The sequence below is a fragment of the Melospiza georgiana genome, chromosome 6, assembly GCF_028018845.1.
Source record: "Melospiza georgiana isolate bMelGeo1 chromosome 6, bMelGeo1.pri, whole genome shotgun sequence".
NCBI lineage: Eukaryota > Metazoa > Chordata > Aves > Passeriformes > Passerellidae > Melospiza > Melospiza georgiana.
Window position 1 is genome coordinate 47,371,280 of NC_080435.1, and position 243,793 is coordinate 47,615,072.

Consider the following 243,793-nt stretch of genomic DNA (forward strand, 5'->3'; position numbering starts at 1 on the left):
AATAGCCATCCAAAGAAGTGAAATGGTTCTGTAGTTTTCTTCCTCTGTGTAAGGCAAAGGAAGAAGTGTCATTTGGCAATGGTGCTGGCTTCCAGCATCTGTAATTTGGGATCTATCTCTGCTTCCCACCTCAGGCCAGCTTTGCAGCATGGCAGATTAGAATGCTGGATGTGTCTTGGACGACAGTATTTGACATCCATTATTAACTCAGTTGGTTTTGATCTTGGAGCTTCTTATCCTCAGATAAGATTCTATCCCAAACCTATTGAAACATCTCAATTCAAGTGTATGAGGGAAAGGAAGGGAAGACTAAATCCTTAACTCATGCAGATTAATATGGATTTATTGACTTCAGGGCATGTTTACATTGCTGAAAATCTGTACCAGAAATTATGATTCTGATTTAAAATTATGATCACCCTTGAACCGCATATGTGGAGTTGTTTAATTTTTTATCATTAGCTGTAGCTCCACTGACCCAAAGAAATTCCATTTAATATAGACCTTCTACAAAGTTACAATTTGGAGATAAGTAAAGGAGGCTTGGCCATTAAAGGAGGCATCTGTAGATTTTAAAGAGCAGTCTGCCTATATCATATGTATTCTTATATTTGTTAAGTTTATCTGAACTTTTGTTGCAAAATTGATATCCCAATTTGCCCCACAGGAGTATTCAGATAAAAATTAATAACTCACGGTCAATGGGGAGGTATAAACATTTAATAATTTCCATCATGTAAAAAAGCAATCCTAAATATCTGTGAAGATTTTTTTCCTGTGTTAAGGAGGACAAACTGACATGAGGAACAACATTACTGGGGATGAACGAAAGGATTTCCAGCCTTTCTTCAGCACTTAAATTCTGAAGGATATTTGTGTACCATTGTTTATTGTACCATTATAAGCTATATATTAGTTCAAAATGTGTAGCTAATGGCAACAGCTACTCACCTTTTATCAATTCTAATGCAGAAATTTAATATATAGACTATACAGTATATATAAAGTAAACTAGTTTTTGGCCCACTCATTTTTCTAGCATTTTCTTAAGAAATAAAATGCAAACTCAAGACATTCCTAATAAGGTGAATCTGACCAAAAAATTGCTTGTTTGTTACATTATATCACTTAAAAATTTGAGGAATCCATCTACTGAAATTAGAAACGAGTTTTCCCTATCATTAGAATAACGATTCCTGTAAGTATTGTTCTATACAGAATATTTTAAAATGTATTTTATGGTAAAAATATATTACTTTCCTTTGACAGATTTATTACCTGGATTCATCATCAGGGAATATAGTTCTTGTACATGTATTTATCAGTGGAAAATCAAGACCTAGGTATGCTTGACAATATTGTGTAAAAATATATAATACTTAGCAAACACACAATATATAAATATCCTTTCCTCTTCTGCATTTGATTCTTGAAAAATAGTGGATGGATGCAATTTAGCTCGTATCTGTAAAAAACACTAATGGTAACAAAACAGAAAAATGGAGCGAGTGAATTGTTTATATCATGAATCATCCAATGTTTACCTTTTATGAAACTGGCAATTGCAAAAACTGAGAAGGAAAATCCTGTTTTCACATACTCCAGTGTCTCTAGAGAACTCTTCATAGGATTATGAAGAAAGATCGGGGGTTTTAAGTCTGTGTGGAAAAGTTTTGGGTTTTTTTTTCATTTATTTTACATTGCAAGTGTTAAAAAAAAAAGTAGGGAAACCTTTGGTTTAAAAGAATTGTTTTATGATGTTTAATCTGCAAGATATACAAGTGAGATTATATGTGCATGCAAGTCTGTAATTCCCATATTTACAAATATTTTTAAGACAGGATCTTGAAGGTTCCCAACTCAAACTATGCTAAGTTTAAAACGTTAAACTTTTCAAATTATTGGGTCTCAAGGATGCCATTTTACACAGGTACACGAAAAAGAACTCACTAATTTAATTACCATGTGCAAATAATTTACTTCTGCCTAATGGTTAAATTAGTTTCATATAAACATCTAAAACTTCACAAGACAATGGGCACTCAAGGTAGGCAACCATCACTGATTATTCAATTACATAGATGGCCTTCGACCACTGAATGCTCAGTGAAAATCCAAAATTGTTTGTGATTATTGAGGCACAACACTGGGAATTAGGCAAATGTAAATTAAATCACAAACATATAAAAAACTGAGGAATTAGTTTTTGTTTTTAAATTTCTCTTGGAAAAGAAACAGTTACCTGCAGGATTATGTATGTACCCATTTAAAAATGCTCCAAGATCTGGAACTTTAAATGTTAACATGAAAACAACTTTTATTTTCACCTCTTGTAAAAATAAATTATGTTCTAGCTTTTTATTTCAATGGAGTTCCACCCACTTATTTGCAATCTTAGTGATATTTATAGTTTATAAAGATACTCACTTAGGTTTTCACAGCTGCCAATGGCATCTAGAATCATTAATTTTTGTGGAAAATGGTCTCCCCAAAAAACATTGCCTATATGAAGAGAATCTTGTAGACAGTGTAAAAAATTGATATACCAAGAGGATTCCAGTTGACTTGAAAAACAGTACAATAAATCTAGTTTGGGTAGCTCACACATATAACTGTCAATATTATACCCATGAAAACCAATCATTAATTTTTTCCAGTTGCACAGAAGTTGCATGCACATATATACTTGATTTTGGCTTTTTGTACTTCTAACCTATTATAAACTGGTTATCTATGCCTGTTGCCATAATATCAGCCTCCCAACCATGCATTAATGATATGACAAACTTCTGTCCATCTGCTCTCAAATCCATTCTCTCAGGACAGATGTCTATGGAATGTTTTAATTTATTTTTTGGGGTTTTTTTAAACTTACATATATATAATATAAGAAAACAGTTGATACATGTGAGGCCATGTTCCTCATGCTCATGTTAACAAACAGCTAAAGCTGAAAAGCACACCTTGTATGTAACTAGTAAGGTTTATTATTTTGTCAAGTTCTCAGCAGAATTCCTCCTTATACCTTAGGCTGCTCCCAAGGAATGGACATGTAAAGTCTCTGCCAAAACAAAGACCAACTATAAGATTGTAATCTTACCATCAAAGCGAGGCAAAATTTGGGAATGTAATACTTGGTAGAATGGTTGCAAGTCTTCCATTGTAAACATTTTATTTATTTTATAAATAAATTTATGAAATGATATTTTCTTACTATTGCAGTTCAAACACAAGTCAACAAGAGCATGCTTAGAGAGTAAAGGAATTTAGAACGGTAAATTTATCCAGTCAAAATTCATCTTAATAGCTACTGCAGAGCCCTCTGTTCATAGAAAACTCTGTGGCAATGGGATGGCCAAGTTCTCTGGTGTCAGGCACAAACACTGAGTAATTCCATGGCCCAGTCCAGCTCCCACTGAGATTCAGGAGATTTTGAATGAGGCTGTAGAAGATCCTGGCTAATCATTTGACATTGTATGTCATTGGAATGACAGGGGCATTTCTTGCCTGCCCACAAGTGAATGTAAATTTTAAGAGAACAAAGAATACCCATCAAGGTCTGGCTGTACAATTGAGTGAAAGCAAATTTACAAGGAGCAGGGAGATGCCAATTTAGATGATTTTTTATTTGCATTAAATAAGCAGCAGAAGATTAGTATTCTGTTTTGTTTACATTTATCTTTGCCATATGTCAAATTAGGAAAAAAAAATCCCCTTAGTCAGAATGATATTTTGGAACATGAGCTGTGAAATATTTTCAAACACAGAATGATGCAATTTAAATAGAAACGACTGCAGAACTCAACTGTAGCACCTTACTTGATCATCCTGATTTTTTTTTAAATAAAGCAAGATAACTATATTCTAAACTACTTTAAAAGTAACGTGATTTCCAAATTTCATTTTAAATATAAATGAATTATTAACATGATCTGTCAAGAGTTAGGAAAAGTAGACACAAAAGGTTAAAGATGAAAAAAGTAGTAGGAATAAATGCACACCAATCCTTCTACTCAAAGGCCCTGTTAATCTTTGGCAATATTCACTGATAATTACTGAGTGACTTTCTACTCCACATTTCCAAGTTTCATCACGTCTGTCCAAATGCTGTAATACTGATAGTTTGTAAGAGAATCTACATAAATTTTAATTACTTGTCTTATGGTCTCTCCTCAACAGATAAATCTAATCCCTTAACTTTTTAACAAGTCAAGATTTGGATCAATGGAAGAACGTATTACATGTGCTTAAAATTAACTTTAAGGAGATTGAAATAAAGCACCCACATTCTGAACTGTCACATTTAAATGTTGGTAAAATTATTCTTCTAATAATACATTTTCTTTGCAAGTTAATTTTACAAATTTATTAGCCCAATATTTATGTAGAATTCAGTGTTTTAACAAGTTCTTCACCTGTGTAAGACCAGCACAATAAGCTGAACAATTTGTACATGAACATTGTTCTTCACATGTCCCTGTGAGTCTCAGAGAGTTCCAAGATTCACTGGTCCAAGCAAACACTCTTGTAGCTTACACCAATCAAACATTGTGCCATGCTTTCCAGAAAAATATTAAGCCAGAAGAGTAAGAGCCTAAAATTGCTGGTCTGGTTTGAAAATGAAAGATCAGTTATTTGCATGTTCTTCCACAGCAGGGGGGAAAAAAAATCACCATCACTGTTTGGTAGTTAAAAAAAAAAAAAAGAAGGCATATCAAAAAAGAGGAGGATGGGCATTCCACATCTAAAATGGAAGCTGTCTATTAGCCTATCATTTGCAGATTAGCCAGCTGCAAATTGGTTTTCTGACACCATTTCATACAGTAGTTGCTACACAAATATTAGAATGGTTTGGGAACCAAACTTGACACATTAAATGTGCTATTTTGTTTGCTGAGAAATCCCTCTACATTGCAAACAGGTAACTGTTTGCTTGCCAACCTATCTCTGTGTTCCAGAAAGGCAAGCAAATAAATTGTAACTTCAGTGGCAGAGCTATTGAAACTGTTAAACAGAACCAAACTGATTTTGTCTTTATTCCAAACACTGAAAGTATGCACGATTTTTCAAAATCATAGAATAGACAAATTAATTTCAAAAGATTTGCTATACTGCAAGCAGATTTATCAGAATTGTGACCACGCTGGAAATACTGCAAGCCTCCCCATCCAGAGAGAGGCCCAAACTAAAACCTTCAAATAAAAATATCTTGAACTAAAACAAATCTCAAAATCTAAGGGAACCTGTCATGAATGGAACCGAAATCCTAGATTTCAAAGTGGGTCCATGTTTGTGCTTCCATGCGTGTTAAAGGAGGTACAGTGTGAATACTACAGTATTTTTTGGGGGTTATTACCAGTGTGGACAAAATCCTCAGAGCTGACAGGGAAGAAATGAAGAAACACTCTGACATCAGGACATGCCTTTGCTGCCTCTCAATTGCAGGCTTCTGAAGAGGCTGTGACACCTCAGTTGTAGACGATCCGATTCTGGATTAAATTTCGCCGTCGCCTGGATTTTGGTGCTTGACAAAAGCCCTATGATCAGTAAAAAGACAGCTGTGCTCGCTTCAACATTTTAGTTTTACAGTCGCCGCCGCACACGTCTTGTCATGGAAAAAACAGTCCTTTATTAACGTTTTCCCCGTCCCCGCGCCATCATCCTCTCCCAGGTGCCGCTCGGGGCTCCCGGGGGAGCGCAGGCCCGCCCCGCCGGCGGGGATGCTGTCTAGAAAATACAAAAAGCACCAACTTGGCCGAGATGCCCCCGCTCCGGGGGTCCCAGCCCGGAGAGCGGCGGGGACCCGGTAGGGACCCGGCGGCGAGGCAGCTCCCCGCGGGCTGCGCCGGCTCCAGCGCTCAGCAGAGGAGAACCACGGCCGGCCCCGGGCTGCCCTCGCCCCTCTGGGGGCGCTGGGCCGCGGGCTGCGGGAGCGGCCCCGCCGGGGGAGGGGAGGGGCCGGGCCGCCGAGGGGGCAGGGCCGCCCGCCGCAGTCACCTCGCACATAGCGCGCCGGGAGGAGGGAAAAGGGCCCCGCTCCGGCGGAGGGATACAGCCCCACGTATATAGCGGGCGGCGCAGGCTCACAGCCCCAGCACTCTGTGAGCCGCGCCGGGAGGAGGCAGCAGCCGCCGCCGCTCGTGGTCGCGCAGTTCGTGCAGCCGCCGCCGGGCCCGCCGCCGCCGCGCCATGGTAGGGGGCTCGTTCGTTCGTTCGTTCGCTCGCTCGACCGGCACGGGGTGCCCGGGCTGGGGCGGGGGCTGGTGCGCGGTGCGCTCGCTGCAGAGCTGGCTGGGGACGGTCGGGTTGGTGGAGGCGGGCTGTCCCCGGGGAGGAGCGGGGGTGGGGGGAGCCCCGCGGGGGCCCTTCCCGCCCGGCTCTCCGCGGGGTGAGTGGGTTGGTGGCTGCGGACTCTTCCTCTCCCTACCCCCCGCCGCCTTGCGCGGGATCGCTGCGGAGCTGCGGCCCTTCCTCTTCCGCCGCTTCCTTCCCCTTTCCCCGGGCCTGCCGTGTGGGCGCCCCGGCCCCGCGCCCTCCCGCCCCGCCTCGCCTTCCCTCCCCTGCGGAAAGGGCCGGGCTCGTCTCCCCGGGGCCACGGCCCCAGCACCGGGCAGGGCGCGCTGCGGGGCGGGGCGCGGGTTTGCGGGCGAGGATCCCGCTCGGCTCCGGCACCAGCTGCACTGCGCAGGGAGCGGGGGGGCGGCCGGGGGAGGGCACCGCGCTGCAGCTACTGCGCCCCCGCCGTCCTCCCCAGTCCCCCCCCAAAAAAACGCAGCCGCGGCGGCGAAGCCCATCGCTGTCTGCATTACATCATGTCTCCTCCTCTTCCTCCCGGCCCCCGCGCACCCCCCGGCCGCGGGGACCGGGGCGCTGTGCGAGTTGCTCGCTTGGAAGCGGCCCAGCTCCTGCATGGGGGGCTCGGGGCGGGAGGGGCGCAGCCTCCCTTCTCCCCAGGGGCTGCGGGGGAAGAGCTGCTGCCCCAGCCGCCCGCTGGAGGAAAGGCGGTGGGGAGGGAAAGCTGGCCGCGGAGCCCGGGCGCCCTCGCGGTTGAATGATGAGGACGTGGTGTGGCTGCCGGCTGGAGAGAGAGGGAGGGAGGGGAAACGGGGACGCACTGCAGCAGTGGGTGGCTGCTGGCCGGGAAGGGCGCCTGTTGCGCCGGCGGGCTGCGAGCCTCCCGCCCCGCCGGCCGGGCGATGCCCGCCGGAGCGCATCCCATCATCTGCCGGGTGCTCCCAAAACAGAGCGAGAGGAAGGGCTGGGATTTTCCCGGCGGTTTTTCGCTTCCTGCGAGAACGGAGAAACAGTTGCAGATTGACCTCTAATCGCTTTTTGGCAATGTGGGTGTTCCTCGACCCTGCCTCTGCATCTCCCCTTCCCGTAGGAGAGGGCTGACATCACCAGGACAGGATTTGATGACTTGGCTGGGTGGGGTGATGGCTCCAGCCCTGGCTGGGTACCTTTGTCCTGTAGCTGTGCTTAGGGTATAGTTAGTGGCTGTGCTTGTTGCTCGGGAAGGTGAACCCCTCGGCAATGTAGGGTTGGGCTGTGTCCTCGGGCATCACCGGGTGTGCGAAGGTTTTGGGGTTTTATTTTGCGGGGGTTTTTTTGTTCCTTTTTTTTTTTCCACTTGAAATATGATTTTAGAAACGTTCAGCGAGCTCTGATTAATGGGCAATGAACTGGTGCTGTGGGCTGGAGGTTTTTTGCCAAGGTGTGGCTCTGTTTCCTGTTCTGCAGGGCAGTGAGTCTGTTATGTAAATTCCTTAGATAATCTTTAAGTGAAACCTCGTATTTTCTGGAAAATCACAAAGCGTGCAGGAAGTCGAGGCGGATTCTGAGCACAAGCTTTTTTGCAGTTATTAAAGAATACTGTCTTTAGCTATTTTACCCTTTTCTCCTTCCTCCAACACTGCATGGGGGGAATTGTTTAATCATTACATACAGAGCTTAAAAGAAACCCCTTACTTAGTTACAGATGACATCTGTGTATTTTTCTTAACATAAAGAGAAGATTTTTCAACCCTATCCTTTTCCCTTAACATTGCATAGCTGATTAATTCTCCTTTGCATTTGTTGCTCTTTGCTGCAGTTAGATGGCTTTTATACTTAATATTTTAGGACAAGAAGGGTATGGCTACCTTCTCTGACCTACAAAATTCTCTCTTCTATTTGTAAAAACATTCCAGTAAAATGTGTTTAAAACAAGTTGCTACCTTGTATTCTTCAGTATCTATGATTAAGCATGTAAAATTATCTTTTTTTTTCTTTACTAGGAAAATACATATGTTTCCATAAAGAACTAGTTAGCTCCTTTGAGTCCAAACTGGAGCTTTTTGTGATGCTCTATCCATACATAGGGAGAGGCTTCTGGAAGGATGTGGCTATCACAGTCAAGCTCTAGAAAGCCCTTTTGATTACCCTGACCTGTACACCTTTGTATGCAGCAGTGCCCCTTGATGTACAGGTCATAAACAGGCATTTTAAATCTTGCCACTTAAAATTATATATAAACAACCTGCATGTCAGGATGAGGCACCTTAAGCTGCTTGGCTGAATGGAAAAATGATATGGTTTCCTTTGTCAGAGGTGGCGAACATCTCGGTAGCACAGAGATGTAATAATCTGTACCGTTGCAGCAGAGCTGCTGCTGTGGGGCTGCTGCAGCGAGCTGGGAGGGCAGGGCTGGAGCCGTGGGCGCCGCTCAGCCCCCGCGTGTGCGGTGCCCCCACGCTGCCCTGCTGGCAATGGCGTGTGCTGTGCAACCCCAGACACGGGCGTGGGGCGTTCTGTGCCTCTCTGGCCAACAAGGAGCCTGCCCTGTGTCCTTCACTGCACCCAGTCTGATTCACCACGTTGCAGGATGGTGTTTGGTTCTTCATAGGCAGGTTCAAACCGAGTTAGCCAGTATGCTTTTGGAAACAGCTGCGTGGTGTAGGTGAGTGCAGTCTCCTTGCAGGGACAGAATTCCAGGGTTTGAAAGTGACTTGATGAAAGTAATGATAAATTACTTCTGAAATTGAAAGGAAGTGCCTCATGGCTTGACAGAGCTAGCGGTAAACAGTATTCTAAAATGTTCTATTCTTCGTGTAGGCTGATCAGCTGACTGAAGAACAGATTGCTGGTAAGTGTTTTGATGATAATTTTTTTTTTTTTTTTGCTAGCTCTTGTGACTAGAAGAAAATATATTATCTCAAGCATAGTGGAAAAAAACATCTCTGACAATTTTAAATCTGTACTACCACTTTTGAAAAGCACTCACTTAAAAAAATCCCAAACTAAAAAAAAACTTCATAAAAATATTCTGGAAGATTACTGGTTCATTGCCTCTTAATTTAGACTTCTTATTCCTTGGACTACAGATAATATTTTTTTTAGATGCTCATACTTGAGCCAAGTTCTCCTAGATTTCTGGCAAACAGAAATAATTGCTAGACTCACATGAACTACTTAGAGCCAAAGGAGGCCTAGGTACTCTTTAATAGAGTGAACATCAATTACAAATGAAATGGCAACAAATAAACCTCAGATTGGTTTATTGCACATTGTTACAAGCCAGTGTCTTTTAAATAAATCTTTTAATAAACTGCCTGTAACTCAGGCTGGTCAGGAGAAGGAGCATTATTTGACCTTCTGGAGACCAGTCCCCCATTTGTGGCTGACTTGAAAATAAGTGGTAAATGACAATGCTTTTGTTCCTCTAAGTCTGTTAATTGTTAAGGGAACCCAGTGGCTCCTTTTCCTTATTTCAGACAGCTGCTGTTTGTGGAGCAACTGTGCCTCAGGCAAGATGCAGATGCATGGAAATGAATTACAGAGTTGTAAATGCAGATAAATAGCCACATGAAATAAGTTTGAATTTATTGTGAAAATTATGTATTGGTACTGTAAGTAATTTATTTGTGTTTGAGAGTGTTAATTCACTCAATACAGGGACAGTTAGATAGAAAAAGAAGATATTTCTTAGAATTGTGCCAGGCTTTGTCAGTAGAGTGTATTTTTAGTCTGGTTTTTCTCATGCTGATGATGTCTCTAAACACTGGGACTGTTTCTGCCTCTAGAATTCAAGGAAGCCTTTTCCCTATTTGACAAAGATGGTGATGGTACTATCACAACAAAAGAACTGGGAACTGTCATGAGGTCACTGGGTCAAAATCCAACAGAAGCAGAATTGCAGGATATGATCAACGAGGTAGATGCTGATGGTAAGTGTTGGGAAGGTGCTGTGATCATCTCTAATTTGTATGACATCCACACCTGGGCTTAAACTGCATTTGCAAGACCATGACATGGAACTTTTACAGCAGGTTCAAAATGCTGCATGGACTCTAAACTCAGAAGGATGTCAGAGATGCTATATCTCAGTATTCATGAGACTGACAACAGGCAATGGGCAGAGACAAAGTTATGCTATTTGTCTTTAATATTTTATGGGTCACAGGCTTCCTATTGCTCTCTGACTTGCCCTGACTGCCATTAACCTGTCTTTCCATCCAGCTTTTCTGTATGAGTTTTGTCAGCCCATAGTTTTACCAGTGTCTGTGGTTTTGGCTAAGGCAAAAATGTGTTAGAAGTGGAATAGTGTTTTCAATGGAAGTTCAGCAGAACAGGAGGAGTGTATAATCTAATGTATTAAATCCCTAATAGATTGAGAGGGGCTATTGGAGGTAAAGGCAGAAAACCCTTCCCATATCAAGGGATAATATAATAATAACATAATTAGGTTAATAATAAATGATACAAATTAGGTTAAATAAAAAATAAAATAATAATAGAATTATATAAAAGGAACACCAGAGAGCCCATATTGAAACACATGTTGTGTTGCTGAACTCCACCTAAGCTAACAGTTTTAAAAAGGAGTATTATTTCCCCTGCTCAAGGATGTCAAGCCTCCAGTCATGTGTGTTGGTTGTGATAGGGATCTTTCTCTAACCATTTTGTAAAAGAAGAGTGAAAGTATATTGGCAAGAGTATAAATTACTGGATTATCAGGCCATATAAGTAAACTACTTTCTTAAAAAAAGTGTAAGTTGACTTTAACAGCTAGGTTTTTGCAGAAGCTGATTAGTGATAAGTCTGCAGCGGTATGTAGAGTTTGTGTAGCTTCTTTAGGCTGCAGACCAAATGCTGCTCTGGTGGATTTAAAACAGAAGGAGACTGAGGACTTCAGATAAGTGTGCCTGCCCAACTGTTTAAATTTGGGTTACAGCAGAATGCTTTGCTATTCTTCTGCATGTTCATTGGGGTTGTTTTCAAAACTGAGTGTGAGACCTGTGTTCATATTTTACTGGTGCATAAAGCTGGCCATGATGATAAATAGCCGTGTATGTCTCAGGGTAGAATCCCTAGGATGCAAGGGTTTTCTTAAACTTCATTAGTTGCACAATGAATTTAGTATGCTTCTTTAAATCAATGGGTAGATCTTAGTTGAACAATGAACTGTTTAATGTGGTTTTGTGAAGTACTTAATGTGCTTTTTTGGCATACAGAGCTGAATCCTGACTATACAAATCTAGTTTCTTCATCATACCACTTTTTCCCTAACTTTAAGCAGCCTGAAATTTAAATCTTTGCTTTGAATGAAGAGCTTAATCTCAGGGGTGAGGCCTGGATGTCAGCGGGGATTTTCAGTTTTGCAGTAAAATACCTGTAAGAGCACCTACAGCTAAGCTTATCAGTAATAACAAATAATGTCAGCTTTTCTTGTGTCACTGGAATTTGCAGGTCCTTGTTGCCCATTAGAATGGTTTGTTGCTCTTGTTGTGTGCAACTTTGGTTGATAAGGTAGTTAATTTTTAGAAAGAAAAAAGTATTTACAGTTTAGTTATGAGTGATGTTTCCAAGTATTAGATAACCTTGGATTATAATGGCAGCTTAATGTGTTCTTCCTGGAAGACTCAACAATTGAGAGATTATAAAAAAATTAAAAGGTTGATTTTGTGGGAGTTATTTGAAGTAAAAATAAGTGTTGTTATTGGTTAACCTTGATGCATCAAACTGGCATTTTACTTGTGGGTTTGGTGGCAAATGGTGTGGCTTGTCCTTGAAAGAAGGCAGCAGTTGATTTTTGTGCTGGAACAGAGTGGCTGCTGCATGTTACAATAGCAAAAAGGCAGTGGTAGCAATATAGAGAGAGGAACCAGTTCATCCATAAGGACAGTTAACAGAGCATCTGGCAATCTTGTCCCTGGCTAAGTCAAATGCCAAATATTTGTTTGTTTTTTTTGTGAAGAAAAGCTTGGAAGTTTAATTTTTGGAAGTTTTTTTTTTTTTATTAAGGCAATGGCACTATCGACTTTCCTGAATTTTTAACCATGATGGCCAGAAAAATGAAGGACACAGACAGCGAGGAAGAAATCCGTGAGGCATTCCGAGTCTTTGACAAGGTATTACTGAAAGTACAGCTACTCTTCTAAAGCAATAATGATGTCTGTATTTTCCTTAGTGTTTTCTCTCTTCTTGTCTAGAAGGAGAAAGAGTCCTCTAGTAGAAACAGGGGAATTGGAAACATAACAGGTTGCTCTGAATATAGAACCAGAACTGTTGCAGCCGGGTTCTACTTGCTTTATACAGCAAGGTCTAAGCTTTAGGCTCATCCATGAGGAAAACTTTCTGGCCTTTCCTTAGAAACAGACATTAGCAGACCTTAATGCTTGGTGGGGGTGGAGGGGGCGGGGTGGGGTTTTTTTGAGACATGTGGATAGAGGAGGAGGATTTTTCTCTACCTTTTGACTTTGGGGGACATAGGGAAACATTTGCATGGATGCACATGGTTTTATACTACCCTATGGAAGATTTTGAGGCCAAGATGATGTCATCAGTATTTGGAGGGACATGAAGTATTTCATGTTCTCTTTCCAAAATGTGAAATTTGAGGTTGCTTTCATGAAAACTTAAGAGCTCAGCCCCCTTGACCTTGTTTAAGAATAGCTGGGCATATATCAGTTTTCTAGAACAGAGGTTCTCCTCTTTGGGTTGTTTGAACATGACAGATGTTATACAAGAATTGTGTGAAGTAGTGGCTGGTGCAGCTGTAAAGCTAATGCAAGTGCATGTGTGGAAGAAGACTTTACTACTACTTTTTCTAGAAAAAAAGGTGTCAGTCTCTAGTACTGTGCTGAAAATATGGGGGTATTTCTGCAGACAAGGTTAGTGTTAAAGCCACTGAGGTAGGTTATATATTGCTGATGGCCATATCCTGCTCTAAGATAGTGTATTCTTCCAGTGTATGGAATTTCTGAAGTGGCTCAGAGTGAGCTCTAGGTTTAGATGTTGCAAATGGGGACATTGGCTTAGAAGTGTTTCTAGACTCTAGAATTTCTCTTCTCTTTTTAATTTTGCCATAAAACTTCTCAAAACACCTTATGAGTAGAATTTAAATGCATTCTTTGATCTGTTTTTTATCATCTCATCTGAAAAGGCTAACATAGTCAGCTGCAGTCTGGTAGTGTTAACACAAGAGAAAGCTGGCTTCACTCTTGCTGGTGGGGAAGTGGATCTCTGCTGCCTAAGCAAGGCCAAAAAGAGACTAAACAAAAACTTTTTTGGTTTTGTGTCTGTGTTTATTTTTGAAAGCTCTTAAAAAACATTAAAAATACCTTATCACAACTACAAGTCAGGCATGCAGTTGTTATTGCAGCACAATAATTGTATGGAAGGATATGGTGTCATGCATGCCTCACAAGGCGGTGGGACTGATACATGCTGCAGTGTGTACAGTGTGCCAGGTCTGTACATCTGTCCCAAGAGCTGCAAGGCTGCTTCTGAAGCAGTTACTGGAAACCTAGCTGTAGTTTCCACGTTGGTCACTCTCAGGGTTGTTGTTCATGGTCTTGTGCAACTCTTTTCTCATAGGATGGCAACGGCTATATCAGTGCAGCAGAACTACGCCATGTTATGACAAACTTAGGAGAAAAGCTAACAGATGAAGAAGTAGATGAAATGATCAGAGAAGCAGACATTGATGGGGATGGGCAAGTCAACTATGAAGGTAAAAAGATGCTTGTCTTGACTCAAAACCATTATTCTGTCTGAGGAGAGCCTGTTGCATAGGGCATTAATTTTTAATACTTGTGATAGTAGTTATTTGCTTGTTCACTACTGTGGACAAAACCATAGCTGCAGTGAAAGGTGCTTTTTTATTCCAACTGTGTTTTAGACTCTCTTGATTTGAAGTATGCTGGAGACAGTAAATCACAGTGACTTTTTATCTTTTCAGAATTCGTACAGATGATGACTGCAAAGTGAAGAGACCTCCTTTACACCTTTTTTCCTCTAGAAGAATCAAATTGAATCTTTTACTTACCTCTTGCAAAAAAAAAAATGTTCATTTATTCATTCTGTTTCTGTATAGCAAAACTGAATGTCAAATTACCTTCTGTCCACAAACTGCATGTAATGGTTGGTGGTCCTGTCCCTAAAAGATAAAGTTAAACATCAGTTTTACAATATAAATAATTGTACTACCTTGAAAATAAAAAAAAAAAGGAAGCACTTAGTGAACTCAAAAGTTCCATTTGCTAATGACTATTACACTGTTTGGGCTGGCCAGTTTTTCATGCATGCAGCTTGACAATTGAGCACAGTCAGACATGTGTATTAAAAGGAAAAAAAAACCTAAAGGATCCACTCTTGTTCAATAGTGGATTCTAATTCAATTTGTAGTATAAATTGTCATAGCTGGTTTACTTTAAAATTGGTTTATACCTCAGGATGGTATGCAGCAAAATGGTTGAAGGATGCAAAACTTAAAGAAAATGCCCTAAAGGTTGAATGGTTCTCCTGTACGTAGCAGTGTGCTCCAAAAATAGGATGATCTTAACTATGGATGGCATGTCTGTGTTAAAATACTGGTTTAACATTGTCTGCATTGCACTATAGTGAAACGGGTGTCAGGCTGTTACCGTTCACAAAATTTTTAAAAGAAACCTTCACCAAGGGAGCATCTTTGGACTCTCATATTTTTAAAACCTTCTGTACCATGACTTGGAGCTGGCGGAGTAGCCTGTGGACTTCAGCACAACTATCAACATTGCTGTTCAAGATATTACAGTTTATGTCCATTCCAAGTTGTAAATGCTAGTCTTTTTTTTCCAATAAAAGACCATTAACTTAAAGGTGGTGTTAAATGCTTTGTAAAGTTAAAATATATATATATATAATTGAGATAATAAACCAAAAAAGCAGTAGGAAGGAAGTGTTTCTATGAATGACTTGCTGCTAAATTATAATGCACATGTATGCAATAAGTTATCCCCTATCTTTTCAAGATGGCAAGAACTGACCTCCTGTAACCCAAGACCTTTGCTATAAATAAATGAACTTGTGCTTGCCTTTCATATTACGACAATGTTAATTTAGTTGGTCTCAAAGTCGTGTAATGCTGACTCGTCAACTATCAGCACAGAAGTAACACCTCATTTCACTACAGTGGAGAGCTCTGAGCATGCATGTCAATACTGGGGAAACATGTATAGGTTGCTTATGTTTTTTTGACAGGTTATAAAAACTAGTGGGAGAATTTAAACAGCATGGACTTCATAGATATCTGTGATTCTCAAACATGCCAAAAATGCATTTATCTGCCCGCAGAAAGAAATCAAAAGGACATTTTACAGTATATATTAAAAAAACCAAATTAAGCCTTTTTGGAAACCGGGGCTATTATGTCTTGACTTTTCAAACACTTGCATGAATTTTGTGGGGTGGAGAAGAGGACTAGGGTTAATTTAAAAACGATCTTGTTACTTCTGCTTTGCATGCACTAGCAGTGCTTAGTCATTCCAGTTCTCTGAATAAGTGTTCTCTGATCCTTCAGCTTCCCCATGAATGAGTGGCAAAGCAGCCGTGTGCACTCTTCTTTGTCTGAAAGAAGAATGCTTCTTCTCTTTCTTTTTTCTTATTTTTTTTTAAGCAGAGCCTCCGTGTGGAAGGAGGCTTTTATGCTTGGGAGGGAGGGACTACAGCATAATTACTGACTTAAGTTTTTGTTTCCAAATGTAATGGGTTGAAAACCGTAGTTGTTTGATTGCATTTGGTTTTGGGGAATATTGATACTATCTCTAGGAAGAGATACAGGTCTCCATTCATCCTGTCTAACTGAGGTGCGTGTGTTAAGAACTTGATTTGCTCAGTGGGGGGGTCAAGAGACACCTCCAGAAGGCAATTGAGACTGCCTGCCTTCAGTAATTCTTATTTTTTCCCCTGGGGGGTGGGGGGAGTTCTGGGTGACAAAGGACCCAGACACCTTAACCAAGTGCCTAAAGTTAGATGGGCTGAATGTAGGCAATTGCTTAGGTATCTGTTTGTTGCAAAGGCTTAGTACCGTGGCTGTGAATGCTGTCCAAGCAAACTGGCCTCAATGATGGGAATGTCTGACTACCATTTGAAAGCAGATTCTTGCATAGCAGCTGCAAGCTACTACTTTAGTAGTGCTTGAGAATGGCTGCACTGATTCTGTAGACCAGCTACTAAAGAGAACGTACTCAAGAGACAGGCAAGGTAGGAAGGATGGTTGCAGCTCTGAACTAATTACTTCTGCCTGGGTGTGCAGAGATCTTGTCTAGTAGGTAAATGCTTCTTACCATCTATCTGTCATTCACTCATGGTTGGTAGGGTAGTTCACCTAAGAAAAGCTGCTTTTAGCTTACTCAATGTGCTCTGTGCTTGCTAGCAGAGACCTCATCCTGCAAGAGGTTCTTGGCTTGATTAGAAATTGTCTGGCAGTGTGCAGTGTTGGTATGCCCTGTAACTGAATCTGCCTGGAGGTATCTAATTATTAACTGACTTCAGTACCACATCAACCTCGAGTAAATGTATCCTCTGTACAGGACTTAAGCTCTGTTCCCTTCTGCATAGTGAATAACTAGAAAAATGAAATGGTGTCATCAAGGTCTTTTTTAATTTTTTTTAAAACTTTTTTTTCCTGTGAGTGTGTGTGTGTGGCTTTGGCTTTTTCCAAATGTGAAAGTGTGGGCTGGATACACTTGGTGCATGGCTTAGAAACATGGGACTGGAAAGAACTTCCTGGGTCATCAGATCCAGTCCCCTGCTATTGCAGGCAACCGTGTCATATAATCCTTTTAATAAACTGATCAAGCTTAAACACCTGCTTGTAAGTGGCTTGTTTTCATGGAAGTTCTGTAACTCATGTTGCTCTCAACTGATGCAAATAATATATGAAATATGAAGTTAATCAAAAGGTCCTCCAGCTTAGCTTTAGGTTTATCATTACGTTTATTTAACTGACTTTCTTGAACCTGTTATTATTTGCACAACACTCAGGAAAGTGTTGAGCCTTTACCCCTCTTGCTATGAATAAGAGTTGGTGTGCTTGCTTATTTTTTTTAATGGAAAAGATGGATGTCTGGCTTGTTGAAACCTGTTAGATATGTTAATTGTCAAGGCAAGAAACAATTGAGTTACTTGTATTTGATACATAAATTTAAGGCTAGAGTATACATAACCATTTTTAAAACACATCAACTTGCAGTGTAGTTTTATATTTAATACTGAAATTGTACTGCTAAAGTTTAAACTGCTGTTAATCATATTCCTCTTCTGATCATAATGAAAAAATAAAGGGTAAGAAAATGCTTAACATAGATTATTCATTATCATGCTTATTTTATTAATAATTCAGGCATGGAAACATCTCCAGGTATGGGGTGTTTGTTCTGTTTGCTGGGATGGGCTGGAGTGAGGGGTGGGGAGGGTTACTGATGTGGGAAATTCTTAACCCCCAACCATTTTCTTACTTGCACAGCTCCAGAGGCACAGACATGCTAGAACCTGTTTAAGAAAGGACCCTGTGCCTTGCTGATGCCTTGGATGCACGGGAGGGTGTGGGGCTGCTCTGTGGGCAGGGGACAGTGCTGTGGCTGCCAGGCTCTGTGCCCTGCCCAGAGGGTGAGGCTGTGTCCTGGGCCTGGACTGCAGCACCTGTGTGATGTGAATGCAGATTCTTCTTCCCAGATGACAACATCCTAGACTAAAACCAGTCTCAGGGGTTAGAAATACCAGAGTCAATACAGCTTGCCTATCCCCTGCCATGAAACTAAGTGGAACACTTCTTTGCTGCAATCCAGTTAGGGTTTGGGTTCTTTTCATTTCATAGTGTTGCTTTGGTTTGGTTGGTTAGTTCGTTCATGGAGGAGGGAGGGGGTGATGCTTGGGATATGGTGTTTTATTGTTGTTCAGGGTTTTTTTCAATTTGCTAAGTGAAATCTGACACAGGACCGTGGTAGAACCACAGCATGTTCTTCTGATACACAGACATACAACTATCGAGTGAACATTGGCAAGGAAGGCTGATGCCCTGGTTCTCCTGACTGACATTTAGGAAACCAAATAATTTATTTTCAAGTAGAGTGGGTGGATCTTTAAAATCAGCAAGAGAAACATATCAAGTTGTGTGGGTTTTTTTTTCCTAAAAGCATTGCAATTCCAAAATATTACTGATATTGGGTTTTTTTAAAAATTCAAATACAAGATTGTGAAGTAATGCATTACATGATGAATTGTATAAAGAACTGGGATTCCAAAGATTCTTGATGTTGTTGACTATAGAAACTTTGCATGAAGGCTCAAGTACTTAGTGGATTTTATGTTTTTTAAGACCCTCTATCAGTGAGTATCCTAGAGTAGCAGTCAGAGGACATTTGAAAGAGTTGGTAATTTCTTTAATAGTAATAAATTGGGTTTTGAACTGAAGTGAAGAGGCATCCCAATAAAAGGCAGACCTGCTGATTAGGTAGACACCAAGAAAACCTCTTACTGTCTCATAGATGATTAGGCAGAGTTGTTATCTAGCAGTAAATGAGTGTGTTGCTCTCTGACTGATGACTGTAACCAGGAGCAGGAGCACACTTCATGGCACAACCCAGCCCTTTTGGCCTTCCAGTTGTTAAACTGCAAGAGAAAAACCCACAAACATTTAATACAAAAAAATCATATCATGGGGTTAAATTTCTCCCACATCCCTGGGGAGACCAGCACCATGGAGCAATGCTACAGAAAGTTGAGGAGCAATGCTACAGAAAGTTGAGAAGCAAGTCTCCCAGCATTACCATCAGTGACCCTCAAAAAGAAGTTGCAAGTTGTCCTTTCCAGCATCCCTGTAGGTGAGGGACAAGACTAGATCTGCCTGGCAGTGGGTACCACAGCCTTGTTTGTGGTAATTTTTTGTTTTGATCTTTCATAGAAGTTTCATTGACTGGGAAATCTTGCACAGATCTCCTCTGAAGAGCTTCATTTGTTTCAGTAGCCTTAGAAGTCAGCATCCACCAAAATACTGAAAGAATTATTCATAGTGCAGCGTTTTCCTGACAAAAACAACTCCTAAAATAGTGGTTGAAGTACAATATGAAAACTGTTCTAATAATCTAAAAATTAATCAAAATTATTTCTGAATATTATTTATTTCCCGATCTCTCAATATGATATAGTTCAAAAACAGATTCTTCAACAAATGCCATGCTTGCTCTAAAATTTGTGGCATTTAAAATGAACACAGTATTTGAATAGGAACCAACTGAATCAACTGAGAAAGCCATAGGAAGGCATTAAAAAGCATTCCCCATTTTACTAGTTTGCAGTAGGATTGGCAATAATAATGCTGTCAGTGTAGCAAGTATTCTTAAAAAGGGCATGGTGAAAGAAATGGATGGAGGGAGAGTAAAAAGAATACCTGTCCCTGGGACTGCTTTGTAGTCTTGTCCTGCAGAGTATTTGTTATCCATAAGGCTATAAATATTTAATTGTGAGCACCCTGGTTTTTTTAGCAGTGGTGCTGTTATTCAGTTTTTGCAGTTTTCCTGGCTCCCCATAGCTCCACCTTGCTCCATGCTAACTTAATATTTACCTGAAAATAACCTGGAAAAGCTGTCATCCTGCTGCTGATTAGAACTTGCCAAATGTGCTCTGCTTGTTCTCAGCTTTAAAAAAAATAAATGCATATTTAAAATAATAATTTCCTCCAGACATTCTGTTAGGAGACAAAATATGACCACAATTTTATTGAGGCTTTACTGACTATCTTGTGAAGTGAAATTTTAGCCCAGAGTATCTAGCTGTCTAGGAATCTCTGTGCAAAATTAGTTTCTCAAAGGTTTTGACATAAAATTTGATAGATATTTCCTAATAACTAATTTTTTTCCTTAGATATTAATAAATAAAAATTCCTACAAAAATATACCAGATGCCCTGACAATCAGTGTGTATAATGCTGTCCACCTTACATAGCTGAATTAAAGACAAGTAGATTCAATCAGTAAACTAAATCAGTAAGTACAACAGATTTTTAGTATCAAAGAAGATATCTTGCACTATCACACAGTTACAAAAGCATAGCTAAAGTGTGAAAATAGCCTTGCTGATTTATTTTCCATCAAATTAATTTGTAGAGGAAGGTAATTTCTTAAGTAGCTCAGGTTATTATTCTTTTCTGTGTTAAACACTTGCACATATGGAAAATACTATCGAAGAAAAAATGGTCTTAGAGCTACAAAATTAAGTACTCAAATTTAAAAAAAATCCCAAACAATTAAGGTTATCCCTGAAACTCGAGACTGGCCTATTGCAAAACATCATGGCACTGTCTTATCTCATTCTATACTGCCTTCACCATCTTTCCATCCATGTATTAAGCATTGCATTGCAACTTTCCCTTTGAATTCATCATTCTATCCATACTCTAGTCACTACCCACTATGCAGCCCTTGCTCCAAAGTCAGAATTATTATTTTCTTATGGCTCTTAGGTGTCTGAGTGCTTCACAAATGCTGTGTTCTTTTAGGGACACACAGTGAATTGAGGACATGCTTTATCCTCCCAAACAAAAGGAGCCGAGGTGCGGTGAATTCCAAAGCAGTATTTCTGAGAGTTCCATCTGAGACATTTTCATTTGTCAGAATCATAATCATGCCTTATGTGTGCTACAAAGACACCTTGTCAGTAAGAGCATCTTTCAAGTCTGAAAACCAGTCTAAGCCTCTGGGTCAGGCCATTGTAGTCCAATGTTACTGGAAGAGGTGTCTGTCTGTAGACAGCAGAGTCTGAGTGGTCGATCCCACCCCACAGAGGGCTCCAGGAGCACTTGTTTTCCAGGGCAGCCATGGCCTGCATTGCCCAGCAGGTCAGCTGCCTTCTTTCAGCCCCCATATCACCCACTATGTGTTGCCTTGCTCATTCAAAATAAGAAAATGTATCAACTATGCAGCATTTCTTTCATTGTGCCAAACCAATTCATGCCCAGAGCAGCAGGGAAGAGAACAAACTGAAGAAAACAGGGTAATTTCATGCTAGGACCACAAAATAGGGGATGCTCGTGGAGGTGATGGTTTGTGAGAGGAGAATAGGGAAATAAAAGTGGCAAACCCCCTCAGTTGCAGCACTCTGTGCTTTGCAGCATAACCTTGTACTTTCGTTGCTGTTTCAATCCTGTAATTTATTACCACAAAAGGGAAAGCAGAACTACACCCCCAGCACAGGAAACTCGGTTGTGTGGCATCATGGTGACACCCCAGTGAGTCACCATCCGAGCTGCTGCCAGGGGGTTCCTCACAGACCTCTGGGACCTCTTGAGGAACAGTGAGCAAAGCTCCTTCACTTCCTCAGCCAGCCCAGCATGGGAGGGAGAGCTTTGCCCTCAGATTTGCAGAGGAGCGGTGGATTCAGGACTGAGGGAGCAGCTCAGAGCTCTGCAGGAAGCTGTGCTTTCATGGTCCTAAGCTTTTCCACATATTCCCTGTAACCATGACCCCATACCTCTTGTTCTCTTCCTGTCCTGCCTGCTCCCTTCCTCTCCATTTTATTCTCTACACATGTTGGGCCCAGCTTGTACCTCTCAGACTTTTCTAGGTCTCCTTGTCCCACAGTCCTTGCACCTTTTTCATTTCTGCAGTCATGGGCTAACCCCAACTGGGAACTCAGCCCCACCAGCCACTGGCTTTCTCCCCTCCCCAGTGGGATGGGGGAGAGAATCAGAAGAATAAAAGAGAAAATACATGGGTTGAGATTTAGACAATTTGATCAGGAAAGATCATGCACATGCACAAATAAAGCAAAACAAAGAATTAATTCACTAATCCCCATGGGCAGGCAGGTGTTCAGCGATCCCTAGGAAAGCAGGGCTTCATATCCCACATGATTATCTGAGAAAACAAACACAATAACTCCAGCAACATCCCCCCTTCCTTCTTCTTCCCCCAGACTTTATTGCTGAGCATGATACCTTATGGTATGGAAAAATCCAATGGTTTGGGTTGGAAGAGACCTAAAAGATCACCGAGTTCCAACCCTCTTCCACTAGACTGGGTTGTTCAATGCCCCATCCAGCCTGGGGTGGGCATCCACAGCTTCTCTGGGCAGTTCCCTTGGAACAGTTAAGTCAGCTCACCTGGCTGCATTCCCTTTGTGCATCCTCGGCCTGCTTGCTGCTGGGGTGGGGTGAGAGGCTGAAAAAGTCTTGATGATGTGCAAGCACTGCTCAGTGATAGCTAAACCATCCCTTTGCTGTCAACATTTTTTGTGTCACAAATCCAAAACTGAGCACCATACGAGCAACTATGAAGACAATGAACTCTACCCCAGCCCAAGACAGCACCCATCTATTTCTCTCACTAATGAGGGCTGCCAATGATGTACCTTCTTCCAGATCTCCATTTCCACAACTTTTGGTCCTAATTAGTTGATTTCTCACCAAACAACTTTATTCTCTGTGTTGCCTAAGACAGGGTGATCACTCAGGTCAGGGCACAGACTAAAGTTTTGCTGTGCTCTGCTCAGGCCCCAGGTTGCAGGTGTGGATCTGAGCCTTGCCTGACTTGCTTGACTCACAGCAGCAGAGGAGAGCTGTGGTTGCAAAAAAAGAAGATACAGCTCAGGCTGCCCCAAGCTGCAAGCTGGAGATACTTGGTCTAGGGTGAGGCAGCTGTTGGAAGTCCACCACAGTGCTGCCTGTGAGGGTCCCCTGCTCTGCCTCACATCTTCCCTGAAACACTGCTTTTGTCTCAGAAGAGTTATGGCTTTTGTAAACATGGAGTGCACCACTCATATCTTCTGCACCACTCTCATACTTTCTTGCACTCACAAAGAGCTTTGCTGTCCATTTTTGAGCAGAATCACACTAGATGTAAGCTTAGGCAGTCACTTCATCCACCACTGATATTCAGCCATCTTGAATCTAAAATGTGGCAGATTTATAAGAGACAGTCTTTGCACATGGGTTCTTCCCAGCAGACATCAATGCATTGTCTTTTCAACTTAGGGCTATAATGTGGGGCAGAATAAGTCTGAAACAGGGAGGAAAATTATACCAGGGTCTGACACAGAGATCCCTCCCAGCCCTTTTCTCCTACCAACCCTCCTCTCCATTTGTCTCCCCTAATCTCCATCTCTTCTTATGTATCATGACACATTTTACCTATTCTACAAATCCCACCTCATTGAACCTAACTCTGTTAATAGGCAGCTTTAGATTAGGACATCAGTTACTATTTGCTAAACTACTGCAGGAGTACCCACACAGAAAAAGTACAAGCAAGAAGCTCTCAACTGCAGAAGTCTGCCCACACAAAAAGTCACATAAAGTTTGATTGCACTTATATTAAATTATTGTGGTAGTTTGAAGTTTTATGAAGCCATATTTATAATAATGTCATTTTAGTACTCTGTACTTAAACACATTAGACCTGATTCCATACAGTAGGTAGTTGCTATTTGGGAGAAAATAACCTTCCTTCTCAGATGTGGCAAAAAGCTTTTTCATAGCAAAGCTGTGGCCACTAGAGAGTATGTATAAATGAAAAGGTAGTATCTAATAAAATATATATAGCTGGGTACCTTTTCCAGACTTTTGCAGTACATTGCTTACTATGAAAATGGAATGTAATTTAGGGTTTCTCTTTTTAATAGGATAGGGAACAATTCAGATTCTTGTTTACAATTAATGTCCATCACATGCAAGCTACTTCACATGGCCAGTCAAATGATGGTTTTAGTTCAAGGATGAAATATGAAGCTATCTGTTTGCAGATTGTTAATTACTAGAGCAATACTGAGCTTCACATGCAGCTTTGGTTCCTAAGATATTACCCAGAGGTCATATAATCTACTTGTATGGCAATGTAGGTATTTTTAGTGATTTACAATATATGCCAGGTATTGTCTTGACCAAATTTTAGATTAAATTAATATGAGCAGTTAATACAATAACAATTGGAACCAGCATTAGGTCACCCAGCTGAAGAGGTGAGAAAATAGAATCATTTTTTTAGGGCTATTGCTGGCTGTACATTGTTGACTGCTAGTTTGGGAATTTATTTCATCTCTTCAGTTTTACTCTATTAGGTTGGCAAAGTCCTCTTACCTGCAGATTTTCTAATGAATTTGGTATACTTCTTGCTGAGTGAATTGGTTGCTGTTAAATATTTCAGTCTGGGATTTGACCCATTTTGCAAATTTATCACCTTCCAGCAAATTTTATCTCAATTTTATGTTTCCAAATAAGAAAAGTTCATCACTCTTTTCAGCACAAACCAGCAAGAGCATCACTCTGTGATCATTTTGTTCTGTTCCTGCACTGACAGCTCGGTGCCCATGAACTCTGGCAATTAGGCATGATTAGCTGAACAAGGCAGATTCATCATTAGCTCAGAATTTCTTTGATTCTGGAGATCTAGGTCAGACAAAGTTTTACAAAATGAGGCTTTGTGGTTTAACTTAATTTTGTATTATAAAAAGATAAGAAAGATTTAAAAGGAAAAAGGTGTTACTGACATAAACAAAGGTAGAAAAGCCTGACTGATGGACTTAGGGAGGAATAAAAGATGAGTGTGTTTGGCAAAGCACTCACATAGAAGAGCTCTGCTGAGGATGATGAGAGATTTCTGTAGAGCCAGCTCTGGGAGAATCCCTGCAGAGAATAGAGGCAAGTGGGGGCAGAAGTGTGTGAGGGAAGATCTAAAATAGATAAAAAATAGATGAAACATGCAAATGGCCTTGAGAATGCAACCTACTACAAATTATAGCAGTCCTGCTGCAGAGGCAAAGCTGCCACAGCCTGCGTTAAGCTGAGCAAGGGTATAGGGAACAGTGACTTGGGAGGAGTGGGATGCAATCCTTTGTGTTTCCAGTTCCAGCCATGACTAGGGATGGCTTGGCTTTCTGCCTAGTCTTCAAAGCTGACTCTGTCTCTTGTGCTGCAATCCATGTTTCCAAGCTGGGTACTACTTTTTTAGGGTGTTTGCTCTATATCCAGTTATTCCCACATGCAGTTCTCCTCAATTTTTAAAATATTAACAGACCTGAGTTTAGGACTTATCTTACAAGGGACTAAGCTTGAATATGAGCTAGTTGATTGAAAGCTGTCAGATAAGAGCTTAAAACATATATGGAACACTTATGAGTGGTTTAAAAGACAGAACTATATTTTTCAGTTCCCTTTTTAACCTCTAGCCCTATTTTTCTATTTCATGCCACCAGTTTTAAAACTAGTGAAACGGAGACTATGAAAAAGGTATAGCAGGTACCAAATTAACACTTAGTGGCAAAATCAAGTGCAAGCACTTTCCTCATTTTGAGTCGTTTAGGAAATAGTCCAGAGAGAGGAATATGGTGCAGAAACATCCAGCCCAAGTTCATTGGTTCAGATACGACTTGCAAGTTGAGGTACTGCCAGCAAATGTCTGCTCTCAGTCTGCAGAGGAGACCTTCTTGTAATGTTACCTCACCTATGGTTGCCTATTTCCCTTTCCCAGGGGTGGCTGTGGTGGGGGACCTACTGTCTCCCAGTCTGGTGCTACTCCAGCTGCTAAAGAGATGTCTGTCCTTGTTTTCAGCAGGCTGAGGACACACAGCAGTGACTTTAAACAACGTGGCTCTGCAAGCCACCCTGCAAACAGAGCCCAAGGCTCCACGTGGTGCAGTGGTGACCAGGGGCTGCTCGAGCAGCAGGGTTTGGCCAAGTGCCCTGATTGTCACCCTTTGTGGAGGGGCAGGGACTCACTGCTGTGGGGTGACACACATGCTGGCCTATATTGTCACCCTTTGTGCAGGGACAGGGACTCACTGCTGTGGTGGCACACATGCTGGCCTGCATTGTCACCCTTTGTGGAGGGGCAGGGACTCACTGCTGTGGTGGCACACATGCTGGCCTGCATTGTCACCCTTTGTGGAGGGGCAGGGACTCACTGCTGTGGTGGCACACATGCTGGCCTGCATTGTCACCCTTTGTGGAGGGGCAGGGACTCACTGCTGTGGTGACACACATGCTGGCCTGCATTGTCACCCTTTGTGGAGGGGCAGGGACTCACTGCTGTGGTGACACACATGCTGGCCTGCTGCAGACTTGGGCCCACCTACCTGCCAGGCACCACTCACTTCCTGGGCAGGTTTTGCAGCCTGTGCCAAGCACAGGCAGGGGAAGAGCCCAGCCCAAACCAGCCATGAGAGCCCCACACAATGCTCCAGCTGCTGGGAATTATTTGAAATCCCTTCTGGCTGTTCCACAGGACTGGGCTGGAAAAAGAGATTTATTGTTATTGTTGATACCAACATTCATGCAAACAGGCTGGTGTGAGGTCCCCACTCACTGCTTTTATTGTCCTTCACAAGGAAGTCAGCCATGGAGCTGGTTCCTTCCAAAGCTTCTCTGTGCCCACAGGAGCAGAGCAGCCACCAGGCCGGACCCTGTCACCATCTGATTGCTGTCCCCAACCCAGCACCTGCGGCTCACTGGCCCTGCACCCAAATGCCTGGCCCAGGAAATGTGACAGGACATTTGCATGCTGGCAGGTGGGGAGGACTGGGGGAAACTGCTCAGCAGCTCCCAGTGCTGCCACCTGGGATACAAGCACAGAGAAGGAAACACCTTACGGCTGGATGCTGGCAGTACACAGCATCATTTCATTTCATTTGTGAATGAAACATCAACAGCTGAACCATCAGAAATTGGCAAATTCAGGTTTAAACTTTATTAGTGACTTCTCTCTTATTAATTAAATGAAACACCCCTATCTCCCTCTGTCAGGACCCAGGACATCCCTCTGGCTGTGCTGCCAAGACCCTGCCAGGATGCTCAGAGACCCTGGCACAGAGCCCAAAATGCCTGTGGTTTTGATTATGACCCATGGAGCAACTTACCAACCTTACATGAAGATCTGCAAGCCATGACAAATTAAGTAGAATGATAGTGAATTTATCACTAGGTGAAAAAGTAGATTTTGGGGTTTTTAGAATGGGGATTCAGAGGGGCAAGATGGAGGGATCTGGGCATGTCCAGCCTTTCTCCTTCTTCTTCTTGGCCTCCATCTTCTGCTGTGATGTTGGCGCTTACAGATTGGTTTAGAGTAGAAGCTCACTGTCTAACATAGGTGATAGGTATTGGAAAGTAATTGTAAATACTGTATATGTAGTTTTTAGTATAAAGACATAACACCGCCCTGGGGCAGGCAGAGTGACTGGACTGTCTTGCTGAGCAGACGTCAGCAGGACAGGAGAAAGAATTTTATAGATAAGATACAATAAACAACCTTGAGACCGAGAAATGAAGAGCTTCTTCAAGCTCTTCAAGAAATGACTTCTTCTTCAAGCGCCGGGCTGGGAAAAGAGACTTTCCAGCTCTTCTCGGGGTCACTCTGACAAGCCAGAGCTCCCAACATCCCTCTGATCCTCAAATACTGTATATTTGATATTCATGTGCAGAGGGAAATTTTACACCTTTAAACCTCCCCATCTCCCAGCTGTTTATGTTATCTCAGTCATACAGTTCACTGTTTTTTCCTTTCTGGGTCAATATGAACATCTTTAGTACTTTTACAATTGGTCTCTATAAAAATTAACAGGAAAACATATGCCAGAAAAGAATGGTCATTTAGATCAAGGGGTAATTCTAGAAGGACAAATGGAGGGTCCCAGGGTAAACCTACCTTGGAAATTAAAGTTTTCCTGGCATTGGAATAATGGCAAGGATTTGTGGCAAAATTGTTGTTTTTCCTTTGTCCAGCCAGTTCCCCTTTCCTAACTGAAAAGTTGTCTCATTTTTTTGGCTTGAATTTGGCTGTAGATTTTAAATATTGTGTAGCAATTACAGATCATGCTCATTATGCCCACAGCAAACTAAGCAGCAGAAGAGCTTTCAATCAAATCCATCAAATTCTGGCTGTCTTATGCAGCTCCCTTGCTTTGTTTTTGGGTTTTTTTTCCCAGTTAAAACACCCTGAGTGTTTTGCAGTGATGCTATTAGGGAACTGCCTGCCTGCATATAAACAGCATTGTCACATTATTTCCATATGTCCAAGTGATTAACTCAGCTTCTGCCTGCCTTCATTTTGTCTTTTTTTAGATAACTAACAGAATTTCTTAAGTGTGTACTCAGGTCAATGAGCTCAAGAACTAATGGTCAAAGAGGGGGACTTACTGGGAAATAAAAAGAAGAGCTCAATAAGGATTTATGACCCTCTGTCTGGTGAGGTTGAAGGCTGATCTGAGGCAATAGTGACAGGTATGCTATTATCATATGCCAAATATTTAATTTTTTGCTGGAACAAGTTCGATAGTGACAGTTGACTTCCCCCAGGGCAAGTGGCCTCTTATGGATGTTATCTTCACTGTCAGCCTTGTTGGATGTCTTGAAGGACAAGCTGAGACCTAATTGGGAGCTGGATAGCAAAGGGCTCATGCATAGGGATCAGCCCTGGGCTGTGGGTAGGTGGGATAAGGAAACCTGGTGTTATGAGTTCCAGGCTGTATGTGTTATGGGGTAATTAGAAGATTTCAATCTTCAGGGGTCCACAAACTCTGTTATCCAAACAGTCATTTATGAATTATTCACAACCCACTTAAAAAGATAAGGAAATTAAATATAAGATATATGCACATAAATCATGGTGAGATCTTCCCAGTTCCTGCTGTGGCCAAGAATGAAGCCCAGCTTTCATTACTAGCTCCTTTTCTCACCCCTTTCTAACTCAGAAAACAAAATGAAAAGCAAAACATCAGTTTTGGAGCAAATATATTTGGGTTGGTCACTCTTCAAGATTAATATTATGGAGGAGATTGACTATCACATTTATGCCTTCACCCATAAGTGGTTTTTGTGGGTTTTTTTCTTCCTTTAAATGAAAATGAACAAAGAAATGAAATGCAAAATGTGGAAGTGAACAAGTTCCAGGATATGTCCAAGAGAAGTTTCTAATCACCTCATTGTGCGACTGTAGGGTTAATATAGAGTCATATAAAATATTTTCTCTAGTTAACTCATACCTTGCAGACTATCCAGGGACCAGGTTTTCAAAGTCAGAAATATCTCAGTTGAAAAGAGAACAGCAACTGCAGAATGGCAACTATTCTGGAAAAACATCCAGCCTCTTTTCAATGCAGTGCTATTCTGTAAATCCAGTGCCCACCCGGATCATGTTAGAGGATGCAAGGTCACAGACCAAAGGAACTTCAAGAATATATCATGCAATAATCTCCTCAAGGAAAAGGCATGTGTGTCTAGCAAGTGTCTTGTCACTATTAAGAAATTGGTAAATTAAAATAAGAGAAACAACTGTGAATGGTGCTATAAAAGAGATCCAAGCATCAAAGAAGGCTCAGGATCTGGGGTTTGGCTAAGATCCTAAAGACAGTCCAAAAAGCTCTGTGGATGGCTCAGTAAATTCCTAGGCATCAGCAGTATTTGTAGGCAACAAGATTGGTGTTTCAGTGGGATTCAGTGTATGTACATATTTTATGATATGGAAATACTGCAAAATCATTTTACATGGCTTGATCTGCATGGCTGTGATATGACACTTTCATGGATGGCTAAATGGGTGCACCCTATTTGACACAGTGAAATAGTGCAGGTGCTCACTAGTGTTTGGATTAGCTCTTACCAATGCTGTATCTCCTCAGGTATAATTTGTGTTAACAGCTGATGTGAGCACTGAGCACTTGGGGCTGCACTGATGAGGTCAATATTTCCAGGTGCTCTGCAATCCTATGAGGTGCTGAGAGATTTCTAGTGAAGTCAGTGAGAGGGAGACTGTCAGCCTCTGGCTGGCTTGAGGCTTTGCAGAACACAAATTAGGTCCTATCTACTTCTCTGCACTTTAGCTGGAAATGCTCACTCCTTCATGCTGGGTAGTTATTGCTCTGCTTTATTGTAGCTTATGAGAAACTAACAGAGTAATAAGAGTCAGGGTTTTTTATAATTGTATTGGAGTAGTGATTTAACAGGACATCATGTTTTTCTGGGGAGACTTTACAAAGCTTGTTTTAGTAATTTGGAATGAAAACACACAAAGCAGTGCAGTCCTATTACCCAGTTAAAGATCATTGGAACAAATACACAACGTCATATGTAATTGAGTTGGACGGCTTATTTATTTGGAATAAAATACTGAAGAATTGCTCCAATTAGACTGATGTTTGTCCAGACCATCTTTGTGGGACTTGAAAAGCAATTACTGTGCTCTTCTTGCTGTTCTTTTCTGGATTTTTCTTGCTCTCCTCACACTTGCTTGACCTCCTAGCTTGCTTGGTTCATGGCTACTACATCCATGTAATTTAAGAAAAGACCTACAAACTGGGCTGTTGTGTTCTTGCTATGCATATGTATTCAAACAAAAAAAGGAAAAAGGCAGTATTTGAAGATAGACAAAGTCTACTGACATCACCATAGAGATCTTTCTGAAGACCTGGAAACCTGTCAAATGAGGCATGGGAAATAGGAGGACACACAGTTTTTCCTCCACTCTTCATTCACACAGAAAACACCAGGGTTTGTGCTCTCTCTGTGTCTGGCAGGCTCCTGGACAAGAACATTTTGCGCAAGATCACACAGGAAAAGATGGCATGCTCTTGAATCTTAAGAAGACAACAGTCCACAGAGATGCTGCCCTGCTGGAGCCTGCCTAGTCCTGGGAGTGCAGACCTGGCTCTTGGTGCCTCTCCCACATTCTTGCTGCCTGCAGCACTTGCTTCTGCTGCTGCTTTCCTGGCAGGCAGCTGTACTGCAGCTGCAGTGGAGGCCCTTGCTCTGATTCCCAGGGTGGATTTCAGGTTTCAGTCCTGCAGTAAAAGCCATCTCAGGACTTTTTTGGAAGTTGCACCAACTCAGAGACTGGCAGCATTGATCAGGAGAGGATGTGAGCCTGGGAGGTAGCCCCCAGGTGCTTTATCCCTCAGGATTTGCCCATTCCAATGTAAATCATACCAGTGTTTAGATTTAATTTGCTTTCTTCACATAAATTTTACTTAAATTTAAGGCTTACAGCTAACTGCCTCTTTCTGCTTTGCAGCATATAGGATGAACATAATGTTCTCTAAAACATTGAATGATGTTCATTCAGGAGGGCTGCAAAGAATCATGACCTGTTCAAATAATAACTGCATACCTCCTGAGAGCCCTGATAATATTTTAACCAGTCATCATTCCCCAGGCCGGTGAAAAAACCCTGTATCACCCTATGTCTGCACATGTAGCCCTGGAATGATTCATCACACTTCCCTTTTTCCTCAGAAGCTGCCTGCACAGCCGTGTGGGCCTCATATGTCCTTTTGCAGAACTGAACTGGGCATCTTTTCAGAATTACAGAGAAAAATGTTCACACCATTATCACAAGAGGGAAGGAGCTTCGGGTTTTTTTGCAGGCATTTGGACATATGCATTTGTTTGCTACAAGCTATTTCCAGCTTCAGTGGTGAATATAGTAGTGAGAAAAGGGTTAATAACTTCTCTGCAGTTGCTAGGTAATGCTGTCTTATCATTGGGACCACTTACTAGTTAGTGACAGCCTTTCTGATGATGTAATGCTTAAATAGTCATCGTGGAGTGCATTAAATTACATTTTTATTTTTCTTGTTTCCTTTAGAAAGCTAGGAAATGAAACATAAAATGATATTATGGCTGCATGGATAAATCAGCCAAAAGCCAGAAAATACAGGAGCTGAACATTAGTCCAAGGAGACATCTTCATCTCTGAGAGAGTGAGCTCTTTTTGTAATGTATTGTAGTACAGCTTCCATTAAAAAGTATTGTTTCTTCATAGTTCTTGGACCAAAGCAGGTTGAAATGACAAATCCAAATGATGGGTCACTTCAATACTAAGCATGGAAATACCAAACAGGCTTTATTACAGTCAAAAAATTCTTTGTATGCTTTTTTTTTTTCTTATTTTTGTTTAATTCAGCAATTAGAGCCATTCAGAAAACAAGAGGCACTGTAGGGATTCAGGTTGCTTTTGGACACAGACCAAACCTCTCAAACCCACATGCAGACCAAGGTGCAGCCAGAACTCATGCATTCAGGCTAGTTCAGAGGTGCATTCTTTGGGTATCAGATCCAAAGAAATTGCTGATTTGTTTCTAGGTAACAGGAAAACACATTGAAGTGAATACAGCTATTCAATAAACATTTCATTCTCATTTCTATTCATTTCACTCAACCAAGTGGTCCAACTCCATGTCCCTCCTTTCCTAGACTGGGAAATACTGCAGGGAGGAGCTGAGTCTCAGTGGGGTTTTACACCCTTAGAATCCCCAGGGTTTGAGAGTCCTTGACCCTGGCAGTGGCAGACCCCACCTGTGCTTGCTCTCAGCCTCCTGGGACCCCTTCCTCCATTCCCGGCCATTCCCCTGCTCCCTGGGGACTGGGGCTGCTTTCACAAGGCAGCACAACCCCAACCAAGGCTGCTTTAAAGTGAGCACAGTGCAGGCTCAGCAAGTAATCCCAGACCAGCATTCAAATTCTTCCTCCGCATGGCCTTTTATTTTTCTCCCTGAAAAAGAAACAGTATTGGGAGTCTGGGCACTTGGGGCAATTGCAGTGTCTGACCATCTTTTCATGCAAGCAAGGCAAATCCATTTGTGGATGCTGCTCCAGAGGCAGAGCCTTACACTACATTAGACAGCAGGCACATCATGGAGAAGCTGGTATTTACCCAGCTGCCACCAAACAATGGAGAGAGAAAGGTACAGTTAAACACCAGGTTATTTTTTTCACCTCTTTGCCTGACCATTTGTGAACCTTTGGGTGACTAGGAGAAACTGCATGCTCGCTCAAACTCATAAAAATGTGCTGAACTAAGCCCAGATGCTGCTGAGAAGGACTGCCTTAGCCAGCAACAGTGACAACCCAGCATCTTTGTACTTCCCATTTGTCAAATTAAAAGGTCCTATTTCAGGCTTTCCCTCATGTATACTCCTACAGTGGACACATGAAAGGAGACCAATTGCTCCCTGACTGAGATATGTGTGGGACTCGGTGTCAGGAGAGAACAAGAAATCTGCAGGCTTCAGCACCCAGCTTTTGTATGCTGCTGACAAAACTAGCAGGAATAAAATATGCATGCTGGAAAGAAAAGGGAAATAATTGTTTCCTTACACGAGCCTTTCTCTGGGATCTAGGACATGCAGTCTTAATAATGGTGGACACTCCACAGAAAACAATACACAGGGTGAGATCATTCTTGTAGTCAGGTTCAGTACAGGCATTATTTAACAGGACTGCAGAGCACAGGGATTGTTTGCAGGGCAAGTCTCTCCTGTGACAGGTCATTCAAATGCTCGTGGCAAGTGCAGTTACTGCTGATATGACAAAGTGGTGGCAGGAAAATAACTGGCTACAGACTGTGAGCCACTTTAGATAGAAAGATTTTATTATGCTGAGTTTTAGCCCATATGTAGGTAGCTATAATAAGTAGGATGAAGTATCACCATAGCTGGGAATGGCATTACCAGTCACATTTTATTCCATTTGATTAGATAGGAGAGTTCATCCTACTCACTTGTTTGTCTCATCTCAGAAAATATAATCCTCCAGTACAAATACCTGCAACAAACCATCATCCCAGCTGAAGGAGCAGAACTGTTTTGAAGTTGTCCTGTTGTGCACTTGTGTTTCTCCCCACACAGAGCAGGTGGTAGGTAGATGCCTGCTGCAATGCTGAATGTCTGCACGGAGGGCTGACAGACGTGTTTGTGAGGTGAAGTCTGGTGTTCTGATTTGCTCATTTCTGAATTCTTCATTAACAGTGGTGCCATGTCTGATGCATGAGAAGCATTTGAGAGAGTTACAGAAACAGGTTTTAAGGGAAGAAGGTTTAGCTCCACAAATCAAGACCATCAGAGATAATCCCTGATGACTCTCTCGCTGTTTCCCACTTAAGTAATAAAATCACAACAGAGAGTGAAAGAGGATGGTAAGTGATTGCACCACATTACTAGTGAAACTGAGCTATCATGCTGGTACTCTTTGTAAATACTTTTCAGTTGAAGGTTCAGTGCTCTCTGCAGCCATCAGTTACTCCAATGTACACTTATAACCATGCTCTCTGAGCTTCCTGCCTGTGATGCTGGCAATTCTTGCTGCCCTGCATTCCAGAGAAACAACACAGCATGCCAGCAGTCCTCTTGTCCCCTTCCAAGTATAAACCTTGTCAAAGTGTGGGCCAGAGTTCTTTACCTGGTCTGTAATGCATCCAATTGCAGATAACCACAGCCACCTGAATCAGTACCTGGTGTAGTTCTGGTGGTGCTGCTCAGAATGAGCAATGTTTCCTCTTCAATTTCCTTTGGCTTGGGAGAGGCAAAACATTGTCCTCATTTACTGGCTTTGTTGCAGCAGACATGGACTTTGCTTAGCTAACATGAGAAATACACAGATCAAACCAAATAATGGAATATATTTCCTGTTTCTATTTTTCTAAGTGTATCTGAATCTAGACCAGTGTCTGTCCAAAATGTCTCCCAACACTTTGTGGCTTCTGCATGGATCCACAAACCTTCTCCCTTCCTGCAATCATTTTCTTTGACTATGGCTTATTCTGCAAGTGACAAGATTTTAGCTCATATAAAAGCCTTCTCCAAAGCTTTCTTTTTGTCCCTACTTGCACCTTGCCAGGTTAATGCATTCTAGCAGCAACATCTGGCTTCTGTGTCCAGCTGCTGCCAGTTTCCAACCTCTGTTGTCCTCTACCCAGGCCCTCTCATGGTAGCTTTGTCTGCAGGATTGGGCTCCTGACAAGTTATTTCCATTCTGTGCATATGCTGTGTCATTCTCATCAAATGGCTGCAGAGGTTTGTTCATGCCTCTCCCCTCCTCAATAAAACTGCAATTTGGGAAGCAGATTTCATTTTGCTGATTTTTTCTGACTATTTATTATGCTGGGTTTCTAAGGCACTTGCACTTGGCTCAGTGATTCCTCAAAAAGGGAATGGTGCCTATTGTAGTTAACCCTGTTCAATGTCTAATGAATAATTAAATAGCATGTTGCCTGTAGCTCAGCTTTGTCAGTTTGGTCAGTGGATTGCTGGTTTGCTGCTTCTATCAAACAAAAACCTTGCTGTGAAACTTGCTTAAAATTCAGCAATTGCTAATTAGCATTGTTTCGAATGTAATTCTAAGTGCCACTTCTTCAGGCAATTCAAGAGAGCAATGTAGAACTTCAGTGTCTCTATGGAGACCATCTATAATTTCAAAGACAGAAACAACAGTTTAATGCCTTGTAATACTTAAAAAAATCACCAGTAGCTTTTTCCAAAATACCCCCAAAATACCAATAAGAAAGGATGGGGGCCCTGCTCATATACAAATCCAATTTGTTGAAGATCACTGAATTGTCATAGAGATGATTCAGTGAAACTAGTTGAGGGCTAAGTTAAAGCACCAGGATTAGTCTCAGGGGTGTAAATTAAATACTGAATAAATATTTAAAACGTAAAAGATCAAATCATTAGGCACATGTGCCAGCTGTAGGAAGGTAAAACCATTTTGTTAGATTTATGTACAGAAACACCAAGAAATAAATTCAACAGCCCTGCTAACCATCCGGCTCCCAGGACCTTAAGCCACAAGAGATCTTGATTTCAGAGGCAGAAGTGGAGAGGATAAGATCACCCACACTGAGCATCTTGCCTCCAGCAATGCCTTGTATCCAGTTCCTCAGAGAAAAGCAGCTCTGGGGCGACTCAAAGGCAGAATCTCCTGTGCAGAACCAGTGACCATGACCACACAGGCAAGCTCTCCTGGATGAGCAATGCAGGATTTGTGTACAAAGCTGTGCCTCCTCCTGTACAGAACATTACAGCTGCTCAAAATCCAGGGCTGAAACTGGTGGTGCTGCAGCTGACAGTGAGAGGAGAGCTGGCTGCCTGCAGCAGGGCACTGGGATAAATGCAGCTCCTGGGGATAAATGCAGCTCCTGGGGATAAATGCAGCTCCAGGGCTTGCAGAGAGGTCACTGATTCCTGGGAAACTCTCAAACCACTGACAGACAACTGTGCTGGGTATGATATGGGGAAAACAAGCAGAGCAAAAGCCATGTTCCCTACAACTGAGGAGCAAAATAAGCTTTCACAGCAGCTGTGAAAGAGCCTTGTTCCAGTTCAGATCTGCCCTTAGCACTGGGCAGCTTCTGGGAGCTTCCCCATCAGATGGCATGTCAGGACAGCAGGAAGGGAGGGAAAGGGAAACTAGGAAAGGAGGAAGAGACAGGAGAGAGCCTGGGTGGGGAGCAAAGCCCTTCTCAAATTTGGTGGAGACACCAGATATGAGGAGGGAGAAGTCCTATCCCACAGTCAATGGGGAAACAGCACTTTGAAAGGCCCAGCTCTGTATCAGGCAGACTTTGGGCAAAAATACTTTGTGCCCTGAATTTCACAGGTCAGACAGAATACAATGAGTTCAAATCTCACCATGCAACCTGTGAGAAGACACAGGAATAAATGTATGCTACTTTGCCTGAAAAGAGCCAGCAGAAGTTAAAGAAAGCATCTAAAACTGAGGTCTTTATTGCTTAAAGGTCCCTACCTTTTTCAAGGTTTCCTTGAAAATGTCTGCTCTCCTGGTGTGAAATATCCTAAAATAAATAATGCTGTCTTCTCCAATGGTGCATTATAATCAGAGTAGGAGTTTTTAAAAAACCAAGCGGAAATGTGTGGTGTAATTTCTAGCTGAGCTGATCAGAGATCAGTTTCCTTACATCCTTAGAGGTATTTTAATGTAGTAGGATTCCTTATTGTACCTTGTTAGATCACAGGAAAGATTTACTACTCAAAAATTGTAAAGGAATACCTTTTACCATATTCATTGTCTCATTTCCGTTGCCCCTTTGGCAATAATGTTCATTAGTGTCTATAAAAATAGACATTTAATGAGATGTTTACTTCATTTAATTAAAGACTAATATTTTTTTGCCTGGAGTACAGTATCTGCTTAGTCTTTTTTTGTACATTAGATACAAATTAACTACATAACTTGATATTAACAGGGATTTTATTCTTTAATACAAATAGTTCTGTTTTTTTCCTTATTATTCACTTACTGTTCCAGCTGATGCCAACTCAATGCACTTCATGTTTCATATGCAGCAGCATTTTTCTAGAAGAATTTTTCCACACCAGCTCTAGTTTTTAGGTAGCTTATTAGGGATTTCTTGTCTTGCAACATCTTCATTTGGTGCACTAAGGTATAGGCAGCTATAGGATGAAAGGAATGTTTTGGTAAGGGCAAATTTCACAAGTCCTATTCAGCATATAGAATCACAGAATCATAGACTGGCTTAGGTTTCAAGAGACCTAAAAATCATCTCGATCTCTCTGCTGTGGGCAGGAAGACCTTTCACTAGACCAGGTTGCTCACGAGCCCCATCCAGCTTGGTTGCACACTCCACTGCTGTCTGTGCCAGCTTGATGCTCAGCTCTCTCATTTTTGTTTCCTCTTTCACCTTTATCTTTCTGCTGTCCCAGTGCTACTCTTGCCATGTGTGAGCAGTTATCAGAGCCTTCAGCATCCATACTGAAATTCTTTCCTCGTGGAAGCTGCTGCCTCACCCTGGTCCAGCCACGGAGCTGGGCACACTGCAGCTGTCCAGTGTCTGCATGAGCACACAAAGGTGCAGTTCTGCAAGCAAATGTCTCACAACCGGGTTTGAGTCTTGCATCACAGCTGCGAGCTGAAGAGAGTGAATAGCTGGGAGCCCCAAACCCACAAAGCAGGCAATGTACGAGGGCAGAGCTGGCCATGCCAAGCCAAACAGCAGCAGGCTTGAATCAGGCCAGATGTATTTTTCCCAGAGTCTTACCCTCAAATATAATTTTTAATCAGCCAACATTTAGCCTGAACTTATGCCTCATCAAGACAGCCATATTTTTGTTGAACTTTTTTTTCTTTTCTGGTGGATCAGCATTACTTGACTAGGAAAAAAATAAAATAAATATCCCATTAGAAATGCTATCTCCTTTCAACCCAGCTCCAGTGAGAGAATGCTTCATGGACCCACACAGCTGAAATCAGCTGGACTTGGTACCACTGAGGAATCCTGCCTGGAGCCAGAGAGGCCCCACCTCTCTAACCAGATGTATAACCATTTTGAAAACAAAAAAATGAGGATCCCCCCTTATTCCACTTTTTTTCTGTTTGCTGGCATAAATAGATACATGACTTATCTCAAGAGTCTGTGTGATGCCTTCTGACCCACTGGATTGCACCTCAGATCTCTGCTTCAGACATCCCTTTTAGTATCATACCTCTTCCACCTCAGACTGGGTGAACTTTTATTGTGTTAAGAATATTAGAAGTGTTTTTAAAACTGTAGTGAATTAAAACCTACCTTTTCTTATGTGTCTCTTCCTCCTTTCCAATGACATTGTTTGGGCAATATATCATAAAAAATACCTCACTAGTGTGATGTATGGCACTAATCTATCATGTGAGCACTATTTTTTGGTGATATATTAGAACAGTGCATCATTAAAACATCATTGATGTAGACACATATTACTCAGCTACCAACTGGCTAGCAGCAATACATATATATAAATATATGGGAATTACATTAATTTAATGCATTAAATCAAAAGTGCATGGATTTGAATCTAAAATAGTAATATCCAAATACTGTTAAGAATGGTCTTAGGTCATATATTAATAGCTGTAATGAGAGATGCCACAAGACATTTCAATTAATAAAAAACAAATGCTGTTTTAATGAAGTGGTGGAAGCTGCCCTTCTGCCACCCACATTGTTTTCCTGTTTCAGAAAGGGCCAGAGAGGAAAGTAAAAGTAGGAATGAAAATATATAGGGCAGTAGTCCAAAGGCATCACTGCCTCCCACAGCTTTGATGGAAAATAGGAAAAACAAGAAAAGCAGATTAAAACATTTAAATGGAGAAAAGCAATAAATTTCTTTTAGGATTTGCTGACAGCTTTGGGTCTTTGTCATATGCCTGACTTTGAAGGTTAAACAGGGTCCCTGATCTTTATTAAACTGAAGGGAGGTGGATCATGTGTGTGGGCACCAATAAGAAGAATAAAGGGAAACATGATGTATGTGATTCATTAGTGTCTAGCAAATTATGTGATTTTTGTCCTGAAGTATTTGTTGAATTCCCAGTCTTTCTCTAGAATGATTTCTCTTGCCCAAATGAAAATATGGGGTCACATCTGTTGAGGGAAAACTGTATTGACAGAGCCCTTTCCAGACTATTTCCACTTATGCCAGAACATGATGAACCTGCTGTTCCTCAGTGTTGTTTGTTCTTCCTGGCCCCTCATCTTTTGGGAGTATTCAGGAAACAGGGGTTAGGAAAAGGCCATTGCATTATTCTGTAGGAGTCCTTTTTGCCTCCAAGTGCAAGACAAAGCAGAAGCTGTGTTACAAACCTCTGCCTGCTCTGGTTCCATTGGGGGATGTTTTTGGTTTTGCAGGAATTCTCAATGACCTGGAAGCTATTTTTTTTTTAATAATCTGCTTTTCATTTTACAGGGTAAGGTTATTCTACATGGTTAGTAATTTCATTTTATGAGCCACCCCTTTGAACCATAGAAAAATTAACTAATTTTTCAGAAGCTTATTACAACAAAGCATAACAACTCCTTCATCCAAACTCAAGAAGCATACAGTTGTCCAAGCTGGAATTGCAGTTAGTAAGCTTCCTCAGTGTCTTCCTAGAATTTTAACTCTATTTAGCTTCCAGATGTTCCAACAGTCCTTCACATTTGCTAACCAATTTTAGCCAGTCTGATTTCTTGTACTACCACATTACTAAATAACCAGATTTTCACTGCCCACCGTCACAGCACAATAGATTAATCTTAGTAATATAAAAGGTCATAGAATAATTTGGCTTGGAAAAGACCTCTAAGACCATCAAGTCCAACCATTAACTCAGTTCTCCCAAGTCCACCATTAAACCATGTCCCTAAGTGCCACATCTAGTGTCATTTAAATAAATCCAGGGATGGAAGATCACTTCTCTGGGCAGCCTGTTCCAATGCTTGATAGGTCTTCTGGTGAGGAAATTATGTGGACAGGGTTGGGAAAGGATAATCCAAATTCCAGAGTAATCTCTAGGGTGCAGATGTACCATGATATGCAGAATGAGAAATCTGCACATGAATATTGGACTGAAATCTTGAGACATTGTGGTTCAGTGATGAAACTACAAATTATTCAGCTCAGTTAACAGAAGGAGAGAGACAGAGGAGTGAGGAGCAGCAGGTTCAGCACCATGAGGAAACCACTTGGTAGCATTTTGTAATGGTGGGGGAGGAGGAGAGTGTGTTTCCAATGCCTGGGCATCATTTTCCACACAAAGACCTTTCCCAGTGTACTGCCTCGAGTACATCCTGCACTCCACCAAGGCACTCCACATTGCCAGGCACTGGGTCATCATATGCCCTATAACTTGCAATAATTAATTTCCCTTTCCTTGGAAAGACTATGTGACATCAGTGAATATCATTGACACAGTGAGGTGGCAGCAAATATCCTGGTTCTGCTGTTAATAATGCAATACAGGACCCAGAAAACAAAGTGCCTTGTAGTTTAAAGGTCTGGGAACATGATGTGCATGTAAAAAATTGGTAGTACAAACTCATTTGTTCTTTTGCAGTTTGGGCCATATTTTTTTCTGTGGCTTTCAGCAAATCCCTCAGGTTTTCTGAGCCCAGTCTGTAAAATCTGCCTTGCAGTCTTTTGTCATGTCCCACATAAGGGACCATTAAAGATGGATTCATTTCTGTTTGAAAATTGCTGTGAAGATGAAAACTGCAGTATAAATTCTGCCTATTGTTCCAGTGGCCCCCTGATTTCAAAGGCTGCCAGGGTTAAAGTGGCACTTGACTGATTTAAGTGGAAATCAAGACACAGTGTAGCTGATGCAGGAGTCAGACAGAACATGTTCGACCAGCAGCAGCCTGAGAGGAAGCAATACAGAGAGATGATACATAAAGCTCTTCAATGCCATAAAGTTGCACATAAAATAAATCTCATTACTGCCTTTTGCACTCTCTGGCCACTGTTCCTATAACTCTGTTGGGCTCTGGCAGTAGTGAGAAACATATTAATGAAACAGAAGAATATCTGGGAAGGATAAAGTGTCAGGTTGTATGATGAGATACACAGACATCCTCTGGAGTTTACCAAGAGTGAGACAGTAATATGCACAGAATATGCTCAGAATAAAACCCTGGGCCTTTGCAAGCAGATAGTGAAACATCAGAGGGGCAAAGAGGTGGGAAGACAAGCTCACACTGTGACACACAGTGACTCTGTCAGAGTGCATGAAAGGAGCTGGCAAATGCTTCATCAGTGCCTTTCATAAAACCTGTCAAGGTAAGAGAAGAGGTGAATACCAAAGCAATGGATACCAGTGTGCTTGCCTTGATAAGAGCCAAAGCACAAACCCATGACTCTATCCCACAAGGGCACAGCTGCTTGTTGCTGCAAACAGGAAAAGGTCCAGAGACTTTCATTCAGATTTTCTGTCTAAGAAACGAAACAGCAAAATTAACAGGGTTAATTAATAACCTTAAAAATCCATCATTAATTAAAATCTACTGGCTCATTGAAGTCCAAGGATATTGGCACTCAGAGTGTGGATGATGATGCTTGAGACAGAGCCCTAATTACCTGATTGAACACTCTGTTGATCTGTGCAGCCTCCATGGCCCAGGAATGGGAGTGCCTCCCGCTGGTGTGTTTGTCCCTGTGCCTGCAGGAGATCTGAGAGCCATGGGGAACCCTGGGCAGCCTGAAAGCAGGAGCTGCCCCTGGGAGCTGACCAAAGCCCAGAGATATCTGTAGAAAGCGTCCCATATGTAAAACAAAAGGTGTTCTAACTTGTGTTAGTGTTGTTACCATCACTGCTCTCCTTTCTGGCTGCGTCTGTGACCCATGGTGGCAGGGCCCACAGAGCCATTCACACCTGCATGACAGCCTGGCCCCACAGCTTAGAGCAGGACAGCCTGCTCCCTCTATCAACCCAGAGACCTGGAATAAGATGGAAGCAACACACAAACATGGGGGAAATGCCATCCAAGTGGTGAGAAACTGCAGTGACTCAGTAGGGTATCTGACTCGGGGGTGTCCTGCTGAGGGCCGGCTGCCGTGCGGCGACACAAGGTGTGGGAGCAGCTGTCCCAGCACACAGGGAAAACCAAGACTTTCTGCTGTGCATGGGAGCAAAGCAGCCCAGGACGGTCCTGTAAGCTACCAATATGCCACTATTCTTCCTGCAGTAGCCCTTTTCCTCCACACATTTCAAGGACTAACAATAATATATTAAAACATTGCCTTTCTACCCTGCCTTTCAGTCACAGCATTTTATAGGCATATCCAAACAAAGCTTCCCAATCCCTCTGGAAGGTGAGTGCTATCCATGTTTTATGGCTGACAAAGTCCTGGGGAGATGAAAGGCTGGCCGCTCCCAGCCTTGTCCGAATGGGCAAGGAAAGATGCAGGGGCCATAAAACCTCCCCTTTCCTCTTGCATGGTCTTTCCTAGCCCAGCTATCCCACCAGGAAAGAGAGCCTGGGAGTTCTGGTGTGTCAGTCTGTCCCTGTGACACACGGGAACTTTCCCAGAGGGATGGGATTGTGTGTTTCACCACACCCATGCCAGGAGCAAAGGGACCTGTCACCAGGACAGAGAAAACAGCACATGCCACCTGACAGATCATTTGTGTGCACCAGCAGGGAATTTTTTGCACCCAGGAGTTTCAGGGCTGACTTTGCCCCTGCCAACAAGATGGCATGGCTTAGGGTTGGTTGAAATGTGCAGTCTGTAAGTGAGCAGGCCAAGTTTTCATCATCTAAAAAAGGGAGATGATCAGGGTCAAGACATTGGAGTGACTGCTCATAACCAAGCTGTCTTATTAGATTGCTAGCTCCAATTTTGGACCCAGATGTTATAGCATATAAAAACTGACATAAATTTATGGTAGAAAAGTTGCCTTTGGGCTCTCTAGAGTCCATCATGAGCAGTGCACACAGTAATTTAATGTTTCCTCTGGGCATCCAGCATAAACACTGCTTTTATGTAACATACCTACACATATGCACATATGTGCAGGAGGATTTGGGAATAGTTCCCCTGAATTCTGAGTGGAAAAATTAGTCTACCTGAATGCCATGTTGAATTTCATTTTGCTCATGTCACCACACATCTGGCACAGCTGTGGCCCTCTCTGGCAGACTGACAGACTTTGCCTTCCACAACAGCTACATGGCAAAGGCGTTCTGTTTGTAATGCTGCCTTCTGCAGCCCTCTCCTCCCCTAAGAGTCTTTAGATCATATAATCCATACCATTATTCCAGTTGTTCCTTTTTCATCCAGCAGATAAATTGTTATGAAGACCAACTTTGCCTTCTCCTGACCACAGCCTCCTCCATATAGTGAAGATAAAGATTTAGACAAGCCACTCATCTCAAAAAACATCTAGGAAAGCATTCATACTATTTAAAAAACTCCCTGCCCAACACCATCATAGCAATTGCCTCAAAAAATCCCAAACTATAAAGAAAGTAAACAAATAGAACATCACTGAGAATCAGAAGAAAGCAATAGTATTGCTTGATATTCTGCAATCACTTCAAAATAAACCAACTAAAACTGCTTTCCTAATTCTCTTTTTATCCTTTTCCCTAGGCCTTTTCCATAAGGTACCTAGTGGAAATTAAAGCAATAGTTTTATATAAATAAATCCATAGCATTGAAAGGAGTCTGATCTCTTTTCCCTCGATGCTCAAAGACTGCACCAGTCTATATGGTGTTTGAAAACCATGTGGGAAGGAGATCATTCTCTCTTAAATTCAATAGGCTTTTAGAATCACATTTATTCACTTCTATAGAGTTTTTCCATACGGGATTTCAGAGCCTTTTATACAAGAAGGTGCCCCCTTTTCTCCTCTTCTCTCCTTCCTTTGTGCTTGTTCTTTCATCAGCATAAAGCTGAAGTGAACAATAGTACACACTCAGCTTTACATCCAGCAACATCCAGGACTCTGAAGAACAAAGAAACAAATACCCGGCCGAGGGACTAAAGATAGCCAATTCAGTGTGGTGGTAACTTTAGCTACAGAGGAAAGTTCTGGTGCTGGTGGAAGAAGGTTCCTTTTAGGAGCCAAAGAGGATGAGCACTGAAAGCTGGTTCTGATGTGGGCTGGCTATAAAATCCCAACTGAGTCACTCTGCCTCTCCAAGCTGCATTTTCTACAGCTGCAAAATGGGGGTTTAGCCCAGAAACACAGGTAGTGCTTTTCTAAGGCATTATAAAGGACTGCAAGGAATAGAAACAAATAACTATTTTTTCATGTGGGAGGGCAGGACCAAAGACAGAAGGGAGAAGAGCAAATACATTGAGTGGGAGTGTGGGGATAGCAGTTGGGACAATATATTAATTTGGTTTCCATCTCATTCTCATAAACAACCTACAGCTGAGTGAATCTGCTTGTTGATCACTCTCTGCCTGCTGAGTGTGTCCCTGCACTAGGTCCTTGGTCCTGCTGCAGGCTGCCCCTTGCTGCTCTGCCTGCAGCCAGCACCTCCACCCTGTCAGAGCTTGCTCCCCCCTCCAGGGGCTGAGCCCAGCTGCTCCCTGCTCTGGTCCGTGGGGGCAGAGGGGGTGACTGTGACTCTGCACCCTTCGGTCACTGCATCATCCTGTTTGCCCTTGGAAACTGGGCTGGGAAATCACATATCCTTCCCCAGCTGACTTGTTACAGGAGGAGAAAGAAAACTTTTTCTCTCCCTAACTCAGATTTCCCTCAGAGAGATCACTGTGAAGCAGATGCCACCTGTGGGACCTGGAAAGCAGGGAGAGGGAGTGGGGCAAGTCAAAGCCCTGTGTGGTGCTGTGCAAGGAAAGACAAGAGCTTGCATTTGTCCCCGTCTCACTGAATCTCTGGTAAACCATGTCCTTGCCTGCTGCTCTAATCACTGATTACATGCCGTTTGCCTGTTGCATTAAAGCTGCTTTCCTAATTAATATCATTTTAAAGGGCGGGCTTGGCACGAAGGAGACAAGCTGTTTGGAACTCCAGCAAACACATTTTGTATGTGATCATCCTGAGCAACTCCTGCAGCCTTTCTATGGCGAGCAGGCAGAAAGCACCCCGAGCTAATGAACTGTGTTTTAACCACCTGATGCTGGTCAAGGTTTGATCTCTCAGGTTTGAGGCTGGGTGGAGGAGGGGAGGCAGAGCGCTCTGCCACGCTCCCAGCACCACCAAAAGTGTTAATCAGCCTGCTCTGCAGTCTGCTGCAGAGTTTGCTTTATTAAAGCTCCCTGCTGCCTGCACACGTTGGCTGGCACAGGCTCGGAGCGAGAAGCAAGCCCTTCCCCAGTGCAGAGCTCAGTGCTGCATTGCAGTCTGCTGCCAGGGAGCCACGGGGTAGGTAACGCAGGTGGGGACGGGTCCTCCCTCGGCTCGCCTGCATCTGCAATCTCCTGCACTCCTCTGACAGGGCAGCGAGGAGAGCTGGCAGCAAAACGTGCCTTGTAGGGTGCTCTATCCAATTCCTGAGTATCTGGATAGCGTTGCTTGTGCTAGTCTCAAACGTACTCTATACTGCCTGATGTGGTTTCTGTTCACAGTTACTCTAAAAACCTAAAAATTAATTTCCTTTGAGGTACTTAAAGGGGTAAGCATAATTTTATTTATTATTGTTATAAATTTACCTTGCCTCTGCCTAGAGGTCCTCTCTAAGGCTGAGGATGCCATTGTGCTGTTGAAGTACTCAAATTAAATTCTGCTGCCTTTCAAGGACCTGGCAGCCTGACTATTACAGGTTTTTTGGTTTTCCTATACGTTGTCTCATAAAGAAGATTGAGCAGGATTAAGTCACTTTTGGAGGAAATTGTAGGTGATTCAGTTAATTTCCTTTGTCCCCTCCTACCCCTCCTTCTTCTCCCCTCCCCAGTTAGGCTTTTTTCCTTTTCTTTATTTCTTCTGTGACAGCACAGAAATATTTTATTATTTCTTGAGGTTTAATAGCAAATAGCTGCTCTGTTTTGTAATATCTGTAACCACACTGGATTTGTTGTTTTTAACAGACAATTTTTTCTGGAAGAAAGCTCGTATTTGTTTAAGAATTGTTAGGCATTGCATTTCTAATCTGTAAATATGCATGTGGAAATCTGATTATAACAATTTTGTTCTTTGTGAACAGCTGATTCAGGATTTCTTAGTTCCCCTTGTATTTTTCAGGTATGTATCTCAGCTGCTATTTTTTTTTTTCCTTTTGTGAAACAAGGGTGGCTCAGATTCCTTCTCCTTACATGTTTCCTGGTGATACAGTACTGCAGTCTCTGCCTTACTCAGCTTATGTCTAATTGCAGAGCATTTAGCAAAAGAATTCAAATGCAAGTTTTAGATGCGCAGTTAACCATCTATTACACTTGGCTTTGTTAGAAGATGTCATCTGAACAGCAAAGATAGTCTAATAAAGATAAATTAATCTTCAGACCTATGTGAAGGTGGGCTTGCATCAGTCTAAATCAAGAACTTGTGGCTTCACAGAGTTTAGGGGAAAGGAAATTTTCTTTCCACTGCAAAGCCAGGATATATCTGTGTAAGTGTGACATCTGTTGCGGCACTGCTTACTGACAGTCTTCTGGGACAAGCTGGCCAGAAGGACTGGATATTGTGGGAATTAAAGCTCAGTGCTCGTATGGCAGCTTAACTGCTGAGTGCACACGCTCTGAAGGAAAAACATGATTTACCTAAAATGATCTACTGGGGCTGCATTTCTGGAGCTATTGAAAAAAATTTCTTGACTGGTGGGAGTCCTGGCTTCCAGGTGCTTCCAAAAGCAAAGTCTCATTGTCAAGATGAAGGCTATGACAAAAGAAGCCAGATATTATTTCATTGTTATTTTAACCTTCCACATCAGAGTTTTCACATGACTAAAATATGGGTGACACTTGACTACCCTTAAGGAATGGTAGGGGTTAACATAACATAATATTCCTGCAAGGAAGACATTGGTAAGTGACATTAGTTGTTATGCTGTTAGTGGCCATTTTGGAGCAATTTTTCCTCATTGTTCAGATCCTACTTTAATTCACTTCTTCCAGTGTCCCTTGCATGTTAATCCACCACACAGAAGCATTGCAGTTTTAATTAAAAAGGAAATCTCTATCTCACTAAGCTTAGTCTGCCATCTGATCATGCAGTATGGTTTACAGACAGTATTATCTGTCTAATTTGCATCATAAAACCATGACTTAAGGAAGGCAGAAGACATTGTTAACCCCCAGCAAATAATGCTGCTCTAACCCAAACCAGGCATGTTTTAAGCAAAACTCGACTGTAAGAATGGAGATGTGTGTCTCTCATGGTGCTGCACACAAGGAAGGTTACAGGGGTACACAGAGCTCAGTGGGATACCTCTTTAAAATAAAACCTGTAGACTGAGTTTGGAGCAGCTCCTGAAATTATATGCTCCAGTTTGACAACAAAATAGGAATTTGAGGCAGAATTTACTGGATTAAATTTTTTTGCTTCTGGTATAATGAAGGCTAGTGGTGCCTACTGACCTTTAAAACCTGTGATCTTAAATACTGGCAGTTGTTTTCAGTCCCTGTCGCTTGGAACTTCATTAATTAAATTGAGTGGTAAGCTGCAAGGCTGTGAACTGTCCTGAGGGCCTACACGTGACAAAAATTCACACTGGGCTGGGTAGGATCCCCAAATCCCATTCCAGCAGGTGACCAGCAGAAGTCCACGACTGGACAAAAATCTCCTCTTACCAGTCCTTACATTTGGATGTAGGTAAAGCAGCTGTCCCAGGGCAGTACAGGCTCAAAGGAGAGCAGTAACACCAGCCTTGCTGCTCAGCTCCCAACTGCACCAGCACATCAAATATAATCTGGGAGTCCCTGAGTGACAACAGAGCCATACAGAACTATTTTTTGCATTATTGTCAGATTTTTAAAACGTTGTGGGAGGAAAGCAGAGGGGGAAGGGAGAGAGAAACTGGATCTTGTATTTCTTATTAGCAGAGGAAGGAGGGAGGTACAGGATCTGAGTTACTCTGTGAGCTCTTTACCTCAGAGGAAGGTGAACCCCACCTGGCAGAAATTAAATGTTAATGTATCAAATGATGTCCAAAAGCACATAAAGCTCAAGGGACACCTTATGATACCCTTTGAAAACAAGATCTAATTTAATTCATTTGCATGTCCTGATACCCAATACTGCAAATTGGCTTTGGTGGGTTAATGCACTACTACCATTAGGCTCCCTTGAGCTTATTGGAAAACCGTAGTCAACAAACTGCAGGCACTGAATTGAAGTGTCTGGTCAGGGAAAACCAGATCAAACTACATCGTCTTAATTGTGACCCGTTTTGGGATGCAGAAGGGTGGCAGCAACCCTTGGTGGAAAGAAACAGTAAATTGATTTTGCTGAGAACCTCATCAATCACTGGTCACAGTGACCCATGGATCATTAATCTCATTAAAAACTTCAGCCTCGTGGCAAAAGTAATAGCAGACACACTAAAAGCGTGCAAATTAGATATGCGCTCACAAATGCCAATGGGTCTGGCTGGTGTCCTGCAGGAGAACTCCATTTCTAAATTGGGCAAACTTTTCACTGACGCCAGCTGAACTTCAGCCAGTTACTCTGTGTCAGGTAGCATCTTTAGGAGCTGTGATAACTGTATGGAAGGGATGTGGTCTGTTAGTGAGTCAAGTTTATGTACTCAGTTCAGGGAAGGGAGAGCTGAACAGTGGGCATGGGACATGCTCTCTTAATGCTGTGACCTTCTTGACAGCCAGTCTCTGCTGCCTGAGCTCTTTAGGTGAGGTGGTTCAAAAAGAGTCTGGGAAGCTGCCCTGGTTCTGGCCCAAATCAGTAGGAGGATATGGCCAAGGCACTGTGTTATGTGATACCATCTTATGTCATGGGCTGGGGAAAAGGACTCCCTGAGAAGGGGTGTGGTTTCCAGTTGGGAACAAGTATGGCAGATGGAGAAATTGGGGTGGGGTGCCACTGGCTGTGGTCATGTCAGCTTGGGCTCAGTGAGCATCTTGCATGTAAATCACCCTCCTTTTAGGACACTTTTGTTATTAATGTTGTTGCTGCTACTGTTAATTTTCTTATCTCATTGCTGTTTCCAGTAAATTGTTCTTATTTCAACCCGTGATTTTTCACGTAATTCTCAACTTCATCCCTGGAGCAGGAAGTGGGAGGGAAAATGGGGGAGCAAGTGCTTGGCATCTGGTTTGGGTGAGTCTCAAGAGAGGCTGTGACAGCAACACAATGACAGTACACAGACAACACTGATTTTCTGTGTGTCTGTGAATCCAAGGAGTTTGCACTTTCTTGAGGGATGATATATGTCAGAGTATAGTCAGCTGGTTGTGTGGGTCCTTTCAAATACAGCAGAGCCCATTGTATCACCAAGATCCAGGTTTTGCTGTCATCTGTAGAGTTGTAAGCGCATACATGCAGTTGCCAAAACTGCTAATGTGCACAGTACAGCTGCAAAATTTGTACTTGTTCCTCTCAGACCTGGTGAACACAATCCATGACTGAGTGCATCTCTAGTCAGGTGGCACCTGGCCCTGGTCTCCCAGCATCTAGGTGCAGCCATATCAGCCCTGCTGAAGCAAGCCAAATAGCTACCTCTGTTTAGGAATTTAAGTGCATTTGAGAGGGTTGTTCTCAGGGATTTGCACACCCCAGACACTACTTACAAAGGCCAAGACACATTCACTTCCTCCTCCCAAGAATGTTCTCCAGTGGCCCCAGACTTATGCACACAAATCTCACTCAGCTGTCCTTACCAGCCTCCCAGTTGGCCCAAAGACCTGGGGAGCTCTATATCAATCCTCTTATTATTTGACTGCTTGGAATTTTTATTGAAACTTGTCAATAAAAAAATCTAAAAACTTTTTGGGTGCAAAAAACTCAGAGCTGCCATATTCAGCACTTCCAAGATATCTGCACATCACATAACAGAGGCTGGTTCATGCTGTGGGTCTGGCCTGCAGCAGTAAGTACTTTGACTTCAAATTCATCCAAACAAAGGCTGTGCATGTGGAGAGCTGTGAAGCCTGTGATTATGCTGGAGCAGCTTGGCTGATGTGCCTCCATCTATCATGAAATACACCAGGTCAGGGCCCATGTGCCATAACAGTAAGCTCCCGGTTGCACTGTCACCTAGGACTTGAGCATCTTGCTGGGTCTGAGAGGTCTGGGACCCTAACAAGCCTTGCAACAGATGAGACTCTCTGAGGCCATTTATTCACCCCTTCCATCCTCCCTGCCATGCTCAGGACAAGTGGAGGGGCCCCAGGCATGAAGCCATGTTTCAGGCATTGCCTGTGGCTCTGGTAGATGTCTTGGCTGAGTTACTGAAGAGATGAGAACAATAGGATGTGTTTAGGTACAGATGTGCTTAGGAAAGACACACTGTGTGATCCAGCCATTCTCCAGCAGAATTGGGCAGCTCAGGGCTCAGGACAAGAGACTCACCTCACCCTGTGCCCTGGGTGCTGCTAACATGCCCACACACACACAAGCAGCCTTTTCCAGCAGCCTCCTGCCCTTGTTTGCCAACAGTGACATCCAGACCCTGCAAGCACTTCCATATAACAACTTGCTATGTCACAGCTTGGCTGACAGTAAGAGTCAGGAATATAATTGGGGCAACAAACACCATCTGGCCAAGGCTGGCTCTAACAGGCATCTGTGTGTAGCCATCCATACCCTAGTTTGAGCTGGCTCTGTCAGCAACCCCAGTGCATGAGGTTTTCTGTGGTAGGACTGGCATGGTGTACAGAGGAGGAAATGGCAGCAGACATGGTCAGAGCAGAAGCAAGTTGTGTGCTTTTGTAGCAGCCTCTGCACTCCTTTATTTGGCTTGGTCACCTCATGAGGAGGATGCTGATGGTTATCTGCCATGCCTGGGGCAAGTGCATTCTGACCCTGGTGTTGGGAGAGTGGGGAGATGCTCGCCTCCAGGTGCAGACTGCAGTGGAGGCTGATAAGATGCCAGGTTTGTTCCCAGAGCACTGCAGAGTGGTCACGGTTTGTGTGCTCCTGAGGGACACAGGCCATGCTGTGCAGGCTGCCAGGGAGCCAGGGCTTGCTCGAGGTGTGAGCTGCAAAGACAGTGTGAACAGGGCTTTGTCTTCTCCAGAGCAGGGTCACAGGACGTCCTGGTGTGTTTGAACACAAGGCACAAACCCAGGCTCAGCCATGAGTGCAGGGGAGCATAGCACATCATTGCTTTTAGACTGCTGAGCTAAATGTGCAATGCCTAATGTTAATATTAACCTATATACTGAATGGTTTGGAATGTACCTGTTTGTACTGAGCTCTCCCAACTGAAACATTTCAACTGCAGTGTTCTCAGCACAGAATTCATTATTCTGAGACTTGCTTTCCCAGTTAGCTGGAAAGAGCCTTATTGTTTTCACCCTTTCAATGATGTTTTAGCTCCTCTAATAGGAGGAGCTTTACCTGAGGTAGATTGATGAGCAAAAATTTCTTTTAAAATGCTAAGAATATGGACAGATTACACATTCTCTGTGAATGGAACTTCTCATGTAATTGGTGTGAATTGAGGGAGAGCCTTTTTAAATTTCATTAGTAATGCAGCCAGTTGTCTCTTCTGACTGGTACAATGCACGTCTGTCATACTAGAGTATAACTCCGAGCTGTGTCCTTTATTAAATGTGAATATGCAAACATGAACTTAGACCAAACTCAGAGTCCTGAGTTCTGCTTACACCTCAGTATGAACCCAGGGTCTCTCTCATGTAATTTTGACTGTTTCAGATGCCTGTCTCAATGCTTTCCTGATTAAAGAGCAGATAATATGATCCCAAACTATTGCCAGCAACCTGGACAGGAACTGCACAGCTCACAGGTACAGCATGACTGAGCCTGTGGTCAGACTGGTGCTTTCACCTCAAGATTGTTGGTTTCATTTATAGCTTGCAGAATATCTGCCTTGCTTCCACAGATAATACACCATGGAGCTAAAGAGCTTAGGGAAAATATACTTTGTGGGAGTAGATGGAGAACATTTAGGTTGTTTTGTTCAGAGAAAATTTGACTGAGGAAGGAGAACTGTGTTCAAACACATAAAAGGCACTGCAGAGAGGAGGGGACAACCTGTTTGTTACATATACTGTGAGCGAGACAAGAAGCAAGGTTCTTGAATTGCAGTAAGGTAGAAAAAAGCAAAAACTTCTTGTCAGTAAAGAGGTAAGGGGTGGAAACCACTTATGAGGAGGGCATGGAGCTTCCACCATTTCCCCAAATGCCTGTTGGGCATGCCATTGGCAAAGGCAGGGCATAGACCAGCACAAGGCTGAGACAGGCAGGGTCAGAAAGGGGAAGAGACAGCTCCCCATAGCAGATCTCAGGTCACCATGAGCAGCAGCAGGGAGTCTCACTGCCTCTAGCTCCTCCATTAATGGGGTTGCATAAATATCTGCCACAGGTACAACTCGTTCAAATTTATTTTCAAAGCACAATCATTAAATGGCAGAGCTGAGAGCAGAGGGCAGGTAAGATAGTTTTTAGTTATCTGTGCTGCCCACCAGACCACAAATACTCCCATTCTCCTGACACATGAAATTAAGCTAGGCTGAAAATGACTTTTCACCTCAGTATGGTCTAACATGGGGGTGTTAGCAGCAGCAGCCCCAAGTTCTAGGGGACCAAAGGAGACCTTAATTAGGAGGTGTGGCTTTTTCTAGAGAGGTCATTTGGTGGGCTACAAAAGTATTCAAAGTGCCCTCTCATGGAGGCCATCCTGAGCAATAAGTGATCCTTGTGCCCCGGGTTTGTAAGCGGGTCATATTTTTACGATGTCAAGCATGCTGCTGTCTTTTCTGCAATAAAGCTCACCTAATCAAAACAAGTCAGAGCTTATCTAATCCCCTAGCCAGAGATATTTCTGTGGTGGCTACAGAGCCAGGTTTCCTAGCAACCTAAAAGGCATTAGACAGGGCTTTGTCGACATTTATCTGTTACACACAAAACCCCCTGTTTGAATAATATCATGGGTGTAACATCAACTGACAAAAGCCAGGAAATTCAGAGCTGGGGCTGATTTTCTATCCTTGCCTCTCATCAGGCTGAAAAACAAAAGACAGAGTCATGTGAGTGATGAGCTGAGCAAACCAACCTTTATGTTTTCTGGCTTTCTCCCAAACGAGATGCCATTCAAATGAGGTGCTTGGTATTAATTTCCTCTGTTTAAGACAGGTTTAATGCTCACATTAGGTAGCAGGTTGGCAGCGCTGGCAGTTTCTCCATGGGCTACCATTTTTCCTTGGAGGGGCCAGCTGGAGTGAGGAAAGAGATATCCCAGCCCATCTGAAACCTTTGGTTTCTCCATGGTGAAACTAATTTTCAGATCCATGGATTCGCAGGTGAAGGCTGCAAGCCTGCTCCGTGCAGGGCGACCATGGCACCCTCAGGAGATCACTGTTAGCCCAGGGTGGAGCCAGTGAGGACACACAGGTTAAAAACACTCCATCTTCCTGCTAGTGCCCAGCTCTAGATACAGGAAGAGGATTTTCAAAGGTTTCAAGGGATTCTTGAGATGGATCTTGGAATGGATATTTTTTTCAAGTATTTTGAAAACAAAAGGTCAGGGGAAAAAAGGATTTCATGTAGTTGGGTATTTTTTCCCAGACCAAAAATATACTGAGGACTAATGAATGGTCTGAAAAGTGATACTTCAGTAATGCCTTTTATTTCTTCACTTGTAGCAATAGCAGTGTTTAAAATCTTACAACTGGAAGTTTGTGGAGGAGAAGATGGATGAAGGGATAGAAGAACAGCCATTGCTGCTGATTGTCACTTCAAATCCTTTGGGGAAGAGACTTCTGGAAGTGAATGGGAACTGATCACCTTTCTACAGAGTTCTTGAGTCATCTCACAGTATTTAACAGAAAATAATTATTTCACTTCATATTGATATAATGTGGCTTAAAAGTGCTTGAAAATAAAAAAAAATTAGTTCATTTACACAATATAAGTTATCAGCTGGGATAAATTAACTCTGAATTCTGTGTAATTCTGTATGTGTGCCATCTCTAAATAGGTAGATTTTCATATGTGTATTTGCACTGCTTTAGTAGTTCCATCTCTGGAGCTTTCACAAAATCATAACAGCCATTTTTATATTTGCTTGAGGCCTGACTGAAGGGTTTATCTCCACACAGATTTTCCAGCCCAGCCGTGAAACCTCAGAAATAGATGGTAAAGAAAGTTTTGATGAAACTTAACTATAGTTGGGTACTTGGCTGCTGTAAGGGAAAATCCACCAGCTGGGCTTCCAACCCTCCATTCTTCACTGTAATCTTCATTAACATAAGAGTTGGTGTTTTGCTCCCCACACATGGATTCCATACTGTTTGAGCTCCAGGAGGCTGCTGGGATAAAGGCATGTGTACAGGCCTCTCTGCTGACCACAGCCAGCATTTCTTTAGCCAGCACAGCATGAATATAAACGTTACACACACCACAATGGAGAGGAATTACTATGCACACTATTACTTTCAAGCCTTTGAAAGAAACAGAAGCAGAAGGAGGTTCTTGCACTTTCTGCCGACATCATCTTTGCTGTCCATCCATTTGTTCCCCATTTAGCCTCCCCACTGGCAAAGCCTCTATTTTGTGCTCAAAGAGCAGACAATGGGAGCCCACTATGCCTGGCAATGCAGGCATTGTTCCATGGGCTCCCTATAGAAATCCCTGTCTTTGCATGACCCCTTTTCCAAAGTTTGGATTTTTTCTCTCCCGAAGGGGGAGGGTAAGAGGGAAAGGGACAGAGTCTCGCAGCTCTGTGCAGATCAGTGGTACGTTGGTGCCCATATATTGAGATGGATAAAATAGCCATAAATTTTTCCCAAAGTGCCTTTTTGTAATGCATGCATGAACTCACTTAACAAGCTTAAAATATTTAGTGAACACTGAAATGAATGGAAAGTGTGGGAGGGGGGGACAAAACTAGCAGAGATAATTGAATGCACTTAGCAGTCATAGCAGCTTTACATAGCTGTATCATATTCTCTATGGATAACACAGCTGGGAAAATATGGTTAGAGTTTTAAAATATCTAGAGACTTCTGTCTTAAGATAGTTATCAATAATTGCAAACTTAAACGTTAAATATTTTTGGCTTTGTTAAAATATATACCTTTTATTTAATGCATGATAAAATATCATAAAATAGAGAACATTCTCCCCTTGGCATTTCTTCAGGACTCAGGTAAGCAGAAGGATCTCTGAGTGGGGCTGTCTAGGAATTAAAGTCTGTCTTGGGGAAACCACAGGCTGCCAAAAACAGGTAAATTAAAACACAGCAGACACAAGTCCCTCAGACTTGACAGCGTTTGAAATGCCAAATGAGAACAAGGAGATGGGTTGCTATAACACAGGTTCATATCACCTGTGAAACTGGTGAAATCCTTCAGCACTGGAGAAAATCTTGCCAAATTAAATCATAAGTTTCTGCTTCATTCCAACTGAGCCAAAATTTGCTCCCTTGTCCTAGTTCTGACTAGGACCTCAAACCCACAGACTGCAGCAACAGATCCATCTCAGCTCACACCTAATTATCTGCTTAATTAGAGCAGCACTGGGAAAGCCTGTTATTTGTTTTCCCTTTCTCTCTGGCGCCTGCTGCCCCTTGTAGCAGCACAAAGCTCTTTGAGTGGCTGAGCCTTCCTGGTCATGCATGGCAGGTTCAAGGTGAAGGTCTCTTCTGCTGGGCTTTTCCTCTCTCTTCTGAGATAATTGACCTTGGTGTCACCATGCAGCTCCTCCCCAGGCCACAGCGCTGGCACTGCAGCCACTGCCTCAGCCAGAGCTGGAGACTAACACATGGCTGTTTAATTTGGAAGAGCAATAGGAAGGTCACTGAGGAAGGTAATGCAGCCCTGTTGATTGAACATGTGGATAAGGGCACCACAAAAGCATAATCTGCTTTATTGGGACGCGATAAACCAGGTTTATGTGGGCAGTTGGCAGCAGTGCTTCTGAGTGTTACTCCATCAGATAATCCAGCAGAGCACTGATGTGTCCTTCTGGTCCCCTAATATGGCTTGAATCTAAAGATTAGGTAATTTTCATATTTGTAGGGTTTTCTAAAACAGTATTATTTATTTCCTACTTGTTTCCTGTTTTTTTAATTATGAAATTCTTATTTCTGTAACCAAGCAAAGGTAGTCTAAGAGGAATATTTCTGATACTCCAAGGGAAAACCCCTCCTTTTCCACCCAGAGTGAAATGTCCAGAAACCCCAGAAGATTCACTGGGGTTTGCAGACAGACTCAGCAGCTTTGCTGCATGTGAACCTGTGGCTGGGGTGTTCCTGGTGTGAGACTGACCACACACATGGGGCCCAGCTGGTGTGTGCCTGGGCAGTACATTTGCTGTATATATCTCTCCAGCCCAGGTGTCACAGCATACACCAGGGAGTTTAGGCCTTGTAAAACAGCCCTGCACAACATTTGCACACCCTTCTCTGCACCAGGGAGGTTGTGGGAGGAAGGAAGGGGTTGGCTGTGTTGTTAAGGTGTGGTGGATGTGATCCAGAGGAAGCTTTGGCAGAAGATGGCCCTATCTTCTACTCAGGGTCCTGAATCAGAGCTGTGAGAGGGTTTGTGTGATTCAGCTGCTAGGCAGAGGGACACCTTTCTGACCAGGGAATGTCAAGTCTGTACACATATTTGTTATCAGGTATTTGGCAGCAGGTCAGACTTAGAGACACCTTAAACCAAGGATAAGACCAGAACTATGAGGTTAACATCCAGGGACAACTACTTAAGCTGTAGTTAGGACTACAGCTTAAGTTCCACAAGATGTGAACATATTTATGAATAAAATTAGGCTAGAAATTAAAAAGATTTTAGCCATGAAAGAAGTGAGATTCCAAAATAGCTTTCCAATGAGAGTAGAAGGGTTCAGAAGCAGTCAAAAAAGTCTGAGATTGAGATTTACACGATACAGTTGCTGAAATATTGAGGGATGTGAGCCAAAGACTCGAAAGTATATTCCCACCCTGTCTTCCCTGCTTGCTTTCATTTTGATCCTCTCTGTTACTCTAATTTCTCCTTCTCTTCTTTCCTGTTCCTTTTCTACTTGATGACAGGCCAGAAAATCCTCTCTGTGCATTTTTCCTGTCACTGTTACATCCATTTGGTAGAACAAAGCAAAGGCAAATCCCATTCTGGTCCATCTCAGTGGGCTCATTGGAGTCTGCAGGCAGAGCCAGCGTGGGGCCGACCCTTGGGGCACAGGAGCAGGGGCTGTGGAGGCCATCAGGCCCTGGTGACACAGCAGAGTCCTTGCTGTCCTGGTGCACGGCTGCTTCCCTTGCTCTGTGCCACTGACACGCTCATGCCTTGGCAGGCATTCAGTTTCAAAACTCTGGATTCCTGCTTGGGAAAGCTGATGACACAGTATCTACCCAAGAAGACTGTTGAGGGGTGAGATTCATTTAGGGGATGCTGCTGTGTTTCTGTGCAGCAGAAAGGTGCAAAATGCAGGTACAGCTGTAGTGAACATCGCTGTTAACAGAATATTCTGTATAATTGGAAAGAGAGAGGCTGACCAGATAGCACTTTTGGGGGGAAGTGGGAGGTGCCCTCAGGACCCAGTGCCAGGAGCTGCAGGGCAGCTGCACCTTGACCTGCAATTGGCACTAGCTGTGGGTGCCCATCATGTTTGAAATCCAGTCCTCCCATGCTCAGCAGGGCTGGTCTGAGGCAAAAGAACAGTGCCAGGATCCCTGCACTGTACCACTGGCACTGCCACAGAATGCCAACCAATCCTGCACCTACCTCTAGACTCTGAAATGGAGCTTGCAGAGAGTAATTTGTTTTAACATACAATAAACCCAAAGAGGGGCTTTTTGGCAGGGGCTTCCTGGCACTGGCTGCTTCAGCTGCACTTGTGCCCATTTGCAGGGACTGGATTTTGCAGCTTGCTGAAGAGTTGTTTGTCTTTCACTACATGTTTTTCTGAAAAAAGTGAGCATGACTTGCAAGAAGTTTGGCCAGTTAACACAAAAGTGATTTAGATGCTAGTCAGACCTTATCACTTTTTTCTTCTATCACTCTGTTGCAGCAGATGTTTGGGTCATGGGCAGCCACCTGAGAAGTTGCCACAGCTCTGTTAGCTGGCATCAACACCTTCTTTTCACAGATAGAAAACTGTTGTTTTTCACTGCTTGGGCTGCAATTTGACAAGCACCTCAGCTGTGTATCAGCTAGCTGCCATTGGTCATGCTCTTGCCTGCATCCTGGCCATGGGACCCTGCCTCCTTCCTCAAACAGCTCCAACACTCACCAGCTCCAGTGCCCTGGCATTGCAGGGCATGCCTGACTGGCAGAAAGATATTCACCTTCAATTTTAGCAGCCCAAGGGGGATCTCCACATTCACAGGAGCTGGCCAGAGTACAGCCAAGCCTGAGGATTCTGCAGATTCTGAGCCTGTGGGCTCAGGCTGATGAAGAACACCATCCATGTGTTGCTCACAATTTGTGGGGAATTAAAGGCATCCAGTGGCTTAATTCACCTTATGTGTGATCCTGCTGTAGCTTTTCTTAATTGCCACAGCAATGAATTCAACTTATTTCTGTGGAACTTGGTCATTAGAGATGATGCCCCACTACAAACATATCCTTCCTAGTACAGTATTAGCAGCTGAGTGAAGGGGACTATTGGAACTATTGCAGTTTTCTTCTCTTGATCAGTGTTCTGTGGGTTTTCCCTTGTTGGAAGAATAAGTTAATAAATACTAATTAGGATTAAAGCAGAATACAAAGTGGAAACTTCCAAAGTGTCTGTCACTTGCATTTGTGCAAATTAAAACATCTCACATCCAGCAAACCCAGGGCCTTTCTTTTCTTCCTGGAGATTTTCTATTCCACAACCAGCCTGTGGAGCGAGATGTGTGCTGTCATCCTGCTCACTCTGATGCAGCCCATGCTCTGGTAATCCCACAGCACCCAACAACAGGCTGGAGTCCTACACTGGCAGCTGTTTCACCATCAGGTGCCTGGGGGAAGGGCTGCCAGCTACAAGCACCTCTAGCAAAGGCAGGAGGATGTGACCAGGTGTCCTTTTGGAACTATAAACCCTCTGAGTGGCTAGGCAATATTCAGAGCCTTTAAATTTTTTGAGTTTTTTTTCCTTTTCCTTTGGAAGTTTCTGATGAGATTTAATCTTAAAAAAAAAAAAAAAAACCCAACATTTTATTTACAGCTAATGATGTCAGAATCTTGTTTGTCTAATTGTAATAGAAATAAAAAACACCCAAACCATTTTTACAACCTCAGCCTCACTGCATTCTGTGGCCATAGACCTTCCTGCTGACTCCTTGGGGATGTTCTTGCAACATGGCCCATTGTTGTTTGGGTAGTTTTTGCAGTTTTTCCTCACACAGACACACATCTAACTTGTGTTGGTGTTGGCCATAGAATCCCTGGCTCAGCCCATCACTGGGCCCAGAGGTTGGCCCGTTGCATTGGATGGCTGCTACTTGTATCTCATACCACAGAATGACAGAATGGATTGGGTTGAAAGGGACCTTAAAGGTCCCTTTAGTCCCAAAACCCCTGCCATGGCCAGGAACACCTTCCACTAGACCAAAGTCCCATCCAACCTGGCCTTGAACACCTCCAGGGATATGGCATCCACAGCTTCTCTAGGAATCCTTTTCAAGTGTTTCACCACCCTCGCTGTAGATAATTTCCCCCTAACATCTAATCTAAAACTCTCCCTTTTTATTGTAAAATCACTTCCCCTTGTCCTATCATGAAATGCATTTGTAAAAGGTCTCTCTCTGCCTTTCTTGTAGGCCTCCTTTAGGTACAGTTTATTAGGTGTTTCACTCTACAAAGGGTCTTAACTGGGCCTGAAGGACATTTTCATCGTGCTTTAATCAGAGCAATTTTGAGTAAGACAGATTAAAGCCTTCCAGTATTATTAGTTCTCTTGCAGCAATGGGTAAAGTATCAGATCTTAGAGAAACACTTATCAGCAGTAATGTACTTCTCATAAAAATCTGAGCCTATAAATAATGAAGTCTTCCCTTTCTGGAACACCCTTGATTATCATAAATCCAGAGGGATAGTTACAACCTGCATGATGTATCCATGCACATAACAAAATTTTGCATGGTGCCAAAATATTCCCTGTAGTTGGAGGGATCATGTAATAAAATAAAGAAGAAATTTTCCAGCAAGGTGGAAATCATCTGCTTAAAATGAATCATGATTGAAGGAACTGCCTCAGGAGCAGAAGGAACTCAAAGAGTCAGCAGAGCCCATGTTCTGGGTACTAATGATAGTGCCTACTGATCTAGCAGAAATGTGGGCATTTATGTCTCTCATATGTGGAAAGGCATGTCAGCTGAAGGGAAAAAAACAGCTGGTATTCCATCAGGTTAGACCTGATGGACACATAGAAGCTAACATAGGATCTGTGTGCTAGATACCCCTACGTAATGCCCAGACCACAGGATAATCTGTAACAACCTGACTTTTTGGTAAAGGACTTTCTTTAATGAGACAGATTAAATATTATGAGAAAGAAGAGTGTGGGGAGAAATTAATCAGATGTTTCTGGTAGCCCAGTGAACTACAGACATATTTTTCTGCAGCCCTCATTGCTGCTCCATCCTGTCATCACATTGCTGGATGCTCTGCCCCTCCATGCTTCCCTCACTTCACTGACCATTGCTCGCATGGCAGCAGTGTGTGGTGCCTCTTCAGCCTCCAGCCTCTGCACTTCTTGCATGAGGTTATTTGGTTTGGATAATGTGGGCTCAGAATGAGCCATGGATCTGTGGAAGGTTTCCTGTGCTCTCCTGCCTATTCCTTATTGGACTGTAGTTTCACATGTACAGTTTCATTAGGAAGGCCCATAACAGAGATTGCCTTCCCACTCTTTCTTGTTTATATGATACTGCTTATGTGTGAAGGGCAGAATGGTCTTTTTCCTCTCTGCATTCCCAGCACAAGACATTTATAAATGCATAGTGGCCACTTTAGTCTAATTTTGTAGTGTCTCTGTAGGAGGGAATATGGAGCTAAAGAAGTCCACTGGGGCCTAAGAACACTGAGATCAATTTTTCACCTAATATACAGCTAAACTGGGTAATTCAGTTCACTTCCTTTTTTATGCTAGGTGTCTTTTGAAACTGGGGAAAATGACATTTACCTAGGTAGGACCACAGCAGGCAGGGCTGACTGCTGCAGCACTGGGCATTGCCACCACCGCTCCGAGCTCACGACCTCTGGCAACAAGACAGGAGATTTCAGCCCAGGCTTCCACACTGGTGCTTTCTGAGATGCCACAGCCGTGCCTGCTGGCTGTGCTGGCTGCTCCAGGTGTGTGCAGGTCAGGCTTGTTCATGTACTGAGCTCGTTTTTGGGGTGCTGTGGGCAGCCTGGGGAACAGCACAGCCCAGAGCCTCTCAGCGCTCTTGTAAGAGAAGCAAGAACCACTTGCTAAAACTTCCTGGGCTGTCTTTTATCCCTTTCTCAAAAGAGAGAGGAATGTTTTGAAGAGGTAGAGCTGCTGCAATCACTTGGTGTCTGGATAGCCTGGTATTTTGTCTGGTAAGGACACGCACCAGGCATCCAGAAGGACAAGGCAAGAAGAAGCACAGAAGGGCAACAGCAGTAATCTCCCACCAAGAAAATCTCCCTTGGAATCCCCCATGCTGAAATACTGCAATGAACATGATTTATATCTGAATTTGTGCTTGTGATGTACTTGTAACCCATTAAAGTGCCTATTCTTCCCTTGAGCCTGCACTTGGATTCCATTCTCTACATAACAGTCTGTGACAATGAGTTTCCCTGTCTAATTATTTATTGTGGGGAAAATTATTCTTTGAATTACCAAACATTTCATTTGCTGAATATCCTCTGAATCTCTACTAAGAATATTCTCTTTTCTGTATCAGTTCTACAGGACTTTGGAAGGATGCCATATGCTATATGGATATTTCAGTATTTTATTTTCCTTTGGAGCCCTAGTGTTGAAATTATATATGGTATTTTTTATAAAAAAACAAGTAATATATTTTCTATCATGATCATGTCCTGCTCAAACTAGAAGAAAAAAAATAAACTTTTTTTTACTTAAAATCAGAGACTCATAGAATCATTTAAGTCAGGAAAGGGCTAAGTCATAAACTTTCCTTTTTTTTTTTTTTCCTGAGTTCCAGCCACAGCTCTCTTGAGCAAGGTCACCAGCTCATCTTTTGGCAAATGTGGACCACATGAAAAATCTGAATTCTTCCTCTGGAGAAGCTGCTTGGCTCCTTTCTCAGCTAAACTATGTCTGCTACAGGTATATACAAATGCATATGAAGAATTCTCTATTCCTTCTGATGAGGCTGCTGCCGTGTTTTGGCAATTAGCTAACCCTGAAGAGTCCAATGATGAAAGTAACTAGTTATGATTGATTCCCATTGTTTTATATTACTAAATTTTGAAACTTTTCAGAGACTGAAAATATAACTGAATGAGCTATTAGATTTTTACCTGTTTGATCTTCTATCTTGCCTTAACTGTATAATCTTTTGTATTATGTTTAGTCCCTGGTTCAAGTACATGCCTACATGGTTCAAATACATGCCTATAGCATTGAATCACTTCCTTAAGGAGAAGACACATTTCCAGATCTAGAATTAAGTCAGTGTGACTAAAAGTCCTTGAATATATACTGCATTTGGATTTCATCTGAGTTTGCTTCTTACAAATATTCCTTTCCCTTTTAGCTTATTCACTCACATGGAGTGGATATTTTCAGTAGCTGCTTGGAAAACAGGGTGACTTAGATGGGCTGGAGCAGATCTAAGGCTGAGATTCAGGAACTTTGCAGTGCATTTGCCTAGTGAAGACAAGGAGCTAAAGAGCAGGGACTGATTTATTCAACAGTGATTATAAGAACATTTTATTCTCTGCCCATAGTTAATCAATTCATTCAGAAACCACAGAAGCTGGAATTTCTGATGTGAAAACCTTTGGGTCCCCTAGGTGTCTTATGTGCAAACAGCAGGGCAGAAATGAGGAAAAACTGACACTTGTGTGAGAGTTTTGGGTACTGACTGCCACTTACATTTCAAACTTAAATGACCATATTTTTCTGCTTCAGAGGCTGACTTTGGATGTCCTTGAAGTCTGGAATTATGCATTCTGGCAGGCAAGTGGAGAAATGAACCAGATGCAAAAATTTAGTCATATAGGGAGGTTTCTAGTAAATTTTGCACAACGGGGTAGTGACAGTGTACTTAGTAAAGCCACATGCCTTTGTAAAAATAATGCTATTGATTTTCTTAGTGTGTGTATCAAATGTTAGCACATTCATTAGAACAGCAGCCTTCCAAACACTGCTGTAGAACAACCAGCAGGCCTGGAGTCAAAATCCATCTGAATACTGGCTCGCTTTCAAAGGGCAAATTAATATTAGGGCATTGACTTTTCATGTTAGAGAGGAAAGATTTTAAAGGCAGCATTTATCAAATAGAGTCAGGCAAGATTTAACAAATACAGCTAGGCTGCAGGCCCTATTTAAACAGGCAAAGGTGTGTGCATGCAACCATGTACAGCACTAGCAAAAAAGCTTGTTTATGCACATATATATATATATAGGTATATATGTATGTATGTATGTATATATGTATGTATGTGTATATATATATATATATATATACACACTCATTTACGGTATTGGTCTAATACAGTTACATGAGGAAAAAAATGTGGAAAATACTTATGTAAGGAAACTGTCAGTTCTAAACTCCTGTGTGAGTATATTGAAATATCACTGAGTAGGAATGTAATGTATTACAGTGATTAAATAAATACTGTGTCTGTGTCCTCATAATGTAACTTCTTGTACAGTGCTGTGAACAAAGCAGCACATTAGTCCAAATATAACCTTGGCTGGCAGTAGCTTTGCAGGAACAGAATACAGTTCACTGAATCTGTTGAAAAAGAACTAACAACATAGTGAAATCAACTTTTATTCTCTGTCCTTGTAAGGATGAGAGATGAAGGAAGATGAGTAAAGGTTATTCCACTTCTCATAAATTTACTAAGAATTTGGGATTTACCTGTTCCTAGTGTTTCCCCTTTGTATCTGTGCAATCATTCAAACTTTCATGGTCCCTGAGGAAAGGCCCTGTGGAATGTGTTTGGTACTTGTTGTGCCCATCTTAATTTGGTTCTGTATTCTTAAACCCATGAGGATGAGCATCTCTGGAGAACAAGTGGTCTCATTATCAGGGCACTATTTGTTTCACCCACTAAACTGTAGGCTTATCTAATTTCTGGGGGGTTTATTTGGTTGGTGTGTTAGTTGGCTGGTAGGGGTTTTTTGAGTTTTCTTGTAACCCATTTGACAGCATTGCTCCACTGTCAACAACCTACCTGTGCTGTGGGTGGGGAGAAGAGGAGGTGAAGATTTACATTGCTGTAGCTACCAGCAAAAATTGCCCCTTGGAAACAAAGCCAAAGCCACCTGCTGAAGTATCCCACTTCTCTTTCTTACTTAGAGAGGGTTGCCAAAGCTTCAAAGGCTTTAACTGAAGCACCTTAGTTAGGTGGAAGAGAACAGGCTTGTGCACTTACAGGTAGTTATACACAGATTTTAGCTGTGTTGATTGACCCTTCAGAATGTCCAGCACTGCTGTGACTGCAGCAGGATGCTTTGGTGAGGTGCCTGATCACTGGTGATGCCACAGTGGTGGCTCCCAGCAGTCCCATTGTGTCTGAGCCAGGACTGCTGCTACAGATACTGAATTCAGTGAAATCTTCACAAAATCCCAGGTGGATCTCTTCCTGCTTCCTAGCCCCATGCTGCAGACATTGAACTGCATTTTCCTTCCAGTCTCCATTTTCCTTACTTTCTCTTTTGTAATGCAGAGTGTCAGTCTAAGAGGATGATTTCAATTGTTTTATTGTTTACAGGTCTTGTTAATTTTCAACCTACATGCCCCAGTGAGTTGTTTTGTGAGCTTTGGGTTTTGCAGTTTCTCAAGTCTCAGCTGTCACACACTGCAAAGTGCTTTTGTGGTATTATTGTGTGCAAACAGTTAAACAAATATTTTGGAGGTACTCTATGTTTCTAATGGAAACAAAAGGTTTTTGTCTCTGTATTATTTTCTCCATTCAGATGTCCTTGTAGCTGGTACTGGATGCCTCTTTCCACTGTGTATCCCATTTTGAACCAGATTCAAGTGTTCTTCAAGGTGAGACTTCTGTTGGTTTATTTATTTCACGTTGAAGGCATTATTACTGCAAATTAATTTTACTCTTTGCTCAAGATGCATATCCCAAATATTTTTATTTCCTGTTCCAGAAAAAAAGGCCATGGCTTTGGGCAGCCAGCCTGTGTAAAGGCCAGTTTTATTGTTCCCCACAGAATATGACCTCTGAAATCTCTCTGAGTTCCTGAACCTCCTCCTCCACTGTTGCCAAGGTTGTGCTCTGGAGTCTGAGGGGTCGCCCAGAAATCCTTACCATTATGGTGTATTGCATTTATCTTGTCTTCCTTGATGAATGCTGAGCAATAATGTTAAACCTTTCTTCCCTTCCCAGCAGGATAGATTTTCATCTGGAGTTTGGTGTCTCCAAAATAAATCTGAGATAAAGTCATCAGCAGAATGAGCAAATGGAGCATTGAGGGGTAAATATGAGGCCCAGTGGGGGTTTGAGTCTTCCTTGTCATTATACACCAAAAAGAACTATTGTAAGCAGCAAAATTAATTCAAGACTTCTTTTCCACTTAAACCACAGGTTCAGAGGGTGACTTTAAATTCATCTTCTAGACCATTAATTCACAGGTGGCAGCAGATTCAGGATGAATTTTAAATGCTGGTTTGGGAAACTTGACCCCTGTGGCAGAAAAGCTGGGCTCCAAAATGAAGTGCCCAAAATATGGACTCCTCTCTCTGCCTGATTTTATTGAATAAGACTGACATTCTTCAGCATGGTTTTAAAACCCTCTGGATCAAGGCTGGCATGGATGGGCAATATTTTAAACTAGAGTTATTTAGGTAACCTTTTTCCTCCTTAACCTTCTTCTCTTTTTGAGAACCTTGTGGCTAACTGTGGCCAGTCTGGGATCTGCCACGTGGATTGCAGAGCTCTGAGAAACACAAAGTGTAGGCACTGTGTGGAAATTAACCAGATTACCAAGCTCAGATGACTTATAAATGTTAGCTTTTTATGTCCTTTTTTTAAAAAATAAAAAGAAAAAATATAAAAGAAAAAATTCCTTTAAAAAACCCAGATCCTTTTGGAGCATGACAAACAAAAAAATATAGCATTAATTAATCCCATGAAAATTTCCCTTTGCAAATGCCTTCCTGTAAGTAAAACACAGTCCCCTAAAAGTGTGTATTAGAAGGAAAAGGTTCTCAGTTGGCCACTGAGATAAAAAGAGAAAATTATTTTTGGAACCGTTTGCAGCCAAAGCCCCTCAGAGGAGCTCCTTGCTGCTTTGATAGCTGGACACTCGCAGTGTGGAAGGAGGAACAATCTGGTTTTGCCATGCCAGCCCCAGCCACCCTGAGCCTACACCCACAGCTCAACCTGGGCCCATTTCTAGGCTGGTGTGAGATGTTCCCAGCTGTCACAGCTCTGCTGAGGGCTGAAATTCACTCTCTGCCTTCTCTAGGGATGAACACATCAGAAAGAGGGAAGTGAGACCTGTGGACCTCTCAGGGATGAATGGGACATGGAGCTGAAGTGGAAGGGATGGTAGAAAACTGCTTAGAAATCAAGAGGAGTTCTGCATTTTATGAACTTGATTTGTGAAATTATCCCCAGATTTTATTTTTTGCTCAAAAATGGGCTTCTTCCTGACAAGAAAATTATCTGTTTGAAGTTTAAATTACTTGGAGATTAAATTAAAAATTAGATTTCTGGATTTTAAAATTTCATTTTAATTAAGTGTTGCAGCCCTTAGGAATTCAAAGAAACTGAAACTCTCCGAAGACAAATGGCAGACACAATATTTGAAATTTGATGAAACAATTTTTCCTTTAATTTTATCCAATTATATTAAGAGGTCTTTGAGTTACAAAGCATTAAAAAGCACTACTGAGGCCAGAGACACGCTAGTGAAATATTGTTTCTGTCATGTGGAGCCCTGTACAGAATTGTGTGGGCTTAAATAAATGTATCTTGATAGTTTACCTTAAAACTCTCTGTCCTTTTCCTCAGTTCAGCTGAATCCTATGAAATAGATACGCAGCTTGAAGAAGTTCTTCACACCCCCACAAACGCTAAAAATGGCCCTGATACAACATGTATTTATGTAACAAAATCATCTGCATTAATATCTTCCTTTCCTTTCTGCAAGAAGCACAGGAGGGACCCAGGCTGACACATTTTCCTGCAGCCCCTTCCAGTTTTCTCCTTGCATTTGGGGCAGCAGGGCTGAGCTGTGTTTTACCTTAAAAAAAAGGCCACTGAATAAACAGGAATTTGGTGTGGCTATTAATAGGGTCAGCTGCAAACCTTTTGGGTTTTCTTCCCTTGAATATTCAGTATCCTGTTAGGGATCAAAACTGTGTGATAACAAGAGTTCTGGTCACTGCTGTTATACTGATCTTTCAAATAAAGAACGTATTAAAACAAATATATTTCTTCCACTTTCCTGAAAAGACAAGGGACTGGCTGATGGGATCAAATGTGATGTATTGAGCTGTTAACTTCTTCTTCATATCTGACAGAATGAAGGGAAAAAAGGCCCCCACCTGGCAGCTGCTTGCTGCTCTGTTTGTCACTATCATGGTCAGGTGGCTGTCTGCTCTCCAGGTCCCAGTGATGCCCCAGCACCTGCGCAGGTGTGCAGCTTGAGGAGAGGGCTCAGGTGCTGTGGGAACAAAGTCAGGGGCTCTGTGTTGGCCTCCCAGGACTGGCTGCTGGCCTGGGAGGAAGGGAAGGAAGACAGCATTGTAGCTACTGCTACAATAGGGTTAGAGAAAGCTTGGTAACCCTGCCATGTTTAGCATCACCAAAGTACCTGGGAAAATCAGCAGCCAGCAAGCCTCCTCATTTTTCATATGGAGACTCCTGCCCCAGCTCTGCTGTTCCTGTCTGGATACTGAGAGCTGGAAGTGTCAAAGGCCTTCCTCACGGCACAGCTCAGCAGGATGGCTCCCAGCTGCAAGCTGGCTCCTTGGAGGGGAGTGCTACTCCCACAGGCTGTCCTGAGGAATCACCAGAGTGACCCCCTGAGTCTGCTAAACCAGCACTCACCGCCCCAACCTGCTGCCTGTTGTGGAAATAAATCCTGAGCAGCAGTGAAAATCAAACCAATATTCTCAGCAGCAGCTGTAAACTCGATAAGCTCTCTGTCCTCCTTTCCCTCCCCCTGCCCCATCCCTCCCTTTGGAGTTGAAATGAAGGAGAGACATGCTGAGAGAAGCAGTGCAGTGCCCTGTTTGCAGGGTAATATGCAGACCGCATGTATGTATTAAAGACTGTATGGAGTTATAATTGAGCCAGGAGCATTTAAATGCAAGCCAAGGGGAATTTGCTATTCTGTGTGGGCAGATTTCAATTGTAAGGTTGGCAGCTCTGGTATCCTGTTCTCTAATACCATGAGATGAGAAAAAACAGGCTTTTCTTTCAGAGCAGTTGATTATTGAATCCGCACCAGCTGTTCACCCTAATCCGAGCTTTCTGTGCTCGTTCCTTGTAACAGAGGCGTCCCTCATCCCTCCCTCCATCCGTCCATCTCCCCACTCTCATTTCCATGGGGCTTTTGTGATCTTTCAGAAAGGTGGTTAGCAGATATCAGCCACCCAAAGCAACATGAGGATCAGTGCAGGCAAGGGTTAGAACTAACAAGAGAAGGAAGCCCCCCCGAGCTGGATATTGAAACTCAAATTGTATTTCACATCCATTGCAAGATAGAAAAAAAGCCATCATGAATCAGAAGGCAGAGAACCAATTTTTAACAGTGACACCTGACTGTGTGCCCAGCAAACCGTGTGGGATCAGAGCTGGAGCGAGTCCTGAGCCAGCACAGAGTGGCAGCTGTCCCTGCTGCCCCACTGCCAGCCAGGGACCTGCACCCAGCCATGTGGCAGAATAAAGGAAATAGAATTATTTTGTTTCTTTTTTTTCCTTTCCTTTTTTTCTTTTTCATAATAAAGGGGGAGGAAGGGGTGAGATAACTGAGTTCCTTCTGGGTGCTTCTCACTCAGCCTGCAATGTTATGTAAGGCTGGTACAGCTAATGCCTGCTCTGCTTCAGCATCAGCCTGGCTGCTTCATCCCCACTACACAATTATTTCATCAGTCTCTCCTACTAGACATCACAGCGCTATTGCCATTAGTCACATTTATTAGGAGAGCAGCTAAAATAAAATTAGCAAGCACAGGGGCCCAGTTACTCAAAGGACTGGGTGAACACAGCTCCAAGTAGTCCCTGCCCCAGAAAGATCCTAATCCCCTGGAGGAGGAGGACTAGGGACAAGGGGGTGACACACAGGACCCCAAAGAGGGCTGTGAAAGCAGCAGGAGGAATGCTGTTTCCATGAAGAGCTTTGGCAGGGGAGGGTGAGTCTAAGTCAGAATGAGTCAACTGGGAATAAAAGGCAGCAGGAGAAAGGACATTGTAGGGGAAAATAGGGTGGTGGAAAAGGTAATATGTAAGTGACAGGCTGAAGAACAGAGGTTGATGGTGGGGAAAAAAGACAAGTTTATGCAAAAAGGCAACCAGCACAGCAAATCCTCCCTGTCTGCCTCTCCCCTGACCATTTTTTCTGCTGCTGCTGCTGCACATTTTTGCCCTCCGTGCAGTTTCCTCACTGTGTTGCTCTGTCTGAAGGGTGCCTCCTTCCCTGCTCACCGTGTCCTCCTGAGCTCAGAGGATTACCCCACGCTCTGTGCATGGGCAGCCTATAGCATCCTCTCTGGAAATCTTGGCTGAATCACAGAGGCTGCTTGTAATGCCAGAACCATGCAAACTGAAAAGCTGCATTAGCACTACAGATTGTATGTACAGATTTGGAAAACAGAGATACGGAATGTTCTGGGGCATTCTGGGGAAAATGGACTGGATGACCTGAGAGAGGACAAACAGACAGGCATGCACAATTGCATTTCTGTATGTTGTGGGCATATGGATGGAAAAATGAGCCCTTGAACTGACTAGTGGACTTTCAGGAGCTGGAGATGCCAAATGGTGTATGTCATTTAGCTATCAATTTAAATCAGGGTATCTGGACACTTTATAGATAAAACTCCATAAAAAAATTGGCTTGGCAACACATTAGATAACAGACCTTAATATAAAAGGATGTCTGAATGTGATTCTTGGATGAGTAGGGAGAAAAACAAGAAAGTGCATATTTTTCCTTTGCAAATGGCATTGACAATACTTCAAGTGGGCTTCTGGATAATGCTCAGGTGTCCACATTTTCAACAGAATATTGTAAAAATGATGAAGTTGCAGAAAATATTTCCAAAAAGATTTTGAGAAAATAGGATCATAATTTGATATAATACTTTCTATTAAAAAACTTGGAATACCTAATCTGTTATGCTCATCAAAAAGAAAATTGAGAAGTGTTCTGATTATGGTGTGTGTAACTTCACAGTGAGAAAATACCAGCTACTAAAGAATGCTTTAATTTAGTGGAGAAAAGCATAATAAGAAACAATAGTTGTAATCTGCAGCTTACCAGAAAAATTTAAAAGAGAAACTAAAAATAATTCTCTTTTTAACAGAAGTAATTATTTCTGAATGAAATTCTAATTCACCTCTCTGTCAGATGATGATTAAAATCTTCTCATAGAGGTTCAGTCAAACACAGTCTATCTGTTTTGCTGCCAATATTAGGTATTGGGTGAGAGTTGATGGTTTGTGTTATAACTTGGTGGTGTTTTGTTGCCTAGAACTCCATGAACAGCTTATGTACCCACCAGAGCTAAAAGCTTTGTATTCCACCCACTTTATCTGGTTACATGCTTTGTTGTCAGTTCACAGGTAGAATATAAGATAATGGATCTCTACACACTTGCAGAGCAGTTAGCCCAAATCCTGGAGATCCTCCCATTCACCTGGTGAATAACTGTAATTAAAATTTAAAAGCTTACAGCCTCAGTTTCAATCAAGACTAACTTCCAAGGGTATTCTTTTGAGCTGATAACAACAGGAAGGCAGATATGAAGCTTATATGAGTTGAGGGAAAATTGGACAGAAGTGTTAAATTGTCAATATGGAATGTTCCTTAAATCTGGCACTGAACAAGTACCTAAAATGGTTAAAATTGACACACAGTTCTTTGCAAGTACTGCCAGAGGGTGGCTGCTGTAGTGCTGGGAACCACTTGGTGTAGAGTAGATGCTGTGTGGACCCTTCTGGATTAAACAAGTATTACATGAAGTCTGCAGTCAGGGCTGGATTCAGTAATTCAGTTGCTTCAAATCATATGGTCCTAAAACACCTGCTGCTGGGCAGAGCAGGTATGCACCAGCAGGAGCTCTAATCCAAACCCCGCAAACACATTTGCTTGATCCAGTGTGTCCCCCATTGCTGAGGGTGCTCCCTGAATAGTCTGACAGGAGACCTGGTTGGCATGAACCTTGGTGTCAACAACAAATAAGAGCAAATATGTCCCAAATTTAGGTTTAATAGACATAGTGCTTCATAAGGCTGCTGAAAATGAGCCATATTTGCCAGGCTGCTTGTTTTACTTCTACCACTCCATGAGTCCTGTTAAAAACTGGGAAAGAACATCCCGGTCAAACAAAAGCCTGGTACAAAGCCTGCCCAAATGTGAATCAATGCAGAGCCCCCAAGTTCCTGTGGCCCAGCCCCACTTTTGGCAAATTTACCCCATGATGAATCAGGACTAAAGTTGTCACATCTCTCAAGCCTGTCTTTCTGAGCACAGCCTGCTTGCTCCTTTCTCACACCTTCAAACGCAGAGCTGGCCCATTTTGTACACAGCTGCCACAGTTTGATTTGCTTTGTGTTTATGCCTTAAGCTTTGCCTCTCTGTTTCCATGTCCACAGCCCCAGTCTATTTTATGTCATCTTATCTGGAATGCCTGGGAGACAAACATCCCCTTCAGTCAGCCAGGCATGAGGGCATCAGGGCTGCAGTGACACAGAAGAACCACACTTCGTTTCTCTGACTGGCTCTGGTGGTGTTGTGGGGTGATGGGGTGTCCTTGCACTTGCCATCCCACCCAGCACCCCATCAGCTGCAGCTGGGCCATGGATCCCAGGGTACCAATCCCTGGCACTGCCTCCCGTCCATCATCCAGGGAAGCTGCTGATGCAGCACGGCAGAGAACAGCCAGACTGACAGACACAGTGAGCACCTGGCCTCGGCACCCTGCGGCTCCCAGCTCCTTCCACAGGCACCCAGCTCTGGCTCCCAGCCCGGAGCAGTGGTGCGCTGTGTGGGAGCGTGGGTGTGAGTCAGGAGCTGCACTTTGGGGCGGGGGATGCAGCTCTGTGTGCAGTGACGCTCGGGGGGCTGGGCTCTGCTTCCAGAGAGGGAGGGAGCGCCAAGGTAACCACAGAAACATGGTATCCTTGGATATTAGCAATCCTGACCTACTTCTGGGTATTCACTCACTGCTGGTGACTAAAGAGGAGTAAGATGGAAGGCTTAAAGCTCTGAGAGAAAAAAAAAAAAAGGATCTTTCCATCATTTTCTAGGATCAAGATTATTCATGATAATATTCAGCTAATTAAAATCTTTAAGTTTTATTGCCTTGCACATCATGCTGTTTTCATCCCTGCTTTATATACTGTCGAAAATATTTTAATCATACATTACTGAAATATAATGGCAGAGATGTAAGGTTATGTATGGGGTGTAGATCAGAGTGACTGATGGGGGTGTCATTATGCATGTATAACCTAGTCGTTGTCAGTGGTGTTAATCTTGCTCTGCATTTCATTTAGATCAGTGAGAAACCCTTTGCCTCAGTTGCAGGTCTACTGGTGATCCAGAGCCAGCTCTCGACTTGCATCAGTAAAATCACACTGTTGTAATTGCAGGAAAAATCAAGCCCTGGATTCCATGTGGAGAATTTACACTAGCAAGTAACTGGGAGCAACTGAGTCTGTCTATTTTATACCAGATTAAATACCTATTTCAGACCAAAAAACAATGACAGGGAAAACAACTGTGAGATGCACAGTCATCCCTAAACTATCAAGGGGAGGGGGTTTTTTGATAAACAAAACCAGCTGAGGAGGCAAGAGTGCTGTCTGGTGTTGGGCTCTAAGTGTCCATTGCAAAGCATGGAAAATACATTGTTTAGGGCTCCAACTGAACCCCATTAAACTTTCATTTCAAGGGACCATGTATCACTGTCTTGCAAAAATCTGTACCTGGTGTGTTAATAAAGACTGAAATTGAGGTTTAAAGCCATAACTTCAGCTTCTATTCTTTTCTTATTTTTGACAGTTCTGTGACAAAAAAAAAAAATTAATAATGAATCAGGGCTTGTCAAGGTGTTTTTAATATTTTTCTCAGCTGCAATTCTTTTCTGCATACACAATCTCAAACATTTAGACTATGCTAGCAAAATGAACCAAAAAGAGACTGAAGGGGAACGGTAGCAAAAGTGGAGCTTTCCAGCATGAATTTTTATTAACTGGTAAAATAATCTGGTAAATGAAAACCAGATTAAGTAGTGATGCTAATGGTGCCTGAATTTTGTTCCAATATTTGGTATATGCAGAGCTGCCTTCTCTACAAATTGAAATGCACAGATATTTATATATCATCTGCAAAACTTGCATCTCTACAACATGGTACTGACTAAAGATATGGCTTGAAGAAATCCCATGTAGCCCTTCCCCAGCACCAGTCCTGGTTCAAGTCCTGTTGTTAGTCCTCAGAGCTGTAAATTATGTGCTCAGATTCTACAATTCCCACTTTATTGGTGAAAAACTGGTATTAGATGGAGGTTAAATAATCTACCAAATGCCACTCGATTATTTTCGCAGGATTGAGTGGAAATTCATGAAATCCCAGTCTGTAGAGTGCAAGATCAAACCCTTGCCTTTATAGGCATTGGTCCAAATATTTTCACTATTCCTTTCATCTGTTCAAGAAGGATTCATTGCTGGTTTCTGCTGCTAATTCAGGCATTGACTCATGTAGCATTACTCTGATCAGACTTGGACTGTCTGTATTGGAATCTTGGCTCCACTGAGGTCAGAAGGAGTCTCACCATTGATATCAATGAGTTTTGGTAAATGGTACTGAATCCCTGCCAGTGGCTCTGGCTGGGAGCCTTGCCCACTCTCCGTGGGAAAGCCCCACACACGCAGCACTACCTGACAGTAAACATGGAGTGACCTTTCAGTGGAAACAGCAGCAAGTTTGGAGCATGCACTGCACCCTGCCTCTGCCTGCCTCCCCTTATCCCCCACTGTCAGCAGGGACATCTTGGAAAGGGTGTCACACAGGCAAATATGGAGGGGGGATGAACGTGTTGGTGGGCTGTGGATAATGCTGAGCAAAATGTGCAGTTTTGCAGTGCTGTCTAATGCCCATGTCCTCAGGGAAATACACTTTCTTATTTGAAAAGGGCTTGTGCAGCAGGTTCGTGAAAGATTTTTCAGAAAAAAGCCTGTCTCAACAACCTTTTAGTAACACAGCCTTATGAAAGACTCAGATATATTTCTAAAGCTGTTGGCTTAATTTATTTTGGTTGGACTGTGGGATATGAGACTTTATTTTTTGAAAGGAAGCTTTTTTTTCCCCTGTTGCACTCCAAGTTTGGTGGTTTTCAATTAAAAATACATGACACATGACTCTTTCTGGTCAGATTTCTGAATCAGCCCCTGCACCATGCTAAAGTGTCTCTGCTGGTGGGGTCTCATTCATTGAATAGTATTTTCCACAAGCCTGCAAATTTCCTTCTTCATTCAGATAGCTACTAGATAGTTTACTCCAAAGTTGGACTTAAATGAAATGAAATTTACATAACAAGTCACTCAGAGCCTATTGTGTGTCAAATGGAAAAATCTGCCATATTTTATCCTTTCCACCTGACATGTAGAAAGAAATATGTTGAAAGGGACATACCCAGTTATTAAGGGAGTCTGACAGTATTTTATTATTTTATTTTAATTTAGCAGTATCCTTGCAACAGACTTGGATTTTTAAAGATAAAATATACTGAAATATTAGATTGTACTATGTGGACTTCATTCTTAACAACAGGCAGGATCACAAGGTAAATGGCTTGTAGGAAGAAGCTCCAAAAAAGAGGCTAACAAGTCTCTAAATAAGCCTCTAAACAGCCTCTAAAACTAATAAGAAATCCATGATGGAGTGGAAACCAGGAAACTGGTTCTTGCATACCATACATGAGCAATTCCATTAACTTAAGCAAAACATTTTATACTAGGTCCTCTAATTCTTACTCATCTTCTTGAAGATGTGCTTTGCTTTATGGGATTCACAGTGAACAGTGGCTTGAAAGACTGAGGTGTAGCTGGAGTCTAAGCTTACAGTTATCAAATATCCAAAGCTGTAAGGAACATTTGGGCAGCAGTAAAACCTCATAAGCTATGAAATGCACAACAGAGGTCATGACCACCCGAGGATATTAAATATCAAATGTAGTTTTCTCAGTCTAGAAATTGGGTTTGGTGTACAGTCACATTTCAAAGTGGCAATAATCTACCTATGGCAGTTTTACCCACCTCCACTGTTATATTCTGTCCCAACCCACAGTATGACATGCTCATCACTGACAAAAAACTCCTGCTCTTCAGCACAGAAGTTATAGTCTCACAGTGGGCAGAGATACCAGAGTGCTGCAGACAATGTGACAAGGAAATATTTGTGGTGAACAGAAACGTGTAAATACAACCTTTTCTTTGAAGAAGGTGTGGCCTTCTGGGGCTTGACCCCACCCATGAGCCCCCATGGGTTGGAAGTTCTGAGGTTGAGCAGCACCAAGGACTGACAGGTTTGTTCATGGCTGCATTGGCAGCAGCCATTTCTTCCTGGTGTCTCCATGGGAAAAAGAGGCCTTTACTTACAGCTTTTTGCCAGTGACAGCATTAGTGGGAGCACTGGGTATCCCCACTGAGGAAAAATCCAAGAATGACATGAATAATGTAATCCTTGCAAACCCAAGTGTGAGCCAGTCTTTCAGAGGCAGTGGAAGGACACGATACGTCCTGCAGCTAACACAGCGACTTCAAAGAGCACGGGCAGCCACACACAGCTACACACAGTGCCACTAAGTGATAGAAATGCTTCTGGTAGCACTCCATGCTAGCCTCCCTGCTGATACAAGCTGTTCATGAGAGATCCAGGCTAAACCTATCCATAGACACAAGGAACACAAAAGGTTAGGATGTTTTAGATAGAAGGTATATGAAGTCTCTATGGTCCCAGTTATTTACTAATTATCCCATACCTCTTGAAGGCATCATTTTCTTTTGTGAGCCAATCACTGTATTCTACAAATTGTACATATTTTATATATTTTACATATTTGCACATAATTACTTATAATATTTTACATATTTACCCACCAGGGACAGCTTACTTTGGGAATGATGGGGTTTATCCTCACCAGAATAATGCAAAACTTTGTAGGATCCTTTTGAGCCATATTTGCCACCTCCACCACACAAGGACAGTACACACATTAGCCCTGAGCCCAGCACCACATCTCACCACACTGAGAAGTGCACACCATGAGGGGGGAAGAGCACTGTGCCTGTATAATACCTTTAGCAGGGGTACCCATCAGTCAAAAGCCTCAAAGCCAAACACAGATATCAGGCTGGACCTAATTAAAAAAAAAAAAAAAAAATTATAGAACTGCCTGCAACAGGATCAAAGCCATAATGGAAATCCTGCAGTCAGAGGATCCATACACATGGCTCCATGCTGGGGAGACAACTTCTTCCCTCAGAGCAGCTCAGCAAAGCAGAGGCTGTTTCTGCCACTTATAACAGTGCTCAATGACAACACCACAGCAATGCATTCTGCAAGCAGGATGAGTAAGAATGTTGGCTGTGCCAGGCAGCTATTGAGATTTGGAGTGTCCATGATTGCATCCCTGCAGCAGGATACAGGTTGTGTTGCCTAGAAATGGAAACCACCCCAAAGGACTGGCTGGGTAGAATGAGCCAGTAAGTGGCTGGTCATCACTGGGTGTTGCCTCCTCTTCCTAAAATTCCTTAGTTTCCAAATACCATGTTTGTGAGGAAAGTAGCTCACCTTTTCCTTCAGTATGTCCTTAGTACAATGACAAGTGCAGTCCAGCTGGCATAGGACTGCCTGATTGTTTCTAAACTGGAAATACAAAGGGTTAACTTTCAAAAAGACCATTATTGTGCTGTTGATCTCAGCAGAGGTGAGTTTGAATAGGAAAGGAACATTACTCAGCAACACATAATGTAAGCATAAAACCACAGCTTCCAGAAGCTCCTAGAAGCTGCATGGGTCTCATTTTCCTTTAGACAGCTCTTTATTCTAAAACAGATTTTGTGCAAAGTTAGTTGCAGGTCTACATCTGCTTTACCTTCTTTCATTACTGGTGACAGAGAACAGCAACTGGAGGCATTTGCAGATTATTACATTTTTAGAATATGATTTTGCACAGCTTAGGATTCTATCTGCTTTTTTGCAAAAACTGCTCATTGATTAAAACATTAACTTCGATGCTCAAAATGCTCCTGGCCAGCTATGAAGCTGAGTGACCTTGGATAACCACTTAACCACTATATATTACTAAAAGACATCTTTATAAGGTTTTGTTAGAATAAGGATATGAAAGATTGCAAATTTTCATTGTGGTACAGTGGAACAACACATGTTTAAGACAGATATTTTTGTATTGATAAAGCATGGGTCTTGGGTGACTTTGTTTGGTTTGCTTAATCATGCAAACTCTGAAGTAATCAGGGAGCTGATAAAAAGTCTTCTGCATAACTTTGTCGAGAATACAGCGAGTTGTTGTAACTATAGTTGTTTTGGAGAGCATCTTGACAGAAAAGGACCTTGCAGTTCAGAACCAGATAATTTCTGCATGGCAGTCGGAGAGCTCACAGTGCCTATTCCTTTTCTTCTTTTACGTGTTTCTGCATTTCTGGTCCCTTCCCTGCCAGGATTTTTAAGAGTGACTATGCAGCTTGGAAGCTTCAATTTCTAGACAGCTCTGAGGTGCCCCCTCTGTGCCTAGCTGTTCCTGTCACAGGCTGAAGGTACAGCAGAGCAGGAGGTGCAGACCCAGAAACAGGCTCAGAGTTCAGTTTCTTTTCTCCCTAGAGATGCACATGTGCAAGGCAGGAAGTGTGCAAGGCTGCTCCACATTTCTGTGTGTTGCTCTTTGTATGCTTCCATCTGGGAGAAGCTCTAGTGAGCCTGGGAATACATGTATATGTATATATTTACACATGTATAGGGTGCTAGTTTACATAAAAATATGTGTTCTGCTTTTTTGCAGTCCTGTAACATGTTAGAGACAGACTGACAGCAGTCAGACCAATTACTCTTGGTAAACATGTTCAGTTCATCCCTGGGTACTGGAGGTCCTAAAATAGGGACCAATATGTCCACGTGACCATGTGGCCACCAGCCTGATAAACTGGGTGGTTTGACTTATGAACAGAACTACACAGACAGAAATAGTAGATAAGTGATGAGATCCCCTCTGATTCTGGGAATAAAGACTTTCACTCTCCAGCAGAGCTGGTGCTAGCCAGTACCCTGATTCTGGGATTTGCCCCATTCCAAGCTCAGCTCCCTCAGGGGAAGCCATAGGAATATGTATTGAAAGGCTATGGAAAAATCTGCTAATAGTGGAGGTTCCTTCTATGCTTACCATTAAGCCTAGACTAAAAATATAGGGAGAAATTGCCTTTAAAACCCAACTTTTTAATCTTGTCTAGTACAATCATGGATATTTTTGTCATTCATATCAGAATGTAATTCATCTTCTCTCTCCTTTCAGGATGAAATTCTACTTCTGGCATTACAGTCAATGCCACTGCCTGTCCTTCAGAAAATGTGGGACATTGCCTTTGTTCAGCTGCTCATTCTTGCCGTGCTGTGTTCTTCTCTTTCCACCCTGAGAAACTAAAGCACAAAGCCTGACTGCATGGCTGCTTGCTGCAGGGAAGGGCAGCTACTCATGGCATGGGAATGGGACCAGGAGTGGCAAAAAGGGAATTGAAGCAGTGATAAAGACACAGGCCCAGGCTCCTGGTCCTTCCCCATCCCATGGACTGCAGGAGCAGCCTGCAGCACCTCTTGCCCTGCCAGGACCTCTCTCTCAGGTTCATGTCAGTCTCCAGTGGCTTTCGCCACCTCCCCAGCACTTGGAGACCTGATGCTACTGTACCTTAGAGGGTAAAGAAACCAACAGACAGAGGTCCAATGAGACAGATATTTTCAGATGAAGTCCTCATCTAGCCCTGTATTTTACTGGGGTTTATTAGTTTTGTATTGAATTCTTGTTCTGTAGGAAGAGTCTTTTCTGGAAATTAAGTAGATGAACAAAGGCCAAGCCGGACTCCCTTCAGCTACTGCTACTGCTAATGCAATGCAAGAAGTCTCACAGCACTCTCACCTCCTCACAGCAGTACCCTTGGACTGTGTTTCATACCAACCCAGGTCTGAGGCTCGTGTCTAAATAATCTTGTCTCCAGATAATGAAACAAGTGAAAAACAGACAATCTATAAAATGATAAATTCAATATAGAAATATAATATAAAAGCACATCTATAAATGTTTCCTCTTTTTATTCTTCTCCCCCTCTTTTATACTAAGCTGTGTTGAGATTGGTCTTCTTTTAAATATTTTTAGAAATATTGAAATAACTGATGCATTGCAATACCAGTAGAGGCCTCACCATGGTACCCTTAGGCATTGCTCTGCTATTTCAGGCTCTGAAACAGTGCATTTTGATACAGTGAGAAGATCAGAAAGCTTTGTCTTTGTCCTAACTTGATGTCTGAGTCCTCTAGGATCTGCTTAAATGCCCTGGGACTTTTGCTTAGCTCTTTTGAGCATTATTCTGGTGCTGTAAGAGAAGCAGAGATCATGAGCTGGGACCATGCTGCATCTCCAGAGGCAGAGAACCTTTAGGGCGATCATTTCATTGCCCAGGGATTTGGAGGGAGCTTAAGGCATCATTGTGCCTTAGGATTCCAAGCTATATCAGGGATCAGAAAAGCTGCTGGCATACATCAGAGTAGCTTCCACAGCCTCAATCAGCCCACAGCCTCCAGAGCAGCACAAGCTACATAATATTTTCTGCTCTTAGTGCTTCTCCTTTCATGCCTGCCATCTTTTCTAGACCTCACAAGGCATCTGTATTGGAAGCACAGCAGGGATTGCTCTTGTCTTTAGTTAGTCAGCTCTGGTCCACATATTCCTTTAGAAATGTACACCACAACTTGACCTAGGGCAGAATCTGCCCCTGTTCAGATGTATTTCCAATTATTTTCAAATCAATGACATAAACTCACTATAGAAAAAATCTAGAGGGATTTCATATAACGTGAATAATTATTTACAGCACTAACTGAGCAATTGTTACACTGTGCAAGTGGCTGCTCATCTGTTCCTATATTTAGGTATTGAAACCAACATTAGAAATAAAAATATATAACAAATAGGTAACGAATATAATAAAAATTCACAAGCATAGTCATTCAGATTTTAAATTGATTCCCATAAGTTCTGTTCATTCCCATCATCAATGAATATTCAAGAAAAGGGTTCATGGACAAAAATGTTCACAAAAATAGCTTGCTTTAATTAAGTGATGCAGCATATTCACAGAAGTGAATTTCCTATTCATAACTGTCAAAATTGCATCAGAAACCTTTCTTTAATAATTTTGTCTAGTCTAGCAGAATAGAAAGACCTTCCACTGGACCTCTGTGTCCCACAAAAGTGCTGGAGCTTTCTACATGGAGGAACAAGGTTCCTATCTAACCATTTTCTCTTTGAAATGCTGCTTGATGCTGTTGCATATCCACAACAACCTAAGGTTTTCCTATAATCTCATCCTCTGTTCTTGCCCAGTGTTTGTCATCAAAGCCCCCTTCTTGAGCAAAATGATTTAAGCAGCTGCAGCAATTGCCCAAAGCAGTGGCTAAGGGGAAAACATGACTATTTGATTTCTGTGAGCAAGTGTATCCACTGTAGACAGAAAAGCTCAAATTAATGGTTACTTATGGCAAAAAGCCAGGACCATGCAGGAACTGTTTGTGCAAGAAAACCAATAAAACTGATTTTTTATTAAAATGTACTGTGATGGTGCATTTTGTGGATATCTTTTGTAACCAAACAGGAATCTGTAAAACTCAGTTTCCATGGACAACACACAGCCAAAAGGCATTATAGTTCTTTCAGAAAACACAGGTAGGTGTTAAGAAGCTGATATTTAGCTGATACATTAAAAATGATAATTAAAAAAAAAAGAAGATGAGAAAAGATGACAGGGGAGTTTAAACATGAGAGGCTGGAGTGGGATGGCTATGGAGTCTGTCTGGAGGGGCTGTGTGCCCTGTGGGCTGAGCTGCTGCCTGGGCTGAAACAGCAAATGGAGGAAGGAGAAAAAGCCTATTCTGGTCTAGCTAAAATAAAATTGCTGAACTCTGGACCTGGCCACAGAATGGTATGGCACCCTGGCACAGTGTAGGGCATCAGGAGCCACTACACATATGCCCAATACCTGCTTGAGGTGAGTGTAACAAAAACATATGATTATTAGTAACAAATTATTCTCTATATAATCACAAATTTCTGGGTCAGTCTTAAGGAAAATGCTACTGAACCTGTGCCAGATCAATGTATAGACACTTAAAATTGATTTAAATTCTTAGTTTTTCTTCTTCTGCAAAACCATCTCCCAGAGATCACTTACAAAGCTGGAGCAGAAGGCAAGAAATGACTGTGTCTGAATGGTTTAGTTATGATAACAGGCTGCCTGAATGGGCTGGAGACAATATCAGTTAAAATGGATTTTAATGATGGTAAGATGTATGGTTTGCTCTACCTCAAGAAACCTCTAAGGCAGGCAAGTTATTCATATTCAGATGCTGAAATATGCCAAGATTAACTCTGTGTCTCATATATATAAAAATTGCAGATTTGTGGGATTAATTACTTTATTTTTTGGCTGAAGAGGAATAACATGTGAGCATGAACAATTTTCAGAAGAAAAGAGTTTGTGTTTTGCAAGGTGTCATGCGAGTCTAGTCTCAAAAATGGCACTGGGTGTTGCAAGCCATTGGTTCAGAGGCATAAAACAACTAAACACAGAAAACAAACTGAGGCAAATTCATAATTTTGCTGTCCAGCAAGAAAAGGATTTCACAAAAATGAAGGCATTTAGATCTGAAGAACTCTAGAAAGCCTGCTCAGGAGGGACCTGCTCTAGGACTTCTGTCTGTAGGGTAAGTGGAAGAGCCCTGAAGGTTTATCTGCAATAACAATCTTGGTAGTAACTTATCATTGCTTCCCCAAAGTGTAACACTGAATGTAATAATATACCCAACTATAATCAGCATTTCTCTCCTAATAGATGTAAGGGGTGGAGAACAGCTCCTAAGAGTGTTTGCCTTCTTCATTGTTGACAACACACATGACTGCCAGTGGGTCCATCTAGAGAGAGACAGTACAAGATAGCACTAACTGCAAGCAGTTGGGAGGAGAGAAGAAAAAAAATCCCTTGACGGAAAGCTGGGAACATTTATAGCCAACTGATATTTTTGAATGGAGCTAAGAGTACAGTTTTCCTGCCTTTTGCCTATAAATAAATCACCAGAAATAGATTCAAGTGCTGGTGCAACTGTGCAGTCTGATTTTCTACCTCTCAGCAGGATAACCTGCTGAGGATATGTAAGACTGTCACTGTCCTGTATTTTGTTTTGAAGCAGAGAGTCTCAATGGGTTGCTCAGAAAGCAAGTTTAGCCTGAGTAAACTGATGTGAGTTCATATAAAACATGAAAGTCTCACAGGTCTCAAAGACCAAATTCAAATACTGAGAATTCACTTGACAGTATGCAAACTTCCAGACTGAAAAACTCCAGAAGTTGCTGCCCTCAGTTGTTCCTGCCCAGCTCCATGGAGGGGCTTTACTTTCTTTGGATGTTCTCAGCTCTTTCTGAAAATCAGACATCATTGATTTGCTACTAATTTTGTCTGTGCTCCTCCAAGACCTTGCTCAGGTTCTGCCTTCCCAAAGTACCCCAGCAGCCATTACCTCTTGAGAGTCAGATGAGGATGAAGCCTTGTTTCTTGACTTTGATACAGTGCTGTAAGTTAAATAAAATTTACTGATTCAGCTTACTCAAGTATCTTTTACAGAGAAGCTGCCACGCTCTTGACAACACATCAGTGTGGTGTTATGCTCCTGAAGGAGCTGAATGCATGCTAGATGAGAAATGCTCTTCATTTTTCTGCTTGAATCTATTCAGCTTTCATGGGGATTTTTCTTAAGCTCACTGCTGGTCTTGGTCACACTGTGTCAGCAAAAGGAGACAAGGTTTGCCCGTGGTACTGCTGAATTTAGGTGACTTTCCTTGGCCTAGGTCCTGGTTATCAGGGCTCTGCAGCAGAGGAGAGGAAGGAGAAGGGGTGTGAACCTTCAGAATTACCAGCTGTGCTGGTTTGTGCACAGTAGGCAGCACAGACTGAAGCCATTGCAGCAGGTCACTGTGCCAGTCCAGCTGGCACTACGGGCTGCCACATGAGCCATGGGTGTTGGAATACTGTCATGCCACAGTGATGGCTCTTCTGTCCCCAGTGGTTGCTTTAAGTCATCTTTAGTCAATTCTACAAGTGGGGCCTTATTTGATAGAAAAACAAGTGTGTTGTTTCCCTTGTTGGACCTGCTGGACCGGCCTGCTTGCACAATCCCTTTCCAGCAAATCCCTTCTACATCAGTTTCCCCCTTTAAACATGGATTCTTTTCACTGTGGCATCTGAAAGGATGCAGTTACTTGAAAGTGGGGTGACAGCCTTGCAGTGAAACCTGTTTGCAAGTCTGTGCTCTTGCACTAAACCAACAAAATCAAGCAGATTTCTGATACTTTCTTCACTGGTCTGTATTATTCTAACTACTGTTATGTTATCAATGTTTCTCAATATTGCATAGAGGAAGATAGAAAGCCTGTTTATACAAGCAAAGACTTTTAACAGATGTAACTGATTGTTTTTGTAGCTTAGATAAATGTGGACTTTTATTGGGAAGCAAAGGATTACCCTCAACATCCAAAGGTGTGAGCAGGCAAGTATAATCTGCAACTGCTCTCATGTCTTTTGCCTTGATTAGAAAGAGAAGGGTTGAAACCTGACCTCTGGTTATTAAATGGCCCTTGGGAGTCATCCCTGGTACCCAAATAAATGTGGTTTCCTACAAAGAGCATAAGGCAAAGAGCCTAACCACAGTACACAGAGAGATCTGAAGTGCAGGGCAATTTGCTCTGAGTGTGGCATCCAACAAGAATCCAGGTTGGAATTCGTGATTTTTGAGAAGGATCAGGAAATAACTAGAGACGGTAAATGTGTTCAAGAGATTCCCAGTGATAACCTGATGTGTTTTTAACATCATATAGCCATGGGCTATTAATCTGACTGCAGCCTGGATGGAATTGCATCATGTGTGCTGGTCAGGAGACAAGTTTAAATAGCTCTAATAATCTCATTGGCCTTAAGGAATGTTGTGATTCCTTCTAAGTGTGGTTTCTGTGATGAGCCTTGTGTAAGTCATGACAGGCAAATGAGTGCCTAAGTGTGTGCCAGGATTGTTCTTCTGCCTGAGAAATAGCCAGCAGCTATTACCAGACAGTACTGTGCCTTTAAATATTCTATTTTGGCTTTTCTGTTCTCTCATGAAAATAATTGAAATACCATTTCAATAGAAATGAGGCAGAAATCAGGAAATAGGCACTATTCACTGAAGAAGTTGTGGTTTGGTTGTTGTTAAGATGTGATAAACAGTTAACTGTATTTAATATTTTTCTAGGGCCAAGAATTGGGATGTATAATTTTGAAGTTTCAGGGTTTAAAAAAAAAAAAGATGCAAGCAATCCTCAGGTTAATGAAATATATCTCTCTGTATAGATTTGGTATTTACATTACAGATACCTTGATGAAATATGGTTGTCAGTGATGCTTGTTTATGTTTCATTGTATTTTACATCCAAAACAAAAGGTGCCAAAACCTCTTGCAATGAAAGAGTTACACAGACTCTGTGCTTCCTGAACTTCCCTATTTGAGAAAGACATGAAATGGACTTAAATATATGATGGGAGGACTCCATTTTCCATTTTCAAAAAAATGGAAATATATCTGTAAAGTGGCAGTGGCAGGGGATGATTAGAACCTGCTGAAGCCAAAATCTGATTTGTGAGACCGAATCTTCTCTGATAACAAGACAAAGATGAAATATTTAAAACTTAGTTTTCTTAAATTAACTAAAAAGTCAGTTTTTAGCTTGAGAAAGAAATTGAAAGTTAATTTGGTTGCCAAAGGATAGTTTATAAGACATCTGTTTTCAGAAATGGCTGAAGCATTTGATCAGCAAATCACTTTCTGATTCTTGAGCCTTCTGCTGTATTTAGACTACTAAGAGAATGACCTTTTCATACATAATGGCAAAACCATCCATGAAGTTCTTGGGAATTAAATATTGGTGAATTTCTTTTTTTAGACAAAGATTCAGCTTTCATAATTATAGAGGGGAAAACAGGGGGGAGGAAAGGCTGAAAGCTGAAGTCTCAGAACCCAGGAAGTAACATAAAAATATTGGTATTATTTGTTGAATTTCATTATTTTTAGGTGAATTTTAAGCCTAATTCATGATTAGTTCCTCTCTCCCCTTTGAAGTTAATTTTTTTCTTTCAATATATTATCAGAGTGGTGTTTCCACCATCCTGATGGGCCCAGCCCTGGCTGGCAGAGGGTCTGCGCTGTAGCTGGCTGCCATTGGCTCTGTTGGATTTGGGAAGCTGCAGCACCTTCCCACAGAAGCCTCCCCTGTAGCTCTGCCTGCTACCCAAACCTTGCCATACAAACCCAACAAAAATATGGCATGAGGAACTGAATGTTGATCATTTTGACCAGAAAATTATTGTGATGATTTTGGTGCCCTTTGCACTATTGCAAACCATACTTTTGTATCTTTTTCTAAGGAATATCATAATAGCTGGGAACAATATGACTTAAGTTTTGATTGGAGGCTAGCAATCCTGGCATCAGTGAAATTTAACATGAGCGCCATTACTCCAACCCCCTAATCAACCTCCAGTAAGTTTTGATTTTGCTATTATAGGATGCATTAGGCAAGCTGACAAACTTAGATATCAGCTGGATTTCCTGACTATAAGAAGGTTGAGACAGGTAGGTGTCTGTCTTTTATTCACCTTGTCTAGCTTTTTAATCCACATCTAGCTGAAGTCAGCATGACATGGTTGACATTGCATTTAAATATAATTAATTCTTTATGTGATTTGTCATACAAGTGGGGTGGAGAGACAATGGTATTGTCTCCACTCAGAAGAAGGAATGCATTGTGAACTCCCCAATTTTATACATCAGAGGATTCACACAGGAAAAAGCAACCATGAATTTCCTGCAATTGGAGCCAGCTTTGCTCAGAATTTGTGCCTATTAGGCAGGACTTACATCAACCATAAGGCACAAATTCCTAGGAAATTGTTTCCTTAGCTTTTGTGTTCTAGAATTCATCTTAGTTTTGAGTAGTAAAGCAAAGATCACAGTAGTGTTCTCCTCTAACTAAGGACTTGTTCCAGATAATGTTTGCAAAGTTGTGTTTGAGGAGAGAGTAATTGCTGGTGTAAATAGAGCATGATGTTCCACTGGCAAGAACCCCAGGGGAGATAGAGCCTGGTCTGCAGGGGTGTCAGGACCATGCTGGAGGACCTTGCCAAGAAGAGATGGGAGAATATGGAGAAGGAGAGGCAGGAAATTGAGGTAGTCACTTTAATGAAATAAGGAATAAATACAGCGGCCTGAGGAAAGAAACAAAACATTCTGCCCAGTGACAGAGTTAATGAAATCCTTTCAATCCATGTTCTGCAGTTGAATTCCCTCGTACCAAATTTTCCAGTACAACCTGATAACCAATATTTTTTCCAGCAGCTGGGAATTCACAGCATCTCTTTCCTGGGTGGATTCACTGTGTCTGAGTAAGGGCTGAGCTTCAGTTTCAGCACTCCTCAGTGGGAAAACTAACAAGGTTTAGAAGGAGATTGATAGGAACAGGTAGTACACTGGTTTTGGTTTTCTTTGAACAGTTAATTTATATTGAGTCACTGGATGGCTTGGACATTTTTCTGCAGACCAAAATTTATGTAATGCAGGCTTTCTATACAATGGTGCCTAAGGTAGCTGTGAGAAGGTATTTCTCACTTTACCACTCATTTTGCCCACTAATACCAGATCATACACGCAGAGACATACTCACACAAGAAAGAAATCTCTAAATCTTTAAAAATATATTTATACCTAGTCACACTGAGTTTCAAACTTATGCAGTGACAGTAATCATCAGACTCTCAAGGCTACAGATATGGGTTGGTATAATAAATAGAGAGTAGATGAGCTTTTATAATATTTTTACCCAGATTTTAGACTTGTGCACATGTTTCAAAGCAAATATAAGGTTTTAAATTTCCATTACTATGGTTAGATGTTAATCAGAAGTAAGAGGAGGAAGTTAAAAATAACTTCAGTGAACCTACATACTGCTTAAAATGCATTAACCTAGCATCACACAATCATAGAATTATTTGGGTTGGAAGGGACCTTAAAGATAATTTAGTTCCAATTCCCCTGCCATGGGCAAGAGTACCTTCCACTAGGCCAGGTTGCCAGTGCCCCATCCCACATGGCCTTGAGCACTTCAAGGATGGGGCATCCCTAACTTCTCTGGGCAGCCTGTGCCAGGGCCTTACAGAGTAAAGAATTTCCTCCTAATATCCAGTGTAAATCCCCTCCTTCATTTAAAACCATTCCCCCTTGTCCTGTTGCTATCAGCCTGTGTAGAGTCTGTCTTCAGCTTTCTACAGATCCCCTTCAATGCCGGAAGGTGCTCTAAGGTCTCCCTGGAGCCTTCTCTTCTGCAGGCTGAGCAAGTCCTCTGATCATATTTGTGGCCCTCCTCTGGACTCACTTCAAAGAGTCCACACCCTTCTTATCTTGGGGACCCCAGGGCTGGAAGCAGCACTCCAGGTGGGTTCTCACAAAAGCACAGTAGAGGAGCAGAATCACCTCCCTTGGCCTGCTGGTCAGGCTGCTTTGGATGCAGTCCAGAATCTGGTTGACTTTCTCAACTGGAAAAGCACATTGCTGGGTTGTTCCCAGCTTTAAGCCCCAGGACCCCCAAAATCTTTTCTGCAGGGCTGCTCTCAATGAGTTTGTCTCCCAGTCTCTGCTCATGTCTGGGATTTCTCTGACCAGGTGCACCTTGCACTTAGACTTATGGAACATCCTGAGGTTCTTGTGGGCCCGGGATTATCTGAGAATTTTCCAGGTCCTCCTGCATGGCATGCCATTCTCCTGTTGTGTCATCCACACTGCTCAGCTTCATGTCATCTGCAACCTTGTTAAGAGTGCACCCGACCTCACTTTCTATGATACTGATAAAGATATTAGAGCACCAGTCCCAAGAGAGAGCCCTGAGAGACACCAGGAGGAGGCTCTTCATCAGCCTCCACTTGGACATAGAGCCATTGACCACAACTCTATCTGCCTCCATCCCACCAATTCCTCATCCACTGAATACTCCAGCTATCAAATCCATATCTTTCCAATTAGGATGGAATGTCATGTGGGAACATTTCAAAGACCTTACAGAAGTCAGGGTTCATGACATGGGTCAGTCTTCCTTTGCTGACTGTGGAAGATCATTCCACCATAAAAAGCCACCAGATTGGTCAGCTATGGCTTACTCTTAAATTAGCTGTCTTACCTGCCAGAGCTGCAGCAGGAAAACCAATTATTTCAGAGAAAATCTGGTCTTGCTCAGCTTGGGAATGTGGGGTCAGAAGCTTGGCATGGTTAGAGTTTTTATATTCACCTGGAGTTTTTTCAGGTGCTGTTCCCCGTACCATAAAGCCCCTTGAGGTGGGTCAGGGTGAAGGCAGTGCAGGTAGGAGGCAGCAGGACAGCTGCTTTAGGTCCCTCCCTCCCTCCCGCCCCTCCATGCCCAGCAGCCTTCACAGGCAGCTGCCGCGCTTTGCACCAGCCCCAGGCCTGGGGCATCCATAAGTGCCAGAGCCCAGGAGCCCTGGGCGAGGTCATGGCAGGGGCTGGCAAGCAGGACAGCTGTGGGGTGCTGCCAGCACATGGTGCGCACTGCTCCTGTCCCGGGTCACCCGCAGCCTGGCAGCATCTCGCAGAGGTTCAGTGTGGTGCCGGGTAGGAAATGCTGCTTCCCACTCAGGGTTGCCATGGTGATGGGGAAACAGGCACCGTTTCAGGCTCTTGGCAGCAGCGTCTGAAGGGAGCGGCCAAGGCGTGGGTGAATGTCAGCCCTGCTCCACGCACTCTCACTATAACCATTTCTATGTATATATATATATGTGTGTGTGTGTGTGTATAAATACATATATACACACTTTTCTGCTAGAAAGCCCTTACAGAACCTGTTTCAGGAAGTAAGTTAACGATTTATACGAACCAGAAAATCAAGAAGGCAGTTTACGTCGGGGAAATCCTAATTTTGGAAAAAACCACCCACTCCAACATTCACCATTCAATACAATGCAGCATTTAGTTCTTTCCACTGCTGCCAGCTGTGCACAAGCACGGAAGAATCTCAATGCCCAGCAGCACAGTGGTGGTGGGAAGGCAGCCCCGGGCTGAAGGGGTCCCCATGGAGCTCCCAGCAGCTCCTTGGCCATGTGCAGCAAAGGAGCCTCTGCTAACAAGAGGGGCTCTTTGGGTGGAATGCAGGACACCTTGGCATGCCAGTGATCCCATAGCCCTTGTGCTTGGCCCTGTAATGCTCACAGGACCAGGGAGCTTTCAGCCATCAAAAGGAGACACATCTCACCACAGTGCGGTCGAAGCACTAACAGTGACTTCTCCAACACATTGGCTACAGGCAACTGCATATAAACTATTCATATTTGTGACTTATGCATCCCTTTAACTTGCTTTTGAAGAATTAATATAATGAGATCTTGTAGGGTTTTTGTTAATTCTTTTCCTTAAAGATATCTGTATATCAGCAGTCACAAATACAGGTGACCCTGCAGTAGCAAAGCAAGTTGTGCTTCAGCAGCAAGGCAGCCCTGGAGTAATGGCTGGTCTGCAGTGAAGGGATATTTTCCCTTTTGTAATGCTGTGCTGTTCAGCTTTGCTGTAGACTGGATTGCTCCAAGGATTTCTCTGATCCAGAATGCAGTGAATTGTGAATTCTAAGATTCTAAAATTCTTATTTTGCCTTTGTTCAGATGATAAATTGGAGATGTGAATAATTCTCCATTTATTCCAGCATAAATCAAGAGCATCCTGTTGAACCTGCCAGAGTTTTACTGATAGAAAGCTCTCCAGGCTTTCTGGCCCCAAAATCAATACCAACTCCTGCAATTTCTATTTGACAACATTCACCTTTGACGTAGGCCATAATTTTTGTCATTTAATATGTCTCAGTAGAGCAGTTCCAAGTAAACTGACATAGGACTATGGACTACTTGTAGGTTTGAAAGCCTCTAAAATCACACCATAATGTAGGAAAGAAAGTAGTTGGTGTTATGATAACAGTAATCAAGACCACAAAAGCGAGGCGGATTTAAGCTTAATAAAAATGAACTTGTATACATTATAATTCTTTTCCCCTGATGTTTTTCCATCTTTACAAATGTAATTTTCTTACAACACCTCTGAGATACATTCTCAGTACTGTAGGTTCCTACCTAGTAGAAATCTGCAGCTGTTTCAGTTTCTACAAGAAGAAATCAGAAACACAAAAGAGAATTCCTCAACTGGGATTTAGCCAAAATTTCAGCAAAATCAGGTGGCAGAATAAGTGAAGAATGTAGCAAATTAAGAAAAAAAGGATATTAAAGAAAAAAATAATTACTTTGCATTATGCTTCTTAGATGTTGCTGACATCTCTGAACAGCAGGAGATACTGTATTCATGGAATCCCCTTTAAAGCAAACTGAATTTGGGGCACTCAGACCCTCCTGGTTTGGCACTTCTGTGGGAGTGTCTGAAATACCATGCAAATATGTCAGTTCATATTTAAATTATTACTAAAATTCATTCTGTGTGCCCTTGTGATCATTTGCACTAGTCATCAGTTAATTTTTTTCCATCTGAGGAGCTTCTATCCCTCCACTCTCTGCCCTGTTTCTGTGTAGGATCAAGTGAGGATTTGGCCTGCCTCTGTAGAAGAATTGCCAAGAAATAGGACAATGTGTGTCCTCTTTCATTCTCTGCCCCATTTTCCCAAGGGACAATGGTGCTGCCTCTGAAGGGATGTTTTCTGGTGAGCTTGAGCAGTGAACCTCAGCAGGCACATCCCTGCCTTTTTAGCAGTGCATCACCCCAAATGCTTGACCTGTTTGTCAGGTATTTCTGTGATTCCAGGTTCCCTGTGCCATACATCCCCCTTGCTAGGGCAGGATGCCATGGATGTGTGTGCAGAGTGAGCCCTTACTTACTTGGACCGCACAGGCAAAAAGCCCTCAGGCTTCTTGCTGGAGAGGCAGAGAGGGGAACAGAGCAAGAGCTGAGGTCTGGGCAGGGATGAGTGGGGATCTGAGGGGTTTGCAGGGTTGGAAGTTGATACCTGCTAAATTACTTGACTGAAAGAGAGTTAAGGGCACAAGGGGTCTAGGCAAAGCATTCAGAAGACAAATCCTGCCCAAAATGTAGTCACATAGAACTGGCATAACTGTAGTGATTTTGGAGGGTCTGAATCATGACTTTTAAATTTTTTAACCACTGACTGTTACTTACCTGGGCATAATATGCTTCTCTATCATTGTGCTAAGTCCCCATTGCAGAGCTTGGCCAAATTTAGCATTATACTTTGTTCCTTTTTTCTTAGAGTTTGCTCTCACCTTATGTACAGAAAGATCTAAATTTACTAGAGCTTTATCACCTGCTTCAAAAAAAACCACCTCATTTTTCTCACTGAATCTGCAGTAAACTCCAAACAGCCAGGGCAAGCTGAGTACACTTGAGACTCATGAAGTCAGAATGTCAGTGCATCTAATAATTAAAAAATATAGTTCTGTTAGTTACTGTTCCCTGCAGAGTTTTAACTATAGTTTAATGTTGTGGAGCACATAAACTAAATTCCTTCATAGATTCACTTTGCCTCTTTCTTTTCTAGATTTTCAATTTTGCTTTGATACAGTTTTTTTTTTAATTGTAAAATGTGTACCAAAGGAGGGGGGTGGGAATTTTTTAATCATTCAGATTTCATTAAGAATCTATAAGTTGAAACCAAATGAAGATTTCCTTGCTTGAGGACTTGTTCATTGCCACTCAGACTGCTAGTAGCACTAAAAGGGCAGATCCCTGTGTCCCAAAGCCTTGTTGTCTCAGGAAATTCTCCTGGACCTGCAAAGGTAATACAAGGCATCCAGGGCAAGAGGGGCCTGGGTGGTATCAAGCTCTTCAGGCTGTCCCCAGTTTCCATGTAGATGGACCATGATCAAATCTGGTTTTGTGGCTTTTTTAATGTCTGGAGTATTGTCAGCTTGAATGATGACTGCACAGTAACAAATGAGAGCAAGGAGGAGGAAGTGCGCAGTCTAGTTTTGTGGTTTAGGCATAACAAAACCAGATTAAAGCAAGCAGGCAAACAATATACAGACCTGACTTTGTTAAGGTAACTATAAAACATATGCAAATCTGTGGAATTTATGATCTAAAAGCATTCAAATAAATTGGATGTTTAAATCTAGTGATTGATATCTAGGGTATTTAAAGGACAATATATGACACTTCTGTGTGAGGAAATAAGTATATTCCATTTTAGTAGTCTGATATTTTGTGGTTTGACAGGCAAAAATATTTTGGTAATTTTATATTCATGATATACCATTAAACTAATAGATTACTTCATTCACTGTTTTTCTGGTTGCTATTCAAACTGGTCTATGCTCTTTCTGCAACTGGAAAACTTCCCTCCCATAAGAACATACCTCAGTCACTCACCTAACTCAGTATCCAAACAGTCTAGTTTATCAGGGTGAGCCAGCTCTGGCACATTCATGACCATTTATCCACTATTGAACTGTCACCCTGAAAGTTTACTAATATTTTGTGCTGCACTGTTTTCAACAGCCGTGAAGAGATTCCCATGACAGGCTGTCATTTCTGTCTTCTCACATGTAATTAGTTTTCCATGCCATTAAACACAAACATAAAATGTTTGCTTTTGAAAAATGTTCAAGTTGGTGTTCTGTTTGAGCCACAAGTGGAGCAAAACCGCTGGATACCCTGAAAACATATATTTTAAATCAGTTCACTGTTCCAAAGGGACTATCACATTGCTGTACAGCACAGCAGAAAGGCAATGCCTTGAACAAGGCACAGATATCAATTAAAAGTTGCTTCCTTACAAGATGAAACCCTGGTGAGGGCATCCCTTGGTTAAAAGACAGCATGGCAGCCTCCTTGGATCTCATATTGGCTCTCTACAAATGCACTCTCCGGTCTTATGAAAAGTCAGTCAAAGATGTTTTTTCTTCTCCTGGAGTTTTTACCATGTTTTCAGTGTGTTTAACTTTGCAGAGCAACATGAAGCTTTAGACTTTTCTTCTGAACATGAAGAATCAAAGCTCAGCTGCCAATAGCGTAACAGAGAGGGGCTAATTAAAACAGATTCCTCATTGAAGGAAGGGTTCCCTACTCAGTTTTAGAGGACAAAGCTCATCTGAGCTGGCAATATTATGGCTTGCCTCTGCTCACAGCCATGCAGTTTAGCTCTCCTCTCACTCACACAATATCTCTAGGACAGACAAAGCAGATATGGGTAAAACAGTTATAAATGCAAAGTATTTACTGGAGATTTAGCCTGAATTTAATGTATTGTCCTGTCTCTCTCAGGTGTTGCTATTCTTTGCCTGTCTCATTTCCCATGCCTGTGTCTGAAAAACTGTCCCAGATAAAAATTCCTTTTTAGCATCTAGATTCTGCGGGGCAGTGCAGGATCTCATCACCTCCATTGTGTCTCCCCCTTCTACTCTGACAGCAGCAGCCTCTGGTAGAGAAAGATTTGGTATCTGCAACTCCCATTGTCAGTGGCACTGTTAAGTATAAACTCTTTTCCACGGTAAGGGTACCACAGAAAAAAGGAAGAAAAGAGGGAGTGTGGATTCTGCTGTTGCAGGTGTAGGAATTGCTGTTGCAACAGGAGATTATTCATATTTGAGCAGCATCTTCAAATCCAGTAGGCTTCTGACAGCCTCCTTGTCGAACGAAATGCTGAAACTTTTCTGGGTATTAATTATTCACCATTGCAGAATGATTTAAAACACATGTGAATTCTCTTAGCAAGCAATCCCTAGTGAACATGTATGCTGTGAAATCCTGAGTTGGTTGGGTTGATGGCAATATCTGTAGAGATTTCAAGGGGCTAGAACCTGATCTGAACTACTCAGTTTAGTCAAGATAGCTTGGGCATCAGCATCTCCAATAAATTAGTTATCATATTTGTACAGGACTCTTTCACATGTCTTAATTCCTCTCTTTAAGTACTCATAAGGCTCCTACCACTACTGCATGCAAATGTGATGTAGATCTTACATAAAATTAACTTAGTGGAGCTATTCTTGATTTACAATGGCATCAGCTAAATCAGAACTGAATCTTTCAAATATGTCTCTGCAGAGTGCTTTGAGCATTATTCAGAGAGCTGTAAAAGAACCACAAACAAAGGTGTTTCCTACAGGAAGCTGAACAGATGTACTGAACTGTGCAATGTAAACACAAACACCTTACAACTAGGGCATGTTCCCTCAGCCTCACTCCAGGCCTGGGTACAGAGCAGGGTGAGATAAGTAACATGAATGGAAGCTCTTATTTATTCTTCTGACTTGTTGCAACAGGGAGAATTACTAGAGAGTATGTTGAGTGACAGTTCTCTTACAAGGATTGTCTTGAGAACATTTTAACACTGATAAAATGGTGACTAACATTTCAGAGCTGTAACAACACTGCAGAAAGGCCACTCCTTGGGAATCAGTCCAGCAGGGTGAGAATAATCTACAGAACACAGGAGGGAAAAGGGATGAGAACTAGTGAGAAATACTGACTACTGATATATGAGGAGTAGTCCCCTGTACCATGTCCAAACCCAAGCTTCCTCCACAGGCCAGTCAGGATGTGCCAGGGCTGGGTGTCCCTCTTAGTCCTTTACGTTGCACCATGGTGCCCTGGCATTCTGTGCAAGACCAAAGGTGAATTGAGCTTCGTAAGAAGAAATGAAATAGGTAGGGGCTGCACAAAATGAGTTCAAATCTCCTCCTGCTGCACCCTCCCCAAGGCCTCAGCCCTCAGAGAGGCAGCATACTTCTAACTCACCAGCTGACCTGCTCGTGGCCACCTGAGCTGCCAGTTCCTTTGCTCAGCACCCCTGCTGCCACTTCTGCTGGGAAGGAATAGAAATCTCTCCTGCAGCGTGTGAGAGCTTTTAACCTCCAGTTTGCACAACTACAAATGAAAATCCAAGGGTAAAGGCAGAGGGGGATGTGAGAACAGGACTGGAAGAACGAAGAACAATGTTTAAATCTTTAAATCCTGTTTAAAGCAGCCATGCTGAGAACTTGCCCTAGGTGACTGTAGTGTATGGAGCCTGTAGGGCCTTGTGCTGTAGGACTCTGCTGCCTGTGGGGTGTGTTAGTTAAAATGGTGAGTGCACACACACATGCACAGAGGGCTGACTGCTTGTACCTGCTAAGGTTCTCACTTTGCACATTCACAGCTACAAAATCAATAGGTCTTGTGTCCCAGACAATTTGAGAGTGGTTTTATTTTGTTTCCTGTTTCTTTACCAGTTTTAATTGGAAGAAAGCATTTTCCTTTATTTTAATTGCCTACCCTAAACAGTAATTTTCTGTGTGTTTCACTGTCCACAGACATGTTCCAGAACAAATGGTCTCCAAACCTTAAATGCATCTAATTACTGTGTAATTCACCTGTCTGTGGGTAGGGAGATTACCTTCAACCTGCTTTAGGCTTTTAGCAGGACAGTGGAAATTAAACCTCTATCCAACAGTCTAGTTCTTAAGGGTTTTTTAATATTTTTTCTTTGATGATATTTTCTTACTTCATGCATTGACATTATTTATAAGAATGACAGGAAAATTTCCAAGCCATTGAATTTTGGACTATTGATTTTAAAAAGCCCAAACAACCCTGAATATAGCATAATAGTAGCCTAAAACCTGCTAGCTAAATGCATATTGTGTCTCCCCCAGAGACAGGGACTTAACAGCCTAGTTAAGCAGTTGGAACAGATGCTGCATTTGGGAGGCCTGAAGATGTGGACAGGCTCTGCCAGTCATTTCTGCTATGAAAACATCAGTCAGTCCACAAGTACAGACACCCTAGCATAGTTCAGCTGACAAGCTGTCAGTGCACAACTTTCAGACAATGCCCTCACTTTTGATTTTTAAGCTTCCAGTTGGCCTTGACTGCACAGTTACATATAAAAGTTACGTGTAAACATTAGTACTTACATGTTTCTCATAAAATCACTGGAAATAGATTATCTCTATTCTGCATCATTTGCTTGATGGTTCCAGGTGCATAGAAGTTTGTCTTTCTCCAATAAGCTCAAATGAGATCTTTTATCCTAAGATATCTGCTGGTGTGGCTAACAGCTAAGAAACAAGAGCAGGCAAGCCTTCTGAGAGATAGCAAATGACAGAAAGGGGCTGTGAACCTGCAGTACAGGGCAGCAAGACACCTGTGAGTTTCCCCTGTTCACCTCTGGGGCATGTGTCAGCTCCTCCCTGCAGTGAACAGTCTCTGGGCTTGAGCAGAGCATTACAGCAAGGTCAGACCTTGACACTGTTGGCAAACCTGCCTTGTGGTGCTTCCAGGTCCATCAGAGGGTGTGGCACAGACTGTTGGGTCACTTCACAGAGTTGTTTCTGCTGCATGAGACAGCTGGTTCCCCTTTGTTAGGATTCTGCAGCTACCAAGCACCAGTGGATCTCCTTCTCAGCTGCTATTGTGTCTTTCAGGAGCTTGGCAAAACGGATTATCAAAAATACATTCCTGGCCATGTTTCTAACAACAAACCACTTTCTTTATGGTAGTAGTGATGGGTGATTCTTAGCAAATACACACTTGACAATATTACAACATAATTTGACAAGTTACTACATGTGGACAAATGCAGCACATGCTATCCTTACCTGTGACTGAAGTATGAGGCTAAAAGGAATAATTTAGAAAATCTCTGATAGCAAACAGAATGGACTAAGGCAGACTACCAGAAAAAGAGCCCCAGAGGATATAGAAAAGGAACTGCTCAGAAAGGTTTTGGAGCTTCTTATTTCCACAAGTTGAGCTGATACATTGATGTAGGCAGCAGCAAGCTGAAAAAATACATGTTTGGGAGAGGGAATTTTTCCAATTCATAATGGTCTACTAACCTGGAAGTGAAAATTATAAATCCTTGAGAACAAGCCCCATATAAAGCTGTTCCAGGTCACTGTTGGCAGAATTGTGACCCCGGACTCCAGTCTGGAAGAAGTTATGCAGTACAGCACATTGGAGTAATCTGATTATGACCTGAAAATAACCACATAGATGGATGTGGCCAAGAAGGATGAACCTGTTCATGTTCAGATCAGGATACTGTAGCAATACAGTGTTGAGAGACATGGCAGCTCTGACCCATGCTTCATAAAAAGTTGTTGATAATAGCACTGGATGAGATGAAACCAATTACTAAAGTGATGAGTCAGGTGGAGTTTAGTGGGGTTATGACTGGGTCAAAACATGATTATGATAATGAAATACCAGGTGTGTTTTCAGTAGCATCTTTCATTACAAGAATAACATCTCTTTAAATGTATTACTCTGAATAGGAAATTACAGTGACTGCCTCTGGGAGAAGTGGTTTGGTGTGCCAAGTTCAGAGCACTGAGGCACTATTCGTGGGCTGAAAACTATGTGCAGGTACCTAAGAATTAATGTGCACTACCTTACAATATACCTGTGAAGTGTGCTCTTGGATTGAGCTGTTATTTACAAGTCTGACTCCCTTGTCTTTGCCCTTAAAAGGGCAAAATACCTTTTTTCCATAGGAATGTATCTTTAACATACAGCAACTGGGACTGAGTGAGGATGATAAAACATACAGCTAAAATAAATAGCTGAGACAGACTAATAAATAGTAGATAGTAAAACTTCCATGCTAGGAACAGTATCACCTATTTTAAAATCCCAAAGGAGCCATAACAGGATATCCCATTTTTGATTCTCAGAAAAGCCCCAGCTGATACACAAAATAAACCTGCCATGTATGGTACATATTATTTCCAAGTATATCATTCAATCTGGCTAGATTTTTATCCAGTTGATTCTTTCTGCAAAATCTTTCCTAAGAAATGTCATCTGATGAGTTTAGGTCACCTCTTTGTTAGCATGTGCTGAGTCTTTTTCTCCAGGTTATACTCTTAGTCAACCAGTGATGACTGTCTGGGTAGCTGAAGTTGAAAGTGTTTGTTAATAATGGTCAATCAAACAATAGCAATTCTGTGCCTGCACAGAATGAATATGTGAGAACTGCCATGCCAGTGTACGTGCTTGGCTGTTTGAAAGAACAAATACTTATTCTACTCACTGGAATTTCACAACTCCCTGAAATAAATCTGCCAGTAAACTGTGCTTTGTGTTAGTAACAGTCATGGAGTGGAATGGAAATGGAAAGTGCTTTGTGTGTGTCCAGCAAGCCCATGGTGGCAGTTGCACAGAAGTGATTAGTTCTTCCTTGATTTTTTATGTGTGACTTGCCAAATCTTCTGTGAATGAGAGAACCTTGTTGACATGTTTTGAAGGAAGAGAGGAAGTTGAAAATTATCAAAACAGATTATATTTTCAGTCCTTCTAAGCTACCATCTTATTTTTGACAAACACATGTGTCAGGCAGTTTGTATAGAGGTGAAGAGGGCAGAATGGCACTGTAAGAAAAAAGGAGTTTAATTCTAATCTGGATTTGCAGTAGTAAGTTCTTTAATTAAAAAACTCACAGTGGTCCTAGCTTTACATTTTGGACACAGCTTAGTATTTTGTTTATACTTAATATAAAATACAAATGCATATTTTTAAGTGTGTGTGTGTGTATAATATGAACTTCAATATGGATTTTGCATTTCAGATTTTGAGAGGTGTCTCCAGGATGCTTGTGGAATGCACCTTGGACTTTATTGGCAGGAGGAGGCCTTGGAAAGTAGAGGGAAAAATGACTGACAGCCAATGGGAAGAGTTTTATCCATTCCTGTCTAAGCTAAACAGGGGAGACCTTCACTGAGCCTTGGTCTTTAAAAAGCTAATCAAAAAGTCCTTCCAATTGCAAATCACAAATGAAAATTGACACTAATGCTGTATATTCAGAAAGCTGGCATTTGTGAGAGACTTCTGTTGCTGTTTTCAAATGAAAGAGGTCACTCCTTTACTCATTTGTTTGGTGTTTGTCATAATAACTGTAATTATGAGGCACTACTGTGATAATTTAATGTAATTTAGCACATAATTAGTGAACAAAAATACTACACAATAATTCTTTCATGAAGCCATACTGCTAATAAATAGTGGCATTCAGTGACATCTTTCCTGTCATTTTTCCTCCTCAGGCTTATGTAGCCTACAGTATTTTTACTTGTCTTGTGGGTTTTTTCTTTTTTTTTCTTTTTTTTTTTTTTTTTCTTTTCTTTTTTTTTTTTTTTTTTTTTTTTAAGAGTATAACTATCATAGCAGAATTACTGAAACGAGTGCTGCAAAAATTGCTCTGCCCTTTGGCAAAGAACACTAACTTATCCATTATCCAGTGAGTACAGCTTTAAAAAGAGTGTCCTCTGAAAGCTTCATTGTCCTTTCCATGCTCCGATGATGCTCAATAATGTCATCACTGCTGATTCCAGGGAAAAACACTTCCATCAGTGGGAGGGGGAACAGTGATTTCAATAGGCTTTTCTGGTGCAAACTCTTTTCAGTTGATCTCGAATACAGGAGACAATCTCTGATATTTTCTCTTCATGTAGAAGAGGAAAGGCTTGAACTGTGGTGTGCTGCGACCACTCTGCACACACACTGGAGAAAACTCAGATGATGCAGTGACCTAAGGCACAATCACAAAGCTGATTGAAGTAAAAGAATTTTAAAAGCTCCCTTTTGAAACCCTCCTAAATATTAGTGTGACTATAGAAGCACCATTTTGTATCCCTCTCAGATCCAGTATCTATGAGTTTTCCAGTCCAACAGTTTATCTTAATCCAGATTTTAAAATACAAGGACTTCCTTAAACTCATGTTTAGCCTTAAAGAAGGCTTATGGGAATCTTACCAGCGTGCATAGATATGTACCTGCTGCAAGGGAATGAAGAATCTTTTCAGTAGTGCCCACTGACTGTTCAAGAGGCAGTGGGCACAAAAGGAAATGCATAAGATGTTCAGAACACTAGAAAACAGGTTTTTTACTGTCAGGGTGGCCAAGCACTAGCACAGGCTGCTCAGAGAGGTTGTGGGTTGTTCATCTGGGGAGAGACTCAGAACTAATGCATGGAGTCCTGAACACCCTACAGCAGCTGATCTTGAGCAGAGTGGTTGGACTGATGGGCACCTGCAGCTAAAGAAATTTTGAGGGGAGAGGAAAAAGATATCTCAGGACTGGGGTGCCTGTAGCCAGATGTTGACTGCATTAATAAAGAATGGGGACAGCACCATATTTGCACAGAGATCTTATTAGCATGCCTGAGGGCTGGAAGGGTGTGAGTAGTCCCCCCTCTCCAGAAATCTTTTTTCATCAGCTGTATTCAAAACCTTTCATTCTAAATCTGAACCCTTATGGTCCTGCCCTTTCTATATCAGCCTATTATATGGGGATGTGGTTAATCCCCAAGCCCTTGACCTTTAGTGATTTATACTGCTGTCAAGACACATTACACAGCTTTCCAAACTGCTCTGCACTACAGAAGAAAATGTCCACAGTAGGGTTCTTTTGTTTAAACCACCAGGCAACAGGCATCAGCTTTATCATGCAAACATTTTCTTATTTTTCTTCAAGGGAAACAAGCCCCCCCTGCCATCCCTTCCCCAGAAGAGTTTCAGTTTGAAAAACAGAGCTGAGAAGCTTGAGTAGGTGCAGGAGAGCTGTTTGCAATTTGCAAACCAATGAAGATTATGTTATTCCTGCTGGGACAGAGCTGAAAGGAAAATGTGAGCTTAGTTTTAATACCTAGAAAGATGATGGCTTGATTTTTCAAAGAAAAAAAATTTTGAAGCAGCTCATGACTTTGTGAAAAAAAAAAAAAAAAAGGTTGCTGGCGTTCAGGAGCAACTGTATGATACTCAGGGACCTCAACTCTACTCTTCATGGGTTTTGGTGGATAAGTCACCTATGAAAAGGTGTAGGAATTAGAGGATCTTGTCCCATTAGCCACAAAGAGAGCAGATGCAGCATGCATGCAGTCTCCCATCTTCAAGGTTCCTTTATTCAGAGATTTAATCTCAGCATAGCAAGGACAATTTCTCCTCCCTGCCTGTTCAATTCTTAGGTTTTTTTGAGGAGTTTGGCACAGTCTTAGCTGGACTAATGGGAGTTTTGAAGTGGACTAAAAATAGCAACTAATTTCACAACCAACACTGATGCCTTTCAGCCATCAGCCTAAGCTATATTTTGATATGGAGTTAGGACATGAAAAGGGATCTTTGGGTCACACTTGTTATTTCTCCTTAAACTGCATTTCAATACCCTTCACATAAATTCACAGGTGCTAATGTCTGGAGTAGCATCTACTTCCAGTTGAGGTCTTTCAACCTGGCGATGGGAATGATGGGATCCAGAGGCACACTGACAGGGGTGACTGGGGTGATTATAATGAGAAACAGCTCTTTGCACAGAGAATCAAATAGCCTCTGGTTCACTGTTTTACAGAGACGACTGGGGTAGAGTTGACAGATTTAATATGGTCACAGGTGACCATATTAAAAGAGAAAGTGAGTGGGAAATGATTATTCACAAGCCCTTGCAATACGAGCAGCTAATGATGTTACCTCTTGGTCAATAAAAAGCAAACAACATGAAGTCTGTTTATCCACAAAAGAGTTCCAATATTAAAACCATGAGACTCATTGCTATGAACAGTTGTGGAGGGCAAAAGTTCAGAAAGTGGTAAGACAACTTCAGGAAGGGTAGGTCTGTCAGGGGCTATCAGATATCAAACTCCGGTAGCAGCCTGAAGCTCAGAAAGTTCCCTGCTCCCCACTGAGGACTGGAGGCTGCTGCTGCAAAGGGATCCTTCTGCCCACACCTCATTTTGCTCTTTCCTGAGCATCCTCTCCTGGCAGCTGCTCTGCTGGAGCCCGTAAGGGACGGATTGTAGGTAGACCTGTACTCTATAGGCCTTATCTATAGGTATGTGTTGGGCTTAGCACCCAGAATGATCAGTGTGTTATGGGTGTTACAATCCTGAGAGCCTGGACACAAATTCATGGCAACAGCAGCAGGGAGTCTGAGGCCAAGTGTGCATGTGACTTGTATTTTGCCTCTGTAACAAAGATCCTGCTGTGTTTTCTGCACAGTGTCACAGCTAAACCATGTGAGCCACATTTCACAGTGATTTCTCTCTACACTGTTGTGTTTTGTAACGATATTGCAAGGATTTCCAAGCAGTGAAAAGATAGTTTTCTTGCATTCCCTTTTGCTTCTGGCCTATCCACCCACACTTCCCTTTACTGCTTGCTGTAACGGTGGAGACCTCTCCTTCAGAAGTTCTCTCATCCCTGCCTTCCCCAGCTCCATTCATGCCAAGTAAATCTGGTTTTCAGAAGGAGAAATCTGCTTGGCAAAGGGAAAGGTAGGGCAAAGGGGCAGAGACAGTTGGGAAACTCGTCAGGCTGTTCACCCACTCAGCTCCAGCCACATTTCCTCCTCGTGCCTCACGCCTGTGCTTCCAAGCTCATTTGTAACCCATTGCAATAGCTCTCAGTCTTTCCTGCGCTTTGAATTTGTAAATCAGTCTGCCTGTCTAGAGCCATATCAAATGTTTCCAAGCAGCTCCTGTCTTTCCCCCGTCAGCCATGCTGCTGAGTGGGCTCAGGAGCCAGGCAGGCCGAGCCGTGAGGGGACGGGGCCTCTATCGCAGCAAAGCTTGCCGTGGCAAGTAAAGACTTCACCATCTGCAGCTCCCTCTTTTTTGAGACTTGCTGTTTCCTAGTGGAAAAGAATAAGCAGTTGCTTCCACCTTAACTGCTCCTCATTCCCGTCATCAGCTGTGTCCAGCACTGAAAGGTGACACAGTGGTCACACGGCCACAGGGTCACTCCTGTCCCTGCCACAGAACGAGTGCTCAGTGTGCCACCAGATCTCCCTTCTGCTTTCTGTGCTCACCAGGAAATCACCACATATGCTCATGTGGTCTTTGCTGAGAAATAAGTGACTTCTTTGGTTTTGTTTTTCACTATAATTAACTCAACAGAGACAAGATATGTTTGTTTTGCTTAAGGAACTACAACAGGCAATGTTAACTCTAGTAATAGCTGTTTGCTGCAGCTGAAATAATTTTTTTCATTCCCCTCTCCTCTGGAATATGTAGAGTAAGGTAAAGCAGAACATTTTGCAACTCAGTGTCAATTTTATTAAATTTCCTCTCTCAGCAGAAGTCCTGGAAAAGCCCTTTAAATCATACAAGTAAGTATTTTCTTGTGATGCTTTCAAATATTCCATTTAGAAATTTTCCTTACTGTTTTGGAGGCTCAAACAAAATATTCTAGGTCATTTTTCTGCTTATTTGAATTGATAAAAAAATTGTCCCATATTTTTGATTGCACAAAATGTCTGTGTTATTTGATTGTGATTGACCTGAATTCCCAACATACATTCAATTTTATTATCTTTTTTATGTGAAAGAATCAAAACATCAGTTATTAGCACATCTCACAGTGCATCTTGTTCATTTATTTCACAGTAGAAACAATACTTTCCTTTGTTTCATTACATCCTATTTTATACAGTCTTCCTGCATTGCCCTGACATTTCCTCTGCCTCCTCCTGGCTGTCCTCACCTCTCCAGGCCTTTCTATTGTACCCTTCTGCTCTATATAGGTCACTACTGCACTTCCCTGAAGTCTCCCCTTGTCGTTTCTGAAATGAGATGCTTCATTAGCCACTCTCCAGTCTTCTGGCATTACTGACTTCTGCAGTCAGCTTGCCGACACCTCTGCCAGTGGCTGTCTTCCCCTTCCTGCTACTTGCCCTACAGAAATAGTGCCAAACACATTCATGAGTCAGAAACTCTGGGGAATGCCCATTAGTGTGTGGTGAGTTTCTCTTGGGTGTGTTTCACACTCTGAATCCTATGGAACCTCATTATGTTTCTTTTCTATTTAGATGCTCGACATAGTTGATATTTGAGGACGACAGATGAAAGGTTTTAATATTTTTTAAAAATTCCTTACATTGTTGTATTTTGGGGTAGAGGGAGGAGATTTGCAAATCAGAGAAGCAGCTCTATGCTTCCAGCTCTAATGGCTCTTATTTTACCCTAAGTAAAAGAAAACTAAATGAAGAGGAAGAGAATTATGTACATGAGTCTGTGCAGCTCCCTGCCCCCTGCAACAGGAGCACTGAAAACAAACAAGGCATGATGGCTGTCCTCTGCTGGGAAGAGGCATTGCAAAGGTAGGAAACAGAGCACAAAGCATGAGTGCTCCAGAGTTCTGCACACAATCACCAACAAATAAGCCTTCACTGTCTGTAGGAGTGTGCTCCATGCAGCTCATCCCCGTGTCCTGAGCTGCCGTCTGGAATATGCCACAAGCAGGTCTGGGCAGCAGAGGTGCTGCAAGGCTGCCACAAGCCAGGCAGGGCAGCCAGGGCCTGCCAGCAGCCACAGGCTGTTCCTGCTCAGTCACACTTGCAGCCTAACACACAAAATGTACCCAGGGAAGGGCAACCCCCGCTAGGAGAGGTGTCCTGGAAATAAAAGCCTGAGTTGTATCAGCAGTATTTCCTTCTCAGAGTGTGACAGTGGGATGGCCCACAGCACGCTGCTTGGGGCACTACCGGCACCCTATGCCTGGGAACATTTCAGAGAGCAGGAGAAATATCAACAAAAAGCAAAAAAATGCTGAAATGCAGTTAGAGGATGCTTGGTCTCCACTGGGCTAGGAATGAAGGCCAGGCAAAGGCCATGTGGCAGCCAGGGGCCCTGTTACCCACCCCACAGTGCACATTGCTCCCCATCACACACAGTCCCTATCAACTGCTCATTTCAGACAGCAGTTGAATGCCAGCATGCTGGCATCCTCTGTCACCCTGTGTGCTGGCCCAGGGCCTCTGGCAGAGCCCCAGCAGCTCATCTGGAGAGCCCCATGGTGTTCCCTCACTTCTGTGGAATGGGGGGCCATAACTTTCATCCAAGCATCGGGGGGCCCACATTGGTCTCCCACTCTTCAGCAGCCACAAGGCTTTTGGTGGGGTGTGGGCGTCATGTGCAGGCTCTTTACAGCTATTGCTGTTTCTGCTTCTGCTGGGTGTTGTGGGTTTTGTCTCTCCTCTCCTGTCCTTTCCTAGCTTCATCAGCATCTTAATTGTGCTCAGCTCTCTTTTATGGCAGGCACCTGTAGGCATGTGCAAATTTCCTGACTCTTGGAAAAGCTCTCTATTGAAAAACGTGAAAAATGGCTCCAAAAGTGCAGCCAAGCCCTGAAGGCTGTAAGCATGCAGGACTATTTTTCTCCCATTTTTTAGGCTCTTTACTGGGCTGTCAGATCAGCAACAGCTCCTGCCATTGGGGGTGCTTTCCACCCAGTGATCTCAAAGTTGTCTGCAGAGATCTCTCCCTAATCACACTCCAGGGACACAGGGAAGCAAGAAGAGAGATGTGACATGATCTCCTTCCTGCCCTGCCTTGCTCCTGTCTCTACCAACAGATGCAATTTCTCACCACCTAGAGCCCTTGTGTCACCCAAGAAGTAGAAAATCATCCATTAATCCTCCTTCTGTTTTTCCCCCTAGGAGCTGCTGTGCTTGCTCAGGCAGGGATGCATTTCCTTGGAAAGGCAAGTGCTGCCTGTTGGCAGTGAACAACCTCTCTCTGCCCCTCTCTGGAGGGCTCTCTCTCCCCATGGGGCTGCAGCAAGAGCCTCCTGCCTGATGTCCATCAGTGGCAAACTGGCAGATGGGTCACCTGCTGCTCAAGAACCAAAGCACGAACTCCCTTTGTTGACATTAACCTCAATAGTGAAGGTGCAACTTCTGTTTGTAAAGAAAAAGAGAAAAAAGCCAAAGGTTTGGGTCATGTGTTTCCCTGCCTCTCCCTCCTGTGGCTTTGATCCATTTTGGGCTTTGGTCCAAAAGCTCATTAGGAAAAAAGTACAGCCAAGTATTACTGTGAAAGAGAAGAAAAAAATGGCTCATCCATCAGCAGAAAGACAAACAGTGTCAGATATGGGTTGCTAATTTGCTCTCCCTAGGGAGATCTGCTTATTTTTAACCAGAAGAGTGTTTTTCCACAGAGGAATGCTGACTCAGCCTGACTCTTTCTTACCCTGGGCTTCTCCTTTTTCTGGGAATATCCCAGTGCAGACATCCCCTTGCCTGTTGATCTCTGAGGTGTTGGATGGGCACTGCTTGAGGAAGAAACCAATGTATGGATGGCACCTAAGAGTCTCCTACAACACCTGAAATGTGACAGATGCATCCTGTCACAGCAGCACCGTGGCAAATAAGGAAACTCACAAGAGAGAAAATAGTCTGAACCATAATTCTATTATTCTGTTAGTCCAGAGAAAGGGATGCTGAGGAGAGACCTTATTGTTCACTACAGCTGCCTGAAAGGAGTTTGTAGTCAGGTGGGGGTCAGTCTCTTCTCCCAAGAAACAAGAGATAGAACAAGAGGAAATGGCCTCAAGCTGTGCCAGGGGAAGTTTACATTGGATATTAGGAAAAGTTTCTTCCCAGAAAGGGCTGTCTAGCACTGGAACAGGCTGCCTAGGAAAGTGGTAGATGTGCCACCCCTGAAGGTATTTAAAAGAGGTGCAGGAGTGGCACTTAGGGACATGATTTATTGGTGGACTTGGTAGTGTTAAGTTAACTGTTGGACTCAATGACCTTAAGGACCTTTTCCAAGTTAAATGATTCTGTGATTCTGTAAGACCCAAGTACAGAAAAATAAGTAATGTTTTTTTTAAAAAAAATTTCAAGACAAAACTAGTTACATCACTAGTACGGCCCAATACTCAAGGCAAGGACTGTAGAGAAAGCTAGATTAAGATGAAAATGCTGCATGATGACAATGAAATGGGTTTTTTTGTGTAAAAGTAATTCAAAAGCCTTTTGAGCAGAGATTACTGAAGTTGTTGATTTGCAGTGTTGCTAGGAGCACTAGGGACATGACAGAAAAGTGGAGGAAAGGTGATGTACTAATATTTAAATGAGATGTCCTTTCATAGCTTTTGGGTCCAGGCAAAGTAATGGAAGAGCTGAATGGAATTATTTATTAAAAATGAAGGAAGGGGGGGTTAATAAATGCCAAATATTGTCAAAGTAACTGGAGTCCCTTTCTTTGCTGAGATAATGTTTGGTGCTTAAAGGTAAAAATACTTGTGTGTTTAAATTTAGTTTTGAGCCAGGCATTTTCTTTGAGAAAACACAATGTTTTGATTAAAAAACCCAAAATGATGCATAATTCAAAGTGGAACATGTTCAGTGGGTTGGAAAGTGACTCACAGAACTCCTGTGTAATCATAACTAGGGAATTGTTGTTCTGGCAGGCCTGTTTCCAGTTGGGTCATCTGCAGGAGGAGGGATCTTGCCTCATCTCCTGCACCAACTGCGGCATGTGCTCTGCATGTGTGTGCTTCTGTGTGTGTGTGTGTGTAGGTGTATGTATTTTTTTTTCTGTGAGTTTGCATCTGTCTGCAGGGGCTGTTCCTCGATCTCACATCTTTAATGGCTTTTACCATGACGGGCATCAACATGACCCCTGTGCTGATCACATCTGCAGGCAATATAAAAGTTGGAATCTGATGAAGAAGGAGGATATTTGCTTACTGATACAGTGCATCCATGACTGCTTGGTGGGAGCACAACAGGAAACATCTGCTTGGTGAATGAGTTAGTTGGAAGCCCTGGCCCACTGTGGGAGCTTTGCCTCTGCTTAACTCAAGCTTTCTCTGACAAGTGCTCCCATCAGAAACACACCATTGAGGGCTCCTCAGTCTGGTAGGTGAGAGCACAGGAGCAGAAAAAGCAGGGAAGGTCCAGCTCAACAAATTCAACCTGGAAATAAAGTTCAAGTTTTTCACAGTCAGGGAACCTCTCCTTGCCATGACTTGCCAAGGGCTGTGGTCACTGGGCACATAACACCACCATGCAGTGTTTCTCAAAATGCTGTGCCCATGTTCAGCTGGAGTTGATTTGAGGAAGGCCTCTGGTCTCTAGTGGTAGTTTTCATGTCCTTTTCATCTGAGAACTCCATACGTTCTTGCCAATGAAAATGTAGCTCTCTTAGAAATGTCATTTATGTAGATTGTAATACAGATGTTACTGACGTTGCTTTATTGAAGTTGACCTGTTTATTCATCTTTTCTATATTTTAGAAGGTAGTCTGCATGGGTACAGTAGGTCAGCTGTCACAGGCTAACCCTGGCAGTCCTACTGAGCTCATCCAAAAACTGGTATTTGTACCAGCTTATTCTCCAGGGAAGGATATATCCTCTAGTACAACATTAGTCAGCAGTCTCCTCTGCTTCAGTAGCTGCTATTTTTAAGTCATTGGAAGGAGGGCTACTTTAAGAAATACCATTTGAGTCATAGGAAAATTGAACAGGGGTCAAGTCTCACTGTCCTGAGTAGGAAGTTGCACTCCCACTTCCTTCCTTCCTCTTTCCAGAAGAGTTTGGTAATCATCTCCTCCAGTCTTTCTGTTGCTGAGCTGCCCTGGGGACTGAAACCTGCCCTGGCTCCCTTGGGAGCCTGTGAAACATTTCCTGAAATGGCCTCTCCCAAACCCCACTAGCTGCATCTTCTGGTGAAGCTGCAGGGTATCACTGAGACCTTTTGTGAAATCTTGGATACTCAGTCTCATCCCATCCCTTGCTCTATGTGCCATGGCTCCTGGAGAGGTGAGAAATAAAGTGCCCACAGCAGTGGGAGGCTGGGCTGAGGGCCAGAGGGTGGTGTGGAGCTGTCCACAGCTCTACTCTGCCATTAGCACCTCTTCCTACTGGGCCACCACATCTGAGCAATGGCCACTTGACCACCTTCAATCATTATTGGGTTTGCTGCAAGTTGGGTGTTTACTGCTTGATAAATTGATGCACAACACAGGAAACTATGATTTAATTCCATTTTGCAAATGGGAAAATTTAGGACTCTTCCTGTAAGTGACACCACTGGGGGTTGTTGCAAAAAGTGGGCTAATTCTAGGTTCCCAAGGAGGAAAAGGCTGAGGAAACACTCATCCTGGCACCGCTGCAGTGTGCGTGCTTCACGAACAGCACTGCGGGCAGCGCTTCCTCTCGTCAGCACATGGAGGACAGAAACTCCGAGGTGTCAACACAGGGTGGAAGGTAGTGCTGGCTTGGGAGCTGCAGGGAGGATGTGACTCCACTTGTGTCACTGGAGAGAGGCCAGCAGCTGTGCCAAGGCAGTTTCCAGTGGTGATTGCCACTGAGCCAGCAGAGAGAGGGCCTTGCAGCTCGGATGTTGTGTCTGGCTAAGGAGAGACCCTGAACGAGGAGAAAGGGCTCAGCTGCCATGGAAACAACAAAGCCACTGCTGGAGCTGCACTACCCAGTCAAGGTGGGGTGGAAAGATAGGAGGTGGAGCTTTCAGCTTGGTTTAGAGGACACCTGCACACACCACTCTGTAAACGTGTCTTCATTGCCTTGAATGTGGCAGTGGCCCTGAGTTTTTTGATTGTCAGACTCAGTTCCTTGTGTGTTACCCTTCATACAAAGTTCCCAAAGCTGACTGCAGTCCTTGACTAAACTGGTGAACTGGTGCCTTCCAGAAGTATGTAGATAATAAGGAATGAGTTTCATATAATTTATATATATATATATATATATGAAACTCATTGCCAATTTTTTACACTCATGTGAAACTCATGTTAATTTTTTACACACTGAAATATCACTGATTCTCTAAACTGATATGGGAAGGGAGCAAAACTGGTATTTCCTTCCTGTGTTTGCTGGACACATATACCCAAGGCTAGCAGGGAGCTTTGATAGCTGCAGATCTTCATTCTCACTTAGTTACAGGTGGCTTTGTGCCTCCTGTCCTGCTGAGCCCCACACAGGGCTGACAGCACTGTGCTCCAGCCTCTCAGGCACAGCATGGACAACAGACAGCTGTGGAAAATGGAATGGTTCTGGGCAAATGCTGGCAGCCCCTTGCTGTGCATATGGCAGCAGAGCATCCTCTGGGCTCGTTGTGCCTGATCAGAGTTTGCCTCCACACAGGCACTGGTCATCACAGTGTCATCACAGTGAAGCAGCTCAACCCACTGCTACAGAGGCAGTGTGGGTTTGTTTCGTTGTGCTGTTTGCTGGATTCATTTTCATTTTCACTGTGACAGCTTTTACATTTGATAAGTCAACTCTCCTCCTAGCTAAACCTATTATTCTATTGCATTGCAAAAGAAAAGTAGATACACTGCTATTGTCTGCAAATGTCTATATGTGTGGTGAATATATTGTTAGGAGAGGAGGCTCTAAAGACTTATTTTGAAGGAAAATTTAAATTATTATCAAGTGTATCTCTTTTGCCTTCTGGAGGGCTGGGGGTAACCAAAGTTTCAAAAAATGCAGAGGACATTTGCAGTCCTTCCTCTGAAACTTTTTTTTTCCTCCATTTCTATGTGGCCTGATCGACCAAGTGGGACGTTGTGTCTCAAAGCAATGGGCACAGAGAGCTGCCACTGAGCATCACTGAGTGCAGGAAATGGCTACTCTGCCTCTGGCAGCTGGATGTCTCTGCAAGTGGATTACAAAAATTCGTCATTCTCTATGTTGTCTACATGTGATAGGATCATCTATAATCAGTAAGCAATTAGCAAGCTGGTATCAAGAGAAGGTGTAAAAGACAGAGTTGTCAGACCAGGTTTTAATGTTTCTGTAGTTTTAATCAGAAACATCCCTTCTCACTGCTGTTGTGCCCAATTTTGTCTGAGCAGGATTAGTTTGTGACCAGAGGGCAGCTCATCTGCGAGCCCAGGTAATCTTTTGAAATGCATTTCTGAGGAGACCTCATTATTTTGTCAAATGACACTGAGCTGGCCTAACACACCAGTCTTTCAGGGCAGCCTAGGGCAGCCAGGCAGTGCTGTCAGCCAGCAGATGATTTTTCTAACTGTGTCTTAAGCAGGACACCATGGGCAGCAGGGAGGAAGGAGAAGGACGGAATTTATGTATGCAGGTGGAAATGGGACAGGATCAGTGCCAGGATGTGTTGTTGCATTGCTGTAAATCCTTGGCCACCGGAGTGTCCTGGGTTTGTAGACTGTATTAGGATGATGTGACATGACCCAGAACACTTCACACAGAAAACTGAGAAGGGTTTCTGGTTTCCTTTTACTGTTTCTCTGAGCCATTCACTGTTTTCACCACAATAGAGAGGTTAATCAGAAGCATGCAGAGGAAATTACTGCAATGTGTAATGAATGGTGGAGCCTTACTGCAAAACTGCTCACCACGACCAGCAGGAGGTGTTTCTGCAGAGAAGCCTGGAGCCAGTGGTCCAGGCTGGGCGTCTGAACCACGACCACAATGCTGCTTGTTGCTGTCTTCCTTTGACCCAAAGCCCTGGTGGCACAGAAAAGACCTCATGCAGTAGCCAGGACTGGGGAAGGAAAGCTGTGGAGTGAGCCCCCTGACAGGACATTGATGTTTCTGTACCCTGGAATGGCTTGGACACCACCAAGTTGATGAAAGGCACCATGACTATACTCCAGCATGGAGGAGAATCAGTGGTGGGGTTGCTCATACTGAATATGTGTCAAAGTACTGTATTTGTGGGTGCCTGAACACAGATTGCATGGTGTTTTTCTCCTTCTAAAGAAGGACACAATGTTTGCCTAAAAATAATGTCCAGATTCAGCCCAGAGTGGATTCCTCCAGAAAACAGCTTTTGGCCAGACTACTCTGAATTGGACAACAGCATCTGGAAAAGCCTCTGTGTCCCTTGACTGCTAGAGAAAAAGCTGTGCTTGATCTTGGCACATATCCCAGCTCTCTTCAAGGTGCAGAATGATTCTCTCCTTTTTGACCTCATTGCTGTTGGACTTTACTCCATCCAGAGATTATTGCAACAAACTGAAAGCAGCTGGCAGCTGAGTTCAGTACTTGCAGGAATAAGATGGCTGATTCCTTTTCCAGAAAGGCACAGAAGTGAAGCTTTGTCCAGGCAAGCACATCCCACAAACGGTATGAAGCAGAGCAGATTTCATCCGCTTCAGCTCACAGAGACTGCCCTTCCTAGGAGGAAAAGCATCATTCTACGCCACATAAATCTGCATTTTTTCTGTCGGTCGGGAGACCTGTCTGCCATGGACCCAAAGTTGGTGTAGGAACATTCAATAGCAACAGGCCGCCCCTTTTAGGGAACTCAGTTCTGCCATTTTGAAACACTGGAGTTAGTCATCATTACCTTGTTAGCCCACTCCTCCATGATGTAGCATGTGAGTGTATTTCTAGCTACCACTGTGGTGCCTCATGGCATTTATCCCAATGAAAGGCAAAGGAGCAGCACTGGTTCCAAAGGGAGCTGCAAGTGTGGGTAGAAATGCCTTCTCCATCCATGTGTGGTGAAGCCAGCTGCCATGCTCTGAAGCTGGCCCTTGCCTTGGGCAGAGGGAGGTGAATCCTCCAGTTCATTTGTGGGGCACAGGAAGGGCAGATCCAGGCCCTTTGCAAACAGACATGAGCAGGGTGCCCATTTTCCAGCATGGCTCCGCCAGTGCTGGAGACAGATGGGTCAAGAGACTCTGCAGTTGACTCTGTACTGCTGAGATTTGCCCAGTTTCTCACCCACCTCCTGCCTGTGTCCTGAGAAGTGTGAAAATCTGATTTCCTGACTGTTTCCCAGCTGGCTCCCAGCCCGAGGGGGTGAATCACAGGGCCACTGTCCCGCAGCCAGTGCCCTCAGCTGATCACTCCTTACTAACATAAAGTCCATGAAGCAGGATGGCTCCTTCAGTCTGCCTCCTAACATCCTTCAGACTCTGGCCGGTGTAGTCCCTGCCCTGCTGCTGACCTTCTCAGGAAACCTGCAGAGGACAATCCATGGACCCTGGGTATTCCCAATTACACACGTTTTTCACTGCATGCTAGGGAGTGTTGACTCACACGGGTTGCATACCTACACTTAAATAAATTGAAGAACCTTCTTCACATCAAAAAGATCACCCATTTTATCTGACATGGTCTCTCCTTCATCACTCCCAGCCACTATTTGCTTCTGGATCTGTATATCCACTTAGATACACAGGCTTTCAATTGTGTGGGGCTTTTTAAGTCAAATTTTAATTCGAGAAAGAACAAAATGAGCTCCAAGTACCAGAATGTGATAGCTCTGGAATATTATGCAGCATTAATCTCAGCAGTGAGTGGGAGCAAGACACTGAGGGATGCACAGCCTGAGAAAACCAGGGAGGCTCAGTAAGTAGCAGGAGCAGATAAAAGCAGACAGCTTGGAAGATTTTTTTGGAAGAGAAATATCAGTGTAAAGAAGGCCGACAGGAGAGAGACAACCCAGGCCACTTCCAGGGCAGACCTTTCAGTGAGTGCCAGCACTTCTGTGCTGCTGGATGTGGAATTGTTTTATGAGTTCCTCTAATCTCCAGGCTCTTGGAAAACTATTGTCTAGTGCCTGATCTAACAGGAAGTACAACTGCTCAAAACAGGGAGCACATCCAAGAAGAAAAACGAAAAGCAAAAAATTAAATTCAGAGGTTAGCTTTTCCTATTTTTAGCTTTTCTGTAAGTTATCTGGAATGCATGCAACTTATTTTGGAAGATTTAGGAAGCAGAATGTGTTGCCAGTTCTTGCAGTAGAAAAACCCAAATGTACTGCATCTCTTGTGACAGATGATGAGCTGCAAAAGATACTTCAACAGGCAAGGTCGTTAAGGGACACTGGTTTTATATGGCTGCATTAAAGATTTGTCCAGTAAAAGCTCCCTCATATCAAAGAGACACAGAGAGTGGGGCAGGGGCCCAACGTGGTTCTGCAGATGGGGTCACAGGTTGTGTAACTCTCAGAAATTACTGACTTGGGCCACAGCTGTGTAGGTGTTTTGCATTTCCAAATTCTCCCATAAGAGGGAGGTTGCACTGTGTGCTCCCCACACGTCTGGTGGGGATTTGGCAGAAGAACTCTGATGGTTTCCCCATGTTACAGGCAGCCAGGTAAAAGCATTGCCCAGGACCAGCTCCTTTCCTGACCCCACTGAGCACTGCTCCGTTCTCTGGCCTCATCCACCAAAGAGCTGCAGCCTGAGCTGCTCAGAGAGCAATCCTGAAGCTTTCACTGACCTCCCACCTTCATCTGAGGTCTGGCATCCTTGAAGGGGAACAGTGATTTAACCCCAGCTTGTGGCTGTCTTGATTCCCTTTTCTCTGACGTATTGCACAGATACAGAGAACTCGGTTTTGCTTTCCTGTGAACCACTGTGGCTTGCTGACTCCCACTGGGTTGCTCGTGATGAATACACAAAGCTCTCCCTCACCAAACACAGCTATTCCTGGTGCACACAGGCTCCCTCTTCCTCACAGCTCCAATTACTGCCAAGGGCTTGTAAGCTCCCCAGTACATCAGGAACTGGCTGAGGGGCCTTTCCCTCTTGCAAGCTCTGGGAACATCAGGATCCTAGAGGTAAAGGCACTCCAGGAGATCATAACCAAGAGATTTGTGTTGTGTTCATCCAGGAGGTTATTGTCCGCACTACTCAGGTACTAATTGCTGATGAGACCATATACATGTAACACATTTTGCTTTTAATCACATAAACAAGTATTTTCCTGGCAGCCAAATGTGATTAAAATTCAGTGAGCTCCCTCCTCTCCCTGGCAGTGAGCAATCCCACCGAGCCAGTGCAGACAGCCACCAGCCACAACCATGATCTGAACCATAGGCTGAGCAATGGATTCTGCAAAGGAACGTGCAGACCTGTGGGAAGGAGTGTTTTCCTTGGAAGGGCTGCAGAGCTCGTTGCTCAGAGGACCCCGCTGCATTATTTTAGCAAGGAAAAGGCAGTGCTGCCCCACAATGGACAAAAGGGATGCAATGCCCCGAGGTCTCCCGGCAGGCTCCCAAATCGAGGGAGGACAGCCTGAAAAAGAGGCAGCAATGTCTCTGCTGATCCTGCCTGTACTCTCCTGAAAAGCCTTCATTGTGTGCATAGGGGCTACTGCTGATCACTGTGGGGCCAGAAGGAGTTGCTCAGCTCTTCACACAGACCTTGGGTATAGGATGCTGGTTTTCCTGTTATTCCCATCCTCCAGTGATGCAGACGAGTGTGGCACCTGCATGTGAGGGCATGCAGAAAGGCTGCTCCCAGCAGCATGCCTGCCAATACCTGTGGGCATTCTACGATGTGCAGGAGGAACTGTTTTCCAGCCTAGGGTGATGGAAAGCACTACACAGACCTTCCCTTCCCTTCCCTTCCCTTCCCTTCCCTTCCCTTCCCTTCCCTTCCCTTCCCTTCCCTTCCCTTCCCTTCCCTTCCCTTCCCTTCCCTTCCCTTCCCTTCCCTTCCCTTCCCTTCCCTTCCCTTCCCTTCCCTTCCCTTCCCTTCCCTTCCCTTCCCTTCCCAGTGAGCTGTGGATGCTCCGGTGCACTCTTGCTGGTCCCTTGGCTGATCTCAGCCAGTCAAGTGCTCCAAGCCCATATCCCAGGTGGATGTTAATTTATTCAGGAGGGCTTGCTCCTTTGGCAGATGTTCTGCCTTTCGCTACTTCTGATACTCAGCTGTCAGCAGAGAGTGGAACATGCTGTTGAGGGCCTCCTGTAATGACAGCCCTTGCAGAAAGCTGTTTGAAATGCTGGCCAAGGATGATAATGCACCTTAGCACATGCTGTGCCAGTGAGAAGCTCCCATAGCTCCTCTATGGAATCTCACTCCATTTATTAGGCAGGCTGATTGCTCTGATCTCCACTCAGAGACACTTTTCCCCACCAAGCTAGATGGAGAGTTTACAGTGTGCCAGGTGCGGCATACTTGCACCCTACAGGGCTAATGAAATTTAAGTTTTTTTCTAGAAGGTGGCTTCATTCACTTCTTGCATGTTCCTTGTTCAATGATTCCAGGTAATCCTCTATCCACAGGCAGTGAGCACATGGGGATATTAGCATGGATACTGTGCATTAGCTCCCTCAGGCAGTTGTCCATGGATATTCAAATGTGGTCAAAGGAGGTTGTGGGTGTCTTCCATCTTATCCTATAAAGCTTCATGAAAACTGCAAATACTGAGCACATAAAGGCCTAAGTGCTCTGCTAATAGCAGTGGAGCAGGACTTTGTGTGTGTGCAAGGAACAATTATATAGCTGAAGTACCATATTTGTAATTTTTAAAAATCTCCTCAGGTGTCCTGGCTTGTGTTTGACCATGTGGTGGAGGCCTGTGATGTTGGAGTAAACAGTGCTAAGCCACCTGGGGCATGTATGTTGTCAGCATATAAATCTGGGTGAAGACTTTCTCAGTCCTGCTCCTCTCAGGAGCTCTGGCCATAGTGCCATGCCATGTCATAACTGGAATCATTGTGGGGGTATTCTTTCGGGCTGCTCCAGACTTGAGCACATCTGAAGCTATCAGAAGATGGTTACTGGACCATCATAATATGGCCTTCACACAGTTGCTCAACACAGCCAGTCTTGCTGGGCTTTCAGCTAAGACCTGGGCAATAGCTGAGCTATTATTTCTTGCCTGAGATTATATTAATTCACTGGTATTTAATTCCTCAGGTCTAGCTGGTGGATGGGCTATGCTGTGTCCCACTGGTTTCTGTAGGATGCTATTTATTGTGCTTCCAAAGATTCAACTTCAGATATCAAGCTTGTATTTCCAAGGCAGCAGTCAGCCAGCAGCCAAGCCCTGCCAACCAAGAAGGACATGGATGTGTCTTGTAGAACACTGTTCAAGGATAAGTGTAAGGACAGAGTAACACCCAGAGAAGTCTTTTACAACAGCAGGGTCAGCCCACATTGAGCAGTGCCTTGCTGCAGGTACCCTCTGTGGGACAGCTTTGCCATGCGCCCCTCTGCAGCTCTGGTGGTGGGGAAGGTGCCCAATCCCCAGCATTTGCAGCAGCAAAAGCTCTGCAAGAGCTCTGCTGCTAAGGGATGGCCTCAGCACAGTTATGGCTGCAAAGCTGCATGTCTCTGACACAGTGATCCCTGCAGAGCAGTGACAGGCACAAGTTGTCACCAGCTGTGGCTACCAGTGGGTTGCAGCCCTTCAGCAGCTTGTCTGCCTCTGGCTGGGAGCAGTGAGCTGCTCGTGGTGAGTGAGGTGGCTCAGCCTGGCAGGTGCCTCCCTTTGGGGGCACAGCCAAGCATTTGCTGCTATTTCCACGCTGAGGTGAGAGAGGAGGGTTACTGTTGTTCACATCCAAACATCAACTTATGAAATCTCTCAAGCCTGTCAGCCTGTGGATTTGTTTCATGCACACAGTGAAATTCAGTGCCACTTCCACTCCCTGCCCAAGGCTTAGGGTGTAGTTAACAAATTTTCATCTCTCCTGGATGGTAATTTGCAGGCATCAGTGGCATCCAGCTGAATCCACCAGGAAAACCCAGCAAATGTACATTCATGAGAGCAACCTGCACTTCCAGGGGGTTATCAGGCTTGAAGTACTAAAAATCACTGAGCACCTCCTGGTCAGTAGGGGAGTTTGTGTGTCTTATAAACCAAGCACCACATACAGCTGGGGATGCTCACATTGGGTCTCTTAGACACTTGGTTCCTGTCCCAAAAACTTCAGCACTATTTTGCTGCAGTCCCCTCAGGCTTGGTGTGCAAATGTGCCCAGGTCATGTCAGCTAAGATACAACAGCCCAGAAATTACAGCTCCACCCAGTTGATAAGATAGTTCAGATCTTGTCTTGCCTTGTCTCATCTAGGCTGGGACTGTTTACACTTAGAGCTCCCTCAGCACAAAGACAGGCACTCAATCAGCAGGGTAAGGAGGGGAGTCAGGGGGAAAACCTCCCCCTGTTGAAGCTGTCCTGCAAAGGGGAAGATGGGTTCCCAAGAGTTACATGGCAGATGGAAAGGCCCTTGCCAGAGCCTAATGAGTGAGGCTGGGCAAGCCCAGGGTTCCTGACTTGCAGAATACACAGACGTTTTTCTTTTTCTGAGTCAGTCACTAAGATAAAGCTCAAACACTCACAGTCACTGGTACCACAGCAAAATTTCTGCAAACTGCTTAAAATCAGGAATTTTACCAAATGAGGAAAATGGGAAATTTTGGGGTCCCCCCCCAGTATAACTCTGATGCTGGCTCAAGCAAAGCTTATTGTAAAACCAGGCTGAACCTGAATACTGCAGCTCTGGCCATAGTGCCATACCATGTAATTTTTCCTGCCTCTCTTCTTGCAAGCTATTTATACCAGCCCTGCTTTGTGTAGGCTGCAGCTGTCGCTGTGCCTGAGCGTCTCAAGGCGAGTGAGCTGCTCTGAGAGGATGCTTTCCTCCAGGAATCAGGGCACAGGAGCTGCTGGAGCATTTTGTTCAGCCTGTCCCAGGGAAATGGGAAATCGAGGGCAGAGAGCAGGATGGAGGCAGCTCCTGTCAAGGATCCACAGTGGGCTTTGCACAGAAAGGAGGCTGAAGCATCAGAACATGAGAAGAGCATCAATATCAACATACTGGGAATTAAAATGAGCTAAGGCTGAATTGCCAATAACACAGAATATCATTCCCAGTGAAAATCCTATTTAGAAATGTCTGTGAAGGCTGGATGCTGACAGAGCTGTCTCACAGACTGATGGGACAGTCCCTCCTCTGTGCCAGAGCCCTGTGTTAACACTGGCCTAATTTGGGCCTATTGCAAGAGAATGACTCAAAAACTGCAACCCACTATGCACAGCACTGAATGTTTGGTAGTGATAATGGCCAAGAATTACAACTTAAGTCCATTTTGGGGCCAGGAAAGGAAATAGTTGTGCAATAGCATCACTTCCCATTCAAACCCTCTACAGAGAAGGAATCAAGGTCTGATAAGAATCCTAGTTAAGAAACACAGGGTGATGCCGATATGCTCTGAGGTATGTTGACCATGAGAGTTGTTTTGAGTCTTGTCAGTTGTGACCTCTATGATCTGTGCCTCCTTTCCTTTGGCCTCTCTGGCAAGGCTGGGAGCTCTGAGTCTAGGCTACTGTTAGACACCAATTTACAAATTCTCATAGTTCATTTATAAGCTACAGTGAGCAAAGTCCACATTATTTCTGAACAAGAAACATCCACATAAGCATGTAGTATATTTTTGTCATACAGATTATTAGCATCACAGCTGTAATGAATGCATTTTAACTTTCCTGAGCATCTCTAATATCACCCAGTCTCTATTTTTCAAGCTGTAATGTAACAAGAGACATCATTAGCATAATACATCAGGCTACTACTCACAGCAAAGGCATCTCTGCTGGGAACAAAAACCTCCCATGCTCTTTCCTATTGTGTTTCTTAGGGCAAGTGTGGTGCTCTATGGCCAGGATGGGAAAACTACTTTCCACGTGGGTGAGACCCAGCTGGGAACTCCCACCCTACTTCAACCTTTGTTTTGATGAAAACATTGAGGGAAACAATAGTGCAGGTTCTCAACAGGCATAGTCCAACCCACCTAACTATAGCTATCTATTTCTGAAATGGGCTCACATTGCCTCCCCACTTCCACTGCCTCCTCTGCAGTGAGAAAACCCAAAAAGTAAAGGCCATGAGCATGGTGGGCTGGTCTGGCTTGCCCTGTAGCCTCACACTAACCAGACATAACAGGAGCAAAGCAAACACAGGGACAAGGTCTCCTGCTCAACAGCAGCTGCTTGCTTTGGGTCAGGCATGAGATGAAGTTGCACCATACCTGGCATCCAAAACACATTTTAATTAACCCTTGCTGTTGCTGAGGCTCAGCCTTGCAGTACGTGGTCCCCCATGTGAAGCCTCTAACCTAAAACAAGGAAAGAAGAACATGCCAGGGTTCTCTGATGAGCACAAGATGGAAGCTGCACAAAGGTTTGTCTGCATCTGCTCCTGGGCCCTCCTGGGGGCTTTCCATAAGCCAGAGGAGCTTGTGCCCACTTCTTTTACTCTTTGGCTGTGTGTGGCTGACTCAGCACACACCATGAAACAATTGCCTCCAAACAATTGCCTCCAAACCAGTAAATCCCATAATGTGATTTACTGCTCCACCTGGTGCTGCAGCCCATGCACCCCTGTGACCCCTCACAGGGGTGAGGCAGGGTGGTGGCCAGGAGCACCTGTCCTAGAAATGGGGCTTCCTGCAGGTTGGCCACCAGCATGGGCAACCCCTGCAGAGCTGGGGCAATGGGATCACCAAGTGGGACTTACTCCTGAAGGACACATCTGGGAAGAAGTGATTTTAGCCTAAGAGCTTTTAGGTCCTGTGTCAATGAAGGCACTTGCTGGGCCCTTTGGGCACAGGACCTGCCCTGAAGATTGCAGGGTTCTCATTCCAGCTCACAGGAGTTAATTGTCCTAAAAGATTGCAGTATTAATAAGAAGAAAGGCAAAAAATACATTTTTGAAGGGATCCTCAAAAAACAAATTTTCAGTCAGAAGACTGCTGTTTTACTTCCAATAAAGAGCTATTTTTGCAAGACAGTCAAAAGGAAAGCAACTTGGCATGTTTTATGGCCTCTGTTGCCCCCTCCAGTCCTACATTAGTAGTTGGTGCTATTTGGGAAACAACAATCTTAGGAAAGCTTGCACTAATAACAATGTCTCAGGCTCATCATTTGATATATATCTGACATGAACTGGAAGTGAAAATTGGGGTCAGAATTTCCTTTTCTGGCACAACCCAAAGCCTGTTTATAGCAGAGACAGCTTTACAGGAGCTAAAGTGAACTTGCAGAGGAACTTCCTCACAAAACTCTGCCATAGGTGTAAGATGAACCTGAGGCACGGCTCTCTGTAATTGTGAGCATATCCATTCACCTGTGTAGAAAAAACATCCACTTAAAAATTGGTAATCAAGTCCATTTTTCTCTTTGGGAGCCAACCCAGGGGCTCACAGGCCGATGAGATGTTTATTCCTCAGCTGTACCCACCAGAGGGACTTCCAGCTTTACTCTCCTCACAGAGGAGGGGGCTCAGTCATAGAAACAAACAGGAAAACATGCTTTTAAAGCCATGTCACTGTGGTAATAACCAAGAAATTTCCTTATTTGTCTATTGATTATTTTTTTCAAGTCAGGGAACCTTGAGTAATTTCATACTGAGGAGTGTCACATCCTTGGGAACGCAATTTGAGAGGCAGAGAGGGGGCCAAGAGCCAGTCATGCTATTCCCAGTGAGGATAGGGGGAAAAAGCTATGGAGATTTACACCTGGATCAAGCAGACAAGGGTCATCTCTCCTACAGAGATCCCTGCCTCATGTAAGGACACAAAGGAAAAGAATTCAGCACAGCAATGACCCATTTCATCAACCCTTTAATGTCTAAAATAGGTTTTTACACTCAGTCCCTCCAAGGAAGTTTTCTAAGTGAAGGCATATTTAGAAAGGCCAAAGTGCTCTCCCTCCTGCCTTTGGGAGCTTTGCTGTGTGCTCCTGCAGAGCTTTGGGGACACATCTAAAGGAGCACACCTGGCAGTGCTGCACCCCGGCAATGTCCGAAGCAGTGCCAGGGCAGGGGCACCTGGTGCTCGTCTGTCCCATGGCTGGGATGGAGCAGGAGCCAGCCAGAGCAGTTACATCTTTTCAAAGCACTTAGAAATGAATAGGTGCAACTTTTTCTCTTTGAAATAGTAACTGGAGGGACAATATACCTGGGCTAAAAAGGTGCCTTAAATTGAGCACTGGAAAGGCCAGGTGACCAAGGTGGTGACAAGCCAGCATATCAGCACCGTGTGTCCCTGCAATGGGGAAGAGCAAAATCTGACCAGCACTCACCCCCACACACATTCCTCTTTCCAAAAAAGCATTCTGATTTTCCTTAGGTTTAACTTCACTGTCCCACTTCTTTGAGCCCACCAGCTGGCTTTGCAAGTCTGAGAGACTTCCATCAAATTTCATACAATCAGCAATGATGGCCACACAGGACAAAAGCTGAACATTCTTTGTCTTTCCTGTTGTCCATGAGTAGAATCCTTACCAGTTGGTGTGATAATGTGGAAGCATGTGGAGTGTAACAGACCATCAGTGAGATCAGAAAAGGTAGTTTGGAAGCGATGAGGTTAAATAGATGAAACGCTGGAGAACTGCACTTGCTTAAAGCATATTTTAGCATAAAAGCTTTGTAACTTAATACTAAATGAGAGAAAGTATGATTGTGAGAAAAACGTCATTACAACTCACAACTGAACAAACAAAGAATTAGCAAGGTAAATCTGGAACTCCAATATATCCAAGTTTCTGCTATCATTTCACAGTAGAACAGTCTACTCAGGAAAAAACAGATTTTCAAAGAAATTAAAGCAATTTTAAAAATAGCTTTGATGTTCAAAATGCATATAATTAATGACAAAATTTTTCCAAGATAGAGTTGGATTAGTTCTGCTTGGATTGTTTCTCTTGTTCCTGTGATTCTCTATCAATCATGAAAGCAAAAGTAGAAATGAAATAAATTGTGGAGTAAAAATGGTTATCTGCACCAAAATTAGTGATGAACTTTTACCAATTACTTGAATGATAAATTCTCTTATTGCAGGCAGTGCAGAGTCAGACTTTTTATCAAGTGCAACAGAGATTGCTGCTACACTTTAGCATATGCTTAGTAAACCAAATGTTAATCATTTTGAGTAGCACAAGCACACTGCAGAATAATGGGAGTCTCCTCTGCAACCCACTATTCCTGTCTTTAAGAAGACAGGAATTTCAGAGAAGTGTATGTAATTCCTGAAGGGCTGGAGATCTCAGCCTTCTGCAACTTGTCCCTACATTGATACAAGTGCTCCACAATGCACTTTCATAACCATTTTATTTTACTTGGCTCCCAGCCAAAGGTTAGTAAAACTCTGAGACAAGGGAACAAGGGGTTTTCATCCTCTGACTTACCTCACTGATCATCTGAACAGTTCTTATTCCTGCCACAGACTGGGGGAGCAAGAGGACACACAGACTGTGTGTCCACATGGAGATTTTGCCAGCCACAAAGTCCAGGAGCAGCCCCATGAGACGGCACCAACCCACAGGCACCAAGGGAACACTTCCCCAGGACTGGCTGTGCACATGGGCATTGCTTCCTTCACTCCAGTGGCTGAAAAGCTCTGGTGGTCTGAGAGCAGATTGCAAAAGGCAGATCTCTCTGTAGAGTAGCTAAAACAGATATAAAAATATCTTGGCCTTCTTACTCAATTTTAAAAAAAGAATGCAGCTGTAAAACCCAGGAACTTGTTGTTTTAACTTGAAAACTATGTTTAAACAAGCAATGCTGTTTAATTCATATGCTGCAAGGATTTCCACTTCTGCCTGAAAATTCCTAAATGTACAGCCTTACAGAGATAATCCATTTTTAAAAATAGGTAGCTGAGGCTATTCCCAAGAGGTAGAAGCTTGTGGATTTACAGTGAAACTGATTCCAGTGCAAGAAAAAGGAAACAGATATTCAGGTTCACCTGATATGCACAACACCAGTGACAACTTCTCCACTAATAAAAGACATGACACAATTAGATTGCTAACCTTTCCACATTGGGAGTTTATCAAAAGAGGCCAGGACTTGAAATGGAATGAGAAAAATCTAAACTGAATTCTGTTACAGAATTCTCCTATTCTCTACTTTTGTCTGAAGCTCTGTTGAAAAAGACCACCTGCCTCAGATGTAGGTGCAAATTGCCTTGATAGAAAAGCTTTGATATTATAGTAAAAGGTGAGTCAATACTGAGAAGGAGCACTCCTGTGAAAGGTATCAAAAATTAACTAATGGAATTGGGACAGGAAAAGCACTCAGGAAGAACTGAATTAAACAAATAAAGGTTTTGCACTATTTTTTGGTATCATGTAATGGGTGCCAAAAGACAGCAGGGCCAGAACACAAATTACAAACTGGGACTAGAAAAGAGAACAGTTGGCAAATAGAAAAGAAAAAAAGAAAGCCAAGGACAGTAGGAAGAAAAAATGCCAAACAGGGACTTTAAATGGGAAAACAAAACTGATGTTTTTCGCAGTGAGCAAGATGACACAATTTCTACTGCCTTTAAAATAGATTTGAAAACACTACCTATTACAGGATTTTGGTCCATTTTACAGAGAACATATGGTCCAAATACCAAGCAGATACAATTTCAAAGTAGCCTCAGCCTAAGAGGCATTTGAAATGCCAGGGGGAAAACTGAAGAGCTCCCCAGGTTTAAGTCTTCTGCCATTTGAAGATGCTCACTGGGAACCCACACTGCCACAGCAAGGATCCTCCATGTGTTTGAAGTGAATAAGCTCTGGTGAGGGACAAAGAACAACATTTGCTGTTATTTTCCTGAATCATCTGCTATCCTGTGCTAAGCACTTTAAAACCACTTCTTACGACAAATCAGCCAAGTATCAAGGAGCACCCAGTCTAATGGGGAACCTGGAATTCTTCCCAGGCTCCAAATGTGCCCAACTCTGGAAATGAGCGGACACTGCTACCCCAGCTCATGCACCCTGAACAGTCACTGCAGCAATGACTCTTCTCACAGCTCCCAGAGAATCTCTGGCAAGTGTATCTGTCTACTAAACCAGCCAACTTTTCTTCCAAGGGACACGAAGGGCAGGAGATGTTGAGAAAGAACTATGAGGACAGTAAAAAACCCCAAAGAATATTGTATAAATATTTAACACGCTTTTCCCAAGCACTACCAAGGTGTATGTACATGCCCATGTATTATGTAGAGGCAGTGTAATCTGGCTTCATCAAGAGCTGGAGTGGAAAGAATAAAAAAGGAGTTGTGAAGATTTAAGGAAAGCTGAAATCTAAGATAACAGTACCATTGGCAAAGAGTATAGCAGCTTCTTTTCTCTAGACTGGCCTCAGAATACTTAATTTTGGTGTTGTTCATCTTCAAGGCCAGCCAGCCACCTCATAAAAATGCATTCACAAGTCATCTATTTCCCCCAGATTCTTAACCAATACACAGGAAAGGTTCCATTTAAAAATCATTTTATTATTAACATAATCTTCCCATTAAGCCAAGTCTGGGTTCATGTATAAGGAATGTCGGTAAATATTCCATTTGAGGCTTCTTTTTACATATTTCCATTGATAAATAAACTCTGAATTCACATAAAAAAGTTAAACTTAAATAACTAATATATTTTTTTTGTAACAGGCATACATTGGTAAAATATAAATATTCTTGTACTCAGCTTTTGCTCTAGATAACAGTTAGCCACACATCACAGTTATTAACAACTAAAAACAAGAACTCAACTGATTTTCTGGCCTGGACTAAAATAGAGATGGAAACAGAAAATTCACATTTTGACTTTGGGCCAAAAGAGGTTGAGAGGCAAGAAGAGAACAGTTTTATTAACAGCCTTGTTAAAAATAGTCTGCTCTGCCACTGAATCTTAACTTATTCTACAATTGGTAGTTGATTCCATTATAATTTTATGTAACACTCAAGTTTCACTAACAAAATATGGCACATCATCCATGAACAATATAACGATGTTTTAAAACTACCAGGGCAAAACTGCAGGCAATAAGAGTGATTTGGCTCTGGCTCACCACTCTGTCCTCTCAGCCTGACATCAACATATGGTGGCACCTCCCTGCTTTGGCCACTTTCCCACAAAAGAGTGGAGTTTGTTACCTGTAGCTCTGAAGTTTCTCCAACTAACCAGTTACCAGGCAGTCTCACACAGTGGGTTTGCTCACCCAGAAGTCAAGACCAAAAATCTGTTGATGGAGAGGCCCTCTCACAGGACCCTGGGGATGATGGTGAAAGGGACCACGGGGCTGCTGGCCTCGAGCTCCAGCGCCGTCAGGAAGCATTCGGTGGCGGCATCGTCATTGCCCTGGGCCTGCAGCACCTCTCCCAGGCTGTTCCACACCTCGTGGGCTGTGGAGTTCACCTGCACAGCATCTCTGAGAATCTTCTCTGCCAAGCTGTAGCGCCCAAGCTGGTGAAGGATCAGAGCCTGCAAGAAAACAAAGGGGAAAGGGGTGAGAATGGCCAGGAGGGCTTCCCTGAAGCTCAAACAAGGTCACTGCAGTGAAATAAGGGTAGGCAGCATTTGGGCTCAAAGTGTTAGACTATGTAATTTTTATTTATTTTTTAAATTTAAGAAAAGAAAATATCTGATGCAGGACTGGAGCAAGCTACTCCACACCAACAAAGTCAAGTGGCTTTGGACAAGAAACAAAGACTAAATAACAAAAACTCCACCTATTTGCCAAGAAGCAGGAAGTGCCTGGGCTTTTGTGCAAGCTCCTGTTATCTGAAGTCCTAAGGTGTGTGCCCTTAAGTTTTCACACCCTCCCTGTGCATCTCAGCACCCAGCTCATGCCCTATAACACCTGAGACCATACACAGCACCAGCAGCACTCAGAAATGGCTGTAGCAAGACTGAGTTCAGCTCAATGGGCAACAACCACGGTGCTTGATTTAATCTGTGGAACAGGAGCAGGGACTGATATTGCCCCAGTAATACACAAAGGACCAGCAGGCACAGAAGCTCCTCATGAGCACACTTGTTACAGATCCTCCATCTTCCTCTGTGAGATGGGATCCAATTCAACACTGCACAATCCAGGGCATGTCCAAAGCCACTAGGATATCGGCTGAATGAGGCCATGGAAATCTCCATCCCTCACATTCAGCTATGTTACTGTGCCAGAAAAGTCATGGAATGACCCAGTAAGAGAGCTTTACTTTGGGATTACAATAATCCTAACAATATTATGCATTTTTACATTTTGATTCCGTATTGCAAAACACATATGGAGCACAAATCTTTGTTTCGCAGAGAGGTGTCCCAATTACATGCTTACAGAGGCCTTGTGCCTTCTGCCCTCCCAGCCCCACTCCTTGGACCACAATTTCTTTTATCTCTCTGTACATCTGTCCCTCAAATCCTTATTAACCTAAGCACTGCTGATTAGAAAGTACTGACATTCTATGCATCCCCTGAATTATCCACCATACATTTCTGGAATTGTGCCCACCTGGCAGAGTTTCAGCTTGGGAAGACTGTTAACTCCATCCTACAGAACAACTGAGCACACCCTGCTCTGTAGAAGAACATAAAGAGTGCTGTACAGTATTGGCAAGTGAATAAATAAATGCAATGCAGGCTAATTTCTATCAACTTGCAGATGTTTTCACATAAAGGTGTTAGAGGGCTTTTCTGAGCTGTCAATTGAGTCAGCATTTTCAGAGCAAGTGAACAGTACTTCCAATACAAAACCTGGATAACTCTCAGGGTCAGAGCTTTTTTCCCCTGCAGTGAAGTGATTGGCAGTGACTGGTAGGTATCAGATGTGAAACTACAAAAAATGAAGCAAGAAGATGAAACACACAAAGCTAGTGTTGCTGCAATGCACCTAACCTTAATAAAATTTAAGTGTTCTTATTTGTCAAGATAAGAAAATTTTCATAAGCCTTGCTTTTCTGGTGTGCAGATATGTACATTTTATACTAATTAAATATGTGAATTATTTGAATACTGCTAATACCTTTTTTCTTAAATATGCCAGGCCATTTTCCCTGCCTGCTAAGGATAGAAACTGTTCTTTTCCAGACCAAAGAAAAAACAAATTTTGCAGATATAAGCCTGTTCGTAGGAAGAGACACATATTACATCACATCTGCCCTATTGTGTGTGGCAAAAAGGATAGTTGAGATTTTCCAGGTGATGGAACTAGAGCAAATACTGGCAGTTTGCCTGCTTTTATACTTTCTTAAGAATAAAAGCAGTAGTGTTGAAATTAGCATTTAGCAGTACTGAAGGAACCACTCTTGCGTGGGCAATGAGGTTGCATGCTGTCCCCTCATCTTTTGAGGACACAGCTCCTGAAAGTCAGCCTTTCACTGGTGCCTCAGCCTGGGATGTGATGAAGACTCCTGCCTCAGTGGTAGCCCTGGGACAACAAGCTTTGCTTCCAAAGAGCCAACAGAAAACTAGACTTGTTTCATGCAGAGCATTGAACGGGCAGTGACATTTGATCACTGTAGTTGTGGGCTGAACTCAAATAAGTGATCTAGAGAAAGAACACAAAACACCCTCTGATTCATGAACTCTCTCAGAATGATGGTCAAATGTCACGCTCTGTAAGTGTCCAGTTTGTAAATCCCCTTCCCAGAGGACTTCAATACAATTCTGAGGTACAGAACATTTCAAATTGTTTGCAGTCCTTGCCTGACTGTGCTCTATTAAGCATTACACACCACAGGCAGAAGGAGCAGGCATGTCTGTCACACAGCAATATCCTTTGGTGACCTCACACCAACACTCATCCAAGAAAACTAACTTCAGTTTACCAGCTGTACTAACTCTTCAGGAAAAAACCTGATCCACTAAAACCACCACCAACAACAAAACCCACCCAACTACTCCCCTTCCCAAACCAAAACTCCTCTAAGATTTTCCAGAAATTATCAAATTTATATTATTATTTAAATTATCCCAGTCCTTCACTGTGTATATTCCTCTGCTTTCTAACTGGAAATCTCACAGCTACCAGTTTGGGCCCTCACCTATTTAACAGCAGATGTACAGACAACATTTATTTGCAGAATAATGTTAAGTCTTTTGCTTTATGCCTGAAGATGGGCCTGAAAAACACATCAGTTCTGCAGAAACACAGAGGGGTACCTAAGTGACATATGGTTCACACCTTTAGACTTGGCATGTTACCTTATAACCTAAGCAGAATGCCTTTTCTGTATATCCTCTCTATAAATCTTTAAAAAGATAAAATATGAGAGGGATTCTGGAACCTGAATCAATTAGAAAAAGTGCTATATAATTGTTTGTGCAAATAAGAAGATCCAGTCAACAAAATATAATAAAACCAGTAAGTTCCTAAGGCAACCTATTTGTTGTTTGTAAATTTTAGAATGCTGCAGTACTTGACAGAGGTGTTTAAGACAACTGTTGGCATCTGCAGGAGAAAGCAGGATCTTTCCTGCTACTGCATCTCTTACACATGAAAGAACAGTAAATGTATGACATTTGCTTCTAACACAGTTATAAAAACCTCTAATGTGTGCAAACCTCTTCATTTTGCAGCTCAGTACAAATGTCGCTTACTACTTTACTCCATGTTTGGTTTGCTGAGAATTTGGGGGTTCCTTTGAGGTTGATTTTTTTCCCTGTCAAATCACTGATCTCCCCTAAGTGTATTAAGGCTTTCACTTTCTCTCTGGTTAGGATGTCTGTATGTTGTAAACTCTCTATGCGAACCTTATTTTTGTTTTAGCTAGTTCTACATTGTAGGGGTGGATTTTGTAACTCAAAAAACTCCAAGAGAGAACTCTAATGAGAAATGGCACAGGCAGAAAGTGAAGGGAATCTCCGAAGAGACATTTTTAAGCCATCATCACAACCAATGAAACCAGTGCAGTCCGCTGATATTTATACCAGTCACTTTGAATAATCAACAGTACTCAAAGATCTGTGGAGTTCAGATGCTCTCTGCTCAAGGAAAGGTCAACAGCCCTTTACAGTGCCCAGCCAGAGCTGGGGCTAAAAGGGATTTTGCAATTCTGAGAGCCTCCAGGGCCTCTCCAAAGGGGCTTTCTAAAACAGCAACACTGTGAAACTGCGTGCTGCCCCAACAGGGAGGTGCTGCTGTCACCACAGACAGGTTCTATGCAATCTTCACGTCCTAACAGAACAAAACCCTCTAGGAATTGAACAAAATGGGGAGGAAAGGGCTTCCAACTTTTGCCACAGGTTATTTTCAAGATCTTGACAATTCTTTCCTCACCCAGTCTGGAGTCACAAAGTCTCCCTCTTGCTGGGCAATGATTTTACATGTGTTTCCTCCCTCTGCCATTGCATTTACACTTCATTTTACATTGCCCCACATACAAAACTGCTATTCTTTGCTTATTTCACCCAAACATCTCTTCAAGGACTGTTTTTTAAAATGCTCAAACAGGGTTCGTTTGTTCATTAGACAAATGTAAGCATCTTTTAAAAGGAAAACATTCAGATTAATTTGGATTTTCAAGTGGAGAATTACAGTCTTGAAACAAAATTTCCAGTTAGAAAATGCACTATTTTTTATTAATAAAATATCATGACTCAGAACCCGAACAACATCATATAATAAGCAATTCTATAAAGTCATAATTGCTTAAATAAGCATGTAGTGTATTCTTCACTACTAAGGTACCTTTTTTCTGCAGAAGGGATTTCTCTCTTTGCAAATTAATCTGTCATAATGATTAACAAACAGTCAATGCAAAATACACACCTAGGCAAATAAACATAGGACTAAAATTCTGTAAATAACTAATTTTTCATTTTGAAAAACAGCTATTAAAAGAACTATTAACACCAGCCATTTACAGCAGTCTACTAAGGTCACTTTTTTATTTGCTTCTAGGCAAACGAGAAGCAAACGTAATTTTTTTTTTCCATGGAACTGACATTGAAAAAATTACAGTCACAGTTATTGCCCATCATATGTCTCATCAACCCAGAGCTTTATCATAAAGAGCAAAACTATATTTGCATTAATTGGAAAAAAAAAGGGTAGAAAGGTAACACGAAAATCACTGTGGTTTCTTCAGCATAACCAAAAAATTTGTCTCAAGAGAGCAGGTGATTTCCTTAAGCTTTAACTGTCTGACTACTTCTCCACTGTGCCTGAAAATAAACTGTTCTCAGCCTCAACAGAAGCACCACTTGAGATTTTTACCTTTATTCACTTGATATCGAGAGGAATCTTTTCATTTTCTCTGAGAAAAATATAGACTAGAAGTGGGACATGTTCTCAAATGCAAAGAAATTTATTTAAAAGAGAAAAGGGGAACTGTGACCATGAGTCTGTTTGCCCTCTTGCATTTTTCAGGGAGGCAGAGAAGAAACCTGGGAAATGGGAGAAATGGACAGAACAAGAACAAGAAATGTGGCTGATTTAACACACAAGAAAGTGCCAGAGATTCTCACCATGGTTAAGAAATGCAGTCTGTTGACCTACAGAAGTCTCAGCTATGAAGATTTGAGTAGTACCAGATATGATATTCATACTAATTTATTCCTGGCAGATTTGTTACATGACTTGTTTGCTAAAAAGCTTCCTATACTTGTATGATACAAATCTTATTTAGCTAAAAAATAGCCCTCAGAGCTAAAAGTTTGCCTTGTAAAAACAATACCTATAAAAAAACATTATAAGCATATGAAAATAAAAAGTTGACTGATTTTGCTTTTAATTATAAGGGCAGGGAGACAGAAGAACAGTGGCCTGTTTTGCTGATGTTTTGCTGAAGCCCAATAAGCTAACAGCTGATAATGTATAAGCAGACAGAGCTATTCAGATGTGGAAAACAATGATTCTTAAAAGCTACAAAAGATTTAAAGAACTCACTACATCCAACTTCACAATAATATCCCAGTTCACTATCTTACTGTTTTAAAGTGGGTCCCAGCCTAAGAGACAATCAACTTAAAGCTGTGAGATATCAGAAGGACATGCTAGAAACATCCCCTTCCTATCTAAAAACTTAAAAATCAGGGATTATGACCATAAATAGTTACAAAACTTGATGTGCAATGTATGCATTGCAAATCCATATGCAGTGTAATTTTAGCATCAAAAAACTGCCCCTTGTTACATGCTGCTTTTTCAGCCTATTTTGCAAGTGTTAAGGTGGCTGCTATTTTTAAACAAATCTATCAAACTTGAAGGTTTACCAGAGACTTGACAGTGTTGTGCTATAATAATGAAACAGAAGTGTTAGTGAGACAAAATGAGAAGAATTTGCCACGATATATGGAAAAACAAGTAAAATTCTACAGCTGATGCTTTCCAATCCCTGTGATAAAAATACGCATTTTAAATGTAGTCTATAATCAATATTTTACACTTACAGAGAGTGAAACAGAACATTATTTATATACTGTGCTTGCCTATTTTCATTTTAGCTGATGACTTTGTGCTGAAACATGTCCATCTAGTCAAAGTATGACTTTGCATAAGAAATCATTTATAAACTCCTTTCAAAGGCACATGCATGTTGAGTCATTGTGCATAATTATTTTCTGCAAGTACGAAAAGATTGTGACACAGTACATCGGTTAGAAATAAACCATTCCATCAGAAAAATGATGAATAAACATAGTTATGTATCTGCAGACACAGGTTGCATTTTAATGCAGAGATTTTGAAGGGTGGTGACCACATTATAAGGTTTAAAACCAACTGGACTGGCAACACTACACTTACTTTACAAGTAAAGGTGATAATAAATACCTTTTTAAAAATTGGAAAATAAACTGCAACATGTATATTATGTACATAACACACTATATATATAACTTGTTTTCCAAAATGCAGAATAAAAACTACGTATTTTCTCTAATGAGGCAATTCTTTTGAAAAATAAAAAGCATATTTCTTCAAATATGGTCTAGATAAAACTTCCTAGCAGCTCAGCCTGGATTTTCTTTTTTAAATGAGAACAACCAGCTAATAATACTACATCTGATCACTCACTAAACCAAAGCAAGCAGCTGATGAACAAACTTGTGCCTTGAGCCAACCCTTTTGGTCAGAGCCTATCCCAGATCATCACCTGTGCCTCATGTTCCTCTCTGTCCCACCCCTCCCTCCATGCCCAGCCCACCCTCCGTGCGCTCTGTGGCCCCCCTGGAGCCCCAGTGTGTTATTTCTCTGCCCTTCCCCCAGTGCTAACATACCCTCTAAGGTATCCAATTGCTTCCCCTGCTGCAAAACACTTGTTGCTAGGAGAAAACCTACTGCTTGGCAACAGATTTTTAAAACAACAACTTTGGCTTTGTTACTCATTGAACTTCTCATCACCAGCATGAAATAACGAACCCATGTGGTTGGGAGTGCATCTCTGTGCTTGTAGCTCCCTTGGAAATGACTGACCCCTTCCCACAAGGATGTGATTGCCTTTTAGTTCCCTACTGCTCGCAGCCCAGAATGCAGGAAGGTTCAACACTGAAGGTTGTTTTTAAAAACCTCCTGATTGCAGTCTTCCACTGAGAGGGAAGCCCCTGGGGGACTTCTTTTCCTACTAAGACAACATATTCCTGCAATAATCTGCTGTAATTGTGATTTACACCTTATGTAAATGTCCTATCAGCTTTTAAAAAATAGCATGACTACCAGGCTACACTACAAGAACTAATTTGACTATAGCAAGCACACTGGAAACAATAAAACACCTTATGATAAAATGAAGCAGGTAGTGACTCCAGAGCTCATTTAACTTTTTACCTCCATCTGAAAATTACACTGAGGGCCTTATTTTATACGCTGTGGCTACCATCATAGTAAGCCCACAATGGTTCTCCCTTCAGAAGTCAGATGGCTACAGCTGTGGCAAGTACTGCACCACCACTGGCATCAGGGAATAATTGACCATAGCTGTAGCCCTCAGATTATGGCCAGTCCTAAATGCGGAGTATTTGTCACCTGGTGCAAAAGTTTTACATTTTGTCCCAGGTGTGACACCATGAGGTGACACTGAAGGTCTCTGGATCACCTCCCTCCATTTGGCACCACTGCATCTTCCCTTCCTTCCTCCCAGCACTGAAGCCACATCATTGTCTTCTCAGCTTTCCCACAAACCAGAAATGAGGGTTTCCCAGATGTACCAAATACAAGCACTGTGATGAAAAGGGGTGCAGGAGATCACAGCTTCACACAGTGCTGTTTATGAAATGGGCCCATAGCCATTTCTGTATTTTGGTACGTTCTTGTCTTTTGTGATTCATACCCCACCTCTTCCCCTATGTAGACAGCTCATAGGTACCAACACATCCCAGAGAGCTCCCTACAGAAATCCTGCCATGTTATCAGTCTCATCTGTAGCTGTATTTCAACACTGCCTGGGTTCAAAGCAAGGCCAAGTTTACCACTTGTGCTCCATACAGAGACTCCAAAGCACTGTTTGTTATTGGTGCCATTATTTTTCCAGTATTGAGTCAAAGGGTCAGAAGCCTAGCAAACTGTATTTCTGTTATTCAAAACCTAGGAGTAACATAGAAGGTTCAACATACAAAGGATGAAAAAAAAGCCATATCCTCCAAAAATTATACAACTACCAAACAGGATAAACAGACCGAGTTTTTTGAAGTGAGGAGCCTCACTGAGTCAATATTCAATTCTTTGAGCAAAAGCTGGATTTTTCACAAGAACTGAGGATACCAGGAATTCAGGGTCCTTACTCCACTGCTAAAACTAGTTTGGAACGCCTGAAGGTTCCTGGTTTTGAAAGCTTGTGCTCCATGCAAAACTATTATAATGTGAAGAAATTAATGTTTTTTTCTGTCCATTAGTCAATTAGAGATAGAATTAAAGAATAAATAATTAGAAATAGCAAGCAGTGACTTTTTAAGAAGCTGTTTTTCATTAATGACAGTTCTATACAACCACATTGAACACACTGCATTGTATGTGGCTTCGGGAAATAGTAATTAGAAAAATTGATCAAATGTTTTAATGAAGAATCAATCTGAAGTCAGGGGAATAGTTTGTGTATCAAAGGAAAAGCAGAGTTGCAGACCAAGTACTAGGCTCTGTGAGTAAAATTTATAATTAATAGAACTGTCAGAGTCCAAAATGAGCTTTGGAGATCTTTCACCAGATTGGCACTGTACTGAAAGCCAGCACTTGTAGTCCATCAGTACTACAGAAACTAGCACTTGTCTGAACTTTTGAGACTATGGAAAAGGAATCAGAAGAGAATAATATTCTTCTGAAGTACCTTTTTGCATTTATGCATGTGCATTTCTCTCAAATATTCTGAAATACTCTGTATTAAATATTCAAAGTCAGAACTGCGCTATTAGATAAAAGATGACCAATCTTTTCATTACTAAAATAAAACAGAAATTCTCAGATTAAAGCACATCGTTCATTTTTTTATTCCTTTTCCCCTTATCCAAAGAGAATTCTGCATATAAAAATATGTACATACATATGTTATAACTATGACTAATGTCACTGTTTTAAAAGTGTTATGACACCACAGCAGCACTTACTACACTGGCACTGCAGTAACCTCTAAGAAAAAAAGGTTATTTTTAATACAGCATTAATAAATACATATGTTTATAGCATCCCCAGGAAACAGACCACTTCCTCCCCCACAAAGCAGATGTGAAGTGCCATCTGCTGCTCGGGCTGAGCACACTCTGCAAGGGCATCCTCATGGCAGTGTGCACAACCCTCCCAGCAGGAGAGGGAATGCACCCCCTCTCTGAGAGGCAAGGCAGAAGCTGTAGGTAGCTGCTAACCTGCCAGTCTGCCAGGACAGCTGCCAGCAGAGTCTCCTTTAAGGGACAGCTATTTTCAGTGTGAAAGGAGGGCCCACACCCTCCCATCTGTGCACCATCAGGCACAGGTCAGAAGAGCCAGAGCCTAACCATTGGCTAAGAAAGGGCTTCTAGCACTTCCAGAAAAATCAAACAAACACTTCCCTATATATTGACTTACCCTGCACAAAATTGGAAGTTGAACATACTGAAAAATCTACAGAAAAAAGCTTCTGAGCTTTTTTCTACAACTAAAGAGAGAAGCCAAACAGAAGTATTTTGGGGAAAAATTATTGAAGAGCTAAGAATAACATCAATGTACCTCAACAAGTCAGCTTTTGCTAGTACTGACATGGAAGCAAACACATTACTGAAACTGAAGCATCACCTAAGTTTTATAATTAAATTCCATATAAGCCTATCACATTTTCTCTCAACACTTTTTTGTGGATTAATTGTTAATTTTTTATCTAAAACTTGCAAAAGTAAGGAATTTTCCATTTAATCAACATCAGATGAGTCCTCTTAGGTCACTCAATTCTATCCCGTTGTTACAGATAACCTTACACCAAGATTTTTTGCTCCACATTTTTTAGCCTGTAAGTGCTAGGAATCCTCTTCATATGATCTCCAGAAATTTTTCCCTAGCTAGTTTGTTTTCATTTGCTCCCATGCCAATGCCACATAGTCTTATTTGGATAATACATATTCCTCCCATGTTTACAAGGATCATATATTATTATTAAAGTTTCCTACTCCTCCCAGAAAGTGCTGCAGACATTTCCAGTCCCACAGTGCCGTGCAGTCACCTCTGCACTGACCAAACCACACACTGGGTTTGCCATCCAGCCACATCACTCAGGATCACAAGAGAATCCCAGCCCCAGCCTGGGAGGAACCAAAGGGAAACCTCTGCCTCTTTGCACACTGAGGCTTCCCTTGCCCTGCTGACCAGCCCCAGCTGGTTCCACTGGGCATGGCAGTCTCTGTTCTGGGTACATAAAGCAACCAGTGGAGCACAAACACCACCATTCCACAAGGGAAGGAGAATCTGTAGGTTTACAAAACTAAAGGTGAGACTGCACTCTTGACAAGATCATGATGCTGATAATGGAGAAGAGATGATGTCTCATGTTGTGCCGGCCAACTCATGAACAACTGAGATGCAGCTCTGATCAAGTACTACCCCAGCTCTTTGTCCTCCCCAGTCATTTCCATACTCAATCTTGCTCTTGCATTTCTGAAAATTATTTTATTGCTTTCACTGAAGGGTGCCCAAGTCTCACTTTTAGTCAAACTTTGCCTTGGTCAAGCAACTCTTCTCACTGAGTAGAGGTACTGCATAAACTATTCTAAAATTTTCTGTTAACAAATCCAGTAATATTCAGTGAAGCCTCAGTTATTTCATCAGCTAGTTCTTCCAGAATTTTGGTCAACTCCTCCATACTCTTCCACTTCCAAGCAAGTTCTTGCCATCATTTCCATACTTTCATTTCAACTGCTAATTTTACCTTTGCGATCCATGATGAATATCACATTCCTGTTGAAGATTGAGGCAAAATATGACTTGCAGTTATGGATTTTTGTAAGTGGATATCCATCACTGTTCTGATTGACACTGCATGTTAAATCGTATTCTGTGGTTGGTTTATGGCTCTTGAAATACATTTTTCAGACTGTATAATAAATTAGTGCACAAGGTTGGAACCTGCAGAGAAAATGTAATTCCAAATGCAGTTTCTTCTTTAGTCCTCTCCTTTGGTTTAATATTCTCAGCTGATAGGCAGCTGGAATAAACTGGAGTCCTGCTTCCCCAAGTGTAAGAGCCTTGTCCATTTGAGTCACTTTTCTAGTTCACTGGAGCAGAGTTGGCAGGAAGAACAAGAGTGACAGAAAAGGCACTCCCCCACAAAGCTAGGATTTGATGAGAGTAAGGAAGTTAATGCTCTCTGAGTAAAGAGCTGAAATGCAGAGTAGCAGCTTGCACTTTTCAAGGAAGGGATTTTCATGGCATAAGAACTACACAGCATGGGTTTGGTGGGGAAGGTGGGAATTCTGGAATTTAAGTGAGGTGCTGAATCTGAGGTGAGATACAAACATTTCCTACCAGCTATTGTGTTAAGCAATGGATTTATCTTCACAAAAATATTCAGATATAAACCTTATATTAAATAAAATGTAATCCACACGGCAGAAAGACCACACCTACTCATAACACATCCCTAAAGTTTCGAAGCTTAGACTTTGATTCTGCAGCAAATGAGGTGAGTTTGGATGGCCAAACTAAAGCTACCTAATTTATTTTCCAGAGATCACCAGCTGCTCATACTATCATCTCACAATTTTAAAGGAAATGAAGTTTGACATGTCAATTACTTTAATAGCTCTGACAGCATTTCATACTTATATCAGAACCAGTTATTTCTGGCAACTGTAACCTATCAACTTGTGGCTAGGCATTCAGTTAATATAACAAAGCATCATCACAGACTGCCTTTGTGTCATAGCATTTCATAGCCCTCTGCTAAATCTTTGGGTCCATGACCCTCACAAAGCCATCTGTTCCAACACTAGTGTGGCTATCACTTTCTCAAATGGTCATAAATTAAAATCTAGACAGAATCCCAAAGAAGCTATTGTCAGCTGTCAGGACAAACTGTAACAAGGACCATGGAAAAATGGAAATTGAAATGACTTTGCAGCTGACAGAGGTTCACCTGCTCATCTTTTGAACATTTGTAAACACATGACAATATCTGCCTTAATTTGTTACTTGCACCCATTTAGAAAATAAGGTTGTTTTGTTTATAAATGAGAGGATGTACTTTTAAAATTGTGTCTTTATTTTAAAATACTTATTTAAGGTAGCAAAACCCACTTACCATCAGGGACATTTTAATTCAAAAGCCAGGGTAAAATCCATTCTTTTAGTAGGTCAGATCACTTCTGATGGATGGCAAATATTCTTAGATGGCAAACATTCTTCCAAAGTGCTACCTAACACCACCTTTGTCCACGTAGATTTAGAGCTTTGAAACCATTTTCACACGGCATATTGTACAGAAGAAATGTTGAATCCACATGATCTTTTTATTATTTCTATAGCCCTCTACAGATAAGGTCTTTACATCACACATAATTCACTTTTTCACCTAAACATATTATGCAATGCAGGAATACAGCTAACTAAGCTAATGTAGCACAATACATTCTGCTATGTTCTGGAATAATTTTAAACCATCAACTTTTAACAGCACTGACTGCAGTGAAGCCTGGCTTGGGTTTCTAATGACTGTGTCTTACTTTGCTGCAGCAGAGAATTTACAAACACTCTTGTGTGTTTGCTCATACCTAATAAAAATCTGAAATTAAAAAGTCTTGGTAGTCTTTCCTCCTGCCTTTATTTTAGTAATATTTGCACAAGCTTTTTTTTTTTTTTTATCATTCCTTGTTCTGTCCAGATGAAACAAAAGTGCTAAAGAATGATTTTGTATGCCTGATTTCCTAAGGATATTGGTCTTAAGTAGTAAGTTCAATGTGTGAGATGTAAAACAGTGTATTAGTAGTGGCTGAGAAAGACTGAACACACTGAGCTGCAACAAATCATTTCACCAGCATCACTAATTAAAGACTAATTAATTAGAACTAATTAATTAGAAAAAAATGGAGCTCATGTTAATTTCAGATACATCCATAAAAGAAGCATTTGTAAATTCACTTACAAAGTTTAGTTCCTGGAAGAACAGGAAAGCATTTTAAAACTTTGTGATTTTTCATCAAAGTATTTAGAAAGAAAAAATAAAAAGAATCAAATATCTGCATCCTAATGGGCCAACTAAAGCTCAAGTGGTTTTGGGCAGCATTTTTTCTTGCAGGGTTTAGCTTTCAACAGTGTGCACAATGCACATGTTTTCATATTTCTGCTAAGTAAGTGCTTTGCTAATGAATTGCTTTGCTTTGTTCAGCTGTGCAGTACTGAAAGACTGAAGATTTCTTCCAGGTCAAATGCTTTCTGTATAGATACGTGCCTCTTGAATATGAGCACTCCATTTTAACTCTGTGTTTTTCTAATATTGCTTTTTCCTTCATTTCTATACCAGCTCTTAAGAAAGAAAAGCTGCTCCTAAAATCAACTTCAAATCTAATTTAAGGGCTATTTCTTGAAAGCCAGCTTCCTTGAAGCATCACACGAGCATCTACCAAAACACAGGATTTCTGAGATTAGAGTGAAAAAGGCACATATGTATAAACTACACATCAGACGTTAGCAGAGAGAAGCTGTAATGTGTGATGCAGAAAGTTTTCTCAATTTCCCAAGACTCCAATAAGTGCATCTTAATACAAAACTACATTCAACCTCAACATCTGGGCAGTAGAATATACTCACAACCATTGTGATACACTTCAAGGTATTAAGCAGCCCTCTTTTGCTTACCTCCCACTAATCACAGAACAGGAGCACAGTTATGGTTTGCCATTTCTTACCAAACTGATGTTCCCCAGAGGGTTTTATCCCTCTTCAGGGAAAGGCTGGCTTGAGAAGTCTTACTCAAAATGGTATTTATTGCATATAATGGTAATTACATAAGCACACAAACAACATAACAGAGAAAACTGACACACAAAAAACCATTCCAGAGTTACATTTGTGCTCACCAATTCAAGTTAGGAACTATAATAGTCTTCAATTTCCCCAAGGACATAAAACAGGATTAAGACTTAATTAAGACTTAATTAGTTTTTCTTCAAACCCAGGTATGATTCTCATTTGTAGAAGATGCACCAAAGCATAGACCAGAACAGAACAACTAAGAAAAACTAACCACTCATAGTATAATAAAAAGCAATTGCATAAAAGCAGCAATCCTTTTTCCTTTAGATTTCTATATCCATATACTTGATATTTAGCTCTGGTTTGAAGTTAACTTTTCTTGACCTTTATCTTACTAGCAAGTAAAAATGTAAGATAAGACACAAAGATTTATAGAAGTAGTTTACCTTTATCGCCTATAAAAGTATGTTACTAAAAAACAGTGCAATGTTTAACTGAGCTCTCAAAACCAGAGCAAAAGTAATCTCAGAAACAAAGTTCTAATGCCTCAGGTAGTTCTGAACCAGTCTGCTATCCAGCCATCTCCTGCACCAAGCATCTCAGCTGCAATGACTTGGGAAATAATATATTCATTGAGCAAATCTAACACTGACAAATCTTCCAGAAAGGAGAGAACTGGGAGAGAGATGTAGGTAAGTGAAGTGATATATTATTTAAGAGTATTGAAAGTGAATGATACACACAAGGACTTTTTACACAGCTGAGCTGAATGGCTATCAAGGAGCTGCCACAGATCCCTTCACTTTAACTGCAGGCAAAGGCAAGAAGTATCAAATATATAATTTTCACTGATGATCAATTTTCAATGATAGAACTGATTTAATAATCTACATTTTAATAGGAGGTCCATCAGTGAGACTACTAAATTTAAATATCTTAAGGGAAAGTCCTCCTAAAAGTCTGCCAATCATTTGCAAGTCAAAACCCACAAAAGACACTCCACAGGCTCCTTTCAGCAGGCAGTGGGAATACTGATACCGGATTGACATTGGAGATGCCTATGGGGAAAATTATTTTCTTCACATTGCAAAGGCACTGGAAACAATAATCACAGGAATTAAATGTGAGCCCCATGAATGTGATGTTCAGAATGAGAAATCAGGAGGTTTGTACTGTATTTAAAGCCAGGTATGTCACAGCACCTACAGCACCTTCAGTTTCCCCATTTCTTACTGGGAATACATGTTCAGGGCCTAACATATTTGAGACTTAACATATTGAGCACTCAAAATTATTATGAAAAAAATACTATAACCTTTTTAAAATATCTAAATTTTTGATTTAGAAAGAGAGTAAAAAAGATTGGAGTTATTGTCTTACTCTCTGACATATCAACTCTTAGTTGCCATAACACTTGCAAATGCTCAGCTTAGCCAGTTACTTTTTATTCTTCCAAATTTCCCCAGATACTTAAATGTTCATGCCTGAAAATATAGTAACTATAACTAATGGCATTTTTTTTTTCAAATGCCAAGAGTTTTTTGTAAAGCTAGTGTTTTAACAAAACATACAGACTAGAGTCATGATTAACTGGTGAAACTAAAGAGCCCTTACCTCTTGGCTCTCTATAAAGTCCACACACATTACTATCAAAATTTAAAAGATGCAGATCAACACTGTACTGCTGACTGAAAAAGTGATGAAAGCTGAAAACAGCTTTCTGTTTTCAAGTTTATCATTACTTAATCTCATTCATGATGTATTTTTCCACCCATCTCAGCTTAACCAGGTTGTTTACCATAATAGAAGTAGCATTAAAAGCATTAACAACTCTAAATCTGCAGTCAGGCCTTTTTCAGTGAGAGGAAGTACACAAAATGGCCAGAGAGCATATCTCCTCTTCCCTACTGAGAAATCAAGAGATGGCAGATTTCTGAATAGTATCATCATATAATTTTTTTCATGCCATTTGTTGCTACTTGTTGAAGAGCATATACTCTAATAGGAATAATAATGGAAAAATAACCATCACACCTTCAAAATAAACACAGTTTTCAGAGATGCACAAAACCCACTTCATATTTTCCCACAAATTAAAGCTCCTCAAAACAACTGCGTTCTCTTTAATAATTTGTTCATCTAGATTAAACAAATAACTTGACATAAAATATAGCCCATCACTCCATCTAACCCAAGTTTGCTACCAGAAAACACAGTCTATTTTAAAAGAAATCTAATCTTGGACAAAATATATTATGCTACTCACACATAGTAAGTTGGTTGAATTCTTCCAAAGTGCAAGGCGCAACTCATCTTTAAACAGTAGACTCATGAGCAGGGGAATTACTGCTTAACTATAAAACTGGCTAGCAAAGAAGCTAAGCTTCAGCAAATGGAAAAGAGGTGTTCAAATAAAATTTAAAATGAGATGAGCTGAGGAGGGAGAGAGAGACATAAGACTGCTCCAGACTGGGGATTTGCAGAAAAAACTCTGAACCAGAGCAGACAACTTATCTGGGGAATACAGCTGCTTGACATAACCCTGCAAAAATGAGGATTAAAATTATTTCCTGGGGGACAGCTGATTCCAGATTTCTAGTTTTGCATGAAGGTAAGCTACTTTTTGCTTGATAAGGATAAGATAAAGCACAATTTTCAAGAACAAGTTGTTTATAGTTCCTAGTCAGAAAAAAGGAATTATAATTGATTAGGTAACTTCTGGTCCTCTCAAGAGCAGTCTGGTTTCTCAGGAAATAGCTTCTGCCAAAGCAACTAAAGCTCCCCTGTGACAAATACAAAGCAAAAAGCAAAATATCATTTAACCAGTGCATAGAAATGCACTGAAAACCGCATGAGATTTATAGCAAAATACATGCACTGATAACTGCTGCACCAGTTTATAATAATAGGTTATTCTAAGAGAGACTGAGAAAGAGTCAGGGCTCAGACACCTGGCATGGTGCTACAAGTTTCTGACACTCATTTACTCACCACCACCTCAACTAAGCCACATGGAATGGTTTATCTCTTTCAGATTGCTGTTGATGGTAGCACTTAATTATATTTCACCAATTTGCAAAGTTATGCAGCACAAGAAAAGATAAGAAAAAAAAAGAGAGAGACAACATGTGTAGATGATTGCAGGCTTCAAATGTCCTGTAGTTAGAGTTGTCACCTACAGCATTCTACAACAGAGCCTTTCTCAGGAGAAGGAAAATAAAATATCTCTTGTTCATTTAAAGATGAGGATGGCTACTCTCTCAAAGCCTTTTTCACATTCTTTATACTTACACGCCCACCCCAATCCTTAGCAATATTTCTTTATTAATTATATGAAATTCAATTATAAGTGATTAGATGCCAGATGTTACCTACAAGCAAAGCATACCAGGTGCTCCATAGCTTTTACCGCTGTGTAAGTTCTCAGCCCCAGCTATACTTTAATAAATTCAATGAGCACAAATTTGCCCAGGGAAGCAAAATAATCATAATTAGCTCAGTGCATACTTCAGCAGAATGACCTAATTTAAAAAGTGTTTTGCAAAGCAATTCTCATATTGAAAGGCAATTACACAGAGCAAAATAAAAATAGAACTTTTGAGATCCATGCAAAAAGCACCAGCAAGTATCTATGAAAAGGGATGTAAGAGACTACAGAGCATAGCAGGGAAGAGCGCACATTTTCAATTTTTTCCATGCCTTCTCTCTTTTCCTTTTTGTTCTTTTTTTGAAAATAAGGAGAACCTAAATATCAAGAACAACTATTAGCACTTCACTGACACTAGGCCTCCTGGCCATTTCCTGAATTACTAAGACTACTGACATTTTCCTTATGTTAAATTAGTCATCCTTGTTAATGTTTTTTTATTAGTATAAATCTGTATGTTTTACATTCTATTTTAGGCAGCCAGTTACCCAGAAAAAAAGGCAGAGAGGAAAAGGGATGTCAACAAAACCCATCTGTCAATGACTTTAATGTAGCCAGCCCTTCAGAGGGTACAAGGCATAAGAAGCTGGAAAGACTCTGGAAAGACTTTTAACAGGAATTACCCTTTCTAAAACCTACAAAAAAAAAAACAAACCAAAAAACCAAAAACCAAAAACGGAAATTTTTTTATGCTATGATCAGATGCTTTTACAATTTTGCTGGCTCTTCATCATCTCTACTTGGTACTACAAAAGAGATGCTTCCCATGTAAAAATGGTAAAGAGCAATAAATATTTTGTTTTCTTTAAATAATATTAGACACGTAACTGTCTATAGGAGCCTCAATGCAGATCATTAAGGTATACTTGAACCTTTAAGAAAAACATTGAGAGAGACAGAAGCCCAAAAACCTAATTTCTGGAGGTCCCAACTCAGGCTTTTCAGTTGCACTGTTTTGCTACTGACACTTCTGTATGCAACGACAATAAGATGTATCCAAAACATTAAGGCTGATTTGTAGGGCAGGATGTATGTACAGATATATATATACATGTGCATATTTTATATGCATATAGTTAAGATGAGTGACATCAGTTGAGAAAGGTATATTAATCTCTTGCACCTTCCTTCTATGATTGCTATGGGTAATGTACCACGGAAACAAGAGATGAGCAAAATTTGTGCTGTATAGATTTTTATCACCGGTAAAAATACAAGAAGTCTTGCTTAACATGAAAATGTAGCAAGACTTTGTCCACAAAGTGTTCCCATCATGTTTCCTAACACAAATCATTACCTCTGTCTACAAAGCTTGCCTCGCTTGCATTCCTAGAATCACAGGATGACAGAAGTAGGAAGGGAACTTAAGATTCTGTACAGCCAAACTTGAAATAGAGTTACCTACAGTGGTTGCCAAGGGCTGTCAGATTCTGAGTATCTCTAAAGATGTGAGACCCCCACAAACTCTTGGCAAGTGGATGCATCTCACATGTGCACCTAAAATACTGTCACCATCACACAAATGCTATCTCATCATGCTCCTGTTCCTGTCAATTACCTGAAACAGTGAAGGGCAGAGAATCCCAGCTCATGTGCTTTGTTATGATGTCTAGAAAACCAAAGCCTTGCTCCAGACTGGGCCATCATGATACTTGGATTTTTTCCTTAACTGGAAACTATACTTGGTTGCTACTTCCCAAATTATAATATTTGAATCATAGTTGCTGTATATGAAGTGAATTAATAATAGCTCAGTTTTGATAACAGAACCAAATTCAAAGATTTTATCCTATAAAATGTGAATCAAAGCTTGTGATAAACACTACTTGTATTTCAAAAAGTGAAAACAAAGATTCTTAAAATCTTCCAAAGAGAAGGCACTTTGGAGTAATACTGCACATTGCAGACTGACCTGCTTCAGCAGCAAATTGTCATGAATTATCTGGTGGGTGAAATTTTATCAGTTCCACACAATACAATAAAAACAGTGGAATGATTCGTGACCTGCCAAATAAAGAGCAGTAACTCTAGCCAAAGCATCCCTTCCTTCTGCCAGCATCTGACACTAATTAATTTTCCACTTTTTAAAATGGGAACAAACAGAAGTGATAAAATGGTTTCTAGCAAGCTGTGCCTGAATAGATAAACTGTGGAAAAATCTATCACACAGATAACATGAAAACAGAAATTTAAAGCTAAGATTGCGGGCAAAAATCCTTCTGCTAAAAAAAAAAAAAAAAAAAAAAAAAAAAACCAAAAAAAAAAAAAAAAAACCACCCCAAACAAACAACCCCCAAAGTTAAAAAACCCTAAACAAACAACAAGCCTAGCTTTCTGAGCCTTTAAGTGTTTCAGGGTGGGGTTTTTTTTGGTATACTTTCAAATTAACTTTCCTGACATTTCTATTTGAAAGAGTTTCTCTGTATTCAGAAAGCTGCCTTAACCATTGCTACTAGATTATCAATAAATAGCACACCTCAACAGCTTAGTTGCTCCATATGAGTCCAGTTCCATTCAATGCAACCACTGTGCATGCTGCACAAAATCAGATTGCCTTTTGCATCTTCTGCTCCTCAGATTGTCTAGACCAAACACCCATTTAAGCAAGCTGCAGAGTTCCTCTTGGAATGGCTGACAGCTGAGGACAGCACCAAAGAGTTGAAGAGACCTTAGAGAGCTCACTTTTTGGGTGAAAAGCATCCAAGAATGGAGGTATTTTCTTGTTGAAAGATCTGCTCCTGTCACAGCTGCTTTAAGCCATTTGGAGTAAATACAGAGTAATGTGAAAAGAAAGTCTGTTATGAAGCAGGACCTGTAATAGCATCAGCCCCATAATTCCACTTACAGAACAACAGTTCTCAGGGCATCAACACAGTCCTGGCTGAGTAAATGGGAGTTCAGTGCTTCAAGCTATAAACAAAATTAGTGCTGCAAATTCCTACAGTCACTTTCTGTTTCCAAAAGGGAAACTAGGTTCTAGTTTAAACTCAGATTTGTAGCAGTTATTGTTGTCAAATACTGAACATATATAGATCTGCGTTAAAAGAGTACTGTGAAATTCAGATACAGCATTTAGAACTTAAGAAATTCTACTAATCTTTCTCCAAGTCAGTATGAAGTAGTTAACTGCTGTATTTGATCTCAATTAAAAAATAAAATAAGGTAACTTTGAAACAAACAGGGAAAAACACTTCCCTAATTTTTCACCTTGATTTCCACTGTAATATACTTCAAGCACTAATGAACATGCAAGTTGATTTTATGCAATTTTTTACTGCACCAAGCACTGATGGTTTTCTCTTGTAAGGCTAAAAGGGGAAATAATATTTTCATGACAGAAGAGAATATAGTCTGTGACTGCCTCACAGCAGATGAAGTATTTAAAATGTATTGAAATGGTCCTTGAACTCAATGATTTCCACCTCAAATTGCAAGCAGAATGACCATTGTTTTCTCAGGGTACTGAATGCAACCACTTGAAATATTTAGATGTTTAGATGTGGTCAAATCACAGTAAAATGCACTCTATAAAGAGCAGTGAGTTTTTGGCCAAACACGTATTTTGCTTTCTCTACTTTTTATGAAATGATTTTGAAGTTTCTGAAGGGCAAACGCACAACATTTTATACACAAATCTAACAAAACAATGACCTACATTTCTCCCTTTTTCATCAATCACCCTGTGCATAAGGATGCTTAGAGAGTGAGTCAAAGGAGCACTGAGATTTGGCATCAGCATTTAGCTCTGTAGTAACCACCTAGAACCCAAACCACCCATGAGAACCAGCACAATGTCCTTAGGACAAACCTGTGAGGCCCAAACCAACAATATTACTCTGCAGGGCCTGAGGATGAAAATAAAATGAGTTACTGAATGTTTTCCACATGAGAATATTGAATTATTGGAAGAAAAAAGTCAGTTGGGTGACTGTGCTTCTCTTCCTTAACTCCCATGACCCCTTCAAACATGTTCTGAATTAATGTTTTAAAGGATTCTCTGTTTTTCCTTTTTTTTTCAGTCAACTCAACACCTGTGACAGGATCACAAGCACACACAACCCATACATACCAGACTTCTTTCTGGCAGTGTCTTTGGGGTGAAAAAAAATATAAGAAGTCAGTATAGTACAGTAAGAAATAAATAACTGTATTTATAACTGAGAGTTAAAGCACACATAGTTAATCTAAGCCTTATGAGATCTGGTTTAGCTATGCATAATTATAGGAAACTAACAGGTATCTAACAGTGTGAAGTAGGAAATGTAACTCCCTAAGATATTGCTTTTTGAAAACTAATTTCTACATGAGCAAATTGTTTATGTAATTTCTCCCTTCCTGTTTTAGTTTTCTGCTCTTAGAACCTAAATTACTAATAAAATTAACTGGCAAGTGCTATGGTTTTTTGTGGGTTCTTTTGATATTCAGGAAATACTACAGTCTCCTAGGATTACAGCAGCATACAAATGCTGGACACCTATTTCACCTCAATGCTAGATTTAAGTAGGAAATTTTCAGCCTGAGAGAGAATACACAGATTTGTTTCCTGGACAATGGATTGAAATATTCATTGCCATTTCAGGCATTAATGAATGATGGTCTGTTTCAGGAGTTTCCAGACGTCAGCAGTAGGGCTACTTTCCACAACAGCACTCTGACTGCAGAAGATAAAAGAATATTTGTTCCTTTTTTTTGCAGTGGAGGAAAACAATGAGAAAAGCAGGAAGGCAGCAATAATGCAGAAATCTGGAGGTGGTGATAAAGGGTAGGGAGAATGGAGAAAGTTGCATAAATAAATCCATTCTGGCCAAAATCAGGCAGGTGATAACCATAGGTATATGACACTGAAGTGTAAATCATCTTTTAAAAATCAGGTAATCAGAGAAAATTTTAAATTTCATTAGGTGTGAGAAAAAAAATATTTGAAATACAGAAAACAAACCAAAGCATTTCAAAGCTTTAGAACACAAGTTCATGCTGTTTTTTCTGAGTGCACTATACAAACCTTAAAAAGAAGAAAGGACACTGCATTTGTTCAAAAGAATTCTGTAAAGTACACCTAATTAATACTGACATGTTATTGCTTCCCTCTTGACATCTTGTGAACAGTCAGAGCTAGCCAAATAGCAAGTTGGTATAACCTCTGTCTTGGAGAAAATTTCAGTTAGTGACAAACAGTAAAAAATAGCACCTGAGAATAAGGCAGAGTATAAAATGAGCATTGCTCAACAAAATAAAGTGAATGAATATATGGATTAAGACATTAACTGTGCAGGAAATAATAATTTAGTAATAATTTAGTTCCCCAAGGAACTGCAGAGAATTTAAACAGCATTTCTCCTTGGAAAAAGCTAGTTTTGTTGTTGGGCTGATTTAATTAATAACCCCCTCAACATTTTAGAAGGGCTGGAAATAGCAGTGAGCTTGAACAGGAACATGCTGCCCCTGCAGCCAGCTCTCTGTTGGAAGAGCTCCCATCTTAGGCAATGCAACAGGATGGCCCAAGCAGCTTCATTTCCCAAGTTTAGTTGAGCAGAGTGCAGCTAAACCATTTTTCATTTACTCATGGATCAAGACTCCAACATTTGGTGTTATGTTGTTTTAGGCACTCCATTAGTAAGGTAAAAACCTCCCCTGCCAAACCCTCCCATTTTTGATCGTCATTTTGTTGGCAAACAGATCTCTTTCATCACTCTTAACTGCTCCAATTTTCACACCATCATCAAGACCTCCTGGTTTTCATTTTAGTAACTCTCTTGAAACAGGAGTAAATCTGTGAAGACCTTAGAGACAACAGCAACATGAGTAAGAAATTGTTTCCTTAAAAATATTGTAATTTTGCAAAAATGATGATGCCAGCCAATAGAAAGCAATTTCATTCAGATGTTACACTAGACTTCCGCAGAGTCTTCATGGTCACACTGATAGAATGTGGATCTGCATGAGAGACAAATGCAGGAGTCTTTTGGCAGAAACTCCAAAGCACAGCACATGCTGTAACTCCCAGGAAGAAGTACAACACTTCTGAAGCCACAAAACTAACCTTTCTGGTCTCCACTTACACAGTTCTCCAGGAATTTAAATTAACAAGGTTGTTTCTGTGTAGAAACAGTAGATCATATTCAGGAATAGGTGCTTAGAGAGACTTATGGTGAAAATATTGTATGAAATGTTATATGAAAAACAGTAAATGTTTCTAAGTTTAGGTTTTCATCCTTCTTACCAGAGTGATGTAACTTCATTAAAAGGATGGATTATAAAAGGAGAAAACTCCTATTTCCCAATATGCTATTGTTGTTCATACAAATTGAAACACACATTTTATTTAGCTTTTTTCCCCCACTCTGGAGAACTACAAAGACCCTCAAATCAAAGATCCAGATTTTCAAATCATTAGCATCAGGAAATTTTCTTGAGTGGCAGGTGTCACTCAATCTAAAATTTTAATAAAAACAAACAAAAGTCCTTCCAAACTGATTTCCAATTCAAATATTTCAAGTAATTTCACTTGGAGAAGCAGGTCTAGATACAGATGCTACATGCTAGAATTCATGCCATCCTTAAATCTTTCTCACTTTTTGTTGCATTTTACACATAAAGCTACTATGATTTATAGTCAGTATTTGCCCCTCAAAAGGAAATTCACCAAAACTTCACTAAAATTCACTAAATATACGCTCTAAGGTAACTTTTATGTGGAAAAATTTGCAGTTGATATTACTTTCTAAGCATTGCTAGAAAGCGATATAAAATATTTTTAAAATATCAAATAAATCACAGAAAATAAAGGGGTTTTTTTTGCACAGAACCAATTCATAAACCAATTGTCAGCTTAGAATTGTGAATACAAATATTAGAAGTTAATGTTTGAGCTGTTGTCATAGAGCTGGTACCTCCACATTGCTGTTGTGATAGCTCCCCTACCACTGAGACCATATTTCTTACTAATAAATGGGTAAATATACATAAACAAAGTGTTGGGATGTACAGATATTCATCTATACACACAGGCAAGAGTAAACACTGCAAGCTTCCTCATTAAAATACTTTTTGCAATAGTCAAAAGGTCAAGAAGGATACAGAAGTTTGTATTTTCTCCTACATGACATTACATGGAAAAGTATTTTTATAGCATACGTCTTGAATATTTGTATTTAAACAGCATAAATCTCTCAGAATCTACTCAAAACATCATCCTAGAGCAGAAAAGGTGCAGAACAGTAGAAAAAGCTCTTAGAAACAAAATTTTAAATTATAAGAATTCTTAAAAAGGACTGTTCAATCCAATGAAATGAGCAGTTACCTTCAAGCTAGGACTCAAATAGAAAATCTCATAAAAAGGAAACCTGGATTGGAAGCCCAGTAATTTTCATCTCACAACACATGTCTCTTAGACAGCTAATTTCTCAGTCATTCTGAGGAGCACTGTGTGTTTACAGACTATTTATTCAAAAGTGCATTCAGAGGAGGGGCAAAAAGACATCCAGCAAAACATGAGCTTTCATTTTCACTGAGTTGCACTGCTTTAGATTGACTGCCTGCTTCTTCAGGAAAGGCAATCTTTTGGCATTTGTCAGCAGGCTCAAATATCCTGAAATGCTGAAAAAGGTGAAACAAAAAACTTTCTCAATGCTGCCTTCCTATCTGATCTTTTGTCTCATATGTTTCCCTCAGGGATGCACAAGAAATTTCTCTGAATAATTCATAAGTACCTAGGCAGAAACCAGCTTCTATTTCTGAACAAAAAGATTGGGTAAGAAGCTGATTTCAGTTCTTCTGTTCTGCTCTATCTGGAAGAAAACTAGATTAAAAGTAATTTTCCTAACATAGTAAGCACACAATATATACATGTATGTATCCATGAAGTATATAAACAAACATATGTTTATACTGGGGAAGGTACCTTTGTACTCAGAGTTATACATTAATTTTGGGGCAACACTGATTCTCTCTACCTTTCAAAAACCCAGGTGCTAACCTATCAGATAGCACAAAGGCATTCAATAAACATGCAGAATGTAGAAAACAGCTGAACTGCACTGGTGTGGCCTCAAGTGCTGTGTGCAGCTTTGGGCACCACAGTGTAAGAAGGAAATAAAGGAACTGAAGGCATCCAAAGGAGGGAAATGAGGATGGGGAAGGGCCTTGGGGGGGGCCATGGGAGGAGGGGCTGAGGGCACTTGGTCTGTTCAGCGTGGAGGAGACTGAGGGGAAACCCCACTGCAGTTACAGCTTCCTGTGAGGGGCAGAGGAGGGACAGACACTGATCTCTTCTCTTGTGACCAGTGACAGAGTGAAGGAATGGCCTGAAGTCGTGTCAGGAGAGGTTTAGGTTGGATATCAGAAAAACCGAGAGAGGAGCTGGGCACTGAACAGGCTCCCCAGGGCAGTGGTCACAGCACCAGCCTGACAGAGTTCAATAAGTGTTTGGCCAATGCTCTTGGACACATGGTGTGACTCTTGGGGTGTCCTGTGCAGGGGCAGGAGTTGAACTTGATGATCCTTGTAGGTCTCTTCCAACTTAGAATGTTCTATGATTTTATGAATTTAACTTTTTCTTCAGAATACCAAAATGACTGGTCTTTCCTGTACAGTATCCAACTTTTCTCTTACCATAAGCCACCTTCACTTCCCAATGGCATGAATATTAGGCAGATGCAAATTGCTTCTTCTTCTATAGTTTCTACTAGGATTGAAATAGCCTTGTGGCCTGCAAATCCTTTTATGTCCCAACACACAAAAGACAGAATAAATGCCAGGAAAGACTCTTTCCAAAGCATTTTGAATGAAGAATACAGATCCCAAACTCACAAGTTATGGTTACCTACACCAAGTCAGGACTTCACAGTACAGTGTCACCAGCTGAGATGACATTGCTCATGGCCATGGGCTCAAGACTTACCAGCCTCTGCATGCTTTTCACATGGGTAGGACTAATGGATAAGGCCTCTTCATACCAGCGTTTGGCTTCATCAATGTTTCCACGCAGTTCAGCCACCTGACCCCTCATGTAGAGAACATAATGTGACATTGGAAAGAGATTAGCTGCTTCCTGGGTACATGCTGTAGCCTCAGCAGGCTTCCCAATTCCTATGTAGACTTCAGCTGTGGAAGGAATGTCATGACCAATTAATGATTCTTGCTTCATCATACCACGACTAGATGTTGTCATATATGCTTTATTTGTAAATAGTTTCACTTTAGATAAAGACTATTTTCCTAAAAAAATTATGCAACTTGAAAGAGAAATTACTACCTAAATTAATTGAAATGCATTACTCTTTCAGGAAAGTTGTTTTTCTAAGTCTATCAGCACTTACAATTTCTAAATAGCTGTTTGAAACCCCAGAATACTCTTTCTAGTTTGCTATTTTTATCTTAAGCCCTGGATTTTTTTGTTGTTGTTGTTCTTGTGGAGAAGTCTCTATGGCATGGCAAGAGAGACTCCTCTCTCTAAGAGAACTGAAGAAAGACTATTTTGGAGGTGGTAAACTGACTGAAAGCCCCAGGTTTTGCCTCTTTACGTTGTTAGTGAGAAAGAAAAGATGGTGTGGGAGGAGTAGAAGTGTTCTGAAGATTTATTCTCATTTTCTTATTATTTTATCTTTTAATTCTGTTTAAAAAGTTTTCTTTATACCCTTTAAAGTTTTGAGCCTGTTTTGCCCTCCTACTAATTCTTATCTCATAGCAGGAAATGAGTAAATAATTGTAGTGAGTGCATTGGCATTTGGCTAGCACTAAACCCACTACATTAATTGGTGCATTGGCTGGGAAAGAAGAAACTCAGATTGGCAAACCAAACTGCCACGACCCACAATTAAAAAAAAAAAAAAAAAAACCAGAAAAAACCCCACCAAACAGAAAATAAGTAGTGGAACAAGCTGCCCCAGAAGGCTGAAAAATTATCAGCATTATAGATGCTAAGAGTTACTGTAGATGGTCATCTGTGGCAGTTTATAAATATTTAAAGTCAATGCTGCCACAATGCAGACCAGGAGACTTCATTACACCCTGTTGGACCTTGCCCTATTCTAATCTGTGTTGCTTTTGAGTAGACCAAATGAGATCACTATTATTAATCACTGTAATTGCTTTCTTTCCAATCTTCTGGGCTTTTTCTCTAAACCACTAAGCCATTTATAACTAGGAGCCATTACCCTGCAATGACTTTCATACCACAAAACTGTAGATGCAAATAGGTAAATTTAAATGCCATATAAATGCTAAATAAAGCACTGTTTTGTTGAAAACACGAAAGAAAAAAAATATGTCACTGAAAAATGCTCTGAAAGCAGAACAAAGTATAACAATTGCTGGCTGATTTCTAAATTACATCCTTCTGATCCAGCTACCAATGAAAACAATTGCATGTTATACATTTTTAACTGTATAAAAATACACAGGATCATAATTTCCTGGTTAAAATTTTATGTAACAGCTACTTGTGATACTGCAGTTAGCTTGAGGCATCATAACAATACTAAATGCACTCAAGATGACTCCACATTTAGACAAACAATCCTGAATCTTTAACATTAATGAAAGCAGAAGGAAAAGAAGGGAATTCGGGCACATTATCACAGCTGCAAGGGACAGGTTGCTCAATAGTACTACTACTGTTTATTTCCCTGCACATGCAGAGTTATTTCTTTTCTATTATAAAATTTTGTAGTTACAGGAACTCTAGTCAAAAATCTTACAAACATCTTTTTCTATTCAAAGAATTCAGTGACCTGGAATTAGCTCCAGTGGTTGGAGCATGGTGCTAATAATGCCAAAGTCACAGGTTCCATCCCCTCATGCATCATTTACTTAAGAATTGCACTTGATGATCCTTCTGAGTGCCTTCCAAATCAGAATACTCTGTGATTCTGCAAGGACACCTAGATTTCCAAGCACTAAAATACTCTAGGTACTTCAGAAACTAAATTCTTCAGGGATAAGGGAGAGAGTACTGTATTTGTTCCACAGAAGATATGACTCTACTGGTAACAGCTACATTCTAAAACTACTGCCTTATTTTTCATAAATGATCTTACACACAGAGCAACTCTAGCATGCTTTTTATTTCTTGGCTTGTTTTGGTGCCCCACACATGGAAAAAATATGATCTGGTAAGTGATAACAGATTCTGAATAAAGCAAACAGATTTTGGTAAGTCCTTAGCCCAGCAATAAAGGGGAGGGCATAAAAAATAAATTTTACTATCACAATACCTGCATGTAGCCATATTTGAGCCAGAGTCATCCAAGGATGCAAGGGACCTTGTTTAGGGGCACTGCTTTGCAGGGAAGAGGCAACCTCAGACAATGCTTGCTCCACTCTGGAAGCTGCTATTGATGTGGCATGGACTGAACCTGTAGAAGCAATAAAAAGAATTTACCAGTACAGAAATAATGAAGGCCATATACATGGAATAAAACATTTAATTGCAACCCTTTCCGTAAAAGGCTGTACCCCAAACTCAATATTTAGTTTACATTTACCATCTTGAAGAATTTTTTTAAATGCCAGATTAATTTTCTTATGAAAGATTTTACATTGGTCTAAAAATCTGTATAAAAAACACACTAAACTTTGGTAACTGTACCTGACATTTTTTTGGGTTGCTACCATGAATACTCTATTAAACTTGACACCTCTTTTCTGGCAATGTGCAATCCAAAAAAGGTTTGTGATGGTATCATACACTGTAGTCTTCAGGTTGCTGCATTCACTTTGATGTTAGTATTAACTACATCTTTCCACAGAGTGCAATTAGAGGATTATTTTACAATAATAACAGAACAAAAAAGAGAACTAAAATACACACAGCGATCACGACATTCACTATCACAGATACACCATTAAACTGCACTGAATGTAAAACTTCTCTAATCAAGAAGGCTGAGTTAAAGTACCTTGTGGCAAAAAAGTTCAGAAAGGTTTTTTTAGTATAGAAAACATTCCCAGAGCATACTAAGGATAACTCTCATAAAATGTATCATTTCCAAGTCAGATTAGAATCTCATTGGCAAATAATAATCTTTTCAAAGTACTGGAATTAAAAAGCTTCTATAACTAGAGAATATCTAATGGCAACTGTACTTTGGATAGTCAATTACTGCCAGCATATTTAGTCATGACTTTTTTTTAAATCAAGACCATGAATGTTTTAAACTACACTCCTTCTTGTCATCTATGCCTCAGCATATCTCTAGTTGTTTTATAATTACAAATTACAAAAGCTCATACTGATTAGGCCTGATTAAAAAATAAAGGCAGTAAAATATTCCATAATGTATCAGATGAGAAATTGTCTATTTCCATCACTATATCCATAATGATCAACAATGGCAGATACTCCAAAAGAAATTATTGAATCTTGTACAAGTTGAACTGCACCCAAAACCTCGTCCTCATCATTACAAGTTAAAAAATAAATAAAACCTTCACTCTCAATATCACAGGTTTTCTAAGAATTTTAATGAGAAGAGATCTGTCACATGAAACATACATTTTTAAGTGTGACAAGATAAATCAGCAAACCAGAAAGCACCAGAAATTCCTAGTACACAGATCAATAGGAAGAGGATGTTAGTCTGAAAGTATGCATCACAGTTCCCTTAATTGAAAGAAACAAAGGAAAAGCAGCACAGGACATAATTAGCATTTCATGTCATTATGCACAAGGATTTGCCCTGGATATCTGAAACAGTGTCTGGCAGTAGAGTTTGCTTTTCTTTTTACTGGCTGATGAAACAACTCAAAGTCCAGCCTGCACAGCTTAACATTCACTATAGTTTTCGTGTTCCCTATTTTAAAGCTTAAATTCAGAAGAAATTTAAAAGGGAAGTCTAAGCAAGAAGCACACGGAGTGAGTTACAAGAAAAATACCAGCAAGTGTACCAAAAATAAGCACCAGTCACGAGTAACCCTGTTCTTGTCTGACAGCCATTTCTGTACAGCACATCACTGCAGCCTGGCACTTGTTAGCCTTCCAGGCACTAATAGTGAAAGCACCTTCTTCTCTCCAAAACAGTTTGTAAAGAAAAGGTGCAATTCACTGCCATAAAGGAGATCATCTAACCTCTTCCTTTGGAAAAGCAAGTATGCAATTTAGTGTTAAAAAGAGCCTATATTTTTTATTATTTAAAGCAAGGACTCTGGCTGCTAGCCAGGGCACAAGTAATTTCATACAGAAAGTGTGCTGTTGGATTTTAAGCTTCCAGCATTTAACCATAAAGCACATATCATTATACATTATTAAAACTTTTTTAATATCAATTTACTTGTAAAAAAGAACTATACTATGATAAGATTCTTATGAGTTTCTGTGCCATCTATATTAAGATTAAACAGAGTGAATACTGAATGCTTCCTACCCTGGACCTTATAGAGTGGCATAAAAAGAGGAAAAAAAGTTTAAAAGTATTTCTAAAATTTTTCTTTGAAGTGGTATAATTCAAATTGTTTGTATTTTCTCTTTAGGAAAAAGGTATCCCTTAACATATTGCAGCAATTACTTCTCTGAAGAAAACATACACATTTATAAAGTAATGACCAATCAGGCACCTTTCAGGGACATTGCACTGATGCTAATAATCTAACCCATAAAGTCCTTAATACTTTTTTAGTACTGCACAATTAGCTGTCATCTGACTCATTTCTGGCTCTTTTTGTTAAAACACATTTGGTAAACTTTTAATTTTATAAACTAAACACCATTTAAAGATCTTGTGTACTAAGAAGTTTTTTCCTACCTTCCTTCAAATTTTACTCAAGTATTTTCATATTAGAACTAACTTATCTGTACCTTGTCCTAACCCAGGATGTCATAACAGGTTCACATCTTTATATTCACATGACAATCCTAAAACCTACAGTAATTTCAGCTACAACTGGTAAAGATACAAAGTGGCTCATGAGAAGCTGAGGGTAACAAGTATGTCTTAGAGACTCCTTTATAGATCCTATGTAGCCAGTTTATTTAGAGGTTCCCTGCTTGTTTTGTCACCAGCTCTGCTCTCTTATGTCTGTCTTATCTGCATTTGGCTTTCTTTGGTTTGAGGTCAGGACCCACAGCCAAACACAAACATACCCTCACTTTCATTTACAATTCACTGTGTTGCAGCTTCCTTCAAATGGTCAGATAGAGTTGCAGCAATTTCTCATTTAAAATTTTAATGATCTTTCATGCACAATAATACCTTTGCTCTTCCTAGGTAACTTCTATACCTGCTGTTATAGCATGACATTTGACACTCAAGAAAAAAATTCCCTCCATATAACACAAGCAGCAAATATTTATTTTGAAATGGAGATCATGAGGCCTGGAAAATTAATATATCACCAAAATAGATCCTAGTTACTCACTTCATTTTTTTATCTTTGTTCTGAGGCTTGTTTATACTAAAAATGCCAAGTGTGAAACAGGACTGTCTTTGCAAGACCTAGAATTCAGTAGTTAAATGGATTAACATCTGGAATCACAATCACATTGCAAAGTGTGACAGAAGGTCTTAACCATGACAAAATATTCCTAAACCAAAAAGGTATAACCTCCCACTCAAGTTTCCTATAATGGCACTTGTCCAGAATCTAGTTTCTTCTCATCATGCTTATATCCTATCTGCAACAACCATGCTGCAGATTCAATGTTTCAACTCAATGTCAAATAGAAAACCTACCAAGAGCCTTGAACAAAACCAATTTACCCAAGACATTAAGTCATGTCACAAAAACCTTTCTTTTCGAAGTCATACCTACAGTCAAACTTTTGTGAATTAAGTATTTAATTTATTCTCTTCAGGCTTTTCATAAAAGTTACATGAGAGTTCACATGAACTCACCCATTAAATACCATTTACAAATACCACACATCCTATGGAAATGAGCATGTCATGACTTCTTCAGTTCTTTCCTTGGTCATTTCCACATAAATTCTTCACAATGCAGTGTCATGGAAATAAACTAATATGTGGACTCTATCAGGACCATGGCATGACAGCTTTGAGAAAAACAAAATCACTCTACTATGTACATCAATCTCACTTCTGAAAATGAGTAATAGAATGGACTGTCATCCTTCATGGAACATGTTCATATCAACTCACAAAACCACTGTGGCAGGATTTCTTTTTATGCCATAAAAGAGAATGAAAAAATAAAATGAATAAAAGAAAAAAACTCAATAGTTTTACATTCATCCCATTATAAACATTTCAATATTTACATTAAAAAAAAAAAAGCTTTAACTGCAATGCTCATGCAGGAGAAAAGATGAAAACCCCCATGACTCAACTTTGCATGCACACAAAGAGCTGGAAGTAAGAACATTAGTAGGGTGACACACAGAGAACTGTAAGAAAAGCAATTACATAATACAAAGAGGCAGCACCTTCTGCAGGACTAATACATCCCTGAAGTGATGCATTTGATAAGACAGACTGGCAGATTTAGCCAAAATTCACAATTTTTTAAATCTAAAATTCATTATGAGTCTGAGATACCTTTCACAGTCACAAATTACAAAGCTATCTTATCTTCTACTACAAAGTTGTGCATGGAGATGACAGTAGTCAAGTAAGGACAGCATCATTCACAAAGCATCCTCTCAGCTCTTTGAAAAAGATTTTCTGTGCTTAGTCATTGTCAAACATGTTGGCTTATGTATCTTCTTACTTTTCTCTCCTTCACCAAATTGATCCCCTGTACTACCCAAAAAAATGTATGCAAAGGTAATCAATGAAAAATACAAGTGAATGCTATGAACACAGCTTTATAAGGTAACCGGTTAGAGAAAAAGAATATTAATTCATATCCTGATTAAATAAAACAACAGCAGTAATTTTTATTGATCTATATTCTTCAATCTTTCTTATTTAGTCTGCTTTAATAATTTCATCATTTCAAAGTGTACTCTTCATTTATTTTACAAGCAAAACTTGTACCACAAAAGAAAGTAGTAGCTTATTATGAGTCATGACAGTAGTTGCAGTATTGTGTTCTGGATCAGCAGTGCTATAATACAATGTACTGCCAGTTGGCCATTGTGTTACAGAAGACCTGCCTAATATATCTTTATTTGCAGTCCTCTAGAAATGAATACTGCCTCTTTAATTATTAAATGCAAGTGTTAGTTGAGTGCATTCAGTTCTCGTATGATTACAGCCCTTAGGGTGACTGAATGGGCAAAGAGCTCCAGCCTTGCTTTACACACTGATGGACAAAACATGTATGGCTTGTGCTACAGGAAAAGGTGATTTTAGTCCTTCAGAATTAATAGTACTGCACAGTCAATACTACTTACAAACTGAAAAAAGGGAGTAAACCCCATGAAAGTAAGCATCTGATGGATTGCCTTTGGATAGATCAAACCACAAATTACAATCCAAAGTAAGAAGCAAAAAAAAAGATATATAAGGCAGAAATTGTAAGAAAGTCCAAGGATTTCTGATAACCTTCAAACTGTAAATCAGGTTGACAGGATTTCAAAAGATAAAAAATACTAAATAAGATGCTACAACTCTAAAATCATCTTCCTGTTCAACAGAAATTGGAAGTCAAGTCAATAATACAAAATGCCCTTGGCTTTTTTCACTAGAAAAAAAAAATTGAATTGAGCAAGATATCGAAGATGAGATTTTCAGCCCCTAAAATTATATTAACACACTCTAGGCATCTAGGGAAACTGCTCCTTTCTCAGAGAGCTTTAACTTTCATTAATTATTGACACCGTACAAAGGACTCCAATATCTTTTTTCTTCTTTTTCATGGTTCTGCTCCTTCTCATACAAACAGTAGAAGCTCCTTTCCCTGAGGATACAGGAGCTTGGAAATGGAAAACGTAGGCTTCACATAATGGAATCTGTGCTTTGGCTTCTTCATTCTTTCAGTTTGCCTTCATTCTTGAGTAGGTTCTTACTAACTTAGAGCTTTGCAAAGAACAAGAACAAGCAGTTTAATGTTAACTGGGATGTACTGTTTATAGTATAGGTCTGAAGAAGTTTAAATCAATGACATCCAAATGTGTAATAGCAGCCAATCAGTTATTCAAATGCTTCAAAGAAGTCAGACTCAAACTTCTGTAGGACACAGATTTCCTGGCACCTCCAGTTACAGGTTTACATATGAGCTACTGTTTTCAAAACCCTGGTCTCATGTCAGCTATTTAACAAGTGAATTTTGCTAATATGCAAAGATTTATTTGCCACAATTTGCTTGGAATTAATATATTTGACATGAAACCGGTCTCAAGACTAGGTATCAAAATTAATTTAAGATCAGATTATAGTAAATTCAGTGACAAAAAAGTGCTATTTATAAAGGTATGAGTGAAGGACAATTTAAGAGAAATTAAATGGAGTTAAAAGGTAATGGCTGAAAAACTATGTTGATTTTACCCTGTCACCTGAACTACTCTGGCAGCATTAGTGCACCATGGAGACTGATCTTACAGCTGGTTTAAAGATTCTTTAACAGAAAGCCTTTAACAGAAAGGCTCTTGACTTGAAACAGCAGAATGCTGATTTTCACTGCTCTAATGCCTCCTCCAAATCATTCCAATATACCCTACCTGCATCATGATACACTCAGATATTTAGGTGATGGTTCCCTTCATGTGAATTTTCAGGGAATGTTTTGGTTGTAATTAGTTCAAGGCTTTCTGAAATTAAGTTATTAAAAACTGTCCAGATAATAGGAGATTCTGTAGCAGGGACTGTCTTTTTAGGCAAAACATGTCAGCACTGGAAATAATTTACATCTGTAAATGCTACAAAGCAGCTTTGACCAATAATCTCTTTCACTGAACACCTATAATTCTCTGTAACATTCATGAGAACATGAATATGGCTGTAGCTTTACATCTTTTGGGATGAATAAAACAGTTTTCTCTGATGAAACTCTTAAAACCCATACAGTACTTAATGAAAAGCAGCTGAAAGGCCAGATTTCCCTGACACTGTTGAAACATAATCTATTCAACCACGGTTTATCAGCTGTGAAGATTATCAGAATAATACAGCACAAACATGCTCATCAGGAATAGAAAGCCAATTTACAGTGAGGAGGTGAACAGGGCTCAGGAACTTGGTCACAGTATGGAGAGGCTGCATGGGGCCAGACAAAGGTGTCTGGTTTAGGATGAGGATGAGGAAGATGAGAAGATACAAACAGTTGGAGAGGAGACTCTGTTCTTGAGAGAGAAGATGAGGAAGTATCAGAGGCTAAAAAGCGAAACAAAGAGAATGGTAAGGGGGTGTGGAGTGGGACAGGAAAGAAAAAAGATCCAACAGGGTTTAACGGACTCGTGGATGCCAAAACCGCAAAGCATTTGTTTCACTGCTGGGTAAGATCAAAATGGCTCCTACATAAAATAAACATCACTTCTGAAAGCAACAACAACAAAAATGAACCTTTACTTATATGTGCTCTCCTTTCATACTAAATTCCTTTTAGAAAGCAAATAAAATATTTTTTTTTCCTTATGTTCCAATGCATAAATTAAAAAAAATATATTTATGGGGAAAAAAAGGCCAAAATCTAAAACTCACATAATATTGTTTCTTCCTATGATAAACTGGGTGGACTGCAATCAAACTGAACACAAAGGTTTTAAAAAGATTGATTGCAATTTGTTTTAAGCAAATAGCCAATCAGTCTGCAGAGATTTACATATTTTTGTCTGTCTTTGAATATGAAATGTGTCTGTGTCCCTGTGAGATTGATTGATTCATCAAAGCTCCTTTCCCACCCCCCCCTCTACATTTATTTCCTTCATTGATAGATACAAATATAACTGCATGCCACTCATGGCAAGCCAACTGAAACAGACAAGCTTAAAGCAAATTTGACATAGTTATTGATCAGGACATTAGCACTGTAAAAAATCCACAATACATTCTTCTGATGCTTTAAAGGCTACACAAATTTAAACTTGAATCACTTAATCATTACAGGATTGGTAAGTGCTCCATATAAAGCAAGTTTTCAATTCTTTTTTTTTAAAGGCCAGCTTCTGCTTCATTGATAAATTTAAAATGAAGAAGAACTTACCCCCATTGCACCTGGATTTTTTTTTTAAGGATTTTACATGAAGTTCAAATATTAACTGTAGCTCTCATTTCTTGATACTTAGAAGAATGAATTCAGACTAGACAGGCAAAGGAGATCATCATCATAGATGGCAAGCAAAGTTATGAAGGGGAAAATTTCCAAATGTTTACATGTATCCAGACATACAAATGTATTCACAAAGTAGCATTACATGAGTAGGGGATCAAATATTTCCATCCTGAGAGGATTCGAAGCCAGAACTTTTTTGCATTTTAACATTTGTTTACTTATTTGCCAAATTCCTTCTGCATTTCTAAACACTGTGGATGCACAGATTTTGCAGGTGAGCCCTTTCAGCCCTACAAAGGTCTAATATCTTGACCATCCATTGTTTCTATCATTTATCTGTTGTGAATATTATTTTATTGACAGTCTGCTTAAGCCTTCTCAAACACTATGACAAGCTTGACTGTTTTTATTCTTGTAGTACCATAATATTTTAACTCCTGCAAAAGATTTATATAATATTCTGATGAAGAATTCTGGACAAATACTGGATGTAAAGCTTTTTTATATATATAATTACATAGATTCAGTAGATAACAAAGTTCTAGTCCTTGCCAGAAATTGAGGACTGGTAGTGCAACAAAGTTTCTTTGGCTAAAATTAACAATTAACTAGCCCCACCAACAACCAAAATCAACTCTAACTCCCCTTAAAAAACACCCTAAAACATAAGGGACATCTACCCACTGATCCTCCACAATTACCTTTTATAATATAAATAATCAAAAACAGATCCCATATTTTTAATTTTCCATCTTGTTCTCCTTGACAATAAAGTTCTAACAATAAAGCTGAGATTCAGAAAAAAATCAATTTGGACCTGCTAGAAAAATCAGAATGTACACAGAGATCCTATTTGGATCAGGATATTGGCTGCAGTATTTGCATTTGGGGTGAATTTCTTGAAAAGCTCACTGTTTTGAATGAGGGTTCATCTTTACTTAAAAGCATTGAGGACTATGCAATCTTTTCAGTGCACCAATTTACTGTGCTCTCAAGTATGGCAGGCATACAATGGGACACCCTGACTGTATAAATCAAGAGCTATATGTCCTCACTGGAAAAGAAACAAACAAAAACCATCACTAACCACAAAAAACCTTTCACAACACCCATCTCCAACAAGCACTTTTTTGAAGGCATAAAACTTTATCTATAGTTATGTCTATCTATATATATGAAACCCATAAAACATAGTTATGCTCTTAAAAATGAAACAGTCAGCTAGACTAGAATATAGAATGATCACCACAGCATGTACAATGTTATCTTACCCCTTTTAATTATACAAATACAAGAAGACAGAGGATTCCATGTTCATTACTCCATATCATATTGCTGGTCTTGAAATCAAGTGACCTTATCTTTGCAATCAAAACTGCTTGCACTATAGCAAGCAAAGAACACTACCTTATATTCAAATTGAACATTCAATCAAATTTTCATTTTCAGAAGTTAAATAACTAAATTGGACTTTTCTCTACTGCATTATTGTGATATTAGACATACAGTACATATTTCAGTGTGTCTTAATTTATGGGTCAAGTGTACTCAAATTCATAGCTTGGCACACTTTCCCAGAAGGTGTTTGTGTTAAATAGTGATTGAGCAGAAATATCCCCCTGGAAGGTCCCATAGAAAACATTCTTGTTGTTTTAAAACCCAGAAAAAAGAAAATTCAATATTTAGAACACAAGTAAGATATAGCAAAAGTTTTGAAATTAGCAGCATCATGATAATTCCTTCTGCAATCTCCTCAGAATGCATAGCTCGTGTACTTTTTGATTGCCTAATTTCTAAGGAATATTTGTTTGCACTGGGATAACTGAATATATTAATACAGGCAAATTATATATTGTCAGTATTTACTGACATGTAACAATATTAGTTTTTATGTGGCATATTTGTGCACCAGTTTTTTATATGTATGCAAAAATACCACAGTATGTTTGATTTATGACAAATACATTTTGCTTATAATGTCAAAGTAAGTCCACAGTAAGCCTAGCCACCCATGTAATTATATTTTAACATATATTTGAGATTTTAATTAATAAAAACAATGTTTTTTGTTCTTTTGAGATTCAAAGTTCTTTGAATTTTTTTTAAATTTATCTTTTAAACAAAAGTGCGCAAATATCGAATGAACAAAAATCACAGGACTTTGGCAAGTAGGCTAGTTCAGCATACTAATTTTTAGCCCTTGCATAAGGAAATAGTACTAAACTCAGCAAGATCCATAACATAGATATTTTAATTTACAGAGAATATGGTCAGCAAGTACTTTATAAATTAAAAACAAGAAAAAGAAATCTTATATCACACAATGTTTACTTTCACTTATATGACAATAATGAAAATATAACTTCATTTTGCAAAGTAAAAAAAAAAAAAACTGATGGAAAATCTAGCTATGGGCAGATCACTTAACCTATTTTATTGTTCATATGCATTTCTTACCTGTATCAGGATCACTGAAATCTGGGAATGTAATTGTATTGAGCTGTCGTCTGTCAGCAATAGCTCTGTCTAACAAGCTGCTCCCACGTCCAGAATCACTGTAATGAAGTACAGAAATTGTAAGCTATTAAAATACAAAATTATATACTGATATACAAGTTGCATGCTGCCCTACTCCCACAAAGATTCTTGCTATAAAAGTTACTGCTATGACCAAATTTAGTACCAAGCACCACTAACCACTCACAGAGCATTAAGCCAGTTGCATTAAAACAGAATTAAGCTGAGCAAAATTAAATCTTTATTTACTTCAGCAATTCTGTTTTCATAATTAATACAACCAAAAAGGGAATAGTGGCTTTTAATTTAATTCATAACTAACACCTGTACAGAAAGTATCCATTGTGCCTTGAATATGATATGGGGTACAGGTTTCACAGAAAGCTGAGAAGGCAGATATAAGTTTGAAAATCCACAGTTTCTCCAGAATGAATAGAAAGGCTAAAGCCAGGACATCCAATTTTAGGTAAAGATGTTATAAAAGGCTGGTTTAGTTTTGTGTTTTCAGTTTGTTTTTTATGTATATATATGCACATATCCATATTAACTGCCTAATGTTCAACTTGACTCTAACAGCATAGCAGAACCATTTTGAACACTTCTAACATCTCAGGAGCAAAGCAGTAGCTGTGATTTTTACTGACTGCACCTGTGGGCAAATGTACTGCACTTCTACTTTAACAGTAAATCAGTATGTGCCCCTCAGGCTCCTTATAGATATGCCTCCTGGAAAACTAACTGCTCCTAGAACTACTATTAAAAATTCAGCACAAGAACTGGGACTGAAGAACTAAGTGTTTTTCCTCCTTCAGATGAGGACACATTGAGACACATTGTCAGTAAAGTGTAAGGAAGCACATATGGGCATTCCTTCTTTAACATTCTATGGTTAATACAGTAATTTCATTTTTAGGATTGCTAAGTCTAGTACTATTCATTATCAATAAATATTTTCTTTCAAACCTCATTAAAAAAAACAAACCACCCACAAACTTAAAAGTAATTAAGCTTTAAAGCAGTTGAACTGCTAACCCAACTTAGCAGAGTGCAATCTTTTGTCTGATTCTTCTGAAGAGAAAGAACTGTACGAAATTCCTAGTTTAAAGTAAAGCCTGAGAAACTTCAATCTAAACTGCAAGCCTGGAATTCAAAACATCTCTCCATTTGCCTTAATTTTACAACTGCATCCTTCGGAATTTGGATTGAATTAATGGCAAGAAGTCTCCCAACAGTTCTTAATAGTTGCAAAAGTCAGTGAAACATCATTCCCTCCCTCTTTTTAGAGCTGTTACTAAAACAGTAGACTTAAAATTTTGCATTAGCATGACATTATTGCATTATTTCCTTACAACATGACATCATTGTAGAAATCCAAGGAAACAGAGGGGAACTTTCTGGGCCATACACTACCAGCTATAGTTGTTACATCACTTGGTGTAAATTTTCAGTGGTAATCACTTCCTCAATCCACACGCAATCCCATGCCAAATGTTGCTGACAAGTAGAGTCAGACCTACAGTCAATATCTTCTAAGCACAGCACTGGCACTGTGGTTTGTTCCTTTTTCAAATGCAAACCATGAAGTGGAAAAAAATTCAACTATTTTCTAATGCATTTTAAGCAGTAGACTAAAGGCAAACCCTTAAATCTTCCAAGCCTTGCACCACAAAATAATTTTAAAATTCATATTAACCATCTTATGAGAAAAAAGTTTGTATTTCAATTAAAGACAAAAGTTCCATATTGACTGAATAAAGGTAATTCACAGTATAGCATTTGGCCCTTTTTAAGGTATGTCTAGGTATTTGTGATTTATTTTTATTATTAAAATATTATTGGGGACTCTAAACTCATATTCCCACTAAATCTGATTCACTGCAGAAGAAATATTTAATATAAACCACAGCTTATCAATAAAGTAAATTCTCATCTTATTGGGAAAAAGACACACCAAATTAATCTTCAGTCTAAATCATAATAGAAAAAGATATTTCAAGTAAGCATAAAAGATACTTAAATCTTTGAAGAACAACATTATAAAAAGTTTTAAAATTATTAAAAGACCTTTTATTACTAGCTTAAAGAATTTTTTTTAAAAAGGCTTCCATTATTCCCAGTGGAGACATAATTTTCAAATGGCGCTTTGCAACAAAATGAAGTCAGTGTTAAAACAACAAAGGTTGAAAAATTAACATTTTCACAACATCATTCTTCTGTACAAGAGGAGTGCAGCTGGGTGAAAAGATTTTCCCAGTGACATTTCAGGTCTCAGTGATAATTGTTACCCCTGGATAAGAGCTGGATGGATCTGGATCACTGTGATACAATCTGTAGGTACTCAGTCCTTCCATTTCCCACAGACCAGCCAAAGGAAGACTCCAACTTGGTATCCTCATTCACTGCTTGATGTAACTCTGAATGTGTGATTTGGGAAATCTGGCTCCTTCTATCATGACACTTATCCACAGTTCCTGTTCATTCCATTCTGAATTTGATTTTAATGCACTACCATAACTTCAAGAAAAGACTTAGATGTCAAGATAAAAAAAATCAGTATGAAAAAAAAAAATCACATGAAAAGTAATCCTCACTAATTTTTCCACTTAGATCTTCTTGAAGGAGAATGGTGCCAAGGAGAGTTATCAAGCACTGCTGTTTGAAGCTGACACAGCCAAGAGTAAGTTTTCACAGTCCCTGCTGATGTCTGAAGGAGGTATTACTTAAAGTGTGTTTAACATGGCACAGTAGCTCTTAGCACAAGAACAAGAACAACAAGGCAGTAATGACAAGTTATGATTAGAGCCCTGATATGTGTAAAGGATATAACAGCAGAGATGGAAGGTGAAAAGTTGTGTTGGAGTACATGCAAAGCTAGTCTGAAATTAGGCTTGCACAGAAACTGTAGCTATTCTGCAAAGTGCAGTATTCTGATACTAAACTCTTAACCCTGCCTGCCCACACACACAACCAGCTAACTAAAATAAAGCACCACCCACTAGGTTAGAAGAGAAATTTTCTCCCTGGCCCCTACTCCACATTCAGTCACTTTGAATTGAAAAGATTCAGCTCAAACCTTTCTGGTTGCTGACATTTGCTTTCTGTAACCTGAGTGATGCTCCCTGCTCGACAATGCAGTGTCAGGGTCTCTCAATATGCTGTGATTGACTCAGGTGCCCTCCCAGGCTTTTCCTGCCACACCCTCCAATATTTGCTGCTCTGAATGCTCACTAGCTCCCAAAGCAGAGAAGCAGTTTGCCCTCTTCTGCCATTAGGCCAACTCTCTCAGTCTTCTTAAAGAGATGCATGTGTTTATGTGACTGGACTCAAAGTGCAGCAAAAACTGAACATCCATCATACTGCTACACAGGTATCTGATGCCACCTGGTACAAAGCTCTTCTGCTGTAGCATCTCTTCTCTAGAGGCTGTCAACCCTTCAAACTAGAGAGCAGGAAATTCTGCTTGTCTCCTTCTCCAGGTAGTTGATGAACATATTGAATAATACCAGCATGGATTTCTGCTAAGTGGCCTTCTCATTTGTTTCACAGCTAATCTAAATAGATTTGGCAAAGGACTTTCACAAAAGCATTTTGGAAGCCCAAACAGGACTATAACAACTTATGTTTATATATTTGTTAATGCCTTCAAAGAAGCTAAATCGGTTCATAAGCAAGACCTCCCTTGAAAAAAACAGCCATGCTGATGATGCAAGCACATCATTTCTATCCACTGATGCTTCCATGGTTCTAATTAATGTCTTATCTTCTTACATATAATTCAGTGAAATCCCTTGAACTTAATTCCAACTACAGCAATCTCTCCACTAGCCAATATAAACGACTACAACCATGATCAGGAAACAAAACAAGACCATGCCAGTACACTGAGAACTGGGTAACTCATTCAAGTTACTCAATCTGTATAACCAGTCTTTATCATTGCAGAATTCAGTAGCTTTGGCATTTACCTCATAGAACCCTAGGTAGATTCACATGACCATCAACTGGTGTCTTTGAACCTCAGTTTCTAGATTTCCAGAGAATTTTTTTGTTTATATGAAATACCAAAACAAGTAAATGCAAGACTTCTGACACCTAATATTGCCCTGAAAAGCTACTCAGCAAGGTAGTGAGCAGCCCAGCACTCTCCAGCATCTTACCTTGGGTTAGTTAGATTGTAGCAGGATTTCCAAATCTGGAGCATGTGTTTACAGGTAAGGAGTGCTTCATCTGGGCCTCTGCATAGGGATTCCAATTTGACTTTTGTAAACAGCAATCTAGTGAAAAGGAAAAAGAAGTGAAAAGCGATTCCTATTCAAGAAAAAATATTTTAAAGACAGCATTACACCAAACTGGAGAAAACTAAATTTCAAATACAGTAATAATTAAAGCTTAATGAAGTAATTGCAATAAATATCTAATGCCATCAAAGTAACAGTGCTTTTTACAAGATGCCTTTTTCAACTGGACAGAACCCATAGGTGACAGGATTTTTATTTTAATTTTTAAAAAGTTATAAGACAATACTGAAATTAACAGTACCACAGGATTCCACAGGATGTATCAAGTTGCAGGCTCTTCACCAAGATTAACCTAGATAGCTTTCCCAGTTATTTAAAGAATATATATACAATGTGACAATAAAGGAGCTAGTCCATTAGTAGGCACATTTATAGGAGGCACAGCACCTAGGAACAGATAATACTAGAAAAATACTAATTTAAAGGCAATTTTTAGCAAAATCGCAGATTAAAGAGCACAGAGCATATATAGGAGGAGAGCATGCATATAAAACTGTTAGCCTGTTTTAAAACCCAGGTGTACTTTGGCATTTTATTCTACTGCAACCTTAATCATACTAAGTGAAAAATTTATATGATTGCTCATATGGTTTGCGTGGGAAGACTGAGAAGGGTGTAGAAGGGGGAATGTGTGAAAGCTCAGAAGTTTCTTATCCCAAATACAAACTTGGAGGCTGCTAATAGTAACTGAGAAGTGCAGAGAGTTTTCTCAAGAATAAGAAATGATATCAAGTTATAGTAGTTAAATCTTCAGCATTGCACTGAACATCATTGGCAGAAACTACCCAGCATGAAAATCCAAAAGTGAATCACACAACCTTAAGTGTACAACGTGTGCATCGTGGGAGTGAGGAAGAAACCAAAGGCAATTTGCTGTGTTAGTCAAGAAAATGAGCACCTGCCGGGTACATAAGGTCGTAAGAAGTCTCCCTTGATATCTTGTAAGAATGTAGAGCAGTATAATCACTCTGTAATGCAGAGCAGTCATACTAGCTTAGCTTTCTTCCTATCAGTAAACTGGATTTGAGTATAAAGGGAATATATGGATAATTTAAAGTTGCATTTCATTTGGCAGGGATGTCCTCTCTAGATACTCATTTTACAGTGACTCTATCACTGAAAGAAAATCATGTCCACGTCTGTCTGTCATTTTACTGAAAAGAGAAGGAAATATGACAAACAACATCCTCCTTCCTCCACACTCCCCTCATCTACTCTATCCTTAACACATGCACATGCAAGCCTCATCCAAAGAGCAAGACCTAGGCATCAAAACCTGAAACCAAAATCACAGGAATATGTCTCATACAACTCCTTTCCTTCTTCTCTGTAAGATGGTACATTTGACAGTTTGAAGAGCCTAGAGAAGCTAAATTTCTTAAAATTTGTGATCATAAAGCATTTTACAAAAGTTATGGAACATAATCAATTCAGAAGCACTGAATTTGCAAGTCATTCTAGAGTCAATAACCATAATATATACTGTATTATGTACAGTGTACCGATAGACTGAATTTCCATTAACAGTATTCAGGCATTTAAGAATTTTAGGAATTTTGTAGCAGAGGGAAGGCACAGGGTCAGCAAAATGTTAAGATTCAACAAGCAAAATTTAAAAGGAAAAATGGAGCAGGGAATAGAAAAGGAGGGGATTTGGTTATTAAGAAACTACTTAAAAACACAAGTACAACATAACAGGAATCAGTGCAACAAAAATGTTGGAACCTGGGCTACTTGTGTAGGATACAACGTCAAAACAGCAGAAGACAAATACACTTGTATAAGAATAAAAGCAACACATCAGTTTTGTGTTTTTGGATGCACATGTTGCAACATCATTCCTGTTTCTTGTGCATTACGGGAGTCAACAGGAGAGGGTTTCCAAAATACAAACAACAAACTGAGTATATGATGGAAAAATATTCACAATTCTAATAAAGAAAGGCTAGGACATTGTATCTAATAAATAAAGTATACTGGTGTAGGATAATCCACACTATAGAAAAAATAATCTAGTGAGTAGAAAAGGTTGCATTTATAAAGCCACCTAGAGCAGCTTCCCTGGACCAAATTAATATTTGGACTATAAATCTTAAAAGAATTAAGACACCTCAGAAAACTGAAACATGATGTTAATAATAAATTTAAAACCTGCCAACTAAGCATACCTGGCAAATGGGGGAAGGAAGGGACGAGGAAGGAGGCAGCAGAAAGAAGGAACAGCATGTGACAAAGACGTCTCCCATATTACCTTAATTTTATCAAGTTCCCTTGAAACATGGCTGGAGGTATAAGCAGCTCAGGGACAAGTATTACCAGGAAAGTTTTAGAAACCAAGAGGTAGGTTATCTGAAAAAAGATTTTCTGAAAGGTCAACTTCAAGCATCTGTGAAAACAGGTCTTCTGGAACACAGCCTGCATTACAGACACAGAGAATTTTAAACCTTACAAGAAGTTTTGATACACTACTAAAATGATGAAGAATAGATAGAAACCACCAAGTGATAGGATGATAAAAATTAAGCTGTATATTTTATGAGCATCATTATCTGTTTGTGCCTGTTTGACAATCAGAAGTTTAAACTACTGGCACGTGGTGGAATAGTACTCCATTAAGAATAGAAGAACTGAAGAAAAAACAATATTCAAAAAAGAAATCAAGAGTAGAACAAGGTTTGTCAGAGATGTATAATAAATACAAAAGATAAGAACAGAAATCTCTTTGGGTCAAATTCTTTGAGGAAAGGAAGTTGGTAAAACAGGTTCTTTCAAAGACAGACTAATAGGCCATTTGTTCCAGCAACAGTGTTTTCTGTGGATGCAGATCTTTAACATAGCTAAAAATAAAGTCAATTGTATCATTTTAGTAGACTAATTACCCAGACACAAAATGAAGAACAAATCAAACTCTTAAGTGAAAAGACTTAGTTATTCTTGGAGCTAATAGCTGATAAATTTATGAAATAGCTACTGAAGCAGCAAATGACTCCATTACTTGAAGACTGTTCTCCCTAACTAATGAGGATATTATAAAACAGCTGCTCATAACCTAATCCACACATTACTGGATTTTTATTTCAATAAAGAATGAAAAATTCCAAACAGGTTTATAATTAGGTCTTTGAATGTCAGTGACAAATAACTTGATAGTGAAGGTTAGCAAAGACATCCAAGATACAGCAGAAGCCTGGTGTTTAACACAAGGATGATCAAACATTTAAGGATCTGTGTCTCAAGTTGAATGGGTAAAACTCCACGTGTGACATGCTAATCATTGAGAAGATGTGCAAGTAAGACATCAGAAATGTGCAGAGTTCCTACCAAGAACAACAGGGGACAGGCAGGGGACAAAAGAGCAACACAAAAAGATGCATCTTATGTACATTAGTAAAAAGCAAAGCTAAACTCACTTGAACAGTAGTACACTAAAAATACAGTATTTTAAGGCTTTTTTGAATCAAAGTAGAAAAAAGGAGAAAATCTGTTTACTAAATGGGGATGAATATTAAGAATATTCAGGAATGAACACCAACCTTCACCATAATCTTTACCTATGTTGTCTGAGATATGAAAACTACAACAAATGGGGAACAGGAACACTTTAAGAATTACTAAAGTTAAGGCAGTCAAAAATAGTCCATTTCTCAGAATTATGGAAACAATGATGCATAAGATTGTCCTTTTCAAAGCAAAACTTCAAAGAAAATATCACTTCTGGAATGAGTGGGGAAGAACATCTATATTGCCAATGATTTTGCCAGGAAGGAAGGAGCATTAAACAACCCATGTAACCATTATTCCAAACCAGAGCTGCCTATCAGCTGGGCTCATCAAGGTAAGACAGCTGTGAAGAGACCAGGTGCAATTCAGGGACTACTCACTGGAACAGAAGGAGAAAGACACAGTGGCATTGTACAATATCCCAGTGAGAGCAAACCTGGAATGTTATATGAAATTCTCATTGGAACAGCTAAAAAACTCACACACTTGAGGAATTTCAAATTGGAGCAGCTTCACAGAAAGCCTGTAAGGGTTTACTGGAAACTACACAGTACAAAAAATACTTAATTTAGGCAGTCTAGCAGAAAAAAAGTAAGCCAAGAAGAAGTACAAATTCTTTCTATAAATACAGATGAGACAAGCAGCAGGAAGGGAAAAGAACAATTTATCTAGAGGAAATTGTTTCCATAAAAACAAGTATATCTAAAGGCCATTCAGACTACTAAAACACTAAGGGTGGGAATCAGGTCTCCTAATTCATAATTAGGTTGTAGAAAAGACTGCTTTCTCACAGTTTGTTTTGTCTTCACCACAGAAGAGGTGGTGCAAATAAATAACCTAACTTCTTAAAATACAACTGGTAAGTTCATGAAAAGTATTACAGACAGGACCACTATAATAATGGGGCCTTATACTATCTAAGGTTCTGGCTACTACTGTATTGCCTAATCAGTGCAAACTAATCTATTAATCCATGATCTCAAGCTTTCTTTACCATCCAACCAGTGTAATTTGTAGCAAAGAATTTATGAATCTCCAAAATAGAATTGTTGTCCTAATTCTTATCCAGCCTGTTTCACTTTTTGAAAATGCTGCAACCACCCCAATTTTCTTCCACAGCAACTCTCTTACAATGTCAGAAGATCAAGAGAAGTTAATTGGTCCAATACTGGCTTAAGCTATTGAAGGTATTTCTAATCTGTTGAATGAAACAAAAATCTGAAGTATGGAAGACTGAGCTCTACTATGTGACAAGTAACACTACTAATGCTGAAAAATCTTGGCTATTTCAGTGAACAGATACTGCTTACCTCAAGCATCATTTTAAAAGCTGCTGTTTTGCTTTTGGGATCAAGTCAGCAATTTCCACAAGTTGCTGTGCACTGTAAGAGCACAAGGGCTTGGATCAGCCATAGCTGGATATCTGTATTTAATTCACTACTGCATGGATGAGACCTGCCTTACATTCTGTGATCCTTTCTTCAAATCAAGCAACATGACACACTGTGATGCTTCCCCAGACCTGCCTGCTACAGCCCTGTCACTCAATGCAGTAGAAATCAGGAATCTCCCTGAAGTCCCTCAGACTAAGCAACATCCTACAGGAAACTTATAGTTCCACTAGACTTCTTTTGAAGAGTCCAAATTCCCATTTCCTGATCAAAACTGATCAGAATGCTCTATTTTCAGTTAGTGCTGGAAGCAAATTTCATTATTATTCTCTTATTATACAAATTATTTACATTGGTCAGAGCTTGAAGAAAATAAGAAAGAGTTGTATACTATACTTAAAAGTATGTCCATTGAAAATTAAAGTGTAAAACACCAAAAGCCTTGCTGGGAAACCTAAGAACCATACTAGGAGAAGAAAATTTAAAAGAATGCATCAAATCTCCTTGCTTAGAATGCAGGATTAAAAATGCAACTACTTTGGTTTATGTTTAACCTACTTGGAATAAACTTAGTAAGTTTTTAGAGAACCTTTTTAAATAATTGAAGAGTTTGCTGAGAGTAACTTCAGCTAACAGTATTTTTTGCATAACAATCAATTATTAAAAATGTTTGGAAATAATTAATATACTGGCAGTCCCATAAATATGGGTACAAGCAACAAACAAGCCACACAAAGTATCAAACAACAGCCTGATCTCCCAGAAAACCACATCAATTTATAAAATAGCTTAACTGGAATAATAAACTTTATATATAATCAATTCTGATATATGGTCTGTTACATATGAGAGCATAAAAGAAAGGCAGCAAATATCAGTTCTGTGTGGAATTATATAACACTGCATTTTTCACTTTTAAGTGCTTACTTGATATATTCCACAACTTCAAATCCTCCAATGCTAGAAGAATTCAAAAGAAGTTCTGGCTTTTAAACCAAGCACTATATTAAAAAAGCAAAGAAAACCCCCTAAGAAAAGCAACCTCCACAAAAACTATCAAACAAACAACACCCCCAAAAAACCCCCTCACTAAGTCTAATCCCATGACTTGTAAATTTCTAGACTAACTAGTTTGACAATAATTCTGCACTAAAAAAAAAAAAAAAAAACACAAAAAGGATGATGCAGAATGTAATGCTAAAGATACTGAACTGTGAAAATAAACTCTTTTTTAGCAGATAATGTAGACTTCAGATTATCTGAATTTAAGGGAAAAATAAATATGGTGATGTAGAGTTCACATTCACCTGCATACTGCATACTTCATACAGTTTGATGTCCTTTCTGCAACAAACTGTGATAGTGTCAACTGCTTGTGCAAATTAAAGCAGGCTAACTTTGAAACCCCACAGAATAATTGAAGTGGGAAAGCAGTACACAGAATGCACAAAATTAAGGTGGAACAAATATTATTCAAAATTGATTATTTGCAAGAATTTAAATCTATTGACCTTTCCAGAAAAAGTGTTAGTAAGTAATTCCTTGCACTCAACAATTACATACATAGGAAAACTTCTGATGATTGACAGGAACCATAAGAAATGAGGAAGTAGGAGGGAAGCCAAACCTTGGCATGGTCAGTTTTCTCTGTGTCAGTACATGCTGTGAGCAAGTGCCCTTCTAAAATCCTTGTCATTACTCATAAATGAATAGTTTGGAAGAAAAAAGCTAAAATTAGAAGAAACTCCTGAAGTTCACAGTGTTTATCTTATTCACAATCCAGATTTTGACAATAGTTTACTGTCTGCAAGTTGATAGCTTCTTTTAGAAGGAGAAGGTAGGGCTGACAGCGTTAGAATTCTTTACTTGAGAATTTCAATTGAATCCAACAGGACTCTAATTTACAAGTAATATATCCCCTAATGAAAAGATCCTTATAAAACACAGTAGGAAATTTCCTGAAGAAACTGTTCAGCAGCATGGCTTAATAGATGTCAGGCCAAATTTCTTTCTAAAAATTAAATATATAGGTATTGGAACAAATACATGTGTCTTTGCAATCTATATGTGGAAACCTATCATAAAAATATCTAACCAAGAGGCAAATAAGAATGCCAGCAAACAGGTAGTTGAATCAAAGTCCCCAGTGAAGCAATTATGCTCAAAGTAATTAACACAACCTTTCCCAAGAGATGTGATGCAGGTGCTTCTCTGTGTAATGATGTAATAAATGTTATTGAAATACTTTGTGGAGTTCTGGCTCACATGTGATGAAAACTGGCTACAGTGCAAGGCATAACTGAAAGGCTGGAGAACATGCCCTTACTGCCAGCAAGTTCTATGATGTCCTTATGAGAAAGGATGTTGAGAGGGGTGGTCTTCTTACAAAAGCTACCATCAAAAGAGTGGAGTCACCAGGTTGCAGAGGGATTAGCAAATTATGATATAAAAACCAACGGCTGGAAAGAAACCAAGCAGGGATCAATTGAAATTAAAAACAAAAATGCAGTCTTAATGAAGAGTGCAACTCCAACACTGAAACAAGCCACCACATGCTACAATGGTTTCTCCAGGTTTTGATGTGTTCTTATAAAGACTGAAGTTCTCTGGAAGGGATGCTTTAGCTAAACCTATATTAATATAAAAAGTAAAGCAAATGTAGGAACTTCTAACATATAGACAGTCAGGGGGTTTAAGATTTGATCATTCTGGCCTCAAACTATTAATTCAAGCATCCAGTTTTGACAGCTGTCCCTTTAAACTTGCTGTAGAAAGCTTATAGCTAGTTTCACATTACTCCACTCTCAAATACCTGCCTCATCAGCAAAACACAAAATGGCACAATTGTAAAAATTCAACCTACAGGGAGAATGACAAATGAAACTGGACAGACTATGAAAGACATATAAATTTATAAAGGATGTATTTATTCATTCAGTGATCTTAGATGCAACCATGATCATCAAAGTACAGGAATAAACTTATAGAGGTGTCTTCTGCAATTGCAAAGTGAGCTGCTGCACAGTCTACTCCATGTTGAGTATTCAAGGAAAGTTCCATTATCAGGAAAGACATAAATATAAATAGTTCATTATAAAACATGAAAAATCATCATTTGTAAGTACCTTGAAATCACTAAATGCACAACACTGGCAACAGGAGGTCAAGCAAACAAATCTAGTTTTTTAAAATCTCCAGGAAAACATTTAGCTTAATAAAAAAATAAATGTCCTGAACTGTTTCTCAATCAGTCACCAAACCTTCTCCAACACTGGCTGCACAGATCCCAAGTACTGGGAAGCCCATACACACAGAAACATGGATGAAGTAAAAATAGACTGCTCAGACTGCTATTTGAAGCATGACTCTCTAAAAAGCATAAGAAGCAAAAAACCAGCCCTCAAGCCCCAAAATAACACAATTTTGTGAAAATCATGAATAGGTATGTTTGGTATCCATTGGATGGCCTTCCTTGCACCCTATAATTCCCCATATATTTGTTCCCAAAGCAGTCAGATGTGTGATTTTTGGTGCAGTGTATGTATACTGTATTCCATATTATGAACTCAATGTCCTTAAGAAAATGTAGATCTCTAAACTATAATGAAGATAGCTTCTGACTAAAGCCAGAACAAATTAGTTATACTTGAAAACTTTTTGTTTGCCTGCCTTGAATTCCCTGCAGCACCCAGCTCATGACCCAAACTGGGATTCTTTCAATCAAGTTTCAAAGAATCTACAGCCTTGCAAACATAATTCAGGGGTAAGACCCTGATGCCAATGACCAATTTGTTATATAAAGTAATATCTACCTATCAACAATGTCTTTTTTAATGGACCATTCAGTAAAAGCATATAACAACAACCAAAGGGGAAGAAGGGTGGGGGAGTGAGATAGAAGAGCCCAGGATAAAAAGAAAAAACACAGGCAAATGATACCATGTTTCATGACTTACAGAAAAATCATTCCTGAGAACTAATTCATTTAACTCCCAATATAAACAGGATCAAAATTTAATTAATTTGAAAATTCATGTTGTCAAATATTGGCAAGAATGCATTCACAAACCTGAAAGGCATGATTTTGGCACGCATAGAACATCACTACTTCTTGTCCGATCTTATATTATCACCCTTTCCTCAAATAATTCCCAGTGCTCTATTTATCAAGGGAAAAAACCCACAAAAGCACAAGTTTTTCCAGCACCACGTTTTGCAGTGCAACTACAACCGACCTTGGGAAAGCAGAACAGGGTAGTCTGTTTCCTTCAGTTGATAAACCTCTTCCTGTCCCACAAAACATTTTGTGTATGTGTATAATCCTACACTGCCTGTACTAACCAGCTCTTTTTCATGCCCACCTGGACGTGTCCAAGAAGGAAACAAGTTTTTTACTCACTGAACTGAGAGAAATGTTAAAAGGTCCTGTGATTCTGGGAAATCTAATGCAGCTCAAAAGAGCCCTTGAGGGTCAGGAAGCAAAGATTTAATAGTTTTCAGAGGAATGACATATTGGCCTGATGCTTCTGTGAAATATTCTTGGAAGAAAAAAAAATTTCCATCACACTTCAAGAAATGTAAATGTTTAAACTGTGAACTAAGTCTTCAGTTGTCTTCAAACCTGTTACCATATGCCTTTCCTTTTTGAGTGTACTTAACATTAAAATAACATGCTTGCACTCCTCAAATAACCCATCTGCTGTTCCCTACTTCTGCTACTTTAAAAGCTTGTCAGCTGCTATCCATTGCAGTTCAATTTTTAGCACAAAATTAGCAATTTATTATTTATTTTGCCTAATTACACTAATTGTAGGCATTATATTTGTATTTAAGTGCCCTAGCATTTGAAATATTAAGGGAACCTCAACCAGTTAAGATTAAGAAAACAATACTTCTCTAGGAAACCTGACTCCATCTCTCTTGACTGAGATTAATTATGTTTTAAATGATATAAAAATATATGTAATAATTATGCATTAAAAACAGAAGTGTTTCAAGATTTCACATCATTCAATACACCACAAAGATATAAATTCCTTGTAACAAGCAGATAAAAGAAAGAGGCTATTGTAAATAAGGCTGCTCAGGTAATTGCACATGCAGGATAAATATTGTATATATCACAAGGCAAATATGAACCAATGCAACACAACCACCACTATCTTGCATCACCCTGAACACACCCTCAGACTGGAATGCACACCTCTGGGACAGCTTACACATTTAGAGTAGGAAACCACTGGATTAATAGAAATGAAACTCAAGGAAAACCCAAGCAACTGAGACCTGAAGCCCCGCTCATGGCTTTAGCAATTTAGGATATGTTGTGGCTCCTTCCTGCCCAGTCTCACATCCAGGGCAGCACATCCTGGCTTCTGTTTCAGGAGGAGAAAGAGATCATCTCACTCAGCTTCCCATATAGTTTGATGGTTAAACATGGACTCTGAGCTACGTCATTTGTGGGTTAAAATCCTGTCAAGCTGGAGAACTGAATTTCCTATTTCTACTACTGGACAAGCTCCTAATGAAAGGAGAAAACCCTTAACTTTCAATGAATTCAAACAAAGTAGCACCTGATTGGGATTACCTATTCAGGTTTATTAGTGCTGACACCTTATTCCCACCCATCTCAGTATTGACATTGAGTACGGTATTCATACTTTTCAGGATCTTAACCTGTTCAGTAATCTTTTGTCTAGAGATCTTTTTGTCCCTAGAGTAAAGCATGCTCGGATTGCAGGAGGCTTGAAAGATCAGCTAGCATTTAAAAGGAGATTGATTATATTCACACAGCTGATTTCTTTATAAATAGAGTGGCTACAACCTAGCAATTTAAGACTACAAGAAGTTTGAAAAAATAGTGCTATAAATAGTCAGCAAATAACTTTCTTTTTAGTATCTCTGAAAAATATTACTACATATTTTACTTTTACAGGTTTCTTGGATTTTTGTCAATAGTTTTCCCAATACCTATTAATATCTCAGAGCAAACTGCACATTTATGCTGCCAATATAATGAATATAGGAGGAACAAGCAACTTTCTATTCAAAGAAAAAGCTATACCTTGCTGCTAACAGCCCAGTGTGTTTGCTCATTCCTTCCATTTCTTTAGATAATGATTGGACAGAATTCTTTGGCTCTGAGGAATTTCCTTCTACTTATTGACCTAAGATGCCCAGGGCAAAATCATGATCTGATTGGCCAACTCTCTAGCTTTATAGGGCAGGAAGGGTAATATTAATTGCAGATCCAAAGGTATGCTTGCCGTACACTTCAAATATTGAACTTGAACTCCAGGAATGCACCAGGTTTTCAAATGTCAAAAACTGACAGACAATATATTTTCTAATTGATTACAACAGAAGAGTGCTGGAAAGGAGCCACTTCTCTGCATTATTCATGGTGTATCCTATGAGTTCCTTGCAACCTCTGGCATTTTACAAAGATGCAGTATTAAACTTGTGAAAATGTAGATATTTTTTAAAGCAATGCAAAACAAAAAGAAGATGCAGCTGTGAAGAGAGCAAGAACAGCACTCAGGGCAGCGTTGCAACAACAGCATACAGAGGTATGTAGATAGGAATAATGCACAAGAAATGAGAGAAATAAGAAATAACATAAATCACAAGCACTATGCTTTAATATTTCCAAGTATAGAGATTCATTACTCTGCAAAGCCATCACAGTATCAATTTACATAAAGCTGTGGTAAAGTATCCTAACAGAAACACAGAGAATACCAAGAGAACTCTTATAGTATTTAGCTTACTGGATTGCAGACATAAGTGAAATATAAAGCATAAAGACATCTGAAGTGTTTATAAAACCCAATAAAGCACCACAGGAAAATAACAAAATGTTTCAGTGTATCTAAAAATCAGCAAGCTGTAGAGGATCACTAGAGGATCTATTCCCAGTCTACCAGGAAATACCATGAGATTATATTGTTTACAGAAGTTGCAAAATAAGAACATGGATTCAGCAATACACTAAGCAGTTGTGTTTTGTATTCTATATATATGCACGTACATGTTGTCAACCATTTCAAGAGCATTACATATAGTTTTCAAAAGCTGATAAATCCTTGCAAAAATAACCCAGTTACACGACAGAATCAATCCAAATTTATATTATTGACCAGATGTGCCTGTCTGGCTGTCAGTATCAATTGGAGAGAGCAGACAAGAAATCTCAATCATATTTTCGACTTCTCTGTGAAATTGACAGCACTAAAAACAAGACTCAGAGAGACTTTCTAGAGATACATTTAACTGTTTCACCTTGGATTCTTTAGCATTTGTTACTGCATCTGATGGTGATTACTATTGCCAAGAAATTCCTAGATCTGTACCAGTACGCTGTAACACAGTACACTGTATCACCACAGAGTCTCTATTATACGACAGGATGAAAAATTTAGAACCACTACTATGACCTGTATTTTATATATATATTTTTATATATATTTATATTTACATACACATACCTTAATACAAATATCATTACTGTAATGAACAACTTGGACAACATGTTTAACCAGAGTTGCAGCATAAACTACTTTTGAAAAGCCATGAACCACATTTGAAAAACCCATAAATACCTTCTGAAGGCTCACAAGAGTATTTTTAAACATTTTACTGAATGGACCCTTGCTCTCCCATTACAATAGAGATTAATATAATAGGGAGGTCTCTTACAACAATAGAGAATTCTGAAAGTACAGTCTCAGAAATACTTCTGGACTACTAGTACTCTGAGACACATAGCAGTTACAGCTACATTATTTACATTGCCACTAAGTGGCAGAAGATGAAATGAGAACAGACAGAAGCTGACAGTCAAAGTGCTTTGAACATATTTGTCTTTAACAATAATAGGGTATAAAATTAGGAAGCTGATACTTCAATTGCCTCTCAAATCTTGACTTACTGACAAGTCCCTCAGTCCTGAGGAAAGCACAAACAGATTTGAAGAGAAACTACTACATAGTTCTGAAATTGTGAAACATCTATAGAAGTCCCTGATAAGAACTGAAACAAGTCATGGGTGTGTAGATAAACTAGGAATGAGATACAGCAAAAGGCAACAAAAGCCACTGCACAGAACCGGCTGCAAGCCACAAAAATTCTAACAAGAGGTGATATCAACAGAGGTCCTGGTCAGATTTGTGAGGGAAAAAGCAACAGTACCTTATAGAGACAATCAAATGGAGACATGAAATGTCAAGGAACAGGAAGGGAAACCACCATAGTTTCTATTTGCAAATGAATAATACTTAAAGAAATCGTGTGTTGCTGGTAGGCTGATATAACAACAATTTATGATACAGGCTTGTCATTTAGAAGTTATGGGGTAATTGCAAAAACTTGTCCAAATGAGTATATGTAGAATATGTGTAATATAATGGATTACAACCTGAGTGACAGCTGGTAAAGCACCAAAGCAGAAGACTGGAAGTTAATGAGTTAATGGAAGCTGTCCCTGAGATATTTTCTTATAAAGAATTATATTAGATTTTCTTAAAATAGTTTTTTAAAAAACCAACCAAAGAAACAAACAAACAAAAAAAACCCTTACAAAAGTACAAAATCCCAATATATGTTAAGATGTACTTAACCCGAAAAATAAACAGAAATAATGATTTCTTTCTTAAACAAGAGAACATCCAGCAAATATGCTTCTTCCCTGTTCACTTATGTAGTTGTCCATAACCAACTTCACATGACTGTTATTATCTAAGCAAATGAGGAGATTCTCTGTTTTATGATGTATTTTACAAAATAGATTCCATATAATATCCATAGAATTATCTGTAAGATGGGATAAATCTAGTCTAGCTAGTAGTAAATTCCTGTTTATACTTCTTGCAATATTGTATAAAAATAGAAGACACAAACATAGTACAAAGCATGCAACAGGGAGAATTTATTTACACAGATGGTGTAGAAAAAAACAAAGATAAACTATCCAGTTTTAATCTCCCTTTCAAAACAAATCCTTTATCACTGTTTAACAAGCCTTTAATAAACAGACTTGCAATAAATGGGTGGGAAAGAAGACTGCTGGAAAAAAAAATTGACCCATCTTCAAATCCATCTCCTCTTGAAATGAATGAGATGAGAATCCAGGAAAAATAAATACAAAAGAAAGCATAGAAAGGAAACATGATATTCACTCACATAAAATTTTCTGGATATTCACTCAAGGCCATATCAATGATATTCAAAGCATCATGATAATGTTTCTGGGCTGATAGCAAGAGTGCAAGGAGATGAAGAGAGTTGGCATCATCTCCTTGTAGCTGCAGAGCCTGACGAACATAACCCAAAGCTTCTGGTATCTGATGGAAAAAAAAGAAAAAAAAGGCAGAAAAAGAAAGCATCACTGTTAAAAGTATTGTCTTTTACTTGACTGACATCCACAAAAATTTCAAAATTCTCACTCAGGTAACATGTAGAATTCTATTCACTCCTGTAAAACACTACTCAGCAGTTTAAAATGGACCTGATGCTCTACAGAAACTCTGAAAATTAAATAATACGTTAACCCTGGAAAGTAAGATGAATGTTTTTATAAAACAGTTACCTTCAGCCCCTTAAAATATTTTCTTTCCCGTCCTAGTTGTATTTCTGTATGATTTTGAAAATATTTTAATTGCAATGCTTAACTGAAATGTACAGCAACAGCAACATTTTTATGTAGAATTTCATTGTCTCCTCAGCTGCCTGTGTTTTTGTTCAAAGTAAGTACAGTAAGTGTTAAAACCAAGAAATTTAATTAAGCAACACAAGTATTTTGGAATTCAGAATGTATCTGAGCAGTCACTGCCTGCTCCTCAAAAATATTTTGTGCCAGCAAAGTGACAATCCATTCCACTCTTAAGTGACATAGTCCAAGTTCTGCACTAATCATTAGCAATGAAAAGTAGTCACTAGAGAATGTAAACAACTGTGCTCAGGGCTACTTTGTGAAATAAACACGACATAGGAAGAGACTTACCATGATATACAGAGAGCAGTTCCACATTATCCAAATTCATCTCATGTAAGGTAGAATGCCTTAAACATAACAGCTCTACAAGCTGGACTAAGCTCTGATCTCTTTTACAGTGATAAAATATTTTCCAGTTTTCTTGAACACTTCTTTGTAATTTTGTCCTCTAACTAAGCCTCACACAGCTATTCAGGATGGGCACAGATATTAGCAGGTACTCAAGATCTAAGCACTGTAAAGATCATTAAAGACTGGACTCAAGAGATCCCCTCTCTAGGATCCGAGCAGAGATTACACATAATAAGTAAAAACACCTTAAAAACTGACTTTTTTTCTCTCTGTCTAGCAACATAAACGCTGAAGTAAGTGGAATTACTTCTGTCTTATTTCTGATCCTAGAGCTGGAAATAATGGCAGAATTCTGGAGAACTGCATAAGACTGAAGGGGTTTGGAGAGAGTATTTCAGGGTTTTTTCCATATATGTGAATAAGTGCACAAGGAAATCAGGTTTTTATTGAGGAAATCTTCATCTCTGTTCATCAACAGATACAAATTCCAATCTTCATATGACAGCATGATGCTGCACTTTTAAAACATAACTAACCTGTCTGGAAATGGCAAGCTGCAGTGCCAAGTAGAATGCTGCCAAATGATCTGTTGGAGACAAACTGTGGGCCCTTAAAAACAAAGAAACAAAACAAAAATTAATTTCCCCCCTGTTCAGACAGGTTAGGCAGACCCATAAATGCTATATATTCATTTATTTATGTTCAGATCTCTTCACTACATGTATACTCATATTTTGATAAAAGTGGTGCTCATTTCAGCAATTTTCTTACGCTTCTCAATTATCCTTGATTTAAAGGAAGCACCTTGGCACATGAAAAGTCATTTTTAATAGAAAATAATTATATCATTTCTGCTTAAATCTCTAAATGAATCTTTAATACAAAATGATTCTTCAAATAAATTATACTTCTAAACAAACACTAGATGTCATTACTTAGAATATTTATAAAAAATTCATTAAACAAAGTTTTCTTACAGAAAAAAGGGGAAAAAAAATCCAAACATGAATTCCCCAGAACACCATGCCTTTAAACAGATGAATAATATCAACTTTTTCCCACTTTGAAAAAAATTATGTTTGTTATCTTCTTTTTAATATTTTGGTCAAATGCACACTCTTAGTCATTTTAGTATCCCATGGAAATTGTCCTTGTAACTCTACTATTTCCCCCTGTAATACAATCTTTCTGCTGCAAGGTGAGAGCTTTTTAGCAGGGGGATGCTTGAGCAGAAGGACAAAAAAAAATTATGGCTGTATCCCAAATGATGTGTACTAAGTTCTGGGCAGGAAGCCTGGGACTATTTTTTTATTTACATTTGTTGCATTCTTTTAACGGAGTCTCACTTAGAACTCTAATGTGCAATAATCATCTTTGGAACATCTACTGAGTCACTTCCGTTGGGAGGAAGCATCAAAACTGACCTTTAAACCACAAAAACCACAGAGAACCTTCTGCTTCTGACCTGTGCATTTCTGCCTTCTCAACTCCAAACAGCTGTACAGGTCCATGATGTACATTAGCTTAGTAACTACACCCAAGATATGCCAAAAAAGTTTAAAGTAATTAAGGGACAGCTCCATATTTTGTTAACTTCACCTGTAAATTGGAGACTAGATGCACAGGTAAAGCCTAACAGGGTCCAGGACCAGTTTTTTTTTTAAATTTAAATTCACAAATTAAGCAATACTAAACAAGAACAAGAGATTTTTACTTAGAGAGTACTTCTTCAGTAACCCAAGCTTCAGATAGTGAAAGAATTATTACTATCTATCTACTATTTGGTGAGTTCTGTGAAACTCCAATTCATGCCAGCCACAGAAAAAGCACTGAAAGTCTTCAAAAAAAAAAAGTTAGTGAAACAAACACCCCTCAGTACTGTGTGAAGACAGCAACGGGCACTTTCTTGAATGGCCACCAACACAAACTGGTAAGCCTTGAAATTTGACTTAGGCAAGGGTCCAAATTGTAACTGCATTTCTTCAGGAGCCCTATTTCTTCAGGAACTGGCCCTCTAAGTAGGTGATTTTAAAAATCCACAAAAAAATTTATTGGAAAAAAAAAAAAGGCACATGAAAATACCAAGTCCAGTACAGGCCACTTGCTTTATAAACTGGTAGAAGACATAGAATTTAACTTCCATCTCCTGGAAAAATTTTATTTTTCAGATATGGTAAGAGAAAGCAGGCATGACTGGTGTGCTGGGCGAAAGACAACATGTAACACACAACAAAACAACAACATTTGAACAGAGATTAAGAAAAAGTAATTTCACAGTGATAAGAACTGGCAATGCGCTTTTAATGGCCAGAAAGCCAACCATGTGTTGGGCTGCACCAAAAGAAGTCTGACCATAGGGCAACAGAGGTGATTTTCCCCTTCTATTCCACATTAATGAGACCCCACCTGGAGTGTTTTGTCCAGGTGTGGGGGTCCCAGCACATGGAGGATGTGGACCTGTCAGAGTAGGTCCAGAGGAGAGCCACCAAAATAACCAGAGAGCTGAAGTACCTCCCCTTTAGAGACAAGCTGAGAGAGTTGGGATTGCTCAGCACAGAGAACAGAAGGCTCAGGAAGATGTTACAGCACTTTCCACCACCTAAAGGGGTCCTACAGGAGAGCTGGAGAGGAGTTTTCTACAAAGGTAGGTACGGATAGGAAGAGGGTTAGTGTCTTCAAACTAGAAGAGAGTAGGTTTAGATCAGCTATTAGGAAGAAATTCTTCACTATGAGGATGGTGAGGCACTGGAACACATCCAGAGAAGTTGTGGATGCCCCATCCTGGGCAGTGTGCAAGGCCAGGCTGAAGATGGCTTTGAGCCATCCAAAAAATTGATTCTCAGAATTTTGAGAATCACTATTCTGAACTGGAGAATAGGGTCAGCAGACACTGAACTGGAATGGGTTAGCTTCACACTATGGTCCATTTCCTCACTTGCTGTTTCAAAGAATCCTCAAAAGAAAGCAATTCACTCTTGGGGTCTCAAAAGTAGTGAATGCACAGAATTGGTGAAAAATGGTTAGCATACTATTTTTGAAACAGTGATGATTAAGTCAGCAGTGGTAAGAGGGATAGGTGAGGAACTGAGGTATAAACCAAGAGGTAGAAAGTTCAGTTTCAACATGGAGAAAATACTGAAGTAGTAAAAAATCTATTAAAAGCACTAAGGAACAGAAGAGCAAAGATATGTTAAAACATACTTACGTTAAAACAAACTTATGTTAAACAGAGGAATTGCTAAGACAAGACAGAAAAAAGAAGGAGCAACACATACCAGCCTCACTCTGAAGTTATCTGCAAACACTTTTTCAATCCTATCCCCTCAGATATAATATCACCACCAAAAAGCCAGGGCTTCATTTTCACATTAAGGCACAGACCTGTTTCCCTACATTTAGGCTTATCTCACGAAAGAAGAGTTTTCAAGGGTATATAAACATAAAAGACTTATTTAGATGCCACAGCACTTTTGCCAGCTTTGTCACCAAGATTTGTTTCTTCTATAATTGGGGTAGAAATGTCATCATTCACCTGTTCATTGTCATTTCATTTGTAGAGTCCATGAGAATGAACTACTGTCATCCCCAATGGCACTGCTTCCAGGTAATGCACTTGGAAGATGACATTTGCACTGCCATTGCCCACACTGTTACATTTCCAGATAGAATTTTCATTTTCCCCTAGCTTGCTACCTCAAAAGCTGCGCTTCACCCTCAGCCCCAGCAGCACAGCCTCCATTATTGCTCTGCTTCTACAGAGATAATTGCAAAGGCCTCCTATACAATCTGATCAGTGGACAGCTCTTAGAAAATTATCTCATTGAACCACAGCTTGAAACCTTACACTGTGTGTTTTTTCCTACTAGATGAGGATATTTGAGCAAATATTTTATACTAGGGAGCAACACAAACATCTTTAAATAAAAGGAAATCCCTAGAAATAAATTTAGGTAATGCTGGCAGAAAATGATGGAAATAAATGCTAAAGAAATACATTCTGTTCTCATGATGGGAGACTCCCAGAGGTGAAGTTGTCATTACACCATCTTTTACAAGTGTCTCTTTTTAGAACATAATAAAAGCTTTGCACTACATATAGCAGAACAAAATGGAAAGATCAACACCCACTTACCTCTGAAATGCAAGAAGAGCCTTTCTCTGCAAGACCTCTTGCATCCCTCGCAAAGACGCTGAAAAGGATATATTTAATCAGTGCCATGAACAATGAGCAGATTTCATTCCACACACTAATTGAAGAAGCTTTATTACATTGACTGAAAAATGGTTGCACACAGAAGATTTAATGTCTATCATTCTGCCAGGTATCCTTCTCTAGGCAGCATGAGAATTTCCAAGTGTGAATGTTTATTCCTATCTTACCATCAGTAGCCTGCAGACTGTAAGTCAATCCCAGTGCCAAGTAGCCTTTAGCTTTGAACTCTGATGTTTTGTCCCCGAGATCAACAACTGCTGTGGCAAACCTTTCAGCTTCTTCCAACTGAAAATATTACAAAACATTCACGTGAGTCTAAAACTAGCTAAATCGTACATTATAATGATAAGAATTCTCAGAATGCTCAGAATGTATATTATGCACACTATTAAAACTATTAAAATCTCAGCCATGATTGCTTTGAAGGAACACTTCATTTTTCATTAGGCTTAGTTTTCTTGCTAAATACTGAGTAAAACCCACAGATTTTAAGCTGAAACACCTATTCCTATGATTGAAAGAAATCTGGCACAAGGCACACTTACCTTTTGCCTTTTTTCTTATTTTTTTCTTTATTAGAAAGGTATTTCTGGTCCATATATGCCACCTACCATTTTTTCACTTTATCAATAGAGTTCCTGACCCATGAACCATTTATTTAGAAAAATCAATCACAAGAACTATGGCTCCTAACCCTGTAAAAAAAATATTATACCATGCAGAACTCTGCTGCAAATACTGTATTGCTGAATGGATGCAAACTCATAAACAGAGAAACACATAAAAAAATCAGATTAGCTGCCATGCTAGCACATTATTTAATAATCTAGAAAGAAAAAAAAGCCCATTTGAATCCATTCCAGTAACTGTAAATGCTAAGTACAGTAAGCTAGTCCATATGGACTCAATCCATAGGGAACAATTTACAGAACTAGGATATACCTTAATCAAGCCTGTATTTTGTCAGCCTCAACAAGTCATGTTTGTGCTACTACACCACTTTCTCAACTGCTATATGTGACCTTTCCCTTCTCTTTTCCTTCTGTTTCAAATATACTCATTCTTTAAAAATTACACAAGTATCTTGAAAACAGCATGATGATCTTTGATCACTTTAATGCTTTTATACAGATACACCCATTCCAAGTTTATCTAAAATACTCAACTGTCCCTATTACAAATTCATAAACCACAGCTGCCTGCAAACATGGTACCATCAGAAGAGTCTCTTGATTATAAGAGATTTGTCTCATTATTTTCCAGAAAGTTATTTTCCTCTTGCAGAAAATTACCTCAGTCTAAGTTGTATTTATGATCTGTCTTCCAGTGTTTCAGCTTCTGTATGTTTTAAGCTATGTCTTAGACCAGTATCAGAATAGGCTACCTTGATAAACATAACCTCTGTCAAGTATTTCAAATTAGCCATTCAAACAGGGATGTACATGTGCATGTACATTCTGTGCTGTGTTTTTAGATATGCCCAAGTGCATGCAGTCACTGTGCAAAAATATTTGCTACATCACTAAATCAAGATTTTAGCACAGGTCTTGCTGAGAAGACAGAGGGCAGAGCTTACCCAGTGCAGAGATCCCATGCAGAGCTTTGCAGCAAGGAGTGGAATTGTTGCATCATCTGGTTTCAAACGTATACATTCCTTCAAGACTTTAACAGCTCGAGCAGACTGTTTAAAACATTTTCCATTTAAATTACTGAAAACATAAATGTGTTTCACAGATACACAATTCCTATTTACACCATTTACTTATTTTTCCTTTGTGAAGGAGACATTACTACACATTTTGTTGACAATTGGTCAAAGCTCCTCAAGCCAGTAAAAGACAAGACTTTAGGCACTACTATTGTTTTTTAACTCCACAAACTTTCATTAAGCATCCCCAGAAGAATGTAATTCCAATGGTTCACAATTCAGTTTTGAGATTCATCTAAAACTTTGCTAGGCCTGTAAACTCACAGTAACTGAGTCAGACAAATGAAAGAGAAGGAGTGGGACAGAGTTTTCTAAACAAGCAGAGTTTTGGTGTTCTTTGGGAGTTAAAACAACACACAGGAATAGGTCTGATATAAGATAGAATGGCACTGCTCCTCTTTTTTTTTTTTTTTAACTTATTTGGGTCCATCCAATCACAGTCTGGAAAATAACTCAAAGTAAATAGAGTTGGAAGAAAAATCAAGTCTCTCAGGAATCCATGTGCTGCTAAAATATTTCCTAAGGAAAATACATTCCTTTCCCCCATTCTGAAAAAAAGCAAAATATCCCATTGAAAATTATATATAAGAAAACTAGTTGTTTACATTACATGTGAATGTATTTTCTGTAACATGACAGCGAAAAGCAAAAATAACTGAAAACAGAGAATTGCATCTAAAAGCTTAAGTTCCTGGTTTAGATTAAATTTTTTAAAAATCCATTATTTGCACAGAATACAGAGTCTCAAAGGCAGCAATATTAAGGAAGATAAAGTCAGAAATTTCCAAAGGGAAAAAAAAAAAAAAGAAGAGCATCCCCAAATCAGCATTAATTTGTACCTAAGTATAAAATAAATTAAGTCATCAAAAATGCATAATAGGATCTGGTATAACCCACTGCTTGTACTCAATCAGCTTATTTTAAGATTATTGGCAAGATAGTTGTTATCATCATCTAAGTTAGAAACTATTCAAATAACAACATTCTTTGTACAGCACTGGGAACAAATTCAGGAGTATAGCATACTTTGTCGATTCAAGAATTAGATTTATTTTCAAAAACACTACAGAGGAAAATTGTGGAAGTGCTAAACATTTTTATCAAAGGCCACCAATACAAGAATTATATGAATTATATGAAAAAATTTAGACTTACTTTTCCTGCTGCCATCAAGGACAATGCAAACTGATACCAGAGATGGAACTCTTCAAATGCAAACTTCATGGCTCTTTCTAAACACTAAATATGGGGGGGGGAATTGTTATTTCAGCTAATGCTCTTCAATTTTTGAGAAGACACACTAGTATTAAGATTTCTTATAGACTCTTATCTAACATACATGTAATAAAAAAATTAAATTATTCAAATACATGAAAATAGCTGCCAGATTGTATATGGAAAAGAATTTAACAGCTTTCAAAGTCATCTCTTCTTGTAGGACATTTACAAGCTCAATATCATGCATCCTACAAAGCTTAAAATGAAATTGATTACAACCAGAGTACTATTGTTTAGGAAAGAATTGACAGTATAAAGTTCCTTCATCTAGTTGAAGCTACCCTAAGAAATTGAAAGCCCATTATATACAAACTTGATAAAAACATGAGCCCTTTTCAGTTAAGAACGTGACTTGGCATTAGAACAGTTTAACAAGGATGAGACAGATTTTTGATCATTTCATATTCTTATATAACAACCAAGTACTTCTGTAACTAATCAGCTCTAGCTAAACCAGAAGGGAGCAAGAAGATACTGGAACTGGTGGGTGAATACTATTTCCACAGTTAGAATAATTTCCCAATTTTTGATTTAATCTACAACTGCTCCACCAGAGAATAAAACCTTAAAAAATTAAATTCCTATTATATAACTGAACAGAATGTTTTAACATTTCTGAATATGTGTTTATTACAATACTTCAAATTATAAAAGTTACAGACTATCAGCAGCAGGATTTGAGGGCAGATATCTTCTACTTGCTAAACCTGCAATGTTCCCATAAATATTATGGCTCTTCAACATTCTAAAAAAAGACAAAAAACCCACAACAAAAAGCCCTGCAACAAAACCATCAATGACACCAGACAAAATGTAAGAATCAGATTTGGAATCCAGGGCTGCTCTATCCCTGCCTAGATGTTAGTCTTCTATATAAAATTGAAAGGTTGCCAGTCACTAAGAGAAAAAAAGAAATCAAAATTTTCAAGGCTTTTTGGTCTCTTGATTGTTTGTTTTTTTAAATACTTGTTGACATCTCTTGTTTTGGAAGTTCTAGACTGAAATATGGCCACCTCTTGCACCTTTAGTGCAACTACCTAAAACTACATGAAGGTGATTGTGTCTGTAGTGACAAGTAAATGGAAATATTCCTGATTAGATTATGTTGCCTGCGTGAGCATTGTACTCCTTTGCTCTGTGAAACACCTTCCATTGTACTGATTTAAACTGACTTGCATACCAACTGGCACCCATGAAGTACTTTCAAGAAAAAGAATACTCAAACTGAGAGTTTAACATCATGTGAGATGCAGATAAATGGGTGACCATCAACATATACCAGAGAAAAACTAGAGCACTTTTTTTTTATCTTTTTCTTAATAGAAGTCCTCTTATATGGTAGAGAGAAACCATTTCTCAACGAATCAATTCCTGACTATGCCTTCATATTCTTTCTGGAGATTAATAATTAATTGTGGTTGGCAACAGTATCCTGCTGCTGGGTGAGCCCTGTTTCAGCAGTAGAAAGATCTGCTCTGGCCAAAGAGCTGTAGCTGTTTTACAGGTAGAAAACTTTTAACAATACTTGGCAGTTTCCTGAAGAAGTTGACACAAACAACAAACACAAGCATGCTACATAATGAAACAGACAGTGAGGTAAGTAACACATTTCCCAAAGACCTGAACATTTTTTAATGACTTTATTTTCTTTTTATTAACTTCAAAATTATTATAAACTCTAAGGACTATGTATGACCTCAAACATTAAGAAGTATAAAAGAAAGTTTTCTTCTAAAATCCTTTTTCATTCATTAATAATATTTTTTCTAGGAAATTATATTTATCATTTCTATATCCAAAACCACTTTTATTTTTTGCCATTCCTTCTTGCTCTCTACATTAATTGTGTACCCTTTTAAGCAGATCCATGCATTCCCACCTAAAAATCATGTGCATTTCTGTAGCATTAAACATTTACCACACCTTCCATTCAACTTTTCTTGTTTGGCCACCTCAAGTCACTTGTATAAATTTAGACAGTAAACATTTTGGGGTGGAAACTACCTATTGTATTCATAAAGCAGTCAGAATAACAGTGTCCTATATTTGTTTCAGCTCTTTCTTACTACCACAATTAACATGATTAACAGAAAACAGCAAAAATGCCACAGATGAACATTCACTACTATCAACAAACCTCTGAAAGCATTTCATACTGGCCTCTTCTTCCCAAGGCTATTGTAAGTAAATCATAGACTACAGATGCACTTTGCAAACTGATGATGCGATCATTCTTGTGCTCTGGTATTCTGCTCAGTACAGCATCACGGTTAGCCTGAAACACACCACAAAGAGAGAAACCAAGGCAGCCATTAGAATTCAAGCTATTTTTTCACCCCAGTTACTACCATTCTACTCAATCTCACAGTCAGTAGTTGCTATAAGGGATACAAAGATATCTGATACTAATTTATAGATAGAAAAAATTACCAATTTTATATATTAGTGGCAAGACTGGTGTTTCTACATGGACCTATTTTTAATTACTTCATTCTAATTCCATAATCTAAGTAATGTATTTAAAGTTATTGAAGAGTTCTCAGAAAAAAAAAAAGAAGGTATATTTTCAATATAATCGATATACATCTATGAAAATATCTCTTTATTTTTTGTGTGCTAGTAAAACATACTAAAAGGATCTTCAAGTCCTCTACTACAGCTTCTGTAAAATAAGGCAATCAACTTCTTTTCTCTTCACAACATTATGACACTCATCTCACTTGTGAATGGTAACATGCCCAGGATAACCCACTATCACCTTCAGCAGTTACTACTGAGAAGTGAAAACTGATCCTGGTTCTGGGCACAGCTTTGGAATCAGGCCATGTTTGCAGTAAGAGTTTGTACTTTGTTTTGTGAAAGGCATGTTGCAAACCTAATTCCTTAAGTAAAGTGTTCCTTTTGGGAAGGAAGAAAGCTGAGCTAGAAATGGATTCAATGAATTGACCATGTTGACAGAGAAACCATGTTCAAGAGCAAAGAACAAAATTCAGGTCTCAGAGTAGTTAGTACCTCCCTGAACTACACAGTGCTTCTCCCACTTTATGACCAAACCTCTGAAAACACATTATCTTACTATCCTATCTATTTCTAGTTTTCTTGGTGTTTAATATTCCCATTGCACATTGGTACAAATTCAAGTATATCTGGCAGTCTGCAATCAGAAGTCAAAGATACTTCTCTCTCCTTATCCCCTCTTTATTTTTAATTTCACTGGGCATGGCCTCCTTAGCACATTTACTTAAAACTACTAAATTTTAATAGGTAGCTTATTTCCCCCTCTTATAGATGCAAAAAATGACACACAATAAATTTTTTCTCCACTTCAACAGGGTAACATTTTAAGCTCTGAACAAACTCAGTACATCTTTAAAATCAGAATAAATAAATACTGAAAATTTTTCTAAGAGATACATGGAATGCAAAATGCACAGACATCTCAGGAATTATCAACTGAATAATCCACATCTTAATTTGAAACAACCCCACACATGCACACACACACCCCCCCAAAGAGATATTTTGCTTTCTTTTGATCAATAAGTCTTTGGCTTTTACTTTTTACACTGCATAAATATTCAGTCAACTTCAAGAACTTCTTTTTAACTCCACCTCTAATCACTATTTGACTCAGTTCCTTGCAAGTTTTGAACAAGCTGTGAACTAGCACTTCTTGTGAAACAGTGGTTGACAATGCCAAAGCACAAGGATGTCTCATAATTATTACAGATATCTTGTGTATCTGAACAATCATTTTCTTGGTAATTATAAACAGAAAGTATGTAGGAATTGAAGTGCTCAGTATTTCAGAAGTGCCATGGTGTCAGACACTCTGAGACGGCAGTCAAACTGCAATGTGTCATCTGGCCACACTTACACCTGTAACACACTTGAGCAGTGTAACTCGGCGCAGCCTCAGAGCAAGGAAGGATGTGCTCAGCCATTTTTCCACTGGTTAAGAATCTCCCACAAAGCTGTGCCCACGAGGTGGTGAGGAGTGACACAAAGTCTAGTTGGAGGCCAGGAACTAGTGGTGTGTCCCAGGGATTGATACTGGGCCTGATCCCAAGTGCATCTGCTGAACTGAAATGCCAAAGGGCTGCGCTGCCATGCAGAGGGACCTCAACAGGCTGGAGCAATGAGCTGACAGAACCTCAGCAAAGCCCTCAGCAAAGTCCTGCACCTGGGAGGGAACAAACCCAGGCACCATACATGCTGGGCACTTCCCAGCTCAAAGGCAGCTTGACAGGAACACACCTGGGGGTCCTGGTTATCACCCAAGGTGAGCAGGAGGCAGCAAGGTGCCCCAGCTGGAAAAAAGGCCATTGATAGCCCAGGCAGCACCAGAGGAGTGCTGCCAGCAGGTTGAGGGCAGTGATCCTTCCCCTTTGGTCAGCACTGGTGAGGCCACACATGCAGTACTGGGTCCAGTTCTGGACTCTCTAGTACAAGAGACATGGAGCTACTGGAGAGAGTCCAACAAATGCCCAGCAGGCTGTATTAGACACCAGAGTAACTCTTCTATGAGGAAAGGCTAAGAAAGCTGTGACTCCTCAGCCTGGAAAAGACAATGCTCAGAAGGGGAGCCTTATCAGGGTTAGAAATATCTGCAGGGAGGATACAATGAAAAGGGAGGCAGCAGGCTCTTTCCAGTGGTGTCCAGTGACAGGACTAGAGGCAATAGACATGAACTGAAACACTGAAGGTCCCCTCTGAAGATCAGGAACCTTTTTTTTTTGCTCTGAGTGTTAATGAGCAGTGGCACAGGCTGCCCAGGGAGGCTGTGGAATCTTTCTCCTTGGAGATACTCAAAAGATATCTGGAGAGAGATGCAGCCTGCTCCAGGCGGCCCTGTGTAAGCAAGGGACTGGACAAAATGACCTCCAGAAGTCTCTTCTAAACATAATCATTCTGTGATTCTGCTACCACAACTCAGCTGACATGCAGCAACACATACATGCACTGTTAACTTGAGGATGTCAGATCACAGAACCACAGGATGGTTTGGGTTTGAAGGGACTTTTTAAAGATCATCCTGTCATGGGTGGGGACACTTTTCACCAGATCACATTGCTCAGAGCCCTGTCCAACCTGGCCTTGATTGGGGTATTTTCTTACTAATTCACAGACAATGAAAGTAAGGGATCATAGTACTTTAACAACACAATAGCATATCAAAACACCAACTGTTACAGTCTTCTCTAAGTGTTATTTCTTTCCCAGATATTGGTTTCAGAATCATAAATCACATACCACTTCACAACTACTACAGCTAGAAAGTTAGCATGCACTGAAGCTGAAATAACAGGTCTCAACTTTCAGAAAGGTACATTTGTAATGATGAATATTTTTATGCTCAATCTTCCCCTTTTCCCCCTCCAAAACTAATTTGAACAAATGACTTAGCCAAAGTAAGTCAATCATGTCAAAGATTATACTCCCCCGAAACAAACTCTTTTGCCTGAAATAATCTGCAATAATTACTGTAAAAAAAATTGAAAGCTTGCTAAAGGTATATGCTTTTGATATAATTAGGCAGAACTAATTCACAAAGGAAAAGCTGTAAGTAACCTGAAATGACACTTAACAAGGCAGTACTTTTAATTTGGTTTTTGGCTTCTTAATGATGATACCACACAGCAATCAGCAGTCAGATCTTGCAGAACTGGGACTGCTTTCACTTCACACCAAGACCACAGCTCACATCAGAATTCTCTACATCTTCACTGCTGCACATTACAGAGAAACAGGCAGCATCCCTCAGCATATTCTGTAGCAAAACCAACATACGATAAGTCGAAATGTTTGCTCAGCTGATTTTTTTGTGTTATGAAAATCAGAATCTAGACAGAATTTCTAGATTCTGTCATGAATACTGCAAGGCAGATCACTAGGAATGAGGAAAGCAGTTAGCACTACAATGTAAATATCTGCCACCTTAAAACAGTTAAACTAGGACAATGTTCATTGAAATGTTCTGATCCTATCTAACTGTAGCAAAACAGAAATTATGCCAAATCATGTAAGCATTTGAATCACCTGTAGAACTTAAAAGACTTCATCTCATTGATGTGCAGTGAGACAGACTGCATGATGCCTGAGACTGCAGAGATTTCACCCCTCTAGCTAAAAAAAAAAAACAGCAAAAGCTCCAGCGCTTTATTTTATCTGAGAACATAAAACTGACATGATATGAGAATGTCAGTACGTGGCAGTTGATTGATGCCTAGCAGAAAATATGGCAGGTTGATAAAGGGCACAAGTAGACCATTGAAAGGAATCATTTATTGAGGAAATGGGGACATTTAAAAAAATAATTCAGTAGCCAAGACTGAATGTCAGTATCATTAAAAATAATTTACAAATTTGAGTGACTGAAGTTTAATGCACAAAGGAAGGTACTTTTTGATGATGTTTATTATGCTCTTCTAGTAGTTTTTTATTTGCTTTTTACAACAAAAATAACTTAGATTTTGTGTCTGTCTGAATAGCAACCAACTGGTGCAACAATGCTTCATGCTGGTAAGTGATGCCAAATGAAGGACTTGGCTTGTTCACCTGCCTCTGGCTGGAACAAGGCTGGGTACAGCCAGCCTAAAGGAGAAAAAACTCCATAACACTTGCAGACCTCATCTAGCTGGCTCAGAGGATCAAAAATTTGAGTTTCAGCAATAACTGCCTGCTTTCCTAACAGAAAATAAAAGAAAAAGCAAAGGCTTGAGGAAAAAAAAAAAAAGCCCATTTTAACTAAAAATGAAACAAACCAACCAAACAAACCAAGGGAAGCACACACATACAGAAAATGCACATTCACTCTATTTTACCTACCATAGATTCACTAATAAGCAGCAACAGTAAGGCTTCTTCTGTATTTTCTTGAGGACAGAAGATGCTGTTCAAAATGAAAATTTAATTATTTAAGCAGAACACATTACTTTTATGACTAATTCACATACATATATTAAAGCACTGTAAAAACTGGAAAATGTCCAAAAAAGAAAAGGAAAGTAACTTGCATTAAAAAATCAATTTGTTAAAATGCATTTCTTTGCAATGCTCTGTATTTGCATTTCAGAAAAGCTGGCTGAACACAATAAAAGAACAAAACTACCACAGCTGTCAGAGTTGAACTTACTCAAATATCCCAAAATTGAACATAATTTGACAACTGTAAACACTAAACCCATAGTTTACCTAGCCTGTTACACCTAATCTGTCTGAGCTCCATCTACATCACTGATTCAAGTGCTGGCAAGAGGAAACTCTCAGACAAGAACAGGAGAACTTTTGTATTTTAGGCAGTATGTGGAGAAATACTTCTATCAGTCTTTAAAAAATTTTTGCTGATGCTTTCAATAGCTATGAATATTTTTAAATAGATCCATGACAATCTCCACCTGTTTGCCACTCTTAGTTCTAAGTAGTAGAATTATTTGCTTGTAATGAAGTACAGTTCCTTCCAACTTAATGCTGAAGGTTTGCATAGGACTAGTTCCTAGACTTTAGTGTTTTCTCTGAATACTGGATACTTTCTGAAAACTCTTCTATGCTGATGGACAGACAACAGTAATCTGCATTGGGTACTGGCAGGAATTCATCAATCCATCTGCATATACATTAAAAAATCCCCCAAATCAGTGACTATATTTCATCTGTTCAGTTTTCTTCCTCTAAACTGTTTCTGAATTAGCCCAAGCAGTATTTTCTATTAATTCAGTCCATTAGTTCCACAATTGCCTATTTAAATGGAGAAAATTATTTGTTGCTGTTAGTAATCAATTCCTATGGTCCCAAGGATGTTTAAACTACAATACATAATAGACAGGAAACAAAACTTGTCTGACATTAAAACATCTTTTCAGGTTTTTTTAAAGCACTAGAAATATAAGCAGTAATTAAATGTCTGAAAGAAAACAGAAACTAAAAGACATCTTAATTCCAGGCAGTTTGAAAGCAACATTGTGAACGTATTGTGGAAATATACAACAGCTAAGACCCCAGGGCAGCTGTTCTGTTGTTGTATTTTTATTTTTTAATTAATGCAACTGCTCACCAGATTTTTAAGAGTATTCCAAATCTTAGAATTTAGCATATAATTTGTTATTACATAACAAAAGAAATTTCAAAACACAGTTAGTCATGAATAAGAACCACCCACGATGAGGAATGAGGAGTGACGAGGAAGCATCAGAGTGCTCCTTATTTAACAATCCGCTCCTCTATGCAGAATTTAACAACCTGGAAGAAGATTTAACCTGACCAACTGACAATGGCACCCAGAAAGTAGAATAATGACTGGAAAGAGTTGCTGGAGAAATTATTCTGTCAGAGAAAGAAGAGATGCTGCCCCAAAAAGTACTACTAAAAAGCCACTTATCAAAACAAAAGCAAACATTATTTCCTCTAGCAATTTCAAACGTATTTTTGTAGATATGTTGATGTTTGTCTCAAACAAAATCCTTCCCGTGCAGAAATTAGCGAGACATTTCTTTGTCCTTAGCAAAAAAGCTCAGTTAAGTTGACTGAACTCATTTTTCGTTTGTCCTGATAGATGCAGGCACATGAGTAAAATAATTTCATTGTAACAGGGCAAAAGAAGCAACTGAAAACATGAAACAGCTATCAACCAAAGGCAAACCATGAAAGTTATGATCATTTGAAGAACTGGTTCAAGTAAACTGAAGAAGCAATAACACAGAGATCTAAAAAACCATAAATGCTATTAGCCAAACTACACCTATAATCCTCATAAGAACACAAGGCAGTTATTTAATGTCAGGCAACATACTTAGAAAAAAGTGCATTGCAGATTCAGAGTTGGTGGTCAAAAGAATACCTAGGAAAAAATTTCCTAGATGTCATTGTCTTTGATACTTGCTTTCAGTCACTGCTGGAGATGAGATGCTTGGCTGGACATACTTTATGTGGTATGGTATTAACCAGTCTGACCTGATGAAAGGTCATATAAAATTAATTGTATGCTCTGTGGAAATTGTGGAACTCCTCGCCTGCACGTGCCAAGAACAAGACAACTAAACTGAACAAAATCCCACTTTTGCAGGAAGCATGTTGCTGTGAAGGATGAGTTGAGAATGGAGAACATAAGTTTGAAAGACTGAGCCTGAGAAACCTGCTGTAACTATTCTGGATGCAGGAAGGAGAACTGCTAGAAGTCTTTGAAGATAAAGGCCATTCTACTTAATAATAGTAAAGACACCATAATTATGTGGGCTTGCTGCTGTGTAAAAGATTCATTAATGGAACTCTGAAAAAAATACAGCTAAACAACTCAAATGGTGTCATATTGCAGGCATTTATGTTACAATATAAAGTGAACACTAAGACAAAACATCTCTCCTTTAAGTAAGTAGGGCTACTTTCATAGTCAAGATACTAACTTTGAAGAAAAATTTCAAATTCAAGGAAATGGCTATCCATATTTAATAGTAACCCTATTGGTGATTACTTCGGGAATAAAAGTTACATTTTCAAGAAGAAAGAAATATACCATAGCTACTCTAGAATTCACTATGAGATATACCAGACAAAAATGAACCAAAAAGTATCACTTACCTGATTTAACGAAAGATTAAAACCGAATTAAAAGGTGGAATCATAAAAGAAATGCCAAAACTAATCTAAGATGATAACTAAAAGATTAGCTTTGGAAAATAAACTAGTTTTGAAACTGCTAGATAAATTTCTAGACATGTTATTTTTTCATAATGCTTCCTGGACCAACTTGAATCTCCATATTATTGAATATTTCCTTTCTATGATAAAGCATATTAATAGATGTCTAGAAGCAGCACATAACTTTTAAAATGTGCAGTATCTGATTTGCTACCCAGTTCATGTTTTCTTTTGTATTCCACATATAATAAGAGATATTAAGTCTATCATATACACCAGGATAAAAAAAATATTTCTGCAACTGAGAACAAAAGGTCTAATGTATGCAGTGCAAACTTCCCCTGGGAGAAGCATATTTCTTCCCTGGTTCTCCTCAGAGAATCTATCTATCTATCTATCTATCTATCTATCTATCTATCTATCTATCTATCTATCTATCTATCCACACACTGCTAAATTCCTTCTACATTTTCAAAAATGCAAACTAAATTATCCAGTGCATTGGGTAACAACTGCAACTATAGAAACAAAAGAGGTTTAAACTCAGCCATACTTCTCTCCAGTGTATACCCGTGGTCTCCTACTGAGTGCATAATTCTTCATATTGGAACCTTTTCGCAGTGGATCATCAAGGGGTGATTGGTGAGGAGGATCTTCCAGGGGATTCCAGTAACTCTGTTCACACATACCTCGTAACAAAATTTCTGCAAGTTGTCTTGCTATTGTCTGTAAAAGCAAAAGATAAATATTTTCTCTAGAAATGCTGAATACAAACTCTTAAAAATGCTCAGATTTTTTCTAAAGATGACTAGTTATATGGAATGTATTTTTGTACTCTATAACATCCAAAAAAACCAGCCATGATGCTGTTTAAAAGGTAAAAGTACCCAGTTCAATTCTCTAAACACAAAGAAAAATAACAGCAATAACAAACAATTTTTCCTTTTTGTTAGTTAATCCAGATACTTCTGAAGTATAAACAACTCAGCTGCTACTCCTAAGAAAATCAATAACCTAAGATGCTCAATAACTTCTACTACGTCTTCAGACCTGGAGCAGTTGTTTGCATGGGAGAGAACACACTGGAGCAGTCCAAGTCGCAGAGAGCACCCTAAGATGTGCATCTTCCACCTTAACTCCTTTATCATAAGAAGTTCTTCATCCTATTAAAATTTGCAATACTATCCTTCTCCATTGAAAGTCTAGTATTAAATAATTTTAATATATATTTACTAGGAATCAGTTATTGAATTAATTAAGAAATCACTTACCTTCCTTACTACTAGTTTGGAAGTTTTGAAGGCCCAGTATTAGGAAACTAATCTAGGATATTTTGAAAATAATTACGTGGCAGTAAAAAATGAGCCTCTACTTTTATTATATAAAAGATTCAAGGTTCTGACAATATAAGTGACAAATATTCATGATTTTGCTTTTATGGTTTTCCTTTAAGAGGCTTTATAACTTGATAGCCTTCAACTTCATAGAAAGCACACAAAAATGATGCTTTCTGTTCTCACCCCCACTACCTTACAGAACATAAAACTACATTGACTCATAAATAAGGCAATTATAACTAAGGCTGAAAGTATGGTCAATCAGAGACCAGTCAGGTTCTAATTATAACCACAAACAAGAAAAAGGAATAGGGAGGAGACTGGGTACAAAACATTCTTTACTTTAATCATTCATTAATCATTCTTAAGCCAGGAAATGTAACCTTATAAAGTGTTGGCTAACAGGTCCTTATCAATATGCTACATATCCAGCTATTTGTCTCTAACTCATCCAGTGTATTTGTGCTTTCTCTGCCTACTGAAACTCAGATGGTAGAATAGGAAAGGGGTTTAATATAACTCACCATTCGCAGGTTTTGTGTAGTTCTTGTTTCGACAGCTCTTAGTAACTCTCTAAATCTACCAACTCCTCTTGTCAAGTTCCTGTATATAAACATAGAATTTGACAGTATTCCAACTTGGATGAAGTAACACCTTAAAATATTACTCAATAAAGTAGTTAAAATCCATGCTACATTTTTTTTTCCTTTCTTAGCCTCATTGCCTTTCTGTGAGATGGATATATAGAGATATTCATCTGGGAACCTCACCACTGATTACTGTAACAACATTACCTGACAGTTTATTGAAAAAAGAAACATTTTCATGATCAGTACATAGATCAAGGGAAAGCAAGGAAAAAAGTAAGAAGCAACCATCTCAAAAAGAAAAAAAGAAAAACAAAGTTTTTTTCATTGCTACAGTAGTTCAAGTTTTCAATTACATTAGGTTTCAAGTATAAACCTTAAAAAAATCCATTTTAGCTGCCCCTTAATAACTTAAAACAGGGAGATTAAAAATTAGTAAATCTTGTAACCCTGAAAGCAAGACAAAACATAAAATTTTGAACTCCTTTTCAAAAAGATAAGAGCACAAACAGTTTAAGGCTCACTGTGTGGCCAGAAGAGGACTGGGGGATCAGTGTTCTGTTCTTGACTCTGACTTGCTTTCCATGTGGCTTCTGCAATCCAAGTTTCTCCATCTACACTTCTTCCACATCTGCTGCCTAAACAGCTTTGGCAGAGATTCAAGACCCTCAGAGGCATCACTGATATTTAAGCAGGTCTGAACTTTCTTCTCAAACAATAGATTATATTGAATGATCTTATAGCTTTACTTTTTTCTCATCTCTTCATCAGTTGTTTGGAGGTTTTATTGTACATAAAAGCAGTTGAAAATATTCTACTTTATATTAATACAATTTGTCTTTGAACTGGTGAAGGATTGGGTTAGCTTTAGGTTGTCCTGAACAACAGAATTCTGCAATGCAACGTGAACACAACAGATAGGACAACCATTTCACTACTTCAGGTTTAGTTACAAAAGAAAATTATTTGATCAAAAGTGTATTTTGTGGTAAATCATTGCTGTTACATCACATATTGTCCTGAAGTGTGATGTTATGTGCAAGCTGCATAGCATTTACCTAACACAGAGCCAAAAGAGACAAGAAATATTACATATTGTGTAAGCTTTCTATAAGTAAAAGCACTATTGCACTGCACTATAAATCAGATGTTAAAACTGCCTTCCTTGTTGCTGTCTGTATTTAAAAATATGTTTAAAATACTGACTTTTGAACTGCAGCTCTGTACAAATTCAAAAAAAGCCAGTATTTTTATACAGGTACTTTCTTTCAACTCAGTTGCAGAATATCTAAAACTAGTGTTTGATGCAAGAGATCTTGCTATAGGACTGTAGGACTCCCATCACTTTACCTAGAGACCTAATAATTTATTTTACTCTTCAGATTACATGACAGCCCTCATCTCTGTTCTGTTTTACATAACAAAGGATCATCAGGATATTTCAGAAACTTTAGTTTCCACATATCTTTCACTAGCATGGGCATCATCTTTCATCAGCACAAGTTCATCTTCTAAAATACTTTTATATAAAAGGTAATTTTAAAAGAAGTAGCATGACCAAGTAACAAAACCCATATGAATGGTTCAAAGTTATGCTAAAGAATGCCACCAGTTGGCTAGAAAAATAATCACCAGTCACACAAGACATAAAAATTGCTTGTAAAAAGCCCATGTGCTACAGCAAAGCTTGACCACAGAGTGACCAGCTACTACAGACTAAATGGAATTCATCTTGTGCAAACATCTGCATGGAAACAACTGTGTGAAAAATTATATTAATTTATACATTTCAAACAGGCAGTCTCGATAGCTGATGACTATTACACCAACTTCATACACTAAGGAAGGACAGAAAGTCATTAAGCCAGATTTCAAGAAAACCTCCAAACTCATTTGAAGCTGGATACATTCAGCGCTTTTGTAAAGCCAAAATATCATTCAGTAATGCCACATTCCAAATATTTTAGAGAGACAAAAGCAGTCCACTGGGATCCCAGCTTTAAGTCCTCTGGTCTAAGTAGGTATTTCTCATTAATGGAGCTCTCTCTCAAAGATTGCATTGCAAAGTCACAAATGTGTCCCTATAACAAGATTAAAAAATATAAAAAAACCCCAACCAAACAAAGCAGATTCGCCACAAAACTCCCTGCAAATGCTCCTTGCAAAACTGTTGAAAAAACTTATGAGCAAGAACTTGTCAGCTTGAAATTTTATTTTCCCAGTGCAGATGAAACACATACTATGTAGTAGAACTTCAAATCACAATAACTTCATTAAATTTTAGGAATTGGCATTTTTTCCATATGAAGTTTATGTCTTTTGATGGGTTACAAGAACAATAACAAAACACTTTATGAAAATGCATGCAACTTTCACAAGCCTTCAAACACTTCATGACAGGTTACTTTTAGTTACCCATTACAATTTTTAAGCATCTGCAAGGGAATGAAACTTGTGACTGAAGTTCTACTTTATTATGGAAAAAGCAGTAAGATTGTACAAGAAAAAAAGCAGTTAAAATACAGAATTAGCTTTTGCTTCATAAAGCATTTAACAGCGATCCACTGCACACATCAAGACAAACACAAAACAGATTTGTCAAGCATCTTCTACATGAAATTTACTAAAAAAACCTCCTCAAGACTACAATCTAAATCACCCTAAAATTGAGTTAAATGCTTTCAGAGACAAGAAATGAAGCAAAATATATCATTGATAATATGGTAGATCTACACATCACACTGCTTTTAGCAAAGTACATTTCCTGTATTTGTTAACAGTTTGTAACATTGAGAAGAGTGGTGGCTGCTCTGGTACATGGTTTCCTTCCTAGCCTGGGACACACACAGCTTTACTTGCTTTTCACTAGGATGTGCTTGCATGTCAGCAGCTCTCCCTGTGCTGATGGAATGCCAGAGCAAAAGGGCACATTAACTTAGACAGCAACGTCCCACAGTGTCTGTAAACGACTTTGAGATCCCTTCCTTTCAGGGACAAGGAATTTTAAGGTACATTAACATTGACTTGGAACTGACATGTTTTCAGTGATTTCAGACAAGACAAAGACAGCCCACAGATGAACACTGATAGTAATGTACATGTGTATTTCTATGACTGCTTCCTTCCAGAACATGCTCAAATCAACTCCTTCGAATTGTATCTTCCTCATTTTTAAAGACAATTAGAATGTTTGCTGCTTTAAATTATCAAGAAAAACACCCCTACTTTGACTCTTTAAGTAGCAATCTGCCAGTTAGGCTGAAAACCAAAATCTACTGAAATTCTGTACAGACATGCCCTTAGGGCCTGTTTGCATCCTTGGGTCTACATATTTGCACTCTAAACCCCAAAGACTCATGTTAGAACCTAATTTAATTATTCTGATTCAAGACCAGCTTTTAGGCTCCTTAAAAATTTCAGATAGTATTTCTGTTTAAAATAATGCAAATATCTTAACTGCAGCTACACAAAGGTGCTCACTCCTGAACAGAGACAGAAATTAATAACTGTAGATATGATATAAGCAAAGTGCAGGAAGAAAATTAAGGGGCATCAAGGATAAGCTTTCAAGGCAGGATCAGAAAAGGTGTATATAAGCATGAAGGCCAGCAGTAGCAAACTTTAGGCACAAACAAATTTGTCACCATCATCACCAAGAAGTTTCTTGCTTTTAAAAAGCATGTTTAGCATCAGATAACACAGTGCTTTGGCATCACTGGTCCAGATAAACTTCACCTCCACCAATACTTCTTATTTTTGTGGTTTTAAACACATAAAAAAGCAGAAAAGAATGAAACTGCTCAACAAAAATCAGTCTACATTTGAATGATATTAGAACAAAACCCCCTAACACTACTCTCTATAACAAAATTAGTGAGATCAAATCACGGTATATTCAAAACAGACTAAAAAGGAATGATTGAAAATTAACCTTCGAAATGTTGATAAGATTAATTTACTCTGTCCTTACAGCATGTTTTGGTAACATCTTCTCAATTAGTGAAAAGGGCTTTGTCAGGCATTTCCTTTATGCTTCTCAGTCAAAAACCTCAAATATTTAGTCTACCACTGCCTTTCAGTGATTAAAAATTCAATTGGAATAAATTTTTGCATACTGAGCTAAACCAAACCTCACCTACTTTGCAATTTGGTGGCTAAATTGTCAAAGCTTTTCCCATTTAAGAGAGAAAAGCACATCCAGAATCATGCTGGTGAATAGGTTGAGCTACTTATACTACCCTATTACTTCATTGCTGAGACTTACTATATCACATTTTTTAAATATTCATCTTTTAAAAGGGGAGAGAAGCCAATAACAATGACATCTACAGGGCTTGACCAAAGCAATGAAGTAGAAGTTGCTTTCAGAATTGAGCTCACTTCCACCTTCTCTTGTGCTTTCTCTGTCTGTATTTATAAACTGAAAAAGAAATGCAACGTTTGTAAACTCATAAGGACACTGCAAGTTTTAAAGTTTGCGGGTTTTTTTCTCCCAAAAATTCAAATATGAAAGGAAAGAAAGGAATTATTTTAAAGGTAAGGAGTAAGGGCAAGTGAAACTCTTAAAATGCATGCCTATCAGAACAGTGACATTTCAGTAACTTCAGTATAACTGACATGTTTACAAAAAAATGCAGTTATTAAAATCCATACACTCTAGCTATTACTTTTAGCCAATTAAGAGTCATTTACATAGTATTGAGGCCAGAAGCAATTTCATATTAAAAGAAGTTACTACCTAAGCAAAAAGCAAGAAATGAGACAAATCAAGAGATTAATTCTTAAGCTGTAAAAGAACATCCTAATACTGAGGAATGCAACTTACCCTACTGCTTTCTATAGCCCTACAGAGATGGAATTAAAAAAAAAAAATTTAAAAGGACTGCAATTCTGTGGCTTGCTTCCATAACTTTATTAAAGGCCTGACCAAATGGACAAGACTACATACTCTGCACAAGGGATGGTGCTTTGGATGATTGTGACTCGTGTGTGTCTGTTTTCCATCAGGTTTAAGAGGGTGGAGAAGTATAACTTAATCCACAATTAGGAAAACATCCTGGTAAGCATTTAGGTACCTATCTATGAGAGGCAGCATAGTTGCAACTTCAGACAGTTCTGTTTTCCCACTCTCCCTTTCATATTACACTTTCAGTACACCCACAATATTATATAATTTTCACAAAACATTAATTAACACTGGGCATTATATTCTGAATAAAATGTAGAAAATCCCAAATTTGCTGCCAGAATCTAAACTACTCTTAAAAAAAAATTAGAAGTCTACTTTAAAGAATTATCATGGCATGCTTCTTATTTTATCCATTGTTACCTCATGCAGAAAGAAAAATCCCAGATATCTCAAATTTGCTACAAAAGATCATGTTTGTTTGATGCTTGAAAGTTCTTAACACATGTTTGAGCTTATAAATAAAACATCTTCGATGTGCCATTAGAGCTACACAAGCCTAAGTACTTGAAAGAGCACAATGAAGCAGCAATTCTGGCATTCATGCATTCAAAATGAAAACACTTGCTGCCTAGACTGCAGCTCCACTGGTAGTTAGTCCATCTAATGGCTCACAACCTGAAGAGGAAGATCTCATCCTCCCCATTCTCATCTCTTAGTGTTTGTTTCCTTTTCCCACCATTCTTCTTTCTTGGTATTTTCCTACTCTCAACTGCATGGTCCCATCTTTTTTCTGACAGCCACACCAGCCATTATCAACCTTCCAGTGAATCAATTCTTCCCACCAGAATGACAGAAAGCTGTGATTTCTTTGACAACAAAACTCCACAGAAGAATCAAACAAGCATCTGAACCAGCAAAAGGCAAACAAGGAAAATGCACACTAGGAGGGTAGAAGGAGGGTGGGTCTGTGGAAAATGACAATAGCAGCTTCTCTGCACAGTGGAAATACAAGAACATTAAGTAGGGCAGTAAAATGAGTATTATAAGGGGAGCAGGGGAAGTTTATGAAATATTAACTCCCTATCTGAAGATCCAAGACCATTTTGTCTGCCACCTATCACAATTCAACATAAAACCAAAACCTTTTATCTGATGCTTGCAAGTGCAATCAACAGCCACCGTCAGCAAGACATGTGGCACATGGGCTAAAAAATGCTAAGTATCTTCTTGGAAAAAGTGAGCTAGAGTCAGAATCCCAACTACAAACTGTTAAGAGTATCAGTCTTGAACCTAACTCAGATACTAACATTACTTTCACTGTTCTTTGTATAACTAGTTATTACAAAACTTGTTAAGATTTTGAATAAAAGTAATTCCCTCATGTTTATATCCACCTTAGTCTTCCATGTAACACTGCCAGGTTTCCCACCTGTAACTTCACAATGGAATCTTGTTTTCAACTCTTGAAGTTAAGACACAGTTATGAGTAATAAACATACAGTAAGGTTTGAAAGAGAAAGCATTCATAATGGATGATTTTATCTTGAATGTCTGAGGGAATAATAATTTCCTCTCATGTTCAAATAGTTTTTTCCATGAAAACTAACAGGTGAGAACAGTATTGGAAGCAAGGATGAGGAAAGCATCTGCTATGACAGACAATAAAATATCCTTTGAAAACTTATTTTTGCTCAGAATCACAGAGAAATTATTTTTGTTCCTATCTTGAATATATTCCTGCCTTAGCTTCCTAAGCACACAAACACAAAAGCAGGCATATAGAAAACAAAGCTGTGTTGAAAACTGCAACAGAAGTGATTTTGTTTGCTTTCCAACACACAGCAGTGATATTTTACAAATAAGAAATGTGATACTTTGTGGGATTTCAATGTTTTCATCTTACTTTCTATTCTTTACTTAAACACCAACTTGTTTTGAGACTGATGTAGGATGTGCAAAAGGATTTCAAGAGATGCAGAGTGATGGGTATCTTGCACTATATTCTAATACAGCAGAGAGCTGATCTTACAGGATCTTCATGTGCATTTATGTCAAGCATTTACATAAATCTTTCTCTCATGGACTTCACCCCCATAAAACCCCTATCTGTGAGCACTGTATGGATATACAGGTGGAACAGAAGCACCTAGAGACTGCCTCCTATCCACTGCTCCTCTCTTACCAGAAAGAGAGTAATGTTCTTATGCTATTTCTGTTATATGCTATAGTGAAAAGAAAAAAACAGATAAAAGAAATTCTACATAGTTAAGTCCTAGACTCTAAGGAGGGCTTTTGTTGTGCTTGTCAAACATTTAGAGTCAATATAAATCAATTATCTCAATTATATGAAAAATGAGAAAAAATGGTTTACTTTTTAATTTGTTTTTTTCAGGGCTAATTTTCTATGAAGAAGAAGCCAGTCTATAAGAAACAACTTGCTGGAGGAGACTAGGAATGTCTTACTTCACTGTGACAGTGCCAGCAGAGGTAATGGCTGCATGAGGAGTACAGATCATCCCTGGGATGCTCAGGTTTTGACTGAGAATGTGAACCATGATGGAGACTAGACCAAACTGCAGTCTGGATCGAGAGCAATATCCATGGAGGGGGTGTAAAATAAAGCAGAAGCAAAAAAAATAGCTCTGAAATCCAGGTAAGTCTGATTTTCACATGATGGCCTCCTGATTTTAGACTTCAACCAAAATGCCACTTTGCTTCAAGAGCATACATTTCCAGTATATTTGTGAACATTATTACCTCAAAAATAAAAACCATAAACCAGACAAAACCAATTTGTAAATCTCACAACAACACAAATACTAGGATAGAAGAAACACTGGGTACCTAAAGAGCTGTCCTTTCTCAGGGGCATTGTACTTGAAAATAGCTATGTTAAATACCAATGTCAAAGTTCCTGTGCTCACAGCTTTTCTTGGAAAAACATCAAGGCTTTGAACTCCTTCAATATGAAATTACAAAGCAACCACTACACAAGTTATGTAATCAGCCTGAAAGAATGGAAAGTTACATTTCAGAACATTTTTTAAAAAACACACAAACCCTACTCCAAGTTTTTTAACAACTTCCTCAACTTCTTTGTTACACATTTCCAAGCTGAAATGTTCTTCACCTCCCAAGTGAAAAATGGGTATGTAGTTTGTTTCTTTAATAAAATTCTGTACGCTTCAGAAGAAACCATTAATTTCAGTTTTGTGTCTTATTAGCACTAAACTAACACTTTTCTGGTTCAGACTATTTCCACTTCAATTTCTTCTCTTTTTTTCCTTTAGGTAATTGCATTTCCATGTATTTTCAAAATACCACCACTTAGCAGAAAGGCTAAGTTAAGTTTCAAGCACTTTCTAGCACTTTTTTTATACAAGATAATGCATACCTGAAAGATAATGACTGAATTCTCTACAAAATCTCGATTAATAGGCTTAAAAGAAAATCTCTGTACTGTTAACAAATGAAAGGGGAATTTGAAGTAGATCAACCAACTTTATAGGTAGGCAGCAATACTCCTTATGTTACTGTTGAAATTACGGTCTTCCAGCATTTATAAAAGTTATCTTATTTTCTTTTCTGCTTTGAAACTGACACACAAGTATAAAGATGATTTTAGATAACATTCAAACTTGAAGTATGTTGCAAAGCTTCCTGGAAAGATCTCAAATCTACTCTCTGTAACCGAACATCAGGAGGGATGATATATTTAAAAATGAAACAAGACATCCTTAAAATAGATTTATTAAAAAGCAAGCTATAATTTATCCCTATTAGAAAAAGTATACATTTGAAGTTCTCTTCAGTTCTGGTAAACCCAAGATAAAAAATGAAAAAAAAAAAAAGCAAGCCCTAAAAGCAGCCACATGACAAGCAGCCTGGAACAACGACCATATTAGGAAATATTGAAAGAACTGTGATTGACTTTGAATTAAGGAAGGAAACTAAAGGATGTAACAGCAGGAATATGTCAAATAATGATTGTCACAGAGCTATTTTTCCTAACACCTTGCTTCATACCACAAAAACAGTACCACTGGCCAACGGAACTAGAAGAAGAAATTCAAAATTCTATATATAATGTGGAATTAGCTTATAAAATGCAAGTGACCACTGTACTAAAGACTGCAAAAAAAAAAAAAAAAAAAAAAAAAAGCTTGTGTAGGAGTTAACAAGCTCACCAACAACTTCACTGTGAAGAATTAAAATGCACATGGAATAAAATCCTTCAAAGCTCACACCAGACCAGATGATACAGTCTTACAGTCTAGAAAAAACACTCCTGTCTGAATATTCCTTAACAATCCACTGCATGACTCTTTTTGTGCAGTGGCTTTTTGTTTTCTTCATTAATTGCAATCTGCTATGTCTACTGCTGGTTGCTTTTACACAAAACATGTCAGATTAAATGCACTATTTCCATCCCTGGCCTCCAATCAAAATCCTTCAAAATGTGGAATTCTTAGCTTATTCTTAACCATGACTGCCACTGGGATTTTGGCAGTAACTGTATTTTATTTATTTTTTTGTGCAGACATGAAAACAGAGATCTTATTTTTAGTTCCGATAAATGAAAAAAATTAGCTTTCAGAACATTCCATTCCTCCTGCAATTAAATTATGAAAACAGAACTAAAGTGCAAGTCTCAGATCATGTTAATGCACCACTTCAATACTTTAAGAAAGAGATTTCAGAAGTGTAGTGATTGTTTCCATGTTGAAATTCCTGGACAGCTTAAAACTCAGCTAGTTTTTTTACCCTACCTTCAGTACATTAAAATCTCGAACTCTTTACAGACACTGCATTATTTCCTTCATCTCTGGTTTATGTATTTGAAAGAATAAGAATCAATTTTGGTACAAAACAGTAGTCTCATCAAGAGTTCCAGTATTTCAATAAAATCACATTTTTCTAATGAAATAAGAAGCCCCAGACACAAGTTTTTAAACTACGTGCTTTCAACAAATCTCAGAAATGTACTTAAAACCCATTTGTGCCGAGTTTTGAAGTTCTTAAAAATGAAGTGTTGTATTCTTTTTCTCATTCTGTGTGGCAACTGAATTTATTTTTAGGCTTTTAAGCAAAGCCTTATTTAAAATAAATTATAAAGGAAGTCCCATGCAGAATCTAAAGGGATCTACAGAGCAGGTACAATAAAGATTGTATACTTGTATACATACTGTTGATCTTCATGCACATTTATCCTGCAGCATAATGTTAAAATAAGTGATAACTGAAGAGATTTGGAAAAAAATTACAAAATCAAAATTATAAATACCAACAGTTTCAATATGTTGACAATCACTCTTTAACAGTGTTCAGTAGTAAATTTCAAATAGATAAAGCTTAAGGTAATTTAAGTTCTTACATTTAGTAAACAAAACTATAAAATGCTTTCTGCTTAATATACTTTGACTAAACAATTTTCCAGTATGTAAATAAATACAATATGGGCAGCCTCTCTATTTTAATCGAAATGTTACTACTTTATCAATAAGTGACCTAACAATTACACAGTCCACAACTGCTAAAAAATATGCCCAGTTAAATCACAAATGCAAAACCTAAACAAAAAAGTAAACACAATAAAACAAGAGTCAAATCTCACCCATTCTTGAAATATAGAACATGTGCTCTCTGAAGTCCTGTTTCCAGGAAAAAACCAAGCTCTTGCTCGTGTGCAGTGGGCCCTGGCTTAGGGCTTCTGTTTTGTATATTGGCATTAATTACCTAAGAGAACACAAGAAAGGGGGAGGGGGCGGGGGGGAGAAGTGTATTTAGAAAAAAAAACCTTAAAATCAAGGTTTGTGTACTTTTCCATGGAAGCTAACATTTAATGTTGGAGAAATCTTTACCATTGGTAGGTGGTGGCTAATAGACCATTTCTAGCTTTACCTCCATTGCCACCTAAATATAAGCCCTTTTGTTCTTGCCTGTACCCTTAGAGAGAATTAATTTACCAAGACAAATGATGCTAAGCAAAATTTTATACTACTTTTTCAGAAAATTTTGTGAAGAATGGTATACAAAATAGAAGAACATGAAAAAGCATATTTGCGACCTTATTCAGTAGCAGGAGGTGATGGTATTCAAAAATTTAGAACTCCTGTTAGGTTAGAAAAGACTGCTGCAGAGAGCAGTAAGAAGATTAAAAGCTATCTCTAGAGTGATTGCCAAAAAGCAATTTAGAAATAATTGTAAACATTTAGAAATAATTGTATTACATCAGCATTAAAAATGCTGTCAAAATGTAATCAGCTTTTGGTGGTGCACATAGTCTACCAGCCACTACAAGAAAATAATAAAACAGCAAAACCCCTCAGAAAATAAAAAGCTGTATGTATTTTAAAAACAGTATGAATTACTTTTTCCCCCATCGCATCAGTTTTCTTCCCTCTTTTTTCTGTTTTTCATGACCCTAAATGTGTCTTCCAACTCCTTCAAAGACAGCTGTGAAGTGACAGGCCTGAGGCTTGCAAGCAATGGGTCTGAAAGAGTATCAGAGGGCTATTGCCAGGTCACTTCACTCTAACAGCATTCACAAGCCTAAGAACACAGCCCCAGGTATACTGCATTTTGCCCAAATGTACCTCAAAGTCTAAATAAAAAGCAACAGTGTATATCTCCTAGAAATAAAGGGTCACACAAATTTCTTTCAAAAAGGCATTTATATCAATCTTTAAATGTTCAACTTAGAAGACCACCCCAACTTACCCTTTCTATCTCCTGAAGGTACAGGAGAGCAATATCCCCAGCCTTCTCATAGCATGTGACAATTTCTTGTTCTCGGTCCACATGGAGATTGCTTGCTGAGGAAGATATTGGCAACTTCTCAAGACAGAGACCTTTGGAGGCAAAAAAATATCAAACAGAGCATTAAAAACTAATGTAATATATAATATTAATAGCTAAAGCGTAGTCCAGGTTCAGCCCCTTTAGTTCAGGGGAAGAAACAAAGGAAGTGAAGGTATGGTCCCCTAAAACAGACACTAATAAATATATAAATAAAAATTACTCCTCTTTAATAATTATAAATCCAGAAGCAGCAATTTTTAAAGCAATTTTGATTTTAAAGGCATTTTGACAATCTACCATAAAAATATATAGTGTCTTTCTATACCAGTTTTATATTACTATGTCTTCAGTTTTCCAGAATGATCATAGAAACCAAGGTACAGAGACGAAAGGCACTCAAGGTAATATTAACCCAGTCACTGTGCAAGACAAAAGTATCTATAAAGACAAATACATTTAAAATAAACAATGTGTTAGGAAGTGTAATTTTTGTAATTAAATTTAGAAGAGGTAGTTCACTCATCAAGGCCATGTAAGTCTTTTCTGCTCAGGACCTACTCAACAGATACATTAAATGGTGCTTTGAAGTAAAAGAAAAATTTCCACTTGTCTCAAAAAAAAAGCCAACAACTCTTACTAATCAATACTAACTCCTACACAAGTCACTTCTATTACAGCTATTTTCAAGATAATTAAAGTAGTGGAAAGGACCTTGAGAATATAAATCAATTTATCTGATGGATGAATCAACCAACCCCTGACACTGGACCAACCTGCTCTTAAAACTTCTGACACTAGGGATGCCCTGGCCTTCATATGCAAATTACCACAGAGCTCAACTATTCTCACAAATAGTATTTTTCCCAGTTCTTAAGTCTCCCTCTCTAGATTAATTAATTTGATTAATCCTCATAGAAAGGTTATTCTGTTCTTCACAAAACATTGCAAGTTAGAGCACAGTGCCAATAACACCAAGGTGATGGGTTTGATCCCCCTATGGGCCATTCATGTACAAGTTGGACTCCATGATCCTCCTGGGTCCCTTCCAACTCAGAATATTCTTTGATTCATCTAGAGAGAGAGAGACAAGCTCTCAAGAAGAAATATCAATTCTCACCAATTTCTCTTCTCATGCTTCTTTGATAGCTAATCATTTTTATCTCCTCTGGACACTCTCCAACTGGTTACCTCCACCTTGACTCACTGTGCCGGAAGAGGATCCACGGCTCCACTTGGAGGCCTCAACTGCACTGAGCAGAGAAGATGAAAGACTTCCTGGTTTTCATAAAGGATACTTTTTTAAAAAGTATTAAAAATCAGTTGAACTTTTGTGACTTCCCTTACATATTAGTAAAAATCATCTTCCACTTATGATCTGCAAGAGACCACCAGCTCATATCCTTCAAGCCAACAATTTAATCTTATATTTATTGGAATAATTAATTGCATCTGCAGCAGCACTTTCCACATGTTAAGAGATTTATTTCAGGTCATTCTTCCAGCTTGCCAGCCGCAAATGCTAGTCCTAAAGTGCCTTCAACTGCTCCCACATTAATATAATCCACAATTTAAATTACTGTATTATCTATTCATTGTTGAAAGTTTTGAGAATCCATTCCTGGAGAAAAAACAAAAAACATCAACAAAATACATAGTTATATATTGGGCATATGTCTGTAGAATGCCAAGTAGTACAAATCCAGATTTCTGGCCAGATTTCAGCCTTGAGAGGATGTTTCATGTGTGTATCACAGTTTGTTGGCCACCTTTACCCTTCAGACCACCCTATTACCAGTACAAACAACACATACCTTACAGCTCTATGTGCTATACATCCAGTTAACACAAAGTCCTGGATCCAGTACTAAAACTCCTGCTAATCCTACAGGCACACCTCCAAACTCTGAAGTGACTAAAGAATACAGTAAATGCACTGCAATAAACACATCAAATGACTGAAAGCACCAGGTAATTTGTGTGTGAATCACTCCTCCTCATTCCTTCTCTCCCACACTATGAACAGCCAACGCCCCCAAGTAACCATCTCCTACATCAAGCAAATTACTCAACTATTTGTAGATCTGAGTCAGATTTATCCTTTCTATTTTTACAGTTTATGGTCATAACTATAATATTTAAATCTGAAAAACTCACTACAAAGACATTTTCTTATTTTAGCTGAGAATTTTTCATTATGATATGAAAACACCTCAGTGTTCAGCCAGAAATTCTAAGTAATGCAGCAGGGACATACTAAATTTTAAGTGTTCTTTGATGAAGTACAGAACACTACTTCTTAGAGAAATGCTTCTATATAACTAGCACTCACTTTTTTTTTTGTATGTTTATTAAACCCAGGAAATTATATATATTTTAAGCATGTGATGCTTTTGAGAAGGAAGTTTATTTGGAGATCTATTCTGAAATGACCACTTAAAATAATGGTTTGTGTGTTGTATTTGTTTTGATGACACAAGTAAAAACTGCAATTTAATGCTGTATTCAAAATGAAAACATATCAACTAGAGGAGAAATCTTTAATAAATTATGCTTTTCATAATTATGATTTTGTTAAAACAAGTCACTCCAGACTACTCTTTTTTTTTTCTTAAATACAGATGAAATTTAATGAATAACATATTAAAGTATATAAAAGTACTATTTAATTTTAAATTGATATACACAGCAGCAACAATTACATGGTACACTGCCCACTTCTTCGTAAGAACACTGAGAGATGAAAAGTTAATTAAAATAGGGATCATTATATTAGGCCCTCAAAAACAAGAACAAGCACATAGTAACCTATATAAAAGAGAAACACATGAAGTTCAAAAAAACACATATAACCCTTATTTATCTGCTGAAGACCTGTCATAGAATCAGACAAGTCAATTGGCCCTTTTGTGATTCTTCCCACACCTGCCAGGCAGGAACCTGCCATTCTCCCCCAAGGGATAGGCATTTCTTTAACTGTTTATACACTACTTAAAGATATTTGGAAAAAAAAGTACAGGTTATTGCTATAAAATGTTACTGCATTTTCTGTAAAGGCCATAGCTATTGTGCTTTATTTAACTTTTATTTTGTTTGATTCTGCATTCAAGAGTATCATGACAACTGGTATCACAAGTTGACTTTGATATTCCAGGCTTTTAAATTTAAGCCCTTCCAGTTAAAATCATTTTCAGATAAAAGCTTCCAACAAAGTGGGTCAATTTTAATTTGGGAAGACACTTATCTCATACATATGTAGTCCTGATATCAAGCAAGATGACTCCTGAGGGAAAAGAAAGTGAGAAGCAGTGAAACAAATACGAGTCCATACTAATTAAGTTTACATGTTTTGCAAGGTAACTCTAAAATTGCTTGTCAAAAGAGCAGAAGAGCAACAAACAGCATTTGGACAAAAAAATAATATTCCTGATATTTAAATTATATGGTAACTTGCAAAGGTTTTCCTTAAACTTTCAAAAAATTACCCATATTTTGTAAAATATTCAGAAAGCAAACACTAGACAGTTTTATCACTTGGAATAAGTGGCATTCTTGTGTCTATAGTCTCACATCAGTGGCCAAGGTTAAGCCAAGTAAACATTTTGTACAAATAGAAGACCAGGCTGGCCCTACTATCACATTTGCAGAAGCTGACCACTACCCAAAAATGAGGATGCCTCAGCAAGAACAAGTAACAAACTATTTTTAAGAAGTCCTCATACCCATTTGAATGTCAAAAAACCCAGACTTCAGTTCTGTAGGAAAACAAATTAAGCCACACTCCCATATCACCATAGCTGCTCAAAGGTCAAAAGGGAATCCACAGCACAGCTGCGATCTTTACCAAGTGCTCTTACCACACAGACCACTACTGAGATCATTCCAAAAAAAACCCAACAGAACCACTTAGAGCATTGTGTATGTGAGGATTCTCCATGATCCCAGCCAGTACCTTGTCTGTATAACATTTTAAAGACCACAAATAATAATACACCCCAGTGTTCATCTCCTGTTTCCAGTAGAGAAATCAAAGGACAGAGGAAAAACAGTGAACTACTGTTCTACACTTAAGTCAATAAGCATGCTTTTTCAAGAGAGAGAGCTGCCTCAATACATGAAGATTTCTGGGTTTGCTTCCTGTTTTCCTTACATAGACATGTAAAATCCAAGTGTATTTTAGTATAAAGAACTTTGTCTTACCTATATATGATATGCAAAGTGTTGATACATTATATGGTAAGTGTTCCAAATGCTGTACATAAAAATCCCCTTTTCACCTCCTTCTAAAGAAACTTCATGTTTAGCATATTGTTATTGTTATCAAGAAACTCCCACATTTATTTATTCCTGAACTTAGAACACACACTACTAATCTCACTGAAGGAAAGGACTAATTAAGTCCTCAATCAAAGATTTTTCTTGCTTGCAGAGAATTTTTCAGAGATTTTTTTAGAAAGCAAAGCATGGGGCTGTTTTTGTCTTCAATTCCCTACTGATATTTGCAAAGTAATTATTATAAAGGAAAAGAGAAACAGAAGAAAGTGTAAGGAAATGTATTTATAATAAATACTCAGAGGTAAAAATGGATGAAAAACAATCAATACTCACCTTTTCTTCTGAATTGAATACCTACTTATTACTCTAAGCAGTCAAAAAAAGCATAACAATATTTTGGGATTTCTTTTAACATCATCTGAGAAAACTGTCGTGAAACAATTGGTCACACTTTTCCTCTAAATATAATGCATTCCAATCTTTGTATTTTTCTTAAGAAACAGACTTTTGCAATATCTTTTACATAGAAGAGATCAGTATTTTTCCGTACACACATTTGTTTCTTAATAACCATATGCCAGCCAATTCTTGCTACAGTATAGCCCTTTAACAGGCCAGCATCTAGTGGCAGGGCTGAAAAAGTTCAAGCTAGAGCTAAAAGCTGGAAAAAGCTTTTATTGCTGCTTATTATTATTATTATTATTATTATTATTATTATTATTATTACTCATCCTGGAGTGAGTGGACCTCTCTCTGCTGAACGCTCCCCAAAAGCAGAAATGCTGCACACCAGTACATGGAATGGGCATCAAGGAAGCTCTTTGCTCAGGGGCAGGAAATTATTTCACTATGGAATTTACACTGTTCTGCTGTAAAGGGTCAGGATTGCTCCTGTAAGCACCTCTAAGGAAAAAAGACAAGCTCTACTTGATACCTGTTCTTCCTGTGGCATGAGAAAAAGAGGCCAGAATCACTACTTTTTAACTGGAGCCCAACATTTTTAAACTCTCTTCACTCTGCCAAAGGAAGGTTTCTGGAGAAATTCTAAAGATTTGAGAGAAACTAAGAATAAGACACCACCAAACTGCCCAAGTCCTAAAGAAGTCTATTTTAATAAGAAATACAGTATTCTCTTTTAGAGTTTAGCTTTCAAATAAGAGAGTTAAAAGCAGTACTTAGGAAAGCAGGACAAATGCCTGGGTTCCTTCCAGTCCCTGCTCCAGCAGAGCAGATGTCATAAATGTAGTCTGGGGAAAGAAAAGTTTTAATGGAGAAAATTTGAACTCCCTATGGCACAGGCCTCCTAGTCATGGTCTGCAAAATGCGCACTGACAGTCTGCAACACTTGCACAGCAAGACAGGAGGAGGGGGAACCTGAGTTCTTGACCCATTGCCTAATGAGTCTAGAGATCCCCAGCATAATTACTGAACCAGCTTTCATTTAGCATTCTTCCATGAGAGTTGCTTGGTGTCTGCTGACACAGGCTAGCAGTGCACAAGATCCCATTACAATTGCATATGATTAAAGGTAAGTGCAGCAGCTTTTCCTAGCTGCAAAGAAGCAATCCACATGCACCTGACACTGCCATTGAACCTAATGAGTATTTCCATGTTTCTGTAAACAGAACTAATTAATAGCCAATCATTTAACTTGGTAAATGCAACATTAAATTTGAATATGGGTCAGCAGCAGTAAAGACAGCCTCACCTTTCTCAACATATATCATTTAAATGTAAACACAGTTATTCAAACAAATATGTAGGCAATAAAAATGTAAAATAGCCTGCAGTAATAATGCTAAAATTCTGTAATGTCACAATCTAACTTACAAAACAACATCCCTCACACACTTGACAAAAATTCATTACTGTAATGCAATACAGTCATTTTGACAGATATCTGAAGTTCTCAGTGAATCTATACACTGTGTTAATTATAAACACATTTTCTTTACTAAAATCAAGTTTAATAAGTTGCAGCCTTTAAGAAATGTCAGACCTGTAAATTGCTATGTTACTCCACAAGCATTTTTAGAAAGGGTCACTAATTCATAATGTTAAGTATTATAAAGTCATTTTTTCAATTATGTCTTCTCACTTAGGCAGCAGTATCAGAATTATGTTACCTAATATTTCAATAAGCTTATTTCCTATTTAAATAAAAACTTGCTATTGCAGAGTTCCTGACAAGTTGCTCCTCCCCAAAATAACACCTCAATATCCCACTGTGCATGCATTTCATCTGTGCTTCCATAAGCCAACAAAACTGCTTAGAAACATAGGAGATACTGCCTGCACAGTATTTGAATAATGCCTATGGCATGCTTTCCAGTATATTACCTCATTCATATACTGCTGAAAACTTGCAGAAACTTAATTGTTCTTTTCCCAGAGGCCACAACCCTAGGAGATTATTAGCTTCACCTAGTATTAAAATGGATTATAAATACATGCTTCTGTATGGCAACAGCACATGGAAGTTTTTTTCTGATTTGCCTTGTAAGAGAAGGAAGTAGGAAAAGTTGGAGCTAGTAACACAAGCTCAACATGAAAAGCAAAAGACATACATACTCTTTACTTCTTCATGGATTCATAACTGGTCTTGTTTCAATTCTTAATGAGTTTAAGATCCTCCACAATCTCAGAACTGAGCACTGCCAATTAAACTGATCTAGGGAAGAAAGTAAACAAATAGACCCTAAAGAGACAAACTCAACCTTTTGAACAAGGGAACCTTCCCTACCTATCAGAAAGTAATTCTTTCTATGAGGATATTTAAATATCAAGTATTTAATGCATCCAGAAATGCACAAAACACCTCTATGTTTTACTTTGAGCCAAGACTTGTCACCACAATCCCAAGACTGTCTTTCCTTCCTCCTTCCCCTGCCCAGCCTCATTTCTTAGCTTTGCTCAATCCACATAAGACATCTTTAATAACCATACTGATAGCCAAGTTATATTTGTGGCAGAAGAAAAGAAAATCTGCTTTTTTTTTTGTACTGCTCCTTAAAATTTCATATTAAAGGTATGACATGCTCCTGTGACCAACAGACAAGAGCTTCAGAGAGCCAGCTCCAACAATTTCATACATCTGCTCTCAGGCTAACACATTGCCACAACAGTCGTGCAAACCTGCATGTCTCCTCAGCAATGTCATTCTTTTATGCCTATTTTTCTCTCCCTCATCACACCCTCTTGAAACAAGCTGGCAACTCCAACCATAGGCATTTTGCTACAGAAAATTGTTTTATTCTATGCTTCTCCTCTACTTATGTGTCAAATAAATTTACAAGCAGATGAGGGAAAAGCTAACCAACAGATCCAAATAAGTATCCTCATGTTTTTGCAAAAACTAAGTGGTCCATTGATTTGAAAAGCTATGTTTTTTATGTTTTATACCGCATTTTAAATATGTCCCACTGCATGTTTTCAAGCAAGTCTTTGAATTCTTAAAAATTATATAGTTAATACAAAAACTATGATTTTATTAACACTCTATCCCACACAACACCTTCTACATACCCATACAGAATCATTACTCAGAAGCACAGCATCAAAATTAGCTCCTTCCTTAAAGAAAACACTAGGTGTAATCATTCTATGGGCATACACATAAAAACATCAGTGTAAAGTCAAAAAGGTATGCTAGTCCATGAAGTTAACTACATAAAATAATCTTCTTCTACAACTCTGTTTTTAACATGTGAATTTGAGGAAAAGTGTGAAGAAAAGGCAGGAAAATATTGGAATTATACTAACCAAGTTTCTGAGGCTTTGCCTCATGCATTCACACAGTTAGTCTGCTCCCATTGATTTAATGGACACAGAAGCAGATACCTTTTCATCAGATCATCCCACATCTTCTGCAAGTCAGGATAAAGCACAAGACATCACTACCAGAAGTAATTTTTGTTGCCAGAAGCCAGGAAAAAAAATTAAAACCAAACAACTTGTCCCACAAGCTATTTCAGTCTGAGAGAATACAACTATGGCTTCATCACCACAGTAACAATTTTGCACACTTTCCCTAGAACAAGCAACAGAAAGGAATCACTTTCCAGCACTTCTTGGGCACTGAGAGCCTGTGATTCCCCACACACCAGAGGCTTGCAAAGAGCCACATGTATTGTAAATATTTCAAAAGGTAAGTTGATAGGATTTTCTTTTAAATTTGTAGAAATTTTACAATGTTGCATTTTGACAAATCTAGCAAGAAACTTTATTTGGAAGAGTTGAAGCACCATTTCCCTAACTAGGTATTTCCAAGAAAATAACAATCACTTAATCTTCCTTGCTGGGTTTGAGAGTCTTTGAATCCTTGGCTTGACTTACTATCATTCCATATCATGACTCTTCTCATATATAGTCTTCTAAATATGCTGTCCTCAACTAAAGCAGTAAGCAGCATAAAAAGCTAAAAGCACTATTTTAAAGATACATATATAAGCATTTAACTCATTTATATAATAAAAATGAGAGGATCCCTTTCATGAGTGCACCACGGGCAGTAGATGGCTTAGTTGTCTGGTTTTCTCTTTCATGTTCCAATTCCATTTTTTCTCCCCACCATTGTCACTACTGATGTTCTTCCCCTTCTTTTGAGCTGTCAGTAGATAAAACTCCAGCAGAATTTAGCTTGAAGCTGACCCTGATTCCATTCAGTACTTTGCTGCATCCATACAGACCCTTCCTTGGCTGTGAGGAACAGAGAGACACCCTTGGTGTGTTCCATGAGGAAGATAAGCCATCTGGAAAGCAGCTCATTTCCAAGGGCTTGGTGTGAGCTGTGGAACTGTCTATGGATACAGGGCAACATGCTCATGTAAGTACCCTGTAACAACTGTAGAAAAATAAACATGTCAACTCCTGCATCCCTCTCAATCCATCACCTCTGGGGTTACAGAATGAAGCCTCACAGTGAAAAGTAAGTACATGGAGGTGGGCCCACATTAAATAATGAAAACTATTTTAAGGCCATTAAAAACTACCATTTGTTATCTGCCTTCTGCCTTTCTCAGTGGTAAGAATATCAGTATTTGACCACTACACAATAGTATACAAGATTGCAAATCCACTGGAACTGGATTCAAACAGGGAAATTTCAGCAGGTACCTCTCACTGCATGGTGCAGCATTAAATGGTGCAGCTGGGCCAATGCTTGCAAACAGGCATGGACAGTCCCTCACTGCTTAATAACATGGTGCTATGACTGCCAAAGAAATAAAATCTAAATGCTCTGAAGAGTTTTGTAAACTTTCTATGATCTAGTTATCCCTGTACATACAAGCAGAAATAAAAATCCCAGTGAAGCACAAAATCTCTGTAAGAATAACTTGTATTTAGTTTGGTAATACTTACAAGCCTCAGTCACCTCTGAAGAGACACTGAATTCAGACTGTAAAGTTTACAGTCATTCTTAAAAGGAGAAAGAAAAACACTGCCAGAAATGGGGAAGAGAGTGAGATTAAATGCACACTACTGGGCAGAAAACATAAGCTATTTAGTTGTCAGCTACTCTAAACCTGTCCAGACTTTGAATACTAAATTTAAGACTGAATTAAGGTGATTTTAATTCAAGAATTAGAATTTAAGGTGATTACCACCTCATTCTATATCACACAGAAGACTATAGTCTTGCAATCATCTACTATGAGAAGAACAAAAATTAAAATTTTTTAATCTACTGAGAGAGGTGGGGTTGCTGAGCCTGAAGAAGGCTCTGTGCAGACCTTAAGTTACCTTCCAGTATCTAAATGGGCCTGCAAGAAAACTGGAGACAGACATTTTGCAAGAGTATGTAGGGACAGGACGAGGGCTTTAAATTGAAAGGGAGCAGGTTTAGATTAGCTGTCAGGAAGAAATTGTCTACTGTGAGGGTGGTGAGGCACTGAAATAGGCTGTCCAGAGAAGCTGTGGGTGCCCATCCCTGGAAGTGTTCACAGTCAGGTTGGATGGAGCTTTGAGCAGCCTGGTCTAGTGAAAGGTGTCCCTGGCCATGGCAGGGGGCTGGGAATGAGATCATCTTTAAGGTCCCTTCCAACCCAAACTGTCCTGCAATTTCACTCAACTGGAAATGAAATCCCATCACAACAAATCAGGCCTGATATGACAGATTTCAATGTTTTAAGAATAAAATTTGAAATCAGAAGAAGAAACCCCACACATCTAGACAGAAAATATGCTGGATTTCTGTTGTCATTTTTTAAAAAAACAACCTATTCTGAACAAAATATTCCAGAGTAGAAAAGGTATCTGTTTTTCTATTTTCTAATACATTATGTTTGAATTAAGTAAAATTAATAATACTGATTTTATGAGCAAAATTTATGCCACTATGGTTTCAACTGGTTCATATCCTTATGAGGCCAAATAAAACAAAGCCAGAAGAGTTGAGCTCTGGGAAAAGATTCAATTAAATTCCTTGGAGATAAAAGCAAATTTATATTCTTAAAGTTGTTCAAGTCCATGGAAAGAACATGACAAATTCAACAGACATCCTCATAGATTTAAAAAAACAAAACAAAAAGAACAGCCAAAATCCACAACCCTGAGTGGAAGTGTACCCAAAGGAGACACTGCTCCAAAGCCCACAGAGATGCTGTTTGAGAAAACTGAGCAGATTTACATCATATACAAGAATTTCCCCTACACTGCCACTTCTCACTTTAATCTAGTGACCAGACTTACAAAGCATCCTTTTGTCCCGGCTACCAGTTAGTTCCCTTATGTCCTTGACATCTCTATAGGACATGATTCATGCTTGTCTAACATTTACTGAAGGACAGTGTTGGTAGAAAACAATTCTTGATCAATCGTCAGTCAAAGCTATAGAACTCTCTCACAAATTTTTTGCTGCCTTTGACTCTGCTCTTGCCATAACAAAAAGTACATATGCAACAAAAGCCATGCTTAAACACAGCAAACCAAAGCAAACACTTCACTCAGGAAATTGTAATAAGACCCCGGCATAGAAACTGCCATTCTCCCCAACACACTGGCCAGCCCTAAGTCTATTACAGAGTTTTCTAAACTGAAGTGGCACTGCCACCTTAAGACATGAGGCCAGCATTACAATTTTCACTATACTAGAGTAGTGAAGAAGAAAATCGTTTTTAATTACCTTTACTTTCTGAATTTTTAAAAAAATCTATATTCATATTAGAAAAAATTAAAAGTGCACTGATTAATTTCTTTAAGTCACTTGTCATGTTATTAATACTCTTCTCAATTAAGTGGCAATTTAACTATGCAACCTAGCTTAGGCTGAGCATTTTAACATTCAGTAAAAGGCATCATAGTGAATCAAAGTTCTCCATTCTGCCCACAGCCAGCACAAAAATGCACTGCATTTTGTAGCCCTTAATTTTTGGCAACTAGCCACAGCTACTATACATTTATACACTTTTAAATACAAACACTCAAAAAATTTGATGAGATCACAGTACAGTGATATCACAGTTAGAATATTAATTGAGGTAAAAATCTTGTCAACTATCACAAACTCGGAATAATTTAAAGGACCCAGACCATTCTCTTATTTTATCTATGAATATGGCACTCCACTACTGTCTAGATGACATTCAAACTAAAAAGATTCTTCATCTTTGGACAAGATATAAATTAACTTTTAAAAACTACTTCCACATGATGATACTGGAAAGAGCCCTCTTACCCTTTGTAGAATACGCTTCAGCAATCATCCGTAGCCGATACGGTGCCACTGCAGTCAGCTGCAAGTCATCAACACCAACTCGAGCATATGTGTTCAGAGCTTCTTTGTAATCACCTTCCACATAGTTTAATTTGGCCATTATTAGGTTGGCTTCTTGTAGGAATTCTGGCTAGAAGGAAGAGAAATAAGAAAGGGTTTTCCCTAAGAAAACACACCTAATTCTTTCTGATAATTATTAGGTATGTTTTCTCTCACCCCCAGAATATTTCTTCTAACAGAGCAACAAATTAACAAAATCCTGTCTTGTGTAATATTTGAGAAGCTTGAAGTAGGGGGGAATTCACTAAATCTCATTCCAGCAAGCTACTGAAAAGCATTTTACCAGCCATTTTAGATATTCACATGGGTATTTACACTGGTACCAGAAATACCTCTCAGTTGGAAAACAGCTTTTCCAGGTGATAAAACTATTTAAAGGCAGCCTATCATTACAGCTCCTCATATGACTTCTTTTTCTAACACAAGCACAGTTGAAAATAACATAGCATCAAAACTTAATGATATATGTTCCACAGGCTACATATTCAATTCACATCATTTCAAAGTATCAGGGCAGAATAAATGTCTTGAAAAAAAGAATTAATGTAGGAATGAAGAGAGAAAAGAAAGAGAAATTAATACTCCCAGAAGCCACTGAAAACAAAATGTTACAGATGAGTGTACACAAAGCTTCTTTTGATCTCTGAAAAGATGGATGTTGAGTACAGAAAAGGTAAGCTGACATAGTAGCTACAACAACAGTTAAGTAAAACAAGGACCAGAATGGTTATGAACATTAGAAGATTCTGACAGAAAATGCTCTCTTGTATTAATCTCACTTTCAGAATCTGCAAATATAATTTAAGGAACCTTTCCTCAATACTTCCATCAATGCCAATTTTTCTAATTCTTGCTCAGGCTGACTTACATACCTTGAGATTCCCCCTATCAAGTGCTGCCGTGAGATGTTTCCTGACCTCAGTCAGCTTTGGCTGGGGGCCCCGCGGACTGTTACTGTGTTTAAGAGTATTTTCCTTCAAATATTGTTCTAGTTTGGATTCCCCAAGAAGAAGCTCTGCCATGTCATCTGTAAAAACAACAAACACAGGAAGTATTAGAAATAATTTTATTTCACTAATATTGCCTGGATTTAAATACAAACTAACCAAAGCAAACACAACATTAAGTATTTGGGTTTATCACATCACATGATATTTTGTTTTACTTTTCAATTTATCTTTTCCCTGCCTGATTCACTGTAGAATCAAGTCTCCTGTGTTCTAAGATAAAAAGAATTAAAACATTAACCTCAAGTCAGTATTCTCCCCTTCCTCCTCAAAAAAGCAGACAACTGATGCTGTACAGCAATTCAAAGCAGGTTAGTTTGGTTCAAGGAATTTAATATGGGCTGTGTGAAAGGCTCTCAGAGATCAGAGGCCCACTCCAAACTTACAAAACTGAACTTCAGTTCACTGTATGCAGTTAATTGCCTTTCAAAAAGTCAATCACTGGCAGGTCCTTTCAGGACAGGTATTTTACTCATAATATTCAGAAGACTTCAGAGTCTTGTTCTGAGTAAACAATTTTTGTTTATGAGTCCCTTTAAAAAGGAGATTAACAAACAGGAGTGAAACTTGAACATAATACTTTAGGTCAGCATGGTAATGTCCCACTTGGGAGAAGAACAATGAAGATTAATTTTGTTAATTGGTAACAAAATTGCAGTGGCAACTTTTTAAAAGGGTGAAAATATGTCAAACTAGTTACTTTATGTTTTAAGGGATTTGCAAGTTGATACTTTCTCTCTGATCTGTACTTAGGGAAACCAAAGTATTTCACTTAACAAGTAACATTTCTCTTTCCTTTTACCCAGTTTAATGCTTCACTGAGCAAGCTCCATTTCCAAAGATGGTCGAGGAAACAAGATTGTCAAACATAGCAAGGAATCTAAATGACACTCTAAAACAAGTGCTTTGGTTCAGGAGCTGAAATACCACCAAGGCTGTTTACACTGGAAAGAGTGAGGTCTATCACTGACATTCTTGAACACTTCAAATAGCAGAACTTCAGAAGTGCCAAAGAAGAAAGTATCACATGTACATTTCATTCTCACATGCAACCCTTCAAGAAGGTCCTAAAAACTGCTCTGGTCCACGCTCCTGTAACAAGCATTTCTTTACTGAAGTTAATTACAGTAGATCTGTCTCTGTGGAGAAAGAGGTAAGAACAACTGTACTGTTGAGCTAAGAACAGCACCAGCTGCCAGGTATGTTTTGTTTATATAACTGAAAAATGTCAAGGAGGCATGTGAAACAACTAGTTTGGATTCTTACGACACATGAGCCAAAGAACAGGTCAGGCACCAAATAAAAAGAAAATAAACTTCTCACTGCTAGGTATGAAAATGCATACCTCGAGGCATGAGGATTTGTAAAACAAGGTGCTGAAATCATTTCTACTAGTAATGGGGAAAAGTAACCAAACAACAGCACTGGCACATGCAAGAGCAAAGTGCAGCCATATCAGCTACAGAAAGAGGAAGAGCATCTTCTCACCCATTTGTGGGGCCACAATAGAACAAGACAGTGCTAGACATAAATCTAGCACTCTACAGAAAGTTTGTAAGATTATTCCTCTCTTACACATTGCAGAATTTCTCACAGTGGGGAAAGGAAGAGGAGAGAAACAAGAAGCCACCTCTGGAAAATTTAATGTATCCTCTATCTCCTTTTCCTCTCTCATCCTCCCACCTTGACCCTAAGATAAGCTTCACCTCCCTGATAATGACTTGAAAACTTTAGAAATGTAATGTTTCTAAAGACAGGACACAAGCACGAACAAAGCCTTAAGTTCAAACTGCCACATACTCTAAAACTATCCTGGCACCTTAAGAGGGGAATCAAAGCAGTCTATAGGAGCCAGGTATTTTTTTCCCATCCTTGATGCCCCTCAGAGAAGCTAATGATCCACACAGAGCTAGAGACAGTCACAGTGCAGTGACATGCAGTGCCCATAGTTTCTTTCAAAGCAAACGTGGGAGAGGAGAAAACAGCAGCTGCAGCTTACACCCAGGTCTGAGCAGCAAAACAAAAGCTGCTCTTCCAGGTCACTCATACCCAGCACAGCTCAGCCCTTGCCTGTAGCACTGCTGCAGATCATGAGACACAGCACCATGAGAGACAGAGGCAGAGTTACTGTCAGACTGGCTTTCATGGCAGAGGTGCTGCTCTGGGGCAGCTGCTGATGACTAACACTTGAAAACAGCAGGTCACAGACTGCAAACCATAAAGGACACTGCAAAGCAGAATTTTCTTATTTTCTTATTTACTGAGTCTCTCATCTGCTAAGTCATTGGCATTTGTTGTTATTGGCAACAAACTTTTAAATCAAATTATTACTGAGTGAATACTTTATTAACAAAGCATTGGCTTTATGCATCAACCATTCTATGTCAGTAACAATGACTTTCAATGGAGCTTGTAACAAAATTCCAATTACATGGACACTTCTGAAGGAATCCATTTATGAAGCCATAGCTCTAGTAGTTTTTCATTAGTTATAGCTATTCCTTAAGATATCCTGAAATAATCTAAGAACTGTTTGAGAAGAAATTGCTTTTCTTTTTCTTCCAGCACAGCATGAGTGATCTAGATTATATTCTTCTATTAGACACTTTATAGAGACAGAATTAAACTGTGTAAAGTTGATAACATGAAGTTTAGTGTTCCTTCAGCCAGTTTAAACAGATGTTTCAGAAGAAAAACTGTTCAAAAACAGTTTCAATACCATGAAATCCAGTATCTCACTTTCAGAAAATTCACACAGTTATGGCTTAGTATAAAATTCATGATTAAAAGAGAGATTCCCTCTTATTCATCTATTTCTGTGCTGAAGAATTCATCAACAACAATTACTTAGCAGATTACGGGGTTATTTGCTGACTTACATCACAACTGCATTGCAGAACCATTTTGGACAAGAACAGCCTAACCTGCCCATCTGCTTCTGCCACATCACAGTATCACTGAAACAATCTCCTGACTAATAGGATGTCCTCTGCCTGTAATCAAAGACAACTCCAAGCACCTTGGAACTCCATGACAAACTCAAGGATGCTTTAGGTGAAAGGCCCATTTCTCTTAGCATGTAAAGCAAAAATAAAATACAGATATTTCATGTAAGCTGCTTTCTTTCAGCTTAGAGAAAGCTTAGACATTTGTACAAAATGGCTTGAGAAGAGCCTTGTGTACACGTGGCTGTCCCTCTGTGCAGTATGGATCAATATGAATCATCTTCAAAATAAGAATACAGGCTGCCATAAATAGGGAATAGGAAAAAGCACACAACAATGTGCCTTTGTAAAATAGTCTCTAAAAATATCATCATAAAACCACTTTGCTACTTTATTTTTAATATCTGCTTTTTGAAGCAAATTCTTCACCACAGTATCAGAATCTGAAGCAGTTACTCACAGAAAAACAGAATTAAAATAGAGGATTAGTCTTCTTTTATCCTTGGTAAAGAATGATCAAGACCACTTATAATACTAATATTTACTTAGGTTAAGACCATGGTCTATCTTGAAACATTCACTGAATCACATTCATCTTTCTGATGAATGCTACCACAACCTCCAGGCACTTGAAGAAGCCAGTGGTTGTTAGCAGGCTAGGTGAGAGGAATATCCAGCTCTAAATTACTTTCTAAAAGTAAGGTTAGAGAGAAGGAGAGAGAAAGAAAAGAATGGCAAAATTGCATACAACTACAAAAAAAAAAAAAAAAAAAAAAAAAAAAAAAAACAAACAAAAAAAACCCAAAACATAGCTGAATACAGATTAGGAGCTCTCTTTTGCCTTCAGATTTCATTCCAAGAAATGAGTTTAAAAGTTTATTCAATTCCAGAGCACACCAAGACACATTATAGTGAATGATGATGTGGTCTCAATAGAACCAATGAACCTCTGGCTACCTGTTGTTTTGTGGAGCACAAGTAACTGTTCTGGTGAAGTATTACTTTTCCTGTGGTGGTTCAGATAAAAACCAAAGCAAAACACTGAGGTTTGTCCAGATCATGACTACTATATATGTGGTTTCTCATATTAATGCAGAAAAATTTTAAGGGTCTGATAATTACTTTTTTCAGAAGGAAATACTTGGAAGGTAAAAGGGAAACACACCTCTTGGATAACAACAGCTATCACAACTATGGCAACAACTATCAACAACCCTGCTCCTGTTATCAAGTCCCCATGCACCAGATGTTTCTCTGCAATTAAACACCCATATCATGCTGCTGCGGAACACTGGCCAGAATACACATGATCCTGTGCTATCAATACTTACATGTTATTTATGGAACCTCCCTCAACAGCTCAACATCTACAGCAAGAAAGACTAGGCAGAAAAGCACCCCTTCTTCCTTATATGCCAAATGGCATAGATTTAAAGAAATATTTTTAGTATTTCATTTCCCTTTTCTCTGAATTACACAGCTGCAAGAAAAATAGTGCATAATTAGGATAAAATCTCCTACCACAAGCAAAGAGGCTCAACCTTAGACTCAGGCCCTGAGGATCTGAATTTGAATAGGATGTATTTAGTAATAAGAAATACAGAGCAAAATACCTACAGAATCTGACTGGCCAAACAAACTTTAATCTTTCCTTATAAGCAAGCAAATAAATCTAGAAGCACATTATATCCCATGTTGTATTATTTCATCCACTCTTCACCAAAATCTTAAATATTTCAGGTAACATATTTTAGACTCTTAAAAAGCCCAACTGTCCAAATGCACTGAAGTTTAAAGGTCATGGTTATCATTAGTCTCAAATGAAGACTGCATCAAGTGAGATTAATTAGATGAAGCATGGAGTTGTAAGAATAGAAGATGCTGCTGCTTCAACTGCTCTGTCCTGGAGCCCAGAAAGAAAAAACAAAGATGAAAAACTGAAGTCCTAACTCAGGACTATTTTAAAAGAAGGTAAAGGTGAAAAACAAATCAGGGTAGGAAAGGGACAAGGGATAAAGAGGACAAGTATGAGATTTCCAGGATCCCAAAGGGACCATGCATTGATGTGCAGAATTCCAGGAAGTTGAGATTTGCTTTGTAAACTCCCTTCTGGTGCTTCAAGCCTTCCCATAGGGAAACTAGCTTGAGACTGAGAAAAGAAACTATTCCTACTCAATCCCTAAAACTCTTAGTCTGTCAAAGGTAAACCTAAAAGATCAGAGGACCTGAAGGGCAGCATGCTGCTGTATTTTATGATGGTTTTTCCCTCAGACATCCTATGACATTTTGGAATATCACAATACCCAAAAACAAAGAAAAAAAAAACCTAAGGAATTTAGGAATGGTATGCAGCAAGAAGGATCTCAAACAGGTCAATTGCTTTATATAGTAACCAGACAAAGATTTCAGAGTAAGGTTTCTATAAAACGGCCGAAAACAAGAAAAATTTTGTAGCCTCCCACAAAAATTTTGTAGCCTTCTTAAGTTATTAAGAAGGCCATTTAAAAATTGAGCTTTCTTCCAGAGAAGGATCTGGAAATCCTGGATCCAGAACTGATTTCATATTCATCTGGCAGAGAAAGCATGAACCACATGGTTTTTCACCCAGGAACAAATGGACTGTGCACTTAAAGCAGACATGTGCTTTGTTCACAATGTATCAAGCCATGAGTAAGAGCAGTAGCTTGAAGAGGAATGTCAGGACAAGTCTCCAAGTACTCATTCAACTTTGTGCTCAGCACCCAGTAAATCTGGACCAGGAGCTACTTAAATCAAAATGAATGCTAAAACTATTCTTAGATTTCTACACGGTTTATATTAAAAACAAGATAAACAATATACATATATGCAGAGATGTCATTTATGATCCCATCCCTGACTACTTATTAGCAAGAATTCACAGCACCAGAGGATGGCTGAGGTTGGGAGGGACCTCTGGACATCATCTAGTCCAACAGCCCTAATCCAAGCAAGATGACCTAGAGCAGATTGCCCAGGATCTGGTCCAGCCAGGTCTCTGGAGACAGCAGAAAAGCACCCAGAGAATATGTGCATCCCAACAAGCACTGCTGGTAGAAAGGTTCACACTGATGCACATGTCACACATATAAAACCAGAAGCAGAAAATACAGAGTCAGCTGTTCAAGGAAATTTAATTTTACTGACTAACCCCTTTAATTATATACAGTCATTCATTTCTCTGCCTCTTAAGTACACAGTGGGCACGGCACCTTTTTACTGTGCAGCTACATAGCGTGGACACAATTTTCCTGCTTGACAGCCAAAACTTGCTTTGAAGAAAAATATTACAGGCTTTCCAATCTATTTATGCATAGGCAAGTTTACTTTCAAAGTACCACTACTACTGAAATTTATTTTATGATGACACATATCAAGAACAGAAAACTGTTTCAAACTATTTTTTTTATATTCAAGCTCACCAAATTTTGTGAAATGTTAAGGCCATCAGAACAGTAAATAATCAAGCCAGGGAAGTCACAATGTATCATCTAGAAGATTGACAGGCTTACAATTGAAAAAAACTTGGCCCCTTCAGTCCAATACAATGTAAAACCAAGAAATAAGAATGCATGTCAAACCCAAGACTGGGAACACAAAGTGTGGGAAACAGGACCACCATCATCTTTGAGTGTTTAACTGGAAACAATTCTATCAACCACACTGAGGAAGAACGATCAAAACTTAGCTTCTTCCCATCTCTGTTTTGTTTAGGCTACAAAGATCAAGGAATGACTGGGAGAACAGGAAAAGCACATGCTCTGATAGCTAGGAATTCATTCCAATCTTGCTTCTTGCCATGACTTATTTCTCAGAGGATAAAACAGTTCTCCTGTTGCTACTAACAACAACAAAATACTAGAGACAATTAGATGGAAGGCAAAAACCAAGCCATGTCATAAGGTCAGTGGCTCTTGTCCATTCTCTACAAACAGCTATATTGCAGCACAGTGCAAATTTGAGAGATGATGACAATGGAATCCAACTTTTGTTGTCCCAAAAAGATAAAGAAAATTACTGACAAAAAATGAAATCACTAATTAATTGCCAGGTCAGAAGAGAGATTTTTTGTGTTTGGGGTGACCCAAAGCTCAGATGAAAGCACATAGATGAGCCTCTGTTCCCCAGAAGGCAAGATCTTGCAGTTGTCTACCTCTTCCAATCTTCTCCTAGCTTTCCAGGTCCACCTTGGAAGCCTCAAGTAAATTCTTGAAAGACAGTACCCTACATTTGTCAGTCTCAGAAACAATTGCCTCAGGTACATAACTACCAGTGTTAATATAGAAAGTACCTTTTGGCAGCTTGGTTGGTTGGTGATTTGGTGGGGTTTCATTTTGGTTTTTTGTTTGTTTTGTTTTTATTCTACCAACTGTTCTAAAAACAACAGGTCCCTATTCTTCCTTTCCTTAAACCCAGCTCTAATGTAGTCCCATTAAAGCCTTGATTAATGCATCATTTTCTTCTCATTAAGGTAAAGAGACTGCAATTAAATAGTAAAAAGAAAAACAGAAGTGTAGCTGCAAGCTAAGCCCGTGCAAATCTGAGTTTGAGATAAGGCACACTTAAAAGATGAGCTACAACTTGTTCATATAATTAACTGCAGAAAAGTATGGGAGGGCCTGTAAGCTGTTGTTGTTTTCATATCTTGGTTGCCTGTGCAAAAGTTTTATGGAGATGAACCAAGTTATTGGTCTCAAGTGAGCTGCATTCAAAATTCTAGAAATTAAAGGTATTTTCAGCCCACTTTTTCTTAAAGATGCACTGTTTACAACTCCAGATAATATGAGATTGTAGTAAAGGATTTCAGCTTAGGCATACAAATTCTGAGTGGAGTCATACCAATCACACACAGGTCATCAGTGGGGTGGGAACTTGCAGAAATTCTTGCAACACCCCTGAAGTAACTCCTGAGCAACTGATAACATCACTGATCAGAGCAGCTACCAAAACCTGCCACTATGCATTCTGCCACACGTTTGCTAATGCCAGAGAAATGCCCAGATTCAGCATCTCCCTCCACAGCCTGGAGCAGAGATAAAATGCTCTCCAATTATTAAAGGTCTGGATACCCACCTCACACTATTAGCCAGAGATCCTTACTTCCTCCAACTTATCTCAGCATCCTGCCACTTTGCTTTTTACAAAGTTATTATCTTCAGTCACTCCTTATCAGCTCAAATTAAACAGTATTCAGTGCAGAGAAAACTGTGAAGAACTGAACCACTAAATTCTAAGATTTTATTCTTAAAAAGACAGATTTGTGGGGAGGAGGAATGGCCCAAACTCGGCAGGGAAGGAGAATGGCTCATATTTGTTAAGTTAAGGATCTTCTGCTCCCTTCTTTACTACCATGCAAATCAAACCCAAACAAAAGTGGTATCAATGACCCTGAGTTTATGCTAATGAATTTATTTCCCTATAGAAAAGTTAACTCTAACCTTTAACCCTTGAAGTTGGTTTAAAGGAACTGAGAGCAGCTATAATACAGAAACATACAAGTATCTATTCACAGATACATCTGGCTACCATTTCTTGTAACTTTTAAACAAGGCAAAAGTGCAATCAACCTAACATTACTACATAAGACATCCAATTTCTAAAATAATTACATTCATAATATATAGAAATATCCTTATAAATGTAATCAGTTATAAGCCCCAAATACTTCTTTCATTCCACAATACCAACTACATGCTTCCTCACAGTTCCCCTCACCTTTGCCCTCCACTGGCTGCTGCTACTGTTCTTTCCACCAGCTGTTCCACTACTCACACCCCTGTGGGAGGCAAATGAGCTTGGCAAGCCAGCAAACACAGTAGGGACCAGAACAAGAAGCACAGAGCTTTCTGCTGGCCAAGCACAGTAATTCCCACCTCTGGTGTTCATCAACACAAGGGAGAGGCCAGGAACACATAACCAGGAGAAGCTGCTCAGAGAAGAAGCAGCTTGATTAAAGGCAGGAAGAAAGAACTACTCTACATAATAGCAGCGAGGTGTTAGACCAGCTTGGTTACTTGTGAAATCACACGCTAGCATTTTCTCTTCCAGAGGAACATGCAGTGTGAGTACAAGCAGATGATCCACATCATCACTTACACTGTTGTAACACCCCTGGCTATCTGAAGAAACAAAGCTGTCAGTCAAAAATAAGACAACACATCTAAGTACTGTCACCACCTTTACTCTTCATTCAGAAAAATGTCTGTCCTTAGTAATCTTGTTCTGTAAATGTGACAGTGAATGCAACAGGAGGAAAACAAAGATGATAACAAATGATAACTTCTACTGTGGTGGACATGCAAAAATGGTCTGCAAACTTTTCTGGTAGAGATGTCAATCTCTTAGGGAAGCTTTACATATACAAATCACACTACAAACTCTATCTATAAAACCAAACAAATTTGGTAAACACCTTCTAAGTAGGGCATGAGTCCTAAGAGGTTTAGAAATCCCTTGTTTATTCTGAGGATAAGCTTTAACCATACATCTGAGGTCTTGTATTTCACAAGGCTGCAAAACAGATGAAAACTGATAAGATGTTTCTATTTTTAGGCCCTACTTATATCAAGATAAGGAAAAAGCATAGAAAGTGACAAACAAAATTAGACATGTAAAACAATTCATAATCCTTTGGGTTTGCTACTCTGCTCCTAACTCCTCTGTGTTCCATTACTCTGCCAGGCTAAACGTGAGGCTAGGTCTGATAGGAGACTGCAAAAAAACAAGGTGTTGAGAGGAAAGACAGTCAGAGAAGAGATCCCAGACAAGACAAATCAAGCAGAAATGGAATAGCAAAAGTAGTAAGAAATTCACTAGGTTAAAAAAAAAAAAAAAACATTGTGTTACCACGTTGGTGTATTTCCATGAGCAAACTTGATACCTGTAGGTAATGTTCTATTTTCATGGCAATGTCACAATGCTCTTGGTAGCATATAGATCTGTGAACTTCCTGGGCATGCACTGTCTCCCCACAGTAATGCAATATTTCACACTGGCTAAGGTTTCTACAGAACTACACCATTCTACCTTGTTTGAACTATAAAAATTCGCCCCCTCAGTGTTTTTCCAGACAGAGCCATCCATCTCACTGAACTTGAGCAAGGTCACGTTCCAATTACAGCAACAATGAATGGCCGGAAACACCCGTGGAAAATCATGGATCCTTTATTTTATCCATTCAGCTGGCTGCTGAACCAGCGTAAGGTTTCCTCACTTTGTTTCCAAAGGAAGGAAAGAAAGCACGAGAATATTGATGTCCTGAAAATGCCCTGAGCAGATACAACCTTCATACTGAATTCCATTGTAGACACTTCCTATGAGACGCTACTGTTTCATCAAAAATACATTATGGCCTTGCAATCAGCTTTGCAATGTGATTGTTAGCTTCCAGTTGTGCTTCTCAGTTCTGGGAGCACTTCAAAATACATTCAGATTACTTTCAGATATCCAGCATTCAGTAACCTCTCCCAATATTCTTTGAGCAAGCAATTATGTACTCAAAGCATCCACTATCTGTCATGCCATGCTTCAGCATCATGCTGTTCATTTGCAATGTCAGACAAATTTCAACCAGCAATGAAAATTTCTTCAGTTCACTTTGTCAGAAGGAACTTTTGAAGTTAGTTAAACCAGTTTGGAACACTCACAAAGTTTCATTAGTGAAAACTGCTCTAAGATTTTATTTCTAACAACTTGGGGTTTTTCTCAGTTCCTTTCAAGAGGCGATACTCAGTAAGTGAACACCAAACACCTGAGGACGGCACTGAACAGGCTACGGATTATCCAGGGACGGCATCTTTGTGACCCTTAGGGCAGCACCATGATTTCTTTGCCAGCTGCTACAACTGAAAATCCTGCTGTACTGGTTATAACCAGCAAGGTGCTGGCAGCAGAGGGGCTGCAGGAGCAGCTCTGTGGGGAAAAGGCCGGGGTTGCCCTGCCGCAAGCCCAGCTGGTTCCAACAGAACCACAGCAGACACAGCTGAGCCACTTCGCACAACTGACATCATCTCTGGGGAAGTGTATTTAAGAAAGGGCAGAAAATGCCACAGAACAAAATAAAAGAAAACAAAAGGAGTGAGAAACAGCAGAAAAACGCAACATCAAGGTCAGAGAAGGAGAGGGACAGAGGTGCTGCACGGTGCCAGGGAGGAGCCAGGTGGAATGCCCTGAAGGAACTGGAGAGCCTGTTCCAAAGCAGGACCACTGTCAGTGGGGAGCTCATCCAGAGCAGAGCAAAAACGTGAGAAGGAAGGAGAGGCAGAAAGAAACTATCTTGCACCACGACCCCTTTGCCCCCTGCACCACATGGGGAGGGGCACAGGAGTGAAGTTCATCCTGGGAAAGGGGAGAGGAAAAGGTGTAACTTTCATGTCTGTCTTTCTGTCTTAGTATCTGACTGTATTTTAACTGGCAACAAATTAAATTCAGTTCTCCAAATCAAGCCTGTTTTGCCCAGAACAGTAACTAGTAAGTGATCTTCCTGTCTTTATCCAAAGCTCCAATCTTACTCTACATTTTGCCCCTGCCCCTGTAAGGAAGGGGAGAGCCTGAGCAGCTGGGTGGGCATGTGCTGTTAGGCAAGGCTAACTCAGCACCCTGCACATGACAGTTTTAACCCAATCTTTTAGCAGAATGCTGATGAAGCAAGAGCCCAGACCAAGATTTGTGTTACATGGCACAAATCTCATTACTGCTACTGAGTCCTGGCTCTGAAGTAGAGAAATACAATACAAACAGGCTAAGTGGCTAACAAAATCTGAGTCGGGTTAAAGGCCCTTTTTTCATCCATCTATCTATCTATCCATTTATCCATTGTGAAAAGCAATGCAAGTCACAGGCTTGACACAGAATACACATTTTCTGTGATCCAAATTGTGACTATTACACAGAGAATAGCAATTACTCAATATTTCTCTTTTTTTCCTCTCTTTTACTTAAAGTTTAGCAAGCTAGGAAAACCTTTCAAATGCCATCAATCAGACACAGACATTTGTTCTAGGGTCATTTTTATGCATCCAAAATCCTACCTAAACTGTCATTTATATTTTATCCACTGCCAGGTTTTATACACAGGCTTCTATTAGGGAATAGATAGGATCCATCAGCAGAACTAAACAGAATAAACAATACAATAATCAAGTCCACTCAAAACACTGCACTTCTCAAGTGCTGCATTTCATCAGAAGTACACACTACTGCCTTCTGTAGCCACACAGACCTTTGTCCTGGGAGCTGTCATTGCTGTTTCTTCCTGCATCTTATTTAGGCTGTAAGCTTCAAGAGATGGGAATTTGCTAATGCAAAACAGCCCAAATAATAACTTGGACCACTAAACTTTTTATCAAGTTGTCTAATCCCAGTTTCAAAAAGGAGCTGTAACTGAATCCTAGTAAAATAAGTCTATTCTTTTGCAATAGTGCAAGACTGAAAAGATTTCAAGAGAGCTTCCCAAAAGGATTCATTCCCATCTGTGTTCAAAGAGCAATAAACACTACTCCTAGCAATGTTGATATCCTCTGTTAAAATGCTCCAGCATTCAAGAATTAAAGCTAATTCCCTACACACCAATATATGGTTAGAATAAAGATCTTCTTCCCTCTCCCTCATGCTTTTAAATCATTCCTATGATTTAAATATTCCATATTGTTACACATTCAGCCAAAAACCAGATTTTTGTTATCCATTCCCAAGTCAAAACTGAACATCAGTACAGAAGGATGCAGTAAAGTTCAGGGTACTGAACTTTTAAGTTAATTGCTTCAGATTAAGTAGCAACAGGGATATGCATCAGAGTGCCTTTCAGTTCACATGTCTCTTCACGGGTGGAACAGAGGCACTGCCTCTCCTTGGTGGTCTCACTAGCTGATAACCTTGGCCTGCAACCTCTTAGGTACACCTGGATTTGGAACACAGACTTCCAGTTTTCCACACTCTCCACAGCAGGTGAACACATTTCATTAAATAAATTACTCTCCTCCTGTGTTACTCCAATACAGAAGAAGAGTCCCATATGATTAGTTAATTTCTTGTTTATGTTCTTAGGCAGGCTTGGAAGTCATGTACATTGACTTAGTCCTTCATGTGCTGTCAAAAAGTGATAAAATCTGCATGTGATACTTTCCCATGCTTTAAAGATCAGGAAATGCTTCAATAATTTGTATTTTGACCGGTGCAGAATCTAGAAGATGCCTTCACAGGAAAACCACTGAAGTGTAAAGTTACGCAGATTGCATCATTTTCTCTTGATATGCTTCAGCTAGGTAAAACATACACAGGTTAGAGAAATTCAAGTCAAACTGTCATTAACACCTGCAGAGCTCTCCCTGCCTCTCTGAAGTACCTATGAAACTATGAACCTATGAAGTACATCTTGAAACTATGAAGATCGTGCTTCCCAACTAGGCAGCAAAACATATTTGCCTTTGCTTGAAGTGATCTCTAACTAGCTCATAGTGTATCACTCAATGATGCATGTCCTGAAACTAAACATACCTTCCATCTTTTCCCTCATGTTTACTTTTAGTTAGGAAAACACCAGTGTCAGGAACACCACTCAGTTGTTTTTAAGCCAAACACATATAAATGTTATCTACTACCCATTTATTCTTAAATTCTTTTCTCTTCTTTGAGTCAGGCTTTCCCTCTTTTATAGAGCTGAATCATGCAGTTTTCTTCCCCATCTAAACAGGCAAAGCTATCACTGCTTCCACAACAAACTTCCAATGATGTCAATGTTTTGCCTCATCCTCTCTGACAACTTATCACCTCTGAATTCACACCAAGTTCTGTCTTTACAGACTTGACTGCTCTCTGAAAATAGCCCTAGGTCCACCTCAAGCAGGCGAGTGAGCCCAGAGAGGCACACACTATCCCCATATTTTTTCTCACACAGAATTAAGGCACCCATGCCAAAGACAACTTCCCTGTATCTCCCTCGTTCATTACATACTTCCATGCCTCAGAACGAAGGACTGCTTTTCACCTCCTTCAGTTAAACATATAGAAGTTTGTGACATAAGAATTAAGAGAACAAGCAAAATATTTATAGTTTCTACAATAAAATAAATAAAGCTGCACTATATTGCTGAGGATTGCTATTAAGAGAAAGGACAGAAGCCTTCCCAGAACACGCTGTGCACAGACCCTCTGGCAGGCACAGGAGGCAGAAGGACATTTCGGGCTTTATGCACACTGTCAGCATGTGCGCCGGCAAACTGCAGGCTCGTGATATCCCCCGGGCTGCTCCGCGCCCCGGGCCGGGAGCGCACAGGGCCGCGCTGCTGCCCCGGCCCGACGGAGCGCGGCCCGCCCGGCTCTGCGGGGGCTGCACGGGCGATGTGCGCGGAGCCTCGGGCCGGGGTCGGGGCCGGGCCGGCTCCCGCCTCCCTCCGCGCTGCTCCCGCCCGGTCGGGCCGCCCCGAGCCGCTGCCTGCCCCTCCCGCCGGCGGCCCCGCCGCCTGCCCGGGCCCCGCAGGCCCCTCTCGCCGGCCCGCCCGGCTGCACCTGCCGGGCCCCCGCCGCCGCCCGCCCCGCGCCGCACCGTTCGCGATGAGCTTGGCCGAGAGCTGCTTGACGAGCTCGGGAATCCGCTCCCACTGGCACTCGGAGCGGCACCGCTCGATCTCCGTCTCTAGCCGCGAGCCCGCCTTCCTGGTGGCCATGGTCGGGCCGAGGGGCCCCGGCGGGGGAAGGGGCCGGGGCGGCGGGCAGGGGGAGGCGGGGACGGGCGGCGGCGGCCCCGGCAGCGGCGGAACTCGAGCGCCGCGGCCGCGCCGCGCTGGCGGCCCCGGGAGCGCCGGGAGCAGCGCCCCCTGGCGGCTGCGCGGGGCGGGGCGGGGCCAGCGGCGGGGCCGGGCGGGCCTGGTGGGCAGCGCGGCCCGGGCTGAGGGAGCGAAGGCTCGGCCGCTCCCGCCGCCGGAAAGCGCTGCCCGGGCACCCGCGGGAGGCCTAGGGAGAGCAGGAGGGACAGGGACGGAGGGAGAGAACCAGTCTTCTAATGCGAGCGCCGCACCGCTGAAGGTGCCGCTGGTAGCGGGCCCCGGCAAGAGTAGACCCTTGAGAACCCGCTCACACCAGGGGTGGGTGGCGATGGCACCTTCGGGTGGTTTTGTTCCTCCACAGGCGAGGGATGAGCACACACCGCCTCTCCCTGCTACACTTTCCCCTTCCACAAAAGGTAACTAAAATTAGTGCCTGCCCATCGCTGGTCACCTCCTCGCCCACCTTGGAAGCGCTGATCCCCGCTCGCTGGAGGGGTTTCAGTCCCTTCAATGGCGCTTTCCCATTCCGTGCCCACGCCGCGGTCTCTGCAGTCCCAGCAGCCCGCAGAGCTCACAC

At 40.1% G+C, this 243,793-nt stretch overlaps 2 protein-coding genes and 1 long non-coding RNA gene across 4 annotated transcripts; 2 read left to right on the top strand and 1 right to left on the bottom strand.

The window, feature by feature from the left end:
* The first annotated feature begins 6,088 nt into the window (after positions 1–6,088).
* Positions 6,089–17,608, top strand: CALM1 (calmodulin 1). The gene is made up of 6 exons (XM_058025454.1): positions 6,089–6,192; positions 9,094–9,124; positions 10,062–10,205; positions 12,283–12,389; positions 13,858–13,993; positions 14,222–17,608. Exons 1-6 carry the CDS (start codon positions 6,190–6,192, stop codon positions 14,248–14,250), a joined length of 450 nt encoding a protein of 149 aa, XP_057881437.1. The 5' UTR covers positions 6,089–6,189; the 3' UTR covers positions 14,251–17,608.
* A 27,948-nt stretch (positions 17,609–45,556) lies between these two features.
* On the top strand, positions 45,557–54,277 carry LOC131085323 (uncharacterized). Its single transcript, XR_009114620.1, has 3 exons — positions 45,557–45,665; positions 46,444–46,481; positions 54,017–54,277. It is a non-coding gene; the product is annotated as an uncharacterized LOC131085323 (long non-coding RNA).
* A 71,518-nt stretch (positions 54,278–125,795) lies between these two features.
* Positions 125,796–243,166, bottom strand: TTC7B (tetratricopeptide repeat domain 7B). 2 transcript variants are annotated; one of them, XM_058026865.1, is made up of 20 exons: positions 242,997–243,166; positions 228,357–228,511; positions 227,386–227,554; positions 215,358–215,488; positions 214,252–214,373; positions 203,666–203,744; positions 202,358–202,530; positions 199,000–199,063; positions 194,309–194,446; positions 192,049–192,132; positions 190,762–190,866; positions 189,353–189,470; positions 189,105–189,162; positions 185,509–185,581; positions 184,090–184,250; positions 169,877–169,993; positions 165,660–165,757; positions 155,312–155,452; positions 152,998–153,200; positions 125,796–126,795 (listed from the first exon to the last, which is right to left on the bottom strand). In XM_058026865.1, exons 1-20 carry the CDS (start codon positions 243,115–243,117, stop codon positions 126,574–126,576), a joined length of 2,532 nt encoding a protein of 843 aa, XP_057882848.1. In that variant the 5' UTR covers positions 243,118–243,166; the 3' UTR covers positions 125,796–126,573. The 2 variants fall into 2 exon arrangements, with proteins under 2 accessions (XP_057882848.1, XP_057882849.1); XM_058026866.1 differs by lacking the exon at positions 242,997–243,166 and having other exon boundaries at positions 227,386–227,550; positions 228,357–228,438.
* Positions 243,167–243,793: the final 627 nt, after the last annotated feature.

What these genes read in the sequence shown, in the direction of transcription:
- CALM1 (XM_058025454.1), top strand. An exon ending in GACTGAAGAACAGATTGCTG is followed by an intron (nt 9,125 to 10,061) that starts GTAAGTGTTTTG and finishes TTCTGCCTCTAG; the next exon opens with AATTCAAGGAAGCCTTTTCC. An exon ending in CAACGAGGTAGATGCTGATG is followed by an intron (nt 10,206 to 12,282) that starts GTAAGTGTTGGG and finishes TTTTTTATTAAG; the next exon opens with GCAATGGCACTATCGACTTT.
- TTC7B (XM_058026865.1), bottom strand. Translation starts at nt 243,117, where the DNA reads ATGGCCACCAGGAAGGCGGGCTCGCGGCTAGAGACGGAGATCGAGCGG. An exon ending in TGAAGCGTATTCTACAAAGG is followed by an intron (nt 215,489 to 227,385) that starts GTAAGAGGGCTC and finishes TTGCCTCCAAAG; the next exon opens with GTCTCTGTCTTGAGAAGTTG. An exon ending in CCTTGATGGCAGCAGGAAAA is followed by an intron (nt 190,867 to 192,048) that starts GTAAGTCTAAAT and finishes TGTTTTAAACAG; the next exon opens with TCTGCTCGAGCTGTTAAAGT.